General features: G+C 52.1%; 10 protein-coding genes, 1 long non-coding RNA gene and 2 other non-coding genes across 40 annotated transcripts; 8 read left to right on the top strand and 5 right to left on the bottom strand.

Annotated features, from left to right (window-relative positions):
• Nucleotides 1-17716: 17716 nt before the first annotated feature.
• On the bottom strand, nt 17717-62198 carry PDE4A (phosphodiesterase 4A). 7 transcript variants are annotated; one of them, XM_024994123.2, is made up of 16 exons: nt 62053-62198; nt 61205-61404; nt 34940-35131; nt 33862-33898; nt 33668-33738; nt 32829-32878; nt 32556-32668; nt 28726-28819; nt 27002-27225; nt 24881-24979; nt 24604-24768; nt 24271-24370; nt 23969-24123; nt 23485-23607; nt 22440-22622; nt 17717-20321 (listed from the first exon to the last, which is right to left on the bottom strand). In XM_024994123.2, the coding sequence occupies exons 1-16, from the start codon at nt 62098-62100 to the stop codon at nt 19623-19625; spliced, it is 2553 nt and encodes an 850-aa protein (XP_024849891.1). In that variant the 5' UTR covers nt 62101-62198; the 3' UTR covers nt 17717-19622.
• On the top strand, nt 29217-33514 carry LOC112447345 (uncharacterized). 2 transcript variants are annotated; one of them, XR_003035473.2, is made up of 3 exons: nt 29217-29415; nt 32465-32725; nt 33346-33514. It is a non-coding gene; the product is annotated as an uncharacterized lncRNA (long non-coding RNA). The 2 variants fall into 2 exon arrangements; XR_009495164.1 differs by having other exon boundaries at nt 29256-29415; nt 30325-32725.
• On the top strand, nt 41611-41683 carry TRNAE-UUC (transfer RNA glutamic acid (anticodon UUC)). The gene has a single exon. It is a non-coding gene; the product is annotated as a tRNA-Glu (tRNA).
• Nucleotides 62199-70404: 8206 nt separating the features above from the next.
• On the top strand, nt 70405-81581 carry CDC37 (cell division cycle 37, HSP90 cochaperone). The gene is given in 8 exon segments (NM_001035338.2): nt 70405-70570; nt 76986-77267; nt 77615-77723; nt 77831-77946; nt 78290-78412; nt 79010-79192; nt 79283-79354; nt 81045-81581. Coding segments are annotated over 8 exon segments (1143 nt in total). The 5' UTR covers nt 70405-70468; the 3' UTR covers nt 81201-81581.
• Nucleotides 81582-85809: 4228 nt separating this feature from the next.
• Nucleotides 85810-85912, bottom strand: LOC112447585 (U6 spliceosomal RNA). The gene has a single exon (XR_003035785.1). It is a non-coding gene; the product is annotated as a U6 spliceosomal RNA (small nuclear RNA).
• Nucleotides 85913-102783: 16871 nt separating this feature from the next.
• On the top strand, nt 102784-132426 carry TYK2 (tyrosine kinase 2). Of its 11 annotated transcripts, none has more exons than XM_005208738.5 (26): nt 102784-102936; nt 103934-104045; nt 104186-104252; nt 104564-104779; nt 108554-108677; nt 108798-108945; nt 109267-109430; nt 113893-114259; nt 114971-115180; nt 115264-115421; nt 120646-120754; nt 120844-121039; nt 121129-121232; nt 121410-121592; nt 121666-121753; nt 122622-122749; nt 123924-124059; nt 124140-124294; nt 125633-125783; nt 126604-126701; nt 126974-127166; nt 127542-127660; nt 128078-128250; nt 128464-128581; nt 130108-130218; nt 130403-132426. In XM_005208738.5, exons 4-26 carry the CDS (start codon nt 104584-104586, stop codon nt 130535-130537), a joined length of 3564 nt encoding a protein of 1187 aa, XP_005208795.1. In that variant the 5' UTR covers nt 102784-102936; nt 103934-104045; nt 104186-104252; nt 104564-104583; the 3' UTR covers nt 130538-132426. The 11 variants fall into 11 exon arrangements, with proteins under 11 accessions (XP_005208795.1, XP_005208794.1, XP_059744087.1 ...); XM_005208737.5 differs by having other exon boundaries at nt 104186-104284; XM_059888104.1 differs by having other exon boundaries at nt 103160-104045; nt 104186-104284.
• An 8849-nt stretch (nt 132427-141275) lies between these two features.
• On the top strand, nt 141276-148534 carry ICAM3 (intercellular adhesion molecule 3). The gene is given in 7 exon segments (NM_174349.1): nt 141276-141456; nt 142061-142327; nt 146066-146374; nt 146702-146983; nt 147555-147809; nt 147927-148175; nt 148265-148534. Coding segments are annotated over 7 exon segments (1635 nt in total). The 5' UTR covers nt 141276-141374; the 3' UTR covers nt 148456-148534.
• A 229-nt stretch (nt 148535-148763) lies between these two features.
• Nucleotides 148764-162400, top strand: RAVER1 (ribonucleoprotein, PTB binding 1). 5 transcript variants are annotated; one of them, XM_010806772.4, is made up of 14 exons: nt 148764-149004; nt 150521-150587; nt 152193-152662; nt 156251-156442; nt 156543-156672; nt 156998-157092; nt 158034-158121; nt 158434-158645; nt 158743-158836; nt 158912-159048; nt 159770-159844; nt 160317-160457; nt 160801-160926; nt 161016-162400. In XM_010806772.4, exons 1-14 carry the CDS (start codon nt 148786-148788, stop codon nt 161160-161162), a joined length of 2193 nt encoding a protein of 730 aa, XP_010805074.2. In that variant the 5' UTR covers nt 148764-148785; the 3' UTR covers nt 161163-162400.
• A 25-nt stretch (nt 162401-162425) lies between these two features.
• FDX2 (ferredoxin 2) lies at nt 162426-167030 on the top strand. Of its 5 annotated transcripts, none has more exons than XM_010806793.4 (6): nt 162426-162787; nt 162875-162929; nt 163141-163247; nt 163511-163638; nt 166324-166411; nt 166603-167030. In XM_010806793.4, exons 1-6 carry the CDS (start codon nt 162426-162428, stop codon nt 166757-166759), a joined length of 897 nt encoding a protein of 298 aa, XP_010805095.2. In that variant the 3' UTR covers nt 166760-167030.
• Nucleotides 167031-167084: 54 nt separating this feature from the next.
• ZGLP1 (zinc finger GATA like protein 1) lies at nt 167085-170644 on the top strand. Of its 3 annotated transcripts, none has more exons than XM_059888565.1 (3): nt 167085-167667; nt 167916-168287; nt 169467-169922. In XM_059888565.1, the coding sequence occupies exons 1-3, from the start codon at nt 167531-167533 to the stop codon at nt 169777-169779; spliced, it is 822 nt and encodes a 273-aa protein (XP_059744548.1). In that variant the 5' UTR covers nt 167085-167530; the 3' UTR covers nt 169780-169922. The 3 variants fall into 3 exon arrangements, with proteins under 3 accessions (XP_059744548.1, XP_059744549.1, XP_059744547.1); XM_059888566.1 differs by lacking the exon at nt 167085-167667 and adding an exon at nt 169929-170644 and having other exon boundaries at nt 167692-168287; nt 169467-169555; XM_059888564.1 differs by lacking the exon at nt 167085-167667 and having other exon boundaries at nt 167692-168287.
• Nucleotides 170645-174326: 3682 nt separating this feature from the next.
• ICAM5 (intercellular adhesion molecule 5) lies at nt 174327-181044 on the bottom strand. The gene is made up of 11 exons (NM_001113762.1): nt 180963-181044; nt 179766-180035; nt 179249-179569; nt 178739-179026; nt 178034-178288; nt 177656-177904; nt 176994-177236; nt 176634-176912; nt 176291-176530; nt 175640-175906; nt 174327-174748 (listed from the first exon to the last, which is right to left on the bottom strand). Exons 1-11 carry the CDS (start codon nt 181042-181044, stop codon nt 174474-174476), a joined length of 2769 nt encoding a protein of 922 aa, NP_001107234.1. The 3' UTR covers nt 174327-174473.
• Nucleotides 181045-181480: 436 nt separating this feature from the next.
• Nucleotides 181481-183765, bottom strand: ICAM4 (intercellular adhesion molecule 4). The gene is made up of 3 exons (XM_002688841.6): nt 183373-183765; nt 182950-183255; nt 181481-182810 (listed from the first exon to the last, which is right to left on the bottom strand). The coding sequence occupies exons 1-3, from the start codon at nt 183746-183748 to the stop codon at nt 182692-182694; spliced, it is 801 nt and encodes a 266-aa protein (XP_002688887.2). The 5' UTR covers nt 183749-183765; the 3' UTR covers nt 181481-182691.
• Nucleotides 183766-184144: 379 nt separating this feature from the next.
• Nucleotides 184145-194713, bottom strand: ICAM1 (intercellular adhesion molecule 1; the record flags this gene model as incomplete). The annotated part of the gene is given in 7 exon segments (NM_174348.2): nt 184145-185536; nt 185619-185867; nt 185998-186252; nt 186333-186614; nt 186982-187290; nt 192328-192588; nt 194593-194713. Coding segments are annotated over 7 exon segments (1608 nt in total). The 3' UTR covers nt 184145-185351.
• Nucleotides 194714-206350: the final 11637 nt, after the last annotated feature.

Here is a 206350-nt window from a genome sequence, read left to right as displayed (position 1 = left end):
GGATTTCACAGATTCTTCCAAACAGCTTAGCGAGGGAACATTTGATTCTTTCCCTGCCAGCAAAAACACCCTACCTCCCATCTCTGTGGCTTCACTCAGGCCACCCAAAGGCGGTCTTAGTTGCTGTCTCTAGTTGCCCACTTCTCTGGTCCTTGTCCTAAGATTTTTATGGAACAAGAAAATAAATCTGGGAATTCCCTGGCAGTCCAGTGGTTAAGGACTCAGGGCTTTCACTGCTGGGGCCCAGCCTCCATCCCTGGTCCAGGAACTAAGAGTCTGCAAGCCATGTGGTGAGGCCAAAAAAAAAAAATGTTGGTTGCATTGAGTGGATGGGGAAAACTAGAAATTGGAAACATATCTAGATAGTCTTAGCATTTGCAATGTATTTCTACACGTTATTTGATCCTCAATGGTGCTATGAGCTAAGAAGGGCAAGCCTGAGTTGTTTTTTGAAAACCTTTATGCATTTCGCCATGTCGGATCTTGGTTGTGGAAAATCTTTGATCTTTGTTGAGGCATGTGGGATGTTTTAGTTGTGCATGTGAACTCTTAATTGTGGCATGTGAGATTTAGATCCCTGACCAGGGATCCAACCTGGGGTCCCCCGCATTAGGAGCATGGAGTCTTAGACACTGGACCACCAGGGAAGTCCTCGAACTCTACAGATGAGAAGAAGAGGTTCAGAGAAGTGACCTGCCCAAGTGGTGGGGTGCAGACTTGACCTGTGTGGTACCCCAAAGCAGTCCCTCTCAGCCACAACTTGCTCCACCTGTGTTTGTCCAAGGGGATGTTACAGAAGTCCCATGGCAGCCCTTCCCTGGAGGTCCAGTGGTTAAGACTCACTCTGCACTTCCACTGCAGGGGACACAGGTTCAAGGTTCAATCTCTAGTCGGGGAACTAATATCCCACATGCTATGCAACTCGGCCAAAATAAGTAAGCAAATAATCGCACACGTGTGCTTAGTCATGGCTGACTCTGCGACCTTATGGTGGCATATGTAGCCCACCAGGCTCTCTTGTCCATGGGATTTTGCAGACAAGAATACTAGAGTGGGTTGCCATTTTCTTCTCCAGGGTATCTTCCTGACCCAGGGATTGAACCCATGTCTTCTGTGTCTCCTGTATTGCAGGCAGATTCTTTACCACTTGAGCCATCAGGGAAGCCCAAGTAAATAAATAAGTAGATATGTAAGTAGGTCCTGTGGGATCAGTGTGCATAGCCAGAAACAACAATCTAATCTAGAATAGGGATTTACATGTAATGTGGTTGCCAGAAGCCCCACAACCTACCCCAGAGTGCTGTTTCCTTTCAAAGGCATTAGAGCCGTAGTCTTGATGTCAAGTCAGCCTGATTCAGTAAGGCAGTTTGGGTGCAGTTTAGAAGTCAGGTAAACAGTTTCCTATCTGAAAAAAAACAGTACCTGGACGCCTACTTGGCACTAGACCCTATGTGAGCTGCTAGACCAACAAAGGTGAGTATTTTTTAAAAATCTAATTGGAGAATAATTGCTTTACACTATTGTGTTGGCGTCTGCCACACAACAACATGAATCAGGCAGCCATAAGTACACAAGTCCCCTCCTTCTTGAACCTCTCCCCCACCCCACTTTAGGTTGTCACAGAGTACCGCTTTGAGCTCCCTGAATTATACAGCAACTTTTCCCATTAGCTTTACCTGTTTAATATAGGGTAGTGTGTATGTTTTAATGCTCTTCTCTCAATTCATCCCACCCTCTCCTTCCCCTGCTGGCCAAAGTCTCTTCTCTACGTCTGCATCTCTATTCCTGCTCTGCAAATGGTTTCATCAGTACCATTTTTCTAGATGCCATATATATGTGTTAATATATGACGGTTGTTTTTCTGACGTAGCTTCACTTTGTATAACGTGCTTTAGGTTCATCCACCTCACTAGAACTGACTCAAATGTGTTCCTTTTCATGGCTGAGTAATATTCTATTGTGTATGTGTACCAAACTTTTTTATCCATTGATCTGTTGATGAACACGTAGATTGCTTCCATGTCCTGGCTACTGTAAACAGTGCTGCAGTGAACACTGGGACACATGTCTTTTTCACTTACGGTTTTCTCAAGGTATATGCCCAGCAGTGAGATTGTTGGGTCATACGGTGGTTTTATTCCTAGTTTTTAAAGGAATCTCCACACTGTTCTCCATAGTGGCTCTATCAATTTACATTCCCACCGACAGTGCAAGAGGGTTCCCTTTTCTCCACACTCTCTCCAGCATTCATTATTTGTAGGTTTTTTGGTGATGGCCATTCTGATCAGTGTGAGGTGATACTTCTGAAGGTGAGTATTTATGTTCACTTTCTATCTCTGCAAAAAACAACTTGATTTTATGCCTTACTCTGCCAGGCATTGGTACTGACAGTGAACAAGCCCCAAAAGACCCCTGCCCTCATGGAAATTACAGCCTAGTGGGCGAGTAGGGTGACCAACATATCCTAGTTTGCCTGGGACTTTTCCAGTTTGAATGCTGAAAGGCTGGCATCCTGGGAACCATTTAGTCCCAGTAAACCAGGTTCATTGGTTACTCTCCAGGTAAACCAGATGCTGAAGCAATATTAACAACTGTGTTGAGTGACAGAATGATTAAATTTGCACTTGATAGCTCTGGAAGCTAAGTTGGAAATGGCCGGGGATAGAGGTACACTGGGAAAGGTTAAACAGCTGGCACAGTAGCCAGGTGACAGGCTGGTGTTGTGGATCAGGCAGGTGGCTACGGGAATAGAGTAGAGTCTACAGGTGAATAGACTGCTTAGATAGGATGGCTGAATAATCAGGAATGCTCCTGGGTGGTTTTGAAGCTTAAGAAGCCAAGTGGAGGGGTTCTTGGAGGAATCTGCTGTTACAGAAGGAAGTGACGATGGTTCGGAGTGTGTTAGGTTTGTGGCCTCAAGATACGATTATTTTTGGAAAGTACTCAATCAGATTTTTCAAACCCTCAATCTTTGATGCTTCCAACAAATAGCTCTTGAATGGCTGCTCTGTGCTTGACATGAAGTATTCAGACACAATGAGGAGCAAGCATGACACGGGCCCGTTTTCATAGAGCTAATAAAATAATCCAACTTCCCTGGTGGCTCAGCAGTAAAGAATCCTCCTGCCATGCAGGAGACTCGGGTTTCATCTCTGGGTCAGGAAGATCCCCTGGAGAAGCAAATGCAACCCACTCCAGTATTCTTGCTTGGGAAATCCATGGACAGAGAAGCTTGGCAGGCTATAGTCCATGGGGTAGCAAAGAGTCGGACGAGACTTAGTTACTAAACAACAATAAAATAATCACATTGAGTATATGTAATTAATTTCTTAGGTAAGCTTTCTGAAGGACTGGAGCTCAACCTAGGTCAGATGCCTTGAGAAAGCATTCTTGAAGTGGTTTTTTCACAGAAATTCAGAGTGTAAATTAGGTGAGGGAAAAGAAGGGTAAGATTCTGGACAGAGGAACCATCTGTCCTGTGGCACTGAAAAGCAAGTCTAGGTGAAGCTCTGAGAGGGAGGAGGAACATGGTGTCAGAAGAGGCTTAACAGAGGCGAGGGAGGCAGACCGTGCAAGCCCAGTGCGCCACATAATTTTCATTTATTAAATACCTAAATACTGCCTTTTAAAAAAAGTTAAAACATTACAGGGCTTAACCACTTACTCATTGGTTAAGAATCCACCTGTCAATGCAGGAGACAAGGGTTCGATCCTTGATCTGGGAAAATCCCGCATGCCACGGAGCAGCTAAGCCGGTGCGCCGCAACTATTGAGCCCGTGCTCCAGAGCCCAGGGACCACAACTGCTGAGCCCAGGTGCCCCCACTACCGAAGCTGTGTGCCCTAGAGCTGGTGCTCTGCAACAACAGAAGCCACTGCAGTGAGAAGCCTGAGCACCGCAGCTACAGAAAAGCCTGCATGGCCACGAAGACCCAGCACAGCCCCAAATAAATACTTTTTTAACAAGGTAAAACATTACAAGTAAAGCTGAAGTCTTACTCCCTCTCCATCCCAGCCCCTCTAAATCTTTAAAAAAAAATTAACAATCTTCAGCATTGTATGTTTTATGTAGTTCCTTACAAAAATGGCATAATGTTGCCTGTATTACTCTGCAATACAGAGTATTGCTTTTCCTCTCTCAGTAAGCTCTGTCTGTGGTGTCACGTTCCTTTTACCAGCTACCGGATGTTCTGTTTTATCTTTCACTATTGACAGATGTTTAGGTTGTTTCTAGTTTCTCAGAATTACAGATAAGGCAGCAACACCCTCTCTTAATCATGACTCCTTTCTCCAGATGGGTGCTAGGGGGTGGAACTTACTAGGTCATGGAGTAAGCACAGTTTTCCTAGATGCTGGCAGATGACCCTCCAAAGTCCTTTTTATTCCTGATATTTCTGCAAGTTCTTTTTTAAACTTAAGTTTTACATATTTTTTTAAAATTGAGATATATTTGATTTATAACATCATGTTAATTTCAGAGTGCAGCACAGTGATTCGTAGAAGCTCTTTGTAAATCTACACACACAGAGGGTTTCCTGTCGGTCCAGTGGTTAAGAATCTGCTTTGCAATGCAGGTGACACCAGTTGGATCCCTGATCTGGGAAGATCCCACATGCCATGGAGCAGCTAAGCCGGTGCGCCACAGTTGTTGAGCCTGTGCTCTAAAGCCCGGGAGCCACAACTACCGAGCCCATGTGCCACAACTACTGAAGCCTGTACACCCTAGAGCCTGTGCTCTGCAACAAGAGAAGCCGCTGCAACGAGAAGCCCACGCAGTGAAACTAGAGTAGCCCCTGCTCGCTGCAACTAGAGAAAGGCCACCCACAGCAGAAAAAAACTAACAGAGCCAAAAATAAAAATTAATTTAAAAAAATCTACACACAATCGAATGTATCACTCTTTTTCTTGATGCCTCTTCTTTTTGTGGCATAAAAGTGTTCGTTTTTATCTTGACCTTTTCTGCAGCTTCCTACTCACTTGTTAATTTATTGTCTCCTGCCCATAAATTCATTGCTTCTGCCTAAGTTAACCAAAGTTAGTTTTCTGTTGGTCCTGTTAGAACCAAGAATCCTGACTAATAGAGATAAGAAGAAATTTTGAAAAATATATCTTAAAATATAAGCTTTGTTTATGCACTGCTTTTCTGTTTGTTTTTTAAAAAAACACATTAGTCTATTTGGGTTTGAGTGGCTGCACATGGGATCTTTAGTTGCAGGGCACGGACTCTCTAGTTGTGGCATGTGGGTTCTGGAGTGCTCGGGCTTCATAGCTGCAGCGATAAGGCTTGGTTGCTCACTGGTATGTGGGATCTTAGTTCCTGACCAGGGATTGAACCCTAACCGCCTGCATTACACAGGGGATTCTTAACCGCTGGACCACCGGGGAAATCCCAGTTAAGACTTTCTGTACACTGTTGGTGAGTAAGGGTAATAGTGTGCATTGTTGTCTTATTTCTGACTATAATGTTACTGTTTCTAATGTTCCACCATTCAATCTGATTTTCTGTAATCCATGCTTTAACTTTTGCCAGAAACTTTTAAAGTTCAGGAAGCTCCCCCTTGCTTTGTGCGTGCTAAGTCACTTTGGTCATGTCTGACTCTTTTCGATCCTATGGATTGTAGCCCTCCAGGCTCTTCTGTCCATGGGATTCTCCAGGCAAGAATACTGGAGTGGGTTGCCATGCCCTCCTCCAGGGGATCATCCCGACCCAGGGATCGAACCTGCGTCTCCTATATCTCCTGCATTGGCAGGTGGGCTGTTTACCACTAGTGCCACCTGGGAGGCCCCCATATCTAGTTTTTTTAAAAAAAAATCATAAATAGGTGTTGGATTTTCTAGACATCTCTCAATCAGTAGTTGGATGCCAAGAAACTACATTTCTAACAAGTTCCTAGTTGATGCTGATGTGGCTTGTGCAGGAACTGTATTTGGAGACACTGGTGTAGAACAAGAACAATGGGTTAAAGGCAAATTCTGAGAAACGACATTTAAGGAGTAGAGGGAAGTAAGAGAAGTCCTGAGAGAAACTCAACAGCAGCATAAAATTATGAGAAAAATCAAGAGAAGTATGGTGTCACAGAAGCCAAGTGGTGAAAAATTTGAGCACAAAAGTTTAAAAGAATCACAGTATTGAATACAAATAGGCTTCCCTGGTAAAGAATCAGCCTGCAGTGTGGGAGACCTGGGTTGGATCCCTGGGTGGGGAAGATCCCCCGGGGGGAGGACAGGGCAACCCACTGCAGTATTCTTGCCTGGAGAATCCCACGGACAGAGGAACCTGGCGGGTTGTTACAGTACCAGGGTCAAAAAGAGTCGAACATGACTGAGCGACTAAGCACAGCGCAGCACACTGCATACAAAGAGTTGGACTTCCTTTATGGTCCAGTGGTTAAGAATCCACCTGCCAATACAGGGGACACAGGTGGGTTCGATCTCTGGTCTGGGAAGATTCCACGTGCTTTGGAGCAACTAAGCCAGTGCATCATACATCCCATGCCTAGAGTGTGTGCTTGGCAACGAGAGGTCACTGCAATGAGAGCCCTACGCAATGCAACTAGAGAATAGCCCCTGCTTGCCACAACTGGAGAAAGCCCACGCACAGCAATGAAGACCCAGTGCAGCCAAAAATAAATAAATAAAATCTTTAAAAAAAATAATACAAAGAGGTTCAAATGCTCACTGGATTTGGCATTCGGACAGTAACTTTACTAAGAGCCCTTTTGGTAGAATTGTGAGGGTTAAGCAATACATTTTGTAAACATTAACTGAGTGCCACCTGAGAAATCCCATGGACAGAGGAGCCTGGTGGGCTACAGTCCAGGGAGGTCACAAAAGAGTTGGACATGACTGAGGATGTACAGCAGAGAAAGAAAAATTAGAATAGCCACTGTTGCCAAGGAGACAACACTGAACCAGTGAAGGATGCTGAAAAAAGGAACATCTCTTTTGAGACATTTGGGTGAGAAGAGGCCAAAAAAAAAAAGTATGCCTGAGTACACATGACAGCTAGAAAGGAATGAAGGTTTCAGGGAGGGCTTGGGGTTTTGTTTTAAGATTCAGAAAACAGAGTGTATTTATAACTGAGGGGAAGTCCCAGGACAGAAAGAGAAAATGATGATGGTGAAAGACAGAATGCACTCATAATGATGACAAGCAAGTAACTTCCCACTCTTAATTAACTGGGCAATGTCGAAAATACCATTCGGCTCCCTGAAGGCCACTATAGTGCTGGATGCTAAAGTATTTTGCTTTGTGCAGTACAATGTGCTTTCAATTCAAAGACTAATCTTCTCCTTTGGGAGTGTATTCTGGTGTTTGGGTTTTTGTTTTTTTTTTTTTTGGTTGTTGTTTTTTAATCAGGCAAAGGAGGGATTTATAATTTGCCACAAGGAAGAATATTAGGGATCCTGGTTTTAAAATATAAATGTTAGGGACTTGCCTAGTGGTCTAGTGATTAAGAATCTACCTGCCAATGTAGGGGGCATGGGTTCGATTCCTGGTCTGGGAACTAAGATCCCACATGCTGCAGAGCAACTAAACCCATGGGCCACAACTACTGAGCCTGCGTGCTGCAATTCCTGAAGCCTGTGAGCCCTAGAGTCTGTGCTCCCTAACAGGAGAAGCCACCGCAATGAGAAGCTTTTGCACCACAGCTAGAGCGTGGCTCCTGCTTGGTGCAACTAGAGAAAGCCCCCATGCAGCAACCAAGACCCAGCACATCCAAAAATAAAATAAAATAAAAATGTTAGTGGGAATATATAGTATTGCAGAAAATAGACTTTAAGAAAAAAGAAAAAAGAATACTGTAGAGAAAAGAGGCTAGATTTAAGACCCATAAATGTCACTTACTAGGTGCTAATCCTCTTTGGGCCTCGTCTTCCTCCTCTGTAAGATGGGAAATAGTAACAGAATTTAGTACCTGAAACAGTGAAAGTGTTAGTTGCTCAGTGGAGTCTGACTCTGTGTGACCCCAAGGACTGTAGGCTCCTCTGTCCATTGAATGCTCCAGGCAAGAATACTGGAGTGGGTTGCCATTTCTTCCTCCAGGGGGATCTTCTCGACCCAGGGATCGAACCTAGATCTCCTGCAGGCAGATTCTTTACCGACTGAACCACCAGGGAAGCACACAGTAAGAAAACAATAAATATCAGTTCAGTTCAGTTCAGTTGCTCAGTCAAGTCTGACTGTTTGTGACCCCGTGGACTGCAGCATGCCAGGCTTCCCTGTCCTTCACCAACTCCCAGGGCCAACTCAAACTCATGTTGATTGAGTCAGTGATGCCCTCCAACCATCTCATCCTCTGTCATCCCCTTCTCCTCCTGCCTTCAATCTTTCCCACCATCAGGGTCTTTTCCAATGAGTCAGTTCTTGGCATCAGGTGGCCAAAGTACTGAAGTTTCAGTTTCAGCTTCAGCCTGAGTCCTTCCAATGAATCATTCAGGACTGGTTTCCTTTAGGATGGACTGGTTGGATCTCCTTGCAGTTCAAGGGACTCTCAAGAGTTTTCTCCAACACCACAGTTCAAAAGCATCAATTCTTCGGCACTCAGCTTTCTTTATAGTCCAACTCTCACATCCATACATGACTACTGGAAAAACCATAGCTTTAACTAGACGGACCTTTGTTGGCAAAGTAATGTCTCTGCTTTTTAATATGCTGTCTAGGTTGGTCATAGCTTTTCTTCCAAGGAGCAAGCATCTTTTAATTTCATGGGTGCAGTCACCACCTGCAGTGATTTGAAAGCCCAGAAAAATAAAGTCTGTCACTGTTTCCATTGTTTCCCCATCTATTTGCCATGAAGTGATGGGACCAGATGCCATGATCTTAAGTTTTCTGAATGTTGAGTTTAAAGCCAACTTTTTCACTCTCTTCTTTCACTTTCACCAAGAGGCTCTTTAGTTCTTCACTTTCTGCCATAAGGGTGGTGTCATCTGCATATCTGAGGTTATTGATATTTCTCCCGGCAATATATAACAATAAATAGAATTGTATTAAATAGGAACGAGGTGAGTACTAGACACCTGAAATGCTAACATTGACCTGAGTTATTGGAAAAGACCCTGACGCTGGGAAAGACTGAAAGCAAAAGAAGGGTATGACAGAGGCTGAGATGGCTGGATGGCATCACCGACTTGATGGATGTGAGTTTGAACAAGCTCTGGAAGTTGGTGATGGACAGGGAAGCCTGGTGTGCTGCAGTCCATGGGATCGCAAAGAGACACGACTGAACAACTGAACTGAACTGAAAGTTAGATTGCAGAGGTGGGAGAAAGATTCAAGAGGGAAGGGACATATATTTACCTATGACTGATTCATGTTGATGTATGGCAGAAACCAACACAATGTCATTAAACAATTATTCTCCAATTTAAAACAAATACTTTTTTCAAAAGAATGATAATGATAACATGTAATGATCTCAGTGCACTATACCTGCATTACTTAAAAGTCCTCACTGACTCTCATAACCTGTGAAAAATCAGTGCTTCCACCAACCTACCCATCTTATTTTGGTTTTGTAGCTCCCCAAGACCCTCAGCTCAGTCGGTAGAGTTTGCCTGCAATGCAGGAAGCCAGGGTTCGATCCCTGGGTTGGGAAGATCCCCTGGAGAAGAAAATGGCAACCCACTCCAGTATTCTTGCCTGGAGAATCCCATGGACAGAGGAGTCAGGCGGGCCACAGTCCACGGGGTCACAAGAGTTGGATATGATTTAGCAACTAAACCACCACCACCACCAAGACCCTCAGGGCTGATACACAAGTGTGGTCTAAAAGAGTACAGCTCCCTCTTGTGGGCCCTTAGGTGAGAAGACACTATTTACAGAGAAAAATACAAGCAAGATTGGATGACCCCCAGAGTGTAGAATGCCCTGACTTGTCTTGGTCCTATTTTTTTTTTTTCAAATTAGAATTCTTCAAAACCTCTGGGAAAATTACATTTTTATAAATGAAAAACAACTTCAAATATGTCCAAGAAGTTACCTATTTAAAGGACTCTCCTAGACGAGTGAGTAGAATTGAAACACATATATTACCATATGTAAAATAGATAGCCAGTGGGAATTTGGAGCTCAACCCAGTGCTCTGGGACCACTTAGAGGGGTGGGGGATGGGTGGGGAGTGCGAGGGAGTTTCAAGAGGGAGGCGACACATGTATACTACAGTTGATTGAAATTTCTGTATGGCAGAAACCAACACAGCACTGTAAAGTAATTATCCTCTAATTAAAAATCAGTAAAAGGAAAGGAGCTAGGCAAGTAAAAAAACATTAAATAAATAAAGAAAGGACTCTCCTACATTTATATGTATGACTGAGTCCCTTTGCTGTCCACCTGAAACTATCAGAACACTGTTGATTGGCTATGCTGCTGCTGCTAAGTCACATCAGTCGTATCTGACTCTGTGTGACCCCATAGACGGCAGCCCACCAGGCTCACATCCCTGGGATTCTCCAGGCAAGAATACTGGAGTGGGTTGCCATTTCCTCCTCCAGTGCATGAAAGTGAAAAGTGAAAGTGAAGTCACTCAGTCGTGTCCGACTCTTCGGGACCCCATAGACTAGTCTACCAGGCTCCTCCGTCCATGGGATTTCCCAGGCAAGAGTACTGGAGTGGGTTGCCATTGCCTTCTCTGTTGATTGGCTATACTCCAATATAAAATAAAAAGCTTTTTAAAAAAGTGAAGAGCTCTCCTTCCTGTGAGGCCTAGCACCAAATCCACACCTCAGGGCTGTAACTTTGATTTTGCTGTGCTGTGCATACATGCTCAGTCGTGTCTGACTCTGCGACCCTATGGATAATAACTTGCCAGGCTCCTCTGTCCATGGAATGCTCTAGGCAAGAATACTGGAGTGGGTTGCCATTTCTTATTCCAGGGGATCTTCTCTACCCTGGGATCAAACCCCCATCTCCTGCATCTCCCACATTGACTGGCAGATTCTGAGCCACTGGGAAGACCACCAAATTTTAAGCAGGACGCCCAGGGACACTTTTCAGACTATACATCCCAGGATCCTCTGGGATTTCACCAGCTGATTTAGACAACATTGTGGGAAATTTGAAACCACAGCCCAATGCAGATGTCACCTACCTCTTTGCCTTCACTAGCTCTCAGGTTCAGGATCAGGAAAGAATAATAGTATTAGGCAAGGAGTTGGTGTCTCTTAAGTCTCAGCTATCACAGGTGCTTTTGAACTGTGGTGTTGGAGAAGACTCTTGAGAGTCCTTTGGACTGCAAGGAGATCCAACCAGTCCATCATAAAGGAAATCAGTCCTGAAAATTCACTGGAAGGGCTGATGCTGAAGCTGAAACTCCAATACTTGGGCCACCTGATGGGAAGAGCTCACTCATTGGAAAAGACCCTGATGCTGGGAAAGATTGAATGCAGGAGGAGAAGGGGATGACAAAGGAGGAGATGGTTGGATGACATCACCTACATGATGGACATGAGTTTGAGTTGGCTCTGGGAGTTGGTGATGGACAGGGAAGCCTGGCATGCTGCAGTCCATGGGGTCACAAAGAGTCGGGCACAACTGGGCAACTGACTGACTGACTGGAGGTGGAGTCTCTTTCTAGTTCATGTCTTCCAGTTACTGATCATATTTCACCTTTTATCATCTTCCAGTTCTTCTAAGGATTCACCTGGTGAAGCGATGAGGCAGGAGCAACAAATATTTCAGTACTAACCACGTTCCAGACACTGTGTAGATACAACTGGGAGCAGAAGACATGGTTTGTGCCCTCCAGTAGCCTGTGATCGATCCGGGTTCGATCTCTGGGTTGGGAAGATCCCCTGGAGAAGGGAATGGCAACCCACTCCAGTATTCTTGCCTGGGAAATATCATGGACAGAGGAGCCTGGCAGGCTACAGTCCATGGGGTCGCAGAGTTGGACACAACTGAACAACTAAAACACACAGCCTGTGGTCAATGTGAGTGGGTGGTGGACAGTTATTTGCATTTCATTAATGTACAACCAGAAACTTTCCTAGAGGAGTGCTCTAGGAGAAAGTAGCTTGCAGAAGTCATAATAAGCAAGGTATTTTTGGCCTTGTATTCACGATTATTCTTCATCTTGTTCACTATTTTATTTAGTGGTACACAATAGGAGCTTCACCCATATTTGAACGCTGAGTTAATTCTTTTAAAAATACTTATATGTATTTAATTTATTTATTTGGCTGTATAAGGTCTTACTTGCCACCCATGGGATCTTTAGTTGTGGCAAGAGAACTCTTAGCTGTGGCATGGGGGATCAAGTTCCCTGATCAGGTACTGAACTTGGGCTCCCTGCCTTGAGAGCATTGAGCCTACGCCACTAGACCACCAGGGAAGTCCCAGGTAGATGAATTCTTGATCACAATGGATGTATAAGGAACATTTGTGAATGGAATTGGTGAGGTCTCCAAGGGGGTAAATTTCACCAACTCTGTGCCAGAGTAGAACTACTTAGCCTATTCTGATTTTATTTCAACCCAAGAAGTCCTTTTGACCTTTCTGTAATCTTTACCATCAGATTCCTTGGAACTTCATGGAACAGAGGAATCGCTCTTTCAGGTAGCAGCCAGCACATATCCAGCTCAGTAAGTACCTGCTGATAATGTTAGGAACCGTGAGAAGCTCTTGAGGAATATTTTAAGGCAACTTTAGATCCTTCCTCTAGTTCCCATTTGAGGAGAAACACCCCCAGTTCCTTAAAAAATTTCTCAGGGGACATGGTGAGTTCCTTTATCTAATTTCACTCCCCGCCCCGCCCCCATATATTTTGAGGGTGACTTGAGTCTTGCCTTCCCTCTGTCCCCAAGCGCAGGAGGGAGCTTTGGAACTTTTTATGTAAGGGGACCACGGAAGCCCTTGAAAGGGTCCTTCTCGAATTGCAAGGGAGGATGAGATTACCCTCAGAGAGAAGGGGGTTATGGGTCCTTTCAGGGTGTGGGGATGGCTATGACGACAAGCCATCAGGACGGGAGGGGCAATGCCAGACCCTTTCTCAGGAAGAAGCAATGAGGACCCTTAGGAAGGGGATGGATGACCCTCAGGGGTCCCATTAGGAAAGAATGACATGGGAGAGGGCCCCTCAAAAAGAGGAGCGACGCCAGGGTCGGTATCCCTCAGGAAGGATAATACTGGGGGACCCATCAGGGAGGGGACCGACACCATGATTCCCTAAGGAACTTGGAAAGACCCTGGCATCGCTCTCGGAAAAAAGAGATGTTAGGGTTCAGACTTCAGGAGGGCGAGAGGATGCTGCGGCCGGAATGATGCCAGGGTCCCCCTGAGAAAGTGGGAACGGCACAGGGGTCTCTCCCAGGAAGGTAGGCAGGGAGTGACGCCCGGTTCCCTCAGGGTTCCTCGCACCTGCGGGGGTCCAAGGTCCTCAGCTCCGCTCAGTACTCTGGTGCGAAAGGCTAAGCGGTCGTGCCTTTCATTGGCTGATTTCTTGGCTCATGACAACTAGATAGTCCATCGTAGCTCGAGGGAAGAAAACCTCTCGCGCGTCCTTGCCACGCCTCCTATCCAGTCGGCGCGTGCGCACCTTTCTGCCTGCTGTAGTTCCTCAGACCCACTCTGGGGGGCGCACGGGGGTTCTTTCGCCCAGTCCTACCTCCGTCGCCTGTGACCCATTTTATAACAGCACACACTTTGAAGGGCTGTTGCGAGTATTAAATGCAATGATTTATGTAAAATAAACACTGCCTGGCACAAAGTAATCGCCTGGCAAACCGGTTATTATTTGCATTTTACAGCGAGGGAAACTGAGGCACAGAAAGAGTAAGTAATATGCTCAAAACTAAGTCATTAACTGGCAGTGGCAACCAGAATCCAGTCTGTGTGCTTATCTACCATGCTTTTGTGGCTCCCCGATAACAAATACTGGCTTTTTCTTTCCTCTAATTATGAAATAACTTCCTCTTGATTATAAAAGTAATACATGCCCATCGCAAAAATTCAGAAAATATCAAGGACTACACAACAGAAAACACTCTTTTAATCCCATCCCTGGAGACACTTAATATTTTGATGAACAAACTGTCTTTTCTATGCACATATGTAAGATGGTATGATGCAGAACATTTTGAAGCCTGCTCCTCTCACTGTGAACATCTTGTCATTTCAATAAATATAGACCCAACTCATTGTTTTTAATAGGTGTATATTACTCCATCATACAGGAAACATAATTTAATGACTTCCTAAGTTTGGACATCTGGGTTTTAATTCTTCACTGTTCTGATCAAAACAATAGAATGGGCATTTGGTACCTGCAATTTCAGGTACCAGCTGGTTCTTTAGGATAAGTAGTTTTAAAAGTGCAACGTCTGTGTTGAATGCATGCAGCTACGTTTTTAATAAATATTGTCAGACCACTCCCAGAAAGCTATATGTGCCAATTTCTACCAGCACTAATGAGCTATGAAAGTGCTTCACCCACCCCCTGGATGGCCCGTCTTCATTATTTGCCAATAAGTGAAAACTGTCTTCATTTTACTTCCTCATATTTTCTGTGCTGAGAAAGGAGGAAATATTACCCACACCTCAGGATTTTGTGCATGTGAACTAAAATAACAATAATAATATAAAAGTACCAGCCAGCTGGGGTTTCCCAGGTGGCACTAATGGTAAAGAACCTGTCTGCCAGTGGAGGGTATGAAGAGACGCAGGTTCAGTCTCTGGGTCGGGAAGATCCCCTGAAGGAGGGTCTGGCAACCCATTCCAGTATTCTTGCCTGAAGAATCCCATGGACAGAGAAGCCTGGTGAGCTACAGTCCATGGGGTCTCAAAGAGTTGGACGTGACTGCACACATCAGGCAGCTATCATTGTCAAACAGGCATTGGGTGAAGTAAGATTCCCACCTTATTTCCCCAAATTTTCTCAACTGTGAGATCACGTCTCAGCCTCAGTTTCCTCATCTGCAAAATGACAGTGTGTATCTCAGGAACAGCTGGAAAGCTGATAAAATAGTCTGAGTGATGAGTTGGGCACAAGGCAGGGCCCTCTAAAGGTTGGGCAAGGCGGAGCCATTTGCCCCAGAGCCCTGTAGCCTGCAAGTGGCTGATGTCAACTTCAGAGAATGAACTGACTCCACCCCTTGCCAGGGCCCCTGTCCTGTTCAGATTACAGAGCTTCTCTGACCTTGCTCATCTTTCCACAAAGAAAGATGAACTCCCCAACAGGAGAATTTTAAAGAGGCAGCTGATGGTCATATGCTACCTCTGTCCTTTGACCCACATTCTGACTGCCACCAAGGCCCAACTCAGAAGGCATATGGAACATCACACCTACCCTTTTACACTTGGGAACACTGAGGCCTGGCACAAGGAGGCTCAGCCAATTGCTAATTGCTGCAGGCTGGGACTGATACTGTCGCCTCCTGACCCCCAGCCTGACACCCTTTCCCCGACTCTGCTTGCCTTTGGAACACCCTTGGGAAAACATCCATGTCTCCTCAATGCTTCTTGCGCAAAATTCAGATTCCCTGGCAACTTCTGCCTAGTTTTCCAGCTTCGTTCCTCCCCTCTGGGCCTAGGTTGGTCCCTGCTCCTCTGGGCCACGATATCTTTAAGCCAAAATCAAGCAGGCAAAGCTTCGTGTGCATTCTCTCCTCTACATTAACTCTCTTGCTTAAGTGCCAATAAGGAACATTCGGATATAGTAGCCAGGAGCTGCATGTGGGTACTTAATGTAAAAGAAAATGAAAACTCCAATTTGATTGCACTAGCCTCATTTCAAGTCCTTAAGAGCCACCTGGGGCTTAGTGCTTACCCTGTTAGATGCTGCAGACACAGAACGTTTCCACCATCACGAAGTTTCACTAGCTCTTAGTCTGGAACTTTTGTCCTTCCCATTTTACCAATGAAGCAATTGAAGATCAGAGAGATCACACCCAAGGTCACACAGCTAGAGCTGAGATTCAAATTAATCCTTGGCCACTAGAGACAACTAGTAGAGTAGGTGGTCATGCGTGCATGCTCAGTCATTCAGTCATTCAGTCGTGTCCGACTCTTTGTGAACCCATGGAGTGGGTTGCCATTTCCTACTCCAAGGGATCTCCCCAACCCAGGAATTGAACCCAGTCTCTTGCATCTCCTGCACTGGCAGGTGGATTCTTTACCACCGAGTCACCAGGGAGGCCTGTCACTCTTGCCTCAAATCCAGGGAAGCTGCCATCATTTTGTTTCAGAAGACTCATGCTGTGAATATATACTGATCCCACCGAGCTTAATGGCTTAAGCACTGTGTGTGTATGTGTGTTTATTACACACCAGAGGCAGCCAGTATTCTAACCTGAAAGCCTGTATCACAAACACTTCCTCTATCTTTATCCACAAGGGAAGTTTTGCTTGTTAGCATAATGAATGGCAGAAACAGTTTTACTCGTGAAATCGAGGCTTCTTAATTACCCTGATAAAGGTTGGAAAATGGGCTCCCATGGGTGGGATTAACAGTATTCAAACATGTGGATTGTTTCAAATATATCTGAGACTCGCTCACTCCCAACCTTGTATGAAGACACTAGAAAAACAAGAACTAAAATGTGGCAGCCTGGATGGGAGGGGAGTTTGGGGGGAGCATAGATACATGTGTTATGTATAGCTGAGCCCCTGTGCTGTCCACCTGAAACTATCACAACACTGGTGATAGGCTACACCCCAATACAAAATAAAAAGTTAAAAAAACAAAAAAGAGCTAAAATGCCGAGCCGGTCCTGTGTGAACTTGGGGGAGGATTCAGCTTTCCTGATACACAGCATAAGGTTCACGGGCTTTAGGGTATTAATTTTTGTTTTGTTTTGTTTTAATGCAGCATTGAGTGGGGCTTCCTAGGTGGCACTAGTGGTAAAGAATCCACCTGCCAATGCAGGAGACATGAGACTCGGGTTCGATCCCTGGGTTGGGAAGATCCCCTGGAGAAGGGCATGGCAACCCACTGTAGTATTCTTGCCTGAAAAATCCCCATGGACAGAGCAGCCTGGCAGGCTACAGTCCATAGGGTCACAGAGAGTCAGACAGGACTGAAGTGACTTACCACAGCATTGATGGTTGCAACACCATAATGGCTAGAATTCATGGAACTTTCAGATGTCAATTCTCTTGTGCTGGTGCATCAAGCTTACTGTCTTCACAGCAGAATTTGACCCAAGATCTTTTATCATGACCTGGCCACCAGATGTTGGAGGCGTGGACAATCAGATCCTCTCGGTTTCCAGGAACGACTTCGTGGTACCAGAAGAACCCGAGTTGCGTCAGATATGCTGCACATTCAGAGAAACAAGGCTTACCTGGGTCTGTGTGCTCAGTCACATCCAACTTTTGTGACCCCATGGACTGTAGCCCGCCAGGCTCCTCTGTCCATGTAATTCTCCGGGCAAGAATACTGGAGTGGGTTGCCATGCCCTCCTTCAGGGGATCTTCCTGACCCAGGGATCAAACACTTGTCTCTCATACTGGCAGGTGGATTCTTTACTTGGGTTTCCTAGCCTCCAAAAACTGTGTGGTCTGAACCCACACTTTATAACCCACAGCAGTCCCTGTGTCTGGACCTGGCCCAGGCCTGGGGGCTGCCTCTTGCCAATCTCTCAGGACCCCCTCCAGTTCTATCTGCCCAGGGAGGGGCAGGGACTGAGTCCATTCCTTATCCCTACCTGGCCCCAGACAGACAACTCAAAAGACACACCTTGAGAAATAGGATGGAAAAAGAAGCCACATCAGCCATGAAGATCGGTGAAAGCCTTGGTTTAATTGGAGACAAGATCGAAGGGTTGAGTATCAATCAGTGGACTGACTGATTGATCGTTAAACCGGACAACACTTGAGCAGCTCCCGGGGTGGGGGGGTGGTCCTGGGCTCCCCTCCCCTGGGTCCCTGGGGACAGGGAGAGGGGCAGCTGCTGCCCAGCCCTCACCTCCCCCTCTGATCACATGACTCCCTGTTAAACAGCACTGAGTCCACACTTCTGGGGGTCTATGGTACAGTTCGTATAATACAGCAGGAATGGAGACTCCCCCTGGGAGACCCCCCACCCCTCTTTCCCCTGACTGAGTCAGTGGGGGAAGGGCAAGTTTATTTTCCCTTTTTGCCTCTGTAGAATAATTTACAAACCAACCTTACAGTATGTACAAAAAAAAAAAAGAAGAGAAAGAAAGAGAACCAAAAGAAAAGGCCCCCTCCGGTCGCCGGCTGGGACTGAAACTACTTTCGCTACAAAAATGAACCCTGTACAGCATCTTGGGGGTGGGAATGGGTGGGACTCCCCACAGGGAAGGACAGACAGATGGAAGGCTGGGGGGAGCTGGGGGCTACAGTACCGTGTGCTCAGAATCGGAGGGGAGGAAGATGAGAGAGGCCGGTCCTGCCCAGCTGCAGAACCAAGCTGAGGGGCAGAGCGGATGGGGGATGTGGGGGTCTTTCCTTCCAAATAGTCCCCCCATGGCTTGAAGAAAAATGGCCTTGCATCTGTCCGTTGTATTGCTCCAGGGAACAGCTAGGGGAAGATGGGGAGGCTTGGCAAGGTGGGGGATGAAAGGAGAAATGACTCTGATGCCAGGGTAGGGTGGGCTGCCCAGAAAGGGGATGTGGGTGTACACCGTTATTGCTTCCTCCTAGGGCAAAGAGTTGGGGGAGGGCAGGAGGATGCTGGGGAGGGGGCATACCCAGGACGGGAACTCTGGGCCTGGCCCCGCCCCACTTGAGGTGCAAGTGGGAGCCACTGCAACCCCCTCTCCTATGGCCGTGGGAATCATTAAGGCAGAAACAAGAGGAGAAGCAGCTGGAAGGAAGGGGGGCGGCTCCAAATCATCCCCCCTCTCCAAACGGAGAAAATTCAAACTGAAACCCAGAGTGGAAGAGAAAAGGGGTGACGGGTGGAGAGGGCAGTGGGATCAGGCCCTCCTCAAACCTCAGATCCCAGGGTGGTGGTGTGAACGTCCCTCTGACACCCTCCCCTTGCCTCCTGAAGCCTCATGGCTCCCTCAAGTCAGTATTGCCAGGTTTGTGCAAAATGAGGCGGAAGACTTCTGGGGAGGGGAGGGCAGAAAGCCAGAGTAGGACTGGAGCTGGGGCCCCCCCTACAGTGGGCGACCCCTCCCCACCCCTAGGGCCCCCACCCAGAATGGCTATTCCTGGCTGGGTTCTAGAGACCCTCCCAAAATTCAGAAGTCTGGAGGGAGATTCTACACCAGGCAAAGAGCCCCAAGAGGCCGGAAGACTAAGCCTGGAACCTGGGCGATGGTGGTGAGGGTGGGGGGCTGGAGAGGTAGGGTCGGTGGTGGGGGTGGTTGGACATGGACAAGGGGAGCCGGGAACAGGAGCGTCTACAGTTGCTGTGTTTCATCCTTTTTTTTTTTTTTTTTTCTTTTTCTAAAAATGTAACAATTAAAATTCCAAAAATAAAATCACTTCCGGGACCTCAGCCCCTGGTTCCCCAGCCCCCACCTCCAAAAAAGAGGCCCCTGGGTGGGGGTGGGGGGGAAAGAGGAAAAAAAGAAAAGAGAAAAAAAACCCACTTTTCTGTTTTCTTTTTTCTCAGGAGGCCCAAGAGTCTTTGAGGCAGTGGAGGAGGTCAGGGGGTGATGGTGGTGGCGGTGGCGGGTGGCACGGAGGCCAACCGGGTACAGGGGCTGACGCTCAGGTAGGGCCACCAGCTGACCCCCAAGCTCCGGGAGCTGGAAGCGCTCCAGGAGTGGGATCCTCGCCGGCTGTCCCCGTGCAGGCACAGCATGCCCTCTTGGCAGCCTGATGCTCTTTTTGGGCCCCCACCTCGGCTGCCATGGAGGGGAGGCCCAGAAGGCCCGGGTCGTCCTCTGGAGGGGGCGGTGTCCTCAAGGCAAGCGGAGCAAGGCTATTAGGAGACAGGGCAGGGATGTTGCGGCAGCCCACACAGACATCCACGGACGCGCCTTGGGGCACGGACACGTCCTGGCCAGCTGCCACACTACCTGTGGAGTCCACTTGCCGGGTCAAGTACATTTCCTCTATCTCCACCTCCGCAGATGGATCCTGGCCATCAACTTCCAAAGGGTCTTCAGGTGGGGAGGCATCCTGGGCCATGTACAATTCCTGAATTGCAACCGCACCCGGGGCAGTGCACACCTCCTCCTCCTCTTCCTCGTCCAGCGTCAGCTCGAACTGGAACTTATCAGGTGGTGGGGGGTGGCCCGGTCCCCCAGGCTCCTCCTCGGGGGGTGGCGAGGGGCTCTGCCGAATGGCGCTGTAGTACCAGTCCCGGTTGTCTTCCAGAGTGTCCAGGATCTCTTGGGCATCTGGGTGGACCAAGTCAGCCCACGTCTCCCACAGCGGGTGTACGATATAGTCAATGAAACCCACCTGAGAGAGCAGGAAGGAAGCAGAAACCACAGATGGCACCACCATGCTGCGGGATCTGATAAAATTTAAAAGATGCTAATGCAGGGGACTTCCCTGGCCATCCAGGTAAGGTTAGGACTCTGCACTTCCACGGCAGGTGGACAGGGTTCGATCCCTGATCTGGGAACTGAGATCCTGCATGTCACGCAGTGCAGCAAAAACTAAATAAAAATAAGAGATACTGATACCATCTGACCTAGCAAGTTTGCTTCTCCAGATCCATCCCTGGAAAAACTCTTGTGTAAGTAAGAGGGGAAAAAATCACATATGAGATGTAAACAAAAACTGGAAACACCTCTATATATACATCAGTCGGGAATTACTTTTTTAAAATGGTGGTAAATCACAGATATTCATGAAAGCCCCCCGCCCTTTTTTTTTGCCTCTCTGTGTGGCTTGCAGGATTTTAGTTCCCAGAATGCATGCGTTCTCAGTTGCTAAATTGTGTCCAACTCTTTGATATCCCATGGACTGTAGCCAGCCACGCTCCTCTGTTCATGGGTTTTTCCCAGCAAGAATATTGGAGTGGGTTGCCATTTCCTTCTCCAAGGGATCTTCCCAACCCAGGGATCAAACCCTTGTCTCCTGCATTGGCATGTGGATTCTTTACCACTGAGCCACCTGGGAAGCCCGTGGGGATACCACACAGCAGGGAAAAAGGATGAGCTTAATCCATGTGTAATAAGGTGGATAGATTTCCAAGTCACTGTTGGGAAGAAAAGGTAAGCTATGTAAAAATAAGTATATACTGATACAATTTATACTTTTAACAAAGCTAAGCCCACAAACTATTCCTATTAAGTTACCTGTGAATATAAACGTGTAACAAAACAAATAAATCTGGTTTTCATCAGGGGTTAGGGGGCTATGTGGATGACCAGGGGACATTTGGAAGTGTCTGGACACAGTTTTGGTTATTACCACAGGAAAGGGAGAGTATTCCTTGCATCCCGTGGGTGGAGGCCAAGGATACTGCTCAACACCTTACAATGTAGAGGGTGGGCCCACCACAGAGAATGAGCCATCCCCAAACTTCAGTAGTGCTGAGGCTGGGTAACCCTGCATGGGAAACATACACACACCAAGACAGGAAAAGGAGATCTCACCAGGGAAGAGGCTAGAAGCAGGGAGAGTGAGAAACTCTCATGCTCAAAAGCTTTATCCTTTTTTTTAGGCCAGCTGTGCAGCATGTGGGTTCCTAGTCCTCTGACCAGGGATGGAACCCATCCCCCCTGCATTGGGAGAATGGAATCTTAACCACTAGACCTCCAGGGAAGTCCGCAAAGTGTTGTCTCTCACATGACCGTGTTTCTGTCCCTTTTGTTAAACAGGCAGATGACAAAGCTGAGTCATTTCACTTCATTTCAAAATCCATCAGGACTTCCTGGTGGCGCAGCGGATAAGAATCTGCCTGCCAATGCAGGGGATATGGATTCGATCCCTGGTCTGGGAAGATTCCATATGCCATGGAGCAAATAAGCTGGTGCACCATAGCTTCTGAATCCATGGCTCTAGGGCCCAAGAGCCACAACTACTGAGCCTGTGTGCTGCAATTACTGAAGCCCATGCGCCTAAAACTCGGGCTCCGCAACAAGAGAAGCCACCATAATGAGAAGCCCAGACACTACAATGAAGGGTAGCCTCTGCTCATTGCAACTAGAGAAAGCCCACAAGCAGCAATGAAGACCCATGTGACAAAAAGAAAAAAAAAAAAAAAATCCACCAAAACTCAGGCCCAAAATGAGTGGCCAGATCACAGGGAAACCAAGAGGCTGAATGGACATGAGGTCTGTAACTAACCGTCAGACGAATATTATTACAGATGTTATGGCAGTTGCAACAAAGAGTTAGAACTGTCTGGGCGCAAATCTACAAATTAAGGAGTTGGAGGCTCAGTTCAGTTGTTCTGTGGAGCAGGAAGTGTTACCTATTTCTCATCATGATAGAGAAGGAAAAAACAAAGAAAAACTTGACATTGTGGATGGGCAGCTTAGGGCCTCCTGGGGGCCTTGGGGCTCGAGGCCAGGATGTGAGGTAGGGGGCCTTTCCCTGCTCCCTTCCAACACCCCGAGACTCTACCTGAGACTTCTCCACTGAGGCTGTGTGCTTGTCGCACATGGGACTGATCTCCATGCCTCGCTCACGTTCACGGTCGCCCTGCTGGAAGAACTCGGCCATGATGCGGTCAGTCCACTGGCGGTAAAGCTCCAGCGGCTTGGTGGGGTTGCTAAGGTCTGCGCAGTGCACCATGTTCCGTAGAACCTGCGTGGGGTGGGGGGACCTTTAGAGGCCATGGCCCCCGACCCAGTTTCAGGCCCCAGGCTTTCTTACTTTCCCTTTGGAAAGAGAGTAGGGGACGGTGGGGCGGGGGGGTGGTGGGTAAGGGGGGAGATGGAGGGAGGAAGAGGAGGTGAGGGAAAAGGGAGATGAGTGGAGGAGAGAAGGGGAGAGATGAGAGGTGAGTGATGAGCAAAGGGCAGAAGGAGGGAAGGGAAAAGAGGCAGTGGGGGACACAGAGGTGTGGGAGGAATGGAGACAGGGCTTGATGAAGAAAGGGAAAAGGGGGCTTCTCTGGTGGCTCAGTGGTCAAGAATTCTCCTGCCAGTGCACAAGACACAGGTTTGATCCCTGGTCCGGGAAGACCCTACCTACATGCTGAAGGGCAACTGAGCCCGTGCGTCACAACTACTAAGCCTGTGCTCCAGAGCTCAGGAGCCTCAACTACTGAGCCCACATGCCACAGGAACTACTGAAGCCCACGCACCCTAGAGCCTGTGCTCTGCAACAGGAGAAGCCACCACAATGAGAAGTCTGTGCATCGCAACTAGAGAGTGGTTCTCACTTGCCACAACTAGAGAAAAACCTGCACAGCAATGAAGACCCATCACAGCCATAAACAAATAAATAGTTAATTTAAAAAAACACACACTATGTTAAAAAAAGAAAGGGAAGAAGGAATTGAGTGAGATGGGGGAGACGGGAGTTGGAAAGGGTTAGGTGGCAGAGGAGAGAAAAGACAAAGAAGATGGGCAACCTGGGAGCTGGGGGCAGAGTGAGGGGCAGCAACCCAGACCTAAGGGAGGAGGGAGGGAAAGAGTCCTTATATGGTCTGTGTGCGGGGCACCTGGATGCGGTCGGAATAGTTATCCAGCAAGAGGACCCCTGAGCTGGTCACTTTCTTAGTCTCCACCATGGTCTTCAGGTCAGCCAGGAGGGTCATGTGCTTGGACATATCCGTGGCCAGCACCTGTGGGCAAGGACTTGTCATGGGGGCCCTCAAAGCCTGGCCACCCTCTGTACCCACCCAACCCAAAGTTTTCACTGAGCACAATCAGCCCCTGTGGAATTCCCTGGCATACCAGTGGTTAGGACACCCCTTTAGCTTCCACTGAAGGGGGCACAGATTTGATTCCCGGTCAAGGAACTAAGATTCCACATGCAGGGAGTGGGGCAAAAAAAAAAAAAAAATCCAACCCCCACAACCTCCTCCCAAAGGACGGTTCTCCTACTCGGGGCCTGTCTATCCCAGACTCAGACCAGACCCTCCCCAAATTCCCCTAGGCCCAAAGGCGACCTTCCGCACTGTCCCCGCCCCTCGCCCCGCCCACCATGTCGATGACCATCTTGCGCAGGCTCTGCCGCTGGCGCTTGCCGAGGTTCTGGAAGATGTCACAGTTGTCTTCCTGCAGCAGCTTGAAGCCCACGGCCAGGTGGTGATTTTCCAGCACCGACTCGTCGTTGTACATGAGCGCCAGTTCTGAATCTGGGTCCCAGGTCAGGTTGGGGCAGTCAGAAGAGACGACCCACCCAGGATGCCCCCCGCTGGGAGGGGCCAGCGTAGGCCCCGCCCCCAACCCAGCGGGCCCCACCTCCAGCCCAGCAGGCCCCGCCCTCACAGAGGGCCGCTCACTGGTGTTAATGAGGAACTGATTGGAGACTCCAGGGTGGTCCACGTCGTGGATGGCAGCCGCGAAGAGGGCAGCGAGAATCTCCAGGTCCGTAAACACGGCCTAGGGGCGGAGCAAGGGGGTCAGAGAAAGGCAGGGGTTAGAAAGATCGGGAGTCAGAGAGAGGGTAAAAGAGAAATGAGAGAGTCAAGAAAGATGGGGGTCAGGAGAGAGAGGAACAGGGTCAAAGAGAGATGGGAGGTCAGGGACCCAGGGTCAGAGAGATAAACAGGAGATTCAAGATGGGCAGGGGGGGAGGGGAGGCTGGAGAGACGGGGTGCCCAGGTGGTGCTCACATCCAACGCAGGTGTGGCCAGCAGCACATGGGTGGACTGCAGCACGTCGGCTGCGTGCAGGCTGTTGTGGTAAGCCACATCCGGGTGGTAGTGGTCCTCTAGGGTCAGCATGTATGTCACCATAGTGTCCACCGGGATGCGGAACTTCTTCAGCAGGTCCCGCTCCTGCGGGCAGAGGTCGGGGGATGGTGGCCCTCCCTGGCCCTCAGCTCCTCACTCCTCCCTCTCCCTCGCAGCTGGCCCCACTCAGCCCGCCCTACCAGGAATCTCACCGTACCTGGAATATTGTGTACATGATACAGCTGAGGGAACGCCCCCCAGCGTAATCTGACACGCGAAAGATGTTCAGGCCCCACTTGTTCAGGTTTTCCAGTTCCTGGTGGAGACGGAGGCCACAGGTCAGGAGCCCCTGAGGCCAGGACCCTCTAGACTCTCTTCTAGGAGTTCAGAGGTGTTAATTGCTCTGTCTTGGCCAACTCTTTGCGACCCCATGGACTGTATGTAGCCAGCCAGGCTCCTCTGTCCATGGAATTCTCCGGGCAAGCCTACTGGAGTGGGTAGCCCTTCCCTTCTCCAGGGGATCTTTCCCACCCAGGGATTGAACCCGGTTTCCTGTGTTGTAGGCAGATGCTTTACCATCTGAGCCAGGTGTTCAGAACCCTAGTCTGCATAGTGGGACCATTATCACTCAACCAGTGGGTGATGTGGTCAGCAGTATAGAATTTACCACCCAGGTCCTACTGGGCCAGAAAATAACAAAGCAACCCCAGTGTCTATTGAGTGCCTATAAGCTACCCAGCACTGCACTAAGTGCTTGATTTCACATAGCAGGTGAAGGAACCCAAACTCCAAGCAGTGACAAGACTCACCTAAGACCTTACATCTCACAAGCAGCAAGGCTGGGATGTGAACTCAGTGTGGCTGACCCAAAAGCACGGTTCAGCTTCAGTTAAACTGCTCTTGGGCACCGGGAGGAAAGGAACATGGGCTAGTTTTTCATGTCTTTGCAGAATTCAGAACAGTGCCAGGGACTTCCCTGGTGGTCCAGTGGATTTTGCACTTCCACTGCTGGGAGCGTGGGTTCAATCCCTTAGTTCAATCAGGGAACTAAGATCCCTCATGCCCTACTGCATGGCCAAAAAAAAAGTGCCAGTACACAGTAAGTGCTTAATCAACACTGGGTAACTGCATATAGCACTGGCCATTGCTGGCACATGGAGGGTTACAAGAAAAGTCAGCTGAGTGAGCTGCTGAGCTTGTGTCGAGTCCATTGTACAAATCAATGTGGGAGTCCTCTGGCCTAAGATTTCACAGAAAAGCCAGGAGGTGAATCCGGGTTTGGTCTGTAGTGGATGCTGTTGGATTCTGTGCAGATTCCTTCCACTGGTAAGCATGTCCATCCCCCAGCTGCTGGAGCTGTTACACATTCTCACAGCTGTCCTTTCTCAAAAATCTGCTCTGGGGGGAACACGAAGATCCCACATGCTGTGTGGTGTGGCCAAAAAAAAAAAAAAACTTCACAAAACTGCTCTTTCTGCACTAGAGCTATGTAGAGGGGGTGAGGGCATTCACCCTGGGGACAGCCTCCAGTCAATGACAAAAGGTCAGTGCAGCCAGCACAAGACTTTCCTGGTGGTACAGTGGATAAGAGTCTGCTGCCAATCCTGGTTCGATCCCTGGTCTGGGAAGATCCCACCTGCCATGGAGCAACTAAGCCTGTGAGCCACAACTGCAGAGACAGTGCTCTAGAGTCCGAGATCTGCAACTACTGAACCCATGTGCCACAACTGCTGAGCCCACATGTCACAACTCCTGAAGCCTGTGTGCCTAGAGCCTGTGCTCTGTAACAATAGAAGCTACTGCAAGAGAAGCCCATGTACTGCAACAAAGAGTAGCCCCCACTGCAACTAGAGAAAGCCAGTGCACAGCAACGAAAACTCAGTGCAGCCAAAAATTAACTAATTAAAAAAAAAATAGGCCAGCAGGCTTGCCTCAAGGTGGTTCAACTCAGTGGTGCTGTTCATACGTTGACTCCAGCTGAGACCACCCGCCTCTTTGCTCATTAGCTCCTTCCTAAACTGCTTCCTGGACTTCCCAGAAAGCACTAGCGGTAAAGAGCTCACTTATCAATGCAGGAGATTCGGGTTTGATCCCTGGGTGAGGAAGACCCCCTGGAGGAGGGCATGGCAACCCACTCTAGTATTCTTGCCTGGAGAATCCCATGGACAGGCACACAGCGCATACTGGTTCCTTCACTCCGCCTTTCCTGAGAGTCTCAAAGGGCAGGTATACCGCAATCCTCATCTCAATCTGACCCAAAGCCCAGTCCTTCACTGCCCCCGCCCCCAGAACCCTGCCCCTCCCTCCCCAGCCCCGCCCCCGCTGAGGCCCCACCCACTTGGGCTAGGCGTTCCTCTTGATCAGTCTTCACACCAAAGCGGGGCATGCTGGAATCGTTGAGGCTGCTGCTATGCATCAGCTTCTTCACTCCGGTTATCTGAGACATGGGCTGAAGCTGTGGCCCAGGGGCCGGGGGCTGCTGGCAAGGTCTCTGCCGTGGCGCTTGCTGTTTCTCCCGATCTTTGATCGTGGGTGATGGGATCTCCACTTCATTCCGCTTGTCTGCGGAAGACAGAGGAGAGGCAAGCATGGTTACCCCACTGAAGCTCCTTCATCTGGCTCTCAGACCGTGCCTGCCTTACCCCTCAGGCCCTGAAAATTCTCACCCAGGAGGTCAGACCTAGTCCTGGTGTCATGCTGTTGGTTGCTTATAGACTGGAAACCAGAGCGGAGGTAGGAATTCTTCTGGGAGGTGGTGGGCTGGAGTGGGGACCCCAGGGCCAGACGAGAGCTGTGGGGTAGCCCCAGTCCAATCACCAAGTTTGGCGAGGGGGTGGCATGGGAAGTCAGGAGGCAGGGTGGGGGCGCTAGAGAGGGCTTCTGTCTGCCTCGGATAGGCAAGGACCCTTCTCGGGCTGGGAAGACAGCCCCGCGGTGACCCAGAGGACTGGTTGGGGTGGACAGCGCTGGGAGGCGGGAAGGAAGGGTGGTCTCTGGCTCCATGGGCCCACCCCTACCCCCTGGACATCAGCCTGTCTGGGGGCCAGCCCCAGAAGTCTCTTTTCCTGAGCTCTTTAGGCCTTCCAGAGTCCAGCCAGGGCCACCCATTGTGACCTGGGTCCCACCAGTCAATGACAGGGCCCAAGAGGGCTCATTTGCATGCTGTGCTCTTATTGGCTGGGTCTTCAGCATTCAGGCACATCACACACTCAATGGTGGGAATGTTTGAAACCTTCTTTCCAGCTTGGCTGGGGGGGCAGGTAACCTGAATTGGGGAACTTTGGTGATCAATTCTGAAGGTGAAATTACCCTGACTTTGTCAGGGATAGTCTCAGTTAAGGCTCTTGGCTTCAGGATGAGGGGAAGGCTGACCTTGGAGGTCATTGTGAGCTGAAGGGTTCCAGTGAATCTGAGGTATTCTACCTTTAAGTTTCTGAGTTAAGGAATTCTCCAGAGTTTGGGGAATCACTGTATAGGTTTAAGCTAAGCAAGAGAATCCTATTGAATTTGGGTATCTAAAGTTTGGGGGTCTACTGAATTTGGGGGTATTGTACCAAGTTTGGGCATTCTATTGAATTGGGGAGATTTCAGCTTGGAGGTTTTTTAAAGGTTTGGGGGTCTTTATGGGCTTTTAAGGGCAGGAATTCCCTTACATTTGAGAATTCCACTGAGTCCGGGCATCTCTCTTGAGTTTGAGGGGTCTTCTGAGTTTGGGGCAAGGAAATTCAAGGTTGGAGATTCTACTGAATTTTGGGAGACTGAGTTCTATTTGAGTTTGGGGGTTTCTTGGGGTCCTTGAGTTTGAGTTCCAATGGGGTCCCACTGAATTTGGAGGGACTTTGCAGCTTTAAAGTAGGGGTTCTACAGGAGTCAGGGGTCTCACTAAATTGGAGGGTATCAGAGTGTAGGAACTTTTGACGTGGTGACTTTGACCTTTGGGGAGGTGAGTCAGGGTCCCTTGGGCAAATGTGTGCAACAAGACTCAGGGTCTGGGGTGCCCCCCAACAGTCCAGTTATGCATCCCCCCTGTCACACACACACACAGTGCTGCCCTTCACTCACCCAGGAATGTGGTGGAGATGTACTCAGAGACCTGGTTTCCTGACCTGCTCATCTCTGACAGGTGTGTGAGTTCACGGTTTAGCATCCTCTTGAACTAAGGTGAAGGAGGCAAGAAGGAAGGCATGATGGGGTGATGGCAGGGGTTGGGGGGGGTAAGGTCAGGCCTTCCCAAGAAACCTCTGAAGAACCCAGGAGCCCCTCTCACTTCTCTGCTCAGCCAGCACAGCGCTCAGCAGGCTGTGAGAGGGGAGGGGTCAGTCCTTCCTCTCCTCCCAACTCTCGATGGGGGTCCCCAGGCTTGGGGAGTGCAGCCCTCCCTCTCTGAGGAAGGGGGCTTCCTCTCACCATACTCCCTCTTTCTGCCCCCAAGGAGGAGTCAGAGGGGCACCTGTGGAAGGGAGGGGCTCCTGCTTAACAGGGAGCCAATGGGGTGTCAGGAGAATCCCGTCACCATGGTGATGGGAGTCTCCTTAGCAACTCCCCCTCCAACCAGCTGCTGAGCTGGGGAAAAGGGGGCAGGCCGTGGGCCCCTTAACCCCTGACTTCCCAGACCTACCCCTGGCCCAGGTCTTCCCAGACAGGGACCCCACACGCCAGGGTCCTGGCCCCGCAGCCCTCAGCCTGGTTTGAAAGGAAGGAATGCAGTCCTGAAATTCTGGGTGAAGATGTTTGGCTGGGGCAGGGAGAAGGGTGAGCAGAGGAAACCCTAGTTCAGTCACTAGGGGAGGGGGGGTTCCCATCATAGCCCCCTCTCCCCCAACCTCAGAGGGGTGGACAGATGCACAGATGGACAGGGGATGCCTAGAACCAGCCCTGGGGGCTCCTCTGGGTCTCCCCGTCTCTCTTCACACAAGTGGCCGCTGTGACATTGTGCATGAGGAGAAAGGGCATCGGCTCCCCACCCCCAAGCTCCACCAAAGCGCCCCCTGAACTGGAGCCGACTGTCCAGAGAGGCAGGAGGGACTCTTGGCAGGAAGGGTGAGCCTGCCCAGCCCACATCGGGAGAGGCACTCACTCCTCCCAGGGCTGCTAGAGGCCCTGGGCACCCATAGAGAGACACACATCCACACACAAGATGGACCCACAAAGTCACACAACTGCACAGAGTCACAGACCCCCCACTTACACAGTGCTACACAGCCCCCAGACACACACATCAAGGAGCACACACAATAAAGCAGTCACTGAACTCAGGGTCACATGCCCCAGAAAAATCATGCAGCTCTGGGCTCATAAACATGGCCCAAAACACACCACCACAATCAGAACCATGTGATCTCGGCCAGGGCCATCCCCCAGTCCATGACCCAGGCACACAAGCCCACGGGCCTCAGGCAGCCCCCCACCACTCCAGACACACACACACATGCACGCTGTGGTCACACCCAGAGAGAGACCCACACCCCCAGCCACCCACCTTCCACGCCCAGCCCCGGGCCACACACAGAGACACAGTCACCAGGCTTCATCTCCAGGCCACACACGTGCACAGATGCACACACAAGCCCAGACCGGGGGCTGGAGGGTGCGAGGTGGGAGGGCCAGAGCTGGGTCTCTTGCCCATCCTCCACCCTGAGTTCCCCTACCTGGTCCCACCAGCCCACCAGCCACGGCTTGGAGCAGGTCTCGCAGAAGAAATCCACCAAGGGCATCGTGGAGTCTTGGCCCCGCTCAGGGCTGCCGCACACAGAGGCTGGGCTTGGGGAGTCCCGGGGTTAGCAGCTATTGTGGCAGGGGGCGGGGTGCTGGGCAGTGGAAGGGGGAGCCGCGGAGGGGCCCAGGCCGGCCCAGCAGGGCTGGGGGGCTCCCTTCCCCTCCGCGCTCCCGGCAGCAGCCCTGGTTACATGGTTTGCCTGCCGTGGGCCCTGCTGGGCCCCCGTGCGGCAGCAGCAGTGGCTGGAGGTGGCCGGGGACCCCTGCCCATGGGGGGAAGGTGCAGGGCGAGGGTCCCGGGAGGAGGCTTCGGAGGCTCTGGGCTCCGTGTGTTCGCCTGTGTGTGTGCGTGTGCGTGCTCACTGCAGCACTGGCAGGCTGCATGCAATGTCAGGTGGTGCTGGGGGTGGGGGGGGCATTAAAGGGGCACTGGAGCCCATGGGCCTCAGGCAGGACCCAGGTGAGGTTGCCAGGGATGGGCAGGGAGGCACACACACCCGGCAGAGGGCATGCCCCCACCTCGCCGTGGACACACCCAGCGACAGACACACACACCCACATGCTCCACACACCAACACACAATCAGACACAAATTCCACTCCACACCACTACAGACACTTGACAGACCTGACCACACTCTGACACCCAAATGCTTTCAGTCCTATGCTAACCACACAAACACACACACACACAGTCACAATTCTGTTGTTCAACACATTTCTAGGAATACAATAGAGCACACAGAGGTACAAATACCTCTAGACACCCATTCCCAGAATATGGACTCACAACCAGAAGTGCAGACACACACTAAGGGATAAACACCCAGATACTGGACACACTTGCAGACACACTCAACACACCCACAGACACACTTGTAAACAAACATGGATACCCGTATGGCCTCAGACACAAATGTGCCCTGACTAATCTATAAGGGAATACGCACACTCACACCCACGCTCCACACGCACATACCCCATTGCAGAAATACACCCGCAGACCAACATTCAGACACACAGTCACATTCTCAGATGCTCCACACATACTCTCAGGGACACAATTGCCCTAGACTCACATGTTCCCAGACAAACCTCCACCCACGGGTGTGCGCACCCCCCAACACAGACGCCCCCACCTGCACATTCATTTCCTGACAGGCATCCTCCCACCAAGCTGTACAACTCCAGGTGGCATCATTCACATTGCCCGCTTCCTGAATGGCGCCCCCTGGAATTGTGCAGTGCACAGTCAGCACAACTGTACATGGATGCCTTGCACTCTCTCCTGTGGCCTTGCAAGCACACACACACACACACACAGAGTCACAGACACATGGAGATACACACTCAGATTCACAACTGGACTAACTCACATCTCTAGACATACACACCCCCCTGGTATAGCCCCCCACACTGACAGCCCCACATTGTCAGCTGTGCATATCCTTATGCCCTCCATAGATACACTTGTGCATGCCACTCCTGATGGATCTTATTGGGATACCCCCCACTCCCCTCCCCTCCTCCCTGCCCAGCACTGCAATCGGGTAACCAACAAACAGTCATATAGCCACAGATACACACTCATAAACCATACAAACACAACCTGCTCCCCCCAGGACAGAAGGTCACCTAGGGACACCCCCCCACACACACACACACACCAGGTCTACAGGAGATACAAAGTCAGATACACACACACACACACACACACACACACCCCAGGTCTACAAGAGATACAAAGTCAGATAACACACACACACATACATACACACATACACACACACACATCCCAGGTCTACAGGAGATACAAAGTCAGATAACACACACACCACACACATACACACACACACACACACACACCAGGTCTACAAGAGATACAAAGTCAGATAACACACACACACCCCACACACACACCAGGTCTACAGGAGATACAAAGTCAGACAACACACACCACACACACACACACCCAGGTCTACAGGAGATACAAAGTCAGATAACACACACACACACATACACATCCCAGGTCTACAGGAGATACAGAGTCAGATAAAGGACACCCAGGGTCTGACCCCACCCCACAGGCTCTAATCACAGGTGGACCACGCCCATTGGCCACGCCCCATAGCTAACCCCGCCCCCAGCCGTTGGCTCCACCCCGCTGCTCCTACACACCTTGTGGGAAGCCATCTCGCTGACGGAGCGATAGGTCTGCATGGTTTCCAGCTGCTCCAGACACCAGTCCAGCTCCTCCAGTGTCTCTCGGGCCAACTGCTGACACGTCTCCTCTGGGGAAGGGGCAGCCGGGGCGGTGACTGCGAGGGTTCGCATGGAGACCCCCAGAGGTGATGGGGGCCCGTCTGATGAGTAGGGCACTGGGAAAGGGGGCGAGGGACCCCGCACTGGGGCACCACGAGGGGCCTTTCTCATGCCCTTGGGCTTGGTTACCTGATAGCGTGGCCTTGCAGACGGGGGTTGGGCCGCCCAGCGGGGACCGCCTGCAAAAAATCGGGCCCCAACCTCAGCCTGGCCCTCCCCGTATCTCTGCCTCCCTCTCTCCATGAAGAGTTCTGACTTTCCTTTTTATGAGCCCTCTCTGTGTGTCCCAGGCATGCTGCCATTTACTCTGCCCGCTGCCTCTCACAGAGCCTCACAAAAACCCATTTTACAGATGAGGAAACTGAGGTTCACGAAGGTGGAGCCACCTTCCTCAAGACGATATGGCTGGTTGGGTCAGACCCTGTGTCTCCAAAGTCCCTGCTTCCCTGACCATCCCTCCCCTGAGTTCCTTGAACCCCAGGATAACTCTGCCCCACCCCCCGCCCCCCAGGGCTCCCAGAGGAACCAGCAGCTCTCAGCCTCACCCCTGCCCCCAAATAAGAACTACTTCTATTCAGTGAGCATTTACTATGTGCTGGGCAGTATTCTAGCACTTTCTATACATCACCTTCTCAACTTCTTACAGCGGTTTCCAGTTGACAGAGGCAACACAGACGGCTAATTGCCTGGCAAGCTGGCATCACTGCCAGGAGTGGCTCAGAGGCTGGGGTGGCTGACCACTCATGACCGCAGCCTTGAGTGTCCATACCCCTCCATCTTTGTTTATAAAAGTTTCCCCGACTTAAGAATTTGAATCACAATGGTTTACTGGCTCAGTGGCAGCTGTTGGCTAAACAGAGGCTCAGAGAGGTCAAGTGCCTGCCTGAGGTCACACAGCAGCTGTGAGAGTTGGACCCAGGTGTGTTGAGCCTCATGATCACAGGCCCTGGGGCCCAGCCTCCACTTACTTGTTGCTGGGAATGGGCACATTGGTCAGGAGGGAGAAGTTGCTACGAACGCTCCGGAGACTGGCCAGCACCTGGGTGGGGGAGCCAGGGTGAGGAGAGGGACCCACCCAGAGCGAGGAGCTGGGGCTGGGCCCCTGTCCCCAAGTGTAGGGGAGAGTCAGAGCCCCTTCCCTTCTTAGGGGAGGGGGTCTTACCTGGGCAAACGGCGTGACGATGAGGTCCTCTGCATGCCTGCAAGGACAGGGGTAGGTCAGGGGTCCTCACAGTGGGGCTCCCAAGGGTCTGGGGTGGACAGGGGCTGGGGCTACCAGAAAAGCAAGTCACTAGGGTGTCACTCTGTGGGGGACTGGGCCCTGGGAGGCTGGTGGACAGGAAGGGGGCTCTGTGGGGTGGGGGAGGGGTGCTTATACCTCACAAGGATGGTTACGCTGCAGGGGCTTGTTCTGAAGGAAACGGTCAGGGAGAAGGGTTCAGGTGGGGCAAGGTGAGGTGGCGCAGAGACAAAAGGAGGGTGGTGAACACACCTCAGAGGCTGAGCTTGGAGAAACTAGTAGTGGGGAGGGGGTGGAGGACAGGAGCTGGGGGGAAGGGGTGATACAGATGCCTCACTGGGTCGGGACAGGGCTGGAGGATTCAGTAGAGGAAGAGGGCTGAGGAGATGGGGGTGCTCACACCTCTGTGCTATTGTTGCTTAGTTGCTTCAGTCGTGTCCGACTCTCTGCGACCCCATGGACTGTAGCCCGCTGGGCTTCTCTGTCCATGGGATTTCCCAGGCAGGAATACTGGAGTGGGTTGCCATTTCCTTCTCCACACACCGCTATAGGTGGTCGTGTAAGGGGGCTGGTTTAGGGAAGCCTAGACATGGGGAGGAAGAAGAGGGTCAGCCGAGGTGGACCCTCTGGAAGTGGTAGCCAGGAGGGGCTCAAGTGGGGTTCCCTTGCTGGAGAGATGGGATAAGGTGGGGCCAGGCCCCTGAAACCAAGGGGTAGGAGTGGGCATGGGCAGGTTGGGTGGGTGGGCACTGTAGGGACATGGGTGGGGCTGGGCCTCAGCTCAGAGTGGCCAGGTGGCGGGGCAGAGACAGGGTGGGCACTCATACCTCACTGGGTGGGTATGCTATAAGGGGGTTGAGTCCTCAATAGGGAATAAGGGCGCTGTTTAGTTTTTGCCAAGGACCATGGGGTGGGCTGGGGGTTGGGCAGCCCCCGTCCCCCCTTGCTGGGGCCAGGAGGCCTGGAAGAGCCAGCCAGGGGGGAGATGGCAGGTGCTCACGCCTCGCTGGTGACCGACGAGTTCCGGGACATGGTCTTGGGTGACATGTCATAGTCACTGTCTGAGCGGTAGAGAAACGACTCCCGGCGCTGGCTGGTGGCCGCACCAGCATGCAGCACGAGGCCCGGGCTCGCCTGCGAGTCCAGCGGGCTGCGGCCTGGCGATGGTGTCGGTCCATTCTCCGCCTCCAAGCTGCAAGGGGTGGGCGGGAAGAGGGGTCAGTGGGCTGAGATGATATTGAGGGGGGGCGTCGAGAGGAATAAGGAGACCCAGGAAATTCCTGACAAGAGAGACAGATACCTCAGAAAAGGTGGGAGACAGGAAATTAGAGAGACCACCTTTGTGTGCCTGGTCCTGCTGCCAGAGCTAAGGGACACTGCCGTGACCCAGACAGACCATGATCTGTGCCCCTCACATACATGACACTGCGAGGGCTGGTCTAGAAACAGGCCAACCGAGCAGCACTGCACATCCCCAAAAGTTGTGGGGTCTTCCTCGCTCTGTTCTTCCCTTGGTACCTCAGAGCAATCAAATCTATTCAAGAATAATCTGTCTGCTTCATACCCCTTCCTTGGCCAGCCTGCCCATCATCACTTTCCTGGGCCAGGACATTTGTCTTTGCTCTGGCCCCTAGCTGCTTCTGTTTATACCCCTGTCTGCTTCCCTCAGCAGCCAGAGGAAGCCTGTGAATACCTGAGTTGGGTCACATCCCTCCTCTGTTTAGAACCTTCTCTGGCTCCCAGTTCACTCAGAGCCAAAGCCAAAGTCCTTGCTGTGGCCCACAAGGCCCTGCCCCCATACCCACTACGCCCTTCATGGACTCTGCTGCAGCCATAATTGCTTTCTGGCTGTTCCCTAAATATTCCAGGGATATTCCTGCCTCAGGGCCTTTGCACAGGCTGTCTCCCTGGCCCAGATCTCCAGTGGCTCCCCCCTCCTCTCAAATGTTGCCTCTTCAGGAAGGCCTCCCTCAACCAACCCATCTGAAATATCATCCCCTGCCCTTACATTTCATATTTCCCTTCCTTAAAATAAATACTACTTACCCAACACATTCTATGTTTTACTTTTCCGCTGTTTGCCTTCCCTTCTAGAACTAAGCTCTACAGAGCAAGGATTTTTGTCTGCTTTGTTTACTGCTGGATCTCTGGCTAAGAACATGGCCTGGATGCCCAATAAATGTTTACTGAATGAATCAATCTATGAATGAATGAATGAATGAATATACAGGCTGGATGGTGCCATCCAGGGAATTAAAACTAGGTGGGTGGCTGGAAAGGTGATTTTTAGCTGCTGTGGTGGAGGCAGGTCTCTCTGAGGAGGTGATATCTGAGCAGGGCCTGAAGGATGAGAAGGAGCAGGCCATGGGGTCAGGAGGTGGGAGAAAGCACTCCAGGGTGAGGGAACAGTAAGTGAAAAGGCCCTGTGGCAGAATCTGTTTTTTGTTGGAGGACCAGCAAGGAAATTGGTGTCACTGGAGTGGAGATATAGATAGATAACAGAGACACAGCTAAATAGAGGATACAGCAGGACTCCATTCTGTTGGCACTGGCAAGACAGAGCCTCTGGATGAGGTAGGAAAAAGCTGGCTATGCCACTTCCCAAATGTACAACTTGGGGGAAAAGACCAAATTTCCGTTTCCTCTTCTGCAATATGGGGGCAACCACTGCCTGCCTCAGGTCATCCAGGTAACCAGCGTTAACACAGGTAACACGCTCAGGGTGGTGCCTAACAGGGAGCTCAAGAAACACTGGCAGCTGTAAATCTATCAGCCCCCTAACTGTAAATCTATCAGTATCCCTGGGGAGGGAACTCACCTAGGCAATTGATATGAAGGTTTGAGGATAAGTGTGGGGAGCTGTGTGCCTGTGACATGCTGTGTGACCTCGAGAAGGTCACTGCCCTCTCTCGTCTGTGACTCTGTTAAAATGAGGGTGTTAGACTGGTCAGCAGATTTCAGGCTGTGCTCTGGTGAGTACAACTGGGTAGGGAGAGAAGAAATAGAATCCTCCCTGCACTTTCTGGTCCTCCTATTGAATGTCGGTCTAAGATTTTATTTGAATGTTCCCTCTGCTAAGAAATAAACCTGAGGGAATTCTCTTGGGGTCCAGTGGTAAGGACCCTGCATTTCCACCACAGGGGGCCCAGGTTCCATCCCTGGTCAGGGAACTAAGATCCCACATGCCATGTAGCCTGGTCAAAAAAAAAAATCTGAAATCTCCTAGACCAGGACAGCATTACCAGCTTCTATGCTGCTGCTGCTACTAAGTTGCTTCAGTCATGTCTGACTCTATGCGACCCCATAGATGGCAGCCCACCAGGCTCCCCCGTCCGTGGGATTCTCCAGGCAAGAACACTGGACTGGGTTGCCATTTCCTTCTCCAATGCATGAAAGTCAAAGTAAAGTTGCTCAATAGTGTCCAACTCTCAGCGACCCCATGGACTGTAGCCCACCAGGCTCCTCCGTCCATGGGATTGTCCAGGCAAGAGTACTGGAGTGGGGTGCCATTGCCTTCTCCCACCAGCTTCTATACATGGACTCTTTTTCCTGGGCCAGCCCTGGGATGGGGGGATGGGGGGGGAGGACTTCACTGCCTCCATTTTACACATGAAGAAACTAAGGTTCAGAGAGGATGATTGGTTCCAGGTCACACAGTAAGGTCATGGTGCAGTCAGAATTCCACCCCAAGTCTTGGGATTCCTCAGATCAAAATCTTAACTGCTGCCCTCTGTTGATGACCCCCATCAGAGCACATTCCCCTCATTAGAGCAAATTTTTCCAGGGTTCAGGCAGCCAACATAAAAAGCAGAGTGGGGCTGGGGGCCCTGGGTTCCAATTATAGGAAAGAAACCGGAAATTTTAAATAGTTGAAAACTCAAACTTCTTTTGAAAACAAACTTCAGAAAACATTTTAAAAACACTGAACACTGCTCTGCAAAAGACACTGTCAAGAGAATAAAAAGACAAGCCACAGACTGGGAGAAAATATCTGACAAAGGACCGGTATCCAGAATACATAACAAACTCTGAAGATGGACTTCCCTGGTAGTGCAGTGGTTACGAATCTGCCTGCCAATGCAGGGGACACAGGTTCAAACCCTGATCCAGGAAGATCCCACAAACCGCAGAGCAACTAAGCCCATGCACCACAGCTACCAAGCCCACGTGCCAAGAGCCCGTCCGTGCTCCACAAGAGAAGCCACTGCAATGAGAAGCCTGCGCACCGCAACTAGAAAGAGCCCTTGTGCAGCAACGAAGATTCAGTGGAGCCAAAAATAGATAAATGAAAATTTAAAAAGAAGACAACTCAATGCAAAAATGAGCAGAAGTATGGACAGTTCACCAAAGAAGATACACAGATGGCACATTCGCACAGGAAACATCATTCCTCCTTAGGGAAATGCAAATTAAAACCATGAACTATCCCTTTGCACCTACTAGGATGCTAAACAAACAAAAATTGACAAGGATACCAAGTGGTGATGACAAGGATCCATCCTTGTCACCACAAGGATCCCATCACTGATGGGAATGCCAAGTGGTACAGCCACTCTGGAAGACAGCTGCTTGGTTTCTTATGAAATTGAGCATACCCTAATTGTACAATCTGACAACTACACTCCTATATATTTACCCAAGATAAATGAAAACATGTCTGCTCAAAAACTTGCTGACTAGGGACTTCCCTGGTGGTCCAGAGGCTAGGACTCCACGTTCCCAATGCAGAGGGCCCCAGTTCGATCCCTGGTCAGGGAACTAGATCCCACATGCTGCAACTAAGAGTCCACATGCCTCAACTTAAGATCCTGGATGCCACAACTAAGACCGGCCCAGCACAGCCCAAATGAGTATATATATATAAAAGCCTGCTGACTAGTGTTTATAACAGTTCTCTTCATAATCACCCAAATCTAGAAACAACCAAACCAAATGTACATCAGCAGATGAATGGATAAATGGTAGCAGATCCATGCCATGGAATGTGTGTATGCTTAGTGGCTCAGTTGTGTCCAACTCTTGCGACCCCATAGACTGTAACCTGCCAGGCTCCTCTGTCCATGGGAGACATTCCTCCAGGCAAGAACACTGGAGTGGGTTGCCATTTCCTTCTCGAGGGGATCCTCCTGACCTAGGAGTTGACCCCAGGTAGACTCTTTACTGATTGAGCTATAAGGGTATTCAGCAATTTAAAAAAACACAAAAATAAACTACAGACCTTTGACTTTTTTAAATGGGGTGTTTTATTAGTGGCTTGGACTAAGATGGTTGTGGTGAGTTACTGAGAAATGGTTGTATTTGGAACATATATTTAAAAGAAAACCTAAGGGATTTATTTATGAATTATTTGTACAGGATGAAGGAGAAGAGTCAGTGATTTCCTTGACTTATGATATGTCCTGATAAACCCATCATAAATCAAAAATATCAAGATAGCTGAGGGCTTCCCTGCTTGTCCAGTGGTTGAGAATCTGCCTTGCAATGCAGGGGATCCCTGGTCTGGGAAGATCTCACATGCCACGGGACAACTGAACCCGAGCAACCACAACTACTGAGCCTGTATTCCTGAGCCCACAAGACGCAACTACTGAGCTTTTGTGACATGACTGCTGAAGCCCATGCACCCTAGAGCATGTGCTCTGCAACAAGAGAAGCCACCACGAGAAGCCCTGTGCACCGCAATTAGAGAGTAGTTGCTGACTGCTGCAACGAGAGAAAGCCCTTGAGCAGCAATGAAGACCCAGTGCAGCCAAAAATAAATACATAAATTTGAAAAGGATAGAGAGCCTAGAAATAAACCTTCACATATATGTGGTCAAATGACTGTCAACAAGGAAGCCAAGACCATTCAATGGAGAAAGGACAGTCTTTTTAAAAGATGGTGCTGGGAAAAACTAGTTACCCGTTTACAGAAGAATGAAGTGGGATCCTTACCTTATACCATATACAGAAATTAACCGCCAGTAGATCAAACATCTAAATATAAGGGCTAAAACTATAAAACTCTTAGAAGCTTCATGACATTGGATTTGGCAGTGATTTCCTGGACATGACATCAAAAGCACAGGCAACAAAAGAAAAAATAAATTAGGGAATTCATCAAAGTTAAAAACTTTTGTGTATCAAAAGACTATTCAGGGAGTACAAAGGCAATCCATAGAATGGGAGAATATTTTTTTAACGGTCCTTTTTTTCTTTTTTCGGCTGCACCATGGGGCACATGAGATCTTAGTTCCCTGACCAGGGATTGAAACTGTGCCCCCTGCAGTGGAAACTTGGAGTCCTAACCACTGGACTTCAAGTAATTTCTGAGAGAACATTTTTGCAAATAACATATTTGATAAGGGATTCATGTCTAGACTGGGCTTCCCTGATGATTCAGACTGTCAAGAACACAATGCAACTCCTGCAATGCAGGAGACCTGGGTTCGATCCCTGCGTCAGGAAGATCCCCCGGAGAAGGAAATGGCAAGCTACTCCAGTGTTCTTGCCTGGAGAATTCCATGGACAGAGGAGCCTGGTGGGCTACAGTCCATAGCATTCCAGAGTCGGACACAACTGAGCGACTAAGCGCACGTGCAATGTCCAGACTATATAAAGAACTCCTAAAACTCAACAACAACAAAACAGACAACCTAATTAGAAAGTGGGAGGGAGGTCCCTGGTGGTCCAGTGGTTAGGGCTTGGAGCTCTCACTTCTGAGATCCTGGATTCATTCCCTGGTTGGGGAAATAAGATTCCACAAGTCATGGGCATGGCAAAAAAAAAAAAGGGGGGGTATAACCCTTAAACATTTCTTCAAAGAAGACATACATATGGACAATAAACACATGAGAATATGCTCAACATCACTGGTCATTAGGAAAACACAAATAACCCCAATGAGATACCACCCATCAGGATGGCTACTATTAAAAAAAAAAAAAGGAAAATAACAAGCGTTGGCATGCATGTGGAGAAACTAGAATACTTATATACTGCTGGTGAGAATATAAAAAGGTGCAGCCACAGTAGAAAAGAGTTTGGCGGCTCTGCAAAAACTTTTAAGCCCAGAACTACCATGTGATCCAGCTATAGGCATTCCAAGTACATATACCCAAAAGAATCAAAAGCTGGGGACTTCCCTCGTGGTCCAGTGGCTATGACTCCACACTTCCAATGCAGGGGCCCCGGGTTCGATCCCTGTCAGGGAACTAAACCCCACATGTGGCAACTAAAAGATTCAGCACGTGGCAACTAAGAGCCAGCGCAGCCAAATAAATAATTTTTTAAAAAAGAAAGGAAATTCTGACACAGGCTACAACATGCATGAACCTTGAAAACATCACACTAAATGAAATGTCAGACACAAAAGGACGATATTGTACAATTCCCCTTACATGAGGTCCCTGGAGGAGTCAAATTCATAGAAAAAAGAAAGCGTGGTAGGGGCCGAGGGCCAGGGGAGGGGAATGGGAGTGAGTGTTCCATGGGGACGGAGTTTCGCTTTAGGAAGATGAAAGTGTCCTGGCAATGGATGGCGGGGGAACAGTTGCACGACAATGTGTGTGTATAACGACACTAAATTGTACAGTCAAGTTAAAGTGGTAAACTTTATTACATATATTTTACTACAATTAAAAAAAAAAACTTCTCATGCAACAGATACTAAAAAGGTTGAATTTTGGAAATTCCCTGATGGTCCAGTGGTTAGGGCTCAGTGCTTTCACTGCCGGGGGCCTGGGTTCAATCCCTGGTCAGGGAATTTAAGATTCCACAAGCAGCAGGGCACAGCCGGAAAAACAGTCGAATTTTACTATATGTTAATTTTTTAAGTCAATTAAAAAAAAAAAGGAGTAAAAATACTCTTAGATCATGAATTTGGGTCTTTGATGATAATGCCCATTTATTGAGCACCTGCTGTGTATTGAGTGCCAGGATAGATCCTTTTAGATTTATAGGAATAATAAGGTTGTGGTTTAGTTGCTCAGTTGTATCTGACTCTTTTGCAACCCCCTGGACTATAGCCTGCCAAGCTCCTCTGTCCATGGGATTTCCCAGGCAGGAATATTGGAGTGGGTGGCCATACCCTCCTCCAGGGGATCTTCCGCACCCAGAGATCGAACCAGTGGCACTCGGATTCTTTATCCCCGAGCCAACAGGGAAGCCCCAATAATAAGATACTCAGTATTTGCCTTGTGCCCGGTACTATCTGTAATTTTGTGTGTTTGTCATTGTTTTGCTTTTTGTCTTTTGGCCGCACATGGCACGTGGGATCTTAGTTCCCTGACTAGTTCTCGAACCCATGTCCCCTGCATTGGAAGCACAGGAGCTAATCTCTAGACCATCAGGGATGTCCCTCCTGGTACCATCGAAGTGCTTTGTACACATGACCCCAATCAGGTCTCCCACCAATCCTGCGAGTCGGGTTCTATTAATGTCCTGTGTCAATATGGAGGTTGAGGTGCAGAGAGGGAGTGAGGGGCTGGTGGCCTTCCCGCCTGTGAATGAGGTCCTGTCTCCCAAGGTCCCACCTGGATTTTGGGATTCTGCTGAGTGCCACTGGGGAGGGGAGGAGAGGGACACATACCTCCATCCTGAGGACCTCAGCCCCACCCTAGGAACTGAAGCTGCAGTTGGGGGAACTTGAGACCCAAGCCCAGAGGACACCCAGCTAGACTTGTGGGCAGATCCCACAGCCCCAGGGGGACTCAGCTCACGTAAGCAGGAGCCCAGAGGCCCAGATGGGAAGAAGAGGTTCTCTGGGGCCCTGCTGTTTGTGCTTCCAGGAGCGAATGCCCCCTGGGCTGTGGAAGGACAGAGGAGAGAGGATCAGGTGTGTTGAACAGCAGCCTGAGAGGGACTGAAAGAGAGAGTGTGTGTGTGGAAGGGGCGGGAGCAGGTGTCTCAGCTACCCCTCAGAATCAGACCCAGAGCTGTTGGCACTCACTCCTTCCTCACCTGCCACTGCTCACAGTAGCCAAAGTCAGGTTGGAGGTGGCTCCAGCAATGTCCCAATGGGACCCAAAGCCGCAAAACCCGAGTCACGGGCAGCCAAAAGGCCCTGACCTCACAGGCACATACCCAGACACTTCATCAGAAAGCAAACTGAAGGACTTCAGGGACTTCCCTGTTGGTCTGGTGGTTAAGACTTCCAATGCAGGGGGAGCAGGTTTGATCCCTGCTTGGGGAACTAAGAGCCTACAAGCTGCACGGTGAGGCCAAAAAAAAAAAAAAAAAAGGAAATGACTTGCCCAAGACTCTCCTTTGGACAGGCTGACCACTTGACAGCATTCAGATGGAGCTACTACCTGCCTCTACTCCTCTGAGGGCCCTGGGCCCGCCCACCTGGGCTCCTGGAGCATCAAATTGGGCCCCTGGAGGACTGGGCAGCCCAGGGACAGACGCAGGCTTTGGAGTTCTGCCGCACAGGCCGATACGAAACAAACAAGCGGTGGAGGTGGAGGGGGCAGGAGAGGAGACAGGTCCCCATTGGTCAGACTCATAGCGATCACAGTAGCCAATTGCTATCAAATGTCACATGCTAGGCACTCTTGTATGCCCAGACGGGTCCTCATGCTCCATTTTCCACAGATAGAAACTGAGGCACAAATAGGATAAGTAACTTGGCTCATGGTAAAGCACGATTAGAACCAGGCCACCAGGCTACAAGGCTGCTGCCCAGTAAATCACTGGGTGTCTGTCTCCCCCAGGCAGGCCTGCCATCTCCCCGGGCTCCCTGCCCCACTCCACCTGACTCCCTCGCAAGAGGTGCCAGGCAGCCTTCATGGAAAGGCCTGGCATTTGCTTTGTGAAGGTCACACGGAGGTTGGGGGCGGGCAGTGGTGTGTGTCTGCCAGGCCGGCACATGGTGCCAGGTGACACGGCAGTTTGTGGGGCTGGTTTGCAAGGAGGGTCTGTATATGTGGGAGTCCAGGGGGGTGTGTACATGCTCTGGAGCCCCCATGTGCGTACACTTGTCTATGTGGATCTGTGTGTGGTCTCTGTGTTGGAGTCTGCATGGATCTGTGTGTCTATGTGTGTGTGACCTTGTCCTCGACTCCTCAGGGGGTATGAGGCATGAATGCTCCTGTGTGTAACAGAGGGCAGGTGGAAATCGGTCCTGAGTGTGTGTTGCAGTGCAAGTGTGCTCCTGCAGTCAGTGTAGTGAGTGCAAGGGGGTGTGAGACCTAGGTTTCTGTGTTATGTCTGTCACCACAGCCACGGCTCACCTGTGCTCCATCAGCCACAAGACCCATGCCTTGCACAGACCACACCAGGTGACCTCAATTACCCTGTGTGGGGGTGTGTCTGTTTGTGTCTTATGTGGCTGCGTTTGTGGACTGTGTGCATCCATGCGAGAGCGCATGTGTGTGTCTGGGTGTCTGAAGGGGTCGATGCAGCGGAGCAAGAACAAGACTAGAGTACTCTGAGAATTCTAAGAACCTAGAGACCACTTCTCTGCCCCAGTGCTGTCCAGCAGATTCGAAATGCCCCCCTACCCCAGGTTTTCCAGCAGGAACCTCCTCCCCACCCCCACCCAACTTGGTTTTCAAGCCTGGCAGCCCCAGCAAGGAAGAAGAGAGGGTAAGGCTGGAGGCACTGAGCAGACAGGGCTGGAGGGACCTGGCTTGAAGCCAGTGGCCTGGGAGTGGAGCCCAGGTGACGCGGGACACACATATTTGCTGCCAGGGTGAATGCCAAAAGCCCAGGTTTAGGGGCACAAGGAGCGTGGAGGAATCCTGGGTAGGTGGGAAGGGGGCAGGACCCAGCATCCATTCTGGGGGCCACCATCTGCAGGAAGCCCTAGGCAGCACCCAGTTTAGGGCCAGAGAAAGAGGGTGAGGCTCCAGGCAGAAACTAAGAACCACTTTGGGGACTCCCCCAAGGCAGACTGCTCCCTGCACCCCCTCCCCATACACAAAGCAGTCAGAGCCCTTCGGTGGCAAAGGAGGGGACTGGCCGCGGGCCACCCACCTGACAGATCTGCCTGGAGGGTACCAACAGGTGTCCTCTTCGCTGAAGGAGAAGTGGACCAGTGACTCAGGGCCCGCGGGAGGCAGTGCCAGGGCAGGGGGCCGGGGCCGGACCCGGGGTGCCGCACTGGAGCGCATGAGTGCCAAGCGCCGACGGCGTGCGCATGGGTACGACCGCGAGGCGGGGTGGCACGCACTGCTCGCCAGGCCCGAGGTGTTTGCGGCGGCTACCGCCGGCGCCGCCTCCACACCCGCCCTCCCGGTGACCCCCCCAGGGACGTCCCCGGGCGTTCGGGCGTCCCCTCGTCCTCTGCGCCAGGGAGGGCTCCGCGCCTGCCTCCTCCCGCGGGGGGCCCTGCGGAACTCTGCGCATACTTCCCGCTTGTCTCTCTTCCCCCGGGCCTCGGAGGGTGCCCCAGGCTCCGGTTTCCCGGGCTCCGAGCCCGCCTCTGACCCCGCCTTCTCTCCCGCTTCCCTGACGTCGAGCTGGGCCCGCTGGAGGTCTCTGAACGCCGCGTGTTCCCCGGGGAGAAACGACTTGCCCGCGGGTGCAGTACAGGGTCCGGTGACATGGATGCGGGGGAGGAAGAGTTAGGGGCTTGAGGGGCGGCGCAGAGGTGAAGACAGAGACACAGAGAGAAAGCGGAGATAGGCACTGACTGCCCCGCCCCAGCCCTTTCCAGCCCCAAACCGGGCTCCCAGGGACCTCGACCCCCTCCTCCTGATCGTGCCCCGCCCCATCTCTTCCCCAAGTCCCCGGACTCGGGTTCTAAACAAGTTGCAGGCCGGAGAGTACGGAGGATGATGGGGGCTCCGGAGAAGCCCCCCGAGTCAGCCCCGGGCCTACCTCCGGGCCACCAATCTGCAGTTTCCAAGATAAACGGGACACCGGAGAGTCACACCGGATGTGGCCTCCCGGCTCCGCACCCCGCAGGCTTACCGCCCCCGCGGCCCACTCTGGGCCTGGGTACGAAGTGAACGTTCTTTTGCCCTCTTTGTGCCTCCTGGCAAGGGAGCTCCCACAGGGCAGCGCTGGCCCCATTTCACAGGCCGTTCCATTAAGGATAACACAACCCAACGTACGTCCCCAGATCATCCTGGGTGGCAGGGGGGCTCCACTCTGCCCCAAAGCCCGACCGCAACTTCAGGTCTGCACAGGAAGTGGGAGGCATGTGGCGTTTATTGAGCGCCTACTGCATGCCTTATCAGATGTCTCCACGGCAACCCTGCCGGGCAGAGATGATTTTTATCGCTGCCCTGTGACGGAAGAGGAAAAAGTGAGGCTGAGCGAGCTAGTTGCGAGCCCCAAAACCCGCGGCTCGCGCCTGATGGCCAGGGTAGGGACTCGAACCCACAGCCACCGGCGCACACTTACCCGGCCCACGCCTGGCGGCCCAAATCCTGAAAGCCACGGAGAAGTCGAAGGCGCCTGCGGAAAGTTGGGGACGGGCTGGCAAAGAAGACCGGCGAGGCAGGCGGAGAACGTGGGCGGCGGGGCGCGCGCGGGGCAAGGGGCTCGGGCAGGAACGCCTCGTCCTCGGTGGCCGCCGCTGCCGCCGCCGGGAAGGCCTCCAGCTGTCGTTCAGGGATGCGGCCCAGGCCGCGCGGCCGCGCCATGGCCTGGGCGGCGCGGGGCGGCCCCGCCTCGGCGGGCGCTGGAGAGCAGCGCCGCCCACCCCGCGCGGCCCACGCAGGCCGGCCGCCCTACCCCGGGGCCCACGGGCCCCTCCCCTCCCGGCCGCCTCGGCCCTTCCGGCTATGCGCTAGGGCCGCCCCTGGGGCGGAGCGGGCCAGGGGCCCCCACGCGGCCGCGGCGGGGACACCCCACACACGCTGGGGGCCCCCGCAGTTCCCCTGACGTCCTTACAATCTCCGGAAGCGTCTCTACAAACTCTGGGGATGCCCCCTAGATTTCTGGGGTGCGCTCACACACACCTCCCACGATGTTGAGAGGCCCTACAGACCTCAGGGGCCTGAGACTGAGAGCCCCACTATCCCAGGGAGGGCCCCTACTATCTCTGAGATGTCCCCACACAACCCAGAGATACCCCCCAAATTCCTGGGTTCCGCCACAAAATCCAGATGCCTTGAGAGACTCCCATAGACCCACACACACTCTCATAGCCCCCTGACGTCTGCTCTTTGTTCCTGAGACATTCCCACAACGCCCCAGGGCACCCCAAGAATCACAGGATGCACCCACAAATATCAGAGGTGCTTTGAGAGCCCAGGAGAAACCCCTTCAGATCCCAGGACAATCTGTATGGTTCTCAAATGCCCACCAAACCCCCTAGAGCATTCCCACCAACCCTGAATCATGTCGAGACCCTCCAAACACCCCAAGAAACCCCCACAGCTAGAGCATTCCCACGGATCTCCATGAAGCCCTCCCAAATCCCAGGGTCCCTCACAGACGTCAAGAATGTTTCCACAGTCCCTCAGATTTCCCGCCCCCATAGCTCCGCAGCACCCCTGAGATGCCTCTAGTGCTGAGACCCTAACATAAACTCAGGGATGCCTTAGGATTCAGGGGATGTTTCCATGACTATGGGGATGCCACCAAAATCTTGGGGTGCCCCATGGACCCCAGAGGCACAACTAGATTCCTCTACAGCTCCTAAGACAGTCCTGAAACCCTGTGCTACCCCTGGAATCCAAGATGTATCCACAATCCTTGGGGCAGCCCCAGAATACCCCCCACAGTGTCCGAGACATGCCTCATAACTCTTAAGAGACCCCTAGAAGCTCTGAGTGTGCTCACAGTCCCCAGACACAACTAGGGCTTCCCCAGTCCTGCTACTCCTTAGACTCTCTGAGGTATTCTTTAGAATCAGGGCCCCCTCAGTCATGAGGTGGCTCCAAGAACTTGACCTCCCCTCAGCAGTGACTTCTACGGCGCCCAGTGGTGGTGGGTTTGCATGTGCAGTCACTGTGACTCTGTTGCGGTGGCATATTATCCCCTATCACAGATGAGGAAACTGAGACTCAGAGAGGTGAAGATTCTTGAATAAAGTCAGCTCTGCCTCTGCTCAGTCGCTTCAGTCATGTCGGACTGCGACTCCATGGACTGTAGCCCGCCAGGCTTCTCTGTCCGTGGGATTCTTCAGGCAAGAATACTGGACTGGGTTGCCATTTCCTTCTCCAGGGGATCTTCCCGACCCAGGGATCAAACTCAGGTCTCTTGCATCTCCTGCATCGGCAGGTAGATTCTTTATATATTGAGCCACCTGGGAAGCTTGAAAATCAGCTAACTAGTTATAATTCCAATGCCTACCCCTCCTGTCTGTGACTCCTTTGGGTTAGGGAAGGGGAAGAAGTTTAAAATAAGAAAATGGGGCAAATCTCTAAATCTAAATCATCTCTGTGAATCTCTCCCCTTTGTACCTGTTGGCTCCCAAGTCAAGGGGCACTAAGCTGGACTACGTAGGCTTGAGTCTGGCCTCCAGTATTTCTTATTCATCTGACCTTGAGCCAGTCACTTCATTTCATGGAGCCTCAGTTTCCCCACCTGTAAAATGGGTTCAATAACATGACACACCTCAGGGATGGACATGTAAAAGGCTCAGAGAAGTGTCTGGACATAATAAGCACTCACTGAATGTTAGTTACTTTTTCTTTTTTAGAGTTTGCTCCAACTACAAGTGCTGGGGCAGCCGGTGACACTTCAGGGAATTTTGAAGGGCTGATCGTCAGAACAAGCGGTCCTGGCAGCTGGTAGGGCCTTACCCGAAAATTCCTCCACCAGGGCAATAAAGCTCATGACTGCCCACACCAAAATGTGTTCCCAAGTCCAAGGTTGGACTCCTCATCACACAATGGGCCAGTAAATCAAGAGACGAGTTGTTGGGGCAAGAAATATCGACATTATTTGGAAAGTTAGCAAGCCAAGAGGATGGTGAACTCATGGCCGAAAGAACCATCTAGTAATGATTATTATTATTGGAGAAACATTTATGCTGCTGCTAAGTCACTTGAGTCATGTACGACTCTGAGCGACCCCATAGACGGCAGCCCACCAGGCTCCCCCGTCCCTGGTATTCTCCAGGCAAGAACACTGGAGTGAGTTGCCATTTCCTTCTCCAATGCATGAAAGTAAAAAGTGAAAGTGAAGTCGCTCAGTCGTGTCCGACCCTCAGTGACCCCATGGACCGTAGCCCACCAGCCTCCTCCATCCATGGGATTTTCCAGGCAAGAGTACTGGAGTGGGGTGCCATTGCCTTCTCCGAGAAGCATTTACAGAGAGCTTATAATGCGTAAGCCGTGCTATCCACTAACCAGAGGATATAGACAATGGTTATGATGATAATGATGATATAGCAGCTAACCTTCAGAATACTTCCTGTGCATTCACCGCCTCTAGCTATGATCTCATTTAATTCTCACAAAATGCCCATGAAGTGACACTAGTGTCCCATTTTATAGACGGGAAATCTCAGTCTTGGAGAAAAACAACCTGCTCAAAGTCACACAGCCAGTGAGTGGCTGAGCCCAGCTCTAGGTCAGTGGCTATCTCTCTTTATTTCATGACTGCCCCCTGAGTGCCTTTTTATTTATTTTATTTATTAAAATTTTTTTTTTGCCACACTGCATAGCATGTGGGATCTTAGTTCCCTGATCAGGAATTGAACCCATGCCACCTGTACTGGAAGCATGGAGTCTTTTTTTGTTGTTGTTGTTGCAGGGCTGGGGCTTCGTTGCCACAGGCTGGCTTTCTTTACTTGCTGTCAGCGGGAGCTACCCTCTACTTGGGGCGCACAGGTTTCTCACTGCGGTGGCTGCTCTTGCTGGGGAGCATGGGCTCTAGAACAGGCTCAGTAGTCGTGGCTCACAGGCTCTAGATCGCAGGCTCAGTAGTCGTGGCACACGGACTTAGTTGCTCTGCGGCATGTGGAATCTTCCTGGACCAAGGATCAAACTCGTGTCCTCTGGATTGGCAGGTGGATTCTTCACCCCTGGTGCTGTGTGCTCAGTCTCTTCAGTCGTGTCTGACCCTTTGCAACCCCATGGACTATAGCCCGCCAGGCTCCTGTGCCCATGGGGATCCTCCAGGCAAGAATACTGGAGTGGGTTGCTGCCAGGGAAGTCCTTCTGAGTGTCTTTTTAGATGCTCCCCTCCCCACCACAGTTGCCTCCTCCATGTAATAATGTTAATGGCATAGATATGCTGTATATCTATTTATATACTGGGTATATATCCAGGCTTTATACATAACGCTTTTCTTCACACATCCGCTCCAAGAACCAAATTTCACCCCCTGGAGGTGATGTCACCTTGTTGAGAATGCAGGGTTTCCCTATCTTGACACTATTGACATTTAGCACCTATGATTCTTCGTCCTGGAGGGCAGTCCTATGAGACAGGAGCAGCAGTAGACAGTCTACCGCCTCCCCACTAGATGCCAGTAGCAGCCCCCACACCCAGTCACGACGACTAAAATGTCCCCAGCCATTGCAGATTGCCCCTGGTTTGGAACTCTTGCTCTAAGCCCACTAAGACCCATGCCCTGGCCACCAGGACCCTTCAGTCCAGGTACAAACAAAAAGGAAGGGCCTTCATACTTACCTGCCCTCAGGGTTCCCTGAATTGTTTTGCTGATTCTTCAAACCAGACTTTGAGAAAATAGGGTTCACACTAGGCCCATTTCAGAGATGGGGAAGTCAAGCCCACCAATTCCCTGGTGATCCAGTGGCTAAGACTCTGCACTGCCAATGCAGGGGGATCAGGTTTGATTCCTGGTCAGGGTACTAGATCCCCCACGCTGCAACTAAAGATCGTGTGTGCCTCAGCTAAGACCTGGTGAAACCAAATAAAAATAAGTGTTTAAAAAGAGAGAGAGAGATAGGGAAGCTCAAGCCCCAGAAAGGGAAGTGACTTGGCAGGAGTCACTCAGCCTGGAAGGAGCACAGCTTGATTATGATTTTTTTTTTTTTTGACCACACCACACAGCTTGTAGGATCTTAGTTCTCCCACCAGGGATCGAACCCTTGTCCCTAGCAGTGAATGCACCAAATCCTAATTGCTGGACCACCAGGGAATTCCCTCAATTATGTGCTGAGTTGTCTGATTCGGAGACTGGAATTCTGCCCAACAGGGCCTTCATGGTTCAGTTTCCTTCCAGCCCTTTGATCTTTCCTAGGAAGTCAGATATAAACTGAGGTCTAGGGACTTCCCTGGTGGTCTAGTGGCTAAAAGTCTGTGCTCCCAATGCACGGGTCCTGGCTTCAAACCCTGGTCAGGGAACTAGATCCCACATGTTGCAACTAAGACCCAGCACAGCCAAAGAAATTAATAATATTCAAAATAAATAAAATAAAGGGTTGGTCTAAAGCCAACACTGACCCTGACCTACAAGGCCCTACATGAGCTGCTCCATCACCTCCGACCTCATTTCCTTCCAGCACCCCTTGCTCGCTCTGTGCCAGTCACACCTGCCCTCCATGCTTTTCCTCCAGCATGTAAAACAGGTTCCTACCTCAGAACCTTTGCTGTTCCCTCTGCTTGTTACCCTCATAGCATCTTCTCTCACTTCATTTAGGTCTCTGCTCAAAAGTCACTTCCTGAAAGAGATCTTCCCTGACTTCAGGGTCCCTCTTCTCTTCCTGTCCCATGGTCACCATCTGAAATTACTGAATGCCTTTCTGTGCAATTTCCTCCTCACTGGCTAGTCTGAGAACTCCAGGATGGCAGGACTGGGTCCATCGCATTCTTCACCACAGCCTGAAGATGCTCAATCAGTGTTTGTGAAATGAATGGCCCTGTTGCAGATGAGGAAACTGAGGCTCAGACAAGGGAAATCCTTTACTGAGGTCACACAGCAAGCCAAGGGCAAAGGCTGGATTTGGGCTCTTAGGAGTAAGAAAACAGCAGGCTCTCATGTACCCCCCCCCAACTCTCTCCTCACCCTGAAATCTGCAGTTCCCCAAGGCCCTAGTTTCTTCCAATTCAGAGGAGCTTGCTGGTCAGCAAGGGGGCACCCTGGCAGCCAGGGTTTGAGGTTTGGGGGATGCCCCCTTTCTCTCTCTCTACTGAGGAAGTGCGTTTTGAGGAAGTGCAAGTTCTCAAAACACCAGCTCCAAACTGCATGGCCCCACTGTCAGCCAGCTCAGCCTTACCACAGCCCTACTCAGATCTACCCAGGGCAGATCTTTTTCAGCCCCTGTTTACGGAATAGGAAACTGAGGCACAGAGAGCCGTGATGCTGGTCCAAGGTCACACAGCGAGTCAGCGGTTAGGGCTACAATCTGAATCTTAGCTACTGGTCTGGAGTCTCGGAGACTTGGTTTTTAACCTCAGCTCTGCCTTGACCTTGGGCAAATCACTTATCTCTCGGTTTCCTCGGCAGGAATGCAAAGCCGAAGATCAGTTCAGTTCAGTTCAGTTGCTCAGTCGTGTCCGACTCTTTGCAACCCCATGAATCGCAGCACGCCAGGCCTCCCTATCCATCATCAACTCCCGGAGTTCACTCACGTGAATTGAGTCAGTGATGCCATCCAGCCATCTCATCCTCTGTCGTCCCCTTCTCCTCCTGCCCTCAACCCCTCCCAGCATCAGAGTCTTTTCCAATGAGTCAACTCTTCGCATAAGGTGGCCAAAGTACTGGAGTTTCAGCTTTAGCATCAGTCCTTCCAAAGAAATCCCAGGGCTGATCTCCTTCAGAATGGACTGGTTGGATCTCCTTGCAGTCCAAGGGACTCTCAAGAGTCTTCTCCAACACCACAGTTCAAAAGCATCAATTCTTCGGTGCTCAGCGTTCTTCACAGTCCAACTTTCACATCCATACATGACCACTGGAAAACCATAGCCTTGACTAGATGGACCTTTGTTGGCAAAGTAATGTCTCTGCTTTTCAATATGCTATCTAGGTTGATCATAACTTTTCTTCCAAGGAGTAAGCATCTTTTAATTTCATGGCTGCAGTTACCATCTGCAGTGATTTTGGAGCCCCCCCCCCAAAAAAATAAAGTCTGACACTGTTTCCACTGTTTCCCCATCTATTTCCCATGAAGTGATGGGACCAGATGCCATGATCTTCGTTTTCCGAATGTTGAGCTTTAAGCCAACTTTTTCACTCTCCTCTTTCACTTTGATCAAGAGGCTTTTTAGTTCCTCTTCACTTTCTGCCATAAGGGTGGTGTCATCTGCATATCTGAGGTTATTGATATTTCTCCCGGCAATCTTCATTCCAGCTTGTGCTTCTTCCAGCCCAGCGTTTCTCATGATGTACTCTGCATAGAAGTTAAATAAGCAGGGTGACAATATACAGCCTTGACATACTCCTTTTCCTATTTGGAATCAGTCTGTTGTTCCATGTCCAGTTCGAACTGTTGCTTCCTGACCTGCATATAGGTTTCTCAAGAGGCAGGTCAGGTGGTCTGGTATTCCCATCTCTTTCAGAATTGTCCACAGTTTATTGTGATCCACACAGTCAAAGGCTTTGGCATAGTCAATAAAGCAGAAATAGATGTTTTTCTGGAACTCGCTTGCTTTTTCGATGATCCAGCAGATGTTGGCAATTTGATCTCTGGTTCCTCTGCCTTTTCTAAAACCAGCTTGAACATCTGGAAGTTTACCGTTCATGTATTGCTGAAGCCTGGCTTGGAGAATTTTGAGCATTACTTTACTAGCATATGAGATGAGTGCAATTGTGCGGTAGTTTGAGCATTCTTTGGCATTGCCTTTCTTTGGGATTGGAAATAAAAACTGACCCTTTCCAGTCCTGTCGCCACTGCTGAGTTTTCCAAATTTGCTGGCATATTGAGTGCAGCACTTTCACAGCATCATCTTTCAGGATTTGAAATAGCTCAACTGGAATTCCATCACCTCCACTAGCTTTGTTCGTAGTGATGCTTTCTAAGGCCCACTTGACTTCACATTCCAGGATGTCTGGCTCTAGGTCAGTGATCACACCATCGTGATTATCTTGGTCGTGAAAAGCCAAAGATGCGGGGAGTTAAAACGCAGGTTGGTGTTAGGAGGCCATCGCATGGACATCAGCTTGGGCCAAGGCGCGCGGGGGCGAGCCGGGAACTCTGCGTCCTCAACTTCGCCGCCAAATTCCTCTGCATCCGCCAGGCGGCTGTTTCCACTACGCTCGGCCCGGGGTGGAGGATGGAGGTGGTAGCCTGGTCCCAACCTCGGGTGGGCGAGGACCTCACTCACGAGCCTGCGGTCAGCCGGCCTGGCGCCCGCTCTCCCGGGCGCTCAATAAACATGCAATAATAATCCAGGGGCTCCGCAGCAGTGGCGGCGGCGGCGGCGACTTTGCTGGACTCTGGGGGACTAGAGTCCCGGGGGCAGGTTCGGACTCGCGCATACTCAGCCTGTGCCTCCCTTGTCACCCAGCAGAGGGCGCGCGGAGGGCGGGGCGCGAGGAGAAACCTGCTCTCAAAACACACGCAGGGATGTGGGGGCGCCAGTGACTGGGGGAGGCGAAGCCCCCAGTGGAAACCACTGGCCAGAGAGAGAGAGACCCCAATCCGGCTTCGTCCAACCCTTCCTGGGACCAGGCAGCGCCCCTCTGGGCAGGGAGCGTCTGGAGGTACCCAAAAGGGGTCTCTACGCTGGCCTCGCACCTAATTCCGACAAGTTCCCCCACCTCACCACCAGAGTCCTCTTCCTCCCGCTCCATCTGCTTCTTGACAGATCGTGGTGGTGCCATGACTCAGCCCCACAGGGCGCTGGGAGCGCAGGCTCTTACATTCCCAGGTCTGGAGGGGGGTTGCGCATGCCATCTCAGATGGAGGATGGAGTGCCCTCTCTTTGGAGGTTCCTGTGATTCAAGTCTAAAGGGCTCTCCGGATCCCTTTTTCAGTGGTTGCATGAACTCTAACGTGGGTAGTACTGGAATCCCGCGTGTGTGCACCATTTCTGGGGAACTGAGCTGGCTGAATGCCCGTTTAAAACGAGTGCAGTTCCCACTGGCCGCCTCTGTTTCCCCTTCTTCCTTCTGCCTGGGGGTGGGGGAGGACGCTGGCACCAGTGCCCTCCCTGCAGTCGCCGGAGGCTGCACAGGCCCACAGCGGAACAGAAACCTGACCTCCTGCCGGGATGTGGTTGAGGTTCCTGTTTTTCCCTCCCATACTAGAGGGGCAAGCTTCCCTGGTAGCTCAGATGGTAAAGAATCTGCCTACAAGGCAGAAGATCCAGTTTTGATCCCTAGGTCGGGAAGATCCCCTGGAGAAGGGAATGGCAACCGAATCCAGTATTCTTGCCGGGAGAATTCCGTGGACAGAAGATACTGGTCGGCTAGTCCATGGGGTCCCAAAGAGCTGGACATGACTGAGCAACTAACACACACTAGAGGAGCAGGGTCTACCTAGGTCCCAGCTCCTCTCCCAAATCCCGGTCCCTGAGTGACTGTCTACCAAGCACTTGCTGTGTTAAGTCCTTTACACACATCCCCAATCTCACAGAATTCTCAAAATGAGCCCTACGGGGGACCTTCCTGGTGGGCCAGTGGCTAAGACTCTGCACTTCCAACGCAGGGGGGCTGGATTTAATCCCTGGTCAGGGAACTAGATTCCAAATCCTGCAACTAAGATCCAGCACAGCCAAAGTAATTAATTAATTATTTTTTTAAAAATGACCCCAGGTGGTCCAGAGGTTAAGAATCCACCTTCTAATGCAGGTGACACAGGTTTGATCCCTGGTCAGGGAACTGGGATCCCACACGCTGTATAGGCAACTAAGCCCAAGAGCCACAACGAGAGAGAAGTCCTTGCACTGCAACTGAGACTCGAAGCAGCCAAAAATAAATAAATGTATCTTTTTCAAATGACCCCCACAAGGCAGTTGGGGAAAGGCAGATGGGGAAACTGGGGCTTAGAGAGGCCAAGACACTTGGCCCAGGGTGCACAGGAATCAGAGGGGACCTGTGTTGGAATGAATTTCAGCTCTGCCATTTCCTGGTTGTGTGAACCTGGGTAAGAAGAACAGGCTTTGCCCCTCTGGGCCTCTGCTTCCCATGTGTCCAACAGGAATACCTCATGGATCACTGGAGATGAAATGTGGAAAAGTTCCCGGCATGGAGCCCAAGAGCAAGCCATTATGAGTTGGACGCCACTAAGATAATGATGGTTATTATCACTCAGTCATTGTCCCAAGAGAGTCAGCACCCCAGAGACCAGGGTAGGAGGAATCTCTGGGGCCTAAAAAGGGAATAACGCTCTGTTCCTATTGCACCCCACCCCCTTGTGGGTGTCTCAGGACAGTGACCTGAGCCAGTTTGGCAAGTTGCCCCTGGTCTTTGGCATTTCCTGTTGATTCCAGCTTTGTTTTCCTTCAATTCCCTCTGGGAAATAGCAGGCTGTGAGTACTGGATCCATGACACTTGCTTCCTGGGATGGGGTCAGGGATGCTGAGGCTGGGGTGTGCCCCGAATGGAGGTGGGTGGGTGATCTAGAGGCTGTGGTGCCAGCTGGAGGTCCCCAGAGAAGGCCAGAATAGGAGGGTCCCAGCCTAGAGGGGCCTCCCTCAGGAACTCTGGGAGAGGCCTGCATCTGACTGTCCCAGTGATGTTCCAAACTCCCATGGGAGTCAGAAAAAGCACGCAGTCAAAGCCATGAGTCACACATGTCACCAGGACACAAGGTCAGACACCAGAGCATCATAGGAACATTAGGTAATTAGAGCTTGGCATGCCAGGCAGTCAGAAGCACACCCCAAAAGTCAGAGCACCAACACCCAGGCACAGGACACGCAAGCATCCTAGAGCAGTGTCTCAATCACAGTGTCCCAGGTACGAACAGTCGTGTTGACACAATCACATGGCCCCCAGGAGTATACACATCACAGGGCAACCATCACTGCATCCCAGAGACACTCTGTCACAATCACTGCCCTACAGTCACTCTGTCTTAATGACGGTCCCAGGAGTCTGTCCTGAGTCTGTCACCATCACTGCCCCAGAGACACACCATCACCTTGTCATAATCACTGTCCCAGGAGCAGACAGTCACTCTACGACACTCACCATGTCTTATGGGCACGCATAGTCAGTGACACAATCGCAACGTCCTGTGAGCACACACAGCCATGCTGTCACAATGACAGTGTTCCAGTAACATGCACAGCCATGCTGTCATAATCACAGCATCCTAGGAGCACACACAGTCACCCTGCAAAGTCACTGTGCCCCAGGGCTACATGAAGTCACCGTCATAGTCACTGTACCAGAAACACATAGTCATATAAGCACAGACCCGAAGAACACACAGTCATAGGGACCCCATCACCATGTCCCTGAAGCACACAAGTCACATAGACAACAATCACTGTCCTGGGAGCACGTAGTCAGCATGTCACAAACTACAATATCCTGGAAACATGCACAGTTATGCTGTGACAGTCACAGGACCCCAGAAACCCAGGCAGAGCATGCAGCCACAGCTGGCCATTCCCAACAGCTGGATGACCAACTCCGGTCAATGAGAGGGTACCCAACACACCTCATCACTGTCATTGGAGGAGGCAGGGACTCCCTCACCCTATGTTGGGACTATGCGCCCCCTGAACACTGCTCCTTCCCTCTAGGCAGCTTCTGAGCCTTAACATTCCTGCCCTGAGAGGGGACTCCCACATAGGGCACAGCCCCCAAGATAGGGCTCCCTCAGAGGCCCCCTTTAGATTACTGACCTCAGCTGCAGTGCAAGTCCAGGAATCCCGCTCCCAATAGGTTCTTGCAGGCTTTAGAAGGACTCAGAGCTCGCCAGTCTGCAGGAAGCATTGTGGTCCTAGCAGGCATTCCCCCCTCCCCCGCTACAGAGTTCCCCAAACACAGTGAATCTAGCCCTTAAAACAGCACCCCCAGGAAAGCCCGGTCAAGTGGTTCCCAGCCTAGCCGTTGTCTTGCTCTGTCACCGTAGACACCTAAAGTTGCAGCCTTCAACTAAGATTCCCGTTAACACACGCAGCATGGCGCCTCCTAAGTTGACCCCAGGATCAGCTTCAGTTGGACGCCTCGCTTGCGGTGCACGATCAGGGGGCCCAGGTCCTCGACGCCCCCGCAGAACTCCCCTTCGGTCCCCGTCAGTCACACTGACCCCACCCGCAGCACAGCGCCCCCTGCGGTCAGTGGAGAGAGTTGCGTCCTCTCTGCGCGCCTATCCGCTCCGCGCGCGTCCGCAGCTCGGAGTCTTACCGCCTGCAGCTGCCTCCGCCCGCGCTGCCGCTGCCGCTGCCGTGAAAGGACGAGGGCCAGGACATGCGGGATGTGCGCAGGCCAGGCCGGTCGCCGGTGTCCACGGCGTCGGCGCGCTCTATGGGCCGATGTGGCGGCCGTTCGGGCTCCGCGCGCTCCGCGCTGTCCGAGTAGCCGCGCTGCTGGATACGGATGGGGGTCCGCGGCTGCCGCCACAGGTGCTGGGGGGGCGGCTTCAGGGTGGCCTGGCCCTCCCGGGGCCCAGGCAGAGACAAAGACAGGCTCCTCTCCGAGGGGACGGCCGGGGGCTCCATGGCCCTGGCCCCCACCTGCACCCTAGGGGGCCCTGGCCTCTCCAAAACAGCTGAACCCTGCTCAGCTGCGCGCCAGCTGATGCGCCCGGGGTCCCGCAGGTGCGCCTGGCCTCGGTGGGGCCATGGCGTCCCGGGAAGAGACCCGGGGGCGCTGCGGGCCGATCGCCCCCGGGCCGGGCGCGGAGGTTCCCTGTCGGCGCCTGGGCTCTCCGTTCGATGCTCGGCAGCGCTCTCGGCGTTCAGCGTCCCGCTCGGAGCCAGCCCAGGCTCCCCCGCCCCGTCCCGCCTCTCCCCGCCCCCCGCCCGCCGCGGCTGTCAGCACCGCCCCCCTCCTCCTCCGTCCGGGCCAGTGGGGGGCAGCCACCCAAGGAGGGGGCCCTTCCCGCCCACGCAGAGCCCCGCTCCCCGCGGGGAGGGGGAGCCGGAACTCGGCTCTCTCCAGAGCTCCCTGCCTTAGTCGCGGTGCACACGGGTACCAAGGAGTTAAACGGTTAATCCGATCATGAAGGAGACACCCGACTGGTTGCCGGTGTGTCAGTCAGTCTGTCCATCATGGTGGGGGCGGAGCCCAGTGCGGACTTGTCCTCGCCTCTACCCCTGGCCAGGGGGAGCTGGTGAGGAGTGGTCCCGGTAACTCGGACGCGGTCCCTGCAGCGGGCTGCGACGGTGTTCGGGGAGTCTCCTGTTGGTGGGTCAGGGGATGGCGATGGTGTGTGCCCGGGGCGGGATGTGCGCGCACGTGGCCTCTTCCGAAGGTTTGTCTGTGTTTTCGTTGTCTGCTCGAAGTGTGTGCGCGCACGTGGTTGGCTGCTGCGATCTGCCTGTTTATCTGGATTTCGCTGTGCGTGTATGTGCCTGTCTGTGTCTGAAGGAAGTGTGTGCACGTGTGCTGCCTGTTTGGAGGGTGTGCGCCTCTACAGGGTCTGTTCTGGTGGCCTGGGAGCTGTGCCTGTGTTCCCACGCGATTGGGTGTGTACTGTGGTCGGTCCGCGCTTGCGGAGTTTTGCACTCGACTCTGCCTCTGACTGGTGTCTGAGAGAGTCAACGTGTGTTGGTGTGTGTGTGTGTGTGTGTGTGTGTGTGTGGTCGACCTGGGGCCGCTTTGAGGTGTTTCCCTTTGGTTTCTGTGTGGCTCCGGAAGGATACCCGGTGGCTGATACCCCAACTGCCCGCCCACCGCTCTGTGCGTCGCTGCCTCTTCTAAAGCGCTTCTGCAGGAGGTAAACTGAGGCAGGTCCCGGGCGGCCGCGGGACGCACTCCCGTGCCCTTTTCAGGCGAGTAAACAGCCGCGCCTCCTCCCCGCTGCCCCCGCCGGCAGAGCCCCCCTTCCGGCACCTAAATCGGGAGTCGCCGTGACTCACGCTCCCGCCTCCCCCAGCGCCGCGCCGAGCGCGAGCGAGCAAAGAGCTAGCGGGATCCGAGAGCCCTCCCTTCCCCCCGCCCCGGCCCGGGACCGAGCCCTGGTGAAGGAGGCTGCGGGGCAGAGGGCCGTGTACACACCCTTGTGCCCCATCCCCTGCCCGTGCCCCGGTCGATGCGCGCCCGGATTAAGGAGCTAGGAAGCCAGTCCACAAAACCAGGCCGCGCCCCTGTGCGCCCCCCTCAAGGGCTCCCCCGGGCAGGCCGTGCCGTCTGCCACCGCCCTCCCTCCGCACTGTTCTTATTAAAAAAAGAGAGAGAGAGAGAAAGCTCCAACCCCCACAGCCGCTTTTCTCCCTGCCAGAGGGGGCTCCGGGCGTGGGCGAACGCGGAGCTAGAACCGCCCTGCCATTAGCAGCCGCTGAATGTCCCAGAGGCCAGAACTGTGTCCCCCACTTCTCTCGGGGACCCTCCCCACAAGTGCATACCCAAAAAAAGCTTCTAGGGAATTCACAAGGGCTGTGATTCCTCCCCAGATCACTTGAGGGTCTTGGGTTGGACCAAATTCTTGGGGTCAGGGGTATTGTTGGATTGGCCAAAGCTCAGAGTGGGGTAAATGGTGTGTGTGGGGGGGTCAGGTCACAGCGGGGGTGGCAGAAAAAGGAAGGCCCAAGGCAGTGGGCCAGAGCAGGTCACTGGATCTGTGGCCTGAAGGAGGCTAGAGGGATTTGGAGTTGGGGTGGGGGGTTCATTAAGCCATTTGGAGAGGAGAATGACAGTCACTTCTTCCCTCATCTGGAAATGAATCATTGTAGCATGATCCAAGCAGAGACCCTGGAGCCCTTTGAGTAGACAAAGGGGTGGGTGGGGAGATTGAGGCTGCAGAAAACAGTGGCCCGAGGAGGGCAGTGGGGACAGGGCCCGCCAGCAGCCAGGACTAGCTCAGTCGTCTGGCTTTCAAATTCATCCTTGGGCCAAGAGGAGGGTTGAAGTACCCTCTGAGGACCCCAGATGAGAAAGAGCAAGGAAGTTCAGTGTGAAGCTAGGCTCAGAAGAAAGAAAAATGCCAGTCCAGACCGCCTGCAGTGTCCCACTATCCCCTTTTAACGCCTTGAAGAAACGACATCCTCTTAGAAAGGGAAATAGAGGTGCACACGGATTGGTGGGACGTGTACTCCCTAACCTGTCCCAGCTTTCTGCTTATGGGAGCATTCTTGCAGACTGGAGGGTCCAAAACCTTTCTAAAACCCTGCTCCTTGCTGGCGGAGGCAGCTGCAAAATGGAAGAAGGGGTTCCTCTAAAGCCTGCAAGAGGTGCCACTTGGGGGCGGTGGGATGTCACAACCTGATCCACCAAGCTCCAGGAGAACTTTCAGCTGGTTTTGCACAACTCAGGAAGCCAGGAGCCTGGAGCAAAGGAAAGGGCTGGTGGCTGGAATTAGCCCAGCTGGCCCTGTTCCTCCATCCCACCTCCCAGCCCGGTCCACCTCCCGCCTACCTGTCAGCTTTGGTGATGGAAATTCGCGGAGGGATCAGCAGCGGCAGAGTGGTGGGCCGAGGAGGCAGAGGGACCCCAGGGTCCAAGGGCTCAGGCTCAGCCCAGCCTAGGCCTGGACCCGTGGAGAGGCGTCGGCGAGGGCGTCGGAGGTCAGCCCCCAGCATGTTGGCTCGGCCCGGCTCGGGGGTCTCTCGAGGCCTCTGAGGTGAGACAAGGGCGGGATAGGGGTACAGCCTGGTCAGGCAGCTCTGAGCTCCTCCCCGCAGTAACGTGCCTCCCTGGCCATCTGAGAGAGGCGCCTATGGGTATTAAGGCTTCTGTGCCCCGCTCCCATTTTAGCATCCCTCTCACAGAGGGGGCGTCCCCAGCTCTTACATTTGAAAGGTGCCCTTTCTCAGTCATAATTTTTGTGGGGTTCCCTTTTGATGTCTCCATCCTGGGGCTTCTGGGGCCTCATGCCTGTAGTCCGTCCTCACCACGAAACCTTTCTAACACATCACCACCCTCCACGTCTACGAAGCCTCTTAAATGTATGTGGCCTCCTCCCTTCCTTACATCTGAGACCCTAAAGACCTTCAGCCCCAGCAACTCTCCGCACCCACCCTACAATCCTCTCCCTATTGGGAAAACCCCTGGAAGGCCCTGCCTTCTAACCCTGGGCTAAGAGCCTCTTAATCCGGGCAGCAGCAGAATAATGAAGTCAAGGGAGTAAACTGAGGCACGAGGGGACAAGACTTGATGCCTCGAGGAAGTAGGGCCAGGCTTAGTGAGCAGCTGTGGTCACTAGGGGGCTCCCGACCCCCAACCCAACCCAAACCTCGTCCCCAGCCCCGCCCCGCCTCTCGCACCTCGTCCCCGGTTCCGGCCACCGACAGGACACTGCGACTCCTCTTCATTTCGCCAAACTAGCGTGCCTCGGGTGCTCCATGTCATGCCCCGGCTAGTGCCTCCTACAGGACCAGGCCAAAGGCGTCTACCATCAGCGCCCTGGGGCTCCCCCTGCGGGCTGAGCATGGAATCCACCTCCGCACCTTGCCAATTGCCTCTCCCGGGGCGTGACGTCAGCGGGTGACTGACGCACTGCCTGTTGGTGACGTCACACGCATGTTGCCAGAGCAACAGCTGACGCACGGCCGGGCTCTGAACAGTGTCAATGCCTAGATTGGCCACTGGGGGGCCGGGAGCCTCGGGCCCGGGTCGCCCCAGCCCCCACCGGTCCTCCTGCGGGGGCTTCCCCAGCCTGGGGATCCCTCAGAGAAGACCGGGAGCTCCCAGAGCCGGCCACGTGTGGCGCGTGGTCTGAGCTGGGGGCCGGAGGAAGCGTCTCCTCCGAGCTGTTGGGATTTTATGCCTAAACCCGAAATAGCTCCGATGTGCGGGGGCCGGGCGCAGCGAGACGGCGGTTTGGGCACAGATGGGGGACGCGCAGGCAGAGGCTCGCGGAGACAGACAGGGACGCGTGGAAATAGAAACAGACAGACAGGGACACAGACGCAACTCCCGGTGAAAAGTGCGCTCTGCTGCCGGCAATCCCTATCTAAAAGCTTGGGGAAGGGGAAGCCTGGCTCGCTCTACCTTTGCACCCAGGCGCTGCAAATTATGGCTGTGTGGCCGTAGGTCAGTGCATTAAACTCTCTGAGCCTGTTTCACCTCTGTGAAATGGAATGATAATTCTTACAGGTTCTATATGAGAATGAAATGAGATCTGCTGCTAAGTCGCTTCAGTCGTGTCCGACTCTGCGACCCCAGAGACGGCAGCCCACCAGGCTCCGCCGTCCCTGGGATTCTCCAGGCAAGAACACTGGAGTGGGTTGCCATTTCCTTCTCCAGTGCATGAAAGTGAAAAGTGAAAAGTGAAAGTGAAGTCGCTCAGTCGTCTCCGACTCTTAGCGACCCCATGGACCGCAGCCTACCAGGCTCTTCCGTCTATGGGATTTTCCAGGCAAGAGTACTGAAGTGGGGTGCCATTGCCATCTCCAGAAATGAAATCAGACCATATTGAATTCTTGAAGAACTGGCACTCAGTAATTGCTTAATAAATGCTATTGACATCTGAGCCTGCTGCTGTTCAGTCGCTAAGTCCTGTCTGATCCTTTGCGATCCCATGGACTGCAGCCCACCAGGGTTCCCTGTCCTTCACCATTTCCCAGAGTTTGCTCAAATTCATGTCCATTGTGTCGGTGATGCCATCCAACTACATGTCATCCTCTGTCACCCACTTCTCCTCCTGCCCTCAGTCTTTCCCAGCATCAGGCGTTTCCAGTGTGTCGGCTCTTTGCATCAGGTGGCCAAAGTATCTGAACCTGTGGGAGCCCATTAGAATCCACATCAGATCGTGACCCTCCTCTGCTCAGAGCCCTCCATGGCTTTCACCTTCTTCAGAGGAGACATCAAAGTCCTCAACAAGAGGCTCACAGAGTCCTGCATAACGTCTCTGTCCTCATTCCTCCCACTCTCCCCTAGGCTCACTCTGCTCCATCTACACTGGCCCCTTGACTGCTTCTGGACACACTTGGCATTCTCTAACCTCAGAGCCTTTGCACTTTCTGTTCCCTCTGCCTTAAATATCCACAGGTCCCTCACATCCTTCAGGTCTTCGTAACATCTCACCTTTTCAGTATTTCTCGCCTCCCCACTGCTGTTTAAAGTTGCTAGCCCCTCAGGATTCCTGAATTTTCTTATCCTGCTGTATTTTTTTCATAGAATTTATCACCTAAATACGTACTATGTAATTTACTTATTACATGTACTGTTGGTCTTGTTCTACCCCAGAATATCAGCTGCAGGAGGACAAAAATATTTTATCTGTTTTATTAATTACTATATGCCCGGTGCCTAGAACTGAATCTGGAACATAGTAGTCTCTTACTAAGTTTTTGTTCAATGTCGGGTTATTATTTTGAGGACTCAAGAGCATATTTATTAAGTTCCTAGAAAGTCTACTATGGACTGGCCACATTACTCCCTACCTTGGCTCTTATTACTTTTTCTTGCCCTATAGCTCTAGCTCTAGCACTTCAGTTCAATGTCAACTGGTAGAAATGAATATAAACATCATCTTACCCATGCAGCACTTAGCACCAGGCAAGCTCATGACAGACAGCTGTTGAACAAATGGATGTATGTATGAATATTGTTCAATGGTCACCTTCACTTCTCGACCAGACTCAATCAGTCGGTGTTCTGGGCTCCCACTGCTGCTTATTCTGCCCCTATTAAAGCACTCATCATTTGAGGTTATATTTTTATTCCCCACTACAGCTCTGTGAGGGCAAGAAATGGTACGCATTCATCGTGGTCCCCTGCACATAGTCTCAGTGAATGCTGAAAGAATAAGTGAGGGAACAAATTAGCATAAAGAGAAAGAGGCACCCTCTCTTCTGTATGCAGACAGACCAGACACATATGCTCAGACAGGCAGAGAAAGGGTCACGTAGTAAGGACCAGGCTTCGGCTCCAGTGTTAACATTGACCTGTATTCAAATCCTGACTGTACCACTCCTCATTAGCTGTGTATCTGGGGGCAAGCTTCCCAGCCTCTTTGAGCTTGTTTGCTGATCTTCAGTTTCCGTCGTAAAATGGGGATAATATTCCTACCTACCTGAGGAGGTTGTTGTGAAGATGAAGTGAAGTAATGCATGTAAGTTTCTGAGCACAGTGCCTGGTTCCTAGTATGTGCTCATGGAACAGTAGCCACTATCATAATAATATTATCACTGTTGTTGATTCAGTGGAGCTATAGACATATTCCCAGGTGACTCTAGTGATAAAGAACCCTCCTGCCAGTGCAGGAGACATAAGAGATGCCGGTTCGATCACTGGGCCAGGAAGATCCCTTGGAGGAGGGCATGGCAGCTTACTCCAGTATTCTTGCCTGGAGAATCCCATGGACAGAGGAGCCTGGAGGGCTACAGACCATAGGGTCCCAAAGAATTGGACACGAATGAAGCGACTTAGCAGCACATTAACAGAGATTCCTCCCATCCTCCCCCTCATCCCACTGGCCTCCTCCCTGTTCCTCAAACACTTTGAGCATATTTTGATCTTAGGGCCTTTGCGCTTGATCTCCCCTCCCCTGGAAAACCACCCTCAGATATTCTGTGCTCTTCCCACCTCCAATCTCCCTGACTCTGCCTTAATTTTGTTTTAGAATTATGACATTCTAACAAGATATATAATTTACCTATCCTTTTATTAGCTATTGCCTGTCTTTTGATTAAGACATGAGGTCAATATGTTGGTCTGTTTTGTCCCCTGCTAAATCTTCAGGATCTTGGACAATGCTGGTAGAGAGTAGGTGCTCAACAAATGCCTCTTGAGTGGATGAATAAAACCACTGGACTCCCTTATCTCCTTCACCTCTCTGCTCAAAGTTACCTCTTTTCAGAGGCCTTCCGACATGGATGTCTCCCCCTACCCCATCTCCTTCTGCCTCTCACTCAGGTTTGTTTCTCTCCTCAGCATTCATCACCCCTGGGGTATTATATATTTCTGTTTTTGCTTGCCCTACCCCTTAGTTCCATGAGGTCAGGGGATTTTTCTGTCTTGTTCTAAGGCCAGCATCATGGACACATGACCTGAGCAGTCACACAGGGCCCCATGCTTAGAAGGTTTAATGTGCTACTGTCATGGTCTTGTCGTGGTCTAAAGTCTTACATTAAAATTTTTTTTTAATTAAAAAATAATTTTTGGCCACTCAGCATGTGGGGTCTTAGTTCCCCAACCAGGGATCGAATCTACTCTCCCTGCATTTGAAGTTCAGAGTCTTAGCCACTGGACTGCCAGAGAAATCCCTTAATAATAATAATTTTAAACTGGGGTCTTGCATTTTCATCTGGTCCTGGGCTCTGCAAAATTATGCAGCTGATTCTGGCTGTATCCTCAGTGCCCAGAACAGCCCATGGTAGGTGCTCAAGAATTTGTGGAATGAAGGAAGGAGTGGAGGAGGCCAGGGGGCGGAGGTGGAGACACACACACGCCACCACTGCCTGGACACTTGTGCATCTTTGTAGAAATCAGCCCTGGCAGAAACCTGGGCATGGGAGGCAGGTCCTCAGAAATTGGCTTGAGTGCCCAGGAGGTGGGGGAGCCGCTAAACCTGCCTTCCCCCAATCCTGGGCAGCAGCCCACTGGGGAGGGGGTCCAGATGGCCAAGTAGGCTCAGGCTGAGGAGGGCCTCTTGACTCATCCAGCTGCTCAGGGCTCCTGGCCTGGCCTGACAGAAGCACTGGCTTCACCCAGCCCCCACCACCTTCAGGAGGACATGGCGATGGGTGGCCAGAGAGGGATGGAAATGACGATGAATGCCCTTGTCTGCAGCTTGCCCAGATCATTCAGGCCTAAGGAGGGACAGTGACTACCCAAGCTCCATGCCTTGGAGCTGGGAAGGACTCTCAGCTCCACCCCCTCCCCATGGGGCATATGTGTGTGCAAATGCATGTATGTGAACATGAGACTTTGTACATGGCTGTCCGTTTGCAACTGGACAGGTAGAACTCTCTGGGAGTCTGAGTATTGTGTAGATGAAAGCAGATCATACTTGCCAGGAGTGTGTGTATGTGACAAAGTGATACCACATCAGTCTATGTGGGCATAAGGCTGGCTCTGTGTGTGTGTGTGTGTGTGTGTGTGTGTGTGCATGCACACATGTGAGGAGGGTGCCTACATATGGATGCAGAATCTTACACTGGTCAGAAATGTGGATTCTGGGTTCAGATCTTTGCACAGCCACCCAGTATCTATGCAGCCTCAGGCACTTTTGGTTCTCCAACCTGTATATGGTGTTTGCGTGACAACGTTTGTCTGGATCAAAGTGTGTGTGTGTGTGTGTGTGTGTGTGTGTGTTTGAGAAGTAATACAACTCTTCTGGGAGGTCTTCCTGGATACCCATCTCAAAGTGGACTCCTCAATTTTTCTCTTTTGTGAATTGAATTGTGAACTGAACAATTCAGTTGCTCAATCAGGTTCCATTCTTTTTGACCCCTGGACTGCAGCCTATCAGGCTCCTTTGTCCGTGGAATTCTCCAGTCAAGAATATTGGAGTGGGTTGCCATTTCCTCCTCCAGGGGATCTTCCTTACCCAGGGATGGAAACTGTCTCCTGTACCTCCTGAGTTGCAGGCGGATTCTTTACTGCTGAGCCACCGGGGAAGCACAGTTTGTTGTTATATATTTATGTTGTTGTTTCTTCACTGATTACTAAATGTCAGCTCCATGGGGGTAGGGGGTTTTGATCTGTTCACTGCTGTGTCCTGAGCACTGGGTACATAGTAGACACTGAGTAAATATCCTTTCAGTGGATGAACATAGGGCTGTGTCTGTGTGGTATGAGGAGAGAGGGGCTGATAGATGTCATGGGTTCCTGGAGGGACCTGTGCTCAAGTCTGGTCTCTATTCTCTTCCATTCTTGGCTGTTCACAACCATCTCTTCAGCCATCCTCACTTGTATGGGAATGACAACATCCCATCAACTTCCTGTACTGCCTTTGATGACATCTTTCCCCTTTTCTGGGTCTAAGGGACTCACTTGCCTCATCTGTAACATGGGAGACAGGATGGGTTGGTTCATGACTAGCCTCCTACCTGACCTAAAGCACTATGAAAATAGTTTCAATCAAATTCCCTCTTTAATTAATTCAACATTTATTATGCACCTATTGTGTACCAGGTACTCTTCTAGACCGGCCCTGCCCCCGTGGAGCAGAAAGTGAATGATGAAGGCAGATACAAACCATAAAATCTCATTGAATCTTGGACACCCTCCCCTGAAATCACTCTCCATGCCTCATGGAATTTTAGTCTTCACTGTCTAAAATCACTGAGGGGTTTCTCTGTTCACATATTGATCTTGCTCCCTCAGCAGTCTCCAGGGTCAGCCAAGCCAGGACCCAGCTTGTCTCTTTGGTTGCTGTAGTCTGACCACCCAGCCACAGGGCCCTGACATACAGTAGGCACTTGGGAAATACGTGTGGAGTGAGCTTGAAAATAAATGACGGACTAATGTGGACTCGAAAACAAGACCTCCCCTAATCCTGGGTGAGTCATTACCCACTTTGCAGATGAGGAAATTGAGGCTCAGGAAGGCAAAGCCGTTTGCCCAGTCCCACAACCGCAGCTAAGCAGTGTGTGGCTGTGAGATGCAGCAGAGGAAGCTTGGGAGCCCAGAGGAGCATTCCCAGCCCCCCACCCCCACCCGAGAGATACCACACATCCAGCTGGAGATGCGCTGATGGGAGGTGGGTGGTTGGGAGGGCGAGGGACAGTGCGAAGCAACTCAGGGGTATCTGTCTCAGTCCCCAGGAGTGGAGATGCTGTGTTGGTAGGAGATTAGTAAAAGCCTGGAGCTGATGGGGGAGCTTCCGGCGCCCTGTCCCCAATTCTGGGAGCTGGGGCTCCTGGCACCCTGATTCGTTGGGGCCAGGCAACTCCAGTCTCCGAAGCTAGGTAGAGACACCCCCCGCCCCCCCCCCGCTCCCCCCTCCCCGAGCCTACACGGGAATCCCGATTCGGGGTCCTCCCTATACACCCTCAGCCTGGAGGCCAGCCTGCAGCCCTCAACCGGCTACGTGGGGGGCCCTGACTTTCTTGGGGGGCGATGGAATTCCCCCCTCCCCGCCCGGAGCCCCTCCCTCCCGGGCGCCAGGTCCCCCTCCCGGCCGCAGTCATAGTCCAAAGCTTACCTTGCAGGGGGGCTGGGGAGGGGATGCCCCGCCCTCTCCGGCCTGGGGGGCGGGAGGGGACCAGGGTGTCCAGCCCCTTTGTTTGCCGGTGTGTGTGTGTGTGCGTGTGTGTGTGTGTGTGTGTGTATGTGTGAGATCGGGAGCCCCGCTGGGATGTAGGTCCGTGCGCGCGCGTACCCGGGCCTTGACGGCCGCTGTGATGCTGAACTGCCAGGGTTGGAAGAGGAGGAGGAAAGGGGGACTCCCCCGCCCTCGCCCGCCTACTCGCGGGTTTGAATGGACCGTGAGGGGGAGGGGCGGCAGCGGGCGGGCGCTTTTGTCTGGATGGCCCCACCCCTTCCCGGGGCCGGGGAATCCCCCACACCCCACCCATTTAAAGACCTTTACTCCTTTCTCTCCAGCGCCCCCACAAAGGCCTGCTTGGTTGGGGGGAATCTGGAATAGGCGCCCTTCACTCAAGTGGCTGAATCTCCTTCCATTCTCCCTGTCCTCCGCCCTGCGCCCTTTAATCTGAGATAATCCTGGCCCTAGGCTGCAACGCAGCCTTTTATCCCAGTATCAAAGCGGGGGTAGGGATATATGAAAATGTGTGGCTGCGGTCGCCCAAGCTCAATGTAATGGAGTTCTTAGAGTCCGGGACGAGGAAGGGGATCCCAGACGAAAGAGGGAGGGACTGCGAGGAGTCCCAGAGTACCTCGACGGAGAAAGACCCCCTGCGTGCGCACTTCCAAGCTCTTCCACCCCTCCCCCACCTGGCGCGGGGCACCAGCACTGGCCGCTAGTTAGACACTAGCGACACCCAGCGGAGGCATGGGGAACCGCCGTGGATAGGCTCCCGAGGCCCGTTAAGTGCGGTCGGGTGATTCCAGAGGGGGCGTGTATGCGCCAATCCCGGCTAAGGAGTGTCAGAAGATGGGGGAGGCGAGAGGGGAAGCTGTGGTCCGAGCCAGGGAAACACCAGTTCTCAAGGCAGGGCCACATCGCCCCCATCTAGGCTCCTCGAGGGCAGGGCCACAACCTTCCTTCACTTAGACCCTCCCAGAGCAGGGCCTTGTACCCCTTGGACTGGGAAGGTCCTTTCCCATCAGGCACCATCTCCAGCACAAAGTCCCTCTTCACAAAAGACGGGAGCGAGGTCTTTCGCCGAGGCCGAGCCCCAGCAGTGGGCTCAGGCTGACGTCACTGTGGCGTGGCTAAGAGGACAATCCTCTTTCTCAGTCTTGCCAACTGCCCCCTTTCCCAGGGCTGCCGTAAACGCCCACCGTGGAGTAGCGGGAGATGAGGGGGGCTCGAGGTTGGCGAACCCACCAGTAAGTCCCCAGGAGGGGCCTAGTGGAGGCCGGAAGCCCGATGGGATGAGGTCTCAACGGACTCCCGAGAGCCGAAACACGTGCGCAGGGCTCTTTAAGAACTTGGTCGCCAGTGCCGCTGCTGAGGTTACTAAGGATGTGACGTCACGCGCGGGCGGGGCGTGCGCTCCCGGGCGGAAGCGGAAGGGGCGGGGCTCCGCGGGCTGAGTCTCAGTGCTGCCGCCGCCGCCGCCGCTACAGCTACCAGAGCCCTGGAGGGCTGGGCCCCGAGGCAAGATGGTGGACTACAGCGTGTGGGACCACATCGAGGTGTCTGACGATGAAGACGAGACGCACCCCAACATCGACACCGCTAGCCTCTTCCGCTGGCGGCACCAGGTAGAGCGCGCGCGCCCAGCCCCTTCCCCCACTCCCGGGACTCCGCTTCAGAGTTCTGACCCCTGATACTGCCGGGGGGGCCCAGCCATTAATACCTGGGATTGCCCCCTACAGCCTGGACTTTCCGAATAGCCCAGGGTTCCTCGATTCAATTCCGGGGCCATAGAATTGCCGGGACCCCTGAGTTCCTTACCCGCGATGCCGGCGGGCCCCCCCCCCCCCTTCTAGTTTCTTCTTGAAACTCCAGGTTGACCTGTACGGCATCTTTTTAGAATTTAGACTGCCAAGATAAGCTTTTGACGTGCCTCCCAATCCTGCTTGGGATCTTCCACTTACACCCAGATTTCTACCTCAGAATCTGGATCCTGAACCTAGTCGGGTACCCAGTTAAGATCTTGGCTGTTCCATGGCCCCTCCTTACCCCTGTGCTCAGTCTCTTCAGTCGTGTCCAACTCTTTGTGACCCCATGGACTGTAACCCGCCAGGCTTCTCTGTCCGTGGGATTCTCCAGGCAAGAATACTGGAGTCGGTTGCCATTTCCTTCTCCAGGGGATCTTCTCAATCCAGGGATCGAACCCGCGTCTTTTATGTCTCCTACATTCGCAGACAGGTTCTTTACCACTGGCGCCGTCTGGAAGCCCTCCAAAACCCTAGAGTTCCCGATAGTTTGTCTATTCTGCGACCTGCTTTTCTGGATCCTTATGGTTCAGATCCAGAAGTCTTACTCCTCTGAATGAAACAATTCTGTCTTCCCCTGAGATTTCTATTCCTGGCTTGGGACTCCAACCCACACCCAAGACCCCTCCCCTAGAACAAAGATTGGCACCCCCTCCCCCCAGGGCCCTCAGTCTCATCTAGGCCTGGAATTTTGAAACCTGGGTCCTGTTCAGAATGAACCACCACCTCCACCCTGATGGAGCCTCCAATTCCGGAGGCTCTCCTTCAGCCTTCAGTACTGTTAGACCCAATTTCCCATTACATCAGGAAACCCTACCCACGTGGCTTCCTGCCCAGCCAGAACCCCTGCCCCTCCTTGGTACCTCACACCCAGTCCCCGCCCACCCCCGAGACAGACTTCAGTGGGAACCTTTGCCAGCTTCAGGATGCCTCATTCAAACCCAAGTCCAGGACCCAAATCCACCCCATCTCCCTTCTGACCCAAACTTGGTGTGTTCTTAAATACCCACAATGACCCTGCTGTTACAAGGAACCCTCCCATCCTGATTCCAGATTCACTGCCCCTTCTTTTATCTATTTTCCCCCAAATACAGACCCCCAGAATCCCAAGTCTGTATGTTCTTTCGACAGCCTGCAAACCCCCCCCACCCCCCGCCCCCCGCCCAGCTGTGCTCAAAGGCCAACAGAATGACTCTCCTGAGACCTTGTATGCTAACTTCTTGCTCCACCAACTCAGAGCTCTTACACCCACATTCCAGGGGCTGCTCTGCTCTCACGCTTATGGCATATACCTCCTAGAACCTTCCAGTTAGGAAGGCCTCATTTTATCTTCCCATGTATCAGTTCGCAGTTGTTTATCCAGAAACTCCTAGAAGCGCCCTTCCTCATCCTGCTGAGACACAGTAACCGTGCCTTCATCTAGTCCCGGTTCTGGGTCCAACCCATTTCTTAAAGCAGCAGCCTCCTGGCTAGGGCTTCCCTGGTGGCTCAGATGGTAAAGAATCTGCCTGCAATGCAGGAGACCCAGGTTCAATCTCTGGGTGGGGAAGATCCCCTGGAGTAGTGAACAGTGACCACTCCAGTATTCTTGCCTGGAGAATCCCATGGACAGAGAAGCCTGGCAGACTACAGTCCATGGGGTTGAAAGAGTCGGATACGATTGAGTGCCTAACCCTTTCACCTGGCTAGTGTACCTGGTGGGCAAGCCACTGGAGTGGAAAAAGAAAGTTCTAGCATTTCTCTCTTGCCACATGTGACATTTTATGATGAAATATTGAAGCTCTCCGCAAAGCTCTAAAGCCTATTCTTGGGAACACCTATTCTGGTCACGTAGTTGATCTCTATCACCAGGTTTGGTCCTGCTGGTTTGGGAGGCCATGCCCGCTCCCATACAGCGTCCTCTCACCACGCCCGACTCCCTCCTGGCGCAAAACCTTTTCCTGTCCAACCGCTGAGGACCCAGGGCTGTCGTGGAGATGAGTGGAGGCAGGGAGCCTGGTGTCTCCAGCATGAGGTTCCGCTGCCAGTGACCGGCAGCCTGAGCTCCAGCCCTGCCACAGGACCATCACTGCTTTGGGGGAGCGAGCCCCCTGCCTCCATGAGACTATCGTGAAAATGAAATGAGATTAGATTTGGAAAGAAATTGGCTCAGGGCCTGGGAGGAAAGAGTAAGCAATACTAAGAGTGGAAGAGGGGATTAGCCAAAAGGTGGCCTGGTACCCTTGTGAGCACAGGCCTGCCCGACTGGGTTCATATCCTGCTCCTTCTGAATATCACTGACTTGCTGTGATCCAGTGAGGTGTTTTATTTTATTTTTTAATTAATTTGACCACACAGGGTCTTAGTTACAGTGTGCTGGGTCTTTAGTTGCAGCATGTGGAATCTATTAATAGTTCCCTGACCGGAGATCGAACTGGGGCCCCTTGCATTGAGAGCACAGAGTCTCAGCCACTGGACCACCAGGGAAGTCCCCCGAAGTGAGTTTTGATCGCTGTGTGCCTCAGTTTCCCCAGCTGGCGGTCTTAATAGTGCCTACCCAACAGGCTTGCTGTGAGAGCCGCCTTATGAATTTAACGTGTGTACTGCTTGCGGGACAGCACTGGAACGTAATAAGCTTTGTGGAAACTTTAGCTCCTGTCGTCATCATTGCTTGGATAATTCATGTTCATGGTAAAAAATAAAAAATAATCCCAAGGCTCCAGAAGGGGACAAGTGAGTCTTCCCAGTTCTAGCTCCCTGGCTCCCTTGCCCAGAAACAGCTGCCAATCCTGGTTTCTCTTGGCTTCTTCCAGTGAGCCGGGCGGCATCCAGGTTCTGTGAGCCTCGGGTCCCCCCTTTCTGTGTAAGGCAGGAAACAGGGACACCTGTGGCCCCATCTCGCCACTGAGGTTTCTGCCCTGCCCAGCCTGACACAGCCTCTCCCGGAGGTGTAAAGCCCAGGTTGGGCAGGCTGCCACCCCTAGCAGAGCAGCTCCAGGAGGCCTTTATTTAGCTTTGGCCTCCCTGGCGACTGCTCAGAGGATGCCGGGGGATTTTGATGGCCACCCAGCAGATATCAGCGGTGTGGTAGGTTCCTGATGTCCCCTGAGGCCAGCGGTGATGCCAATAGCCCCTTTCAAGGCGGGGGAAGGTTTCAGAAAGACATGGGCCTATCGTGAAGAAAGGGAGGCAGCAGCGGCTGCAAGGCCTTAAGGGTCTTGTCCACCCCTTAACCAAATGGGAAAAGTGAGGCTCGTGATTGGCCATGTCAGTCCAGTGGGGTGTGAGAGAAGGGCTCGGGTCTCCCGGTTCTCACCCACATGTGCCTGGCCTTGTGCTGGAGCCTGGAGATATGAGCTCGGGTAAAGCACAGAAGTAGGTTAGCAACTATTCTGGTGACCGTGGCCATGACGATGGTGAGGACAGTATGTTGCAAGCGGTTTCCTTGAGGTAACTCGTTTAATCCTCACAACAACCCTGTGAGGCCCCATTTCATAGGGCTTCCCAGGTGGCGCTGGTGGTAAAGAACCTGCCTGCCAGTGCAGGAGACACCAGAGTCGTGGGTTCGATCCCTGGTTCGGGAAGATCCCCTGGAGAAGGAAATGGCAATTCGGAGGAGCCTGGCGGGCTGCAGTCCATAGGGTCACAAGAAGTCGGACACAACTGAAGCAATTTAGCACACCCGTTTCATAGAGGGGGACACCGAGGCAGGGGGAGGTGTAAGCGACCTTGCTAAGGTCACATTGCCAGTAGGTGTGGAGCTAGGTGCTCTGATGCAGTAGCAACTGCTCCCAGTTACCAGGCATGTGCTAGATATTGAAGTACACTTTCTTGTTTGAGCCCCAGAAAGGGAGACTGTCCTGTTGGACAGACAGTGATGACAGCAGCAAGTGTGGTAATTGGGCTGACTGCGCGTCCAGCAGGGCTCTGGCCTGTACAGCCTCTTTCGTGTCTTCCAGTGCGAGCTCGTGAGGTTGGTGCTGTTGTCCGCCTCTGACAGATAAGGAAACTGAGGTTTGGGAATTGGCCCAGAGACTCCCAGCCATTATGTGGTGGCCGTGGGGTATGACCCTGGGTCTGGGGTCTCAAGGCTTTCCACCAGCATCTCATCATGTCACCTGATGATCACCGAGGGGCCTTTGGGGCTCAATGACTCTAGGAGTCTCGCACTTGGGGAAGGCTTTGTTGAAGCTGAGACTTGCGGACAAATCAGATGGAGCGAGGGGAGTTCCAGCAGCGAGGAATAGCATGTGCAGAGGCTAAGAGGCAGGAGAGAGCCGGTCCATTCGGGGAGCCACAAGGGCCGGCGTTGGTCTGAAACCCAGCCCCTCAAGGAACATTAGTGCCATTTGGACAGCTTGGGGCAGGAATTTGGGGTCCCCTCTGAACAGGGAGGGCTGTGGTCAGATGGATGCGTTTCCAGGACTCTGGCAGCTTCTGAGCCTGGATTGGGGGGATGGGGATGGCATCTCTCAGGGTCCAGTGTGTGGCTCTGGGTTGAGCAGACAGTGCAGGGAACCAGGGGCAGGTGATGGAAAGCTGTGGCACCTATCAGTGTTCAGGCCATGGCTCTGGGTTGAGCAGGCATTGCGGGGAGCTGGGGGAGGTGATGGGGAACTGGGGCAGGGGTGGACAGTGACAGAGCCCCGTGACCCAGTGAGGGGTCTGGATGAGGAAGCTGAGATGACGTGCCGCCACTCAGCTTGGGGTGCAGCAGAAGAGTTCTGGGGAGCAGCGTCTAGGATGGGGGTATGCAGGAGTTTGGTGGGTACCACACTGGGCTTCAGAGGCATGTTGGCCTGGAGACAGCTGTGCAGGCCCTGCGGATCCAGATGCAGCACATGGGGTGGAGCACATTAGAGGAACGACTGGAAAGGAAACTCGTGGTGATTTGGTGGCAGAGAGGGAGGGAATGACTCACAGCAGGCCTCAGCTGGGGGCAGGAGGCAGGGGCGAGGGTCTTCCCTGAGGGAGGATACAGCAGAAAAATAGGTTTGGGGGAGCTCAGGTGGGGAGTTCAGTCTTGGGCACAGACCTGGTGGTGCCTGTAAGACACCAAGACAGCAGTGGCTGGAGGGCCATGTGGCCAGGGTAGGGTGCTTGAGTGTTACCGAGGGTGCTCCAGGCAGGAGGGGAGCCTGAGACCCTGGGGAGAGGGGAGGCCTTCTTCCAACGTGTGATTATTACATCCAACAAGTCTTAAGTCCCTGCTGTGCACCAGGTTCCTGGGTCTAGAGTCACAAGAGTGATCAGATCCCCACCTTTGTGGAGCCCGTCTCCTTGGAGGTGGACAGCACCCAAAACAGGGGAGAGAACTGTCACAGAATATTGTCAGATGACAAGTGCTGAGGAGGAAGATCAGGCAGAGCAGAAGAGGGGGCGATTGTGATCCTCAGCAGCATCAAGGAAGGCCTTATCTGGAAGGGACATTTTTTTTGAGTGCGCTGCATGACTTGCAGGATCTCAGTTCCCCATCCAGGGATTGAACCCTGGTCCCCAGCAGTGGAGCCTCAGAGCCCTAATCACTGGACCACCAGGGAATTCCCCGTAAGAGGCATTTGAAGATGATGAGGATGCAGGGTTTAGGGAGGTGAGGTAGACCTAAAGAGAGAACATTCCAGGCCAAGGGAACACACAGGCAGTGCAAAGGCCCTGAGGCTTGAAGTGAGTTGGGAAAAGGTGAGGCAGCCATTGTGGCTGGAGGGAGGGGCGGAGCAGGAGGAGATGAGGCTGTGGAGGAGACTGTTGTGCTTGGCTTTATGGGCTCTGGGGAGGACTTAGGCTTTTGCTCTGAATGAGGTAGGAGTCATAGAAGGTTCTTATTTTTAAAAATATTTATTTATATACTTGGCTGCATTGAGTCTTAGTTGTGGCATGCAAGATCTTTATGCCACAAGATCTTTGATCCTGTGTATTGCAGTACACAGGCTCTTTAGTTGTGACCTGTCGGCTTAGTTGCCCCAAGGCATGTGGGATCTTAGTTCCCCAACCAGGGATCAAACCACTTTCCCCTGCATTGGAAGGCGAATTCTTATTCACTGGACCGCTGGGGACGGCAGCCATAGAAGCTCCTGTGCAGAGAAGGGACCCGCCCTAGCTCAGGCCTACCTTAGGGGTGAGAGCAGGAGCCTGGAATCCAGTGCATGGAGGTTGGTGTGGACCTTCTCTGGGGTCATCCCAGGTGCCAACTGTGGAGAGCCTGGGGCCGGGGACAGGGCCAGGCTGTTCCCCAGAGTGACGGGCAGTGCCCAACCCTCAGGCCCGGGTGGAGCGCATGGAGCAGTTCCAGAAAGAGAAGGAGGAGCTGGACAGGGGCTGCCGCGAGTGCAAGCGCAAGGTGGCCGAGTGCCAGCGGAAGCTGAAGGAGCTGGAGGTGGCCGAGGGAGAGGGCGGGAAGGCCGAGCTGGAGCGGCTGCAGGCTGAGGCGCAGCAGCTGCGCAAGGAGGAGCGGAGCTGGGAGCAAAAGCTGGAGGAGATGCGCAAGAAGGAGAAGAGCATGCCCTGGAACGTGGACACGCTCAGCAAGGATGGCTTCAGCAAGGTGGGCGGGGCCTGGGCGTGACGGGCAGTGGGTGGGGGCAGGGAGCACTGCGCAGATCTAGGAATGGACGGATGCTGGCGGAAAGGGGGGTAGTGCCGGAGGGGAAGGGAGCAGGTGGGGGGCCCGGCCGGTGAGGCACCCCACCAGTACCCCTCCCTCTGATCTGCTCGAAGGCCCCAGTCCGAGGCCACGCCTGCCACGCCCACGCCACACTGATGTGCACGGCGCCGTCATCGCCTCCGCTGTGGATGGGATGGGCGTTGCGGCCGCGGCCGGCCCGGCCACGTTCGAGGCGCCCCGCGGCCGCAGCCTTGCCCCAGCCCACTCCCCTTCTCGCCTCACCACAGAGCATGGTCAACACCAAGCCTGAGCAGGCGGAGGAGGAGTCTGAAGAGGTGAGGGAGCAGAAACACAAAACTTTCGTGGAAAAGTATGAGAAACAGATCAAACACTTCGGTGAGTTGGGCCCAGGCGTGGGCTCCAGGTGGGTGGTGCGCATGAGAGAGGGCCGGCCCTCTGCCTCCGGTAGGCCCTTGGAGCACCTCGCCATCGCCTTCTGGCAGGCATGCTGCGCCGCTGGGACGACAGCCAGAAGTACCTGTCAGACAACGTCCACCTGGTGTGTGAGGAGACAGCCAACTACCTGGTCATCTGGTGCATTGACCTAGAGGTGGAGGAGGTGCGTGCAGACACTGCCGAGTGGGGGGTGGGGAGGGCCCAAAAGGCTTTGCCTTTTTTTTTTCTCTTATTATTTAAATTCTATTTTTATCATTCATGTTTGTTCAGAACATTGCAGTAGGCATGAAGGGAAAAAGAATGCATTTTTAAACACTGGAGTCTAGTATAGGAAGCCATACCATTATCTCTTAGGAGGAAAAGGGCATTAATTTTACATTGAAGTTAAATATTAAGACTAGCGTCCAAGTAAGCCACGGATAAGGTCTAAGTGCAAGTTGTGTTTTCACACAATGAGGGCTGGGGACAGGAGCCCGCCACTCGGTAACACTGTCCTCCCTTCGCAGAAATGTGCCCTCATGGAGCAGGTGGCTCACCAGACCATCGTCATGCAGTTCATCCTGGAGCTGGCCAAGAGCCTCAAGGTGGACCCCCGTGCCTGCTTCCGGCAGTTCTTCACCAAGATCAAGGTAGGGAGGTGGTCCTCCTCAGGGATCAGCCTGCGGTCCACTGGGGGAGGCAGATGCGGATCCACTCGGACTCAAGCCCCTGTGATCAGAATCTCATCCATCAGCAGAGGATTAGTCCGTAGAGGAGCTGGGTAGTGGGTGGCTCCAGTGGAGATTTGGAAAGCCGAGCTGGCAGGACGTGCTGAAAGTCCCAACCTAGGTGAGGGCCGGAGTCATGGGCACCTGTGGGTTTCTTATCTGAACACCGGAAGAGCACAGCTAGGGGAGATTCAGGGCAGACCTGAGGATGATCGAGGGTAGCTGTGTTGAGCTTGAGGTGCCTTCGAGACTCCACAGGAAGACGTGGAGGAGGTGGGTGTCACAAGTCTGCAGTATAAGCGGACATTCAGTCAGATGCTTGTAAGCACAGGGGCATAAGGTTTAGCTCAGAGAAGACGGAGGAGGCTAGACAGAGCAGAGGAGAGGCCTGAGCCCCAGAGTACCCGTGATTTAGTTCAGGACCAGCTGTGGGGAGCCCTGGGGCATCCCTGAGTACCTGCATTGGGAGGGTCCTGGGCTCCCCAGTCTCCCCTGGTGAACACCCTCCCTCCCCTGCAGACTGCCGACCGCCAGTACATGGAGGGCTTCAATGACGAACTGGAGGCTTTCAAAGACCGCGTGCGGGGCCGTGCCAAGCTGCGCATTGAGAAGGCTATGAAGGAATACGAGGAAGAGGAGCGCAAGAAGCGGCTTGGCCCCGGCGGCCTGGACCCCGTCGAGGTCTACGAGTCCCTTCCTGAGGTGAGGCTCCCCAGACCCTGGCAGGTGGCAGGTGGGCTGTCAGTGGGATCCCTGGGACCTAGGCCCTGACCCCACCCCCTGCACCCACAGGAACTTCAGAAGTGCTTTGACGCGAAGGATGTGCAGATGCTCCAAGATGCCATCAGCAAGATGGACCCCACGGTGAGTAACCACACACCCAAGCCCACCTGGTCAGGCAATGTGTCTCCCCCACCTCCTCCAGCCCTGCTGACCACGTTGCTGCTGGCAGTGTCCCTCCTGGCTTCTCAAAAGAGCCAGGGAGGTTTTGTCACCTTGTGGCTGGCACACAAGACAGCCAGGCTTCATGCCCCATGCTGTCTCACTTTTATTGAGCAGCTGCTATGTGCCCAGCATCTAGATTGAGCGTCCCTGTCCCTGTGGGCTGTTTGTGAGCGCACCCAGCTGACTCCACCTTTGCCAGCAACTCAGAGAGGCCTGTTCCACAGTCTCAGTTACCCCATCAAACCAGTATCTCTCAAAAACATATTAACTCACAAAATCTGTGGGGAGGGCCAAGTACGTGGTTGGCGCTGGTGAACCTCAGCTCTTTGGAGCAGTAACAGCACTGGTAGATAAGTACCCTGAGTTTTAATAAATCTCTGTTTAAGCCCCTTCCTGCTGCTTGGCTCACTGGTTGGCCACACTGATTCCCTCATCTATAAAACGGATCTAGTCTCTAGACCAGCTCAGGGTTTCTAGAAGCTTCTATGGGGATAAGCATGTAGACCAAGGGTCTTCAGAGAGTCTGGCTCAAAGGTTCACTGCCTGTGTGTAAATAAAATTTTGTTGGAACCGCAGCAGCCAGGCTGGTTTATTTTCATCTTGTCTATAGTTGATTTTGTGCTGCAGCCATAAAATTGAGGTGTGATGGAATGAGAGGTTTTGACAGGGACCACGGCCTGCAAGCCAAAAATATCTGTTGTCTGGCTTTTTATTTTTTTTTTAAAAGTTTACTGACCCTTGTTCTAGACCTGCACTTAAAATTTGAGTTGTTTGTGCTAAGTTGCTTCAGTCATGTCTGACTCTGTGACCCCATGTAGCCTGTCAAGCTCCTCTGTTCATGGGATTCTCCAGGGAAGAATACTGGAGTGGGTTGCCGTTTCCTCCTCCAGGGGATCTTTCCGACCTGTGAATTGAACCGGTGTCTCTTATGTCTTCTGCATTGGCAGGCAGGTTCTTTACCACTCGGATTCCCAGGTGGCTCAGACAGTAAAGAATCTGCCAATCTGCCTGCAATGCAGGAGACCTGGGTTCCATCCCTGGGTTGGGAAGATCCCCTGGAGAAGGGAACGGCTACCCACTCCAGTATTCTGGCCTGGAGAATTCCATGGACTATATAGTCCTGGGGATCGCAAAGAGTTACACATGACTGAGCAGCTTTCACTTCACTTCTTTACCACTAGTTCCACCTCGGAAGTTAAATTTGAATTAAAGTTAAGTAAAATTCAGGGACTTCTCTGGTGGTCCAGTGGCTAAGACTCCACGCTCCCAGTGCAGGGAGCCCAAGTTAGATCCCTGGTGAGGGAACTGGATCCCACATGCCACAACTAAGACTCAGCTCAGCCAAATAAATGTATTTTAAAAAAATAAAATAAAAATTCAAGCTCTGTCCTTGCCTTGCACCAATCACATTCGAAGTTCTCAGTAGGCACCCATGTCTGGTAGCTGCCATGTGGGATAGCACAGATTACAGACATAGATTACAGTTTACCCTCCTCCCAGACAGCTCTGATGTAGAAAGAGCAGAAAGTGGGCTTGGGGATGTGCAGGGGACAGGGGTGCCACCAGTAGGTGGCAGCCCAGCCTCACCCACCCACCCTTCTCCCCACAGGATGCGAAGTACCACATGCAGCGCTGCATCGACTCAGGCCTCTGGGTCCCCAACTCCAAGTCCAGCGAGGCCAAGGATGGGGAGGAGGCGGGTACTGGGGACCCCTTGCTGGAAGCCACCTCCAAGTCAGGCGACGAGAAGGATGTCAGCGTGTGACCTGACCTGGCCGCCGCAGGCCCCTGTGTGCCCCTTTTCAGAAAACAAAAATAGATGCCATCTCCCCAGGTCCAGGCTTCCTCCGCTTTTGCTGCTCCCCAACCTAGCCCGGAGGGGCCCTCCCACGCCCCTTCCACCTCCCCCCTCTCCCCCAGCCCTCATCCAAGTCTTTGCTTTGAGTCAAAGGGGCTTCACTGCCTGCAGCCCCCCATCAGCATTAAGCCAAAGGCCCGGGGATCCAGGGAGGGGCAGAGGTTGCCAGGTTGGTCCATGGGGTGGGGGTGGGTCCCCAGCCAAGGGGCCTGCTCCAGTCACTGTGGGCTGTTTTCACTGTTTGCCCGAGTCAAGTCTTCTATATAGTAAACAGCAATTATCTTCCAATAAAGGATTTCAGATGCTCTGTGGGGCGTCACGAGGGCTGTGGGCACAGCTCTTCTCTTGGGGTTGGGAAGGGACCTGTGAGTGTTGGCAGTTGGGCCTGTGACACTCCTGGCTTTGCCCTCCAGCAAATGGGCTGTGTCCCCCATCCACACTCCAGGCTCTCCCATCACCTGGAACCCTTCCTGAGGTTACCTTTGGATCAGAGCTCTCACCCCACCCCCATGAAGTCTTTGGCTCCTCCCATTCTCCTAAGCCCCTCCCACCATCCATTTGGGAGCATCACCCTGCACTGTGTCTTACCTTCCCCGGGGCCAGCACTGCCTCCAAGATTGATCTTGAGTCTGTCCACTGCCCTTCACTCTCCACCCTGGTCCAGGACCCGTCACCTCTAGCCTGGACTCCTGTCCCCAGCCTCCTGTCTCCTCCACCCTCACTGGACCCCAACAGGCAGGGAGCGCCTGTGAACATGAGAGTCCCAGCACAGCCTGCCCCAGAGTAGAAGCCTAAGTCCTTGCAGCTCATGGGGCCCTGTACCATCTGCCTGGTCCCCTCCCTGCCCTCATCACCTCGTGGTCTCCCACTGCCCCTCTCACCAACTCCCTCCTCTCTGCTCCTTGAGCACTTTAAGCTTCTCCATCAGTGTGGCCTTGGGCAGCTTAATCAGCCTCAGCATTCATCTCTGTATAGTGATAGAAATGTTCGTGCCTTCTTCCCAGGGCTGTGATGAGGAATGAGTGAGATGAGCAGGTGCACATAGCACCTGGTACTCATGCTCAAGATCTGGGCCCCGGCATGTCCCTGTCCCACACCCTGAACACCCTTCCCTGCAGTCTTCCTTTACAAAGTAATATTTGGGCCCCAGGAAAGACTTAAAGAATAATATCATAAACAAGGACACAGTTTTTAAGACCTGAAGTAATTGAGAATCCAGTTGAAGCCCACTACCCGCCCCTTCTGGGGGACATCACCACCTGGCTGGTGCTTCTCAGTCTGACCAGAGCTCTGGTCCCTCCTGGAAGCTTCCTTGACTCACCTTCTGAGTCATCCCTCACATCCAGCCATGTTGCTTCTTCACCTGCCTGGCTTTGCCAACCTGTGTATTGCTGTCTCCTTTATGCTGTGAGCACCACCCAGACACAAACTGAGTCTTGGTCCTAAGATGATCCCGGCCACCCTCACAGATTCTGGCCCTCAGTGAATGCCTTTGTGCCCAAGGTGATTGCCACCAGAGGGCAGTAGTGAACTGCAAACAAGTGGTGTTGCCCGATGCTTTTCATACAGATTGAAATGGCAGACTTCCCTGGTGGTCCAATGGTTAGGACTCTGTTCTTCCAGGTGGGGTGGGGGATGGGGTGGATTCAATCCCTGGTCAGGGAGCTAAAATCCCATACGCCACATACATGGCTGAAAAATAAAGATTTTAAAAGTATTTAAAAATGGCAGATCAGAGGATTGGGGAGACCCTCCTAAACCTCGTTTATCTGAGATCAATTCAAAATTGTGAGCTTTTTAATTCTTTACCATGAAAACTTTCAGAGGTAGAATCTGTATTTCTGGTATTTCCTTTCACCTCGGCGTCCAGTACAACTCAGCACTGCTGTTACTGATCCTTGACTTAAAATTTCAATATTTTGTTCATCATGGATTTTTTTTCACATTAATGGTGTTTTTGGAAAATATTACATTAAAATATTTATCTTGATTACTGAGTTGGTGACCTCTTTGCTTTCATGCCACATGTACCTCACCCTAGCACTGTTTAACGTTTAAAACATCAAATGATATTGAGATGCACAGTAAAGGGTCTTCCCTGGCAGTCCAGTGGTTAAGACTCCGGGCGTACACCGCAAGGGGTGTAGGTCCCATCTCTGGTTGGGGAACTAAGATCCCACATGGCCCGTTTCCTTTGTGGCTCAGTGGTAAAGAATGCCTGCTAATGCAGGAGACAAGGGTTCAATCCCTGATCCAGGAAGATTGACTGGGCACGACGTGGAGCAACTAAGCCAACGCACCACAACTATTGGGCCTGTGCTCGAGAACCCAGGAACTGCAACTACTGAGCCATGTGCTGAACTACCGAAGCCAGTACACCTAGAGCCTGTACTCTGCGGCAAGAGAAGCCACTGCAGTGAGAAGCCCAGGCAATGCAACTAGAGAGTAGCCCCTTGCTTGCTGCAACTAGAGAAAAGCCCACACAGCAACAAAGACCCAGCACAGCCACACACACACAAAAAAGATCCCACATGCCACAGGTCAAGGCAAAAACAAAACCAAAAAACAATCCAGTTCCCTGCCCCCAACCACGGGAACCCACTGTCTCTGGTGTCTTGTGACTTCTTCCAGGGTTTCTCTTTGTAAGATCAAATGTAATCTTATCCCTTCCGTTCTTTCTACACAAAGCATAACACAGTGCAGTCAGTGACGCATCTTCCTTTTTTCATTGAACCTGTGACCCCGCAGATCTTTTCTTATCAGTCCATCAGCACTTCCTCATTCTTTCTACTCTGATAGCCTGTGTCATCTCAGCATTTATTTCACCAACGGTTTTTTTGAATTAACGCTTGCAGGTTTGTTGGTCTGCTTTTACAAGCAACGCTGAGAGAAATACCCTCCTGCAGCATTGCTCACAAGGGCAGGCATCCTACCTAAAGAGTAAGCTCCCAGGAGCAGGATTGGCTGAGTCTTAGCGGCAAACAGAATCCCACCCAAAATGTTTCACTAAACAAAATGTAATGATGGGGACTTCCCTGGTGGTACAGTGGATAAGAAGGCTTCCCAGGTGGCTCAATGATAAAGAATTCGCCTGCCAAGCAGAAGACCTGGGTTCAACCCCTGGGTCAGGAAGATCCCCTGGAGAAAGAAATGGCAACCCACTCCAGTATTCTTGCCTGGGAAATCTCATGGACAGAGGAGCCTGGCGGGCTACATTCCATGAGGTCACAAAGAATCAGACATGACTTAGCGACTAAACAACAACAGTGGATAAGAATCTGCTTGCCAATGCAAGGGTCACCAGTTCAATTCCTGATTCAGGAATATCCCACAAGCCGAGGAGCAACTAAGCCTGTGCGCCACAACTACTGAGCCCTTGCGCCTAGGGCCCGTGCTCTGCAACAGAAGCTACTGCAATGAGAAGCCCACCTGCTGCAACGGAAGAGTAGCCCTGGATCGCCACAAATAGGGAAAGTCCACACGCAACAACAAAAACCCAGTGCAACTAAAAAAAAAAAAAATATATATATATATATATATATATATTTTTTTTTTTTTTTAAAGTGTAATGATGTGAGTGGGATAGGAGGACCAACAGAGCGGATTCATTTTCTGGAGCTGCTGTAACAAATCACCACATTTAGCGGCTTCATCACAAACAGATTACCTTACACTTGCACAGGTCAGAAATCTGACATGGGTCTCTTCGTGCTGAAATCTAGGCACTAGTAAGGCTGTGATCCTTCTGGATGTTCTGGGTAGGATCCATTTCCTCTGTTTCCAACTTCTAGGGGCTGCCTCCATTCCTTGGCTCACGGCCACCTCCTTCCATCTTCAAAGATGGCAAAGATGGGGACTTCCCTGGCTGTCCAGTGGCTAAGGCTCCGAACTACCAATGCAGAGGGGCTCAGGTTCGATTCCTGGTCAGGGAACTAGATCCCACATGCCACAAGTAAAGATCTCATATGCTGCAGCTAAGACCCAGTGCAACCAAGTAAACAAATTCCTACCCCCCCCCAAAAAATGACAAAGATGACATCATGTCATTCTAACCTCTTTTTCTGCTTTCCTCTTTCACTTGTAAGACCTTTTTTTAAAAATACATATGTACACTTTTAATTTTTATTTACTTATTTATTTTTGGTTGTGCTGGGTCTTCGTTGCTGTGAGGCTTTTTTCTAGTTGTGGCAAGTGGGGGCTACTCTCCAGTTGTGGTGCCCGGGTATCTCTTTTTGTGGAGCGCAGGCTCTAGTCACACAGGCTTCAGTAGCTGTAGCACATGGGCTCAGTAGTTGTGGCTCCTGGGCTCTAGAGCGCAAGCTCAGTAGTTGTCGTGCATGGGCTTAGTTGCTTCACAGTATGTGGGAATCACCTTGGATCGGGGATCGAACCCATGTCTCCTGCATTGGCAGGCAGGTTATTTGCCACTGAGCCACAGGGCAGCCCCTAAGGACTTTTGTGATTACCTTGAATCCACTAGGCTCATCTCTCTATCTTTTTTTTCTTTCTTTTTTTTTTTAACATGGAATGATTCAGGCATTTGCATATCATCTTTGTGCAGGGGCCAGGCTAATCTTCTCTCTATCCTTCCAATTTTAGTACACATGCTGCTGAAGCGAGTTTGCTAATCTTTTTTTTGGCCACGCCACTCGGCATGAGAGATCTTAGTTTCCTACTCAAGGATGGAACCTGCAGCCCCTGCAGTGGGAGCAAAGAGTCTCAACCACTGGACCAACAGGGAAATCCTCATTTTAACTACTTTGATGGGGTACAGTTCAGTGGTGCTAAGTATGAGAAATTCTGTACCCATTAAACATTTAACTCCCTACTCCTGAAATATCTGTAATTTTGTGCCTGGCTTATTTCACTCAGCATAGAGTTTTCAAGATTCATCCATGGAGGACTGTGTGTCAGAGGGTCTCTCTCTCTCTTTTTAAAAAGGCTTTATAATATTCCATTGTAGAATATATCACAGTATGTCCATCCATTCATCCACTGATGGACACTTGGGTTGCGTCCACTTCTTGGCTACTGTGAATAATGCTGCTATGAACTCTGGATGTGCAGGGACTTCCCTGGTGGTACAGGGATTGAGACTCTGAGTTTCCAATACAGGGGCCCTGGGTTCAATCCCTGGCCAGGGAACTAGGTCCCCCATGCCACAACTGAGACCCTGACACAGTCAAACAAATATTAAAAAAAAAAAAAAAAAAAAACACATGGCAGATTCATGTCAACGTATAGCAAAACCAATACAATACTGTAAAGTAAAAAAAAAAAAAAAAAAATTAATTAAAAAAAATGGATGTACAAATATCTTTCTGAGTTCCTGCTTTCTTTGTATATACACCCAGAAGTGCAATTGCTGGATCACATGTTAATCATTTTTGAGGAACCACTAAACCATAAGCAAGTTTTGAATTCAGTAATGAGTTGGATGTCAGGAGCCTGGAAGCAGAGTGGGGACTTGTCCTCAAACCCATTTTGTGCCTTTTTGATTTAGAAACTTGTGAATGAATTACTTATTTAAAAATAATTATCTAAAATAATTTTTAAAAAACATTGAAAGGAAAAGAAGAGCAGGATCAGCTTGTTTCCTGGAGCCATTGGAAACACAAAATTGGAACCCACACAACTGTCCATGGCATATTAAAGTGTATAATGGGGCTTCCCTAGTGGCTCAGTGGTAAAGAATCCCCCTGCCAATGCCGGAGACGAGGGTTGGATCCCTGGGTTGGGAACATCCCCTGGAGGAGGAAATGGCAACCCACTCCAGTATTCTGGCCTGGAAAATTCCATGGACAGAGGAGCCTAGTGGGCTACAGTTCATGGGGTCACAAAAGAGTTGGACAGGACTGAGCGCATGCACTTACACACACAGTGTGTACAACCTGCATGATAGAGCAGTGAAACTAAAGAGAGTGATTCACACCTAGATGGACGAAACTCATGAACAGGAACTCCAATGAACAAGCAAGCTAGGGCGCCCAACAGATAGATAGAAATTTACATCAAGTCCAAGGACAGCGTCTCCTCCAGACCTTGGCCTCAGCTCTTCCCCCTGCCTGGTACACCCTGCCCTGACATCCATGTGGCTCCACTGCAGCTCCCCCAGATCAGAAAGATGGATCTAGAACCCCCAGATCTCCAATGACATCGGCTCCTTCCTTGCTTTGCTTTTTCTCTACCATGTCACCATCTGCTACGCTATATATTTTTACTTGTTTATCTTCATTCTTGGCTGTTGTCCCACCTAAAAGTGCAGGGAATTTTATTTACTCTCTACTCTGTTCCCAGGACGTAGAACTGGGCCGAGCATACAGTAGGTGCTCAAGAGGTATGTACTGATGAAATGAAAAGCAACCCTTCCTCATTGCTTTAGAGGGTGGAAGGAGAAACATCCACTTCCCTCCAGGAATGAAAATGGAGAGTGGAACTCTGAGAACCCCCCATGGTCTTGATGCTGTTTTCTTTTTTGACCTGAGTGGATTGAACACAATTTTTTTTTTAAGTTTTAGAAAATTGAGATATGATCGATACAGAACATTTCTGTTAGTTTCAGGAACAACATAAGGATTTGATGTCTGTATACCTTGTGAAGTGATCACCACTATAAATCCAGTTCACATCCATCACCATACAGAGACACACATTTTTTTTTCTTGTGATGAGAACTTTTAAGATCTTCCATCTTCTTCTTGTTGCTGTTTGGTAGCTCAGTCCTGTCTGATTCTTTTTGACTCCATGGATCGTAGTACGCCAGGCTTCCCTGTCTTTCACCATCTCCCGAAGTTTGCTCAAACTCATGTCCATTGAGTCAGTGATGCCATCCAACAATCTCATCCTCTGTTGCCCACTTCTCCTCTTGCCCTCAATCTTTCCCAGCATCAGGGTCTTTTCCAGTGAGTCAGCTCTTCACATCAGGTGACCAAAGTATTGGAGTTTCAGCTTAGGCATCAGTCCTTCCAAGGAATATTCAGGGTAGCAACTTTCAAATATACAATACAGTATTATTAATCATCACGCTGTACAGTACATCCTCAGGACTTATTTATTTTATAACTGGAAGCTTGTACCTTTTGACCACCTTTGTCCATTTCACCAACACCATTTCTTGCTGATTTTTTAAAAAATATTTATTTATTTATTTGGCTGTGTCTGGTCTTGGTTGTGGCATGTGGGATTTGTAGTTGCAGCATGAGGGACCTAGTTCCCTGACCTGGATTGAACTAGGGCCCCCTGCATTAGGAATGTGGAGTCTTAGCCACTAGACCACTAGGGAAGTCCCAGGAATTTCCTTTCCTTTTCTTTTTTTAAACTTTAAAAACATTCCACGTATTTATTTTTTATTTATTTTTGGTTGTGCTCAGTCTTCATTGCTGTTTGGGCTTTTCTCTAGTTGTGGTGCGCAGACTTCTCATTGCGGTGGCTTCTCCTGTTGCAAAGAATGGGCTTTAGGTACAAGGGCTTTGATAATTGCAGCACATGGGCCAGTAGTTGAGGGTCCCAGGCTCTAGAGCACAGGCTCAATAGTTGTGGCCCACGGGCTTTATTGCTCAGCAGCATGTGGGATCTTCCTGGACAGGAGCTCGAACCTGAGTCTCTTGCATTGGCAGGTGGATTCTTTACCGCTGAGCTCCCTGGGAAACCCTTTCCTTTTCTTTTGATTATTCTCCATCTATGGTTGGTGGAATCCAGGATTCAGAACCCGTAGATACAAAGGGTCGCATATATTCCATTGTATGGCTGTATTACATTTTGTTTGTTCATTCATCTGTTGATGGACGCTGGGTTTGTTTCTATCTGGTGCCTAGATGATGGTTTTATCTCCACATATGCAGATGATACCACCCTTATGGCAGAAAGTGAAGAAGAACTAAAGAGCCTCTTGATGAAAGTGAAAGAGGAGAGTAAAAAAGTTGGCAGATGGTGATTGCAGCCATGAAATTAAAAGATGCTTACTCCTTGGAAAGAAAGTTATGACCAACCTAGATAGCATATTCAAAAGCAGAGACATTATTTTGCCAACAAAGGTCCATCTAGTCAAGGCTGTGGTTTTTCCAGTGGACATATATGGATGTGAGAGTTGGACTGTGAAGAAAACTCAGTGCCAAAGAATTGATGCTTTTGAACTGTGGTGTTGGAGAAGACTCTTGAGAGTCCCTTGGACTGCAAGGAGATCCAACCAGTCCATTCTAAAGGAGATCAGTCCTGGGTGTTCTTTGGAAGGACTGATGCTAAAGCTGAAACTCCAGTACTTTGGCCATCTCATGCGAAGAGTTGACTCATTGGAAAAGACTCTGATGCTGGGAGGGATTAGGGGCAGGAGAAAAAGGGGATGACAGAGGATGAGATGGCTGGATGGCATCACCGACTCAATGGACATGAGTTTGGGTGAACTCTGGGAGTTGGTGATGGACAGGGAGGCCTGGCGTGCTGCAATTCATGGGGTCACAAAGAGTCGGACATAACTGAGCGACTGAATTGAACTGAAAGCTCAACATTCGGAAAACTAAGATCATGGCAGCCGATCCCATCACTTCATGGCAAATAGATGGGGAAGCAGTGGAAACAGTTGCTGACTTTATTTTTCTGGGCTCCAAAATCACTGTGGATGGTGATTGCAGCCGTGAAATTAAAAGACACTTGATCCTTGGAAGGAAAGTTATGACCAATCTAGACAGCATATTAAAAAGCAGAGACATTACTTTGCCAACAAAGGTCTGTCTAGTCGAGGCTATGGTTTTTCCAGTAGTCATGTATGGATGTGAGAGTTGGACTATAAAGAAAGCTGAGTGCCGAAGAATTGATGCTTTTGAACTGTGGTGTTGGAGAAGACTCTTGAGAGTCCTTTGGACTGCAAGGAGATCCAACCAGTCCATCCTAAAGGAGATTAGTCTGGGTGTTCATTAGAGGGACTGATGTTGAAGCTGAAACTCCAATACTTTGGCCACCTGATGCGGAGAGCTGACTTATTTGAAAAGACCCTGATGCTGGGAGGGATTGGGGGCAAGAGGAGAAGGGGACAACAGAGGATGAGATGGCTGGATGGCATCACTGACTCGATGGATGTGAGTCTCAGTGAACTCTGGGAGCTAGTGATGGACAGGGAGGCCTGGCGTGCTGCGATTCATGGGGTCACAAAGAGTCGGACACAACTGAGCGACTGATCTGATCTGATCTGATGCTGGGAAAGATTGAGGGCCAGAGGAGAAGGGGACGACGGAGGATGAGATGGTTGGATGGCATCATCGACACAATGGACATGGGTTTGGGTGGACTCCTGGAGTTGGTCATGGACAGAGAGGCCTGGCGTGCTGGGGTTCATGGGGTCGCAAAGAGTCAGACATGACTGAGCGACTGAACTGAACTTTTGGATGCCTGAAATATTTCATACTAAAATAGATCTGGGGAATTCCCTGGTGATCCAGTGGTTAGGAAGTACTTTCACTGCCACGGGCCAGGTGTGATCCCTGATCAATGGAAACGTACTCCAGTATTCTTGCCTGGGAAATGCCATGGACAGAGGAGCCTGGTGTGCTGTAGTCCATGGGGTCAAAAAAACAGTCAGACATGACTCAGCAACTAAGTGAAAACAATGACCCACAACTAAGATCCCACAAGCTGCGTGGCACGGGAGTAAAAATCCACCAAATAGATCTACACATAGTGCAAAAGAAAGATCTCTAAGAAATACTGTGCAATAAAGAAGATAATAGCACTTGCTCTGCACCTGGCTCTGTTTTAAATTCTTTGCTTGTTTGGGTGCATGCTCAGTCCTGTCTGACTCTTTGTGACCCCATGGACTGTAGCCCACCAGGCTCCTCTGCCCCTGGGATTTTCCCAGGCAAGAAAACTGGAGTGGGTTGCCATTTCCCCCTCCAGGGGATCTTCCTGACCCGCGGCTCCCACATTTCCTGCATTGCAGGTGGATTCTTTGTTACTGAGCCACCAGGGAAGCCCCATTTCCTCTGGAAACCAGCACAAAACGAACTTGCCTGTGGCTCCTCAGGGGAAGGTTTAAGAGGCCGTGTATTCACACACACACAAGAGAAGGGTGTGGAGTTTCCTTAGAGGGATTCTAAATCCATCTCAAAGCTATTTGGGGGAGGAGGTTGACTGTTCCCTGAACCCTCCCATTCAAAAAGACACAAGGGATTTTTGTTTTTAATTTATCAGCCCTTGACTTTTCCCAGGCTTGGTGGGAGCTCTAGGAAGGTTCCAGAAGACTGCTGAGTCTAGGGAATCCCCCCATTCTAGCTTCCTCCTAAAAAAACCCACTGGGGCAGGGTGACTAGTTGTCTCAAGTTTAGCCTGGAAAGTCCCTGGTTTGGGAATCCCCCTCACTTCTAGGCAAACCCCCGTAGTTGGGGGGTAACCCAGAGCTTCTGTGCTTGGGCTGGACCCTCACTGTGAAGTAGGAGTTCAGCAAAGAGGTCACAGGCGTGAGGGGCTGCCTGTGAGCTTTGCCAGTGGCGTCTGTGGCCTCTTTTCTCTCCAGCTGTCAAGCGGTGTGCTGGTCTCACTTTAAAAGAACCTGAGGGACTTCCTTGGCAGTCCAGTGGCTAAGACCCCAAACTCCCAATGCAGGGAGCCTGTGGTTGGTCCCTGGTCACAGAGCTTCCCTAGTGGCTCAGACTGTAAAGAGTCTGCCTGCCTGGGTGGGAAGATCCCCTGAAGGAGGAAATGTCAACCCACTTCAGTATTCTTGCCTGGGAAATCCCATGGACAGTGTAGCCTGGCAGACTACAGTCCATAGGGTCACAAAAAGTGGGACACAATTGAGCAACTAACATTTTCAGGAACTAGGTACCACATGAGGCAACTAAGACTGGGCACAGCCAAATAAATAAATTAAATTAAATACATAAACATTAAAAAAATCTGAGAGAGCTCAAAGAATTCTTAGCACCCAGGCCTGGGCCCAACTGGCATCCAGGCTGGGAAAATGCAAACTATTATTAGAGTTTATTGTTATGACTGGGTTTATTACTATTATTGTTATTGGGCTTCCCTGGTGGCTCAGATAGTAAAGAGTCTGCTTGCAATGCAGGAGACCGGGGTTTGACCCTTGGGTCAGGAAGATCCCCTGGCAAAGGAAATGGCAACCCACTCCAGCATTCTTGCCTGGGAAATCCCATAGACAGTGGAGCCTGGCGGGCTCCAGTCCATGGGGTTGCAGAGTCAGGCACGACTGGAGAGCTAACATTTTCACTGTGATTGATTTTATTAATCGCCCAACGTGACAATTCCTGTTGGTCTGGCCTCTGGGCCCAGCAGAGGCCACCGCATCTCATCTCGCTGGGGCTGGCTGTTGAAGAATCTGGCCTACTGCATTTCCTGTTATCACGTGGTGCTAGTGGCAAAGAGGAAGCTGAGGCTGGAAGGCCATGGCCAGCTCTTCCTGAGTGGGGCAGAACAGTTGCCCAGGGCCTAGATGTCTCTGGAGATCATTCACTCCACCAGCTTCTTGGCACCTAAGGGTGCCAGGCACCATTACAAGCCCCAGGGACACTGTGGGGAACCACACAGACCCCACTCTTTTGTGGAGCTGACATTCTAGAATGGAAGTCAGGCCTGAAAAATCAGTGCTCAAAGAAAGTTCCAGTGAAGTAGACTATCATAATGGCTGCTAAGCAAATGTAGCTGGTGAAGGAAACCAGAAAACAGACTTGTAGATTCAGAATGAGTAGCTTCTGGGAGCGTTGAGTGTTCTGGGCCTGGGTATTTGGTTTGTTTTATTGTTGTTCTCATTTAAACACTGGGCCTACAGCGTGTGTTAGTCACTCAGTCGTGTCTGACTCTTTGTGACCCCGTGGATTGTAGCCCCCAAGCTCCTCTGACCATGGCATTTCCCAGGCAAGAATACTGGAGTGGGTTGCCATTTCCTTCTCCAGGGCCTATAGTGAAGCTCATGAAAATTTTCTTTCTTCTTCTTCTTTTGTAAAATATTTATTTTCTTGGCTGTGCCAGGTCTTAGTTGCCACATGCAGGATCTTTGTCACAGAATGTGAAATCTTTAATTGTGGCCTGTGCATTTGGGAGCGTAGAGTCTTAACCACTGGACCACCATGGAGGTCCCAAAGTTTTCTTTAAAAAAATTTTATTTTATTTTATTTTAGGATTTCCCTGGTGGTCAGGGGTTAAGAACCCACCTGCCAATTCAGGGGACAAAGCATTCAATCTCTGGCGGGGAAGATTCCATGTGCTGCAGAGCAACTAAGTCCCTGAGCCACAACTACTGAGCCTGTGCTGTTTTCAATATAGCAGTGTGTACACATCATTTCCAAACACCCAGTCTATCCCTCTCCTCAACACTTCCCCTTAGAACCATAAATTCTTTCTTTTAAGTCAGTGAGTCTGTTTCTGTTTTGTAAATATGTTCGTTTGTATCTTTTTTTTTAAGATTCCAACTATATTCCACGTATTTTCCAAGGGATATAAGGGCTTCCCTGTGGCTCAGATGGTAAAGAATATGCTTGCAATGAGGGAGACCTAGGTTCAGTCCCTGGGTTGGGAAGATCCCCTGGAGGAGAGCATGGCAACCTACTCCAGTATTCTTGCCTGGAGAATCCCCATGGGCAGAGGAACCTGGCGGGTTACAGCCCATGCGGGTCACAAAGAATTGGACACGACTGAGCGACTAAGCACAACACACATATAAGGGATATCATATATCTGACTTACTTCACTGAGTATGATGATCTCCAGATTTAGCTATGTCACCTCATTAGCATAAACTCAGGTATGGTTGCACAGGTTTATTATAAAACACAAAAGATGTTCTTTTCACCTCTATCAGTCAAGATATTGAAAAGGTTTTAGGAGCTCTGAGCCAGGGACTAAAGCCAAATGCTACAAAGAAACACGATGCTATCACCTCTTTCGCTCAGGAAGTGTCAAGAGTTGTCGAAGTTCTGTGCCAGGAATTAGGGATGAAAATCAATATATATTTCTTCTTATCTCACCGTATCACACATGGAAGGGCTAACTCCCTCAGACAAGGGTATTGATGGGTCAAAGTTCTCAGGCTCATCTTTTATTTTTTATTTTAATTTTTTTGGCTGCCTGTGCAGCATGCAGGATCTCAGTTCCCCAACCAGATTGAACCTTTGCCATCTGCACTGGAAGTTTGAAGTTTTAACCACTAGACCGCCAGGGAAGTTCCCTTCTCAGGCCCATCTGTGTCTGCCCAATATTCTCATTCCAAACCTCTGGGACCCCCTCCTCCCCAGTCAGTGCTCTCACCTTTGCATAAGAGATCCTTAGCATTTAAAGTGAAAGTGTTAGTCACGTCCGACTCTTTTCGACCCCATGAACTGTAGCCCGCCAGGCTCCTCTGTCCACGGGATTTTCCAGGCCAGAATACTGGAGTGGGTAGCCATCCCCTTCTCCAGGGGATCTTCCCAACCCAGGGATCAAACCCGAGTTTCCTTCATGAGAGGCAGGTTATTTACCATCTGAGCTGCCAGGTTAGCATTTAAATAGTGTTACAATGCTGTAACCCATACAATCAGGCTCTGAGCCTGGTCACTCATATCTGTAAAGGATAAGGGATTGTGCTCAGATGCTCACAAATGCTGTGAGCCATGCAGGGAGGCCAGACAGAGGTGAGGGTGGGCGGGGCAAGGGGAGGAGCCTCAGACCAGGAGAGAAGCGACGTCATTGGTCCGGGAGAGTGGTGGTGGGACTGGACCAAGCGGGGTGAGATTTTGCTGATGACCAAAGATGGGTGTGAGAGAAGTGTGAGATTTCTTTTCTGCATTTTGTTTTTTGTTGTTGGTTTTTTGGTTTTGTTTTAGCTGCACCACGGGTCATGTAGGATCCTAGTTCTCCACAGGGATTGATCCGCACCCCCAGCGATGGAAGCACAGAGTCCTAATCACTGGACCCGCAGGGATGTCCTTCCTGAGATTTTCTGAAAATTTTTTCCTTGAACTAACCAATATTTCTATATTTCTTTTGAGTTCTTCCATAGGCGGGCTGAGCAAACACAAGAAAATATAATACATTCTTTTTATTCTCTATATTCTTTTTGTCAGGCGAGCGTATGCTCCTCGGTTTTGTCTCGTCACAACAAAGATTTGGAGTGATGGACATTAAAACCCTCGGCGTGTCACAGCTCTCAAGTCTTGGACAGACCGTGTTATAGCTCTTAGACAAATCAGTGTTACAGCTCCGTGTTACAACTCTATTTTATTTAGATAATAACAGGAAAATCCATCCTCCAGGCGTGAAGGCATGTCGACCAAAAGTCGCGAAGAGAAGAGCGCCAGAGCGCCTGCGCGGGGGTGGGGGTGGGGGAGCCCCAGCACTTTGGCTCCTCTTTTTATTCCGCCCCACCCCCCACCCCCCGGGTCTGCCGTAGGTAAATTGGACCAGCCAGGAGTGCTGTTTGTTTTACCTGAAGTCCTCACTCCGGTCCTCAGACCTTCCTTTGTTCTGTTTTCGAGGACTTTTCCTTATCTTTTAGCCACCGCCATTCTGGGACTCCTTTTCCCTATTCTAACTACCTAACTACGCCAGGGAGGCCTGGCGTGCTGCGATTCATGGGGCCGCAAAGAGTTGGACACGACTGAGCGACTGAACTGAACTGAACTGAACTGAACACTTACTTTCGGGCCATGTCACTCAGCATGTGGGATCTTAGTTCCCTGACTAGTGAGTGATCAAACCAGGACCCGTGGAGGCAGGGAGCCTTAACCACTGGATCACCAGGAAAGTCCTATTCTATACGTTTTATACATTTCATTCTCTGTTATGAAATATACAGACACTCTGGAGATGTCACCATATCAGTACAGAATTCTGCTTTTTTTTTTTCTCCCAGCTGCAAATGATTCTCTTGTCAGGGTGAATACTGTTAATTCCCCAGTCCCCAAGTTCCCAGCACTCACTATCCTCCAGGCTCTAGGCTAAGTTTCTGTTTACAATTTTACATTGAATCTCCATAGCTGCCCTGTGAAAAAGGGTCTGTTTTTCCCCCTGTTTTCTCAGACTAAGAAGAGTAGTCACGTGCTCTTGGCCACAGCTGTTATGGCTCCAACTTCAGAATTAAACCTGGCTCTGCCCTTTGTTGCTTTGGGACCTGAAAAAGTTCCTCAGTTCAGTTCAGTTCAGTGACTCAGTTGTGTCCGACTCTTTGCGACCCCATGAATGGCAGCATGCCAGGCCTCCCTGTCCATCACCAACTCCCGGAGTTCACTGAGACTCACATCCATCGAGTCAGTGATGCCATCCAGCCATCTCATCCTTTGTCGTCCCCTTCCCCTCCTGACCCCAATCCCTCCCAGCATCAGAGTCTTTTCCAATGAGTCAACTCTTCGCATGAGGTGGCCAAAGTACTGGAGTTTCAGCTTTAGCATCAGTCCTTCCAAAGAACTGGGTTCCAAAGAACCCAGGACTGATCTCCTTCAGAATGGACTGGTTGGATCTCCTTGCAGTCCAAGGGACTCTCAAGAGTCTTCTCCAACACCACAGTTCAAAAGTGTCAGTTCTTCAGTGCTCAGCTTTCCTCAGCCTCTGTTAAAGAAAAATTTATACCGACACTTGTTAAAAGTCGTTAACTAAACAAAACTTTTAGGTAGGCGTTTTGGGGGGTGGGGTTGGTTCTGAAGACCTCCAGTCCTCCTTTATGTCTTGGTGCAGAAAAGAATTCAGCAAGAGTCAGAGTGATGGATACCAAGTAATTTATTAGGATAGGATGCTTGTAAGGCTTACCAGTGGGCAGATGAGAGGGTGCCAAGCCCCTCAACTTAGTGGGCTACAGTTTTATAATCAAAGGAAAAGTGGGGAGAGGGGAAAGACTGCTTTCTTCCTCATTCTTTTTTAAAATCATATGTTTGTTATTATTATTTTTTAATTTATGTATTTAGTTGGCTGCGCCTGGTCTTAGTTGCCACACACAGGCCCTTTTAGTTGCAGGACCCGGGATCTAGTTCCCCAACCAGGGATCGAACCTGGGCCTGATGCATTGGGAGTGCAGAGTCTTACCCATTGGACCACCAGCAAAGTCCCACTTCCTCATTCTTGAGTAGGTGTTGTGCTTTGATCATCAGCTCCTCCTCCAGATTGGGTAGGGATGTTTTCTTGTCCCCCATGGTTGAGCTGAAAGTCATAACATAATGGAAAATTTATTTCAGGTTTCAGTACAATGAGGATATTTACTTTGAAATGTCACTTTCCCATAAATTATTGTTTTCATATGTGCAGAAAGCATGTCCTAGAACTTGCTGAGCTCCCTGGGAAGGATGTGGGTCTCATATTGCCCTCGTTTTGGAGCTTGCCTCATGTTTGTACTGCAAGCTTTGTTGTTAAGCAAGCCTGCTTGGTTTTGCGGTTAAGCAAACCTGTTTTCTTAAGTGACCATTAACTTACTGGGGTCTCCCATATTTTTTCTACTTACAATCCCCTAGTGGGATTAACTATTTAACCACCTACTTTGTCCCTTTACTCTGCCCTTATCATAAATGGTACAGATGAACTTTTTTTCAAAGCAGAAATAGAGACCCAGCTATAGAAAGTAAACTTATGGATACCAAGGGGGTAAAGGGGGTAGGATGAATTGGGAAACTGGGATTGGTTATTGCTAGATAATTAATAAGAACCTGCTGTAGAGCACAGACAACTCTACTCAATGCTCTGTGGTGACCTAAATGTGAAGGAAAGCTAAAAGAGAGGGAATATATGTATACGCATAACATTCACTTTGTTGTACAGCAGAAACTAACACAACACTGTCAAGCAACTCTACTCCAATTAAAAAAACACAAACTGTCAACTGGGGGGAAAAAATCACAACCTAAAAGTTGAGAGTTATATTTTATTTGGCAGACAAAACTGAGGACTGAAGTCTGGGACACAGCATCTCAGATAACTCTGAGAGATTGCTCTGAAGAGGTGAGGGGGGAGCCAGGATATATTCAAGCTTTTACAACAAGGTTACTGTTAATTAAAGAAAATCCAATATCTCAAGTTAAAGAGTTTAGTGCTTTTCTATGTATGGGAAGATGCAAGAGTCTGGGCTCACTGAAATCATTCCTTTGACAGGCACCTCAGCTGACATGTGCTTTCTCATTCTGAGTCTCCTCAAGGTGCATCTCTGCGAGGGTGGCTGCAGTGACTTCCTAGGTGGCGCTTGTGGAAAAGAACCCACCTGCCTGTGCAGGATTTGTAAGAGGTTCGGCTTTGATTCCTGGGTCAGGAAGATCCCCTGGAGGAGGGCATGGTAACCCACTCCAGTATTCTTTCCTGGGGAAACCCACAGACAGACAGTCTTTAGGGTCGCAAAGAGTTGGACGTGATTGAAGTGACTTAGCATGCACCCACGGAGAAGGCGATGGCACCCCACTCCAGTACTTTTGCCTGGAAAATCCCGTGGATGGAGGAGCCTGGTGGGCTGCAGTCCATGGGGTCGATAGAGCCGGACACAACTGAGCGACTTCACTTTCACTTTCACGCATTGGAGAAGGAAATGGCAACCTACTCCAGTGTTCTTGCCTGGAGAATCCCAGGGACGGGGGAGCCTTGTGGGCTGCCGTCTATGGGGTCACACAGAGTCGGACACGACTGAAGCAACTTAGCAGCAGCAGCAGCAGCAGCAGCATGCACCCATGCATTGCAGTGACTCATGAGTGGATGGTGGGCATCCTGTTTCTATCCTGAGTTCCCTCCGGGCTCACCATCTGTGCGGCTGTAACGCTGATTCTGGTAGCCTCCACCTGCAGCGGTTTGAAGCAGGGTTTCGGTTCCCCAGCCAGAGATTGAAGTCAGCCTGAGGCAGTGAGAACGCTGAATTCTCACCACTAAAACTATCAGGCCCTGGCCTGTCAGGTGTGTAGAAATTAATTTCCACAGAGACAGGAAGTAGTGAAACAAGTAGTGATTATTAGGAAGGAAAAAGAGTATGTGTGGATAGACACATAGGCAGGCTCAGATTCAGAGTCACGCCCTTATGGTAGGTTGAATCACTTTTATGGTGCATGTCTTCCAGGTTTCCTTTGGCCAATCATCTTTCTTTGCCTGGTTCTGAGTACATATTTGGTTTATCTCAGTGTCCTCTCATGTGTGCATGCATCTCTTAGCCAAGATGGATTCCAGTGAAGAGGCTTATGGGTAGGCTGACATCACTTACTATGAGGTGACACCCCCTCCTTTTTTACCTCCAAGGAGCCTTTCTGTGCATGTATAGTTGGGGTTCCTTGACTTGTTGTTCAGTCACCAGGTCGTGTCTGACCCTCTGTGACTCCATTAATTGCAGCATGCCAGGCTTCCCTGTCCTTCACTATCTCTGAGTTTGCTCAAATTCATGTCCATCAAGTCAGTGATGCCATCCAACCATTTCATCCTCTGTCACCCCCTCTCCTCTTGCCCTCAGTCTTTCCCAGCATGAAAGTCTTTTCCAATAAGTCTGCCTTCACTCTTTCCCAGCATGAGGGTCTTTTCCAATGAGTCGTCTCTTCACATCAGGTGGCCAAAGTATTGGAGCTTCAGCTTCAGCATCAGCTCTTCCAATGAATATTCAGGACTGATTTCCTTTAGGATTGACTGATTTGATCTCCTTGCTGTCCAAGGGACTCTCAAGAGTCTTCTCCAGCACCACAGTTCAAAAGCATGAGTTCTTCAGCACTCAGCCTTATTTATGGTCAAACTCTCACATCCATACCTGACTACTGGAAAAACCATAGCTTTGACTATAAGGGACTTTGTCTGCAAAGTGGTGTCTCTGATTTTTAATTCGCTCTCTAGGTTTGTCATAGCTTTTCTTCCAAGGAGTGTCTTTTAATTTCATGGCTGCAGTCACCATCCATGACTTGGAGAATGAGAAATATGTGGTCTCTATCTTTTACCTGGGCAAAGCTTAGCTCTTCTGTCTCCTGCTAATTTGGAGTATCTGTCCACAGGGGAGAAACCAGCCGTTTACCCTGAGGCCCGTCTAGCTCCTACTCAATGTGATGGCTGGATGACTGCAATATCCTTTGTTTACGGATATGGCAGGCAATATTTTTGACTTACAAAACAGTAAGGGAGACTATTCAGGATAACTGCAATGGAAGTTATCCTGGATAACTGCAGTTATGCAGGATAACTGCAATGGAAGGGGGACTGCAAAAGGGGAGAACATTGGGTTCAACTCTGAATGCAGCAAAGACATCTGGGGATTGCCAGGCAAAGAGCAGAATGAGGGTGTGACAGGGGGAGGGTGGGAGGGGAGCTCCCCTGGTGGTCCAGTGGAATCCACCATGTAATGCAAGGGACACTGGTTCAATCCTCCGTCCAGGAAGATCCCAAATGGCGCAGAGCAACTAAGCCAGTGTGCCACAACTACTAAGTCAGTGCTTTACAGCCCAAGAGCCTCAACTACTGAAGCCCATGTGCTGCGACTACTGAAGTCCAATCACCTAGAGCCAGCGCTCCCCAATAAGAGAAGCCACCGCTGTGAGAAGCCCATGCACTGCAATGAGAGAAAGCCCGAGCAGCAAGGGCAACCCTTAGCTGATCCCCAAAATAAAATAAATAAATGAATAAATAAATCTTAAAAAAAAAAGGATAGGGGGATTCTTGCTAAACTGACCTCACAGGATTCTTGCTAAAGAGAGGACGAATATTTATACATCAATGGTGGAAACTGAAAAACCTGATCAGATATTAGGGGTCGGGGGATGACTGTGCAGGACAAAGACAGGACTGGGGCCAAGGTTGAGGGGTAGTCAAGAAGAAGGCTCAGGGCTTCCCTGGTGGCTTAGGGGTAAAGAATCCACCTACCAATGCAGGAGATTAAGGTTTGATCCCTGGTCTGGGAAGATTCCACTTGTCACAGAGCAACCAAGCCCAAGCAGCACAACTATTGAGCCTGTGCTCTAGAGCCCGAGAACCACAAGTACTGAAGCCCAAGCAGTCTAGAGCCTGTGTTCCACAGCAAGAGAAGCCACAGCAATGAGAAGCCTGCACACCACAACTAAAGAGTAGCCCCTGCCCTCCCCAACTAGGGAAAAGCCCATGCAGCAACGAAGACTCAGGACAGCCAAAAATAAAAATAAATAAAATTATTTTTAAAAACAGAAGAAGGCTCAGAGGACTAAAGTTTGGGCAAGGAAAGAGTCTTTGTCACCTCTCTGTACCTCGGTTTCTTTCTCTGAGAAATGGGGATAAGAGATGCCAGAGGACTACTGCTAACATCAGATTGTTAGGGGAACCCACTGACTGAAACCTGCTGCCCTGGCCAGGCTTGATAGTAACTACTTGAGTAAGTTATCTTACAACAGGAGGAATGCAGAACTAACAAACTACTACCAACCAGAAAGAAATCAGGAAAGGTCAAAAGGAGAGAGAAAATGCCCATACATACTCCTACCACCTCCCAGAATCCTTGCTAGAATTCATCTAGGCTGATCCACGAATGCACCACCAGGAAGCACTCTGAGTCAGAATGATTGGCCAGAGACAACCCGGAGGAAACGAACCCCATCACCATAAAACCCGAGACTGAGAGCCATGCAGCACAGCAGTTCTCCTGGGTTCCCTTACCCCATCTCTTTTCCCCTGGGCACCCCTTTCCAATAATGTCTTTTGCTTTGTCAGTACATGTGTCTCCTTGTTAATTCATTTCCAAGAGTTAGACAAGAGCCCACTCTCAGGCCCTGGAAGGGGTCCCTCTTCCTGCAACAAAATGAAATAATGTGTATGAAACGCTGAGTGCACAGCCTTCTCTGTAAATATAAATAGCAGCGACTTGTTTTGCAGGGATCAGAACTTGGATCAGGTGGGACGCCTGAGCCGCTACCTTGAGCAACGAGGCCTCAGAGAACAGGATTTTGTTGTTTTTCAGTCACTGTTTGCTGCCCCATGAACTGAAGCACGCCAGGCTTCCCTGTCCTTAACTATCTCGCAGTGTTTGCTCAGTCTCGTGTCTATTGAGTCAGGGATGCCATCCGACCATCTCATCCTGTCGTCCCCTTCCCCTCTTGCCCTCAATCTTTCCCAGCGTCAGGGCTATGGGTGATCAGAAAAGGAATGTGAGCTGGTGGGCCCTGAATGCCTCCTCCAGAAGGCGGAGGTGGGGGTGGTTGGTGGTTGGTGGTTGGTGGGGTGTCTCAACTGAGAAGCAGGGCTGGCCACGCAGACTGGGAGGAGAGGCAGGACGGAATGTAGGGCCACATGGCAGCGGGGTTGGAGGAATGAATGGCAGCCAGCTGCAACATTGATCGCCGAGATGACGGTCTGGCCTTGCACCAGGGTAAGGTCTAGAAGCCTGACTTGCTTGGATCCACGCCTGCGTGGGTGATTAAAGTCGCGGCGCCGCAAAGAGTCCACCCTCTCCCGCCCAGGTTGGGCGAAACTTGAAGCCTGAACCAATAGGGGAGCCACCGTAGTAGTGAAGGGGCGGAGCAGGACAATGACCAATGAATGTGCCCCTTTCAGGCGACCAATGGGAGGTGCTGTTCCAGGGGCGATCAAGAGGCCGCTGCCCGGGGCGGTGGGGCGGGGTCCCGGGTTGTAGCAAGTTCCGGGGAAAGGGTGAGTCTGGAATGGGGCGCGAGGGAGCACGCCCGGGAGATCATCAGGAAGGATGCCGCTGGCGGAACTGCCCTTTGCAGGAGGTGGTTAGAAGCCCCCACACTGCCTTGTGACTGATCGATGCCGGGTGGGTACACAGCTCGGTTCCTGCCCCTGCCAGCAGGGTTTGGAGGTTTCTGGCGGGGAGGTGGGGGTGCTTAGGGGGTTGGGGGCTGCGGACCTCGCTTAGACCTCATCTTCAAAGCTAGATCTGTGCTCAGAGGGGATGAGGAAGGAGGAGATGGTCACTACAAAAGCTCGATCCCTAGGGTCTTATCTCAAAGATAATCTCGTTTGTTGTTGTTCAGTAGGTCAGTCGTGTCTGAATTTGCGAACACTTACCGAGCGTTTGCCAGGCCCCTCGCGGAGCCTTTTCTCTGCTTCAAGCTCATTGAATCCTCCCAACAACCCTTTGAGAGAGAGACTGTTTTATGACTATCTTCCAAATGAGGAAACAGGCTCCGAGAGAAGTTGATTCCTGACAAATACGGGATTATGCAATTGCGATATTCTGTTTTTCCCTCATCACGTCTTAAATGAGTAACGTCGCTCTAATTGCTGACAGTCCTTCTCCGGAAATACTTGGAGACCCCAGGAAGCCTGGACCCTGAATCTGTCTCTCAAAAAGTTCCAGATTGTTGGGAAAAGAGCTGAACAGAACCTCTCCGCCGCTTAGGGAGCCAGCAGGGACCGGGGTCATTAGTAGGGGTATATCGGCTGAAAGAGAGAAACGACTATGATTATTAAATTAATGATAATGACTTCATTCTTGAGTTTATCATATTTGTTATTTGGTCATGCCTGTATCAAGATTTTTAATGTGTAACATACAGAAGTGTGTTGAAACATCACAACCTAATTGATTTATAACTCTAGTTTTTAAAAAACGTAGAAAAAAATAGCCATAACTACAATTTATAAAAAATGTGAAGTGTAACAGCAGTAATCAAAATGTGAGGTGGAGAATTAAAAATGTAAAGTTTACAAATTCTACTAAAGGGAAGCTCTTAGCTTAAAAGAGGGTATTGTCAGTGTGAGGTATGTTTTGTAAGTCTCATAACACATCTTAAACTTATTAAACTTAGGGTAACCACAAGGGAAAAATTCTGTAGTAATTTCATCCAAACACAGACAGCAGGATAAGAAACAAGGAAGAACCTGTCTACAAAACAACCAGAAAACAACAGAATGGCAATAGTAAGTCCTTACCTGCCCACAATATGTAACAGTAGTGCATAATTCCCTTACGACTCTAGTTTAAAGGTTTCTTTAAAAGGAATGTAGAAATGTCATAACTGTCTCTTCATGGCAACATTCTCAGCATGTCTGTTTTCCAGATGGAGAGACTGAGGCCCAAGATGACTAAGTGACTTGCACCTGAGTTGACACAGGATTCACCCCCAGGTCTGTCTGACCACCCAGGTTATTTTGGAAAGGTGGGTTCAGGGCAGACTTTTGTATTGGTGAATTTGTCCAGTAAAGGGGTTGGTGGTGGTGCTGTTCATGACTGATGTAGCATGGGGGGAGAGTGTCGCAAACCCCAGCTCCATCAAACAGATGTGGAAACTGAGGCCCATGGAGGGGAATTGGGTGCCTAAGTTTGCACAGTGAGGGGTCCCAAATCTTTCCCTTCAGTCTGGAGGTGGGAAGGTTGAGGTACTAAAAGGGGCCTTCAAGGCTGAGGCCTGGGGGGTTGATAGGATGTTCCTTCACAGGCAGGCCAGCTGTCAAGAACATGCCTCTGTGCCAATGGAGGGCCACCACCAGGGGCAGGAAGCCCAGTGGGGACGGAGCTCAGCCCATGGCCACCAGAGAAGGCCTGAAAGTGCTTCTGCACTGGGCTGGCCCCAGTGGTGGGGAGCCCTGGGTCACCTTCACTGAGCCCACACTGACCGCGGAGGATGTCTGCATCCACGTCGCACACAAAGTCGGTGAGTCCCGCCATCAGCCCCACAGCGGGGCGGAGGTGTCAGCAGCCACTGGGCCCCGTTCACCCAGTTGTCTGCCCATTCATGCATCCCGCGTTGAGTGAGCACCTTCTGTGTGCCAGCCTCCAATTACTGCCTCTGTAATTTGCAATCAGTTTTGTAAAAAGCTGATATTCTAATGAAAGTGAAAGTGTTAGTTGCTCTGTTGTGTCCAACTCTTTGCAACCCCATGGACTGTAGCCTGCCGGGGTCCTCTGTCCATGGGATTTCCCAGGCAAGAATACTTCAGTGGATTGCCATTCCCTTCTCCAGGGGATCATCCCAACCCAAGGATCAAACCTAGGTCTCTTGCATTGCATCTGAATTCTTATAGGGCTCAGCAAGAAATGCAATAAATAAGGAAACTGAATAGGAGGCAAGCTGTGAGAGATGATGGTAAAAGATTTAACACTTGGGGACTTGCCTGGTGGTCCAAAGGTTAATACTCTGAACTTCCACTGTGGGGATGGGAGCCAGGGTTCAATCCCTGATTGGGAACTAAGATGCCATAAGCCGAATGGTGCAGCCAAAAAAAAAAAAAAAAAAGATTTAAAACTTGAGGAGATAAGGGAGCAAGCCACAGGGACATCTGGCAGTGAGAACAGCAAGTGCAAAGGCTCTGAGGTGGGAACTTACTGGTAACTGTGAGGCCAGTGTGGCTGTTGCCAAGTGAGTGAAGGGGAGACAGGGATAGGTGAGGGTGAACGGGTGATGGTGCCAGTTGTGCAGAGCCTTCTGGGCCTCAGGGAAGACTTCGAATTTTACTGCAAGTGAGGTGGGAGCTGTGGAGGACTGTGAGCAAAGGAGGAACATGGTTGGACTCAAGGGTCAAAGATGCTCTGGCTGTTGTGGCAGGAGCAAAGTATGGTGGGTGAGGTTAGGAGCAAGGAACTCCAGGAAGGGAGATGATGGGTGAGAGGTCAGCCAGAGTCAGGTCTTAAACCTTAAAGCTTAAGGGCCTTAAACCCCAGAGGGAGAGTCTAGAGTTTAGACTTCTTCCCAGGAGCAGTAGGGAAACATGGAATGGTCATGAGAGCTTGCAGTGGATGTGCTCAGAAGTCTAATGTCTTCTGCCAGAGGAGGAGAGGGTATCTTCAAGGGGACTTCACTTACCTACCCCTTCCTCCCGGACACCCTCTCAACCCCCCTGCCCCACAACTGAATGGGGGCTTTCTGGTAGATTTCTATAACACTTCGTATTTTTCCACTGAAGGCTGATTCTTTTTTTAAAAAATTTATTTATTTATTATTGACTGCATCAGGTTTTGGTTATGGCGCTTGAGATCTTTAGTTGCGACACGTTCGATCCAGTTCTCTGACCAGGGATAGAACGTGGGCCCCCTGCGTTGGGAGCGCAGAGTCTTAGCCACTGGACCACCAGGGAAGTCTCTGACTGTAAACAAGTTAGACAGGTTTGCTAGACGTGTGAATCATGCCTGGTCAAGATCCCGAGAACCTGATCTGTTTGAGGAAGCAAAAGATCTTAAGAATAACTGGAATATCAGTTTCAAGAATTTAGAAGGGAAACTAGAAATTGAAAGCAGAGCATGACTATCTGGGTCCAGGTCATGGGTGTTCATTGCTGAGGGGGTTGAGCTTTCTTATGGAGCAAAGAGGGAGCCATGGAAGGTTTAAGCCAGAGAGTGAAATAGATTGGTTCTTTTTTTTCAAAGAATATCTTCCTCTAATATTTGTCTTTTGTTTTTATTTTAAATATTTATTTATTGGCTGCATCAGATCTTTGCTGCGGTGTAGGAACTTGTCACTTGTGGCTTATGGGCTTAGTTGCCCTATAGCATGTGGGACCATAGTTCCCAGACCAGAGATTGAACCTGCATCCCCTGCATTGGAAAACGGATTCTTAAGCACTGGACCACCAGGGAAGGCCCACAGATTGGTTCTTTAGGAAGCTGTCTCACAGGGAGTTGTGCTCCTTCTTTGGGGTGCAGTACACTTGGATGTCACGATTTTTTTTTTTTTTGGCCGTGCCATGTGGCTTGTGGGATCTTAGTTCCCCAACCAGGGGTTGAATCTGGGTCCTCAGCAGTGAAAGCACCAAGTCCTAACCATTGGACTTCTGGGGAATTCCTGGATGCAGTGATTTTTGTAGAGCAATTTGGTATCATATAACTTGAATACATTCCCTGAGGGCACACAGTTCCACTCCTAGATACGCAGTCTACAAACAGTCAGCTCATGTATTCCAGGAGACACACGAGAATGTTCAGAGCAGCCTCATTTATTTTACTGAGAAATAAGAGGCCATCTCAAAGTCTGTGTAGAGGAGACTGCACAAATCAGTTGCATGTGGTTGAATACTGAAATACTATGCAGCCAGGAAAAAGATATTCAACCGAAGTTACATGTATCATGTGTGAAGCTTAAAAGCTATCATAGCCTGAAAAAACAAATTGCTGAAGGACACCTATGATATAATACCACATTCAAGTTTATAGCATTTAAAACTAGGTCACAGAAAATATGAAAATGATAAACTCTAGTTCAGGAGTATGGTTACCTATTTGCAATAGGGGAGAGGAGGTGGATGTAGTTGGGGGTTTCAGTCGGACTTGCCAAGTTTTATTTCTTTAGTGGCTGGTACTTGGGTGATTATAAATTATTCCAAAAGAACTATTTTAGATACTTTAGATATTTAGATAGATATTTTAGTTTTTAAGTGATATATGTATAAAAAAAGATGCTTGGGTGGCCGGTGTGGGGAATGACAATAAATCTGGAGGCTGAGCTGGGACTGGGTTTTGCATTTGAAGGAAGTGGGTGGATCCTAGAGAGAATGAAGGGTGCAGAAAGAACAGGACTTGTGACCAATCTGAGAGGGTGGGATGAGTTAAGGACAAAGATGAAATCCTGGCTTAGAGAACCATGCTGAGAGGGGGCAAATTTGGGGACCTCAGATGATATCTGTTTGGAACAAAGCACATCTCAGGGGGTCAGAGATATCTACAGGGTGACAGCCAAGGGTAGTTGGGTATTTCTCTGGGGCTGGAGTTCAGAGAGAGACAGGCAAAGTGCCAGCAGTCTGAAGAGCTGTGTTAGTCTATGCCAGGTTTGCTGTGGTAACAAGCAGCATCCCCCAAATTCTCCTGGGTTAAGACAATGAAAATTTACTGTAAGTCTCATAGTGAAAGTGTTAGTTGCTTAAACATGTCTGACTCTTTGCGACCCCATGGACTGTAGTCCACCAGGGCCCTCTGCCCATGGAATTCTCCAGGCAAGAGAACTGGAGTGGGTAGCCATTCCCTTCTCCAGGGTATCTTCCCGAGCCAGGAATCGAACCTGGGTTTTCTGCGTTGCAGTCAGATTCTTTACCATCTGAGCCACCAGATGTAAGCATTTAATGCTGATGCCCTAGCATTTAATGCTGGTCAAATGGTTCCCCTCTATCTTGTAGTTTCACCACTAGGCATTAGGGGTCTCCAACATTCCCGGGGTAGGGAAGAGGACAGGAGAGTTTATTTCTAGACCTGGAAAATGTATATTCCTTCTGCCCGCATCCCATTGGCCAAAAAGACTGTTAAATGCCCTCATCCTAGCTGCAAGGGAGACTGGGACATGTAGTTTTTCTGTGTGGCCACAGTATGGTCTACATATTGCATTGTCTTCTTTTGGCAGGGGAGGAGGCCAGGGAGAGGTTGTGAAGGGAGACAGCAGGTCTGGGAGTCGACGAGGCTAATGGGAGCAGACATCAACTTCCTGACTCATTTCTCCCCTGTGCAGGCATCACTCCACCCTGCTTCAATCTTTTTGCCCTCTTCGATGCCCAGGCCCAGGTCTGGCTGCCTCCAAATCACATTCTGGATACCTCCAGGGACTCCAGCCTGACGCTGTACTTCCGCATGAGGTGGGCAAAGTCCCCTTAGAAGGCTTTTGTCCCCTCCCCTCCCTCTCTTGTCCCCACCTGCCAAGACTTGGCCTGAGTCCATGCTAAACCTCGACTGCACCCCCCCCTCCTTTCCTGCAGGTTTTATTTCCGAAACTGGCATGGCACGAATCCTCAGGAGCCAGCTGTGTACCGCTGCGGGCCCCCAGGGGCCGAGACTTCCTCAGAACAGGCAGAGCAGGGGGTGCAACTCCTGGACCCTGCCTCCTTTGAGTACCTCTTTGAGCAGGTGTGAGCAGGGCTGGGAAGGCGTGACTATTTGTGAGGGACCTTGGGCAATTGAGGAGCCCCCACTTCCCTCCCAATTTGCTATAAGTAGTGGGTTTCAGTCATGCCATCTGGGATCCTTCGGCTGGCTGAACAAAAGGGTTTTGGACTCTTAGGGTTGCAGGGGTAAGAGTACTGTGGTTGATTAGTGATGTCTGTCACAGGCATAGGATTGGGCAGATGAGGCATACATATGGGGTCCCCCCCCTTCCTGAAAGTAACCGGAAGCTGGGGAGTGAACAGGTTCTCACACCTCCCTTTCTGCCTGATTCCCCATCCCCAGGGCAAGCATGAATTTGTAAATGACGTGGCATCACTATGGGAGCTATCCAGCGAGGAGGAGATCCACCACTTTCAGAATGAGAGCCTGGGCATGGCCCTTTTGCACCTCTGCCACCTCGCTCTCCGCAATGGTGTCCCCCTTGAAAAGGTGGCGAAGAAAACCAGGTATCTGGGAATGGGGTGGGGACATTGCACAGGTGGGTGGACATGCCCGGGTATCTGAAGGCCAGGGTAGACCTTGCATACTGCCATGCCTTCATTCATTCAACAAACATTTATTGAACACCTACTGTATGCTGGTACTAGTTTTGGGTGTTGGACACACAACAGTAAACCAGGCAGACGAAATCTGTGGCTTCTTAGAGCTCACTTAAAAAAAAAATTGTGTATTTATTTTGGCTGTGCTCGGTCTTAGTTGCAGCATGCAGGATCTTTAGTTGTGGCGTGCAAACTCTTAGTTGTGACACGTGGGATCTAGTTCCCTGACCAGGGATCGAGTCCAGGGCCCCCTGCATTGCAAACACAGAGTCTTAGCCACTAGACCACCAGGGAAGTCCCTGGAGCTCATATTTGATGGAGAAGACAGGCAATAAATGAAATACAAAAGTAAAATGTATAGTGTTTTTGATGGTGACGAATGCAATGGGGAAAAATTAAACTGGAAAAGAGGAAGGGGGTATCAGAGAATGAGGGGTGTACAGTTTAAAACTGGGTCATCAGTTTCTCACTGAAAAGGTGACATTCACTTTCAGAGATTTGAAGGAAGTAAAGGAGGGAGCCAGGTGGGTGTTTGTGAGAAGAGAATTTTCCAGAGGTATCAGCCAGTACAAAAGCCCTGAGCCTGGGCTGTGCCTGATGTGTTGGAGGAAGTATGGCTGGAGTAGAGTGAGCTTGCATGACTCGCTAGAATTCAAGGGAAGGGATAAGGCAGAAGTCTGGGGAGTTACTCATCTCCACTGAGGTGAGGACTGGAGCAATCAGGGCACACTGCCTGGAGGAGGCAACCCTGCAGTTTTTTGTTTTTCTTTTTTTGGCTGTGCTATGTTGCTTGTGGGATCTTAGTTCCCCCATCAAGGTTTGAAACCAAGGCTACAGCTATGAAAGCGCCAAATCCTAACCACTGAAAATAGCCAGGGAATGTCCCAGGACCTGCATTTAAAGAAAACAAAAATTATTTATTTTATTTTTGGCTGCATCGAGTCTTAGTTGAGGTATATGGAATCTTCGTGATCTCTCTAGTTGCAGCGTGTGGGCTAAGTTGCCTCAAGTCATATGGGGTCTTAGTTCCCCGACCAAGGATCGAGCCTGCGTCCCCTGCATTGAAAGGCATGTTCTTGATGACTAGACCACCAGGGAAGTCCTAGGACCTGCAATTCTCTTGAAATAATTTATTTATTTATTTTTGGTTACGCTGGGTCTTTGTTGCTGCGTAGGCTTTTCTCTAGTTGTGGCGAGCAGAGGCTACTCTCTACTGCAGTGCACAGGCTTCTCATTGGAGTGATTTGTTGCCCAGCACGGGCTCTAGAGCACAGGCTCAACAGTTGTGGCATATGGGCTTAGTTGCTCTGCAGCATATGGAATCGTCCCAGATCAGGGATTGAACCCCTGTCCCCTGCGTTGACACGTGGATTCTTTACCTCTGAACCACCAGGGAAATCCTAGGACTGCAATTCCTTTTTTTTTTTTTAATTTATTTATTTTTAATTGGAGGATAATCACTTCATGGGAAATAGACGGGGAAACAGTGGAAACAGTGTCAGACTTTATTTTTGGGGGCTCCAAAATCACTGCAGATGGTGACTGCAGCCATAAAATTAAAAGACACTTACTCCTTGGAAGGAAAGTTATGACCAACCTAGATAGCATATTCAAAAGCAGAGACATTACTTTGCCAGCAAAGGTCCGTCTAGTCAAGACTATGGTTTTTCCTGTGGTCATGTATGGATGTGAGAGCTGGACTGTGAAGAAAGCTGAGCACCGAAGAATTGATGCTTTTGAACTGTGGTGTTGGAGAAGACTCTTGAGAGTCCCTTGGACTGTAAGGAGATCCAACCAGTCCATCCTAAAGGAGATCAGTCCTGGGTGTTCACTGGAAAGACTGATGCTGAGGCTGAAACTCCAATGCTTTGGCCACCTCATGCGAAGAGTTGACTCATTGGAAAGACCCTGATGCTGGGAGGGATTGGGGGCAGGAGGAGAAGGGGACGACAGAGGATGAGATGGCTGGATGGCATCACCGACTCGATGCACATGAGTTTGGGTGAACTCTGGGAGTTGGTGATGGACAGGGAGGCCTGGCGTGCTGCGATTCATGGGGTCGCAAAGAGTCGGACACGACTGAGCGACTGAACTGAACTGAATTGCTTTACAATGCTCTACAAATCAGCCATAGGTATATACCCATGTCTCTGCAATTCTTTTTTTTTTTTTCTGCAATTCTTAAAGCACATATTTTTCAATCCCTGTCATGTTATCACTCTGGAGGTCTAGGGCTGTGACCATGAAGCCAGGATGCTGGGGAGCACAGAGGAAGCACCCTATCCAGCCTGGCGATCAGATGATGCTCCTGGGGTGACATTTCTGCTAAGACCTGAAGGTTGAGTTGGCTTTATCCAGACGTGGACTGCTTTGGCAAAGCATTGGAGGCAGAGGGAACAGCATATATAGAGGCCCAGAGGCAGCAGGCGGCAAAGGCCTGTTTCCAGGGGAATTGAACTTAGAATGCAAGTGCCCAAGTGCTGGAGTCAGCCAGGCACTAATCGGGGGTCTTTTTCCCTCCAGGTCTTTAGGGAGCCCTGGAAAGCTTGGGAACAGGGGCAAAAGACAGCTAGAACCTTGAGCTTTAGGATCTCTCTATTCAAGGGATGGAAAAAATGGCTTGGGACATGGAAGATAAGGCTTGTGTGTGTGTGTGTTTAATTGCTCAGTCATGTCCAACTCTTTGCGAGTTCATGGACTATAGTCCCCCAGGCTCTTCTGCCCATGGGATTTCCTAGGCAACAATACTGGAGTGGGTTGCCATTCCCTTCTCCAGGGGACTTTTCCTAACCCAGGGGTTGAATTCGCGTCTCCTGCATTGGCAGGGGGATTCTTTACCACACTGAGCCACTGGGGAAACCCAGGATGGGGTGTAGAAACCTGTAATCTGAATGGGCTATGCTGGGGACTTTGCTGGTCTAGGAATCCACCTGCCAATGCAGGGGACCTGGGTTTGATCCCTGGTTCGGGAAGATCCCACGTGCCATCCCTGTGCCAGAACTACTGAGCCTTCTCTCTAGAGCCTGTATTCCCCCAGCACAACCAAAAAATAAAAAAATACATACATATATAATAAAATAAATGGGCTCTGCTGGTGGGCAGTGCAGGCAGGAGAAGAGGTGAAGAGTATGGCTTTGTGAGGAGCAGAGGGGCTTCCCAGAGCTGTCCTTTTATTGATAATCATATTACTGATCAAAACAATAGTGATTTCTCTAGTAATAACAACAGCCAACACTCACATAGTCTTTATTTTGTGCCAATCAATAGTCCTAATTCTCTTGTCAGCCCTAGATGTGGGTACTGATTCCATTTTACAGATGAAAAGACGGAGCTCCTTAGAGCTTAAGTAATTCACCCAATATCTGGAATTTCAGCCACTCAGTCCCCTCCAGAGTCCTGGGCCCTGGCCCTGACACCATTTGGCCTTGCTATGCTTGTGCTTTATCACATTTTCTTTCCACTTTCATAACAGCCTGCCTGCTTTTTATTGTTTGTACTTTTATTCAATTTTAATATTTTTTTAGCTTTAATATTTTTGATTGAAGTACAGTTGATTTATAATGTGTTAATTTCTGCTGTACAGCAAAGTGATTCAGTTATATATATATTTTAAGTATTCTTTTCAATTATAGCTTATCACAGAATATTGAATATGGTTCTCTGTGCAGTACAGTAGGATCTTGCTGTCTATCCATACTAAAGCTTGCATCTGCTAACCGCAGCCTCCCACTCTGTCCCTCCCCCAGCTCCCTCCCGCCGGCAACCACCAGCCTGCTCTCTATGTCCATAATTCTGCTTCTGTTTGGTAGAGACGTTCATTTGTGTCATATATATTTTTTAATTATTAATTTTTAAAATTTCTGGCTGCACTGTTTGCTTCACTGTGTTGTGCAGGCTTTTCTAGTTGTGGTACATAGTCTCTAGAATGCATGGGGCTCAGTATTTATGGCACACAAGCTTAGTTGTGGTATGTGGGATCTTAGTTCTCCACCCAGGGATCAAACCCAGGGCCCCTACGTTGGGAATACAGTCTTATCAACAGGACCAACAGGGAACTCCCTGTCGGGGTTTAGAATCCACATATAAGTGATATCGTATGGTATTTGTCTTTCTCCTTCTGACTGACTTCACTCAGTATGACAATTTCTAGTTGCATCCATGTTGCTGCAGCTGACATGATTTTGTTATTTTTCACGGCTGCATAGTATTCCATTATATATGTATACCACATCTTTCTCTGCTCATCTGTCGATGGCATTTAGCTTGCCTGTTTTCTAGATGAGGCAGCTGAGGTTCAGAGAGGTTAAACCACTTCTCCGTCATGGCCCAGTCGGGGCCCCTGAACTGCCCCTCTTGGTCATCCGCACAGCTTCAAGGATTGCATCCCACGCTCCTTCCGGCGGCAGATGCGGCAGCACAACGCTCTGACACGGCTGCGCCAACGGAGCATCTTCCGCAAGTTCCTGCGGGCCTTCCAGCCGGGCTGCCTCTCCCAGCAGGTCGTCATGGTGAAGTACCTGGCCACGCTCGAGCGACTGGCACCCCGCTTTGGCACAGAGCGTGTGCCCGTGTGCCACCTGGAGCTGCTGTCCCAAGCCGACGGGGAGCCCTGCTACATCCGGGAGGGTGGGCAGGCCCCTCCTGACCCCGGGTCTGAGTCTGCTGCCGGACCCCCCACCCACGAGGTGCTGGTGTCAGGCACGGAAGGCATCCGGTGGCGGCTGGTACCGGCGGAGGTGAGTGGGGTGCCTCTACCATCTAACAGTGGAGGGTGTGGGCTCCTGCTCAGCCTTGACTTTGGCCTTGGAAGGTGGCTATGGCAAAAGTGGTTTTCCCTACATGGCTCTGGGATATGTTTGTCTGTGAGTGGGGGTCTGTTTCTTGGATAGTGTCTTAAAGGCTCTAATAAGGCCTGCAATCAAGAATTAATTTCAGTCTTAATGTTCTGCCTAAGCATTTCCAATGCATGTTGGTTCCAGAACCCTTCCAATAATGCGACATTCTTCTAGTCTGCTGTGGAATTAAAAGTCTATGGCACATATTTGGTTACCTGATCAGCCTGGATAGGCTCTAGGCCAAACCCATTTCCTTCAGCTTGGCCCTCAATGGAGGGACAGCAGCTGTCTCAACTCCATGGTGATGAATCCTCTGCCTTCTCCCCCTGGGGAGCTGATGGCTAGGGTCGCTGCTTCTGGAGAACACCTTTGACCTCTGGGGCCAAGAGGGCTAGGAGCCCCCTTTCTGCCCTCCCCAAAGTTCCCATCTTCTGGTGACTATATCTCTCTGGATGGGTCCCCCGTCCAGCCCATGACACTGCATTCATGGATAGATGCCCAAATAGGTAACCTGGCCCTTCCGGCTTCTGCCTATCCCCAGGGAGGCAAGAGCAGGAGGACTGAACAGGCACAGCCCTGCTGTGTTCACCTGCCCCACTTCCTGGCTTCCAGGGGCCTGCTGATGGTGGTGCTGGTGGCGGCAGCAGGATGCCTGATGCTGACCCATCTGGGAAGAAAATGAAGGCCGAGGAGGTGGGCAGCGAGCCAGTGGACAGGCCTCGGGAGAGCCCCTGGTCCTACTTCTGTGACTTCCAGGACATCACCCACATGGTGCTGAAGGAACGCCACGTCAGCATCCATTGTCAGGACAACAAGTGCCTGGTGGGGCCTGGGGCTGCGGACTGGGCTGAGGGGGGAGATGCCTGTGGCCTGTGATGCCTGCCTGATGATCCCCCGGCCCGCAGGAGCTGACCCTGCCTTCCCGGGCCGCGGCCCTGTCCTTGGTGTCGCTGGTGGATGGCTACTTCCGCCTGACCGCCGACTCAAACCACTACCTGTGCCACGAGGTGGCTCCTCCACGGCTGGTGATGAGTATCCAGGATGGCATCCACGGCCCCCTGCTGTGAGTGCCTGGGCCGGGGGGAGTGGGGACAGGGCAGGAGGGGCAGCTGCCGGCTGGACAGTGAGCTCTAGGGACTGTGGAGTTTAAACGAAGTGTGTGCATGTTGACGTCTTAGTGTGTGCCTGTGCGTCTTGGGGTGGGAAGGCCTGTGTGTCCACCCACCTGTATGAGTGCACATTGGTGTGCAGACATTCAAGTCTCAGTGAGTACGTATCAGTGTGTGTGTCCTGAGTCTACATGCATGTGTGTGGGTGCATGTGTGTGCGAGCATTTGTGTTTAGTGTGTACACGTGTGTCTATATGGGCCTGCGTGTACTGTGCAAGGATTCACTCATACCGCATTGTACATGCGTTCACATCAGTGAATGCTCACATGGGTGCATGTGTGACCCATGCATGTGTGCAGGCAGAAGTTATGCAGGGAGAGAGGGCACCTGTAATGGCGTGGGTGCTGTGCCATTCTGAGAGTGCCTGGCTTTGGGACTGGGTCCCCATGTGTGTCTGGATGTTTAACAGCTGTGTCACTGCTCTGGTGACTGCATTTGATTTTGTTTTGTTTCTCTTGTTGTGTTTTTTGACATTGCGTTGAGGTTGTGGGAACTCAATCCTCCCGACCAAGGGATGAACCTTGAACCCATGCCCCCTGCAATGGAAGCACAGAGTTTAACTGCTGGACCACCAGGGAAGTCCCCCAACTGCATTTTAAATTGTCAGCGCATATTTTCACACCTGACTGGTGACTTTTGCGCGGCTGTGCGTTTCTCAGATGGTGGTGGCCATTGAGATATACATGTGGGCGTTTCCACCCCGGAGTTGTAATGTGACTCACCCCTGGTTACTGCGAGGCACTGCGTATGCCTGCCTGGACGTGTGTGGCTGAGAAGGTTGAGTGTCAGGGCTTATAAGGTCACTGATGAGTGTGTGTGGCCATCCCATTTGCTGCCAGGTTGGGGTTTGTGACTGTCAGCTCCTCTGGCCTTGGGTATCCCTTGTCCTACCTGTGACACTGGGACTAGCTGCCAATGTGGGTTGGGGGTGCATTGTAAGAGGTCTCACCCCTCCCAGCCTAGTCTGTACGCTAGAGGAGGGTGAGGGCTCCTCACCTCTCAAGGGGCTGTGGCCTCATGGAAGTCTGTGGGCCATGTCAGCATCATCTTAGTCCATTCAAATAGAATACCAATGGCTGAGTGGCTTAGAAACCACAGACACTCCTCAAGTTCTGAAGTCCAAGTGCAAGGTGTTAACAGATCTGATGTCTGTGAGAGCCCCACTTCCTGTTTCATAACCACAAGTTCAGTCTTCTGGCTGTATCCTCATATGGTGGAAGGGGTGAGTGAGATCTCTGGGGTGTGTTTTTTGTAAGTCACTAATCCCAGGTCCGTCTAGTCAAGGCTATGGTTTTCCCTGTGGTCATGTATGGATGTGAGAGTTGGACTGTGAAAAAAGCTGAGCGCCAAAGAATTGATGCTTTTGAATTGTGGTGTTGGAGAAGACTCTTGAGAGTCCCTTGGACCGCGAGGAGATCCAACCAGTCCATCCTAAAGGAGATCAGCCCTAGGATTTCTTTGGAAGGACTGATGCTGAAGCTGAAAATCCAGTACTTTGGCCACCTCATGCGAAGAGTTGACTCATTGGAAAAGACTCTGATGCTGGGAGGGATTGGGGGCAGGAGGAGAAGGGGACGACAGAGGATGAGATGGCTGGATGGCATCACTGACTTGATGGACGTGAGTCTGAGTGAACTCCGGAAGATGGTGATAGACAGGGAGGCCTGGCGTGCTGCCATTCATGGGGTCGCAAAGAGTCGGACACAACTGAGCGACTGAACTGAACTGAACTGAATCCCATTCATGAGGGCTCTACCCTCATGATTCATCACCTCCCCCCAGGCCCACCTCCTAACGCCATCACCTTGGGGGTTAGAGCTTCAACATAGGAACTGACTGTATTCTTTTTTAAACTTCTATTTATTTAGTTAGTTTTGGCTGTGCTGGGTCTTCGTTGCTTTACTCAGGCTCTTCTCTAGTTGCAGCGAGCAGGGGTTGCTCTCTAGCTGTGGCGTGTGGGCTTCTTATGGCCGGGGCTTCTCTTGTTCTGGAGCACAGGCACTAGGGCTAGCGGGGTTCAGTGGTTAGGGCTTGTGGGCTTAACTGCTCCACAGCATGTGGAATTCTCCCAGAGCAGGGATCAAACCTGTGTCCCCTGCGTTGGCAGGTGGATCCTTATCCGCTGAGCTGCCAGGGAAGTCCAACTTTAGGGGAGGCAAACATCCAGTCTGTGTAGCTGCGGGGGCCCATGGGGCTATGTCACCTCATGGTTCCTGTTTGTGTTTATGACCGTGCTCACCTCTGGGTCTGGAATGCTGGCCCCTGGGCTGTAATGTTACACTGGGGGAGCAGCTATGTCTGTGATCTTTGACCTTTGTGTGTGTACCAGATTGTACTGTGTGTCACCCTGGGCATGGCAACACAAATAGGAAGTAGGAAGTCAGGAAACACCTGGAGTAACAGGCAAATTTGCCCTTGGAATACGGAATGAAGCAGGGCAAAGGCTAATAGAGTTTTGCCAAGAGAACGCACTGGTCATAGCAAACACCGTCTTCCAACAACACAAGAGAAGACTCTACACATGGACATCACCAGATGGTCAATACCGAAATCAGATTGATTATATTCTTTGTAGCCGACGATGGAGAAACTCTATACAGTCAGCAAAAACAAGGCCGGGAGCTGACTGTGGCTCAGATCATGAACTCCTTATTGCCAAATTCAGACTTAAGTTGAAGAAAGTAGGGAAAACCACTAGGCCATTCAGGTATGACCTAAATCAAATCCCTTATGATTATACAGTGGAAGTGAGAAATAGATTCAAGGGATTAGATCTGATAGACAGAGTGCCTGCAGAACTATGAACGGAGGTTCATGACATTGTACAGGAGATAGGAATCAAGATCATCCCCAGGAAAAAGAAATGCAAAAAAGCAAAATGGCTGTTTGAAGAGGCCTTACAAATAGCTGTGAAAAGAAGAGAAGTGAAAAGCAAAGGAGAAAGGAAAGATATACCCATTTGAATGGAGAGTTCCAAAGAATAGCAAGGAGAGATAAGAAAGCCTTCCTCGGTGATCAATGCAAAGAAATAGAGCAAAACAATAGAATTGGAAAGACGAGAGTTCTCTTCAAGAAAATTAGAGATACCAAGGAAACACTTCATGCAAAAATGGGCTCAGTAAAGGACAGAAATGGAATGGACCTAACAGAAGCAGAAGATATTAAGAAGAGGTGGCAAAAATACATAGAAGAACTATACAAAAAAGATCTTCATGACCCAGATAATCATGATAGTATGATCACTCACCTAGAGCCAGACATCCTGGAATGCGAAGTCAGGTGGGCCTAGGAACCATCACTAAGAACAAAGGAGGTGATGGAATTCCAGTTGAGCTATTTCAAATCCTAAAAGATGATGCTATGAAAGTGCTGGCTGCACTCAATATGCCAGCAAATTTGGAAAACTCAGCAGTGGCCACGGGACTGGAAAAGGTCAGTTTTCATTCCAATTGCAAAGAAAGGCAATGCCAAAGAATGCTCAAACTGCCACACAATTGTACTGATCTCACACACTAGTAAAGTAATGCTCAAAATTCTCCAAATGAGGCTTCAACAGTATGTGAACCATGAACTTCCAGATGTTCAAGCTGGATTTAGAAAAGGCAAAGGAATCAGAGATCAAATTGCCAACATCCGTTGGATCATTGAAAAAGCAAGAGAGTTCCAGAAAAACATCTATTTCTGCTTTATTGACTATGCCAAAGCCTTTGACTGTGAATCACCACAAATTGCGGACAATTTTTAAAGAGATGGGAATACCAGACCACCTGACCTGCCTCTTGAGAAATCTGTATGCAGGTCAGGAAGCAACAGTTCGAACTGAACATGGAACAACAGACTGGTTCCAAATAGGGAAAGGAGTACGTCAAGGCTGTATATTGTCACCCTGCTTGTTTAACTTATATGCAAAGTACATCATGAGAAACGCTGGGCTGGAGGAAGCACAAGCTGGAATCAAGATTGCTGGGAGAAATATCAATAACCTCAGTTATGCAGATGACACCACCCTTATGGCAGAAAGCAAAGAAGAACTAAAGAACCTCTTGATGAAAGTGAAAGAGGAGAGTGAAAAAGTTGGCTTAAAGCTCAACATTCAGAAAACTAAGATCATGGCATCTGGTCCCATCACTTCATGGGAAATAGATGGGGAAACAGTGGAAACAGTGATAGACTTTATTTTTTGTGCTCCAAAATCACTGCAGATGGTGACTTCAGCCATGAAATTAAAAGACACTTACTGCTTGGAAGAAAAGTTATGACCAACCTAGACAACATATTAAAAAGCAGAGACATTACTTTGCCAACAAAGGTCCATCTGGTCAAAACTATGGTTTTTCCAGTGGTCATGTATGGATGTGAGAGTTGGACCATAAAGAAAGCTGAGTGCTGAAGAACTGACGCTTTTGAACTGTGGTGTTGGAGAAGACTCTTGAGAGTCCCTTGGACTGCAAGGAGAGCCAACCTGATTTCCTGAAGGAAATCAGTCCTGAATATTCATTGGAATATTTCTGAATATTTGTTGGACTGATGCTGAAGCTGAAACTTCAATACTTTGGCCACCTGTTGCGAAGAACTGACTCATTTGAAAAGGCCCTGATGCTGGGAAAGATTGCAGGCAGAAGGAGAAGGAGACGACAGAGGATGAGATGGTTGGATGGCATCACCGACTCAATGGACGTGAGTTTGGGTAAATTCTGGGAGTTGGTGATGGACAGGGAAGCCTGGTGTGCTGCAGTCCATGGGGTTGCAAAGAGTCGAACACGACCGAGCGACTGAACTGAATTGAACCGAACTGGGAGTGGTGGGGTCTGTGGCTGGGCGTGTGTTCAGCTGCCATCTGACAGCTGTTTCCTCTGTGCTTGTGTGTGTCGCCTTGTTTGCCACGGTACCTGACAGTTATCATGCATGAGTGTGTGTCTGCTCTGTGTCTTTTTGAGTTTTCATGCGTGGGACGGTGTGACATCTCATGTGTGTGTTCAGACACAGTGTCTGACATTTCTCCCAGCTGGGAGTGTGCCCTGCTGGGCAGGTTTTATGTGTCTTTGTTGCCAGGCGTGGGTCCTGCAGTGCCCCCAGGTGCCCTAATGGTCCCCCACTCCTACCCACCACCCACCTAGGGAGCCATTTGTGCTGGCCAAGCTGAAGCCCGAGGCTGGCCTCTACCTTATCCACTGGAGCACCAGCCACCTCCACCGCCTCATCCTCACAGTGGCCCAGCGCGACCAGGTGGGCGTGGGGCGGGGGGTCCTGGGCCGGGGCTGGGCTCGCTCCCTGCCTGGACCCCTGCTCACCGCCGCCACCCCTGCTGCCGCCAGCTGCAGGCTCCAGGCACTAAGGGCTTGCGCCTGCGGAAGTTCCCTATCGAGCTCCAGGCCGGGACAGTCATGCTGGAGGGCTGGGGCCGGTCTTTCCCCAGCGTGCGGGACCTGAGGGCTGCCCTGCAGGACTGCTCGCTGCGGGCCGGCAACGACTGCTTTTCCCTGCGTCGCTGCTGCCTGCCCCGGCCCGGAGGTACAGAGATGGGGGCGCCTCGAGGGAATTTGGGTGGGGGGAGGCCTCTCCCATCCATGACAGCCCTCAGGGACCACTCCCACCCCCAGAGATCTCCAACCTCATCGTCACACGGGGGCCTCAGGCCAGCACCAGACCGCTCAACCTCAGTCATCTCAGCTTCTACCGAGTCCGCCAGGAAGACATCACCCAGGTGCGTGGCAGGGGTGGGGGTGGGGGGGGTTTGGGGGGCCTGGATGGGGGGGATGAGACTGGGATAGGGGATGGGGGGTGGGATGGAGGGAGGGGGAAGGAACGCTGCAGGTATGGGGCACCAGAGAGGCAGCCTTACGCCATTGTCATGGAGAGCTTCCCCTCCACGTTCCCCCAGCTGTCCCACTTGGGCCAGGGCACAAGGACCAACGTGTATGAGGGCCTCTTGCGAGTGGGGGGCGGAGGCCCCGAGGAGGACAAGGCAGATGGCGAGGAACCCCCCACGCCCGCTGGGGACCGTGGGCAGGAGCTGCGTGTGGTGCTCAAGGTGCTAGACCCCAGTCACCACGACATCGCCCTGGTGAGTGAGCGCAGCCCGGGGGCCGGGGCAGGATGGAGGGGCTGCGGCCTCCTGACCCACCGTGTCCCCTCAGGCCTTCTACGAGACAGCCAGCCTCATGAGCCAGGTCTCCCACGTGCACCTGGCCTTCGTGCACGGCGTCTTCGTGCACGGCTCCGAGAGTGAGTAGCCCTGTCCCCTGCCCCCGACACACAGACCGCCGACGTCCCCTCCCCGTTGACATCCTGGCCCCACTTAGACTCTTGACCTTCATCCCCATCCACTGACCCCTTGACTATACTCCGGGCCCTGACCGCACCCCAATCTGTGCCTGTTCAACTCTCACCTACACCCTGAACCCTGTCTACACGTTAACCCTTACCTGCACCGTGATCCTTGGCTACACCCCAACCCTCCACCTCCACTCTGACTGCAGACTGCATCCCAAACTCCCTTTACCACCAGACACCTCTACAGCCCCACCCTTGTGTACCTTCTGACCCCTTCTATGCCGTGGCACCATGCAGACCCCAGCCTTGCTGGCCCCGCTGTCTTCCCAGAGCTCAGCCCCTGTTCCTCCACCCCACCTCCTCTGCATGTACTTCATTGTATAGGGCGGCCACGGGCAGCCCCCAGACCCAAAGCTCCATCTCTCCTGCTTTCTCCCCAATACTGGCCCGCGTGCTGACCCCACACCCCTCCCAGTGCACAGGGGGATCCAAGTGTCACTCGGGCTCCAACCTCCAGCTCCTCTCCCTCCAATCATCTACCCCTCCCCCTGGCTCCCCAGTCCCCTCCTGACCTCCATCACTTACTCTCAGCCTCCTCTCTGCCTCAGCCCTACCCTGGACCCCAATGCTGCCTTGCACCTTGGCCTCACCCTGCCCCCACCTCAGCCTGCACTCCAGCCCATGTTTCTCTTCTCCCTAAAGTCACTCCCAAGTCTCCCCTGGCGCCCTGCCCCAGGGGAGCCTCAGCCCGTGGGTCCTGCCCCCGGCACTCTGGAGGGTGTGTGGGTGTGCAGCATCTAAAGTGACCAGGCCTTTGCAGACATCATGGTGACCGAGTACGTGGAGCACGGGCCCCTGGACGTATGGCTGCGGCGGGAGAGGGGCCGCGTGCCCCTGGCCTGGAAGTTGGCAGTGGCCCAGCAGCTGGCCAGCGCCCTCAGTTACCTGGTGCGTGGCCTGCAGGCTGGGCCTGGGTGGGTGGTGAGGGCCAGGGCAGCCCCCGCATTCAGGGGAGCATGCTTGCTAAGTCACTTCAGTTGTGTCCGACTCTTTGCAACTCTGTGTGGACTGTAGCCTGCCAGGCTCCTCCGTCCATGAGATTTTCTAGGCAAGAATACTGGAGTGGGTTGCCATGCCCTCCTCCAGGGTATCTTCCCAACCCAGGGATCGAACCCACATCCCTAATGTCTCTTGTATTGAAAGGTGGGTTCTTTACCACCAGTGCCACCTGGGAAGCCCCCGATTGGGTATGGAGGCGTCAACACATCCCTGTACCCACTAGATCTTTCCATGAACCTCCACTGCTCACCCACCTCTGTGGCTCCCATGTCTCCCCTGACTCCCCAGCTTGATATCCAAGACCCTAAGGGAGTTGCTTCTGTTTGCTCTTTCTTGCCATTCATCTTCAGCCCCCTTTGGTCCAGTCACCCATTTCCAGAACACCCTCTGTGTGCCAGCCTCTGTCCTAGGCCCTGGGGACCTAGGAGAGAAGAAAATAGGCAGAAGTCTCCGTTCTTGGGGGAAGCTGGCATTTTACTTGGGAGGGATAAACAAGAAACATTGGGTTGGTCAAAAAGTCTGTTCTGGCTTTTCCATAGCATCTTACAGAAAAAACTGAATGGACTTTTTGCCCAGCCCAATAATAAGTATATTACATGATGTGTCAGAAAGTAGCAAGAACTGTGGGAAAAAAAGCAGAGGTGGAGATGAGGATTTGCTGCAGTTTGGGGAAGAGGTGAAGCCTTAAATAGGTGGGTCGGGGAAGGTCTCATTAAGGGCACCTGGAGGGGATGTGGGGCAGGGGTGGGGGTATGAGGACATCTAGGGGCGGTGCATTCCAGCAGGGGGAGCAGACAATGCAAAGGGCCTGGGGCAGGAGTGTGCCTGACACAGGCTGAGGACAACATGAGGTCCTCTGGCCTTTTGTCCCCGAGAGCCTTGGCCTCCAGTGCTGGGAAAACAAGAAGGACTCACTGGGGATCTTGGACTGCCTTGTCACTGTGACAATGTGCTGCCATATCCATAATAACCACAACTGTCTTTTTTACCTGGGCCATGTGGGATGGGTAAGGGTAGGATCTACAGCCCCCAGTGACCATGCCCCCTTTCCACCCCACTCCAGGAAGACAAAAGCCTGGTTCATGGCAACGTGTGTGGCCGGAACATCCTGCTGGCACGGCTGGGGCTGGCGGAGGGCACCAGCCCCTTCATCAAGCTGAGTGACCCCGGCGTGGGCCTGAGTGCCCTCTCCAGGGAGGGTGAGGACCCAGGAGGTGCTGGACACAGGGATGGGCTGCCCCACTCCTTTACCTTGCTGACTTCTGACCCCGGCCCCCAGAGCGGGTGGAGCGGATCCCCTGGACAGCCCCCGAGTGCCTGTCTGGTGGAGCCAACAGCCTGAGCACCGCAGCCGACAAGTGGGGCTTTGGTGCCACCCTCCTGGAGATCTGCTTCGATGGCGAGGCCCCCCTGCAGGGCCGTAGTCCCTCTGAGGTATGGCCGGAGCACCCCTGGGCCCTTCCCACAAAGAGGGCTGGCACCCCCCAAGGAATCCAGAGGGCATGTTTCAGGGTTCAGAGATGCCTCCCCTCTGGCTGTGCAGCCTCATCTTGCTGGAGCTCCATCAGTTTCATCTGTCAGTTGCAGTGAACTGCAGTCCTGACCTCATAACGTGTGTGTTCCGTCACTTCAGTCGTGTGTGACTCTGTGCAGCCCTACAGATTGTAGCACACTAGGCTCTTCCCTCCATGGGATTTTCCAGGGGAAAATGCCCTCCTCCAGGGGAATCTTCCTGATCCAGGGATCGAACCCACATCTCTTACATCTCCTGCATTGGCAGGCTGAGTCTTTACCACTAGCGCCACCTGGGAAGCTGCATAAGGTCATGGTCACAGCAGATAGTCACATACTTTATTTATTTTTATAAAGTGATAGTTTTTAATGTATTTATTTATTCTTATTGCTTTTTAATTTTTGGGTGCTCTCGGTCTTCGCTGCAATGTGCCAGCTCTCTGGTTGTGGCCCTTGAGCTCTAGAGTACACAGGCTCAGTAAGTGTAGCACACAGGCTTCTCTGGTTGTGGCACACAGACTTAGTTGCCCAGTGGCGTGTGGCATCTTTAGTTCCCCACCCAAGGATTGAACCCGCATACCCTGCACTGGAAGGCGGATTCTTAACCACTGGACCACCAGGGACGTCCCAGGTCACATGCTTTAGTTTTAAGCAGTGTCCAGGCCATCAAACAGGCTGTCGAGAGGAGGGGTTCCCAGAGGATGCCCCTGACCCAGCTGAGGGTTGGGACAAGACTTCCAGAAGAGGTTTTAATTCCAGTGCAGAAGTACCACAATGTCCCAGGCTGGGAAGGGCAGCCTAGGTGGCAGACACAGCCTGTGCAAAGGCTGGGAGGCTTTAGTGCATTCAAGGAGCTGAAGACCGTAGGAACTTCCTGGGAGTTGGTGGGTGGGGCCAGCAGGACCTGGCCAATTAGAGGCTCTCAGTCCCAGGCAGAGGATGCTGTTTATAGACACCAAGGTGGGCGAGGCCTGGCTGCCTCCTTTCCATCCTCAGAGGCAGGTGGAAATCCAAGCAGAAAAGGCCAGGGTTGAGATGCTCCAGTATAGCACAGTCGGCTGGACTTGGGTTCCAGTCCAGACTCTGCAGTGATGGCCAGCTCTGCATCCCTTTGCAGAGGCTCAGTGGCCTCATCTGTAAAATGGGAATGACAGGAACAAGGAGCCAACTGGTCTACCCTGTCCCTCTGAGGACTTGACTCTGCCTCCTGCGAGACCAGGACTGAGGGTGTACACTGACTTCTAGTCTCCTCCCCACCAGAAAGAGCGCTTCTACCAGAAGCAGCACAAACTGCCTGAGCCCTCGTGCCCAGAGCTGGCCACACTCACCAGCCAGTGCCTGACCTACGAGCCAGCCCAGCGGCCATCCTTCCGCACCATCCTGCGTGACTTCACTCAGCTACAGCCCCAGAGTGAGCACCTCGCCAGGGCGGGGATCCTGGAGGAGGGAGGACGGGCTGGGATCCCTGCTGACACAGGCATGGTGTCCCCAAGTCTTGGTACAGTGGCTTAGAGTGTGTGTGGGTTTCTAATTCACTTAAGCAGAGGGGAGGGAATATCCAAGCTCTCCGTTTAAAAAAAAAAAGATTTTTTTTTTTTTTTAAATTTTTTGACTGTGGTGGGTTTTTGATGCTGCATGTATGGGCTTTCTCTAGTTGTGGTTAAAGCTATTCTCCATCTAGCTATTCTCCAGATGTGGTGCTTGGGCTTCTCATTGCGGTGGCTTCTCTTGCTGCAGAACCCTGATTCTAGGTGCGTGGGCTTCGGTAGCTGCAGCGTGTGGGCTCTGTAGTTGTGGCACATGGGGCTTAACTGCCCCGCAGCACACGAGATCTTCCTGGACCAGAGATCAAGCCAGTGTCCCTTACATTGCAAGGCAGATTCTTAACCTCTGGACCACCAGGAAAGCCCCTCCCCGTCCCGCCCCCCCCTCAGTGTTTTGCTTGAGGAGAGCCACAACTTCTTCGGATGAATTAGACCCTGGAAAATGTTTTGGTTGTTAACGGAAAGTTTGTGCCCTTAACCCAATCTCAAAATATCCCAGGTGTCAGTTTTGGTCCAGTCAACTATGCATTTTAGACAAATGGAATTTTTCAGCCCTTGTAAAACCGGTTTCCTTGTCTGGAGGATCAGAGCTGGGAGGGTAGCAGTCGTCGGCTTTCTGTGCCCTCAAGTATGGGCTCTTTGGGGGAGAGAGCGGTCGTCTGGACTCACCCACTGTGGCTCTCCCAGATCTCGCTGATGTCTTGTCTGTGAGCCCGGATTCACTGGCTTCAGATCCCACGGTTTTCCACAAGCGATACTTGAAAAAGATCCGGGATCTGGGTGAGGTGAGGGCGGGGCCTTGAGGACTGGGGGCGGGGCCTGGGTGCCCAGGGTGGGGCCTGGAAGACCGAGGGCAGGGCCTAGGCTGTAAGAAAACTCTGGCCTTAGAGACCCTCAGCTTCAAGGGAGGCCCTGGGGAATTGAAAGGGAGGCCTCGGCTCCCAGGGGCCCCCATCAACAAGGAGCAGGCGGGGCCTAGGATTTTCCAAATAGACCTGCCTGGAAAGTGGGCTTGGGGAGCTGGGGTGGGGCTGACCCTCTTGCACACTCCGGCCAGGGTCACTTCGGAAAGGTCAGCCTGTATTGCTACGACCCCACCAACGACGGCACTGGTGAGATGGTAGCCGTGAAGGCCCTCAAGGCAGGCTGCGGTCCCCAGCTCCGGACGGGCTGGAGGCGAGAAATCGACATCCTACGCAAGCTCTACCACAAGCACATCGTCAAGTACAAGGGCTGCTGCGAGGACCAAGGTGGGCGGGGCCCACAAATGTAACGAGGCGGGACTAGCGCTTGGGTGGGGCTTTGTGGGCGGGGCCAACATGACCTGGTCATGACCTCCGCCTCTCAGTCCTAGGCAGAGGATGCAGTTTGTGGACACCAAGGTGGGTGAGGCCGGGCTGCCTTCTTTCTATTCTGAGATACTTTTCTGAGATCAGGATGGGTGGAAGTCATGTCAGCTCCCTTGCCAGGGGACGGGTCGAGATTTGATCGTCCCCCCTGAGGACAGGTCCTAGAGTGGACGGGTCTTGGCTCTCCCTCCCCACCTTGGGATTAGGGGGTGCAGGGTGGACAGCCCGCGGTCCTAGCCTCCACCACCCTTATGGGCTGCCCCTCTCTGGTGTTAGGTGAGAAGTCGATACAGCTGGTCATGGAATACATGCCCCTGGGCAGCCTCCGAGACTACTTGCCCCGGCACAATGTCGGGCTGGTCCAGCTGCTGCTCTTCTCCCTGCAGATCTGCGAGGTGGGCCGGCCCGCCCCTACTCCCAGAACCTGCCCCCTCTTTGACCTGGCCTGAGCTTCCGATCCCCTCTGCTGGCCTCGACGCGTAATCCCTGGGCAGGCTCTCCTCCATCTTTGTCCATCCAGCCGATCATCCATCATCGGGCCACACCCGCGCTGGCCCGGATCCCCAACCCACGTAATTCCCACAGCTGACGTGGTCCCGCCCAGCGCCTGGCTCCTCCTAATTTTCTCGCCCCCAGCCTGGGAGTGCCCCCTTGCGGCCCCTCCTCTGCTGTCCGGCTCTGCTCCTGCCCGGTCTGCAGTCCTGCCCGCTTCTCACATCCTGCCTGCTTCTCATGCCTGGTCCGCGCCATCCTCGTCACGCCTCCTCAGGCCGAGCCCTGCCCCCACTGATCCAGACTCATCCCGCCCCCAGGGTATGGCCTACCTGCACTCACAGCACTACGTGCATCGAGACCTGGCTGCGCGCAACGTGCTGCTGGACAACAACAGGCTAGTCAAGATCGGGGACTTCGGCCTCACCAAGGCCGTGCCCGAAGGCCACGAGTATTACTGCGTGCGCGAGGATGGGGACAGTCCTGTGTTCTGGTAACCAGGCGGGACCCAGCGGAAGGGGTGGGTGGGAGGTGCCACGGCTACCCAGAGCAGACAGGGTGGAGTAGATGCATGCTGGGGCCCCAGACAACAGGGCCTGGGTTCAGTGACCCTGCCCCTCCACTCTTTAGGGCCACAGGGCTCCTAAGCCTCAGATAAGGACTCCAGTCTGGCCCGGCCCACGGCTTGAGTGCCCTTTCTCCCCAGGTATGCCCCGGAGTGCCTGAAGGAGTGTAAGTTCTACTATGCATCAGACGTCTGGTCCTTTGGGGTCCTCATGTATGAGCTGCTGACCTACTGTGACTCCAGCCAGAGCCCTCCCTCGGTGAGAGCCAGGCCCCACACCAATACCATGGATTTGCCTCACAGTCCTATTCTGTAAAGTTGGCCACTTACATTGCAGAGGGCTTTGACTGTGACAGAAACTCACTGAAATAGGAACTGCTAATTCTGCCATTTGCAAACCCCAGGGGGACATTGGGAACATGGCTTGATCTAGATCGTCAGATGTCATTAGGAACCCAGTTGTCTCCATTTCTTGACTCTGCTGTTCTCTGTGGTAGCTTTTTTTTTTTTTCCGCCACACCATGCAGCATGAGGGATCTTAGTTCCCTGACAGGGATTGAACCTGTGCCCCATGCAGTGGGCTGTGGAGTCTTAACCACTGTTAGCATTTCTCAGGGCTTTCCAGGTAGCTCAGCTGGTAAAGAATCTGCCTGCAATGCAGGAGACTCCAGTTCGATTCCTGGAAATAGGCTACCTACTCGAGTATTCATGGGCTTTCCTGCTGGCTCAGACGATAAAGAATCTGCCTGCAATGCGGCAGACCTGGGTTTGATCCCTGGGTTGGGAAGATCCCCTGGAGGAGAGCTTGGCAACCCACTACAGTATTCTTACCTGGAGAATTCCATGGACAGAGGAGTCTGGCAGGCTACAGCCTATGGGGTCGCAAAGAGTCAGACACGACTGGGCCACTAAGCACAGTACAGCACAGCACTTCTCAAGTGGACCTTCCCTTTAAAAAAAAAAAAAAGCAAGCCCGCCCTCTGCTTTGGCCACGGTGGACCTAGCTGAGAGGAGGAGGATTTTTCTCTTTCCATCATGATTCAGGACTCTGACTGGTCCAGCTTGGTTCACGTGCCCTCAAGGAAGCCAATCACTGTGTAGTTCTGTGTCGAGAGGAGGAGCCTGTAGTATGCGAGGGCTTTATGCCCAAAGCCAATCAGAGTGCGTATATAGGAGAAGAGAAAATAAGATTCTCTACAGGCAAAAACAACTAGCTGGGAGGCTTAGTAATAACATCAAACACCTAATCCAGACTTACACTATGAATATCAGTTTAACTAGGGACTTCCCTGGTGGCCCAATGGTTAAAACTCCTTGCTTCCAATGTAGGGGGTGCAGGTTCAATCCCTGGTGGGGGAACTAAGATCCCAGATGCCACATGGTGTGGCCAAAAAAGAAAAAAAAAAAAAGTTTTATCCAACTTCACAATAACCCCAGGTGGTAGATTTTATTACCCATTTTACAGATGAGAGAACCAAGGCCCAGAGAGGTGAAGTCATAAGTCTAAAAGTTATACAGCTGGGAAATGGTTGTTGTTCAGTTGCCAAGACATGTCTGACTTCTTGCAACTCCATGAACTGAAGCATGCCAAGCTTCCCTGTCCCTCGCCATCTCCTGAAGTTTGCCCAAGTTCATGTCCATTGAATCGGTGATACCATCCAACCATCTCATCCTCTGTCGGCCCCTGAGGGTCCCTTAGAATCACTGCCATCCAGCTCCCGGCTCCTGACCTCTATTGAGGTAGCTCTATCTCTTAAAAAACAGCTGCTCTTGTTTCTTCTGTAGAAATTCATCGAGCTCATAGGCCTCACCCAAGGGCAGATGACTGTGCTGAGGCTCACAGAGCTGCTGGAACGAGGGGAGAGGCTGCCACAACCAGAGAAATGCCCCTCTGAGGTGAGATCCTCCCTTTCCTTTTCCCCACCATGGGACCAGGGAGACAGTGGAGTTCACAACCTGGTGAAGCCAGCCTCCCTGACTCCCTGTGCCTTACCGCTACCCTGAGACCCCACCCCAGGGAACTGACTTTCCTAGACTTACTCCGTTTGGACTGCTATAACAAACTTTTTCCTTTCCCCAGATCTATTGCCTCATGAAGGACTGCTGGAAGGCAGAGGCCTCATTCCGCCCGACCTTCCAGAACCTCGTACCCATCCTCAGATCATACCACGAGAAATACCAAGGCCAGGCCCCCTCGGTGTTCAGTGTCTGCTGAAGCCCACCAGCAGCTCTGTTTGAGGGGGTTGGAGCAGACAGTACCCACTGAGAGCAACTCCTGGTCCTTAACCTAAGAGGAGCTCAAGATGGGAGGCCAGCCTCACCGACTCCCTGTGCCTTACCACTATCGGGCGACCCCACCCCAGTGAACTGACTTTCCTAGACTTATTCCGTTTGGACTGCTATAACAAAATACTGCAGACAGAGTGGTTTATAAACAACAGAAATTTATTTCTCATGGTTCTGGAGGCTAGGAAGTCTAAGATCCAGGCACCAACATGGTTGAATTTTGGTAAAGGCTCTCTTCCTGGTTCATAGCCTGTGCCTTCTCACTGCATCCTCACAAGGTGGAAGGGGGCAAGGCATCTTCCTGTAGCCTCTTTTATAAGGGCACTAATTACATTCGTGAAGGCACCACCCTCATGACCTATGCACCTCCTAATACCATCACTTTGTGTGTGTGTGTGTGTGTGTAAGCACGCGCACACGCATGCATGTGTATGCTCAGTCATGTCCAACTCTCTGCAGTCCTATGGACTGTAGCCCACCAGGCTTTTCTGTTAATGGAATTTTCCAGGCAATACTGAGTGGGTTGCCATTTCCTACGCCAGGGTATCTTCCTGACCCAGGAATCGAGCCTGCATCTCCTGTGTCTCCTGCATTAGAGGCAGATTCTTTACCACTGAGCCACCTGGGAAGCCCCATTTTTGGAATTTAGAATTTCCACATAGGAATTTTAAAGGGACACAAATATTCAAATCATGGACCCTTCCAAAGTCATGAGCTTGACACAGACTCCTGAAGGACCCAGGACAAGGAGCTAACCAGGCCCTTGAATTTGATTCTTTTTTGGCCATGCCACTCAAAGTGGGACTTTAGTTCCCCAACCAGGGATCAAACCCATGCCTCCTGCAGTGGAAGTATGGAGTCTTAACCACTGGACCACCATGGAAGTCCCAAAGCTGATCTTTCTGCCCTCACCTAGCTCCTGCCCTTTTGGCCCACTATCTCCCCTAACAGGGTATAAACTGGTATTTCCTCTGCTAGAGGCATGGCCCCTGGGCCCTTTTTCAGCAAGGATCTGCTCCCCTGAGGACTGCACCTAAGGCCAGACACTCACAGCAGAAGAAGCGGGATTCAAATCTTCAGCCTTTGCTCACCTCCAAATAACCAGCCAGCAACTAGACCAGTGCCTAGAACACAGAAGACCCTCAAGATATATGTTAAATATATCAACGAAGGACTGGGGGGCCACATGCCATGTAGTTAAGATTGCCAGTTTCACCCTTTTCTCACTGTGACCTCAGGCACATGGCTTCCCCTCTTTGAGCCTGAGCTCTCAACTATGAACTCGGGATGTTCCTGCTTGCTGCCTCGTTATTGTTCAGTTACTGTTGTTCAGTTCAACTCTTTGCAACCCCATGGACTGCAGCACACCAGGCTTCCATGTCCTTTACCATATCCCGGAGTTTGCTCAAACTCATCTCCATTGAGTCAGTGATGCCATCCAACCATGTCATCCTCCGTCACCCCCTTCTCCTCTTGCCTTCAGTCTTTCCCAGCATCAGGGTCTTTTCCAGTGAGTCAGTTCTTCTCATCAGGTGGCCAAAGTATTGGAACTGAATTTCAGCATCAGTTCTTCCAATGAATATTCAGGGTTGATTTCCTTTAAGGAGCATGATGTCCATGTGAGAGCTGGACCATAAAGAAAGCTGAGTGCTGAAGAATTGATGCTTTTAAATTGTGCTAAAGAAGACTCTTAAGAGTCCCTTGGACAGTATGGAGATCATGCTGCCTTGTAGGACTAATGTAAAGAGCTAGTAAGGTCATCAAATGCTTAGCAGATATGCAAACAAGTGCTTAATAAACATTTGATATCATTATTAATCTGGTGTTTGCTCACATGTTTCTACTTAATGGGTGTTCTTGAGATGGGTCAGTTACATTGTGAAATGAAAGTCTGTCAGTCATGTCTGACTCTTTTCAACCCTATGGACTATACAGTCCATGGAATTCTCCAGGCCAGAATACTGGAGTGAGTAGCCTTTCCCTTCTCCAGGGGATCTTCCCAACCCAGGGATTGAACCCAGGTTTCCCACATTGCAGGTGGATTCTTTACCAGCTGAGCTACCAGGGAAGCTACATTGTGGAAGACAGTTAAATTTCTTTCCCCAAGGTCTTCTCAAGACCCTCTGCATTGCAGCTTTCCTGGCTGGACAACTTCATACGAATCTAGTGATATTTTCTTTATATAACAGTTTTGTCTCTTTTTTTTTTGGCCATACATGCAACTTGCAGGATCTTAGATCTCCGAGCAGGGCTCAAACCCAGGCCCACAGTGGTGAAAGCACGGAGTCCTAACCACTGGTCTGCCAGGGAATTTTGTATAATGGCTTTTAAAATTAAATAATCAGGGAATTCCTGGTGGTCCAATGGCTAATCCTCCACAATCCCAATGCAGGGGGGCCTAGGTTCAATTCCCTGGTCTGGAAACTAGATCCTACATGCCACACTAAGAGTCCACAGGCAGCAACTAGAGAGCTCATGTGCTGCAGTGAAGATCGAAGCTCCCATGAGCCAGCTACTAAGAACTGCTGCAGCCAAATAAACATTTTTAAAATAAATACTTAAAAAGGTTGATTAGGTTAATTTTTGGAGAAGGCAATGGCACCCCACTCCAGTACTCTTGCCTGGAAAATCCCATGGACGGAGGAGCCTGGTGGGCTGCAGTCCATGGGGTCACTAAGAGTCGGACATGACTGAGCAACTTCACTTTCACTTTTCACTTTCACGCATTGGAGAAGGAAATGGCAACCCACTCCACTGTTCTTGCCTGGAGAATCCCAGGGATGGGGGAGCCTGGTGGGCTGCCATCTATGGGGTCGCACAGAGTCGGACACAACTGAAGTGACTTAGCAGCAGCAGGTTAATTTTAAAATAATTAAATAAAATATTCAGTATAATTCTAAATCCTCCCCCCTCTTTTTTTTGGATGGGTAATTCAAGGCTGTGGTTTTTCCAGTGGTCATGTATGGATGTGAGAGTTGGACTGTGGAGAAGGCTGAGCACCAAAGAATTGATGCTTTTGAACTGTGGTGTTGGAGAAGACTCTTGAGAGTCCCTTGGACTGCAAGGAGATCCAACCAGTCCATTCTGAAGGAGATCAGCCCTGGGATTTCTTTGGAAGGATTGATGCTAAAGCTGAAACTCCAGTACTTTGGCCACCTCATGCGAAGAGTTGACTCATTGGAAAAGACTCTGATGCTGGGAAGGATTGGGGGCAGGAGGAGAAGGGGATGACAGAGGGTGAGATGGCTGGATGGCATCACTGACTCGATGGATGTGAGTCTGAGTGAACTCTGGGAGTTGGTGACAGACAGGGAGGCCTGGCGTGCTGCCATTCATGGGGTCGCAAAGAGTCGGACACAACTGAGTGACTGAACTGACTGAACTAATATTGACATAAGTACTGAAATGTTTCCCGCCTCTGTCCTTCGGCCACCATTGTCACCTCCCTGGGAGACAACTAATGTCATCTGGTTTCCTGTTCTGGCTTCCAGACACATTTTATCCATACATAAGGCAATCTGTACACATGTTTTCCCATCATTTACAAAAAGAATAATATGCACTGCTATCTAGAGCTCTAACCTATTCCCCACCCCCAGCCCCCACATAACAGGTCTCGGAGGCAAGCTTTCTATTTTGTGGTTGTGTTGTAACTCATCATTCAAAAGGCATCAGTGGGCTTTCCTGGTGGCTCAGTGATACAGAATCTGCCTGCTAGTGCAGGAGATGCGGGTTTGATCCCTGGTCCGGGAAGATCGCACATGCTATGAAACAACTACTGAGCCTGTGTTTTAGAGCCTGGGAATTGAAACTACTGAGCCCATGCTCTGCAACAATGAGAAGCCCGGGCACCACAACAAAGAGTAGCCCCCGCTCACCAAAACTGGAGAAAAGCCCCGAGTTGCAATGAAGACCCAGTGCAGCCAAAAATGAATACATCTTAAAAAAGAAAGCACTTAAGAAAAAAAAAATATCAGCGTTTGTTCCCTGCCGAGGTGCATGTAGTCAGTCCTAATCCTTTGCTGCACACGTGCTGCCGTTACAGTGAGCGACTGTGTGCTCACATGGCTTCCCCCACGTTTAAGGGCATCTGTAAGATAGGTTCCCATCGGGAACCGCTGCACGATCTAACCCAGTAATTTAGAAAGTCGTTGCCCCCAGAAAATATTTCGATGGTTGATAAGGCAGGTCTCTCTTCATTCTTTTTTCATTCTTCTTAGCTTTTTCTTGGGCAGCTTTTTTTTTTTTTGTATTCTTTTTTTAAAAAAATTACTTTCCCTTATGGTTTATCACAGGTTATTGGGTAGAGTTCCCTGTCCTATACAGTAGGACCTTGTTGTTTCTCTCTCTTTTTTTTTTCTTTTGTCCTACCCAGTTAAGGGGATATTTTCTTGCCCTTTTAGAAGTCTGACATCTGCCAGTGTTCTGTAGACTTTTTTTTTTTCCAGCCAGGCAGCAGGTGAATTTTTAGTTCCCCCAGGGATTGAAGAGGTCATGGCAACCCACTCCAGTATTCTTGTCTGGAGAATCTGCATGGACAGAGGAGCCTGGTGGGCTACAGTCCATGGGGTCACAAAGAGTCAGACGCGACTGAGCGACCAAGCACAGGGATTAAACCCATGTCTCCTGCTGGGGAAACGCAGAGTCCTAACCACTGGACTGCCAGGGAATTCCCTGTAGATGTATTTTTTCCTTAATTTATTTTTATTTAATTGAAGGCTAATCACTTTGCAATATTGTGTTGGTGTCTGCCATACATCAACGTGAGTCAGCCATAAGTATACATGTGTCCCCTCCCTGTTGAACCTCACTTGCATCTCCCACTCCATCCCATCCTTCTAGGCTGTATATTTTTGATGTGTGTGTGGGAGAAGGTGAGCTCCTTGGTCAGATCACAGGACCCTGTTTCTTATCCATTCTATATTTAGTAGTTTGCATTGGGCAGCTACCTTTTTTAAACTTTTATTTTAGACAACTTAAAGCATATTCAAAACCAGGAGGAATAATATAATGAACCTACACTTAACCAAGAAGGGCTTCCCAGGTGGCGCTAGTGGTAAAGAACCCGCCTGCCAGTGCAAGAGACCCAAGAGATGTGGGTTCAGTCCTGGAGGGCTATGATCCACAGCATCGCAAAGAGTCGGACAGGACTGAAGCGACTTAGCACACATGCACACTTAACCAACAGCCAGCATCAACAGCTTCTAATACTCATGGCCCATCTCTCTCTCTCTCTTTTTTTTTTTTTTTTTTTCGGCTGCACTAGGTCTTAGTTGCAGTACTCGGGAGCTTTGTTGCCGCATGTGAGATCTAGTTCCCTGACCTGGGATCAGACCTGGGCCCCTGCATTGGGAGACCAGAGTCTTGGCCACTGGACCACCAGGGAAGTCTCCCCATGGCCAGTCTTGCTTCAACTTGACCCCTGCCTCTGGATCATTTGGAAGCCAATCCCAGAAATCATGGCATTTCATCTGTTAAAACTGGTATATACCTTGAGAGATGTTACCACAAGCAATAACTACAATGTCATTATCACAATTGAGAAGTTCAAACAGTCATCCCTTAATATCATGATATAGTTCAGAGTGTTTAGATTTTCCCTTCTTCAATATTTGATGAATGGTTGTTTACAGTTCATTCAAATAAAAATCCAAACAGGGGACTTCCCTGGTGGTTCAGTGACTAAGACTCTGTGCTCCCAATGCAGGGGGCCTCACGTTCTATCCTTGGTCAGGGAACTAGAGCCAACATGTCATGACGAAGTCCCAGCACAGCCAATAGGTAAGTAAAATCAATAAATAAATGTTTATTAACAATCCAAACAAGGTTCATGCACTGCTTCTGGTTGGAGGCAAGTTCCTGTAAGTTTTGGGTTCCTCTTCTTCCTTCCCCCCCTTGCAACATATTTGTTGAAGAAACTAAGCTGCTTGTGTTGTAGATTTCACCAGTCTGATGGTGTCCTTGTGATGTAGTTTACCACATTCCTCTGTTCTCAGTTTGACCAACCAAGCATCAGGTTCTGTGTCCAGTTTAGGGGCAAGTCTCCCTCACAGAGGGCAGTGAGTCCTCTCAGCAAGTGACACTCAGGGAATGTTTGTCCGTCCTTTCGTGACACAAGCCGCCACCTGGTCGATCAAGAGGCAGGCTTTCTTTTCCAACATTTTATCTGAACAATTACAAACATTCAGAAAAGCTGGAAGAAGAGTACAGTGAATATTCACGTGCTGGGCTTAGTCACTCAGTTGTGTCCCACTCTTTTCGACCCCATGTGCTGTAGCCTGCCAGGCTCCTCTGTCCATGGGGATTCTCCTGGCAAGAATACTAAAGTAAGTTACCATGCCCTCCTCCAGAGCATCTTCCCAGGCCAGGGGTTGAACCCAGGTCTCCCGCATTGCAGGTGGATTCTTTACCAACTCAGCCACCAGGGAAGCCCATAGGTTCCACAATTACCATGGTGCTAAATTTTCTTTATCATACTGTGTCTCTCCATCTGTCTGTCCATTCCATCTGTCAATCCATCTCATGTTTTGGACACAAAATAGGTGGATGTCACTTTATTTTATTATGAATGTTATGAATATGAATGTTATAATTTTAACCATTTTAAAATGATTTAAGGGGCTTCCTTGATGGCTCAGTGGGTAAAGAATGTGCCTGCAATGCAGGAGACACAGGAGATGCGGGTTTGATACATGGGTTGGGAAGATCCCCTGGAGAAGGGAATGGCAACCCATTCTAGTATTCTTGCCTGGAGAATCCCATGGACAGAGGACCCTGGTGGGCTACAGTCCATGGGGTCACAAACAGTCGAACGTGACTGAGCAATTGCTGCTGCTGATGCTAAGTCGCTTCAGTCATGTCTGACTCTGTGCGACCCCATGGACTACAGCCTACCAGGCTCCTCCATCCGTGGGATTTTCCAGGCAAGAGTGCTGGAGTGGGTTGCCATTGCCTTCTCTGACTGAGCAACTAAGCACACACAAATGGTTTAAGTATATAATTCTGTGGCATTAAATACATTCATGATATCCTATAGTCATCATCACAATCTGTTTACAGCACTTTTTCATCTTCCCCCAAAAGAAACTGTCTTCATTAAATACTAACTTCCCGTTTCCTTCTCCCTCTAGCCCTCCTTCTAATTTCTCTATGAATTTGCCTATTCTAGGGACCTCGTATAAGTGGAATATTTCTTCGTTTGTGTCTGGCTTATTTCACTTAACATAATGTTTGGAGGTTCATCCATGTAGCATGTTCAGAATTTCACTTGTTTTTGTGTGCGTTAGTCGCTTAGTCTTGTCTGACTCTTTGCAACACTTGTTTTTAAGGCTGCATAATATTCCAGCTATGCTTCAATTTATTTATCCATTCTTCTGTCGATGGGCAGAATTTGGGTAGCTTCCACATTTTGGTTAGTCTGAATCATGCTGCTATGAACATTGGTGGGAAAGTATCTGTTAGAAGCCTCATTTTCAATTCATTGTTGGAGGTGGTTTAGTCACTAAGTAGTGTCCAACTCTTCCGACAACATGGACTGTAGATCTCTAGGCTCCTCTGTTCATGGGATTCTCCAGGCAAGATTACTGGAGTGGGTTGCCATTACCTTCTCTAGGGGGATCTTCCTGACCCAAGAATCGACCCCGAGTATCCTGCATTGCAGGCAGATTCTTTACTGACTGAGCTATAAGAGAAGCCCTTTCAATTCTTTGAAGGTCTATATATCTAGGAGTGGAAGTGCAAAATCATTCAGTTCTATGCTTAACTTTTTGAGAAACCACCAAACTTTCCTACAAGTGGTCGCACCATTTTATATTCCTGCCAACAGAATACAATGGCTCCGTTTCTCCACATTGTCACCAACAGTTGCTACTTCCTGTTTTGTTTTGTGTTTTTGAGAGTCACCATAGCAATAAGTGGAAGTGCTATCTCACTGTGGTGTTGATTTGCATTTCCCTAGTGGCTCGTGATGTCGAGCATCTTTTTGCGTGTCTATTGGCCATTTGTACATCATGAGAAATGCTGGACTAGAAGAAACGCAAGCTGGAATCAAGATTGCCGGGAGAAATATCAATAAGCTCAGATATGCAGATGACACCACCCTTATGGCAGAAAGTGAAGAGGAACTAAAAAGCCTCTTGATGAAAGTGAAAGTGGAGAGTGAAAAAGTTGGCTTACAGCTCAACATTCAGAAAATGAAGATCATGGCATCTGGTCCCATCACTTCATGGCAAATAGATGGGGAAACAGTGTCAGACTTTATTTTTATGGGCTCCAAAATCACTGCAGATGGTGACTGCAGCCATGAAATTGAAAGACGCTTACTCCTTGGAAGGAAAGTTATGACCAACCTAGATAGCATATTCAAAAGCAGAGACATTACTTTGACAACAAAGGTCCGTCTAGTCAAGGCTATGGTTTTTCCTGTGGTCATGTATGGATGTGAAAGTTGGACTGTGAAGAAGGCTGAGCACCGAAGAATTGATGCTTTTGAACTGTGGTGTTGGAGAAAACTCTCGAGAGTCCCTTGGACTGCAAGGAGATCCAACCAGTCCATTCTGAAGGAGATCAGCCCTGGGATTTCTTTGGAAGGAATGATGCTAAAGCTGAAACTCCAGTACTTTGGCCACCTCATGCGAAGAGTTGACTCATTGGAAAAGACTGATGCTGGGAGGGATTGGGGGCAGGAGGAGAAGGGGACGACAGAGGATGAGATGGCTGGATGGCATCACTGACTCGATGGACATGAGTCTGAGTGAACTCCGAGAGTTGGTGATGGACAGGGAGGCCTGGCATGCTGCAATTCATGGGGTCGCAAAGAGTCGGACACGACTGAGTGACTGATCTGGTCTGATCTGATCGGTCATTTGTATTAGCTTCTTTGGAGATTTACTTGAGTCCTTTGCCCATTTTTTATTTTTTAAAAAATATTTATTTATTTGGCTGCACCGGATTTTAGCTGTGACATGCATGGTCTTTTCATTGGAGCACGTGGGATCTAGTTCCCTGACCAGCGATAGAACCTGGACCCCTGCATTGGGAGCATGGAGTCTCAACTACTAGACCACCAGGGAAGTCCCCTTTGCCCATTTTTGAATTGAGTTTGTCATGGTTGAGTTGTAGGAATTCCTTACAATCTAGATGTTAATCCCTTATCAGATATATGATTTGCAAATACTTTTGATTTGGGTTTTAGTTTCTCTCTTGGCACCATGTGGGAAGTGGACTTTTGCAGAGGCAGGGCAAACGAGGAGAGATTTAACTGGGGCAGGAACGCCAGGTGAGAAGGGGGCGTGGCCTCAAGGATGGGGCAAGTGGATGAACCCTGAGTGCTATCAAGGTCCTCAAGAAGGTCCCTCTCTGGAGCTCAGATCAGGCAGGTCAGAGGCCTGAGAGATGGAACTGATGGAGTAGGAGTGCCCACCTCTCTCTCTTTCTCACTCACACACACACACACACACACACGTGTCCCTTCTCTTGGGATGAGGAGACCAGCTACCTGGAGGAAAAGGGCAAGAGGGATGAAGACAGGGTAAGAACTCAGTTAAAAGTATCACCCTTGGCAGACGATGGCTCAAGATTTAGCTGTTCCTCAAACGCTCCACCTCAGCACTGCACACAGGCAATGGGAGAGCACCTGGAGATCTTCAAAGATTTGTTGTTGTTGTTCAGTCGCTCAGTCGTGTCTGACTCTGTGACTGCTTGGACTGCAGCATGCCAGGTTCCTCTGTCCTTCCCTGTCTCCCAGAGTTTGCTCAAATTCATGTTCATTAAGTTGGTGATGCTATCTAACCACCTCACCCTCTGCCGCCCCCTTCTCCTGCCTTCAATCTTGCCCAGCATCAAGGTCTTTTCCAATGACCTTGGAAAAGACCTTAGGTGGCCAAAGTATTGGTGCTTCAGCATCATTCCTTCCAATGAATATTCAGGGTTGATTTCTTTTAGATTGACTGGTTTGATCTCCTTGCAGTCCATGAGACTCTCAAGAGTCTTCTCCAACACCACAATTTGAAAGCATCAATTCTTCTGCACTCAGCCTCCTTTATGGTCCAATCCTCACATCTGTTAATGACGATTGGAAAGATAAGGAGCCCTATAGAAGTCACCCTGGCAGCCAGCATAGAGCTTGGCACAAGTCCCCGGTAAATGTGGGCTCTGTTCATTGTCACAGTTTTACTCATCATAGGGGATCCTTCATTGTCACCCCCCAAATCTTTTATTTGCCTTCCAGGAACGTTGAGATCTCATGCTAACTCTTTGAAGCCCTGCCCAGAAGTCTGCCCATTGTTCCCTCCTTGAAACGTCACCTCGAAATCCCACCCCTTTTCCTTCAAGGCCGGTGTTCAGATATCCCCATTAACTTCCTCTCTGGGAACAAAACAGCCTTCTTCACCTAAGTTCAACAGGAAGGAGATGTCTTACCACCTTCACCGCTGCACCCCTCCAGGCTTTCCAGTACTGCGAAAAAAGGAAGCCAATTGCACTAGCACTTCCTGTGGGTTGATCTGGGGACAAGGAGTGTAACTGAGCTCTCTCTGAGACTCCTCGGAGACTCGCCAGCACTCTCCATTTCCCTGAGACCCTCATTGTGGACTCCCAGTGGGTGGCACAAAATATTCCCCTGCCCCTCCCTCATCCGGGGCAAGGTGTGGCCCCTGGGCTTCTGCATTCTTAGCTGCAGTCACAGTTCTTCCTTCCCCTGGAGGTCCTGCCTGTTCGACGGTGCCCAGCGCTTCATTAAGGGAACTTCTTCCTCCAGGCTGGTCACCATGATGCCCTCAGGGCCACCACCCAGGGTCTACTGGACTTCGCTCATCTTTCTGCTTCTTGCCTGCTGTCTGTTGCCCACAGGTGAGGCCCAGTGAGCTGGGGAGGGCTGGAGATGGGGGGTTGCTGGGGAGGGGAAGGAGAACAGTGCACCTCACACCCTGCTGCCCAGGGCTGCGGCAACACTTCTTTGACTCAGATCTGTCAGGGGGCTTCCCAGTATCCTTGGGGGAAAGTGGTGGCTCCTTAACTCAGCCTTCAGGGCTCCCTGAGGCCAGGTCCCTGCCTTTCACTTGTTCCCTGCCCCCTTCACAGCACAGACACTTACCCACCCAAACACTTATGCCTGCACATATTTGCTCCCTGCTCCATCCGGACTCGTGATCTCTGCCTATGTTCTTCAGTCTGCCAGGATCACTCTTGCCTTTCACTTGGCTAAATCCTCCTTGACCCTTTAAAACTGACTGTAGCGGTTCCTTCCAGGAAGCCTTTCCTGACTCACTTCCTCCTGGCCTCCTTCTCAACTCTCCTTGGTTCGTGATCCATCATCTGTCTTTCCCACTAAACTGAAACACCACCGAAGGCAGAGACCTTCATATCTTGGCTAAGGGGGTTGTTGAAGGATGGAACCTGCAGCTGGGTGGGCTGGGGGGCACTGGAGCCCCCAGCAGAGACTCTGTTCATGCAGGTGCCCAGGGACAGACCTACCAGGTACGAGTGGAGCCGAAGGACCCAGTGGTGCCTTTTGGAGAGCCCCTCGTGGTAAACTGCACCTTAGATTGCCCCGGGCCTGGATTAATCTCCCTGGAGACAGCCCTCTCCAAGGAGCCCCACAGCAGGGGCCTGGGCTGGGCAGCCTTCCGTCTCACCAACGTGACTGGCGACATGGAAATTCTCTGCTCTGGCATCTGCAATAAGTCCCAGGTGGTGGGTTTCTCTAACATCACAGTGTTTGGTGAGTAGCCGTGGCTGGAGGTGGGATGGCCTTGGGCAGTGGTGGGGGTAGATGACCAGTGGTGCAGGGAGCAAGGTGGGGCTGGGGCCCTGAATTTGCACAAATGGACCTGGACACTCAGTCAGAGCTCAGACCTGGGTGTGTGTGTGTGAGAGAGAGAGAGAGAGAGAGAGAGAGTCAGAGATAGCGGGGTACATCTCAACCGCATGCCAAAGCAGCAGCTGTGAAATCAACTTATCTGGTTCTCAATAAGCATTTTGTGTGTGTGCATGCATGCTAAGTTGCCTCAGTCGTGTCGGACTCTTTGTGATCCCATGGACTGTAGCCCACCAGGCTCCTCTGTCCATGGGATTCTCCAGACAAGAGTACTGGAGTGGGTTGCCGTGCTCTCCTCCAGGGGAATCTTCCTGACCCAGGGATCCAACCTGCATTTCTTGAGTCTCTTGCATTGGCAGGTGGGTTCTTTACCGCTAGTGCCACCTGGGAAGCCCAATAAGCATTTTAAAAATGATATTTCAGGAATTCCTTGGTGGTCCAGTGGTTAGGACTCCAGGATTTCACTGCCAAGGGGCTGGGTTCAATCTCTAGTCAAGGAACTAAAACTGTGGAACGCTCTCAGTATGGCCAAAAAAAAAAGGACATGTCTTTTACTCAATTTTTAAAATTTCTTTTAATATAGTTATTTATTTAGTTAGTTTGGCTGCGTTAGGTCTTAGTTGCAGCCCACGGGATCTTTCTTCGTGGTGCATAGACTCTAGTTGTGGCACATGGGCTTCAGTAGTTGTGACATGCGGGCTCACAGAGCATGTGGCTCTGGGGCTTTGTTGCTCTGTGGCATAGGGAATTTTAGTTCCCCAACCAGGGATTGACCTCGTGTCCCCTGAATTGCAAGGCAGATTCTTAATCACTGGACTACCAAGGAAGTCCCTACTTTTTCTTTTTTTTTTTTTTTTGTATTTACTTATTTATTTGGCTGCCCTGAGTCTTAGTTGTGGCAGGCGGGAGGTAGGATCTAGTTCCCTGACCAGGGATTGAACCCCTGTGCATTGGGAGAGTGGAGTCTTAGCCACTGGACCACCAGGGAAGTCTCCTGTTGCTTTTATTTTTATGACAGGTAATAAATTCATGTGGTTCCCAAATTGAAAAGTATTAAAAAAAAAGGGGGAGTCAGTGTCAAGTCTCCATTCACCTAGTGTCGGCTGTGAGTGGCTGTTGTTTTTAGTGCAGACGCATAGGCGCTCACCCAAAAGCACTTATGCAAGCCCGGGCTGGGGAGGTACACTCATGAGCCTCATTTCACAGATGAGGAAACTGAGGCTCAGCGGGAGTAAAGTCACTTGCCAGGGTCCATGAGCAGAGATGCCTGGAGTCCAGGTCTCAAATCCCTGCTCTTCACAGCTGAAGTCTTCCTCTCCAGACCTGATATCTCTGTTACCAGTTTCTTATGAATCCTTCCAGGTTCTCTGAATTTAAAAGAAGACAGGGAATTCCCCAGCTGTCCAGTGGTTAGGACTCAGCGCTTTCACTGCTAAAGGTCCAAGGTTCAGTCCCTGGACGGGGAACTAAGATCCCACAAGCCACGTGGTGCAGCCAAAAACAAACAAACAAAACAACCCAATAGACTAGGAAATAGCTGAGTACACCACTCAGGGTGCCGACGGTTTTGTGAGGCCTCAGAAAAGTGTAGTGTACATCTGGAGCTGTGTGTATGCTCTTCCTGTGCGTGCACTAGTGTCTGTATTCATGGTTGTGTACCTATATGTCTGTGAGCATGTGGATCTGAGTGTCCTTATCTTTGTGTGAGTGTACTTGTATAATGTGTTTGTATGCTGTGTGTGCCTGCATGTGTCTCTGGACTTGTATCTTTTAAAAATAACTTTAAAATTTTTATTTGTTTTTGGCTGGGCTGGGTCTGCATTGCTTCAAAAGCTTTTCTCTCATTGTGGCGAGCGGGCCTACTCTCTTGTTGCAGTGCTCGGGCTTCTCATGGCTTCTCTTGTTGCAGAACCCGGGCTCTAGGATGCACGGGCTTCAGTAGTTGCAGCTCTCGGGCTCTGGAACACAGACTCAGTAGTTGTGGTGCACAGGCTTAGCTGCTCCTTGGCATGTGCGATCTTCCCGGATCAGGGATCGAACCCATGTCTCCTGTATTGGCAGGTGGATTCTTTACCACGGAGCCACCAAGGAAGCCCCTGGATTTGTATGTGTGTGTGCCTGCACATGTGTATGTGTCAGTACCTGTGCCCGCGTGTATATCTATGTGAGTATGTCTGTTTCTGAGCATGTGTGGATGTCTGGGCCAGTATGTGTCTATATGTGTCTTTGTGTGTATTTCCGCACGTTTGCCTACGTATCTGGGTATCCCCGTCTGTGTGACTGTGAGATGCCTCTGTCCAGTGCTGTGCAGGAGCCTATTTGTCCTGGCTCACAAGAGCCCACTGGGCTCATCTCTTCCCAACTCTGTGTCACATTGAGTGGCTTTAAATCAGCCCAGAGTGGGAGTATTTACACCACAGAAATTGGCGAATACTCCACATGCGGGCTCCCTCATCCACCATAGAGAGCTCAGGCATAATCAGCATTGGCTACCATACAACTAGCCCTTGAGTGGAGGTTAAGATGGAGGCCTCCTTGTTAAATACTCTAAAAGTGTACATTTGTTGTTGTTCAGTTGCTAAGTCGTGGCTGACTCCTTGCGACCCTGTGGACTGTAGCCCACCAGGCTCCTCTCTCCACGGGGATTCTCCAGGCAAGAATACTGGAGTGGGTTGCCATTTCCTTCTCCAGGGGACCTTTCTGGACGAGGAGTCAAACCTGAATCTCTTGCATTGGCAGGCAGGTTCTTTACCACTGAGCCACCAGAGAAGCCCTGTAAATGTTTAGATGTTAAAAATTTTCCATGGAAGCCAGTCTACAGGCCTGTGACAGCTTCAGAGCCAGGCTTGAGAGCTGCTCCCCCAGGGGAGGACCAGGGTTTGGAATGTGTGCCTTTGAGAGCCACTGCAGCTGCAGCTGGGATTGGACCCAGCCTGGATCTGTTGAGTACCCCCAGGACTGTACAGAGCACCCTCAAGAGGCTGCCCTAGGCCTTGAGCACTTGGGACAGACTGGGGAGGACTGGACTAAGCTCTGGGAAAGGCCAAGATCAGAGTCCAGGCCAGAGGCTGAAGGAGGGGTCAGGGGACTTCCTAGATCTAATGTCATGGAGGTAGGTGGGCACACAGATCTGGAGTTTGGGAAACCCACTAAGCCTGGCTCTGCCCCTTCCTGGCTGCACATCCTTGGGCAGACTACCTCACCTCGCTGGGCCTGTTTCTCTGTCCATAAAAGGGAAGAACAATAGAGGAGATTTCACTTGGTTGGTGTGTGAATGAAGGTAGATGACATTTGGAAAGAGGAAGGAAAACTCAAGATAAACAGGAAGTGTTATGATTACTATTAACATCATAAATGGCCATAAACTTTAGTCCTCTTCCTTGCTTCCCCCCCGCCCCCTTAACTGTGAACAGAAAAACTGATTCATTTCAATGCCTGCCAAGGAGTCCAACAAAACAGGAAATAATAATCATGCTGTTAATGATAATGGCAAACACATATACTAGCACACTTGTAAGTCCAGCAGGTTTATTAACTTGAAGTTCACAGTCCTGCACTGGGCCACCCTGGGCTCCTCTCCACGGTGGTCTTTGCCGGGCTGGCTGGTAAGTTCTACTCTCCCCTTCACACGCCTCCATTCAGGGTTTCCAAAGCGTGTGGAGCTGGCACCCCTGCCCCTCTGGCAGCCTGTGGGTGAAGAACTCAACCTGAGCTGCCTGGTGTCTGGCGGGGCCCCCCGGGCCCACCTCTCCGTGGTGCTGCTCCGAGGGGAGGAGGAGCTGGGCCAGCAGCCCTTGGGAAAGGAGGAGCCCGCCAAGGTCACGTTCATGGTGCAGCCGAGAAGAGAGGACCATGGCACCAATTTCTCCTGCCGCTCTGAACTGGACCTGCGGTCCCAAGGACTGGAACTCTTCCAGAACACCTCGGCCCCCAGGAAGCTCCAGACCTATGGTGAGGGAAAGAACTGCAGACGGTGGGTGATGAGTGGAGCCAGAGTTAAGTGTTCCCTGGCCACGGGAATTCCTGAGAATGGGGTGGCCTGGCCCTCAGGGCTTTAAGGAACACATGCCCTTGGCCATTGGGCAGGGTAGCCTCAGATGGGAGGCTCACAGCCTTGGAACTTCTGAAGAAGGCTGTGTGTGTTCTGGAAAGGGAGTGATGCAGGCTGCAAGGTATCCTGGGAAAGAAGGACCCTGGTTTAGGGGGATGAATGTCATGGGGAAAAGGATCTCCACAGCTGTGAGACCTCCACCTGCTCACTTCTATCCTTCTTTCAAGCCATGCCCAAGACCGCCCCGCGCCTCGTTTTCCCTCGGTTCTGGGAGATGGAAACCTCCTGGCCTGTTAACTGCAGCCTGGATGGGCTGTTCCCAGCGTCGGAGGCCCATATTCAACTGGCGCTGGGGAACCAGATGCTGAATGCCACAGTAGTGAGCCACGCGGACACGCTCACGGCCACAGCCACAGCGAAAACCGAACAGGAGGGCACCCAAGAGATTGTCTGCAACGTAACCTTGGGGGTGGAGAACCGAGAGACCCGGGAGAGCTTGGTTGCCTATAGTAAGAGGGGGCGGAGCCAAAACTGCTCAGGAGGCGAGGGGTGGGGCTGACCCGGGAACGTGACTACGTGTAATAAGAGGAAAAGTGAAAGTGTCCGACTCTTTGTGACATGGACTGTATAGTCCATGGAATTCTCCAGGCCAGAATACTGGAGTGGGTAGCCTATCCCTTCTCCAGCGGATCTTCCCGACCCAGGAATCGAACCGGGGTCTCCTGCATTGCAGGCGGATTCTTTACCAACTGAGCTATCAGGGAAGTCCCATAGTAAAAGTAGTAGTAATAGGGGGCGGAGACAAAATAGCTCAGGAAACGAGGGGCGGGGCTGACCCAAGAGAACGTGACGGCCTCCAGCCCAAGGGGGCGTGGCACACAGGCAAAGACTAAACCTGAGACAGTAGGGGCCTAAGTAACCCGAGAGGAGCCTGAGTGCCTGAAACTGGGTCGGGTGAGGGCTGCAGAGTAGACGAAGGGGTAGCCTGGATACCCCGAGGGGAAGGACGCAGGTGGGGGCAGGGCTTCACCCAAGGGAGGTGTGTGGTCAGCAAACTCCTGGGAAATGCCCCGCCTTTAGGATTCCAGGGGCCCAACCTGAACCTGAGTGAGTCTAACGCCACCGAGGGGACCCCAGTGACTGTCACTTGCGCGGCCGGACCCCAAGTCCAGGTCATGCTGGACGGAGTTCCAGCCGCGGTACCAGGACAGCCTGCCCAGCTTCAGCTAAAGGCCACCGAGATGGACGACAGGCGCACCTTCTTCTGCAATGCCACCCTCAAGGTGCATGGGGTGACATTGCACCGTAATAGGAGCATCCAGTTGCGTGTCCTGTGTGAGTAGGTCACGCTGACCTTTAATCCCTTGCTTCCTTGATTTGAGACTTGTCTCTCCCTTGCCCCATTGTGCCTCGGGTGTGTTGGGTGTGTCTGATCATTTGGCGGTCCCACAGACGGCCCCACGATTGACAGAGCTAAATGTCCCCAACGCTTGATGTGGAAAGAAAAGACTATGCATATCCTGCAGTGCCAGGCCCGGGGCAACCCGAACCCCCAGCTACAGTGTCTGCGGGAAGGCTCCAAGTTTAAGGTGCCCGTCGGGATTCCATTCCTCGTCTTGTTAAACTACAGTGGTACCTACAGCTGCCAGGCGGCCAGTTCACGGGGCACGGACAAAATGTTAGTGATGATGGACGTTCAAGGTGAGCCTCGGCAAGGCGTTATTTATCCTAGATGGGCAAGTTTAGGAGGGGCTGAAACGAGCGTATTTATTCTTCGCTTTTCCGCACAGGTCGGAACCCGGTCACTATCAACATCGTCCTGGGAGTGTTAGCGATCTTGGGCTTGGTGACTCTCGCTGCAGCCTCAGTGTACGTCTTTTGGGTGCAGAGGCAACATGACATTTACCACCTGACGCCAAGGAGCACCCGGTGGCGCCTCACGTCTACACAGCCCGTGACTGTGGCAGAGGAGTTATCCTGAGCTCAGTGATACTGAGCAAAGACGACGGGGGCTTGGCTGTACCTATCTTCAAATTCCGAATAAAGGCTTTAAAATCCTTACACAGTGGCTTGATTCCATCTCGCAGCTTCGCGAGTCTATTGAGTGACATCGCGATAGCGGAAAAGGGCGGAACCTGTAGTGCCCAGACAGGGCTTGAACACCGAGGGGTGGGCCGAGGCTTACCCAATGGACTGAAGGAGTCGAGGGGAGGCGGGGCTCCTCTTGGCCAATCGGCGGTCGCGTCCTCGTTGCCGCTCTATGCCGCTCCGCCCCGGCTCGCTGGTCCCAGAAGGCGCCGGGTTTCCCAAGATGGCGGCCGACGTGTCCGTTACTCACCGGCCGCCGCTGAGCCCAGAGGCTGGGGCCGAGGTTGAGGCTGGTGATGCCGCGGAGCGCCGGGTGCCTGAAGAAGAACTGCCGCCACTAGATCCAGAGGAGATCCGGAAACGCCTGGAACACACCGAGCGCCAGTTCCGTAACCGCCGCAAGATACTGATCCGGGGCCTCCCGGGGGACGTGACCAACCAGGTATGGGGGGGGGGGGCCGTGTGGGAGCGTGGCGGGAAATACCACCGTGCGCGTGCGCGGGGGGAACCGGGCGACACCAACGGTGGCGTGCCCGGGGGGGGGGGTCGTCGGCGGTGAGTCCACGCGGGATCGGGAGAGACCAAGAGCGGGACGTAGGGGGTCGGAGATGGAGGGAGAAACCAACTTTGGACTGAGGGAGGACGTTGCTAGGGGCGACCAGAGGCTTGGAAGGAGCCAAGTAGTTGAAGGGGGCGGGGAATGGAAAGGGGCGGGCAGCTTTGGCCATGTTGGGGGGATAGTGAATGGACAGCCAGATTGGGACAGTGGAATCAGGGACGCCAGTTGCTTCCTGCTCTAGCATGGAGTGGTGGTATCTCATATCCATAAGCTTCATGGTTGACTAGAATGTGCCTTTCTATAGCAAGCGTTTTTGAATTTCTTTTAGGGGTAGATCGGAAGTTAAGGCAGCCCCAGGGGTCTTTTTTCCTCAAAAGCCTCAGGATTAATTTGGAAAAATGGAGTCATCTCCTGTCCCCATGCCACAGGCCTGCAGAGAAGGAGGGGGCATTGTTCCATGTAGCCCTCCTTGGCTGATCCTTGTAATCCATGGGTGCCCTTCTCTTGGCGCCAAATGGGGCAGGACTTCCCAGTGCTCTTTGGACCCGGGAAGATTGAACCTAGTCTGCCCTACCCTTCAGCAATGGAATGGGTTCTTTGTCCTTGCTGTGGAGAATCCCTGCTCCCCTGGCCCCTCCAGCACACCTGCCACTGGCTCTCTCTGCCCATGGGTGGTGAGACCCTAGGAGTGTTGGGAGGGGTGTGATTTGGGGACAGATCTGAGACAGGTGTTTCTACAGTCAGTCAACCTCCTACTGCCCACCATCTCCCAGCCGGAAGCGTTTCTTATCTCCTGCAGGGTGCACAGTGTGTCTGGCAATAAAAGGCCCCAGAGCCTCGCCTCCGCAGCTGGCTTGCAGGAAGCTGTCAGTAGGAGGGAATGGGGAGGCACGTGAAGCCACACAATGTGGGCTTATTAAGTACACAGGGTCCCCAGTCAGGTACCCAGGGGTGGCATTCCCACTGCTGTGCCATGACCAGCTGCTTGACCTTTGACAATTTCCTTCACCTCTCTGAGCCTGTTTCCTCATCTACAAAATGGACTTGTTAATACCCGATTTGCAGGGTTGTTGAGTCAGTTTTGCAAACTGAGGTTCAGGTGGGTTAAACAACTTCCCTGTGGGCAGAACTGGGTCTTGAACTCAGACCGACCTGACTGTCTAATAAGAGCGTGTTGTGTTGGTTAAAAGCATGGGTTCTATAGCTGAGCTCTGCCTCCCAGCCCTGCCAGGTATGGCTGCAATGGCCTTGGGCAAGCAACTGCTCTGAAACTCCATTTTCTCACATGTAAAATGGGGCTGGTGATTGACCTGCCTTCATAGCTGGTCCTCGTGAACGTGCCACTGGGTTGCTCTCTTCATTTCTCCATGATTCTCTGTGCTTTGGCTTGTCTCCACAGGAGGTGCATGACCTGCTCAGCGACTATGAGCTCAAGTACTGCTTTGTGGACAAGTACAAAGGGACAGGTTTGTGGGACCCTGGGGTGGGGTGGGGTGGCCTAGTGGCAGGTGATGACAGTCCCTGAAGCTTGAGAGTCCTGGCCCAGTGTCTCCTGAACTTCAGGCCCAACATTCAGCAGAGAGAGGGGGGCCGTGAACCAGATGGGAGCCAAGGGATTGGAAGGGCACCAGTTATTCTGGAGGACTTGAAGAAGGTCAGACAGGCCTGGTGGACTGGCCAGCAGAGGGAATGTTTGGGATGGGGTCCCCAGTACCCAGGTATCTTCTGGGTGGCCTGGAAGAGAAACAGCAAGGATGCCCCACGATGGACACCCAAGATGAGGGACAGATTGGAGCAATAGTCTGTCCTGCCCTGGGTCTAGGAGACATGCCTCCCGAAATGACGGCCTCCCTCTGGCCTCTCTGCTTCCACGATTTCACTCACCTGCCTGCCTTCCCCTAGGCAGCCAGCTCTGATCTGATTACAAATCTGATCAAACCTGGTCCTAACACTGATCATGCTTCTGTCTCCTCACAACCTGTCTGAGCTCCTCCTGATATTACCTTGCAAAGAGGTACCTCAGCCTTACCATCTCTTCAGGTGTGTAAGGTTCCAGGCTGTTCCCTCTGTTTTTAACGTCTCTTCCATTCAGGGCGGCTCTTCCGAGTGCCCAAGCACACCCCGTACCTCATCATAGCACTGACCACCCTAGGCTGTCGCTGCTGACCCACTCGCCTGCCTCCACGCGGTCGTCATTTCTATGGGAACAGGGACTGGTCTTGGCCCCCTGCATGGAGGATGTCTGTATCCACCAGGCATCGTGCCAGGTGTTAAACCTGCCAGGGCCGTTGCCTGCAGTCTGTAACATGGGCGAGGAGGAGCTGAGCATAGGTGACCCCTCGAGGCCTACCTGGTGGACTAGGGTTGTGGGTAAGATCTTGGACCTCGGAGGCTAAGAGTCCTGGGCTCTTGTCCTGGTCTGTCCTCACTGTTTGGCCACAGGCAAGTGACTTACCCTCCCGAGCTTTGGTTTTCTCACCTGCAAATTGGACATGGCCTGTTAGAGTTGGCTATGAAGCCAAAAGCATTAAAACATCTGAAAAACTGTGGGTGCCTGGGAGGCAGCCTGCCGGGGTTCAAGTCCAGGCTTCTCCACTTGAGCAGGGCACTGCCCTGTGCCCATTTCCTTGCTGGAAAGATAGTGGTTGTGAGGAGGAAGTTATTCCCATTTGACAAAGGAGGAAACAGACTTCAGAGCCACTCAGGGGCTGGCGTTGAAACCCAGGCTCCAGGGACCACATGGGTAACCACTACTACCCCACATGGCGTATCTTATGGAAAAACCCAAACAAACGTTTTGGCCAACACAGTAGTTCTTAGGATGGGGCCAGGCCCCCAGTGGGTGAGCATCACTATGGGTTGTAAGGAGCAAGCCTGGAGGAGCCAGGCGACACTGGCTATTGTTGCCTACTGCTGGTGACTCTTCCAATCCGCTGGTGCCCATGATGTCCTGGTGGTTCAGTATTCCTGAGGTCACGTGTGGTTTAGAGGGAGGTGGGTGTGGGCGGACATGGGGTAGAGGCGCAGGCCCTCGGGGGGCCCCACTGACCCCATGCTCCCACCTGCCGCAGCCTTTGTGACGCTGCTGAATGGGGAGCAGGCGGAGGCCGCCATCAGCGCCTTCCACCAGAGCCGCCTGCGGGAGCGGGAGCTCTCGGTGCAGCTGCAGCCCACGGACGCCCTGCTCTGCGTGGCCAACCTGCCCCCCAGCCTCACACAGCAGCAGTTCGAGGAGCTGGTGCGGCCCTTCGGTAGCCTGGAGCGCTGCTTCCTGGTCTACAGTGAGCGCACTGGTCACTCCAAGGGCTACGGCTTCGCCGAGTACATGAAGAAAGACTCGGCCGCCCGTGCCAAGTCAGACCTGCTGGGCAAGCCTCTGGGCCCACGCACCCTCTACGTGCACTGGACAGATGCCGGGCAGCTGACACCTGCCCTGCTCCACTCCCGCTGCCTCTGTGTTGACCGCCTGCCGCCTGGCTTCAGTGATGTGGATGCCCTGCGCCGGGCGCTGTCAGCCGTCCACACCCCCACCTTCTGCCAGGTAAGCCTGGTGCCCGGTGCAGGGACCTGGGGGAGCAGATGTGAAGCCCAGAGCACCTCGGAGGGGCCGTGTGAGTCACCTGCTCTCTCCAGTCTTCTGGGTTCCCTTTCAGTGAGGCCACTTTGAATGGTGTTCTTGTTAGAAAGGCCATGTGGTACAGTGGGTGACAGCCCAGCTAGGAGCCAGATGGCTGGGGTTCAGATCCCTGCGCACCCTCTGGCGACTTGCTTAACCTCCCCCTGAAAAATGCAAACAAGGCTACTTTTGTAAAAAAAAAAAAAAAATGCTTTGAGACCCGCTCACCCTGCGTTCACATCCACCCCTGTGCTCATGCCTCCAGACCCCAGGGCCAGCATCAAGGAGGCCACTGGAAGAGCCCACCGCAAGTCACACATGGCCAGATCCCAGCCCTGCCCTGTGGCCCCAGACAGGTCACTCACTCTCTGAGTCTTGGTTTCCTTCCTACCCTTGTAAGTAGAGATTCAGCCCTCATGTGGTGGTTTAGGACAACAATCCCTAGTTCATTCTGGTCTCACTTGTCAGGCCCTTCTGTAAGGGTGCCTAGCCCTGTGACAGGTGCAGTGGGGCGAGAATAGGCCAGGCCCAGCTCTCAGAGAGCTCCCAGGTCCCCAAAGTGGACATTCCTTCAGCACACACTGGACACATCCCAGGACAGACAGCCAGGGTGGACAGAGGCAGCCCAGGAAGCCCAGGCCACCCTGGAGGAGGCTGGGATATGGGCTCAGAGCCCAGGTCTGCTGCCGTGGATGTTGGTGCCAGGGAACTGGTGTTAGTAGGAACCCCACTTCTTGCTGCTCCTTTTGCAGCACGCCTACTGTGTGCCAGGCCCTGGATGGGACTCAGGACACAGGTGACATATACTTACAGTCAGCAGCCACTGACTGGAGATTGAAGGCAGCAAGACCATGACCAATTACAGGTTCTCTCTCTGGGTGTGGCTGTCCCCATCTCAGAACGGATCTGGTCCTGCTTTATGACTGGGTTATTGTGAATGGTTGCTCACTCATTCCCCCGCTTATATATCTGCTGAATCCCTGGCCGGGAGGTGACCGCCTCCAAGGAGCCCAGTCACACAGGGCATCCTTGTTGAACAGAGCCTGGGCTTGGGAGTTAACCAGGTCAAAGCCTGAGCCTCCATCCCCCTATTTAGGAGCCACACAGTTTCGATTGCCCTTTGACCCCTTTCTATATTCATTGGATGAGATGGATGTGATTGTGAAAAGCAGCCCATCCAGGCCTTGGTGCAGGGCCTGGCCAGCAGCAAAGGTGAAGTGTTCACTACAAGTAGGCTGAAGGCCAGACTTTCCCTGCCTGGGCCAGTGGGCACTAGGCCCCCACCCACAGCCACCCTACCCAGTGGATCCAGCTGATGGTCTCATCTTACAGATGAGGAAACCAGGGGGCATGGATGGGCACTTGCAGTGACCTCCCCAAACTGGCCAGAAAGAGATGGACTGGGAGTCAAGATCAGGCAGCTGACCAGGGGCCCACGCTCTTAACTGGGCACCCCCACCTCCCATAAGGGAATTTGCTGCCCATGTCAGGGGGCATTTTATTTCCTACATGATCAAGAGGAGAGCATGAAGGAAAGCCCATAGCAGCCTAGTCTGGTTCACTCTGCCATTTATCAACAGGTCAATTTATGTATGTGTATATATATGTATATATGGGTATATATATATGGCTTCCCAGGTGGCTCAGTGGTAAAGAATCTGCATGCCAAGCAAGAGATGCAAGTTCCATCCCTGGGTGGAGAAGATCCCCTGGAGAAGGAAATGGCAACTCACTCCAGTATTCTCGTCCGGGAAATCCCATGGACAGAGGAGCCTGACGGGCTATAATCCATAGGGTCGCAAAAGAGTCAGACACAAGTTAGCAACTAAACAACAACAAATATACATGTCATTTGTATTTATTCTTTAAAAAAAATTTTTGGCTGCACAGAACTATTGAGATCCTAGTTCACTGCTGACCAGGGATCAAACCCTTGCCCCCTATAGTGGAAGTTCAGAGCCCTGACTGCCAGGGAAGTCCCTACATATTTTTTTTAATATAAATTTATTTATCTTAATTGGAGGCTAATTACAATATTGTATTCATTTTGCCATACATCAACATGAATCTCCCACGGGTATACACGTGTTCCCCATCCTGAACCCCCTCCCACCTCCCTCCCCATGTGCCTACATATCTTAATTGGTTCATTTTGTCGCAAAGTTGCTTAAAAACTATGAGTGCTATGTAGTAGCGTTAGTTGCTCAGTCACGTCTGACTCTGCGACCCCATGGACTGTAGCCCGCTAGGTTCCTCTGTCCATGGAATTCTCCAGGCAAGGATACTGGGGGATAATCATCTCCAGGGGATCTTCCCAACTCAGGGATTGAACTGGAGCCTCCTGAATTGCAGGGAGTCACTTCACCTGCAAAGTGGGTGTGCCGAGACCACCTGTATCCGGGGTGCAGTGAAACAGCACCTGTGGCCCCTGGCCCATGGGTATGTGGGGCCCAGCCAGACGCTCTGCCAGGATCTGCCCACCCTGGGACAGCCCTGGACAAGTGTCTAGCAGCCACAACACCCTGAAAACCAAAGAGTCTTGTTGTCTGAGTCAAACTGACATGGGGTCATCTGTGGCCTTCCTCTTTGCATCTTGCTGCCGAGCTATTCTCAAGCTTGATTTCCAGGGTGCCCCAGAACCCCCTGGGGGTGACTGATACATAACATAGGGTATGTTTGGCTCCCTCTTCTCATCTCCAAAACATCCTCAATCCTGGAACACAGGGACTTCTTTGGTGGTCCAATGGTTAAGATGCTGTGCCTCCAGTGCAAGGGGTGTGGGTTTGATGCCTGGTTAGGACTAAGATCCCATATGCTGTGCAAGGTAGCTAATAAAATTAAAAAAAAAAAAAGGCCTGGAACGCATCCTCCCCCAGGATTGAGGGCTGAGGGCCTGAAGTACCAAATGACTGCTGTTAAGGCAGGTGAAGGGGCCTCTGGCTCACTCGTGATCACATCTCTATTTCTGCCACACACTGGCTGTGTGACCCCACCCTCCTGCCCAGCACTACCAGCCTTAAACCGGAGCTCAGTGACCATCTGCCTCATCATCAGACTGTGTGCCCTTCCCAGCTGCACCTGTAGCATCCTCGGCCTGAGGTGTGCGGTCGGGCTGAACTCCAGAGCTACCTGCTTCTCCCACCAGCCCGTCCTCTCCAGGCCCTGCAGTGTGTACTCTGGAAACCCAGGCAACGTCCCCAAGAGGCACTGGCACAAGGCCTGGTGGCTCTGACCAGTGGGAAGCCTGGCTCTGCCCTCCCACCAGCAGTGTGACCTTGAGCATGCTGACCTCTCTGAGCCTCAGTTGTCCCCTCTGAATAATGGGCAGGATACAGCCTCCCAGGGCTGTTGAGAAGGTTCGATGAGTTAACACAGGAACTGGGCACAGGGCCCAGAGTCCATTCTGTCTCTGGGGGTTACTGTCATCAGAATCCTCATCTGGTCATGGCTGTCACTTCAGTTGATGGTGGTCACTGCCACCCTGGTGCTCACGACTGTCTCTCCCCTCCACAGCTGGCATATGGCCAGGACGGGCAGCTGAAGGGCTTCGCTGTGTTGGAGTACGAGACGGCAGAGATGGCAGAGGAGGCCCAGCAGCGGGCAGACGGCCTGGCCCTGGGAGGCAGCCATCTGCGCGTCTCCTTCTGCGCCCCCGGGCCCCCTGGCCGCAGCATGCTGGCTGCTCTCATTGCTGCCCAGGCCACGGTGAGTGCGTGCTGTGGGGGGCGGGTGCCCCAGAGGAGGGGCATGGGGAAGCCAAGGAGTCAGGCAAGGCTCTGAACTGCCCCTCTGATCCTCTCTGCAGGCCCTCAATCGGGGCAAAGGGCTCCTACCAGAGCCCAACATCCTGCAGCTGCTCAACAACCTGGGGCCCTCTGCTTCCCTCCAGCTGCTGCTCAACCCCCTGCTCCACGGTGGCGCGGGTGGCAAGCAGGGTAAGGCGAGGGAGGCCCAGCACTCAGAACTGGGCACTTCCCTGGACTCTTGCTGTCTGAGCTCCAAGTGACATGAGCCCACAAAGAGGGTCTGGGATGACGCTCCCCAAGGGAGCTGGTGCCCTGAGTCCTTTGCAAGGGGGCAGGGTCATGGAGGAGGGACTGTCCATCCCTGGGGGGTGAGGAGGGAACTCATCACCCAGGCTGTTTCTTGGGGTATGTCAGTTGTCCTCATGTTCTCAATGGGCCTGGTGCTGTGCTTCCTCGGGGGGTGGGGGTGGGGGTTCCACCCTCGGACCGCTTCATTTTCTGGGTCTCCCGCTAGGCCTCCTGGGCGCGCCCCCGGCCGTGCCGCTGCTCAACGGGCCTGCCCTGTCCACGGCGCTGCTGCAGCTTGCCCTCCAGACCCAGAGTCAGAAGGTAACCTCAGGCCTGTGGGCCACAGGCTCCCTCACACACATCCCGCAGCCCCTCGTGATTCCATTTCCAGCACTGCTGCTTCTGCCAACGGGTAGCTTACCATCTACCAGCTGTGGGCCCTCGGACTGTGTCCCTGGGGGCCTGGTTCGCAGGTGCTCAGGAAGTGACTTAGTGAAAGCCAAGGCCCCACAGGGGAATAGAGGGGCCTCTCGTCCCCACCCCCTCAACACGCACACGGAAAAACTGACATACCACACACAGGCGGCGCTAGTGGTAAAGAACCCGCCTGCCGATGCACGAGACTTAAGGTAGGGAAGAGCCCCTGGAGGAGGGCACAGCAACCTACTCCAGTATTCTTGCCTGGAGAATCACATGGACAGAGGAGCCTGGCGGGCTACAGTCCTTAATGTCACAGAGTCGGACAGGACTGAAGCGACAGCGCACACATACACAGAACACGCGCCACCCTGTCCAGTTTGATTCACTGGGGCCGAGTCAGCGGCTCGGGTGTGTCTGAGGGTAACTGACAGGTGAGGCTGTGGGCGTGGGCTGTTGTGTGAATAAGAGTGACTGAATCTACGTGTGGCTGTCACACACTGCATCTCCAATCAGGGTGGTTGTGTGTGTTAGACACTGTGCGTCTGTGATAATCAGCAAGGGGACTAGGTGTGAACCGGTGGACATCACTGTGTGAATTGCTGACAGTAACTGACTGGGTGACAGGCTTTGACCCGCTGAGCATGGCCCATCCCATGTTCCCGGGGTCTCCCCAGCACCTGGGCAGGCCCTGGCATGCAGGAGGCCCCTGGTCACTGTTGGCGGGTGGGTAATGGCCAGGGTGTCACAGACATTGGGAGATGCCCTGTGTCTGCCTGTGATTGGCTGTGGGCTGGGCCTGTGGCCCCCCGTCTCATCTCCAGCTCATTATCCTCTGTCCCTAGAAACCTGGGATCTTGGGAGACTCTCCTCTGGGCACTCTCCAGCCTGGGGCCCAGCCAGCCAACCCCCTCCTCGGGGAGCTGTCTGCAGGTAATGCCAACTCCCTCCTCCCCATCTCTCTGGGCTTCATCCCACTTCCCCTTCCCTCTCCTCCCTGGGTGTGGTACATTCCCAGCTGTGCAGCTCTGGGCAAGTGACCTAACCTGTCTGAGTCCCGACCTGTCAGTTGAGCACATGGTACCCGCCTCCTTGGGGAGTCACGGACGTCCTGGGAGTTGATGGACTTCGAGAATGCTGCTCAGTGTCCGAAACTTAGTGGCCCTGGTTCAAGCAGAGGCTCCCAGGCCCCAGAAGAAGGGGTCCTGTGTGGTTGGGCTGCTGACACCCTTCTTCTTTCTGTAGGAGGGGGCCTGCCCCCTGAGCTGCCACCCCGGCGAGGGAAGCCACCACCCCTGCTGCCGCCACTGCTCGGCCCCTCTGGAGGTGACCGGGAACCCATGGGCCTGGGTCCTCCAGCACCCCAGCTTACTCCACCCCCCGCCCCCGTGGGGCTCCGAGGTGCGGGCCTCAGAGGCCTCCAGAAAGACAGTGGGCCTCTGCCAACGCCCCCTGGGGTAAGGCCCCACTTGGTGCCCAGCCATCACCCCAGCCTCCCGCCCTGCAAGCTCCCCCGTGCCAGAGGCCCTCATGAATCTAGCCCTCCCACCACAGGTCTCTCTGCTCGGGGAGCCCCCCAAGGACTTCCGGATCCCCCTGAATCCCTACCTGAACCTACACAGCCTGCTCCCAGCCAGCAACCTGGCGGGTAAGGAGGCCCGGGGCTGGGGAGGCGCTGGGAGAAGCCGCCGCCCAGCTGAGGGCCCCCTGCCTCACCCCCCAGCCCCCGGAGGCGGTGGTGGAGGTGGCGGCAGCAGCAAAGCCTTCCAGCTCAAGTCCCGCCTGCTCAGCCCCCTCTCCAGCGCCCGCCTACCCCCTGAACCAGGGCTGCCTGACAGCTATGGCTTCGAATACCCCTCAGTAAGTATACGTGGCCACCCTGGGGGCAGCCCTTCCAAAGGCCCTGTGTCCCGAGAGCACGTCATTCTCCAGTCCGACATCTTTCTAATACTGACTGTGCTGGGCTGGGCTGAGTGCACGGGAGACAGGAGGGAGCATGCCAGACGTGGTCCCTGCGCTCAAGTCTCTTGTCTGTCTGTCTCTGCGCATCATCAAACCCTGCTTCCTGTCAGTCTTTCTCTCCCAAGAGGCCTGTGGCCACATGTCTGCTTCTTCTCAGCCTCCTCTCTGCCTGTCCTTCTCACTGCTCCCCTCTGCAGGCCCCATCTCGGTCCCTGGAGAACTGCTCCTTCTGTGGTTCTGACTTCTAGGCCAGATGTTGCAGACTGGCCACATGTGTTGTGTTTGGCCCACACTGGATTTTTTAAAAAATAATCGAGATAAATGCCAGTGACAAATTACTGAAACCACAAGAGTTCGCACCTGGGTGCCCTGCTTGCCTTAAAGACCCCAAGCTCCTGCCTCATACCTTCACAGCCCTCTGGGGTCCAGGTGCAGCCACCCCCTGGGACCAGGCACCGCTTCTGTGTCACTGCCCCACCCTGCTTGCTGAGTTTGCCCCAGGCACTAGAGTCTGCCTCCTCCTAGTGACAGCTGTGCTGTGGAGCTGAATTTGGGTGAGGTTGGTTATAGACACCCCTCCGCTCCCCACATTCAACGTGCTTCTCCCACTCTCATTCAGGATGTGGGACCTCGGCGGCTCTTCTCCCACCCACGGGAGCCAACCCTTGGGCCTCACGGACCCAGCCGACACAGAGTAAGAGCCTCCCTGTCCATCCCACCTCCTGGGTGTATCAGTTAGCTCATGCTGCATAAGAAGCAGTCCCAGTACTTTGTGACTTAGAACAGGAAATATTTTATTATTCTCACAGTCCTGTGGGGTGTGGGGGTTGGGGGGGCAGTTCTTTGTAGTCACCAAGCAGTTCAGCTGGGTCTTGGGAGTTCATAGTGGCTTCCTTCATGTATCTGGCAGTCAGTGGGCTGGGGATGCAGCCCCGGCTGCAGTGACTTCCCTGCTGCACTTGGACCTCATCCTGCAGCTGGCCAGCCTGTGCTCATGCATGTGCTAGTGGTCCCGGGGTTCCCCGGTGGAGGAAGGGCGGGCTGGCCCCTCTGCTGGCATTGTCACACACTCTCCTAGGGGCCAGAGCGCAGACTTCTTTGGGGGACCTCCCAAAGGGGGTGGCACAGCAGTGACCTGTCTGACTCAGGCGGCCCCCTTTCTGCAGATGTCCCCCCCACCCGGTGGCTTTGGCGAACGGGGTGTCGGAGGTGGCGGTGGGCCCCTCTCCCACCTCTATGCGGGCTCACCCACGTCCTGCTTCACCAGCGGCCTGCAGGCTGGCCTCAGGCAGAGCCACCTTAACAAGGTGAGGCGCCGCCCCCGCCAAGGACGCGGCCCTGAGGGCAACCAGGACACACGCAGCCCCGGGGGCCTTCAGTGTCACGGCCGGGTGGGTGGCAGGGGTCAGTTTTGCTCAGGGTTGAGCTAAAACAGGCCGTCCTCCTCAAGCCTTATGTCTTGCATGTAGTACTGCCCAGGCTTCTGGGCCTCTTACTTCCTCCCCCAGCAGCCCAGGGTGTGGGTGATGTAGCCCCAACCCACGGATGAAGAAACTGAGGCCCAGAAGGATGACATAATCAGCCCCCAGTCTCAGAGCTCGTAACTGGCAGCGGCAGGATTTGAACATGAAACTCTCGCCTCTGCTCCAGGGGCTGCTTCCTCTCCCATCCCACATCTCCCATTTCTCCCAGGTGGTTGGCTCCTCCCCACTGGGCTCCGGAGAAGGGCTCCTGGGCCTCGGCCCTGGGCCCAATGGCCACAGCCACTTGCTGAAGGTATGGGCAGGGGGTGGGGACCATCAGGGCTGGGGAGTGGTGGCCCCTGGGTGGCCCCTGACCCACCAGCCCTTCCCCTCTGTCTCCAGACCCCACTGGGTGGACAGAAACGCAGCTTCGCCCACCTGCTGCCCTCACCCGAGCCCAGCCCAGAAGGCAGCTATGTGGGCCAGCACTCCCAGGGCCTTGGTGGCCACTACGCAGATTCCTACCTGAAGCGCAAGAGGATTTTCTAAAGGGCCAGTGCTGGAGATGCTCAAAGGCCTGCACCAAATCGCTTTGGGGTTTTCTGGTGTTTTGTTGTTAGTTTTCTTTTCCTTTGGGTAATAGAAAAATCTCTGAAAGACTTTGCTGACCAACCAGCAGGAGCCCAAGGAGTGCGGGGGGCATCTGGGAGCACTCTGCACCTCTGGCCTGCTCCCAGCGTGGAAACCCTGCAGCCTTAAGAGGGAGGGGCACCAGCCTGCTGTCTCTCCCCTCCCCCCGCCACCGTGTCCGCCTGTGTCCATCTCTCTGGGAGTCCCCTCCTGCCTCGTCGCTCCTGTATCTTGGCCTTTCGAGTGCCTTGGAGGTTTCCCTGACCTCCCGTGAGGATCAGAGACTGTCCCCCCTTTTCTAACTTTGACAATTGACTTTGGTTTCCTTTTCTAATTTTTATTATTTTTAAACAATCCAGGACGTTCCCTCCCTGCCCCCCCAGCTCTGATTCCTTCAAGGCCCAGCATGTCTGGGCCTCCATTCCACATTTTCCAGTTTGAAATGGCTCAGCCCTTTTTTCTCTCTCCCACACTTGTTGCAGGCATGGCTGTCTCCTGCCCTGGCCTGCCCTCTCTGGCCTGTACCCCAGCTCCGGGTCCCCTGCTCCCTACCATAGTCCCCTTGCCTTCTGATGCCTTAAAAGCCAGGCCCCAGACCCCGCCGGCCAGAGCCTCTCAGATGCTGAGCTCCGGAAGCTTGACTCAGGACCAAATGGCTCTGGCCTGGGGATCGGGCCCCTCTACCCAAGGTCCCCGATCGTGGGGACAGTAGAAGGCCAAAGTTTTGGTCTTGGCAAACCAGTCCCACCAGCCCTTTCTGCCCAGGCCTAGGTGCGGGGTGGGCTTTCTCTGCCAGCTTAACCCAGTTCCCCTGCTGTCCTACTGTCTGTTGGGCATTGTGCATCTCACTGAGCCTCTGTCCTCTCCCCCATGTTGAAGATGAGCCCTGCCTTGTCATCCCCAAGCCAGATCACCCAGAGCTGGCCTCCCTGTGGCCCAGTGCTGGAAAATAAGACAAGGTGCAGATAAACTCTGCCCCTTCCCACCAGCAGGACCTGTTAGCCTGAGGTGACCCTGGGCTGTGACCCTGGCCAGCTGGGCCACCAGCTCCCCTCCCCTGACTCGGCGTCCACATCCACTCCGGGGGGCTGTCTCCTCCCCATTCTCACACAAACCTTTGCTGAATTAAAGTTTGTAAGTAAATGGTTTTAAAGAAAGCAGACCCGGCTGGTTCTTGGGACAATGTGCCTGGGTGGGATGTCGGGGATAGCCCTGCAGGTCTTGGCTCATCCGAGCCTGCGCACTGCGCTCCCAGTTTGGCAGCCTCCCCTGGACGCGCCTCCATGCCGTGCAGCGACGCCAAAAAAAAAAAAAGGCGCTTCTATTCGGGTAATTACAGGGCAGTGGCTTCTAAACGCACCAAGGCGCATGCTTAGTCCCTGGTCACGTGATGCCTGTCATGGCCGCCTCCGTGGCCTGGGGAGGTGTGAATGCTGGGTTCCTGCTGCGGGCTGCCAGGGGTGCCTGGTGGAGCCGTCCTGGAGGCTTTTGGGGGTCCGGGGAGGCGGCGGCGCCAGCGATAGCCAGGAAATTCCGGGCGACAGGTACCTGGGGAGCCTCGGGCGGGCGTTGTTAACCCATCGTACTCCAGCTGTGCCCGGCACGGCAGCTCACCCAACCGTGTTTTCCAGGCTCGCGCCCGGCGGGGGAGGAAGAAGCCGGCGGCCCCGAGCGGCCCGGGGACGTGTGAGTGTGGGAGCCAGGTCCCCCGTTAATAATAGCACGGGGTTCCTCCGGTCCCCACGTTGCCGTACAGCCTCATCCCTGTGTCCCCCCTTCTGCATCACCCTATTTCCATGTCCCGTCAAACCCCAAACATGAGTTCCTAACCCTATATTCCACCTGGCCCCTGCTCCCATCATCCAGTTGAGGCATCTGCACTCTCATCTGCCCCCAGGGTGAACGTGGTGTTCGTAGACCGGTCAGGCCAACGGATTCCGGTGAGCGGCAGAGTCGGGGACAATGTTCTCCACCTGGCCCAGCGCCATGGGTTGGATCTGGAAGGTGGGAGCCGGGCATAGGGAATTGGAGATATCTTTATTCATTCGTTTTAAAAAAACACAAGTCAGATAGGATTCTCCACTACCTAATCTTGCATGGCTTCCCACCCAACATGGTTAACTTCAGACTCCTCAACAGGATCTCATCCCCTGCTCTCTTAATCTTTATTCATTCAGCAGTTATTTATTGAGCATTTAGTAGAGGTTCCTAAAACTCCTGCCCGCCAGGAGCTTGTATTTTCTTCCTTTTTCCTCCCTCTCTTCTAGCCACACTGACTTGCTTGCTGTTCCTCAAATAGCCAAGTTCATGCCTGCCTCAGGGCCTTCGCATTTGGTGTTCCATCGAAAGTGCTTTCCCACCAGACCTTCTGGCTCCTCATCCTTCAGGCCTTGCTGTAAATGTCATCTTCCTGACAGTCTTATCCCTCTCAGCCCAACCGCAGCCCCCATGCCCCAGTAACTCGATTCATATCGGTGTGCTGTACTGTCTGCATAGCACTCCTCATTGTTTTGTTTCCTTCTTTGTCGTTTCTCCCCAAAATGAGATCAGAAACCGTGTTTGCCTTGTTCACGCTTATCTGTTGCCTGTCATGGTATTTAGATGTAACAGGTATTAAATCAGTATTTGTTAAAGGAAAGATAATAATAGCAGACGTTACTTTAAGCCCCTTACCACATTTTGACTGATTGAATCTATTTCATGACAACATTATGCAATAGGAGAGAATGTTATCCTGTTTTATAGGTGAGGAAACTGAGCCCCAGGTTGAGCAGACCTGGTCCAAGGTCAAGTAAGTGGCAAAACTAGATTCAAACCCAGCCTATCTTAGCCACTAATCTGTGCTACTCTTCTGTGAATATTGAACACATACTGTGTGCCAGGTAGCAATGTAAAAAAGCAGATAAGGCCCTTGTCATTTCACACCAGTTTCAACCTAATAGGGACAATAATCCCATGCATAAACATGTAATTATATCATGAGCAACTGGGAGAGTGGTCTTTTAAAAAGTGTATAGTGTTGGGTGTATGTATGTATACATGGCATGAGTACATGCTCAGTTGTGTTGGGACTCTTTGCAACCCCATGGACTCCTCTATCCATGGAACTTTGCAGGCAAGAATACTGGAGTGGGTTGCCATTTCCTACTCCAGAGGATTTTCCTGACCCAGGGATCAAACCCACGTCTCTTGCGTCTCCTGCATTGGCAGGCGGATTCTTTACCACTGCACCACCTGAGAAGCCCCGGTGTATATAATAAGGAGCTGATTTCATCATTAGACAGTGGCTGGGGGAGGGGGGAGAATTGGGGGCAGTCTGGCAGACCTACCTTAAGTTCTGTTCTGGAATCGGATTCTTTACCACTGCACCACCTGAGAAGCCCCAGTGTATATAATAAGGAGCTGATTTAATCATTAGCGGTTGGGGGAGGGGGGAGAATTGGGGGCAGTCCTGGCAGACCTACCTTAAGTTCTGTTCTGGAATCCATTGGCTGGCAGTTCATGACAAAGATTAGAACATGGGTTTTCAAGGCACGTGGCCTGTGTTCAGATTTTTTCTGTTGCCAACTGTGTGACCCTGAGCAAGTTACTTACCATCTTTCAGCCTCCTCGTCTATAAAGTAGGATAATTTAGTTCCTATCTCACCGGGTTGCTGTGAGGATTAAGCAGGTTTCATGTGTACGGTGTGTAATACCTGGCACGTGGTTGGTGTGCAGCGAGTAGTTGGAATGATTGTACTAGGTTATCTCTGTCTCATGTGGTGAGGATGTTAATGAGCTGGGAGAGAGGGCTGAGAAAGACACCTGGGGATGACTTGAGTTTCAAGGCCCAGACTGTTTCTTCTCCAGACAGGGAAGGTGGGCGACTTAGTCACTGCAGCCCACAGGGGAGGGTCTGCTGGATCAGAAAGCTGTCTTGTAGCTCCACCCTCATGGTCCGACCTGTCTGGAAGAGAAAGAATTCTGTCCTGTTTACTTAGAACAAGTATCTCTCGAGGCATCTACAACCTCCCAGGCTCAGTGCTGAATGCAGAGAGAAGAGGCAGGTTGACACAGCACAGGGAAACCGAGAAATGATGGTGGTAACTTCAGATTGTGATAAATGCTGTCCAGAAATTTTTAAAGGGATAACAAGAGTTGGGGGAAGGACAAGAAATAGGAGATGGGAACTTGGAGGACAACTGAGTAGTGCCCCAAGACAAAAAGGCCTAGCTATGGAAAGACTGGAGAGAAGAGCATTCCAGATCACAAGTATGCCAAGGGCAGAGGTCCTGTGCTAGGGGCTGAGCTTGGCATGGAGGAATTGAGCGAGGGGGCTGGGGTGGCTGAAGGGGCTGAGTGCAGTGAGGTGGGAGAATCTCAAGGGCTGAGGTGACGAGTTTGGGTTTTATTCTAGCTATGAAAACCGTTTGGAAGAGGACATTATCCGGAAGCCCAGCGCTCAGTCAGAAGCCTGGGAACGTGTCCGGGGCAAGCAGGAAACCCTCGACTCTGTACCATTCACCCCTTTATTTCCTGACCCCTTCTCCTGCTGCAGCACTAGATGCCGAGTGAGTCGGTCCCTCGGAGCATCAGGGCAGCCCAGCAAAGTGGCAGGGTCACAGCAAGCGTTCACAGGCTACAGGGAACCTGTCTGGCCTGTCTCCTCTCAGCTACACTGAAGTCCAGTCCATGCTCATTAATGGTGCCAGGTGCCCAGCCTGGTCATCAGCCTTCTGGAGAGTTTGGGGGAAACCCTGAAGTCCATTTGCAAAACCTGTGTGCAGATCAGCAACAGTCAGCCAAGTCAGTGACAGGGTGGAGGATGCACAGAGTGGGCCTGCAGGCCTGGGAGGGAGAAATGAGAGTCACATGGTGAAACAGATTCACCGGATTCCTTCGTGGTCCAGTTGTTTTCATTGCCATAGACCTGGGTTTGATCGCTGATCAGGAACTAAGATGCCACAAGCCTGAGGGTGTGGCTCCCCACCCCCCCCCCAAAAAATAAGAAACAAAGGGATTTTTTTTTTTAAGCCCTTCTCTGAATGGTGCTTGCCCAAGCACGGTCCCTCACCAACGGTCCCTCACTTGCCGCCCCCAGGGGCCTGCGAAGCGTCCTTGGCGTGCTCCACCTGCCACGTGTATGTGAGTGAGGACCACCTGGACCTTCTGCCGCCTCCTGATGAGAGGTGAGTAGGGTGGCCCCTCCCAGCCCTGAGCTGCAAGGCTTGGTTGCTGAGCCTCGGCATTCCGGGATCCGCGCAGGCCATAGCAGAGGGCAGCCCTGGCTTTTCTCTCCCCTCCAGCTGCTGGCGGGAGAGCTTCCCTTCTGGCCCCTACCCCTGGATCCATTAACAACTGCTGCCGCCCTTTACTCCAGGGAGGACGACATGCTGGATATGGCCCCTCTCCTCCAAGAGAACTCCCGGCTGGGCTGCCAGATCGTGCTGACGCCTGAGCTGGAAGGGGCCGAATTCACCCTGCCCAAGATCACCAGGAACTTCTATGTGGATGGCCACGTCCCCAAGCCCCACTGACATGGGCAACCGGACGGCCCCAGACACTGACGGCCCCAGGGCCAGGACTGGAAGAACATAGCCAAGATGCCAGCCCAGCCCAGAGCGCGGACAGATCGGAGAAAGATGGCGGAAGCACCCAGAAAGTCAAAACCCTGGCTTCAGAGAGATCCCATGTCCCAGCTCTGGTGGGGCCCGGCCCCTAATGGGGCTGCCTCAACCAAGCTCATGAGAATGGGGGTGTGGATAGGGGTGGAATCTAATTGGAGCGATAATAAAAGTGTTTAACAGATATCTGGCATCTTGAGCGTCCTTGGGGTTGGTGGGGGTGGGGTGCAGGCTCTGGGGTCTACAGCTGCATCTGCCAGACCTCCCCAGCTTTCCCCTACCACGGCGGTGATGGGCCAGCGGGAAACTGAGGCAGAGAGGTCTGAAGGCGAGGTTCCGCGAGCCAGAGGATCAGCATGGCAAGGCCCCGCCCAGCCGTCGCGGAGGGATTTGGAGGGCCCCAGACCGCCCTCGGCCACAAGGGGTAATCACATAGTCTGAGCAGAGTCGGAAGGGAGAGAGGGACCCAGGCGGGCCTGAGGGTGGAGCCTTGGAAGCCCGTGCCCAACATCACCCGCTAGAGGCGCCCAATCCTACTGGCTCCGCCCCCCGCCCGCCCCCAGGTGGAGCCCCTTGCACCCTCGGCCAGAAGCGGGCCCCCCCCACCCAGGTGGGGCTCATCAAGTGGGCCCGGCGTGGGCGGGGCCAGGCGAGATTTGGGAAGGGGGGCTGGGCTAGGAAGCAATGGAGGCCGAGCCAGCCCCGGACTTCGCCATGCTGCGAGAGCTGCTAGCGCCGCCCTGCCTGAACCCTGAGCCGCCCCCGGAACCCCCGATCCGGCAGGCACCAAGGACCCCAGGATGCCTCAGACCCAGTGGCAGGTGCGTACACGAGCAGCCCTTCCCCCCACCTGGCCCAGTGGTCAATGGGTCATGATCTCTGGTTCCTAGGGTTACTCAGGGGTCAAAATGTTAGTTACTGGTACTCGCAAGGACGAGATCCTGATCCCCAGGGATATTGGGGGGGTCATATGGGGGTCAGAGACTGTGCAGTTCTTGCTCCGTGTCTTTGGGACCCTCGTAGTTGCCGCCCACGGAAGGGGGTTGACCACACCGGCCATTGTCCCCAGGTCCTTCTGGCCTGCACACCAAGACTCGGTCACCGCCCTGCGCTTCCTCCAAGAGACAGCAGAGGAGCTGGCCCAGACCCCCTGGGACACCCAGGCTCTGGGGCCCTACTGGGAGCCGAAGGCCCTGGAGACCCTGGGACCTCTACCTCAGGCCAAGGATGACAAGAACATGCTGACCCTAGTCAGCCAGCAGAGCCCCAACCTGGGGTCCCCACGGGCTCCCCCTACTTCTCCAGCCCAACCACAGAGAAGGCCCCGGAAGCAGTCAAACCCCCAGCGGGGTGCCGAAAAAGTGGACCCTCTTTTTGAGGGGGTGACCCTGAAGTTTCAGATAAAGCCGGATTCCAGCCTACAGATTATACCCAGTTACAGGTAGGAGCTGGCCTGGGCAAGGGCACCCTTTCTGCAAGTAATAACAATATCAGTGGGCCTTCCCTAGTGGCTCAGTGGTAAAGAATCCACCTGCCAATGTAGGAGATGCGGGTTTGATCCCTGGGTGGGGAAGATCCTCTGGAGAAGGAAATAGCAACCTGCTCCAGTATTCTTTTGCCTGGGAAATTCCATGGATAGAGGACCCTGGCAGGCTACAGTCCATGGGGTCAAGAAGAGTCGGAGAGACGACTCAGCAACTAAACAATAATAATAGAGCTGGGGGGTAGGGAGGTGCTCCCAGGCATTTGCTTATGGACTACCACCCCAGCCCTGCATTACAAATGGCCTCATCTCTGTAACTGCCTTTCTCCTTTTTTTATTTCTTTATATTTTTAAAAAACTTTTTTTTGCCTGTGGGATCTTTGTTCCCTGAGCAGGGGTGGAACACTCACCCCCCTGCACTGGGTGTGCAGAGTTTTAACCACTGGCCTGCCAGGGAAGTCCAAACAGCCTCATCTCTGAGTGAGACCTCAGGCTGATGCCTATTCCTGTCCTTTCTGCTATGAGCCAGTCAAATCCAGGCCTGAGCCAGAGTCTTCTCCTAGTGAAATGGCTTCACCATACCTGGGGGCTGCTGCTTCTGTTAGTTTTTCCTGCAATGATAATAGCTACCATTTGTCAGACATGACACCAGCCATAGAGGTAACAGCACTTGGTGTGTATGGACTCACTGAGGCCTTGTGAAGCCCACTTTACAGATGCAGAAACTGAGGCACAGAGGATGAAATCCCTTGTCACACAGCAAGGACATGGGAGAATTGAGTTTTCAACCTGGCAAAGCTGGCCATAGGCTTACTGTCTCCTCAAATGATTATGATTACTCATGAAGGGCAAGGCCAGGCCTTTCAGGCATCAGATGCCCCCTTGGTCAGGGGAGGGGGGAGCAGTGCTAGATGCCTTGATAGTAAATCTTCATTTGGGGGAATTCCCTGGCAGTCCTGTGGCTAAGACTCCACGCTTTCATTGCTGAAGGCGTGGGTTCTATCCTGGTTGGGGAACTAAGATCCCACAAGCCGTGTTGTAAAACTAAATAAATAAATATCATTTAAAAATCTTAATTTGGGGGCTGTCTGGGGCAGGATCCAGACCCTCTGTGCTAATGCCCTGTCTACTCCCCAGCCTGGCCTGCAGCAGCCGCTCTCCAGGGCCTCCCACTCCAGGCCCTGCCAGAGGCCCAGAGGCCAACCCGGGAGGCAGCGAGGCCCTGGGTGAGTCCTGGAGACTTAAGAGCTATAAATACTGGGGAAGGGTGCAGGGGGCAGCATTTTCTTTTCTTCCTTATCTTTCTCCCCATCCTGCTTCCCTATTTAGACCCATCCAGGAGGAGTCGCAGCATCCCCCATCCACTCAAGCTGAGTCACCCTCACCCCCGGCTTCCTCCTCTGCTGAGCTTTGCCATCTGTCTCCCTTCCTGGCTTTCCCTCTGTCTTAGATCTGGGGCTGGCTGGGAGTTGGGGTGGGGGGGAGCCTTCATAGAGAGCCCCCTCCCACCCACATATACACAAAAGGCCCATCCCACACAGGTCTCCTGAGCTCAGGCTCCTGGCCTCTGACCCCGCCCTTTGACCTCTGCCCTTTCAGCACCCCGCCGCTGTGCTTCCTGTAGGACCGAGAGGACCCCTTTATGGAGAGATGCTGAGGATGGTACCCCTCTCTGCAACGCTTGTGGCATCAGGTCCTCAAAATGGAGAGGGGTTGGGGGTGGGGTCCTCACTTGAGTCCATGCTTAGCGAGCATGGGGTATTGGGAAAACACCCACCTCTGGGAACGTGCCTCCCTCGTGGCGGTTTCTGGGCTCCCCCTGCCTGCTGAATGTCGGTTTCTTGCACCCCCATCCCAGGTACAAGAAATATGGCACCCGGTGCTCTAGCTGCTGGCTGGTGCCCAGGAAAAATGTGCAGCCCAAGAAGCTATGTGGCAGATGTGGGGTGTCCCTGGGCCCCCACCCAGCCTCAGCTCAGGAAGGGTAAGCCCTTCCTCACCCAGCCAAGCCTGTCCTGCCTCAGTTTCTCCAGGGGGAAAAGGGGCTGAATTCCTCCTAGGGGGAAGAGCCTGAGTCTTGAGGGGTCCAGCCTACCTCCTCTCCACCCCCTCCCCATCCAGAGACCTCAGATGGAAGACCCAGGCCTCAAGGCCCCAGAGCTCCTGGTTGGGGGGGTCACTAGCCCCCTCTTTGGCTCCTGCTTCAATCAGGCTTGGCTGAGCACCCCGCTCAGGAAGTGCTGTCAGCAATGACACTCATATTGTTAATAGAAGTGACAATAAAGAATAGATCTGTTCAGAAGGGGCACTGTAACTTTGGGATCCCACCTTGCGCGCCCTCACCTGCCTCTCCCCTGGCCCAGGAATGTGGGGAGGGGTTTTTTCACCGGGTTTTCCGAGGCACACACACAGTCATCTAAACAGCTACCAGCCTTCTGCCCCACAAGACAATTAGTCACCTTTGTTACAACATCCCATAGAGGGCAACTGCCAGCACATGCAGAGGCAGCACATTCAGAAAGACAGACACAAGGACTTCCCTGGCAGTCCAGTGGTTAAAACGCCATGCTCCCCATGCAGGAGACAAGGGTTCAGTCCCTGGCCAGGGAACTAAGATCCTGCATGCTATGCAGTGCAACCAAAACTTAAAAAAAAAATTTTTTTTTAAAGACCCAAGACAGACACACAGGCTGGCAGGTACATGAAAACACAGAGGAGATACATCAGCAGACACACGAGTGCTGTCGCTCATCAGACACAGACCACACACAGGACAGAACGACACACATGAGGCACATATGTTGATAGACACAGGACACACACGCGCAGTACAGACACACACGAAAGACACATCGACGGCACATAGACACAATGGGCCCTTCATCTTGCAGCCCCACCGCGGCCTGCAGAGTGTCCCCTTCCCCCCTCCTTCCGCACACCTGTGTTCCCCTTCCCCCTTTCATGTTCTCTGACCTCACCAAAGGGTGTCCCCAGCCTGAAGCCAAAAGCCACATGGGAGAGACATGGAGCTCTGCCCCTGTCACTAGGATATACAGGACACCACTGCTCGGAAGGAGGGGCAGAGGGAGGGGTGGAGGGCAGAGAGTGTCAAGGATGGGCAGGATGGTCCCTGCTGTGGGGGTGTGAGTGAGGCCCGCTTGGCCTCAGAGGGAAGATAAGCCCCTGAGACCCCCTTTGTCTCTCCTGACTGAGCCTGTGGAGAAGGCCTAGGGCCAGATGGCTCAGCCCTCAGATCCCTGACTCACCCCATCCTGCCTTCCCTGGGCTCAGCATAACCTCTCACACCTCTCCTGCAGCTGCTACCTTATCCTTTGTGGGGTGAGGGGGGAGGGTGCTCTGCTCGGACACCACATCTTCAGAGAAGCCTTCCTTGAGCATCCAGCCTAAAATGGACACCCCTCCCACCCCACATTAGGCTCTAGTTCAGCTTCTTAGAACGCATCTCCCTCTTAGAACCTGTGGAGATTCTAAGAGGTTCAGAAGCTTCACCTCAGGACTTCCCTGGCAGTCCAGTGGTTAGGACTCTGTGCTTCCACTACAGGGGGTGCAGGTTCAATCCCTGGTTGGGGAACAAAGATCCCACAAGCCACGTGGTGTGGCCAAAAATAATTAAAAGTTTTAATTAAATGTTTCACTTCTGTACTGGTCCAGGGTTGTTTCGTTCACATTCATCTCCCCTACTGGACCATGACTTCAGAGATCCAAGCTCACCACCTCTGTGTTCTTCACCATGAGTTCCCCACCCCACCACCAGTGCCCAGCATGGAGAAGCTCTTGAGGGATAGATACAGTACACAAGGGTCTCAGATTATGTGTCTCCAAACCCCTGGCTGTTTGTATCCACCAAGTCATATCCACTAAGTCAGTGTTTATGGAGCAAGTATTGTGTGCCAGGCCCCCATGGGGCACTCAGTTGGGAATAGAACAAGGATCCCTGCTCTAGCAAAGCCAATGTTCTAGAATAATAGTAAGCAAATATTCAGTGAGGACTAATAGAATGTCAAGTAGTGATCATGCTACAGAGAAAAATAAAGTGGAACTTCCTGGTGGTCCAGTGATTAAGACTCTGCGCTTCCAGTGCAGGGGGCCTGAGTTTGATCCTTAATCAGGAAACTAGATCCCACATGCTGCAACTAAGATCTGGCACAGCCAAATTAAAAAACAGAATTAGAAAAAGAGGGCTTCCCTGGTGGCTCAGGAGTAAAGGATTCACCTGCCAGTGAAGGAGAAACAGGTTCAATCCCTGATCTGGGAAGATCCCACATGTTGCAGAGTAATTTAGCCCACGGGCCACAACTACTGAGCCTGTGCTCTAGAGTCCAGGAGCCCGCAGCGACAGAAGCCGGCCCTGTGCTCGGCAACAAGAAGGTGTGTGCGTGCTAAGTCGCTTGAATCGTGTCCGACTCTTTGTGACCCCATGGACTGTATAGCCCGACAGGCTCCTCTGTCCATGGGATTCTCCAGGTAAAGAATATTGAAGTGGGTTGCCACGCCCTCCTTGAGGGGATCTACTGGACCCAGGGATCGAACCCGTGTCTCCTGTGGCTCCTGCATCGCAGGCAGATTTTTTACCACTGAGTCACAAGGGAAGACCCCCCTGCAATAAGGTCACACACGACAACGAAGAGTAGCCATGCTCACCGCAACTAGAGAAAGCCAGTGCAGAGCAACAAAGACCCAGCCCAGCCAGAAAGGAAGAAAGAAAGAATAAGAAAGTAAAGTACATAAGGAGGTGAGGAGTTGGGGATGACACCATGTTCGCAGGGAAGGCCTCTCTGAGGAGGTGACCTCTGTGTAGAGACCTGATGGTAAGGAACCAGCTACGGGGGGTGAGGACACCTGAGGCCGAGGCGATGGCACGAGCAAAAGCCCTGTGGTAGGGAGGACTCTGTGGGACTCCGGAAACCTTGAGGACTCGGGTGAGGGCAGAGAGATAAATAAAGGGGCGGGGGTACAGCAGGGATTGCACTTCACTTGGGCCTTGTCGCCTTCTGTACCTGGCACCCAGCACTGGCTTGGCCTCTGGTGCCCCTGTTTCCTGCTCTCACCTTTTCTCCTGAAATGTTGAGGTGCAGGGGCCAGCCTGTGGAGCTGGAGCTGTCCAGGCCTGCTTCCTTCTGGCAGCTCTGTGTTCCTGCTTTTGAGGGAGGAGGAAACGGGGCAGTGGAGGCACAGCTGCTCTCTCCTTCTGCTGCAGAGGGTGAGGGGGATGGCTGGTGGTGTGCTGTGGGGGATGGGGCACGCAGCTGGTACCCTCTGTGTCTCTTCTGAATCACGATGGCCAAGTCGATGAAAGGCATGCTGGGGGACATCCCAGTGGTCCAGTGCCTAAGACTCCGCCTTCCAATGCAGAGGACGTGGGTTTGATCCCTGGTCGGGGAACTAAGATCCCACCTGCTGCGGGTGCAGCCAATAAGTAAAAAATACTGAAAGACAGGTTAGGGGTAAACTCCACTGTGGATGGCACAGGATGAAGGAGGCCTTGAGGGTGGGGCAGGGGTGGACTCTGTAATAGGAGGGACATCCCAGAGGCTGACACTCACAGACCCAGCTTTGTTTACCCATCCCTGCAGGGCCTGGGGGCCTGGCAGTGCCTAGACCCCTGGGAAGGGCCTCCACCCATCCAAGGAAGGCAGGCTCAGCTCTGCTCGGAACCGGGCCTGGGGGAAAGCTCATGTAGCTCCCACCCCCAAACACCAGCCGGATTAGAAGGCAGCGCTGGGTGGAAGAGATAAGTGGCTGAAAGGGAGGAAGGAGCAAGGTCCCCACCCTGGCCCAAGGGTCTAGGGAGGGCAGGAAACGGCGCCTGGAGAGCAAACTTCAGGTCTAGTCATGAAAAGGTGGCTTGGACCGTGCCTGACATGTAGTAGGTCCTCAAAAGCCAAAAGGTTTTTTTGAATCAGTAACCGGCAGGGCTGGGATTCGAACCCTGGATTGCTGAATCCCCATCGCAGAATGAAGCAGATGGAGCCGGAGTCCTTTAAAAAAATTTTATTGGGGGAGGGGGTAGAAAATGCGGGGTGACGCCCCTAGAATTGAATACATAAATAAATAGAACAATAAATCAGCCCCCTTGTGAGTCTGGGCGGGGCGTCCCCGGCCCGCGGGGAGAGGGGTGCGGGCTCAAGCTGACGGCAGCTGGATGGCGAAGACCTCGCCCCCTGCCGGCACCTCCGAGGTGCCCGCGGCCTCTGATCCACCTTCAGCTCCTGCGTCCCTGCCGGCGCCTGCACCCGCGCCGTTCAGACACACGGCCTCGCCTGAGCTCTCGGCCTCCTGCACGTTATACTCGCCCTTCTTGCAGGCGGTGGACTGCACGTAGAAGGCCAGGCCGGCCCCCGCGGCCAGGAGTGCTGCGCCCCCCGCCGCGCCGCCTACAGCGACCCAGAGCCACGGACCTGCGGGGTGGAGACGCTCAAAGAGGATGACGAGCTCCGGCTCGGTCCACACGCCCAGCCCGGGCCACTTCTGTCCCCTCCCCACAGAAATGAAGTCAGTCCTCATGCGCCTGGCAGGGAGCATCAGGGAACTCAGCCTTGGAGGAGAAGAGTGACCCCAGTAAAGGGCACCCCCAACTCGGGTGAAGCCCTTGACCCATTTTACACACCACCCCATCACAGGGAGGATAAAAGCCCCTAACCCCAGGGATACCAAGTCAACCAACTCTGCTGCTGCTAAGTCACCTCAGTCGTGTCCGACTCTCACCCTCAAAACGATGGGGAGGGTGATTTGGTCATTCCTACTCCCCAGAAAGACCCCAGCCCCTAGGGATTTCCCCAGCGGTTGAGACTCCGCGTTTCAACTGCAGGGGGCGCAGTTTCCATCCCTGGTCAGAGAACTAAGTGTCACATGGCAAAAAAAGTTGAAAAAAAAAAAAAGAACCCAACCCCACCTAGAGATACACGAAATGAGAGTGGGAATCTTGGGGCCTCGCCCCAATCCTCTTCTTTTGGTCCCTCTTTAACCCCCTTCTCCACAGAGACACAGTGGAGGCTGAATTGTATCAAGTCTTCACTGCTCAAAAGTTAATATAAATTCCCTCCTCATAACAGTCACATCCTCCAAGGTTCCCTTACTTTGACTCCAGTCAGCTCCCTGTCCCTCCACTTGCCATCTCGAACCCGCCATCAAAGCCCCACCCATCAGGGCGCCCCTAATTTCTACCCTGGTTCACATCAGTCTCATCTGTGGAGATTGAGAGGGAGGCAGGGGTGGGATCAATAATACCAAGGCGCAGGTCACAGCCGCCTTCAGATCCCTCACCCCGCCTCCTCCCCATTGCCACTTACCAGCCACTCGCACTGTGATGCGCCGCGTGTGGCGCCCATGCGCGTTGGTGGCTGCGCACTCGTACTCGCCGCCGTGGCTGCCCATGGCGCCAGCCACGCTCAGCGTGCTATTATTGCTCGACAGGCCAATGTTGAGCGCCCCCGGGGGCGCGCGCCAGCTGATCTGGGCTGGGGGCCAAGCCTCGGCTCGACAGGTCAACGTGAAGTTCCCACCTGGCCGCACGCCTCCTGGAGGTGAAGCAGCCAGCTCGGCCACCACTGGGCGGTCTACAGGGGACAGGATGTGGAAGGGGGCCAGCTGCTGACCAAGCGCCCCTTTTTGAGACCGCCCCTCCTGAAATAAACAGGCAAGGATTCTGCCTTCCATTAGCGTCCCCTCCCCCTACCACTGGCCTGTTGGGATTAAACTGAGCCCTGCTTCACTGAGTGGAAGGAGGTGGGGACCCAGGCCAGTGCCTTTCAGACCCAGAAACTGAGGGGAGCCGGCTTTTGTTCCCTAGAGTTTTCCTTTACCCTCATGTTAAGGCCCGGATTCCTTGTTCCTGGGAACGGGACTAGGAGAGGTGCCCTTGAACAACCCTGGGCAATGCCACCTCTTCTATTCACTGTCCTGGAGACCGAGTGCCATGTATCTGGTGCTGCCCTACTCACATTCCACGCCCACGGTGATGATCCGGGCGTCCGTGCCGTGTGCGTTGGTGGCCAAGCAGCGGTAAGTGCCCGCATCCTCTCGGGACACCCGCAGCCGCTGCGGCCGGGGCGCGCCTTCCCGGGAGCAGCTCACTTGCGGGGAGGGGCGACCCCGGGCGGAGCAGGCCAGCGCAGCAGCCTCCGCGCCTTCCAGCCAAGACTGGTGACTTGGGCAGGTAGATTCATCCATTTGCGGTGGCGCTGCAAAACAGCCACGGGGTTGTGGGGGGATGGGGGGAGTGGGTCAGGGAGAGGCCGAGACCCGGAGCGCCCCCTACCCTCCGCCCGCCTGGGCCTCGCTCACACTCCGCGCTCACGGTGACCATCTTGACCATGGAACCGTGCCGGTTGGTGGCATTGCAGATGTAGGTACCCGGTGCCAGATCACTAGGGATGCGGGGGGCTCTGGAACCTGGGTCTGGGGGTGCCAGTGGCAGCAGCACCCCCTCACTGGTGCCTCCGGAGCCAACACACTCCACACTTGGCTGTGGCTTTCCAGCCACCTCACAGGAAAAAAGTCGCCCAGATCCTTCTACCCATGTCCAGTTGCTGGGGCAGCTCACCTCCTCAAACCTGGGGCCATCTGGGAAGCAGTGCAACTGGAAGTCAGTTATTCAAGGTTATTCTGACATGCCCCATCTTGAACCGTGTTGTCCCCACTCACATTCCACTGTCACAGCCACATTTTTAGCTGCCGACCCTCGAGCATTAGTGGCTTCGCAGCGGTAGGTGCCTGCGTGCTCCCGGGCCACACGCATTAGGCCCTCGATGACCTCGGCTCCCCCAAAGCGCACACAGCTCACGTTGGGTGGTGGGACCCCAAGAGCCACACAGCTCAGGGAGACCTCTGTTCCTTCCAGCCAGGTAATGCGTTCAGGGCAGCCCACACTGTCCAGCGCTGGTGCATCTAGAGAGGGGAGTATTGTTGAGTCTGGGGTTTAGTGGACAGTCTAGAGTCCCTGGACCCTTTTCTCCCATCCTAGGCAGACAGGCTACACTCTGCACAGGGACTGGCCACCGAAGCAAAGGAGTTTGGCACTGATCACTGTTTGACCCTCCCCAGTCTTTGACCTAAAAATTGTTAGCTGGTTTGGAGCACCCACCTTTCCAAGACTCAGCTCAAACGCCACGCCCCAGGCCCCCGTGCACACTCCCACCTCCTCCTCTCCGTCCTTCTCTTAAGATCTTCCCATAATCCCGCTCACCACCTTCTCAAAATCCTGCTCAAAAGCACACCTTAGACCCTGTTTCCACACTCCTGTGTAGTCAGGCCACCCCTAGGACCTGAGAACCAGACAGAGGTGTGCCCCATGTACCCCAACTCACACTCCACCGTCAAGGTCACATCCTTGACCGCCTGGCCTTGGTCGTTGGTCGCAGTGCAGCGGTAAGTGCCAGCGAGCGCACGAGTGACCGGACCCAGCAAGCCCAGGGCCAGCACCGCCGCGCCGTCGGGCCGCGCGCAGTGCACCGAGGGCTGTGGGTTTCCGCGGGCGTCGCAGCGCAGTGTCTGCTCTGGTCCCTCTGGCCACGTCCAGCTCCTGGGACAGTCCGAATCGTCCAGCCGGGGAGCGTCTGAGGGCAGGGGCATATATATACAGGAGCCTAGACGTGAGAAAAGCCTCCACTTCCACGATACGACCAGAGATCGGGTAGGCCCTTGAGATGACGAGGAGGGAGGCGAGAGGTTAAAGGCCAACTCACATAAGACGCGCAGCTCTACGCTCTCGTTCTTACTCAGGGTCTCCCCGTCAACTTCGAGGGTGGCGTCGCAGAAGAAGCCACGCCTGTCGTCGTACTCCGTGGCGTTTAGCTGGAGCTGGGCGGGCTGTCCCGGGGCCGCGGCTGGAATTCCCTCTAGTGTGACTAGGGCTTGGGTCTCCGCTGCGCAGGTTACTGTCACGATCGTCCCCTCGGGGGCGTTGGGCTCGCTCAGAGTAAGGTGGGGCTCCGGGAAACCTGGGGCGGGGGGCATTGGCCGGGAGACCACTGACCGCGCCCCTCCCACCTCTCAAGGCTGCAGCTCAGTAAGCCGAAACTTACCCCTGCAGCCGAACAGTGCGTACAATGCAGGTTCAGAAACGCCCATCTTTCCAAGACTCAGCTCAAATTCCACACCCCAGACCCCTGTGGGGACGCCCACCCCACAGGTGGGCTGTTAAGGCTTCTCTTCCTTCTTGCCCCGCCCTCTTGAGGAGATCAGGCCACAGATCTAGGTATCCTCGTCGGGTCTGCGATCTTGCCTTTGGGGCAGCATAGACTCCACCTCTCTAGCTACTAACTAGTAGGTAGTAGCTGCCCCGCCTCTTCGGGACTCTCGGGCCACGCCTATTGGGGTACCACGGCCCCACCCACTATTGGCCCCGCCTTCGCCTTCCTCTGGCTCCACCCCCAAGGTCCCACTCTTACTGTAGACAGTCACGTTCTCCCGGGTCTCTCGGCTCTCGCCCCCCAGGGTCACGTTGCAGACCAGTTGCCTGGCTCCCTCCTGCTCTGCGCTAGCTGTGGCTGTGGTAGTGGCCATGAGAGCGTCCCCTTCGAGAGTGACATCGGGACTCAGCCTCTGGTCCCCCAGCGCCAGGTAGACACCAGCCTCCGAGACTGGAAACAGCCCATCAATGACGCAGCTCACGGGTCCTTCTGAACCCACTTCCAAGAGCCGGGGGGCAGTGAGGCGAGGGGGTTCCGGAGGCAGGGCTGGTGGTAGAAAAACAGAGTTTGAACTTTTGTACCGAACGCTCAATATGCTCTAAGCGTTTCACATGTACTATAATATGGAATTATCCTCAAGGCAGAGAGGAAAATAACTTCCAGCTGGTGAGTGTTGGAGCAAGAATCAGAATTCTGATTCCTCTGCCTTCAAAATTCTTAAACACCAGCCCGACCCCTCTTGGGCCCCTTCTCCTCCTAGCTACTCACTGAAGGTTCGGAGCTCTCTGGGGGCTGAGCTGTTTTCAAACAGCCCCAGGCCATGAGGCCGAAGGTCCAGCTCAGCACGGCAAGAGAAATTAGCCCCATGGTCCTCCCTGCGCGCCAGGACCGTGGCTGTGAGCACGGCGCCCCGCGCTCGGGGTGACTCCCCGGCGAAGCTGCGGCGGATCAGCTCCTGGGTTCCCCGCAACAGGGTCAATGTGAGACTCCCACGAGGTCCAGCACCGGGGACCCTACAGCTCAGGGTGAAGTTCTCGCCCACTGGCTGCCAAGCTGGCAGCGGCACCAGCTCCACACGATCTGGCCGTTCTGCAAGGAGGAGGAACTACGGCTGTTGGAAATGCCTGGCTCAGAAGGACTTGGCTTCGAACTCCGGGGACCAAGAAGGGGAGGGGGTGCGGATTCAGAGAGTGGGGTCTGAAGAAGAGGACCCCTTGACCCAGGGAGCGGGACCTGGAAGGGAGGGAAAGTAGTGGAGTTAAGAGCGTGGCAGCTGAGAACTCACGAAAAGTGCGAATGAGCCCACGCGCCTGCAGTGTGCGCCGCGCGCAGCGGAAGAAGCAGACGGGCTGAGTCTCCGGCTCGCGAATGTCCACCAGCTGCCGCGCCAGCCAGCGCAGACCCTTCTGGGTCCCATTCCGGCGCAGCGAGGTCTCCAGGCCACCGCGCTCGGGCCGTGGGCAGTTGGTGCTGCAGTTCAACCACAGTGATCCCCCGCGTTCCACGAGCGCCACTCGGGGCTGCAGGTCCGCCCAGAAAGGTTCCTGCGTGACGGCTGCTCGGAGAAATGCAAGGTTAGCCTGGGAGCCACCTCCCTGGGATCTACGTGCCCCTCTGCCCGAGTCAGGGATTCCCAGGGAAGGAGCAGAGGCCACAGCCGGGAGCCAAATCCTGCCGAGGTCTCGGGCTTACAAGCGCGCTCCCGCGACCCAAACCTCGAGGGTGTCTCTGGTACATGGTAGCGAAGAGTCCTGCTCTCCAAGCTGCCAGCAGAGTGATGGGGAAGCATACGGGGAGGGGAGAGATGAGAGGAAAGATGGGGTCTCCAATGCACACAGCAATGCTGGGAGGAGGGGACCCCGGGGGTAGGAAGGGAAACCACCTGGTTCTCACTGTTCTCGCCAAGAGAGGGGGAGACTGGTTGAAGTGGAGGAGGTGTCGAAAGAGAGATGAGACCGAGTCAAGCAAGGGTAAAGGAGGATTCCAAACCCCGGTGAAGAGGTGAAGAGTACGGAAAGAGGTCTGGGGCTGGGCTCAAGAAAAGAACCGCGGGAACAGCCGACAGCCGATGGACTCGGTTGCCAGGGCTCCGAGCGGAGCGGAAACAGCGCCTTTGAGTCACGGCAGTAGGTGAGATCGGGTCTTCGTTGATTTCGAGTAAGGAAGACGCCGTAGGGACTATGGTGCATAGTAGAACATAAGGAGGTACCCCGGGAGGGGTCAAGGGAGACGTGGGGTCTCCAGAGCTCGAGGATGGATGCAAAAGAGCAACCAGGATCTCGAAGAAGGTAGGGTAGAGACCTGGGCGATCGAGAAGTCAGGAAGCTGGGTCTTCAGTGTGTGTTGTGGGGAAGAGGGTTAAAGAAGGCCCCTGGGCTCAAGGTGGGAGCAGAAGCGTGGGAGCGAGGCGAGGGCGGAGAGGGGAGGAGCTTGTGGCCGCTTCTCGGGTCCAGGAACTCCGCCCCCACCCTGTCCGGCTTACCTGAGAGGCTGAGGAGCCCCAGGCCCAGGGCAGCCCAGAGGCCGAGCAGCGCCCGGTGCAGCCCTGGCGAGGGCCCTGGCATCGCCGCCGCGGGGGAAGCGCAGGAGGTGAGGGGACCGCGAGCGCTGAGCTGGGCTAGAGGACGGCGGTGCGCGGCGGGTGGGGTGTGGAGGAGGCTGAGTTGCGCTCGGGGATTGGTTTAACGTTGGTAACTTGGTTTCCAAGGAGGGGGCGGCAGCAGAGGCGGCGGTAGGGGGCGGGAAGGCGAGCTTGCACCCGGCTACCGGCCTTGGTGAAGGCGTGCTGGCAGGTGCTAGCGACCCCCGGGATCTACATGGAGGCCGGCCCCATCGCCCGGAGCCTTCTGGGGGCGGCTGCACGCTCCCGCGTCATCCCCGGCGGCGACGCGAAGGTTGTGGGGGATGCAGGGTTGTCCTTCGCAAACCCCCACCCACCACTTGCTTAGATGCCATAATGAGCTGGACTCCGAACTCCATCTCCATATTTAATCCCTCCCACCAGAGCCCCTGAAAGCGGGGATTGAGTTGGGGGCTAGGAGAGATCTGAGAAGCGGAAGCTGGGGGTGGAAAGGTTCTAGGAGATTTCGAGATGGCTCGCTCACTGATCCTTTCCCTTTTAACCCCAGGGAGCTAAGAGTTACAGCCACGCCTCTAGTCTTTCTCTGGCTCCGCCCCCGCACGCGACAGAAGGGGCGGGGACGAAAGTGACAGCGAGTTGGGAACACGTGTGCGTGCTCGCTGCGTTCTCGGGCGTCTAAATTAGGGTCGGCTCGGCTCTGGGTCTTGTATTTACCCAGCGTGCAGCAGGCACGTGTCTGCGCGGCGTGTGTGAGCTGAAGCCGCCGAAGAGCGTCCCCATCCGCTTTCTGCGCGGCGGGCGGGGCCCTGGACCACACGGGCCTTGCCAGGCATCCGCTGCAGGTCTGGATTCTGTGTCCACCCGAGGCCAAGAGGCCAACTGTGATACTTTTGACCCTGTCTCTGGGCCCCAGATTTGGACGCTCTCCATGTGCCCATCTGGCCGGGTGACTATCAGGATGTTTCCAGGCTGTGAGTCTGTGACACACACCCGCCCCCTCCCACACACACACCATATGGTTGCACCTTCTCAGTCACCACCCGGGTATCTTTTCTGCAGATCCAAGTCCGTCAAAATATACATATGACCCCGCCCACCTGTACCCTCCCTCTTAGAGCTAATGGTGAACTCTGGGGATTACTTCTCGCCCCGCCCCTGCCCTCCAGTAAAGTGCAAGGTCTAAAGGGGGCGGGGTAGGAAACTTAACATCCAATCAGAGCTGCTGTGTGGCAGCGCTGGAGCCAATCAGAAGAAGCCACACCAGGAAGCAGCCTTCTCAGATCTTGAAGCCCCCTAGGGCCCATGTTTTGCCCTTCTGCTCCTCACTGATAATGACCAGGAGAGAGGTTCTTACTACACAAGCTGGCAGTGCAGGGGGATTGGGGCTCCCGTATGGGAGACTAGAGTGAGGAAACCTCAAGGGCCCTCAGGGAGACAAGGCAACTTGGAGAAAAATGAAAGAGGCTAGGCCAAAAAAGAAGACCACTTCAGTCATAGGAGATGCCCTAATGGGGGAACTTTATGCCCAGGGGCAGAGCTGGCTGAGAAAGTCTTTATTGATCCAGGCAAGGTTCCACCAGTTGTCCCAGATTGCTTTTTCCTCCAGTTCAGCCTGCATGGACCAATGCCTCTATGCCGGAGGCTGCATCGATAGGTACTTTCGCAGACAGAGGGCCCCCACGACAAGAAAGATCCCCACAAAGGCTGCGATGGAGGTAGAGGCCAAGGCTATGGACGCAGGACTCCAAGCTGGGAATAGGAGGGGAGAATTCGAAACAGAGCGCTTGGAGGTGTGAGGACCCCCATGGACATGCTCTAGCTTGGCCCTTGCCCCCTTTTGGGGTCATAACACCTCCCCACTCCTCCCAGGATTATAAGGGTGCCTCACCGGGGACTGGCAGCGTCACGGGTGCCGAGCTACTGAGGACCACCAGGCCGTCCAGATTGAGGCGGGCGTGGCAGGTAAAGGGCTGCCCAAAGTCACCGGGCCGGGAGGGCAACAGGTAAGTCAGCGTCACGTTGGCCAGATCCAGGCCGGTGAAGCGCTCCAGGCTCTCGGAGTAGATGACTCGGCCACCGCGCCTCAGAGTCACCACGAAGAAGCCCACGGGGAAGACGTGTGTCACGTGGCAGCGCAGAGTGTAGTCACTGCCCATTAAGACCGGAGGCTCCAGGATCACGCTGCTTGGCTGTTCTAAAGCAAGAGGGGGCCGCTGGGCAAGGTCCGAGGGCTCCTCCTAGCGCGACTGTCAACTACCCCCACTCCGTCCTGCTCCCCTCACCCCAGACCGGCTTGAGCCCTGTCCCTCACTGTAGGCTGTAATCCTGGCCGTGGTCCCCCGGGTTTCTCCCGCGCAGGTGACGAAGCAGTGCACATCGGAATTCCAGGCCCTCACATCCAGCAGCTGGTAGGATACCCAGCGGGGCCCACTGAGCGTCTCACCCCGCCGCAGCTCGGTGCGGAGGCTGGAACCCTCCGGGAGTGGGCAGCTGCTGCTGCAGTTGAGCCACACTGAGCCCCCCAGCGGCACTGCCTTGAAGTCGGGGCTTAGGCGCACCCAGAACTGTGGGTGAGAGCTGCCCCCCGGGCTTTGCGTCCGCGCACCCCGACGCCTCCGCGCGCTCCCGCCTCGTGGGTAGGAGGGCGACAGCAAAAGCAGAAGCAAGACGAGGAGCACAGACCCCATGGCAAAAAGCCCGGACTGAAGGGCTGGGCGCCAGGGAGTCACAGCTGGCTCTGGAGATAAGGAGGCTCGTAGCACCGCCTCCTCGGCCCCACCTGGTGGGGAAAGGGGGGTGAGAGACAGAGACTGAGGGGCCCAGGAGCCTTGCAGGATACACCCCACCCCTACAGCTTAACAAATGGACTCTCGACGCCATTCCAAACCAAACGTCATGTTTTTTTCTGGAGAGGGATTTTTTATTTTCACTAAAGTCTTCAAAGGCCCTAATAAGCCTCACATTTGGATTAGAGCCTGAGGGCTGGGCCTTGAACTCCCAGCCTTTTCTTGGAGCAGGAAATGGGAAAACTGGTAGAAAGAGTTCCAGCTGGACATGACACCTCCCCTCAACTCACACAAGGCTGGGAGGATGAAACAGCTTTATTAGCACAGGGGAGAGGCTTCCCACGCTGTGGGGGGGGGGCTACTCCCAGGCCTCTCCTCCCCACTGCCTGCAGGACCCTCGTCCCTGCAGGAATTTGGAACTGTGTGGTCCCACTGAGATGGAAACAGGAAGGGCAAGGCAGGGGCACACAGGGGTTGGGCAGAGTTTCATGTGACCCTGTGGTGTAGCTATGAAGGAGTGAGCACCACATTTAGGCCTGCCACCAAGTGTCAGAATCCCATGGACAGAGCAGCCTGGGAGGCTACAGTCCATGGGTCACAAGAGTCGGACACATCTCAGTGACTAAACAACCAAGTGTCATTGTGAGCATTAGCAGAGATGCATATGGGTGGAGAGGTGTCTTAACAGAGGTCAGCGCTAATTCTGGGGTATAAGGGCTCAGTGGGTCATCTCTGGGCATGTCACCAGCAATACCCTATCATCATTACTAATCCCTTTCTGGGAGAAAGCAGCTTGGCCAATGGAGTGGGAAATCCTAGCCCCACTTAATCTTTTTGCCAGGCACTCTTGTGCAGTGCATAGCCCTAATAGTTGTACCTGACGACCCTGAATGAGATTCGACTGAGAGCTCCCTGAGGGCTGGAATCAGTGTTCTTGTTTACAAATTCTAGCCCCCATAGAAGGCACTCAATAAATAGCTAGTAGAAAAACCAGTGAATAAATATGTCATCATCAAGATCTGGGAACAGTCTGTGGACAGTAATGCCGGAGCTGGTTTCTGTTCAGGAAGTGTGGGGATTTGTGTTTCAATGCTGCATGTGTCTGAGCAGGGCTACATCTCTCTTCGGACTATAGGGCCTCAGCACACACAGCAGGAGGTGAGTTTCAATGTTTCCCATTTGAGTGTCCCCATGCTGGAGGTAAGGGTCTCCATCACACAGCCTCCGGCCAGGTCAGACTTTGACATCCCTCAGAGTCATGCCCTGAGTCTTGGCCCCTTCTTTTGTCTTAGTCCTGTGGCTCCAGGTCAGGTGTGAGGCCTGGGGGTCATAACTGTGCAGAAGCCATGACCCCACATGCTATTTGTCCTGACTGAGTCCTCTATTTGGTCCTCTGGCATCCAGGGAAGGTGGGTGTAGCTTAACGGCATGTGTCCACCATTGGTTGATGCAGCCCCATTTGTCATGGCTTGGGGAGCTGAAGAAGTCCTATCCTGGGGTGGGCTCAGGGCGGCGTGGATTGTGCATTCAGTTTCAAGGCAGCCTCTTCTTGGGCCTTCCGGGCCTTCTGCAGCTCGTATTTCTGGATCTTCCGCTGGTAGTTATAGACATAACCGGCGGTGCCCAGAGCACCCAAGATGAGGGTCACAGCTACTACCGGAATGACAATGTCCAGGATATTCTGGCCGTCTGTGGGGAGGACACAAGGCAGCAGTGAGTGTTGAGCTGGCCACATTGCCCCTGCCCTGCCCATTCCAGAACTCGAACTCACGGAGCACGTTCAGGACCACTTCACGGGTGACTCTGCCACGAGCGCTGGTGGCCCGACACAGGTAGGTGCCCGCCACCTCCCGCCTAACGGGCCTCAGGTCCCCGATGGGCAGCGAAGCCCCGTCCCCTTTCCGGCTACAGTTCAGCTTGGGGATTGGGTTCCCCTGAGCCTCGCACTTCAGGGTCTGTTCCGAGCCTTCCTGCCACGTCCAGTTTCCCGGGCAATCCCGCTGGTCTAGTCGGGGGCCGTCTGAAGAAACACAACAAGATTAGGGAGGGGGTCGGTAGGGGTGATGGTAGGCCTTGGAGGGCAGGAGCTCTTAGGGTCTTGGTGGTTGGGGCTTGGAACTTAGGGGTCATTGTCCAGCGGCCTCACTCACACAGGACATGGAGCTCCAGGGTCTGGTGTTTGTGGACCACCTGCCCAGCTATCTCCAGGGCAGCAGAGCAGGAGAAGTTGCTCCTGTGGTCGCTGGCACTGGCGTTCAGCTTCAATTGGGCCCTCGGACCCGGCGGCACAGCTGAGGTTCCATTCAGCTTCACCACAGCTCCATCACGGGCCACACATTCCACAGTCACAGTAGTCCATTCTGAGACCTCAGGAGGACTCAGGGTCAGGGTGGGAAGTGGGAAGCCTGGAAGTGAGACACACAGTGAGCCCCACCCCTGGCATTAGCCCCAGCCCCTTGGAAGGCTCACTTGGGTTTCTACTTACTATAGACAGTCACGTTCTCTTGCGTCCTCCGGCTGACCTCTCCCAGACTCACTGAACACTTCAAGGAATGGGTGCCCTCCTCATTTTCCTCCATCCAGGCCTTGGCCAAGACAGAGTCACCATCGTACGTGATATTGGATTCCAGTTTCTGGTCCCCCAGCACCAGGTAGACCTTAGCGTCTGAGGCTGGGAACAGTCCATCCAGCGTGCAATTCACCGGCCACCGTGAGCCTACTTCCACAATCGGGGGGACCTCAAGGTGAGGGTCGATCGATGGCAGGACTGGCGAGACAGAGCCGGTGTAAACAGGGGGCAGACAGACATCCTGAAGCCCTCTCCCCGGCCATTTCCATCCCCCGGCCTGGAACGCCCTCTTCCAGGGAAACTGGCTAGGTCACTCTTGTCTCAGGACACACCTACCGCTTGCCCTGGGTCACAGCCTTTCCAGATCATCCTTCAGTGCAGGCACCCAGCCCAGAACATTCCACCCCAGTGGCCAAGAAGATGCTCTTCCCAGAAGCCTTTGCAATCAAGGTTGCCACTTTCTCAGCAGCCCCATGGCCAGGGGCCTCTGCTTCCCAGGGACCCCGCATCCCAAGCAAGAAATCCCCCTCAGTGCATCTTCTCTGCTGGCTCCCCAGTGCCTCACCATAGGTCTGGAGCTTCCTGGGGGCCGAGGTGTTCTGGAAGAGTTCCAGCCCTTGTGACCGCAGGTCCAGTTCCCAGCGGCAAGAGAAATTGGTGCCATGGTCCTCTCTTCTCGACTGCACTGTGAACATGACCTTGGCGGGCTCCCCCTTTCCCACGGGCTGCCGGGCCAGCTCCTCCTCCCCTCGGAGCAGCACCACGGAGAGGTGGGCCCGGGGGGCCCCGCCAGACACCAGGCAGCTCAGGTTGAGTTCTTCACCCACAGGCTGCCAGAGGGGCAGGGGAGCCAGCTCCACATGCTCCGGGAACCCTGCAGGGGAAAGGGGTGTTATGTGAACAGGACAGGCTGGCTGCCTGCCCACAGCGGGTGTGTTGGGGCCCTGGACACACCTGCTCCAGGAACCTCACCACTTTTTCCCCACAACACTCCCCAAACCACCTAAGCCAGATGGGAATGTTAAGAGCTTCAGGATAACCTGGTGAGATGTCCCCAAGTGGTTGTGAAGGAGGCAAAACAACTCTTTATTCATTGCAGCATCTGAGAGTCACAAGTGGGAAAGGAACTTAAAGGCTATTGCCAGGAGTCCCAGTAAATAAATACAGTACATTTAAGCTGCCCAGTCTCTAGACTTTGCTATAAAAAAACAAAACAAAACAAAACTTCTGTTCTTCCTTCTCTCTTTGGCCATATTTTTCTGCATAGCATCTCTCACCTCTGAGGTACAAAATCATCGACTGAGTTCATTTGTTTTCTATTATTCCTGCCATGGAATGTCAGTTCAGGAGGGCAGGAATCTTTTTTTTGTTCCCTGTTGTACTGTTGGCACACGGGAGGTGCTCTGTGTTTGTAGAAAGAATGAGGTTGGAGTACCCACACCTATTTGAGGCCTTTCGGAAGCCTGCTTTTGAAGGTTCCCAAATAAACTGTCTGATCCCCTGAAATGTCAAAAATGTAAGAACAACCCACAGATGCTCAAAAAAAAAAAATACCCCCAAGTATCCCCTGAAACCAGTATCTGTGGGCAGGGTATTCACAGGCCAGGGTCTCCATTCTGCATGAGGTAAGAATTCCAAGCCTGGATCTTCCTGCCAGTGGAAATTGCCAGCATTAGCTGTGGCTTAGCATTGAGAGCCCCCTGCTCCACCCTAGACTCCCCAAGGAGAGGTCTTGAGGCTTCCCACTCCTAGTCCCTTCTCAAGTGGCCCTGAAATGTCACTTAAACAGCAGTGATGTTGGGAGTTGGTTTTGGGACATGAGTTCACCTTCTCCCCAGATTGCCAACCCCCTGAACAAAGCAAACTTTCCTTTTCCAACCAAAAAAAGAAAAAGCAGAGATCTTAACATGTTAGGAGCCTAGAGTTGATTCCTAGCTTTTCTGCTTCTTTGCTATGGGTTATGGGGGAGTGACTTTGCCACTGAACAGTCCCAGCCCTTGTGGCTATAGAAACCAAGCCTCAGTTTTCTAAGCTGTAAGCTGGGACTAATGAAGGTAGGAGTAATATTATTTTTTTTAGGACTATTATTAATCCACTTCAGAAATTGAGAGAGTGACTGTAAATGGGCATGAGGTTAATTTTAAGGTGAGGGATATGACAGATACATTCTTAAAGTAGATTGTGGTTGTACACTTCTATAAATACACCAAAGTTCATTGCATTGTACATTAAAAGCTGTTAAAAAAGAGGGGGTGAGAAAACCCCCAGGCATTCAACTCTTACTTCTGACCATCTGTTGCAAACCCTTGTTTGCAGAGCTGAAGGCCTCCTCAGACCACAGTCCCAAAATGGGACTCACATCTGCAAGCCTAGCTCCTTGCCCTGAAAGCCAGACTGGGGCAAGAGGTCTGTTCCACCGGTATCTCTCCTTGACTCCCCATCTTTAGTGCCAAACTGAGTCCTGATTACTCCACCCTTCAAATGTTTGTCGGCCACTCCCTTCTTGTACGTGTCACTGCCCATGAGATGTGTGACCTGGATTGGGTCCACGGCCAGCTGCTCTCTGGCTTCCTCTAAGTTCAGCCCTCTGCTCTAGATCCCTGGCCTGCTTACACATCCTCCATGGCTCCCTATTTCCCAAAGGAGAAATCTCAGCTTCACAGCCTGGCAGTCGAGGTCCTGCCAGACTCAGCTCCAGTGACACTGATCTTTTGATAGTCAATCCCTCTGGTTTCCCCAATCCCAGGCTGTTTGTTTCTCCACTCCAAACCTTTGCCCAGTCTGCTCCTTCTGACTAGAATGCCTGTCTTTACCAACTCCTACATGTCCTACAAAGCCCAGCTAGGGCTTCCCTCCTGCAGGAATTACAGCTCCTTCTAGAGAAAGCTCAGCCATCCAGAGATGCTCTCTTATCTTTCCACTGGTGGTGGGGCAAGACCAAGCTACAGTGTCTCCTAGGTGACGCCTTGCTACTGGGTACGCCCATCTGTTCCATTTCCCAGAGGTGAAAACTAAGGTAAAGTCTGGAAGCCAAAGAAGGAGAAACGTAGTAGTGCAAGGACTCAAACCTGGCGGGAGGGGCTTTCAGCTCTCAGGCTGAGAGGCAGACAGTTATGTGAAGATGTTTCTGGGTGGGGGTGTGGTTTCAGAGGCCACTGGGAATGTTTGGGGACTTCCCTCACTTGGCTAGCCGATGCTCAAACATCCTTCAAACCAGAAACAAACCTGATATTTACCCCAAAGCTTCTTTGACACAGGTACTGTGAAGGCAGAATGTCCTTCAGGCCTCACTGCATCATTAAATCCTTCCAAGGAGGTTTCAAGTGAAAATCAATCAGGAGCCATGGGTTTCCCCCTCTCTCCCCCACACTGGGGTCACCCAGTTAGTGAGGACCCTACTGGGACTAGGGGTTTCCCAGGTGGCTCAGTGGTAAAGAATCCACCTGCCAATGTAGGAGGCAGTGGATGCTTGTTCAAACCCTGGTCAGGAAGATCCCCTAGAGTAGGAAGCAGCAATCATTCCAGTATTCTTGACTACAGAATCCCATGAACAGAGGAGCCTCGCAGGCTATAGTCCATGGGGCCGCAAAGAGTTGGACACGACTGAACACACACACACACACATATGCTGGGACTAGAACCCAAGGCTGTCTAATCCCAAAGCCAGTAGGCCAATCTTCTTTCTTTCCTCCTTTTTTATTTTCTTCTGTTTTAATTTGAAATTCATGTCTCTATTTCTTTACCAACTCAGCTATCAGGGAAGCCCAAATGAATAATATAGTATCCATGGAATTCTCCAAGCCAGAATACTGGAGTGGGTAGCCTTTCCCTTCTCCAGGGGATCTTCCCAACCCAGGGATAGAACCCAGGTCTCCTGCATTGCAGGCGGATCCGTTTTTCCAGTAGTCATGTATGGACGTGAGAACTGTACCATAAAGAAAGCTGAGCACTGAAGAATTGATGCTTTTGAACTGTGGTGTTGGAGAAGACTCTTGACAGTCCCTTGGACTGCAAGGAGATCAAACCAGTCAATCCTAAAGGAAATCAGTCCTGAATATTCACTGAAAGGACTGATGCTGAAGCTGAAACTCCAACACTTTGGCCACCTGATTCAAAGAACTGACTCACTGGAAAAGACCCTGATGCTGGGAAAGATTGAAGGCAGAAGGAGAAGGGGAAGACAGAGGATGAGATGGTTGGATGGCATCACCGACTCAATGGCCATGAGTCTGAGCAAGCTCCGGGAGTTGATGATGGACAGGGAAGCCTGGAGTGCTGTAGTCTACGGGGTTGCAAAGAGTTGGACATGACCTAGAGACTGAACTGAACTGAACTGATTTATTGCTTATATTCATGTTAATTCACTGTCACACGTCAAAATGCCCAAAGGAAACAAAAGGTACACAGAGAAAACTAGACCCCCTGCCCTCTCCCAGAGGCCCCCAGCTTCTCTGCTCACAGCCAGCTATTATTCTCATTTACTGTGTTTCCTCTCAGGGCTCTTTAATGCAGAAACACAGTCTTCCTCACCTAGCCCCTGTGGCTCTCTAACACTGTGATAGGTGTACTACTGAGTCTGGACAGGACCTTACTTCTTTTGAACTTGACAGTACCCCTGGCAGTTTCCATCTCATTCTTTTTTAAAAAACATTTTTAATTGTTATACTAAGAAGCAGAAAACCATAAAAAAGTAAATGTGCAGGTTAATATAACTGCTTTAAGGTTAGGACTCTTGTAAATACTACTCAAGATAGAATTTTTTTAGTCACCCCAGAAGTCCCCTAAATGCCCCCATCAACCACTAGCACTCTCTCTCTGCTAGAGTGACCACTATCCCACCTAAAAAGATGGAAACAAGCCAAATGGCCATCAACTAATGGGTAGATAAAATGTTCTACATCCATACGATAAAATATTATTTAGCCATAAAAGGCATTAAGTACTAATACATGCTGTAACATGGATAAACCTTGAACAGTTTGATAAGTGAAAGAAGCCAGATACACTGGGCCACACACTCCATGATCCATGTAAAGGAAATGTCCACAATAGGAAAACACAGAGACAGAAAGCAGGCTAGTGATTGCCAGGGGTTGGGGAGAGCGGTCTCCTTCTTTTATACAGTTGCATACTATTCCAGATCGAACTGCTTTCTTTCCCCAGTTCCCTACATACGAGTGGCTTGCAAATTTTTGCGCGTCCTGATCAAGCCACAGTGAATAACCCTGCCCCCTCTCAGTTCCCTCATGGGTAGGACCATCTATAGGCCCAATTCCCAGGAGTGGGCTTCTCTATCAAAGGACCCCTTTGTGTGACATTTTTGAAGACTGCTGCCCCCTGCCCCACTGGAAGTTGTGCTTTTTGCGCCCCTACACTGTCAGCAATGTCCTAGGATTACCTGCTTCCGCACACCCTTGCCAACACAGCTGTTATCAATTCTCTGGATTGTTGCCAATAAGTGAAAAGTGTCATCTCAGGGCTAATTTGAATTCTCATCTTTTTTTTTTTTCCCCCTTTGGCCAAGCTGTGAGGCTTGCAGGATGATAGATCTCAGGGATTGAACCTAGTCCGAGGTAGTGAAATCCCGGAATCCTAACCACTGCCAGGAAACCCCCAGCATCTTTTTCTAAAGAGTCAGATCTACAACTTTGTCATCTGTTTAAAGAGGCCTAGAGAGCCAGCATTCTTGAATGTTCTGATTCTCTGACCATACTCCAAAGGCACGCCCAAGGAAGTTCAAGGAAGAGTTCCAGACCAACAATGAGACTTTTCAAAGATAGAACCCCTGCTCTTCAGTGAGACCCTGCCTTCACCCACCAAGTTATAAAGGTTGTTCCAACCTGCTGGGGACTCCCCTGTCCACCTCCCCAGCACAGTCTGCCTAGTCCAGGCCCTGGACCCAGCCACTCACAGTATACGGTGAGGTTCATTGAAGCTATTGTCTGTTCCTTGTGACAGTTTGAGTAGCAAAACAGCTCGATGTCTTCCTGCACATCACGCAGTTGAAAAACCTTCCAGTTGTCCCCACGGCCCACTTCCTCCTTGATTAATACAGTCTCTAGGCCAAATGTTGACTTTTGGTCACAGGAGTTACTGCAGTTCACCGTCAGGGAGTCTCCACGGGGTATGATGGCTTTTGAAGGATGTATTGATATTCCGGCACCTCCAGGCCCTGGAATCAAAAGGGGGGTTGTCAGGCATGACAGCTGGGGCTCATCAATATTACTGCATTCAGCCCGTGCTGGGGACACAGCATTGAACAAGACAAAACTCTGCCTTCAGTGTGGGAGACAGAAAAATTCATGAGTAAACAACATAATTAACAACTGATGCTGACAAGGGTTTTGGCAAAAACAAAATGGGATGAGAGAACAGACAGTGCCTTGGTGACTGGGGAATATGTGAGCCAGAGATTAGGATGAAGAGCGGAAGCAAGCCATTCCAGAGAAAAGGAAAATGACCTTCAGGAATAGCAAGTACAGAGGTCCTGAGGCAGGGTGGCTGGAGCAGAGTAAGGGATAAGTTGGGGGGAAACAGGGTCAAGAGAATCATGCAGGCAGTGTTAAGCCATGCCAGGGATGTGGTCTTCATTCTGAGGAACTTCTGAGCAGACGGGGAGGATTTTAGCAAAAGAGGGGCATGAAGTCAGTGTATGTTTCAATCCCAAGAGGTCAAGGGGAGGGAGCCAGTCCTTCAGGGGTAAAGGGGCTCCAATCAGGCTAGTCCCCACTCCCTTGGACAAGCGGTTTCCCCTCTCTGGGCCTCACTTTCCTCTATCTATAAAGTGGGCAAATACAGTCACCACAACTTCCGCTGACATAAGCAACTCCTAGCACAGGGCAGGTAGGCAGTGGCTGCAGATAAGAAAGAGGCGGTCTGTTCTGATGAGCTCCCTCAGACCACGGCACTTTCAAAGCTGAAAAAATGTCTCTCTGAGCCCATCCATCCTATTCGCCAACCCCCGCCCCCCCCCCAAAAAAAAAAAAAAAGATTTCTGCCTTCAACTTTGGGTCTACTCCATCTGGGATGGAGGGAAACAGCAGCTCTTTGAATTCTCCAAGGGTGATTCTGGAATCCTTCCCAATTCAGAAGGAAATTTTGAGATCGGAAGGGATGCTGGGCCTTCCCAGGTGGTAAAGAATCCGCCTGCCAGTGCAAGTGATCCAGGTTCGATCCCTGGGTTGGGAAGATCCCCTGGAGGAGAAAACGGCAACCCGCTCCAGTATTCTTGCCCGGAAATCCCATGCACAGAGGAGCCTGGTGAGCCCTACACACGAAGCGAGGTTACTCAGCTAGAAAAGGGTAGACTCCAGATTAGAGTCTGAATTAGAACTCTTCGTTGAGCTGGTAACCATGGTGTGGATTTTTCACACTCCTGCTTTTCAAAGTGGCCAGCATTTGAGGCCAGCTGTCCCGCTTCTCCTGGGCTTCCCCCGTAGCTCAGCAGTAAAGAATCTGCCTGCAATGCAGGAGCCGAAGGAGGCACGGGTTCCAGTGTCCCAACCCAGGAGACTGGGTTGGGAATTCAGTATTCTTGCCTGGAGAATTCCATGGATAGAAGAGCCTGGCAGGCTACAGTCCATGGGGTGGCAAAGAGTTGGACACAACTGAAGGAACTTAGCACAGCACACAGCACAGTTCCCCTTCTCACCTTCCTCCTAGCTGGAGGTGAGGAAGGGCTGCAGGGGCATCCCACTTCTCAACCTCTGCTCCCTGGGCAAGTCAGCCCTGGAATTCCCCTGAGCAGAGTCCTGGACTTCCCCCTAGGGACACGGGGTGAGGAACAGAATGTGCATGGCGGGGTGGGGGAGGGGGGTTCCAGTCTACCTAATGGTTGGGGCGTGTGTCTACACCGTCAGACCACCTCCTGGGGCCAGGACACAACCACTGCGAGGTGGCCACTGTTAAACGTCTCCATTTTACAGCGGAAAACCTGTAGATCCTCGGGAGGGGCAATCCGCAGTCGGAGAGCACAGGATAGAGCCATGAAGGGTCTGGGTGGGAACCCTCGGCTGCTGACTTTCAATCGGTGCCTCTAACCCCAACTTCCCAGAAACACTGACCTAAGTACGAATAGCCTTATTCCCAGCCGGTCGGGAGCCGGTCGTCCCATGGCTTCAGGGCGCACCTCGGATCCCGAAAGCTGACTCGACGGCAGCCCTCACCCCTGACTCACCTGGGAGCAGAGTCCCGAGCAGGGCCAGGAGCGCAAGCTGTGCTGCAGGGGCGGCGCCGAGAGCCATCGCAGGCGGAGGCGGGGCGGACCAGCTGGGGCGGAGGCGCGCGGCTAAGACTGTGGCGCCCAGGGCTTCGCGGGTCCTTTTATACCGCTGGGCTGGCCGAGGGGGGCCAAGGGGGCGGTGCTTCCCGGAAACCTCCTGCTTTCCCCTCCGGAACAAGGGCCCTGGCATTTCCGGATTGAGAGGGTGCCTGGCCGAAGTCGGTTATGTCCCCCCTCGGTGGCCGCTCAACACCGGAATTTCCGAATTCAAGTCCTGAGGGCTGCCTGGCGGCAGCAGCCAAAAAAATAACCCAGGGAAGGCTCCCGGAGCTAGGGTTCCTGTCCCCGGGCCAGGCTAACCTTGATTTTGCGTTTACACTGAGCTAAGAGCTTTATTGGATCCTGCCAACCACCGTAGACGGTAGGGACTGTTATCGTGTCCCTTCCACGGAGGGGTAGACTGAGGCTTCCAGCTTCGAGGGCATTAGAACTCAAGTCTAACTCCCCAGCACAAGCAGGCCTCTAATCGAGTGGACCGTCCCTCGCTTCGGTGGGGCCCAGGATCCTCCTGGGGCGCTCTCGATCACGGGTGCCCCTGCCCTAAGGGGCAAGTACCCGCCCAGATGACACCGAGATTTCTCGAGAAGCGACCGCAGCAGGCCCAGGCACTTCCAGGCGCCTGTGAACCCTGGAGGGGAAGACTCAAGGCGCATCACATCCGGGGCGCTGCATCCCCCACGGATGGGCGCTTCTACTCCCCTACTCATCGCTTCCCCTTTCGGCCTGGACCTCGGCCACGGGGGCGTCTTTACAGCTTCCAGGAAAAAAAAAAAGGAAGCCTCGTGGTCCTGACGCAGCGAGTTGCTGTTCCCAGGCTCCGCGGGGAAACTGAGGCCAAAGACCTCGACCGGGGCGGGGAGCGGGGGCGCTCGAACCCTTGCCCTCGGCAGGGAAACTGAGGTAGCTCCCAGGCCCGGAATGGGGGAGGAGAGGGGGCGCTCAAACTCCCGCCGTCTGCGCGCAGCTTCTGAAACTCCAACCCCAGGTGCCAGCACTCAATCTGTGCGGGTGTTCGCCCGGGCTTGTTCTATTTGTATTTGTAGGGAGAGGGCGCGGGATGCTGGGAGGTCCGGCGCTGCGCATTTAAGCCGCATGCCATCGCCCCCGGCTTCAGGCCTCGCCTGCGCCGGTCATCCACAAACTCGGCAACCGCCCCTTCAAGGCTAGGGATCCTGGAGTCTCCAAGCGCGGAGCCCCGCCGCCTAAGGCTTCCTGTTGTGGGGCGCGCGCTTTGTCGCCATGGAGACCAGAGAAAGGCCAAGAAGGTCGCGCGGCAGACTGGGAAGGGAGGATCATTCAGGGACGCTCGAGCCCTTCCCCCGGGGAAGGGGCTGCGAGTCACTGCCCAGCCAGAAAAGCTTTCCTCGCTGCTCCCAGATTGTTCCTGAGGAATTTCCACGGGGATCTTTCTTCTTAAGGGTGGAGGGTGCTGAATTCCCGCCCCAAACGGCCTGGGAAAAGGTGCCGAGTGGGGACCGGGGACGTCCCTCGGAAGGTCTGGGAAAATCCTCCGCTGGGGTCACTTTCCGGCGGGTTTTTAGCAAGTTAAGATCATTGTTTATTTTGGCCCCAGCCCCAAGTGTGCGAGCGGAGAGCTCCCCCGCGCGGCCCAAGTTTTACGGAGGTTTCAGTTCAGTCCAGTTCAGTTCAGTCGCTCAGTCGTGTCCGATTCTTTGCGACCCCATGAATCGCAGCACGCCAGGCCTCCCTGTCCGTCACCAACTCCCGGAGTTCACTCAAACTCATGTCCATAGAGTCGGTGATGCCATCTATCCATCTCATCTTCTGTCGTCCCCTTCTCCTCCTGCCCCCAATCCCTCCCAACATCAGAGTCTTTTCCAATGAGTCAACTCTTCGCATGAGGTGGCCAAAGTATTGGAGTTTCAGCTTTAGCATCAGTCCTTCCAATGTTTAAAAACCGTAAACCGTGGTTCTTCCTTCTCTAGCTCCACAGTGGCTTAAACAGTGTTGACAGCCTAGAGTGTGGACTCCCTGGTTGCTCAGTGATAAGAAATCCACCTGCCAATGGAGAGGAGACAGATTAGATCTCTGATTTGAAAAGATCCCACATGCCTCGGTGCAACTAACCGCATGCACCACAACTACTGAGCCTGTGCTCTAGAGCCTGGGAGCCACAACTGAGTCCCCGTCCTACAACTACAGAAGCCCAAGTGTCCTAGAGCCTGTGCTCCACACGGAGAAAAGCCACTTTAAGGAGAAGCCAGTGAACTGCAACTAGAGAGTAGCCCTCATTCTCCACAACTAGAGAAAAGCCCACACAGCAAAGAAGACCCAACACAATGAAAAACAAAAAGAAAATTTAAAGAACCTACTGTGTGCCAGGCATCATTCCAGGTGCTGGGGGCACAGTAATGAACAGAAGAGACCAAAATTCCTGCCATCATGCAGAGATCGTTATTAAAAGTAGGAGCAACAGAAACAAAAATAAAATACATAAAGGGACTCTTCCCTGGTGGGCCACTGGCTAAGATTCCACTGTCCAAAAGCCCCAGCCCAGGTTCCATCCCTGGTCAGGGAACTAGATCCCACGTGGCATCACTAAGAGTTCACATGCCTCAACTAAAGATTCCCCAAGTGGAAGTAGAAGATGGAGGATCACCCAAGCAACAACTAAGACTCAATACAGATAAATAAATGCATAAATGTTTAAAAAATAAAACATATGGAGACGTAGCTTGTGCTTGGTGCTAAGAAAAAAATAAAGTAGGGAAGGGAATAGGAAATGTGAGGGTTCAGAAAACTCTAAATAGAGCATCCTGGGAAAGACTGAGAAGGTGATATTGAACCAGGAATAGAGGGAGGTGAGGAGTGAATCCTGATTATATCAGGGAAGGAATGTACCAGGCAAAGTACACTGGATGTGCAAAGGCCCTGAGGTAGGAATTGACTTAAGGAAAAGCCAGGAGGCTGCTGTTGCTGGAGTGCAGGGAGGGAGGGAATTGGGGGAGAGGCGGGTAGGGAGGGAATGGGTAGAACATGGGCTGGGGAAAACTTTGGCTTTTCCTCTGAGTGAAGTGGGAGCTGTGGAGGGTTCTGAGCAGAGGGGAGACACCCCTGACTCAGGCATTTACAGGTACCCTCCTGAGACAGCAGTAGCTACAGTGTGTGTAGGAGAGGTTTGGTGGAGGACAGGGTGGATTCAGGAAACTGGGAGCAATGATGGAGCCTGGAGTGGGCCATGGAGACTGGAGACGTGATCCAATTTGGCATTCAGTTTGGCAGCAGGCACACTGCACTTTTGGGACTTGGAAGCAGGGCAGAGTCAAGGTCAGCTCCTTGTCCTGCTCTGATATCCTGTGAGGGTGGAGGGCCATTTCCTGAGATGAGGATGGGATGATAATGAGCGACAGTTTGGCAGAATAAACTTGCACTCTCTGTCTACATTCCCTTTGTGCTTTCTTGAAAGAAAGGGAAGCAGATGCTCCCCCATCCCCTTTCCACAGCCATCAGGAAGGGCAGGGCTTCCTCCAGGGTGCCAGGCAGTCTCAGGAAGGGAGGAATGGCTCCAGTGCAGACCAGAGGCTGTGCACCAGAGCAGAAGTACCCAAACCCCACTCCAGGCACTGTGCCTGCTCGGAACTCATCCTGAGCTCAGGTGGGACCACCTTGCTGTTCCCTTGAACTGGAATTCACTTCCTCTCATCCCTGATGGAGCCAGCCCTTTCTTGGGGTCTCAGCCTCCACTTACAGCCTTTCCAGAGGACATCCCTGGTGGTACAGTGGATCAGAATCTGCCTGTCAATGTAGGGGACAATGGTTCCTTCCCTAGTCAAGGAAGATCCCACACGCCTCGGAGCATTTAAGCCCATGCACCACAACTACTGAGCCCAAGTGCTGCAGCTACTGAAGCTTTCACACCTAGAGCCTGTGCTCCACAACAAGAGGAGCCCCTGCAATGAGAAGCCGGCTCTCCCCAACTAGAAAAATGTCCAAGCAGTAACGAAGACCCAGTGCAACTATAGATAAATAAATAAATACATTCAGTTCAGTTCAGTCGCTCAGTCGTGTCCAACTCTTTGCGACCTCATGGACTGCAGCATGCCAGGCTTCCCTGTCCATCACCAACTGCCAGAGTTTGCTCAAACTCATGTCCACTGAGTTGGTGATGCCATCCAACCATCTCATCCTCTGTCCTCCCCTTCTGCTCCTGCCTTCAATCTTTCCCAGAATCAGGGAAGTTTTGTTTTCTTTTTTTTTTTTTTAAAAAAAAAAACCTTTTCCCAATGCTCCTCTGGCCCCTTCCATCCTGGGCTACAGCCTAATCATTCCCTGTCACTTGCTCTAATGGTTTCATTACTGAAACTCATCCACCGGTTGAAATTCTTTTGACTGACTTGATTATATCACTTCCATTTGCGTGAGTGCCAGAAGGCCAGGGAATCTCTCAGCCTCAGCACCTGAATCAATGTCCAGTCATTAGAAGCAGACGGTCAATAGTATTGGTTGAATGAATGAACTTCACTTATTCTCAGCATTCCGTACATGCTGTTCTTCCAACCCAGGATTCCTTTCCCACTGCTTTTATGGAAGGTACTAGAGGATTTCATCCCCCAGCTTGTAACAGGGCTAGGAACACAAGGTCCAGATATCTTATTATTTTTTTGGCTCCCAGGCTCTTCGTTTTATTGAGCAGGCTTACTAGTTACCACACTCAGGCTTAATTGCCCTGTGGCAAGTTCCCTGATCAGGGATCAAACCCGCAACCCCTTCATTGGACAGTGGATTCTTAACCACTGGACCACCAGGGAAGTCCTCTTTCTTTCTTTCCTTTTTTTTTTTTTTGAAAGCAGCAAGTTTGCAAGAACTGTTTCCTGACCTGGGATTGAACCCTGCCCCCACAATGAAGGTGCCAAGTCCCAAACACTGGATTACCAGGGAATTCTCAGCTGTCTTTTCAAAAGAACAGCTTTGTTTCCTTCAGATAAATACCCAGGAGAGGACTGGCTGGAGCATACATTAGTTCTATATATGTATTGGAATAGAGTTGACTTACAATGTTTTGGGTACTTCTATTTTTAATTTTCCAAGGAATCGAGGAACCACCGTACTGTTCAGGCCCTGGTCTGAGTAACATTCCATTGTAAGGCCAAATCAGGTTTTGTTTTTCATTCACGGAATGACTTTGGTAGCCTCCACCTTTTGGCTATTCTGAATCATGGTGCTATCAGCATTCTTGTACAAGTGTTTGTATGAGCATCTTTTCATTTCTTTTGGGTGTCTACCTGGGAGTGGAAATGTTGAGTCACATGGTAATTTCATGGTGAACGTTTTGAGAAACTGTGAGACTGTGTTTCCTGGCAGCTGAACCATTTTACATTCCCACCAGCAACATACAAAGATTCCAGGGTTCCAATTTCTCTGCATCTTTGCCAACATATATTTTGTTTAATTATTATGGTCATTGTCATCCTAATGGATGTGATTAGTGGCTCAGTCATGTCCAACTATGTGACCCAGTGTACTGTAGCCCACCAGGCTCCTCAGTCCATGGAATTCTCCAGGCAAGAACACTGGAGTGGGTAGCCATTCCCTTCTCTAGGGGATCTTCCTAATGCAGGGACTGAACCCAGGTCTCCTCCACTGCAGGGAGATTCTTTACTGTCAGAGCCACCAGAGTGGGAAGTGGTATCTCACTGTGGCTCCCCAGTACTTCTGACATGTCCAGTGGATGAGACCAAAACAGAGCTGTGATGTACAGCTTGGATGTTCAGGGACCAGCAATTGCTGAGAGGATGGGGCCAAAGGGCACAGCCACCAGCTGTGACCTTGAGCAAGCCATGTCACTGGTGATACCTTGATGGCCTCAGCTGCAGAAAGGGATGGTAATGCATCCTGCAAAGGGTGGGAGTGAGATTTCAGTAGGACCATTAGGGACTGCTGTGGTGGTTCAGTGGTTAAGAATCCACCTTCCAACGCAGGGGACACAGGTTCAATCCCTGGTCCAGGAAGACTCCACATGCCTCGGGGCAACTAGCTGGTGCAGCACAAATTCTGAGCCCACGCTCTAGAACCCCTGCTCTGCAACAAGAGAAGCCACTGCAGCGAGAAGCCCTCATGCCACAACTACAGAATAGTGTCCCCTTCCCACTCGCTGCAACTAGAGAAAGCCTGCAAGTACTAAAGACTGACGCAATAAAAAATAAATAAATAAAAACTACAAAAAACAAACCCAACATCATTCATGGGACTTCCCTAGTGGTACAGTGGTTAAGAATCTGCCTTCCAATGCAGGGGACACAGGTTCAATCTTCGCTCAGGGAACTAACATCCCACACGCCTCAGGGCAATTAAACCCTCAAAACTACTGAGCTTGTGAGCTTTAGAGCCCATGTTCCACAATAAGAGAAGCCCACTAGCCCCAACAAAGACCTGGCACGGCCAAAAGAATGAATAAGTAAATAAATAGATGGATAAATAAAATTCAAAAGACCAATTTTTGCACAGGAGAACAGATAGCAGTAGTTGCAAGTTGTCTGTTTCCTTACGACTGAGCTCGGACAATCCCACCTCAAACTTCCTGGTCAGGACCACAGACTTCCTCCTTTTTCCCCACAGATGAATTCACTCTCACATCATGGTTCCTCATAACAGCCCAAGAGTGGAAAGCAAAACTGCGTGGTGTGTGGATGTTGATCGAAACAGAACTTGGCTCCTCCATCCACTCAGGTCAGTTCAATTCAGTTCAGCCACTCAGTCGTTTCTGACTCTTTGTGACCCCATGGACTGCAGCACACCAGGCTTCCCTGCCCATTAACTTCCGGAGCTTACTCAAACTCATGTCCATCGAGTCGGTGATGCCATCCAACCATCTCATCCTCTGTCATCCCCTTCTCCTCCTGCCTTCAGTCTTTCCCAGCATCAGGGTCTTTTCAAATGAGTCAGTTCTTCCCAACAGATGGCCAAAGTATTGGAGTTTCAGCTTCAGCATCAGTCCTTCCAATGAATATTCAGCACTGATCTCCTTTAGGTTGGACTGGTTGGATCTCCTTGTAGTCCAAGGGACTCTCAAGAGTCTTCTCCAACACCACAGTTCAAAAGCAGCAATTCTTCGGCCCTCAGCTTTCTTTATAGTCCAGCTCTCACATCCATACATGACTACTGGAAAAACCATAGCTCATTGAAAGTTTATTCTGTGGCGGACTCTGCCATGCCACTGGCTGCGAATCCTGCCTGGAACTCAGGTCCACATCAGCCTCACGTTCAAATCTCTGAACTTGGTGTTGGATGGGAGCCCAGGTCAGGCTTCTCCCGGCTGGAGGCCCTCCTAGAGCAGAAGGGCCTGGTCCCCCAGCTCTTGACCCTCTGTCTGTCCCCCTTGCCTCCTCTCACCAGCCTTTGGGTCTCTCCTACCGAGGTGTAAGGAGGCATCGCAGAGCAGTTCCTCCTGGGCTGGCAGCTTCCCCTTCCTTAGGTTCCCCAGCAGTGTGCTCGTGTTCTGAGCAACTTTTTGAGGTTTCGTCTTTCCTGGGTACGTCGTTGCTAGATGGAGGCATCTTTTTTCTTAAATATATTATTATTATTATTTGTCTGCTCCGGGTCTTCCCAGGTGGCGCTAGTGGTAAAGAAGTTGCCTATCAATGCAGGAGATAGAAGAGCCTGGGGTTTGATCCCTGGGTTGGGAAGGTTCCCTGGAGGAGGGTACAGCAACCCACTCCAGTGTAGTTTGCCTGAAGAATCCCATGGACAGAGGAGCCTGGTGGGGGTACAGTCTATAGGGTCACAAAGAGTCGGACATAACAGCATGCACACATCACCGGGTGTTAGTTGCAGCATGTGGGATCTAGTTCCTTGACCAGGTTTTGAACCCACACACCTGCCTTGAGAGAGCAGTCTTAGCCATCTGATCACCAAGGAAGTATGAGATGGAGGCACCTCTGGTATGGGCTGTGGCTCTTTTCTCAGCCCTTGGGGTCAATCTACCCTCTCATCTCTCCTAGTGGGCATCCAGGTGTGTGTGTGTGTGTGTGTGTGTGTGTGTTAGTCACTCAGTCATGTCCGACTCTTTGTAAGCCCATGGACTGAAGCAACTCTCTTCTGGCCGTGGGATTCCTCAGGCAAGAATACTGGAATGGATATCCATTCCCTTCACTAGGGGATCTTCCTGACCCAGGGATCAAACCCAGGTCTTCTGCGTTGCAGGCAGATTCTTGACCATCTGAGCCATCAGGGAAGCCCTTCCACACCAACCACCAAAAAGCAGACACCTTCACTCTACATCACAGCCCCCTTCCTCTTGCCCTCTGGATCTCCAGGATATCAGATCCCAGCCCCATCACCTCACTTGAGCTTTCTTAAGCCAAAGTCAGTCTCAGTCTTGGGTGTTCTGTCTTTAGGATATATTTCAAATGCTATGAAGTCTTCTTTCTCTCTGGGCTCTGGGTTAACCTATGTCCTAAAAGTGTATGATAGGGTGTTTTTTTTTGGTTTGTTTTGTTTTGCTTCACTGCAGGGCAAGTGGGGTCTTTGTTCCTTGAGGAGGAATTGAACCCCAAGGAGCAGTGAAAGTATGGACTCCCAACCACAGGACCACCAGGGAAGTGCCAGTGTGATAGGGATTTGCATGCAGCAACAGCTCCCCTGAAGAAATCTCTTCACCCATCTCTCTCTCTTTTTAAAAAAATATTTTAATTGCAGAGAATTTCAAAATAGGCAACAGTGAAGAGGACATGTGGTAAAGCCACATGTGCCTGCTTCCACAGTCCACATGGCCAGTCTTGCTCCATCCTGTCATGGGTTCAACTACTTCTCTTCCCAGGCAGAGGTGGGGGGGAAGTGCTGACCCCCAGATTGTGATCTTATTTAGAAACAGGATTTTTGCAGATCCTCAAGTTCAGGGAAGATCATTTGGATGGGCCCTAACTGAACATGACTGGTGCTCTTATAAAAAGGGGAAATTTGAACACACACACACACACAGGGACTACGCCCTTTGAAGATGAGGACAGAGATCCTGGTGATCAATCAAATAAAGAAGTGCAGAGTGTTCGTCGCTTGGTCATGTCTGACTCTGCGACCCCATGGACTGTAGCTTGTCAGTCTCCTATGTCCATGGAATTCTCCAGCCAAGAATACTGGAGTGGGTAGCCATTCTCTTCTCCAGGGGATCTTCAGAACCCAAGGATGGAACCCAGGTCTCCTGCATTGCAGGTGGATTCTTTACTGTGTGAGCCACCAGTAAAGCCCAGTGGATATGCAAAGAAATGCAAAGGACACCAACAAACCACCTGAAGATAGAGGACAGGGATGGGACAGAGCCTGCCTCACAGCCTCAACAGGAATCAGCCCTGTTGATACGTATTTTTTTCTTGGCTGGGCTACCAGGCATGCAAGGATCTTAGTTCCTTGTCCAGGCCTTGAACCCATGTCTCCAGCAAATGGAAGCACAGAGTCCTAACCACTGGACACCAGGGATGTTCCAACCCTGCTGACATCTTTTTTCCTTAACACTGTTTATTTATTTACTAAGCTGGGTCTTCCTTGCTTTGTGGAGGCTTTCTCTAGTTTCAGTGATCAATGGCTACTCTCTAGTTGCAGTGCCTGGGCTTCTCATTGCGGTGGCTTCTCTTGTTGCAGAGTACAGGATCTAGGTGGGCAGGTTTAACTGGGGCACACAGGCCCAACCGCTCCATGGCATGTGGAAACTTCCTACAGGAGGGACTGAATCTGTGTCCTCTGAGGGCTCAAACCTGTGTCCGCTGCATTGGCAGGCAGATTCTTAACCACTGGACCATCAGGGAAGTCTCCTGCTGACATCTTGATCACGGACTTCTGACTTCCAGAACTATAAGATGGTACAGTTCTATTATTTGTTTGTTTTTTAAAAATCAGGTTACTACATTTATTAGTTTTTTTTTCTTCTTCTTCTTTTTTCTGGCTTTACTGTGTAGCAGGTAGAACTTACCCCACCAGGGATCCAACCCATGCCCCCTGCAGTAGAAGCAGTCAGTCTTAACCACTGGACTAGGAGGGAAATCCCAGTCCTATTGTTGAAGCCCTCGTCTGTGCTACTTTGCTAAAGCAGCCTAGGAAATGAATTCACACATTATGCCCTGATTATTAGCACATCCTGACACCGAATCCTTTTTAAATTTATTTATTTATTTATTTTTGACTGCTTGGGTCTTCATTCCTGTTCGTGGATTTTCTCTAGGTGTGGCAAGCAGGGGCTAGTCTCTAGCTGTGGTTCACAGGCTTCCTTCCTTGTGGTGGATACGCTCGCTGTGGAGCTCAGGCTCTACAGTGCAGGCTCAGTAGTTGGGGTGCATGGGCTGTTTCTCAGCCACATGTGGAACCGTCCCGGATTAGGGATTGAACCTGTGTCCCCTGCATTGGCAGGCAGATTCTTAACCACTGGACCACCAGGAAAGTTAGGGATCACTTTTTCTGATGCCTTTTTCATCCTTGATCTGGCCAAAGAATTGCAGTGTGGAGCAGCAACTTCTGACCTCTTTCTTCACCCTGTTCCCTGTTTTCAGCCGTGCTGAACCCTATTAAGCATCTCTATGACTAGGCTGGGAGCTGTCAGAGCAAAAGAATTGTCTTTCTTAGGGCCTTCGTTCCCTGCGGGACTGATGAGAGGCAGAGGGAGAGGCTGGTAATGATCTGGGTTTAGCTCAGCATTTCCCACTCAGCCTCTGTATCCTTTCCTAATACTTGCTCCAAATTGCCTTTTTACTTTTTTTTTAAATCAAAAATGTATTGTTATTTCTAATGGAAATATAGTCGATTTACAATGATGTGTCAGTTTCAGATGCACAGCAAAGTGACTCAGCTATGCAAGCAGGTATGTGAGATCTTAGTTCTCCAACCAGGGATCAAACCTGCACCCTCAGCACTGGAAACATGGAATTCAAACCACTGGGACTGTCAGTTTTTTCTTTTTCTCTCGGTCAAATATGATGCTTTAAGGATCACAATTTATGTCCATCAAGGACTTTTGAAGAGTGTGTTGTGAGCGCTGAAGCCAGTCCTGAGAGGCATCCCAGAGATGTTTTCAGGGAGGAGCTGTTCAGTCAATGAGTCACTGTGGTCACACGGCCGGGCCCACACACCAGATGGCCATTTTGGCTGACTGTAAAGAAACTACCACTTTATTTTGTACTCTGTGTTGTGACTATTAAAGAAAAGTAATAACTTGGGGCATTAGGGACATCCTTGACCTCTGTCTAGATACTAGATGCCAGCAGCACCCCCACCCCAGGGGGAACAACAAAAATGTCTCAGACATTGTCAAAAGTCCCCTGGGGCTGTGGAATCACCTGGGAAGAGAAGGACCGATTTAGCCCCATGAAAGTGACAAAGCAACGGTCTTGTCCTGGCCATATTGCCTCTGGGCAATATCTTACAGTATCTTAGAGCCTAAAAGCAGCCCCAAATCAGCCTTTTGAAAACAGTTAAGTCATGGATGGGGCACATCAGGAGAGGGCCAGGGTGAAAATGCAGAGTCCTGGGCCCTGGAGGCAAATTCTGCAGGTCCTGGTAGGGCCCAGGGAGCTGTATTTCACAACTTCTCCACTTGAAAGTTTAAAAAGCATTTCCCCCGGCTCTATTAAGATGTAATTGACAAATAGAAATCGCATATATTTAAGGTGTACAACATGATGATCTGATATATATATATATACTCACTGTA

This window comes from Bos taurus, chromosome 7, assembly GCF_002263795.3.
Source record: "Bos taurus isolate L1 Dominette 01449 registration number 42190680 breed Hereford chromosome 7, ARS-UCD2.0, whole genome shotgun sequence".
Taxonomy (NCBI): Eukaryota; Metazoa; Chordata; class Mammalia; order Artiodactyla; family Bovidae; genus Bos; species Bos taurus.
The sequence above is the reverse complement of the archived record's forward strand: the minus strand, read 5'-3'. Positions and strand labels throughout refer to the sequence as shown.

What these genes read in the sequence shown, in the direction of transcription:
- PDE4A (XM_024994122.1), bottom strand. Translation starts at nt 58,347, where the DNA reads ATGGAGCCCCCGGCCGTCCCCTCGGAGAGGAGCCTGTCTTTGTCTCTG. An exon ending in TCGTCGGTCACCAGCGAGGC is followed by an intron (nt 33,899 to 34,939) that starts GTGAGCACCTGC and finishes CTGTCCTTGCAG; the next exon opens with GCATGCAGAGGACCTCATCG. An exon ending in ACTATTCCGACCGCATCCAG is followed by an intron (nt 22,623 to 23,484) that starts GTGCCCCGCACA and finishes CACCCCACGCAG; the next exon opens with GTTCTACGGAACATGGTGCA.
- ICAM5 (NM_001113762.1), bottom strand. Translation starts at nt 181,044, where the DNA reads ATGCCAGGGCCCTCGCCAGGGCTGCACCGGGCGCTGCTCGGCCTCTGG. An exon ending in GGGGCTCCTCAGCCTCTCAG is followed by an intron (nt 180,036 to 180,962) that starts GTAAGCCGGACA and finishes TTCTCCGAGCAG; the next exon opens with CCGTCACGCAGGAACCTTTC. An exon ending in CGTAGAGCTGCGCGTCTTAT is followed by an intron (nt 177,905 to 178,033) that starts GTGAGTTGGCCT and finishes CCCTGCCCTCAG; the next exon opens with ACGCTCCCCGGCTGGACGAT.
- RAVER1 (XM_010806771.4), top strand. Translation starts at nt 148,786, where the DNA reads ATGGCGGCCGACGTGTCCGTTACTCACCGGCCGCCGCTGAGCCCAGAG. An exon ending in TCCAGACCCAGAGTCAGAAG is followed by an intron (nt 157,093 to 158,033) that starts GTAACCTCAGGC and finishes CTCTGTCCCTAG; the next exon opens with AAACCTGGGATCTTGGGAGA. An exon ending in CCTCGGGGAGCTGTCTGCAG is followed by an intron (nt 158,122 to 158,433) that starts GTAATGCCAACT and finishes TTCTTTCTGTAG; the next exon opens with GAGGGGGCCTGCCCCCTGAG.
- TYK2 (XM_005208739.5), top strand. Translation starts at nt 104,584, where the DNA reads ATGCCTCTGTGCCAATGGAGGGCCACCACCAGGGGCAGGAAGCCCAGT. An exon ending in CAGTGGCCCAGCGCGACCAG is followed by an intron (nt 120,755 to 120,843) that starts GTGGGCGTGGGG and finishes TGCTGCCGCCAG; the next exon opens with CTGCAGGCTCCAGGCACTAA. An exon ending in CACTCAGCTACAGCCCCAGA is followed by an intron (nt 125,784 to 126,603) that starts GTGAGCACCTCG and finishes TGGCTCTCCCAG; the next exon opens with ATCTCGCTGATGTCTTGTCT.
- FDX2 (XM_010806793.4), top strand. Translation starts at nt 162,426, where the DNA reads ATGTGCCTGGGTGGGATGTCGGGGATAGCCCTGCAGGTCTTGGCTCAT. An exon ending in CAGGAAATTCCGGGCGACAG is followed by an intron (nt 162,788 to 162,874) that starts GTACCTGGGGAG and finishes CGTGTTTTCCAG; the next exon opens with GCTCGCGCCCGGCGGGGGAG. An exon ending in CTGCCGCCTCCTGATGAGAG is followed by an intron (nt 166,412 to 166,602) that starts GTGAGTAGGGTG and finishes CCTTTACTCCAG; the next exon opens with GGAGGACGACATGCTGGATA.
- ICAM4 (XM_002688841.6), bottom strand. Translation starts at nt 183,748, where the DNA reads ATGGGGTCTGTGCTCCTCGTCTTGCTTCTGCTTTTGCTGTCGCCCTCC. An exon ending in GGCCAGGATTACAGCCTACA is followed by an intron (nt 183,256 to 183,372) that starts GTGAGGGACAGG and finishes CTCTTGCTTTAG; the next exon opens with AACAGCCAAGCAGCGTGATC. An exon ending in CGTGACGCTGCCAGTCCCCG is followed by an intron (nt 182,811 to 182,949) that starts GTGAGGCACCCT and finishes TCCTATTCCCAG; the next exon opens with CTTGGAGTCCTGCGTCCATA.
- ZGLP1 (XM_059888564.1), top strand. Translation starts at nt 167,755, where the DNA reads ATGTTAGTTACTGGTACTCGCAAGGACGAGATCCTGATCCCCAGGGAT. An exon ending in CAGATTATACCCAGTTACAG is followed by an intron (nt 168,288 to 169,466) that starts GTAGGAGCTGGC and finishes TCTACTCCCCAG; the next exon opens with CCTGGCCTGCAGCAGCCGCT.